Source organism: Ailuropoda melanoleuca, chromosome 1 (assembly GCF_002007445.2).
Source record: "Ailuropoda melanoleuca isolate Jingjing chromosome 1, ASM200744v2, whole genome shotgun sequence".
Lineage (NCBI taxonomy): Eukaryota > Metazoa > Chordata > Mammalia > Carnivora > Ursidae > Ailuropoda > Ailuropoda melanoleuca.
Genome location: NC_048218.1, coordinates 194,664,091 through 194,896,444, shown reverse-complemented (window position 1 = coordinate 194,896,444; position 232,354 = coordinate 194,664,091). Strand labels below are relative to the sequence as shown.

At 40.8% G+C, this 232,354-nt stretch overlaps 2 protein-coding genes, 1 non-coding gene and 1 pseudogene across 11 annotated transcripts in view; 1 reads left to right on the top strand and 3 right to left on the bottom strand.

The window, feature by feature from the left end:
* The window catches only part of AGBL3 (ATP/GTP binding protein like 3), a 59,491-nt gene extending 52,006 nt beyond the window's left edge, over positions 1-7,485 (bottom strand). For all 3 annotated transcript variants that reach the window (XM_034672560.1, XM_034672541.1, XM_034672551.1), the window contains exons 1-4: positions 7,045-7,485; positions 6,029-6,133; positions 5,026-5,086; positions 2,547-2,732 (exon numbers count right to left, since the gene is read on the bottom strand). In XM_034672560.1, coding sequence (XP_034528451.1) covers positions 2,547-2,732; positions 5,026-5,086; positions 6,029-6,088 — 307 coding nt within the window. In that variant the 5' untranslated portion in view covers positions 6,089-6,133; positions 7,045-7,485. The remainder of the gene's footprint in view (positions 1-2,546; positions 2,733-5,025; positions 5,087-6,028; positions 6,134-7,044) is intronic.
* Positions 7,486-16,368: 8,883 nt separating this feature from the next.
* Positions 16,369-197,500, bottom strand: CALD1 (caldesmon 1). 7 transcript variants are annotated; one of them, XM_034672513.1, is made up of 17 exons: positions 197,246-197,499; positions 150,476-150,555; positions 133,075-133,168; positions 113,259-113,368; positions 87,977-88,190; positions 55,435-55,581; positions 50,392-51,340; positions 49,047-49,121; positions 43,865-44,007; positions 36,870-37,134; positions 33,964-34,104; positions 29,152-29,195; positions 28,970-29,048; positions 26,988-27,125; positions 26,455-26,550; positions 21,179-21,259; positions 16,369-18,716 (listed from the first exon to the last, which is right to left on the bottom strand). In XM_034672513.1, exons 4-17 carry the CDS (start codon positions 113,323-113,325, stop codon positions 18,711-18,713), a joined length of 2,445 nt encoding a protein of 814 aa, XP_034528404.1. In that variant the 5' UTR covers positions 113,326-113,368; positions 133,075-133,168; positions 150,476-150,555; positions 197,246-197,499; the 3' UTR covers positions 16,369-18,710. The 7 variants fall into 7 exon arrangements, with proteins under 7 accessions (XP_034528404.1, XP_034528407.1, XP_034528399.1 ...); XM_034672516.1 differs by lacking the exon at positions 150,476-150,555 and having other exon boundaries at positions 16,369-18,414; positions 197,246-197,500; XM_034672508.1 differs by lacking the exon at positions 150,476-150,555.
* Positions 62,115-62,221, bottom strand: LOC117795645. The gene has a single exon (XR_004619724.1). It is a non-coding gene; the product is annotated as a U6 spliceosomal RNA (small nuclear RNA).
* A 31,692-nt stretch (positions 197,501-229,192) lies between the features above and the next one.
* The window catches only part of LOC100480121, a 9,904-nt pseudogene continuing 6,742 nt past the window's right edge, over positions 229,193-232,354 (top strand).

The following is a 232,354-nucleotide window of genomic DNA, read 5'->3' as shown; positions in this document are numbered from 1 at the left end:
AAATAAGTCAAGCAGAGAAAGACAATTATCATATGGCTTCTCTCATCTATGGAACATAAGAACTAGGAAGACTGGTAGGAGGAGAATGGGATAAAGAAAGTGGGGAGGTAATCAGAAGGGGGAATGAACCATGAGAGACTATGGACTCTGAAAAACAAACTGAGGGCTTCAGAGGGGAGGGGGGTGGAGAATGGGATAGGCTGGTGATGGGTAGTAAGGAGGGCACATATTGCATGGTGCACTGGGTGTTATATGCAACTAATGAATCATCAAACTTTACATCNCATATTGCATGGTGCACTGGGTGTTATATGCAACTAATGAATCATCAAACTTTACATCAAAAACCAGGGATGTACTGTATGGTGAATTACAATATAATAAAAAATTATTATGGAGGAAAAAAAAAAGACTCCACTGGGAAGGGAGAATTGGAAGCTTGCGCCTAATCTCTCCTGGGCTCTGTTCTATGTTCCTTTTACCTTTGCTGATTTTTTCTAACCTTTGCAGATTTTAACCTATATGATTTCAATGTAATAAACCACAACCATGAGTATAACAGGGTTTTTTTTTTTTTTTTTTTTTGTGTTCTAGGAGTCCTTCTATAATCATTGAACCTAAGGGTAATCTTGAAGACCAACTCATACACATTTTTTATTACTATATATTGATACAACTCCTTTTGAAGGGCAATTTGGCAGTATCCTTTCAACTAGAAACTCCAGGAATTTACAACTATACATATACATACATACCCACACATAAACACACACACACGCACAATCAGACACATATAAAAGAATGTTCATAAAGTTCTGTTTGTCAGTGCCAAAGACTGGAAACATCTAAAACTCATTGATAAGGCACCAGTTAAAGTACTGTTTATTCACTGAATTAAATCTAATGAACCAATTTATAAAAAAAAAGAGAGAGAGATTAGTATATATGAGCTGATATGGAAAGATTTTCAAGATACATGGTTGTGTAAGACAGTGTTCATTTATAGCTGAACTGGAAAAGCTCTATTTTTAAAGCTGGAAAAGTCTGGATATCTAGCTTTGACAGCTGGCCAGGATACGGACAGCAAGATTTATAATGTGCTATTTAAAGTCTGAAACTCCCCTGGTACCCATTATGGGCAGTTTGTTTACTGATGGCTTTCATTTGGCAGAATAAGACAGCCTGACTTGACCAAATGACCAGAGGGACAGAAACACCCAGCTGAGAACTTCTGACTTGAAGTCTTCTGAAGTGTATATATATGGAGAGGGGGAGAAGGCTAGAGAGAGGGAGAGGCACTTCTCCCTTCCCCTCTCTCTCTCTATACTAGATAATATGAAGAGAAAACTTAGTTTATAAGAATGCCTAAGTGGCATCAATTTAAGTAATACAGTAAATAGCGACAATTATAGTAGTATAGCTGGTTTTTAATTTTATTCACTAGTGAATGTCTAATAACATCTTTACCTGGCAATAATGTTTATGATATAATCAACACAAGGTGAAAAACAGTGGCAGTGAGGAGGTGATGAATGATGGGAATGTTTCTATTATTCAGGTGTGAGGACTGGGAAGATAAGGCTGAAATACACTGGACGAAAACTAAATTTGGGACTGCACACATACAAAACATAAAAATAGTCACTAAAATATGCCCTCTTTGGGTCCATAAAATATACATTAAAGCAGCAGAAAGAGGGAAAGGAGAGGGAAAAAAAAAGACAGAGGGGCACAAAGATAAAAAATAAGAGAGGAAGATAAGTGGGAAAAGGGGAGAAAGAGGCAAAAGAGGATAAAGATACACAGAAGAGAACAAAGATATTCAGTGAGGCGGGGAAGCAAGAGATAGGGAGGAAAAAAGGAGCAAGACTGCATAGCCATCAGGCATACCCTGTCCATGACCTCACTTTATATAAGAGTTTGAATGTGACTGGAACAGTCATGTTATTTCAAATTGTTTAGATTACAAAATTCTGGCACATGTTTTAAATCCCTCTTTTGAGCACGTGTGGCTTCTGGACACTTGGAATGTGGCTGATTGGAGCTAAAATGCAAGTGTAAATGCATACCAGATTTCGAAGACTTTATATGAAAGAACAGAATGCAAAATATTTTTGATAAATTTGGGTTAAACAGAATGTTGTTGTTTTTTTTTTTATCATTTATTCAACAGAGATAGAGACAGCCAGCGAGAGAGGGAACACAAGCAGGGGGAGTGGGAGAGGAAGAAGCAGGCTCATAGCAGAAGAGCCTGATGTGGGGCTCGATCCCATAACGCCGGGATCACGCCCTGAGCCGAAGGCAGACGCTTAACCGCTGTGCCACCCAGGCGCCCCTAAACAGAATGTATTTTTAAAATCAATTTCACTTGTTTCTTTTTCCTTTTTTTTAAATGTGGCCACTAGAAAATTTTAAACGATACGTTTAGCTCACGTTATATTCCTGTTGGAATGCACTGTACTAACACCATGAGTCTCCTTATTAAAATTAAGGTTGGCAAAGTTAGTTTGCTAATATTTGAATTCCAAAAACTGCTAAGAACATACCAATATGCTGGACCTTTTCATCAATGACCTCACAGTGGTACGGCCACCGTGTTGGGCTCAGCGGACCAGAAGAAGAGACACCATATAAATCTCGTGGTTCACGAAGACGTGGCACCCATCTCCCTAGTTGATATTCCAACAGTATCTGGGTAGTTCGGGGGAAAAATGGGTCACTAATAGAGTCAGCTGAAAAAAGATTCAAACACAATCATGAGTGATAAGCAAAACCCCAATTCCTATAATTTTTAGATATATCCTTTTTTCCCTTCCAATACCATTAATTTGTATTTATGGATATCATTTTATAATTCATGCCATTTTAAAAAAACTAAGATTACTATTGAAATTTTGAATTGATCTTCACAATAGCTAAAAAGTAGTTGTTGACCTAAGATAATATTAATTTATGCTAAATTCTTGATGCTACTCCAAAAACATGTTTCTTGCAGCTTTTCTAGCAAACTGTCTACTGTTGAATCTTTTTTTCCAAAGATTTTATTTATTTATTTGAGAGAGAGAGACAGAGAGAGCATGACTGGGGGAGGGGCAGAGGGAGAGGGAGATGGACAAGCAGACTCCCCGCTGAGCACAGAGCCTGAAGCGGGGCTGGATCCCAGAACCCCAAGACTCAGGACCCCCAGATAATGACCCGAGCTGAAGTCAGACACTTAACCGACCGAGCCACCCAGGCGCCCCTACTACAGTCTTCTTAAATTTAATTACACTGAGGCAACTATTTGTCCAATGGGTTAAATACACCCCATGACCGTAATTCCTCACCACCTACTGGCTCTATATTCTCAAAGGTTGCTAGTGAGCTCTCAGTCACAACTTTTTCTCAGGTCTCATTCTAGGATCACCGTGGGACACAGTCCCAAGAGCGTAATATACATAGAATACAATGGGGTTGCCCCAAGTAGGTAGTGCAGAGCCCCTGTCTCTTTCAATGGGATGCCTGTGAGGCATCAAATTGATGTGAATAATTCCCCCTCCCTAAGGTCATGTACCTTGTCTTTTACGACACTACACTTTCTGGTTTTCTCCCTACCTTTCACAGCCTTGGTTCTCCATTTGTCTCACTGACTCCTCTTGCTCTATCCCCTCCAAAAACCTAGATTGAGTTTTGAGCTATTTTTGTGCAACAGCAGATATCGCAAGTTAGACCAGGAGTCAGACAAACTGAGTTCTAATCTACTACATTGTTTCTATATGATTTTGCTTGGCTAATTCAGCCTCTTTGAACATAAATTTTACTGTATGTGAATAAGGAATAATAATACCTTCCCTTGCTACTTCTCGGGATTGTTGTTTAGATCCATTTATTCAATAGTTATTAAGCATCTAGTATTATTAGACATTTTGTCTAATTTACAGCATGACTCAAAAACGGCAAGGCAGCTCTGAATTAGGAAATAAAATTAGATCCATGTATCATACTATTCAATAATATAAATTATAGGAGAAATTATATACCAGAATTCATAGTATTTAGAGAAAACTTAGATGATTATATTGGTGACCCTGGGGTTAGGGAAGCTTAAACAGATAAAAATAAAGAGCCACTAATAAATGATAAATTTAACATCAAAATAGTTTTAAATAATGGAAGCAACATTAACAAAGGATTACTATGAACAAGCAATTGATTATAAGACTATTAAACAGACAAGCATATAAAATAATTCTCACTTTCTTCAGCAATAAGGAAATGTTAGGTAAAACAGTGAGTTACCTCCCTTCTTCCAGCAGATTGGCAAAATTAAAAAAAAAAAAGGGGGGGAGTGGCAAGAAGTCCATTAACTAGTATTACAAGTTTTCTGTAAATATGGGTATAGGTATGTGCATAAATGCAAAGAATAAAGGTCTGGAAGGATCCATACCAAACTGAGAATAGTAGGTATCTCAAAAGATTTATTTTAGAATGATGGTTAAAAAGAAGAAGAAGAAGAAGAAGAAGAAGGAAAAAAAAGAAAAATTAAAGCCTTATTTTCAATTTCAGATTATTTGTGATAGATATGTGAATATTTAGAATATTTTAGATATACACTTAAAAAACTTCCAAATACAACTCTAAATGTATAAATTTAAAAAAATGAAGTATACATCAAGATTCCACATACATGTACATTTGCGTACTTCAAAAAGTGTCCATAACTTGAGTCATACTGTAAATTTAAAGAGCTATTTAAAGAAATGCTATAGAAATCCTTATGTTAAGTGCAGTCCTTCATAAAGTAATGACCACTTTTATTAGTTTCATTAAATATCAGGTTTACCTAAAACCTTAAAAGTTTGAGCTCCAAAAGATTCTTATCAAAGTGGATACATTTTCTTTCCTTATCCAATATCAGAATACACTTCTATATTATCCAATCTGAACGTTTTCTAGTTTCTTCATTTTCTGATTTTTCACTGACCTTGAGTGGACACTCAAGGTCTTATCCTAAAGAGACAGGAGAATATATGGATAAGTTCAAACCTGTTAAAAGTGCACACCGGTGGATATCTTCGCTTACAAATTTCATGAAGTTATCCTCATCCTGAAACAGGAGAGTTTTAAAATATTTTTAAAAAAACTGACAGTTTCCAAATCCAGAAATTTTTTGACATCTATCTCAGTACTTAGAATTGAACATATCTTTCTATTCTTTAATGAATGTAAAAAATAAAATCAAAGGATTATTATGGGCTACTGGTCTCAAAGTGCCCAATATTTCATATATTCTGAAACCTTCAAATTTTCATCTTTCATCCCCTTTCTTTGATTGGGTAAGGTCATATTAATGATTGTACGGAGGGGATAAAGTTTAAAGATTCTTGGTAAACCTGGCAAAACAATTTAAACTATGAATAAGATTAACAAAAAGAAAAAGAAAAGAAGAAAGCCAAAAACTTAAAGGGTGATACATTATTTTAGGGAGCTTATTTTGGGACATTAACTTAAATACCTGGTAATTTATGTTTTACTAAAATCTGAAGGAAATCTCTCAGAAATATGTACTAGAACCAAACAAACAATTTTGAAATACTGCGTTTTGTTTTTCCCTTTTTCTTCCTCCATGTCCTTTCCTTTGTTACATCAGAACCACATGAAACCTATTATGGTGATGCACGATAACTTTGGAACATAGGGGATCCAGTATAGGATACATATCATGATGTAACAGAATTAATACATGTAAGTGAACATGAATTATAAAAATAAAACCCTAGTAATGATTTAATACACATTGTTAAAACTCAGAAGAATCTTAGCCAAAATATTTTCTCAAAAATATCAATATAGGTTCTCTTTCTAGATATAAGGCATACTGCACGTAGTAGTAATATATTGGCTTTCAAATTATTTTCCAACTTCAGTGACAAGTGATTTAAACATCTAATTGATTTTTACATTCAACTGATTTTATAATATTTTTACTGGGAATTTATAACACAAGTTTTATCTTAAATTAAGTGGGATAAAGTCGAGAAAAACATACGGATTCATCATCACTGATTGTTCTGTCCGAATAGTCTTCCTTTTCTGAATCTTCCCACATTTCTTCCAATATCTGGCTTGAAGTTTCTTTTATTAGGTAGGTAGGCTGTAAAACAATTTCTAAGGAACTTATTTGATAGTTTTCTGTTTAACTTGCAGGGTTTATTACATTAAATGAGTAACCCCAGATAACATCCAATTGTATTTAATTAACAGTGAACAACAGGCTTCTCTAAAAGCTAATTAGGACACAGCTAATTAAACATTCGAGTTCAAAGATTTGAAGAAATTTTCCATTTCCATGAAAGAGACAAAATCACAATAAAAGACTAATCAAGTAAATAATTTAATTGAAAAAAGAAATCTCCAGGTTACACAGCCAAATCATTTACCTCCTGTATTTACATTACCACCATAGCAAGTTCAGAATGATCCTAAGGCATTTAAAAAGATCATGAGACCAAAGAAAAATTATAGTTATTTAGGAAATGAAATCTAACAATATAAATTTTTTTCTGCTTAATTTTCAGTGGACCAAAAGCTCAAATGACTACACTACACTTTTCTCTTTCTATTCTGGTTAATATTCTGTAGATATTGTCTCTGTTCTAATATTCAATTATTCTTACTTAAATCTCAATAGCTATCAGAAGGTTATATTGGCCACGACCTCTACTCCCATGCAAGCATCCTCCCAAGTGGTTATTAAAACAATGGAGTAACAGAAATTCTTTGCTAAGATTCTACTACTTTTGAGAGACCAAAGGAATTTCCCAATTTCGAACCTATTGGTTTATGCCCCTCTCTACAAAGAGCAAATAACTACTAATGCAACAGAGAAGACACTTCCTCCAGTATTAAAGAGACTTCAGTCTCAATCTGGGGGGAATCACCACAATTCCGAATTTGGAAAACCTGGCATAAATCCTGATTCAAGTTCCTTACATGAACATAGGAGGGACACCAGCGTGCTGACCTGCTGTAATGTAAAACCTGGGCTTCAGGAAAGCCACGCACAATTATCTAACGGGCGCTTCCTGGGTATCTTCCACGTCTGCGTCCGAAGAAGCAAAAGCAGACACTTGCAAGCCCAGCCGCGCGGGGCAGGTCTGCAGGCAGGCACGGTCACATTCTCGGTGGGGAGGACTGAGGCCTTTTAAGCCACAAGTCGTGTTGGCAAGGTGTTCCTCCCACCCTCACTTCTGGACCCGGCAGTATGGGGAGCAGCTCATTTTCTGGACCGCGCGGACTTTCCACGCGCGCTCGCTTCCCTCAGGGGGCGTCCCGTCTGCGATGTCTTTTCCCTCTCGACCGCCTTGGCCGGGCCCTCGCCCCCGCCCCGAGTCCTCTGGCCCGGCCAGTCGTCCCTTCCCCGCGGGGAGCAGCCGGTCTACCTGGAGACACCTAGAGTCGGGCAGTTGGAAGGAACGCCGCTGTAGCTTAACAGCCCCAGCCAGCTCTTCCCTAAGAGGCGCGGCCACTCGTTTCCAGGGCAACGGGACCCCCCCCCCTCGCGAGACTTCCGACCGCTCTCGGGAATCGCCTAGCAACCGGCGTCGGGGAGAAGAGCCCACGCGGGATTTCGCCGGAGGAAGGGGAGAGCCCAGGGGATGACGGGAGCCAGGGGCGGAGAGAATCTCCAGCTGCGTTAGGTGGAGCCCGGGGCCTGGCGGGAAAATTTGGGAGTGGGGACTACTCAGGTGCTGCTGTTTGCCATGTTCTTTCTCCGAGGAGGCAGTAGAGCGTACTGGTTAGGACTTGGGCTTTTGGTTTTTATTTGTACCCACACCAAGCTGCATTCTGCACGATCGTGTGACTAATCATCTTTATTCAGAAAACGAGACTTCTCTCTAAATACTTGGTAGAGGAGTGATAGACGATACTCGAAGATTCTTCAAGTATCCTAATTGTTAGCAAATGTATTGAACCCCTATTACCTTCCGAGGTACTATGCAAATCACTTTACATGTCTTGTCTTATCTAATTAAATATGTTCTTCCCGTAACAGACTTAGACATTCTGGTCCATAAGAGACTTAAAGACTGTTATTCCTGAAATCATCTTGATTTCCCGCTGGTCTTTACGTCTGGTGGATAATTTAATATATTGGAAACAGCTTTCCAAGTGTAGCTGAAAAAAAGTCTTTAGATGATTGGTGTGTTATGGGAGGAAAAATTTTTACTCTGTCTTTCTAAGTTCTTTTGGCTAGTATATTAAATTGATAGATTCATAGGAGAGAAATAAGTTTAATTTCTTATGTATGGACACCTCACAAGGATATGAGCGCCTCCAAGACAGGCAACCGAGGCTCGAGGCTCATATGCCATCCTGAACTAAGGAGAAGGTGGGTCTGGGGCTTCAAAGGGAAGGAAGACAATTCACAGGAAGATGGGGAGAGCAAATGTTTGGTAAACAAATGTTTGCCATGCAAAGCAAAGACAGGGGACACAAAGAGGAATTTGAACAAATATCCCTGCCAAGCTCCTTCCCACTTACTACACCTAGCCCATACTCTTCGTAGTTATCTCCGGAGATGGCTGTTGTCCTGCACCAGGCCTTCTTTCTCAATCCTTAGAGGCAGTTAAGGGGGAGGAGATAAAAAGCTCTCCCTGAGTCTTTGGGCCTAGATTGCCTTCAGTTTAAAATAATCTGCATACCAAGTGGCACATTTGTGGATGCTAATTCTGAACCCCATCAGGTGCCTTTTATAGTTGTACCTTGTTTTATGCCATACATACGCAACTAAAGGTGACACGCACAGAGAATATTTAAATATGGAATCTTTCTGATGGATTTTAGAGTCATGGTTGCAAGCCATAGAGTGTCAGAAATATAAGGTGAAGAAGCTGCAAGAAATGAGCTAACTAGGTTACACAAATCAAAGGCAGAGCTGGGGCTTAAGTTTCATGATTTTTAGTCTAAATATTTACGTGATCATATTTCAAGTAGTCCTAGAGAAAAATTATTTTAGTGCATAAATACTTAGGAATTCAACAAAACTTTGGAAATCATAATCATTTATTCTTTCATTAATTCAACTTATTTTTATTGAATGCCTACTACTTGTCAAGGGTTGTTCCCGTGTAAGGCTATTGGAGGAAACCAGACATTTCTCAGGGAGGTTATGGCAGAAGACAGACAAACCAATGGAAAAACAAAAATAAAAACCAAAAACCCATTCAGGTGATGATAATTCCTATGCAGACAAAGCAGAGAAAAATAAAGAGCCTGGGATATACTCCAGGTGGGGCCTTGGTAGGGGTAGCGCTCATTCCCCTTCTCTCTCTCTTTTTTAAAGATGTATTTATTCATTCAAGGGAGGGGAGGGAAGGGGCAGAGGGAGAGGGAGAGAGAAACTCAAGCAGATTCTGCACTAACTGCAGAACCTAATGCGGGTCTCAATCTCTCGACCCTGAGATCATGACCTGAGCTGAAACCGAGAGTCAGATGCTTAACCTACTGAGTCACCCAGGCGCCTCCCCCTCTCTCTGTTTAAAGTAAACTCTACACCCAACGTGGGGCTTGAACTCAAGACCCTGAGATCAAGAGTCACATGCTCTACTGAGCTAGCCAGGTGTCCCAGGGTAGCTCTTTAGATACGGTGTCCAGGGAAGCCTCTGTGACCAGGAGGCATTTGAGCAGGGACCAGAAGCAAAGGGAAAAGCCAGGTTGATGTCCAGGGAAGACCTTGCCAGGCAGGGAAAGCAGCAAGTACAAAGGTTCTGAGAGAAGACCGGGTTCTGAAGTGTACTAGGCTGTACTGTTTAGGTGAAGCTTAACTGGAGTCAGTGTCATTTTTAGGAAAATTTCATTAGGATTTCCTTAAGTAAATTATAAATGGTTTTCTTAAGTACTTGCTTCTTTTGAAAAAAAATTTTTTTTTTTTACCTTGCTCTATTTCAGACAGTAGTATATAGTGGAAATTCTTTGTCTTGAAGTTAGAGTGGAGGTAAGGCCTGGAGTCAGCTTCTCCTAAGGACTTTCTTTCTTTCAGTCTGAATTTTTGTTTCCCTTCCCTATGACCTTATCTGAGAAGCTCACAGGACAGGCTCCTGATAGAGACAGCTTTAGCTTCCTGGCAAGGCAACTTTACTTCTGCAGCAAGTTTTCCTCCTCCTATTTTTTGGTGAATTTATTTAGTCTAAGCCTGCAGTATAAAAGGCATTTATAATAAGAGTAAGAAAAGAGGAAAAGGAGAACCAAAACAATATTCCAAAGAGTGCAATGACGAGTGTGGGAATCAAGAGGAAAATTCCCTTTAGCAACATGCCAAATGTGAGTTGTGTTAGGAATGTGATTTATTTTGTGTAAGTACATCACTTGGACTTTGTTGAGCAGGGACTTAAATGCAGTGACTAGGGCAATCAGAGTTATTTATGACATCACAGAAGTTAGTGGTTTTGCTGCTGTAGAGGTCTTGTCACAGTTTGGCTGAGGAAGCCATACTAGGTCCTGGGAGCCCTGGGGTCCTCTAGTACCCATTTTGGCTTTCCTCAGACTATCTGGGTCTAGAATGTCTTGCTATAGGGCCAAACCTCTCAAGTTCAAACCTTGAGCTTTTTTTTTTTTTTTTTTTTTAAGATTTATTTATTTATTCTGAGAGTGAGCATGTGTGCAGGGGCTGGCGGGGTGGAGGTGAGGAGCAGAGGGAGAGGGAGTAAAGAATCCCAAGCAGACTCCCCGCTGAGCTCAGAGCCTGACACGGCGCTCGATCCTAGGACCCTGAGATCATGACCTGAACCGAAATCAGGAGTCAGACGCTTAACTGAATGGGCCACCCAGGCACCCCTCAAACCTTGAGACTCGTCTCAGCCAATTAACTAACCAAGACTCAGCTCAAGGGTCATCCCTATAGTGAAGTCCTTCCTAATCCCTCTATCGCTGGTACAAGTAGTTTGTATTATATGTCTAAATTGGGGGCCTATAGTGAAGCACTATTCTCCTAAACACTTGGAAATGAGGTTAGTAAGAATGCCCCTTGCCTGCTCAACAATAATGGAGAGGATAAATCACCTCAAAAGAGAAAGAATGCTCAGTGTGAAGTCTCATGACAAAAACCATGAAACGGACCCTCCCTCCCATCCCCCACCAAATACCTGCCCCTGAACTGGGCAATGATGAAATTCCCCTTCCCACAGAGGACATGTTGCCAGATTCCATAACTTTCTAGCCACTTTCAGCTACTAAAGCAGTTTCATTTTGGTATTTAAGATTTTACTCTGAAATTTGGTATTGGAAGCACATTTTATTTTTTAAAAAATGTTTTATTTATTTGACACAACGAGAGAGCACAAACAGGGGGAACAGTAGAGGGAGAGGGAGAAACAGGCTCCCCGATGAGCAGGGAGCCCGATGCGGGACTGGATCCCAGGACCCTGGGATCAGGACCTGAGCCGAAGGCAGACACTTAACCATCTGAGCCACCCAGGTGTCCCTGGTATTAAGTATTACATGTCAGTTTCAAACTGAAATTAAAGCCTTCTTCCTCCTTACCCCCCAGATAGCCTAGATCTATCCCTAGCTCTCGTGGCTTGGGAAATGGGAGTGAGTTGGTGTTTTGCTATTTACATTCATCCTGGCTTCCTTTTATATACGTTGGCACAGCGCTGTCCTATCTGGCCTGTTCTTTTCAATTCCCTTTTCTATGAGCTCAGGTAGCATAGAGACAAATTAGCCAACTCCTGGCTAGGCGGCCATCCAACAGGAAACAAAATGCCAGCCTCCCCTTCAATCAGACACCTCTAGTCCTCAGTGATTCTCTTGAACATCCCGCTCTCTCAGGAAGAGCACCTTAGTTCACAGAAGGATCATGCTGCTCACAGAAGCCCGGTATTCTCATGAGGGCCATTTATCATTGCAAACTAGTGGGCTGCCATTCTGACTTTACGTAGTATGTTGGGTTTCTGAGCTTGGTTAATTTACTGGTACAGCCATAAAAGAAAAAAAAAATTGATTCCTCCTCTGGATGCTGACCAAATCATTTTTCAGGCTATAATGCTTATTAACAGAGTTTGAACTGAGGCAAGTTAATGCCGCCCACTTAGCTTTCTTAGCAGCCGCTGGCCACCTTTGTCCCAGAAGTACCCTTTTGAGTTTCTTTCAGACAACTCTGTCCTCCCGGCCTCTTTTATGCCCCTTACCCCACCCCTGTCATAACATCAACACTTTACTGCACTTAGCCTATCCATTTCTGCGTCCTATTTAATATCAAATCCCCTTAAGGGCAGGGGGCTGGGCTTTATCTTTGTATCTCTAGTGCCTAACGTTGACGGACATCTTTAGGTCTTCCATAAATATGTATAAACAATTTGCTGAGTGTTTAGCATGTGAAAGGTACAGTGCTAAGAACCAAGGGTGCAAGGCGGCGTGAGACCTGGTTGTTGCCAATGAGGAAGGCTCTGGTGGAGCAGGTCAGCCATTTTGAGTTGAGGTTTCTTCTGCTGCACAACTACACTTGGCGTAAACCTCTGCTCAGGATTCGCCAGAGAGTAATGTCAACATCTAGTTTTCTCTAATAGTTTCTGAGCCTTTGGAAGGGAAGGTCTGAGCTTCCTCTTTACATTGATTGCCTAGTCTCTTGCCTGATGGTCGCAAGGTAGGCATGCTACAGGTGTACTAAATCACTAACAAGAATAAAGGTTGAGATAAAGGTGGGTGTGCTGGGGTAAGTTTTCTTAGATGAGGTGGAATCAAACTTGGTTTGTGAACTTAGGAAGGGGAAAAAAAATAAGGCTGATATATTAGGTAAGGGACAACATGTAAGCACCGATCAGAGTGTACAGAGTATCCTCTGGAAAGATTTGGGTGAAAATATTCAGCAAGTAATTGGAAACATAGGCCTGGTGGTCATGAGGGATGTCAGTTTCCAAGATGTATTCGTGGGAATAACGGAACCTGTCTAATCAGCTAACGCTGCTGATTCATGGGACCAGCAGCATTAGCATCATGTGAGAATTTGTTAGAAAATGCAAGTTCTCAGGCCTGAATCAGAAATTCTGGGGGTGGGGCAATCCGTGCTCTAACAAGCGCCACACTAGGGTAGGGGGTTAAGAGTTCGGACTCTGGGACCAGAATACTTAGCTGTATGACCTTAGGTAAGTTAATTAACCTCTCTGGCCCTCAGTTTCCTTGTAAAACGGAGATAGGAACGGCACCTATCTGCTAAAATTGATGTAAGGAGTAAGACAGTTTATATATAAAGTGTTACATCATAGCAAGAGATCTCATTCTGTTGTTTTCAGTGAGAATCTTTGGAGTGCTCATTTTCACACAGAGCCTAGAGTGAGACCTTGCTACTTGAGACGTGTTCCCCAATGCAGCAGCAGCCACCGAAGCATCACCTGGAAACCTATTAGAAATGCAGAATCTCAGGCCCTCCCCACTTGTTCTGTATCAGAATCTGCATTTTACAGTTAGGTATTTGAATAGTAAAGGGGTACTATACAACTCAACTCTAAAGCTACCAAATCAGAATCTCCTGGGACTAGAACCTACATAGTTCCATGATTTCTACCATTGATTCCGATGCTCACCAAGGATTTAGAAACCCCAGTGCGCTTAGGACAGCTGATTTCCATCATCTGAGAAAACTCAAAGCACCTGTGTTGCTAAACGTGGCAGGCACTAGACATACCACATACAGTGTTTTTTCTAAGAAAAGTAGGTTTGTGTGGAAGAAAGCAGGGTAAGGTTAAAAACGAGCTAAGAAATTAATCTTGTGTTCTGTATGATGATAGTTCTTTCACATAAATTTTTTATATTAGTACATTCCTTAAGAGTTTATTGAATGAATGTTCTTTGTCCAGGCAGAAATCACCAATTGAGCCTTCTAAAACCTATTTTAATGAGACATTTTTTGGAAATCCAATTTCAAGGTAGCAAAAGCCAACATCACTAAAAGCATGCCTTGGCAAAACTCTGCTGTCAAATTTGCTTTAGGGTAAGGCAAGAGGCCAACCGTCCTCATGGAGCTGAAATGCAGGGCTGAGGTGATACAGTAATTATAAATCTGGGAACAAAATTGTTATAAAAAAAATTGACCTCCCAGCAGAGAGTTTATAAATTGGGTTGTTCATGAAATCATCATATCACTACGTGTGGTGCACTGGGTATACTGCTGGGGGTACAAAAGAATATAAGGCAAATACTTTTTTTTCCTCTGATTACCCCAAGATGAAATATTTTCTCCTTCCTCTAAACACTGACAATCACATACTACAGCCTTGTGATATTTTCCCTTAAATTCTTTTTTTTTTTTTTAAAGATTTTATTTATTTATTCGACAGGATAGAGACAGCCAGCGAGAGAGGGAACACAAGCAGGGGGAGAGGGAGAGGAAGAAGCAGGCTCATAGGAGGAGCCTGATGTGGGGCCCGATCCCACAACGCTGGGATTCACGCCCTGAGCCGAAGGCAGACGCCTAACCGCTGTGCCACCCAGGCGCCCCTCCCTTAAATTCTTGAATTGTTATATTTTGTAACTTTTCATGTTTGTCATTTATCATTTATCTTCCCACTGGAAAAATGCAGTTGTTTTCCAAGTTAAGTAAGGTGGCAATCCATTTAAGGACCAGATTACTTCAAGCTCACCCTTCCTTTCAGGAGTCAGATCTTTGTAGACCCATAAACAGGGAGTAGTTTAACAAATCCTCATCTTTGACAGAACATTCTTTTTTCCTCTAGCCCCACTGGGTTGCCAAAAGTCTAACTCAGCCTCTCAGCTGCCTCTTGTAGATCACTGCATGCTTTGAAGCAGAAGTAGCCCTAGCATAAAAGCAAGAGAGAAAAAGTCCATCAAACAGGTGGCACATAACGAGGATGCTTTTTAAATGATAGAGTATCAGTAATTACATTAAATATAAAAGGCCTAAATACTCCAGGTAAAACTCAAAGATGATCGGACTGGATTAAAACCTGATGATTATGATTTTGTGATGTCTGATTTTCAAAGACATGCATCTAAAACTAAAGGCTACACAAAGGCTGAAAGTAAAGGGGTGGAAAAAGTTACGTCATGCAACTTGCCACTGTAGTAATATTAAGGATAGAAAAAACAAACTTTAAGCCAAAAATCTTTGCTGTGCAAATAGAGGATTACTTCATCGTGTTAAAACATTCAGTTTACTAGGAAGCTTTAATGATTCTAGATTTGCACATGCTCCTGAAACACGATCTTAAAATATGGAAAGCAAAATTAACAGAATTACAATAGACAAATCCATAATCACATGGGAAGATTTTCACATGCCTTTCTCAATAGTAGATATGGAACAAAAGAAATCAGTAAGGATACAGAATGTTTGGACAACATGACTAATAAGCTTGACATAAACAGACATAGCAATCAAATCAAGACCTTGTTAGGTAATCTCCTTGGTCCTGTGGAAGAACACATTTTTAGGGTCATGAGATTTTTGAAAATCCATTCTTCCATTTGGAGCACTCATACAAACAAAAGTAGAAAAAACCTGCACAAGTAGAAAAAAACTTTCTACATCATACAAGAGACTATAATATCTTTAAGCTCATAACCTGAATATGCACACTGTAGAATTAAGTTTTGTCCATCTTTAATCTTATCAGTTTGGTACTAGTACTGTAGATGCCATTCTTTTCACTGTTATTTTGTGAGTTATCTTTAATGACAATTATCTTGTTGCCTAAACTGATCACCCTTCTTATTAGGATGGAGAAGTAAAAAGTACTAATTATTTTTTAAGTTGCAGTAACTTAGCTAATTCTGTCCAATCTAATGGGCAGGATTTAGGGGAGTGTTCAGGGGCTCTGGGCTCACAGTTTAAACCTTTATGAGAAGAACCTCATATATTCAACCAGTGTTACATAAATATGCAAAATTACTATGAAAAAAATCTTTGGATGTCAATGTAGTCTCCAGTGCCTTCAAAGAGTCAGTATTCTGCAAATGAAGGGTATATATTAAATGGCCACTTCTACTATAAAAGATGCTACCTTTGGGAAAACAGTACTTCTATCTTAGGAGCAAGAGGGGTGGTGTATGACAAGATAAGGAATGAGAGGGAGTATGGAGGAAGATATGATAACTTTTTTTGGAAGGAAAATTTTTTTAAATCCCTCTTTCAACTTTTTCCATACATGTTTGATCAGTTGTCCATATCAGAACAATTTTCACTATTTTATTAGAAAACTGCACGTAATAAAAATAATTTTAAAAATATGAAATGGCTTTTCCTTTTTTAAAGAGTAAAACCAAGACTCAATCTGAAATATAGATTTTTGCTATGCCACCATCTTTATTAAAACAGATATAACTCTTATAGGTAATCAATACGGTGCATAAAAATAAGCAAGGCAGAGACATTTGTTGGAGGAATTCCATTTATTGTGGATGCATTTTCACAATATATATTTATTGCAGCGATCAATTATCAGTGAAAAATATCAAGTGTTTATAAAATTTTTAGTAATGGCAGATTCACAGAACATGCTAGTCACCTTGCAGTCTTACTTCTTACAGATAACAAAGAGAATTGTAATCAAACAAGTAAACAAGGAATTTATTTTTCAAAAGATTAAATCCAAACTGAACAAAATTCTACCCTAAAACTTATTCCATCCAATATTGGAATAAAAGTCAGGATTGATATATTCTCTTCTCAACTTTAGATTTTCTAGGAAAAAAATATATAATAGTGATCAGGAGAAGCTCTTATTCAAAAGTACAACAAAGCAATGTGACTTCACCATGGGCCTTAATTCAAACTTTGATCCATTTCACTCCAGTTAAGGGAGTCAATGCTAAAATCAGGCATGGCATGTGAATTCAAGTTCATTTTATCATAGACTCATGTCTACTCTGTCATGGGCGGATGACCTGTGCAATCTTGGTGGCTTTTCTTCCTTTGGCCCAGGTGTGCTGAAGCTAGAGGACTCAACAACTCTTTACTGATTCATGAGGAGAATAGACTTTGGAAGGCAGTGGTCACTCCTCACGCCAGCCTTGCCCTGGCTAGCCCTCTTCCAGGGCAATACTGTAGATTAGAAAAGAGTCATTTGAGAGGCTCCCTCAATGTGGTAGGAATTGAGACTAAGACAATTTTGGTTAAGTCAAATGAGGTATAAGTTTATAGAATTACACTACATGTATATTTCCATGCTAGAACATATTGCCAAGACACTGGAGTACTCTTCTCATCTATTGTGGAGAATAGATGAACACTTAAAAGCTAAAATAAGATGTGATATCTAGGTTGTATGTGCAAAATGTAAAAATGACAAGTCGATACACTCTTGGGGAAAAAGGTAAAACTAATAAAAGTTACACATATTTTTTGAAAATTCAACATGTTATCAACTTAAAGTACCAATGACTAATAAAAGTAGAAAAGTTTAATTTAAAAGATGTTTCAGTCTATTAAGAATGGAAATACTGTCATGACTCCTAAATACTGGCTTTTGCTCACTTTTCTTCCCTGCTTCCAGACATTAGCCAAAGTTGGTCTTAGTATACCCACACGTGGAATTCCAATCTGTACAGTTTTGTGGCAAAAATTCTTGTCTTCGAATTTTAGAGAAGGAAGAGACCTCATTTATCATTTAAGCCAACCTACTGTAGACTCGATTTTAAGAATAGAATAGAGTTCTGAGCAAGCTTTGAGTTTGACCCAGATGGTAGATTTAGGACAATTCGCACAGGACTTCAAGATTGTTTTTTAATTATAAACTAAATACTATGTTTTATAGAAAATGTCAACAAATTTTGACACTTCTAATCTCTCTTTTCTTCTTACAGGTTATCGGGCATTGGAAACATATCAATACCTATTCTGCCATATATCTATTGGCAAATATGAAATATTAATATAATATTGTGATTTTTAATTTTTAAAAAGCTGTGATATTGGCTAGTTACAAGGACATATTGCTAAATATAATAGTCTAGCACATAAAAAAGCTTTCTACCATTAGTGTGTTTGTATATGTGTATGCACATACATACATGATCAGGTCAACTAAAATGTGGTTCGCTATCACTACCAAAGAAATCCACAAAGCAACCAACCTAAAGAATCAGTACCAATGTCAGCTAACATCATAATCCAATTTAGATATTGATCAGCATGAAGAAAGTAATACCTTAACAGTACATCTTATTATTTTTTTAAGAAAATCATTATTGCAGTATCTCAAATCTGAAATGGGTAAATTTCAGAAAGTGTTACAATTGCCTAGTAAGATAATTTCTTCCATGCTTTATGCTAAAGTGCAGAAAACAACATGACTTCTGTATTTAAAATAGAAAAACCCAAAACCAAACCATGAGGGTTTGTTTTTCTGGACACTGCACACATTCCTCAGGCAATTTTCAACTTGAAGCTCCTTTTGTTGACTTCCGGGGTGGCTGGTGTCACTGTTCAGACACAGAGTTACGATGATCAGTAGGAAAGTCTCTATTTCACAGCATGGGTTTCTTTAGAAACAGGCTCCTGTGCCAGGGCAGTACTTTTACCATGAACATCTCTAGACTGTGATTATTAAATATAGTGATAATATACATGGGTTTACTGGGATAATGAAAAATAAATCAAGAGGAAATGAACTCAATTTAGTAAATCAACATAAATATAAAACAGAGCAAATGAGCCCTCTTCAACTGAGCTGGTCCAGCATCTCGAGCGGCTACTTTGGGTTCTTTCTTGAACTGTCTCAAACCTGCTAAGAGAAGAGAGCTTTAAATCTGCAGGCCGTGGCATTTCAGCCAGATGCTTTGTGTCAGAAGAAGAAAAAAATAATTGAAATAGGGCAGGAATATTTATGAAAGGGAGGATTATTGCTGGTATTCTATTCAAATATGCTCCTCATCTTCTAGTCTACCTTCTTCTGTTGATTTTTTTACTTCCCTCTTTCTTTCTTCTTTATATTCCCCCTTCCCTGTCTTGGTCTTTAGCCTTGCCTATGGCATTCTTTGTAAAGGAGCTTTTTTTTTTTTTTTTTTTAAGAAAACTCCACTTGAAGGGCCAGGAATCCGTAGTGTGCTTTCTGGAACAGCCACACGTGGTAAATGGCTCAGTCTCGGCCACATAAAGGACAATGGAGAAGTGGAACGTGCTTATCTTTAGTTTTCTCTTATTTTTTATTTCTTCCCTCCTATTCTTATACCCTGACCCTTGAAACTTATCTGGCCCACACTCTTATTTGTACATTTCTTTTTTTCAACTAGCTGCTAAAAATCCTTGCTGACGTATTCACAAATACTAGTGTTGTGAATCTGCATTTTCAAATGTGTACTTCCACCTCAAAGGAAGGACCGCAGGACATGTAGTGAGTCTGACATTTTGGAGCAAAGGAGCCACCTACCTCATAAACTCAGCTCTGGGCCTCGTGCTTATATTATTATTATTATTATTATTATTATTCAGAGACTTTCGTGGTACAGACTGAGGATGAGGGGGTGGTATGTGTGAAGATTCACCCTGTCACTTTCCCACCTTGTACCACCACACTGCACGGTTCCAAGGAGGACCATTCACATTGTGTTGAACGTGAGTGGTGTTCTCTTGAGTGTTACCATTCTGTACTCCACTTCCCAGAACCCTGGCTCAGAGGAATGTTATCCGGAGAGGCTCCATGAACCTTGTGCTGATGGGCCACGGACAGCTGGCACCCTCTACTTAGAAAGCAGACTATATACACCTCTGACTGCCATTTCCGAGAGGTCGAAGACAGATGCTGGAGGGGCCATGATGGCTTAGGCTAACAAAAGTTCATTCTTTGTCTTTAGAAAGAAGCTAATAAACAATTCCCCTACACCCCTCCACCAGGAGAAAATTGTGCAAGGAACTTTAAAGCTTTATATTTTCTGCTAACTAGGCAATCCTCAAAACAAAGCAGCATGCACAGTGGTTAAGAATGCAGGCCCAGACCAGACAGCCTGAGTTTTGATGCAGGCTTTGCTAATTTATTTGTTGCACGGCTTTGGGAAAGTTCATCTCTCTGTGTTTCGTTTTCCTCAGCTCTAAACAGGGGTAATAATAAGACCCACTTCACAGGGTGGTTGGAGGGCCAAAGGAGATAATGTAGCTTAAGAAGGTAGAACAGTTCCTTGCATAGAGCAGACATAGTGGTTTGTAGCGGTGATCATTATTACTAGGTACTTTTAATATATTTAGCAATGAGTTAGAAAAGTTATTTAGAAATCACCTTAAATAGAGAGACTGGGCCAGTGGACTTTGTTGGAATGAAAGAGCAATCAATAACTAATCGAGAGACAGAACAGCACATTAGGCAGCTGTGTCAGACTTGGGAGCAAGTAGAGGTAGGAAAGGGGAAGTGACTCTCTCACTTCAGGGACCTGTAGAGTCCTCTGAGGTGTTCCCCAGGCCTGGGGTTGTTTGAAAAGTGCTTCTAAATTGGCCCATAAGCAGACTGTTCTAATCCTGCTTATGGTTGCTCTCCGATTTCTCTTTTCAATTTTCCCTCTATTAAAGGAGAAGACTGGGCTTGCTTGAAATAGAAGGGCTACAATTAGAAGTTGAATTAGCTCCTTGGACAACAGAGTCCTATTTTCAGTCAGAGTATCTTTTAGGTATTGTCTAGAGCCTCCTTTATGAAGAATGAGCATACCCGTTGACCAGAAGACCAAAAAAAGACAAATCCAAGCATTCTTAGTCATTAGTTTTCATAGGGTAGCAAGTTTTGCCTGACTTTTAAATATTATTTTAATTTTTTGCCATAGCAACCTTGGGTCCTAGGCTCCTGGCAATGTAATGGTTCCAGAAAGCAGCTTTGGTGCCACTCAGGGAGACAGATGTTTTTCTCTAGGTGACCTTCAAATGGCTGCAGTACCAAGCCTGGACCATGTAAGGTAGTATAGAGCTTGCTTATACCATATGACCTCTGTTGTTAACACTCCTACCACTATGGCGCTTCTAGAATGTCTTACTGAGAACCGCTCCACGGGTCTGGACTATTTATGTTGTATGACTGACAAGCCTACAGTTCTGAAGGCTCTGTGAACTTTAGCTCTCACTGTATCATATATGTTTTGAGAAGCTGATGGTTACCTAGACAAGGCTCTGTGGACCAGTGATATTTCTCATTTGACCCTGGGACATCATGCTGCAGGATACAGCAGGAAAAGAACCTATGAAAAGCAAATCTTCCCAGTAGTTTACCTTAGTGGGAGAAGTGACCTTGTCCACAGATTGCTTTTCCCAGAGGTTCCGCTTGCCAGATACGTCTCCTGGCCTCAAATCCTAATGAAGAAAAAGCAGAAAAAGTTGATAGGTGGCCATTTATATTTTCTGGCCAGGCCTAAATAAATCACCATTTCTGTTGTTTGTTTGAATCAATTTCTTATTTAATACACTTTATCCTGATGATTCGAAATGGATGGGATCAAAAGGATCATTTAGCCACTGTTTGTTTTTATATAGACCTTGATCTGTGTTCTGATACGAGAATGGGCTGGAATTACGCAGCAGGTAAATTCCTGTCCTCCACCAAAGCCTTCCTGTTTACTGATCAGTAGAACTGGAATATAAGCATATTTAAAATAATGTAGCCTATTTTTAACTTTCCATTTGCTCTTAGAAGCAAATAGAATATATGTTAGTGTTAATTCTTTCGGGGGTTGGATAAGCATTTCACCTCTTGCAGATTAACTTTCTTTCAGCATTCTGGTGTCTCCCCTATACCCTTAGGACTTCAGTGCAGACCAGCCTGACTTCCAAAAGCCAACACTCCATTTCTTTGCCTGAGGCCCTTCTCTGGCTACAGATGCCCACTCTGCACACCCAGGAGGCAGGCTGGAAGTTCGGAGAGTTTACACCCCCAGGGGAAGTCCTCAATCACTCACTGATGAGATTTGATACAAGAGTGTTTCTCAGGCTCGCTCACACCTCAGGTGGGATAACTGTGAAGCATGTGTTTTATGGCGGTTTCCAGGGCTGCCTCAGTGGGATTAAGTTTTAATAGCCCATGTGGTGACTTGCTAAATAGCATTACTGGCTAACTTCTTTTCCCTGACTCACTTCCTGTAGTGTCTTCGCCTCCCAAGTAAACTACTTGCACTCGAATTACTGTCTTAGCGTCTGCCTCTGGGCAGCTCAAGCTGACACACTTCTCTAATTGCACTTTCCTCAGACGAAAATCATGTGTTTCCTGAGGAGCAAGTGGGTAATTCAGAAGGGTATCAGTAGAGCCTAGCCCCACAAAAGGAAAGATTTACCACAAGTTGTACCCGTAAGAGAAGTTGAGTTGATGACATGTGTGAGAGCATGTGGAAATCTTGGGAAGAAAGCACTAAGTAACGATCGGTAACAGTTACATAGCTTTGATTCGTTATTTACTAACTCAGAATTAATCTGGTTTGGATAAGGATCCAAATTTCTGTTTCCATTTACTTTTCTTCCAGCATTTGCTTATATTAGTACTTGGCAAAGGAGGTCTGTCCAAAATAAATGTGTTTTACTGAAACAGTAATGTTTATTTTGGCAAAACCTTTTCTCATTAGGAAGGCAAAGCTAATAACGATTGCATTTATCCACAGACACTGGTCTAAATGGACATATTTTTGATAGATACTATTGAAATTTTGACACTGAAAATGCACTGGTTAAATGGTACCATGTGAAGCATTTCAGATTTACCTTAGTCTTACTGAGTTTCTGGATTTCCTTTGTGGCATGGATTCCTGATATTCTATTAGACAGTTACACCTATTTAACTTGGAACCAGTAAGCAACAAATCACGTTGTTTTTGAAGAATTCCACTACGTTTGCCAATGTAGGTAGAAGCTGCCAAATTGTCTGGAAGACTGTTTTAAAATTTGGGGAACTATAATTAGGAACATACTAATGGAAGCTCTGGAAAGTAGCTATTATTACTTTATTTATTTGATTCATATAAAACAATTATTATTCTTTCACATGAATGTTCTTTTCCTGAAGAAAGTGAATTGTATTTCCCTTAAATCCTGCCTATTAATCTTTTGAGAGCACTTACAGAGTTTAAAGAGTCCATCTTAAGAAATTATTAACATCCAAGTAGTAAGCAGGCATTTTAAATCAAAGGGGAAATATAAATGGAATTACCTGACCAGACTACATTTTAGAGAAAGACCCACTCCAGAAGAAGAGGGAGAAATGAAGGCAGGAGAAGCAGGTTTCCAATCAACCAGAGATCAGAGAATGAAGAAGAGAATTCAGCTGAGAAAGACATTGTTGGGTGTTTTTTTTTTAAACAAAAAGAAAGACAAATTAGCTCTTAAAATTGCTGTATATAACATGTAGGTTAGACACAAAGAACAGTCAAACCAGATAAAGCAGACATACTCAGAACTGAATTCTAGTTACAAAGTTACACCGAAATCCTGTAAATTCTGCTCACAAACAGCAGATGTCCCAGTAAAGAATTAGGTACAGATCAGCGTTTAATTCTGAATAAGTAAATTTTCAGGGACCCTAAAAAATATTGATTTGACAAACTACTTTGAACACATTTAATTTTTAGCATATATGAAAATTATTATGTAACCCGTGGCTGAGGGTGGTTTTCCTCTTCAGGGAATTTTAGAACAACTAATCGTGTGGATTGCTCCTTTCCTTGAGGTTTCACTGGGTGAGGACCATTTTGGCAAAAGCATTTTCCTCTGCTTTTTTCCTTAGTGGCCACATGCCACACATTTGCCAAAACAAACCCAGGCTTTCCCCTCCACCCATGTATACCAAGGAATATGAACAAGGAGCTGAGGATAAATCACCTCTGATCTCAAATGAGAAGGTACCTTTGGGGGCCTTCCATTTACTGTTGTCTTTAGGTAATCCTCTGACATCCTGGGCTCAGGCTGAGTCCCAAGGGTGTCAAACTTAGATGCCAGCCACGAAGGGTCAGGCTAGAAACATAAATGCCCAAAGAGGTCTGGTGTAAACAACTTAAAAAAAAAGAAAAGAAAAGAAAAGAAAAGAAAAAGAGGGAATCAACAAATTCAAGAGTGTATGCCTCTATACCTCAAAAATGTGTTCAAATTACAATTTTAAAAAGGGAAATAAAGCACAATGTCCCCAAACTACACAGATCTTAGCTGCAGGCCACCAGTGTGAGATGCCCCGCCCGGACAAGACATGGACGAGATCTTTGCTTGACCTGTCTTTCTAAGCTGCCTTCCCAGACTTAACCTTTTCCTGACAAGTTTCATGCATCTGCAGGATCCTCCCAGCCCTTTCTGCATTTCAGAAATTTCATCTCTTTTCTGCCAGGTCCATAGTGTCTATGAGTTGCCCTCTTGCCCTTCCTGGGCTCCAAGTCATGTCCTCTCCTAAAGAGACAGCCATGTTGCTTATTCAGACTTTGACGGTGCTGGGTGTACTACGCTTGGGATGTGCACGAAGCTTAAATCAGCTTATCAAGCACATNTCCCATAACGCCGGGATCACGCCCTGAGCCGAAGGCAGACGCTTAACCGCTGTGCCACCCAGGCGCCCCTCAAACAAGCTTTTATTTACAACATCAATTACATTTGTTTTCTTACAATCTGACCTTCATCCAGGAAGCCACACTAGTCTACCAAATCCAATGGGACATGGGAAAAAATAGATCACCACAATCTATACTAATTGTTCCATTCTTCTTTCCTTTCATCTCCATCCTCCAGAAGATGGTCTAGCAAACTGCTTACTAATGGTAAGGCCAATGGCAGGCAATGTTTTGTAATTTCCTGAAATACCTTTTGGTCCTACCAGAAAATGGGCTTTTTGGGTGGAAACTTCCACAGTTATTATACCCGTTGTAATAGTAACTAAGTTAAATCTCTTAACCCTCCTGTTAGGACAACACAGATGATAACTTACCAGTTAAGGTGCTGCTAAAAGAGTAAGGGTCAAGTCCTGGGACAAATACAGGGGTATAATATGGTATAGAAATGAACAAGATTGCCAATACTGTAAATGTGAAAAAGTAACCATATCATCTAGCAATGGGCCATACTCATCAAAGAGGAAAACATATACCTTTCTCTCTTTAGCCTTGCTATCTTGTGAGACCTTCAGTAGGTCTACGAACTTGCTGAATTTGTATCAAATGCATGTTTGTGGGGAGAGGGTCCTTAGATTTCATTAGGTTTTCAAAAGGGTCCAAAATTCAGAAAGGGTAATAATCACTCATCTGGACACACAAAACTTACATAAGTTACCAGTTAAAAAAGTAATTCCTACTCTTTATGTCACCTTTGGTGCTGGGGAAATCTGAGGCACTAAAGAGAATATACCTTTTGGGTATGATCCCTTGCCTAAACTGTCTCTAGTTATAGGCCCCTCTTTCTATATCTACTTGGATGGGGAAATATTTTTTCCGCCCTGATATATAGACTTTCCAATTTTAACTTGGGTTTACATTAGTTTTACACCTCCTGTGAGCCCTAACGCAGAAAGTCTCAGGCTGAATATTAACTGTTTCCAAGGAGTTGTACCCATGAAATGTATGGAAATACTTCCTTATTTTCTTTTTAGGTTGGAAAAGTGATAAACTTTACTGACTACTTTGGAGATTAAATATGGAGCCAGTGGATGCAATTAAATGGTCAACAATGCAGAGGCCGATGATTTAGAAAGCTTTCCTTCTACCTCTGGCTTGGAGTGGTTATACCAATGGAGGCTCTGCTCCCTTGGGCACCAACAAAGGTATAAAAGCAACTTCACAGAGAAAGCCCACTAATATACAGTAGGGAGCTTAATAAGGATTTTGATTATAATGATAAATGCAAGGCAATTATCACAGACATTCAATGAAAAATTTAAAAGAACATTTTTATAATAAGATAGCCTCACTTAATAAAAAAGTTACATTTCCAAAAATAACATTCATAACCAGTTTTTATAGTTTCCAGTTTTCTGTGTGTTTTTGTTTTAAATGGCTTTCCTTTGGAGGTGTTGACAATAAAATTATAGCAATTATTTCGACGACTGCCCAATAACTGTATTTTTGTGTTAAGTTACAGAAATTAGTCAAATTAGAAAATATGGTTCAAAATTGCCAACATACACATTGTTTTGGGAATAAGTCTAGGGTGGGCTATTGACTGAGAAGTGGCCAAGATAATTAGACATTTTCACCTTCAAATTCCTAACTGTGCTTTCTAGAATGGAAGCTAAACAAATAGAGCAGTTAAGAGTGTAACTTGTGAACTGCTAAAGCTCTGGCTAGCTACTGCACTCAGGGTGTAGAGGGGATTGGGGCTCCAGTCCCTCGGGATTGGTATCCTCTGGGTAATTAGGGTACGGCTGCTCTGGACCCTTCTCTCTAAAGCTGAGCCCCTCCTTGTTTGCTATTCAGGGTAACAGCAAAGACTAGGAGCACCACCTTTTCCAGGCAAACAGACCAACAACACCTTGTTTTCCTCTGCTGCAGGAAACTGAGAGATCAAATACTTCAGAAAAACCCAGAGTTACTTACAGAAGGTTTGGGAGCGGGTGACTTATTTCCATCTGGGGTTTTAGTGAGCCATTCATTGATGCGGCTGGAAACCCCCACCTTCAAGCCAGCAGTCTCCTACAAAGTCAATAATCCAACATTACAGAAAAAAAAAAAAACTTTACTTGGGAAAAAAACTTCAAAATAACCTCAAAATACCATTAGGTATTACCTTACATAACCATTATGTGACACTAAGCAATTATTGATCTTTATCTTTAATATTTTGAGTAAAATAAACCTTAAATTTGATATTTAAAGACGATGTTACCTGGTTTTCTTGCCCCTCACCCAACCCCCACCCAACCCAGGGGTTGCTGATTAATTTCAGGCACTTCATTTGGAATACTGGCCAGAGCATAGGGCACAGTCTAGCCTTCTGAACACATTGTCTCTGAGAGAATCAACATCTTCGCTGCTTTTATAATAAACTATTGTGATTCCTTAAAAACAAAAAAAAAAAAGGAAAAAAAAATCCAGGCTCCAAAATTAAAAGACCAAAATCCTACACTGACCTTATTTGGTGTGCCTGACCCAGCGGGGGATGAGAACACATTCCCTTTCTCCCACATGCTCTTGATATTGCGGACACCTTCAGCAGGAACAGGAAGATCCGAGGCTGCTGGCTTCAGAGGTTTTGCGGTTTTTGTTCCCTGAAATGCGCAAATTCTTTTTAGAGGCGGTGCTGACAAGTTTGTTCTCATAAAATTATGGTGAGCTTGTCTCCCTCAACATTATCATTTAAAATTCATTGTGATATGAAAAAAATCTCACCTTCACCAAAAATTCTGGGGTGAAACTACATTCTGATGACCTATATCCCTCAAATATACCAAAATACCCACATCAGAGGATATTCCAAAAATGAAATGATGCCTTTTACTGGGACACCCCTGATTGTGAAGGTGGTATTTCACGTCATTTCCTCAACAGGTAAGTGCTTGTATGTGCGCAGGGCTTGTATGCGCGCTAGGCTCTGGGGATATAGAATTACTCAAGACAGTCTCTCTGTGCGCTACAGTGGACTTAACATTTTAATAGCAGAAAGTAACAGTAACTAGTTATACAAATATTTATTTCACATTGTGGTAAGTGCGATGGAAGATAAATGCAGTGCTTTATGTAAAGCATGCCGAGAGAGCATACCTGAGAGGAATAATACTTAGTTTAGAGAAGCAAAAACTCCTCTGAAGAAGTGACTTTGAAACCGAGATCCAACAGAAGGTCTGGAAGTGGTGAGGTGAAGAGAAGGAGCAATGCCGTTCCATGTAGAGGGAAGGGCATATACAGAGGACCGAACACAGAGACATGTTGAAAAACTGAGAGACCTCTGTATGGAGAATATACCAGAAGGAGGGAAGAACAGATGTAAAAATGAAAGGTGTGCATTCAAGATAGGTTTCCAGCAGCAGTGACGGGCATACCCAGAATTGGGTGGTCCTGCTCTGTGGCGTGTGGCGTGTGCTGCCAGGGTGGCCGGCCAGAGTGAGTGGTACGTACCATCAGTGGCCTGCACATAAACAAATCTCCCTGGGCCGTGTGAGCTCTAAAGCCACAGTCTCGGCTTCGTTAATCCTATTAGAGCTCTGATCAATTCAACCACAGAAAATAACTATCTGCAATTTGTCTTATATTTTTCTGGACACTTAATCTTGTGAAAAATCACCTCTTGAGTGTTAGGACTTGATTATTCATTTGACATATCATCCAGACCTCTCTATTTCTTATTCCCTCTTAACATTTGTTTCTGAACTATTTTACAGGTATCTCCACACTGCAGTACAAAGGAGAGGAGAAAAATCAAACCGAACTGATGCAATTACTTCACAGCAGGTGTTTTGATACACATCTGAAGGGTAAAAACCATTGACTAAAACTACAAAAGGAGAAAAAAACACATCTCGATCAATGGCACCGTACCAAGTGCTTTAGTACTTGGAAATATATTTTATTTCCAAATAGTATAGACCCCCTTTTTTTTGGGGGGGGGGAGTTGGAACAGAAAGAAGCATAAAACTATCGTCTTTCAAGCACAAAGCAATCAATTTGAAATTGATAATGATTAAACTTGGTCTATCACCTTTATATTAATTCATACTACTAATTTTATTTGATAATAAAAGTTTTTATAGAAAAAAAGGATTAACTGCAGTTGTAACTGTTTAAACTGCATATAGGAACACATTTTAAAAGTAATTAAGGATATTGAAGATACACTTATGAACATACAAGTAATATAGTTCAAAACCAATGGGCCCATTTGTTAAACGAGTAATAGCTTCATTAAAGAATATTCCAGCTAAAAGTAGAAAATAATAATTTATTTAAAATCTTCTACAATTTATCACTGCTCTTCTCTATAACTAGTTGAACGTATAATGAAGCATCACTAATATTCTACCACAGTAATGTGGTTCCTGGACCTGATTGCTGCCCTAAACGTCTGTGGTCATCCATCCAGAGTCTGTTTCTGCCCACGACTCTGAGGCCACCTCACCTCAATTGCACTGGTGTACTGCTCCAGTCTGCTGTCAATCTTGGAGACGACTGCTGCTTGATGAGTTGATTTGACACCACTGTTAAGTGAATAAACACACACACACATAAAAATACAAGAGAGAATCTTTCCATATATGTAACAGCTGATGATTCTCAACTGAACAAATCAGCCATATTTACCTTTTCTGCACAGACTTATTCAAAAATTCTGCTCGCTCTTCTATCTAGGAGTTGAAAAAAAAAAACCCAGTTAATATTTGCAGCTTATAAACAGTGTTTCTCAGCCCATGCCACCTGGTGAGTAAAAGCACCAGAGTGTGTAAGGGTAATAGTAATAATAAAACTACTTATGAGGTATTTGAGAGTGAGATTTGGAGGGGACAAATGGCAGATAGAGAAAGTGTGCAGAAACACAAAGTTCTGGAGGCAAATTAAAGACCAGACGAAATGGAATAAAAATGCCTCTGAAACGTCAATCAGCGGCAAAATAATTACACTTCAAGATAACAACAATTTATTCCAAAAGCATGTGCTGTTACCCTTTAGGACGTATTTATATGAGTATAAATATTTGATTAACAAAATTTTCCCACAGTGTTTTAACTATAAATTTAATGAGTAGTAGGATCAAATAAGAAAGGTAACTAGGAACTGTGAAGTATTCACCTCCTGCTAAGCCTGGCTTCCTAGTTGACAGCTGTCAAGCCTACTGCTGAATTTAATTTGCCTTGAATGTGAAAGATGTGGATGGGAGTAGACTGAGATCTGGGGCATGGCTCCACGGGGCTGAGGCCTCCCATGAAACCCCTGTTGGCCCAATGGGAATGACAGAAAAAAACCCAGAAAAACTGATGGATATATGTGAAATGGTAGTCTTTGATAAAATCCTTTTTCTTTTTAAAGCTAGGAATTTCCTTTTACTAAACCTAAAGCTACTAAATCAAACATTATATTTTACTGAAACTGTATCACTAAAATCAGATGTTTTATGTAAGTCAGCAAGTATCTGTTGACTCCTTATGATACCCAACGCCAGGGGAGAAAGCCTCTGTCACTTATCACCTACCCAAATCAGCACATAGTAAAACCTTTGTATGTGACAGCCTGTGCCAAGGCACACACAGGCTGAGGGGTCTATTTTCCGCCCTGTTCAGGGCAGCCAAGGAATCTACCAGACTTCAGCTACTCCAGGCTGGTGTGGTTGAGTGTCCCCTAGAGTCTTCTGAGATGTCAATTGTTCTTTCTGGCCTGGACTGTCCTGGGACTCGTGGACTTTTGAATAAACACCATCAGGCTTTTTGGAAAACATGTTTCACTCCTAATATCAGTTGAATACCATCCTTATAGATGTTAGTGGGGGCATTTCATTCTTTCCAATGATTTCTCACAATGATAAAAGCAAACTCATTAAAAATAAAATTTTATGCAAAAAAGTGTTATCAGTAGCCCTACGTTTATGGGATGCAAAGTGTCTTAAATCTTATTTTTCTGATTTTAATATAACTTAGAAGTGCACTTCTGGAGAAAAAGTTCCCAGTTGAATAAGGTGAAATACATTGAAACCATGCAATGCATTGGCACTTTTAATATTATCCAGCCAGCCAACCAACCAGCCATCCTACTTTAACCTTGCCAGCCGGTCAGCTAAACAACTAACCAACTAATACATACTGAGTACGCACTCTATAAAGCTGAACACTCAACAATGTATAAGACAGTGTCCTATTCTTTAAGGAGAACACAATTAGTAGGGGAGACTAGTAGAACGTAAAATAAAATACTTTACACTCCATGATAGGTACCATAGTAAGGATAAGAAGAAAATGCTGTGGTCTCAGGAGGTGACTTTCTGGGGTCAGTGGAGAAGTTTTTCAGTAGTTTTGATTTGGAGCTGAGGTTTTTAGTTTATAGTTTAGTTTACAGTTTTATCATTGAGTTTATGGAAGTGAGGGTGGGGGGGTAGGTGTGCACAAGTTACAGGGGACAGGACATCTGTGGCAGAGAAAACCCATGCAGGAGGATTTGGGGAACACATGCAGGGCAGGGGGGATGAAGGAATGAAACACATAGCAAAAGGAAAGAAGCACAAGGAAGGGGCAGCAGAGGTGAGACTTGTTCTCTGTAGAACTGCCAGCATCCTTCTGACTCTGGGACGAGCTGGCCAACCTTGGCTATCCCATTAATTCACATGATGGAGATTTTCACACTCTGACATCTCCTTTTGTATCTACAACATCAAAAACAGCTTGACTTCATTATCACATTTTGTCAGGTCTCACCATCCATTTACTGGTGCATTCCTACTGGGAAATCCTTAACTTCATCTAGATAGTGTAACAATGTGTACTGAATTTATACACTCAACAAATTTCTGTGTAAGGACTTTAACGAGAGCAGTTGGTTCTTCAGAAGACCAAGAGGTGGCAGTGTTGTCTCGATAAAACTCAAGGGAAAAAAAGCATACTGTTCTTTTCAGAAAATTGGCTCTCTCCTTACTCTACACCCCTTCCACCACCAAAATATGAAAACAACAACAATAAAAACCCAATTTTTAAATTTAATTTACTTAAAATTTGTTCTGTGCATGTTTTACGTAAGAATAACCATTCACCACTAACAAAATTTAACTGTGAGACACCAGGTTCAGAGCTTCCCAGACAAGGAATAGGAGTCCTGAGAACTTAACAAAATACATGAGTTGATAATATTTTGAGGTCAAATACAAATGTTTTCCCTTGTGCTGGCATTCTACAATCTTAACTTATGACCGCTTATAAAAGTGGCCGGGCCAAGAGTATCAACAACTGTAGGAATTCAATCACAGAATATGAAATTGAGCTTTAAAACCAGAGCTACAGCAAATTCTTCAAGGCACATACTCTGGAGAAAAGCAAGAGACTGCTTGTTTCTGAAAGTATGTCTCTGTTATACAGGAATTTTTTGTTTCTTTTTAACATAATACTTTGCTCACACATGGCTCTCTATCAGAGGGAGTAGATGAATGGCTTCCTAGGGGCACTGGATGAAATGGGAAGCCAGGAGTCCGGTTGCAGGAAACACCAGAGAAGTAAGTAAATTGAAAAATTTAGTAGAGAAGAGATATTTGAAGAAGAAAAGGACACGGGCTATAGTTTCTCCTGAAAAGAATAGCAATTAGAAGCTTAGATGACTATGACTTTCTTTGTGTTACCAAGATTGTTCAAAGAAAATTTAGCGTGGGTTGGATTTCAAGGACGGTAGAGAGAGAACATGGCTTTCTCGGATTATTGATGAGCCAGGAACACAAGGACCCAGATTGGGAACAGAACAAACTCTGGTCACTACACGGAAATAGCCTGAACCGAGTGGGGTTTTTGGTTTTTTGCTTTTGTGTTTTGCTTTTATTTGTTTGTTGTTGTTGTTGCCTTTCCGCTCTTTCCTCTAGAGCAGGGTCTGCAAACCATGGCCCATGTGCCCATGGGCCTTATGCAGGCCATGGTTTTCGCACACCCTTCAAGCTAAGAATAAGTTTTATATTGTTAAATGGTTTAAAAATCCAAAAGAAGATTTGGGGACATAGGAAAACTTTATGAAATCCAAGTTTCAGTGTCCATCAATAAAACTCAACCAACTCCACAAAGCTTCTCTCTACTCATTTCACTCAGCTCTGAGCTCTCACTGCTCTGGTAGTCTGCAGTGGGTTACCTGGTGATTCTTAGATTCCCCTGAGCAGTTGGCTACGGTAATGCCATAGGGGCAATGACCTTGCTTTGTACTTCTCGCCCTCATAGTACACAGCAACCATTAGGTATGTTATAAATATCAAATATTAAACAATAAAATCCCCTGTGGCTTAGTTCCAATTCCCCCCGAAGCAGATCTTGAGAAGAGAGGGTTCGAGCATGAGGAGTTTATTTGGGAGGTGACTATGACTGGGACCCTGACGATCACTAAGACTAAGTGAAGCTCCTTAAGGATCAAACATGCTGATCTTCCTGTGAAACAGGTAATAACTGTAAAATGTAAGTAACTGGCTTTTGGTCATTTTAGCAGGCCACGTAACATGACCTCACACACACAATCATAGACACACATACATATATTTAACCAGCTGGAGCCCGGCTATGATTCTTGGCTGGTTTTGCCCATCGTCCACGCTTTGTAGCCTAGCTAGGCTGATGGAAAATGAGGGAGAAATAAAAGTGTTAAAAGCTCTAATCTCTGAAGATTCATTCATTCATTTATTCCTTCAGCAAATATGTATTGACTATCTTCACTGTGCCAGGGGGTCAATAAATGTTAACTCTCAAAACAAAACACATATTTGAAAATAATGTCAGATTGCGTATAAATAATAGATAGCGCTTTCTTGCTTCTGTTCTCTTTTCTCTGCATGTCAACCCTTCCCTCATGTCCTTGATTGGGCTCCCTCCCGCTCATTCTCTTTTCTCCTGCCCGCACTTTGGTCCTCCATCAATTAGGAGCTGTGCTCCTCAAAGCCAGTGATGGGACCAAATTCATCCTGGCAAAGGACCCTACCCAAGTTACACTGCATCTCCTCCCATGACAACAGCTTTCAGGTGTCACCAGTACCATTTCCAGCTGCCCTACTTTTAATAATGATAAATTAAAAGTGAACAGCTAGCATGAAAAGCAGCTCAAACCTTTATAACATAGTTGCCCACTTTAGACACTTTCAATGTTTCCATTTTCAACTGCTCGGAGCAATGAGGCATCTGGAAGGCATGGGTCAGTGAAATCTAGAGATAGTCGCTGAATGTCATTTTAATGCACTCCAAAGCATCTAATGAACAACAGATACAAAGCTCTCCACTTTATTTCTCTCCTCCCTACACGTTACAAAGAGAAGAGTAAAAAGGCTGAAAGAAGGAGCAAAAAGATAAATGAAGCAAAGGTTTTGAACGATGAATAACTAAGTAAGGGGCCAAAATCAAGTTTCCATCACTCTATAACAGAGGTGTTATAAGAAGGCTTTCTGGTTGTGGGAAATACCTTGAGAGATGAACCTTTGGGAGTGAAACACTTGAATGGCTTCTTGTCATCTGATAAGCTGTCTTCGGGCATCTTCTGACGTTTCTCAGCAGCTTCCGCCCGTCGCCTTTCAATCTCTTCCTTTAGCCTCCTCTTCTCTTCCTAAGCGAGAAAGAACACATAACAAGGACATCAGTATGAGCTTCAAGGCAGAAGGAAAGAGTGCTGGAGGGGAGAGAGCGCTAGTCCCAGAGGAAAACGAGCCAGGTTCTGGACTGGATGCCTCCCCTTCCTCAAGGGCGGTGGCTAGAAGTTAAGCCTGAGCCTCCGGGTCCAACTGCCTGACTCACACCCTGGCGTTGCCACTTCCCAACTGTGTGACCTTGGCCACATCACTTCTCCGCTCTGTGCCTCAGTTTATCATCTTTAAAATGGGGATAATGATAGCTGTCCTGAGGGCTACACAAGAAAGCCCATGTAAAATGCCGGGCCTCGTGCTCAGTATGAAGCTGATCGTTATCATTACCATCCAGTCAGATCATTTACCACTGACCTTCCATTTCTGTGTACAGAAAAGGAATACAAATGTCCCTTCTCCTTCCTTTCTAGGAGGGTTGTGAAGACAAATGAGATAACTGATGTGCAAAGTTATATGAATCTACGGTATTGTATTTACCAAATTGTACAAGAGAAAATTTTATGGTTGTCCCCGCCTCAACTGAGTAGATTATTTTAGATGGTTTGACAAATGTGAAAATATATAGACACTGCACCACAGTGTGTCTCATTAACCCCTCTGTGCCTTCCATCCTGGTCTACAGTACTCTTCCCCGTCTTCTCTCTCAGGCAAAACATTTGGAGCACTGATCAAATTGCACATCCTCTATGAATGACAGACTGAGAGATGTGTGTAGTCTTTTGTAGTTTTCAAACTATATGTTCTCAAGCAGAGACTGGATTTTCACCTGGCAGAATGATTCTCTGTGTTATGGACTGAATGTCTGTGCCCCCCCCATTCATATAGTTAAAGCCCTAGCCCCCAAAATGATGGTTTTAGGAGTTGAGGCCTTTGGCAGGTGATTAGATCATGAGAGTGGAGCCCTCATGAATGGCACTAGTGCCCTCATTAAGGAGAACCCAGGGAGCTCCCTTCCACATTCTGCCAAGTGAGGAAGCAGTGGGAAGACTGCTATGAACTCGGAAGCGGGGTCTCACCAGACACAGAATTTGCTGAAGCCTTGATCTTGAACTCCCCAACCTCCAGAACAGTGAGAAACAAATTTCTGTTGTTTATAAGCCACCCAGTCTATGGGAATTTGTTACTGTGGCTCTACTGACTAACGACAGTTTGGCAGGAGGTCAGACCAAATAATCTCCTAGGTCCAATCCAATTCTAAGAGTTAGTGTTTCTCTTCTGCCTTCACTGATACTCTGCTCCTCTAAATAACAATAACAACGATAACAATAATTATAACTACCAGGCACCATGAACACAACGATCTATTTAATCCTGGCATCAACGTTCTAAGCAGACATTATTTCACAGGTAAAGAAAAGAAGTCTTAGCTTATCTTAGTTCAGTAACTCTGCTGAGGCCCCAGCTTGCAAGTGGCAAAGGATACCAGCCCAGGTATGTTTGACTCTAAGGCACTATCATCCCACATACTTCCCAATCAAAGGCAACTGTCTCATTGAGAGCTGGAGTTGGAAGAGACCTTGGAATAATTTATCCAAACTTTCCATGCAGGTCAGGCAATTTTTGCAGAGGATCCGTGTCAGAAAGCCATCAGAAGTCTTTTTTTTTTTAATTAAAGATTTTATTTATTTATTTGACAGAGAGAGAGACAGCCAGCGAGAGAGGGAACACAAGCAGGGGGAGTGGGAGAGGAAGAAGCAGGCTCCCAGCAGAGCAGGAAGCCCAATGTAGGGCTCGATCCCAGGATCCTGGGATCACGCCCTGGGCTGAAGGCAGACGCTTAACAAGCCACCCAGGCGCCCTGAGCCATCGGAAGTCTTTTTGCAAAGTTTGAATGATGGAAGGTCACTATCTTCTAAGATCAGAGGGAAAAGCTCTAAGCTGATTTGGAGAATGGAGGCCCCAATACTGATTCTACCACTTACTAGTCAAGTGACTCACATAAGTCACTTAAATAATCTGATTCCCTTTTCTTTGTCCATAAAATGAGAATAATAATACACCTCAGGATGAAAGGAAAGAATGCACCTTGTAAAGTTGTAGTTGGTTAAGCGCTTTTTCAGTGTTCAAAATTTGTCTTGTAACTTTATCTGTTGTTTTTAGTTCTGTCTTAAAAGGCGGAACACATTCATCTGTTCATAATTACTGGGCTCCGCTACATGCCTGGCACTGTGTAGGCTCCTGGGTTTACAGTAATGAACAAAGCAGATACTGCCTCTGCTTGTGACGACCTCATCTCCTTATTCTTCCATTAAAAAAAGAAAAGTTATTTTAAAAAATTCTATCAAAGCTCATCAAATATCAGAAAACAACTATCACGTGACTCTTGGCTCTTATATCTAATCTGCAGATCTTTTCATCTTTCTCTGCTTTCTGTTCTTTATTGAGAGACAGTATAGAGGAATGGGTTAAGGCAAACAGGACCGTGGGAAAATTACTAACCCATTCTGTGCCTCAGTTTCCTCATCTGAAAAATGGGATAATAAGAGTACACACATCCCGCATCGGAAAGTTCTTGTAAACGGATATAAATTACTAAGGATAAAGGTTTTAGAACTGTGCCTAGCGCACGGTTAACTTTATTTTTCTTAAAATATATTTGTAAGAGTCCACACTCAAAAGAACAGCAGCATTCCACCACGAAAAAATTATTCCCCGGGCTAGAAGGGTCACCAGACGTGGACTGGGGCCCGGGGCAGCTGCCGTGCCAGGCGGGCCGCGCCCTTCTTACCTCCTCTCTGACTTTTCTCTCGGCTTCCTCCTGCTTCCGCTTCTGCTCTTCCTCCTCCAGGACCTTCCTTCGCTCCTCCCGCTTTTTCTTCAGCTCCTCCAGCTCCTGGGCCGCCTCCTGCTGCTTCTGTTTGAGCTTCTCGAACTCCTCGCTCTCGGTTTCCCCGCGGCGACGGCGAAGCTCCTCCAGACGTTTGCCGGCCTCCACCTGCGAAGCGCCCTCCGCCTCCTTGGCCTCGCTGCCCCTTGCTCCCGCTCCAGGGCGGCTGTCCGGAAATGCAAAGGGGTTTGACAACCGTCAGTATGGCAGCCTCCACCAAGCGAGGGAGGGAGGTCTGCAGGCTTTGCATCTCACAACAAAAGAAATCTCTACTGCCCCCGTCAAAACACAGTGGATCTTCACACCAGCCCAAGGGGTCTTGGGGTCTGCCTGGAATCTCAAGGTCTGAAGCTGATCCCTCTCTGCCACTTACCCCTGGTTTCCTAGCTGTACAACGGTGCAAACAGACACTGTCGGTAGGAAAATGGCGCATGGAGAATGGGCCAAATAGTGCAACCACTATGGAAAACAGTAGGGAGGTTCCTCAAAAAATTAACGGTGAAACTACCATATGCTCCAGCAACCCCACTTATGGGTATATATCCCAAAGAACTGAAAGCAGGATCTTGAAAAGATATTTGTGTACCCTTGTTGATAGCAGCATTACTCACAATAGTGGAGAGGCGGAAGCAACCCAAATATCCATCAACAAATGAATAAAGGAACAGAAAGTGGTGCATACATACGGTGTAATATTATCCAGCCTTAAAAAGTAAGGCAATCTGTCACAGGCTACAGCATGGATGACCCTGGAGGATATTATGCTACATGAAATAAACTAGTCCCCAAAAGATAAATTCTGCATAATTCCACCTACACGAGTTATGTAGTCAATTCAGGGAACAGAAAGTTGAATGCTAGTTATCAGTGGCTGCAGGGAGGGGAGCTGGGGAGTTATTTAATGGGTATAGAGTTTCAGGTTTGCAAGATGAAAAAGTTCTGGAGATGTTTCACAACAATGTGAATGTACTTCACACTACTGAGTTGTACACTTTTAAAAATGGTTAAGATGGTAAATTTTATGTTATGTGTTTAACCACAATTTAAAAAAATCCATGATACATGCATGATACAACACAGAAAAACAAGGCAAATGTTATTTGTTCTATTTACCTCAGTGGGCTACTCTTTGGATTCCATGAGATTACATATTAAATAAATGTTGACACATATTATCATAAATATTAGTTGTTACTGGAAAGGAAGGCATGTAATGCAAAACGATGCCATTAGATTGAATTCTAAAATCTAGGTGTGACCCTAGTAGTCCTCTGCTATAAGTTACTGGTTAATTTGGATCTGCCTTGAATCACGGATCAGGAGGGAAGACTTACAGGGTCAGGTTGGGAGACAGGAAAAGATGGCTGAAACTAGGGTAGACACTGAAATAAATCTGCTTATCCACATCCTTGTCTTGAACTTGACTTCAGCAGCTGATCTCTGGCAGATGAAATTACCCTTAGATTCTTTTTTTTTTTTTTTTAAAGATTTTATTTATTTATTCGACAGAGATAGAGACAGCCAGCGAGAGAGGGAACACAAGCAGGGGGAGTGGGAGAGGAAGAAGCAGGCTCATTGCATAAGAGCCTGATGTGGGGCTCGATCCCATAACGCCGGGATCACGCCCTGAGCCGAAGGCAGATGCTTAACCGCTGTGCCACCCAGGCGCCCCTACCCTTAGATTCTTGATTAACAGCTATAAATACAGTAATGTATGTCCATTCTTAAACAGGTGCTCCAAGAAAGTTCGTAATGACGGCATTACCTTATGGCTTCAATTTGTGTGGTCTAACATGACAGGAATATACCTAATTGTGACTTAAAATTACTAAATTAGCCCTGATGTGGTGTAGTTAGGGTTGTTACTTACATTTTATAGGCCCTCTTCATATTTATTATCTCATTTAATAGTCACAATAATACGGGAGTTGGCAGATTAGGTTAATACTGCCATTTTACAAATTAGGAAGTGATGGGTGAGAGAGAAAACAATCTGCCCAAACTTTTGGTAGCAAGAAAGTGGTAGAGCCGTGATCAGATTCTAGTGTTTCTCTACCAAGTATACTCTTCTTTCCACTGTACTAGAATTATATCAGGAGTTAAATATGGTTTGTCATAAAATAAAAAATCAACTGAATCAAGCTCTACCTCTCACCTCCTACCCTGAGGACTAGAGAGTCTGGGAGGGATGTTTCCTACCTGTAAGACTCTAGAATTTCTACAGTCTGGGCCTAACTACCTTCCAGGCTCTGGTGGAAACAATGCTTTATCAGATGGCACAGCTTATAAAACAGCAAGAAAAATGGGTACTTCTTTTATAAGTTACAAATAAAATTGAAATTAGGGGTGCCTGGGTGGCTCAGCTGGTTAGGCATCTGACTCTTGATTTCTGTTCAGCTCATAATCTCAGGGTTGTGAGATCAAGTCCCACGTCAGGCTCCGCACTAGGCATGGAGCCTGCTTAAGATTCTTTCTCTCCCTCTCCCTCTGCCCCTCTTTCTCCTTTCTCCCTCTCTTAAAAAAATAAAATTAAAAAAGAAAGAAAGTCACTCTTAAAAAAAAGAAATAAAATTGAAATTATGTTGAAGTTTTCTTTTGGGATTAAGGAGAAACCCCAGGGATTTTACTGTAGAATTGGGAACATGTTAAGACTAGAGACAGAACACTATCCCAGGGGTCCCTATGTTAAAAATTTAAAAATTCTTAGTGTTTTTACATAAATCATATAAAAAGAGGAGAGAGGTCATTAGCACCTACTGACCCTGAGCTCCTTTAATAAACTGCCATCTAATAGAGTTATGACATTGATAATTGTCTTCAAAACATGTTGGTATTGACAGAACTGCTGCAGAGCCCTAGTTTTCAGTGGAGCAAAATTCATGTTACCTGGATCATCCTGGCACTTTATTTAGGAGAATTTAGTGGTGTCCTCAAAAGTGTGTCTAGTTACAGATAGTCCTTAACTAAGAGACAAGGCTGTAGCTTGCCAGCTACTTAAGTACTTATTAACAAGCAGTGAGGTCATGCTTAACTAGCTCTGAACACAGGTGGCCCATCCCTAATCTTTCTTCTAAGGAAGAGATGAATTACCATTGTCTGTTACCATTTATTCCATGTAGAAAAGGGCTCAGTGTTTTTAGCAATGGAACAGGAAAGAAGAATAAATCAGAAAATGAGTTCAAGCCTACATAATCACCCGTACTGATCTTACGTGTACATCTCATGCTTTTTAAACATCAAGGTACTTCTTTTTCTTTTTTCTCAAGATTTTATTTATTTGGGAGAGAGAGAGACAGTGAGCGTGCAAGCAGCAGGTGGGGAGGGGCAGAGGGAGAGGGACAAGCAGACTCCCCGCTGAGCAGGAGACCGATGTGGGGCTCAATCCCAGGACCCTGAGATCATGACCTGACCCAAAGGCAGGTGCTTAACGAACTGAGCCACCCAGGGACCTCAAACATTGAGGTGGTTCTGAGTATACTATGTCCTTTCCAACCTTTTCAAGCTGCAGGATGGAAAAATCAGTACTGTGGATTAAAATCAGCATTAAAATGAAACAAAACAGAAAACATCAGAGTGCGCTGCACAGAGGAAGGCAAAGTACCATCCCTTCTCACGTTCATTTCCGTTATAAGTATATATATGTAGCTGTGAACTGGGTCATAATGTAAAATTTACTTCTTACTAAGAGTTTAGGTTAAAAAGTGTTAAAGTATTGCTCTAGGTTCTTGACAGTTAAAGATGAACTTTTTTATTTTGAACTCAAACAAAGGTTAGAGGGTCCCTTAAAACTTGGATGTTGCTCTTTCAGAGTCTTATAAGTTCATAGGTCTGTGGCACCAGAGAGAAAAATCTGTGTTAATTCAAGGTCTTTTCTTCTTCAGAAATGAGTTTGCTCTCTCTTTGTGTTCATCATGGTAGTGGACAGGAAAGGAATTGGACTGGATGGAACACATGCCTATAGAAACTTCTCTGGATTCCACTAGGTGTCGCTCAGTCTTCATTTTGGACAATGAAAATGTCCATCATTAGGGATGGGTTCAATAAATCATGATAACATCCATCTGGTGGAATACTCTAACATTATTAATTGTAAGCTTACATTCATTGGTACAGAAAGGTGGCTATGATATAATGCAAGAACCAATTTAAAAATATATATTTATAGTTACAGTCACACATATACATACTATATATGTCTATTTTGAATATATACACATAAAAATATCTGGGTAAAATGTTACTGGTAGTTGTCTTGGGTGGTGGGTGCTTATTTTTGTACTTCTATTTTCTGAATGTTTCCTAATGAATATCTTTTTTCCTATAATTAGAAAAAACTTTAATTACCATGTTAAAAATAGATGGAAAGCAAAGAAATGCCTGTTTTGTATTCTCTATAAAACCTTTGGTATAATCTGCTTTTTCTATACCTTGCTCATTGAATTGAGGTTTTTTATGTCACGTTTTAGAGAAAACAATCTAATCACAGAAAACAGAAATATCAAAGGGGGGCAGTAATTAAACGTGAGGAGCTATGCTCAAAACAGTAGCAACAGTTTTGTCCACGTCACCTCTACTCAGATGTACCGGCATGCCTTGAGCACTAAGGGTGACATTAATGGATATTTCTTCCAGAAGGTGTCGCCTCTATCCTCGGCCTCCTTAGCATAAGCCTAGATAAACATCAGACCTTTCACCATGAAGACAGTTTGTTTGCAGTGAGGCTAGTAGGCACACGGCTATTCTAAACAGAGCCTCCTACTTCCTTCTTTATAAAGCTCCTCACTTTATAAGTCTATACACCAAAACCGGGCATCTCTGCTTCCATTGGCATCAACTTCGAATTAAACCTAAAACTAACCCATGTTAGCAGCTAAACAAAAACGAATGATATGGTGGCTGCTTGTTTTTGTCATTTTTTTTCTGCCCAAAGATGGAAAAATTAAGGCCAGAGTCACATTTAAGAATTCTCAGCACTACACCTGTTGCCATCCTTGTGATTTTTCTCTTTCAATTCCCAGCTCTCTGGATTTCCACACAATGGGCGTGTTAATTATTAATTTGAGTTTGGAGTAAAGCTGGTTGGCAAGTTTGGTAATTGTTAACTAAACTTCTTTCTACTGACAGATTTTTAAAAAACATTATTTTTCTTAACAAAAAATATACTCATACCCACAAAACCTGTTTTAAACTATCAAATAATAAGATGGTCATATTGTTAGGCAATATTCCTTGGATACTTTTCATGAACCTGACACTGTTCTAGGGCTTTGAAATATTAAACTAATGGCACTTCAGCAAGCTTTGGACTCAGCTTACCAACTGGAATCAAATCGATTTCGAGATTTTCTAAGCATTCTTTTTTTTTTTTTTTTAAAGATTTTATTTATTTATTTGACAGAGATAGAGACAGTCAGTGAGAGAGGGGACACAAGCAGGGGGAGTGGGAGAGGAAGAAGCAGGCTCCCAGCAGAGGAGCCTGACGTGGGGCTCGATCCCATAACGCCGGGATCACGCCCTGAGCCGAAGGCAGACGCTTAACCGGCTGTGCCACCCAGGCGCCCCCTAAGCATTCTTAATACACTCTTCATGTTCTACTTAAAGTCTACTTTCTGGCCAGTCCCAAGTAACGTCTATAGGACCTATGCATCCCCCTCCTTCACAGTTAGGCATTTTCTGTGCATATTTTCTTCCATGGGCTCTCCCTTGGTTAAGTGTGATTACCTTTCTGCTCAAATTTTTGTATAGAGAAATTGTTTGGGGACAATTATATTTCCCCACTTTAGCCTGCTTAGAGGAGCAGAGCCCTAGGAGCTCTGCTTGCTTCTGAATGCCAAGAGACTTTGGTGTAAGGAATACGTCCAACTTCACCATATCTGCTCTTGGGGACTTTCTTATTTGAACTGTTCAGAAGAACAAGGTCTACAGGCAAGACTGCTGCCAAAACAACCCCATGGGAATCCACGTTTCAGGGACCTAAGACTCTTTTCCAGGACATCTGGCACCGCCGCCAGTGACCTAACAGAGGTGGGAATTTGGCACAAGTGGTTGGAGGGAGTGTATGTGTAGGAGTGGGGCACAAAGAATCATGGGGCCAGGTGTCCACAGCAGGCTTCTGTCACTTGAGTCCTTCTATAGAACTGGCGGGGAGCTCTCAGTATTCAGTGTATCTAGAAGTAAGGATTTACCTGTACATACTTGTCTATCTGTCCTAAAATCAATTGTCTAGATATTCAGCATGATTGGGGGGGGGTTGGTGGGGTGAGAAGGGGAAGCTGAAGCTATGCAAGAGGGTTCTCCAAGGGGTATTAAATGGAACACTAGTGTCGTGCCCCTATTCCTCCCTCTTTGAGATTCCCAGTGCAAATTAACATCAAGTGCTCTCAAAGTCCTGTGGTAAAGAGATCTAATTAACTTAGCTTAACCTAACATTTCCCAAATATTTGGCCACAGGACAATCTCAGTTTTAAGCAACATTTATGGTCTTTAAAAAAACACAGTCTTGAAAATGGTACTGACAAGTGTCTCTTACGAAACTGGCTGGACCATACAGAGAATCAACGACATTAACCCCAGTCATAATGTTTTCTAATAAACTGATCTTACACGAGCATATTAAGGCAGGGAACAAAAACATGGATCCTAAGCATGATCTGCTTTGCTAAGTAATGGGAAAAGCAGATTAAACCTTGTCTGAGCAAAGACTGCTGGTCTTCTGTTAGTGATTGATAGCCTGACCTGCTGACTGAGTATCTCTGAGACAATGGCCAATGACTTCACAACAGAAATATGTTGCCTGTTTAGCACGTTTCTGTCTGGAGGCACAGGACAGGGAGGCTGATTATTATTTTTTCTTCACATGTGAACACAGTCATTGTTAAGTAGTCTCTGTGTCTTACCTGAAAGTATTCTCGGTGTGTTTAAGTTTGTGGGTCATGAATTCTCCATTCTGTGACTTCACTTCTGTAAATCCCTTTTTTCCATCCAAGAAGCTCTTCACTTCTTTGGGCTCTTTGTCCTTTTTAATCTTCTCATCTTTGATCTAATCAACAGTACACATCAGGAAGAAACATAATGATAAAAATCCTATTAGGTTTTGGTTGGTATCACCAAATAAGACCCAGAATTATTAAGAAGCCAGAAAACTCAGAAGTAAAACAAACCACTGGAGAATGATATGGCAGAGCCGGGGTCAGAGGAAATACTTAGAGTGTGAGCTACGGTCCTCCAGCCTCTGCGCAAAGACCTAGACCACAATTTTAGGAAACCGAGATCATCCCTGATTTCACTGGGGTTTTGTTTTCAAGAGCAGTGGAGGTGTTACTGTTTGGAAACTATTATGTTCTGGGAATTCCATGTAAGAGTGCTCTTTATAGTTCCCACTGAAAAGAGTGATCATTAGTGTGGCATTGATGGGAGAATGTTCAGGTTGGTTGGACAGTTTTTTTCTTGGATAAAGACTGTGTCTTTGAAAAGGAAACAAATGTGTTGAGGAGGCAAAAAGGAAACCTGCCAAGGAAACCTACCAGATCTGCCAAGCCAATTTTTGGCAGATGGCAGAGGAAGCCCACCCTTGTATTTTAATCAAATGAGTAACCAGGGTCCTGAGGATAGACGACATAGTAACCCTACCTTTAGGGAAATGACTCAGACCTGTGGGACCATGTCTGTAGTCATCTAAACCACTATAGTTTGAATGGAATAGGAAACCAGAAGAGGTTTTGTAATGGTTGGGGAGACAGAGGAAGGTGCTATGTGGAGAGCGGGTGTTAGTTTTAATTATAATGAGTTTTGTATTACAAGGTCCTCACGGTAAATGAGACACATTATTTCAAAGTAAAGTGAATTTACATAGCTTGTTAGGGGGTTGAGATTACCTGTATCAGCTCACCCTTTCCTAAAGTTTGAGTGTGAAAACAGAAGAGGTTCATTATTGCTCTTTTCAAGACAACCAGCAACTAGACACTAACGTTCTAAAGCAAGCAACAGAGGAAGGGCAGGCATAAGAACTTGGGCCTTCGGGTGCTGCCCAGGATGGCCTCCCCTTATCTGATCACTCACCTCTTTCCAACTATTCCTCTGATACCCTCTGAACACTTACTCCTCAAGTGCAATGTCTTACGAAGCACGGTACTTTTTCCCCCCTCTTTACTGATGAGCCTCGAGTAGTCCTTTGCCTGATTGCCTTCTTTGGATGTTATTTGCTTAAATTACCTCAGATGGACTATTCAGTACCATGTTGCCCTAATGAGTTAAGACTTCAATCTTTCTCCAAGGCTATCCCTCGGACATGAGAAAAAGGGGGCTGTTGTTTTGCCATCCTCTCTGAGAGCTTTGTCTAGAAGTCAGGCAAGCTGAGGTTTTGCTCCAGTGCTGTCAACAGACTAGCTAAAATGAAGTCACCTGATTTCTCTGGGAGGTTGGCTCTCCATACATAAGAGAGGTTTGACCAGAGGATTTCTTCCTCATCCTTCATCCTGTCATTTTCCTCTTGGCTCCTGACTTGTCGTGAAAGGCTAGAGAGCAGTGAGGGAAGCTCTGCTCTGGTCCATCCTACAGCTTGACTGCAGCAAGCTGGTGGCTTCTTGCCACAGAAGATCTGTGTTCACTGGGCAGGCAGGAGCAGGCAATGCCTATTGTGGTCCTGCCCTTCACTGCTGGATGTTGCCCCACATACCAGGGACTGGAGTTTATATCCCGGTTAAGAAGTATCTGGGGAGGCAAATTTGGGGGGAAGGGTGTCCCATTTCTGGGAACCCACAAAACACATTCTGCGATCTCATGGTTTGTGAAGCACTAGGCAAAGAGAAATTCCTTTAACTCATTTCTCCTATTTTGGAGTCAGAGATATTTCCATTCTTCCAAAATGCATTATCTGACTTATTGACCAAAAACGTGTATAAAGTAGATTTGTAAAACAATACACGTCTAAGAGAAGAAAAATCCCCTCTATCCCCTCGCCCCTTCTTCCAGCTCTGCCTTTATTGGCGAAGGTTATAGAGGATGGTATGCTTATATTCTCTTTGGAAGATGAAGACTTTCTTAGAAAAATTCCCAATGAAATATTGATTTGAGTTTGCAAATAATTTTCTCTTTCTGGGAAATAAATAAATAAATAAATAAATAAATTCCAAAGTGCCTTTAAATTTTAGGGAGCACAGTGGAATAGAGTCAAAAGATTCAACCTAAACTCATGAGATTCTGGGGGAAAAGCACTTGATCTCCTAGGTCAGAATGTTACCGTGAAGAAAACCTGTGCCGATGGGTTCATGGGTGGCTACGTATCCTGGACAGTTAATGTGCTTCACATTCAGATAGTATTAGCTTATGACAGGCTCTGGTCAAATATGACATTTGGATAAAACTCTGGATATTTGGTATATCCAACAGGTTAACACATGGGTGTATGGGGGGGGGAGCTGGAGTTCAACTGACATGCCTGGTGCCAGAGAGACCCTCAAAATATCAAGTGTGCAGTCAGAAAGACTGAGCTGTTAGTCTCTGTAGAGTGATGCTTTGCGTTATTTGATTTCAGGAGAGTGACAAGAACTGGGGCAAGTTACATTTCAGATGAGGTTTGATTCTGTTAGACTCTGAAGCCTCAATTCCTTTTCTGGGTCCAATGTCTGCCACATGGATGTCTCTGCCACGGAAAGTTTGGTCTGCGAACAACACAGACCTCGCAGTAAGCTTGGACTCCACCCCAGACCCACGGAGTCAGAGTCTGCATTTCATAAGATTCCAGGTGATTTACATGCACGCCCATGTTTGGGAAACTTTGGTACATGATATGAATATCAGTTTCAATATTATACGAACAACTCTGCTGGAAACAGGTCTTCTGTTAGAGGCCAGGAAAAAAAAAAACCAACTACTCCGGGTTGAAGAACTAAAAGAGAAATGCATTTTGTAATTGGAGAGGAAAAAAAGAAAGCTAAGTTTCAAGGTTGCTGATGTTCTGTGATCCATTGCTATAAACAGTTAAAACTGCAGGGCTGCAGGGGGAGAAAGACAGTTTTTTCCCTGAGATTGGAGTGACTTCTGAAAAATGTTTTCTCTAAGAAGTCTCACGTGATGTTTGTGTTTACTTGTGGTTGACTGATCCTGTTTAGCTCCTTGAAAGGAAATTTTTTTTGTTATTTTTTAACAAAAAAAGGGGGGAAAAAGGAGGAGGGTGTTTGAAATGGCTAAATCATGTAAAATCTGATTCACAGTTGTTTACATAAAGTAACCACACAACTAGCTGGAAGGAGGAAATCTAGTCATTCAACTAGTAATTTACATACGCAATGTTAAAGCAGGAATACCAGATTTTTCTTCCTTTTTTTTTGAGCCTGGGTTGAGTGGCTAATCTGACCTTGTGTAAAAAAGAGGCCAAAAGTTTTGGGACTCTAGAGGCTATAGAGCAAACTGGGAAAGGGGGCAGGTCTGTGATGGTTATGCCACCACCACTGTTGGGACTGGAGCCTTCTCTGAAAAGAGGCAGAAGGACGGTTTTGGGTGACCACTCACAAGCCCTTTCTTGCTCACGGGCACAATATATAGACAGAATGTTTGTGCCATTAAAACCCAATCACATCTTAGGGAAGTCAATTACATTTTCAATAGAGAATCCAAACAGTGCTCTTTCAGCCTCCCCTCCTCCACTGAGTTAGGTCTTCATGCCCTCTTTCTTCCGTAAAGCTATTCACCACCAAACACCAGCTTTATGGAAGAGCCCAAGTGGGACATTTCTGTTTGAGTTTAGCTTCCAGTAACTTTCATTTTTTGTGGATGAATCTGTAAGGTGTTCTCCTGCTATGAAATGAGAACAGTGCTTCCCAACAATATTCAACCATTTCCTTAGCTGCCTCATTGGAACCAAATGCAACTTCCTAGTTCTTAGGATTTCCGCTTGCACCTTCCTTTAAAATGGGCGGTGTCTGTATTCAGTATTTACTCCCAAACCCCCTCAAGTTCTATTAGAAAAAGGAAGGTGCGTACATCTTAACCAAAATAAATAGAACATGATCTAGGGATTCCTACTTTTTTCTGCAAATTTTATGAAAAAGCATTTAAGAAAATAACTGCTTAATCTGCTTAATCTGCTTAATCTGGTTAATCTGGTTACCTAATTTTCTAAATATGGTTACCTGCTTAATCTGGTTACCTAATTTTCTGGTTAATCTGGTTACCTAATTTTCTAAATATGGATTTTTCTGTTTCCGAATATGTGCCAACAGTGGGCATAGAAGTGCAGCAGGAGTCCATCTGAGCTGGCCCTCAACAGCTCTGACGTAGACCCATGCCCAAAGTAATCCAAATCGTCCTACCTTCGATAATTTCGTTTTACCGTGTTTAAGCACTTCGAACTTATAAGATACTGTCACAGTTTTTAGGTTTACTTGGGGCTAACGTAAGCACAATGGTTAAAACAAGGTCAGGTTTTCTGATGTGGCCTTTTGATCACGTGGGGGCGTAATGACATTCTCTCTGCAGCCGGCCCTGCTCCACTGACAGGCTTACTTACCTACAGTCAAACACCCTGCCACCAGCTCCTGTGTGTGCCTCAGAAATGCAATGCAGAACATTTTGCCAAACTTTTCTTTTGAAAACCAAATACCATCTTCAGCTCATCGAATTTTCTACTGAGATGTGGGGGAGTGTTTTTCCTTTGGAAAGTTAAATCATTAATCAGAGCCAGTTGGAAATATTCCACAACTGAAATGAAAGTAGGATGGTTCAAGGAGAAAAAAAAATAGCACTTAGAAGAGGAGAAAGCGGGAAAAATGGATCCGAGCAGTGTTTTTCAAGCTTTTTGTGACCCACAGCAAGAAGGACAGTTTCTATCACAACGTAGTACTGCTTATGATGCCCTCTGATATCTTCTATTCAATTTCATGTTTTAAAATGTCCATTGACGCATTTAACTACTTTTGAGATGCTCTAAGTTGATTTCACCATTCAATGAATCATGAAGTCAAGTCATGGCTTGAAAAACACTGGATTAGAGGTTATAATTTTGAGATCAGCAGACCTGAAATGTCATGGAACACTGCTCTCTGTTGCTTTATGATTAGGTTATTTCTCAATAATATTTACCTCTTTTTTGAAGGTAGGTTTGTCTTCTTGGGACTTTTCTCTTTGAGCTTGTGCTTTGGCCCCCTTTTCTTCTTCCTTTTTATTTTCAAGAGTGGCAAGGTCACTCGTTTAAAAGAAGCCCTTTCTAGCTTACAAGAGTGAGAGGGTGCTCATGTCACTTTGCACGTGGCTTAGGATTTTGCTGACTCAGTGTGCTCACATAACCCTGGTTGCCAGTGACTCTAAACAGCAACGTGGGATAGTTTCTTGCCACCAAAATGTTTTCTCACGTGCCTGCCATTGTGCTCCCTGAAATACAGCCTGACGTGGTGGTCCTTTGTGCATGTTTACAAACCTTGTGTGGTTTGGTGCATTTTGTTTCTGATGGTCTCAAATACAGCTGTGGTCATGAGCCCTTTGTAACAAGCAGGAGTGAAAGACAACTTCAGCACAATGCAGACTCAGTGAGAGAGAGTTCTCTCTGCAAAGGTGAATATGCAAGCATCTTTCTTTCTCTCTTTTTTTTGGCGGGGGGAGGCTAGGGATGCAGGTGGTGGTTAGGTAGAGTGCTTTTAATGCAGGCTTGCAGACAGAAAAAAAAATCTTTCACAGTTTGCAAACATCCCCCTCCCCTTTCTCAGGCTACATGAATTTATTCATGTCATCCTGATGGTAAAAGCACCAGAATGTATGCTCTTAATTACCAGTCAGTAATAAATTGATGCCACCTCAGATGAATGAATGGCTTTCTGCAAGTCTGCATTAAGCTCAGGTCTACATGATGGCAAATCAAGGTTTTGACATACTCAATGAAAGGTCCAAATTGACTTCTTTCCCTCCTAAGCATGCCAGCTGATTTCAAGGGGGTTATTGTTGCCTTCTTAAGATGAAATTTCTGACCATGATTCTTTATGTCATTTTCCCACTCCAACTTTTATAATTTTTAATTAAATGCAAAACACGTGGATAAGGGGAGGAGTTCTGGTCCTCTTGCCTCATGTAGACCTATGGCTAGAAGTCAGCTGTTAAAATGAATGAATTTAGATGCAGGTGCAGAAGTATAAGTCAACACAGCACCGCCACGTTTATCATCTTTGGGTTAATTCATTTTTCTGGTATTCATAACAAGCAAGCACAGAGCAATTAATTTCTCTCTGGCTGTCCCAGTAAATTTGGTTGATTGAATATTTAGCCATCGATTGACTGCTTCATGCTTGCACATTGCTATGGCCGAAAAAAATGAACAGCTTGCCAAACCAGCAAGCACGTGGGGCTGCAGGAACATGCCTCGGGCCCAAGTCTGGTGTGCATTACATTTCTCATAAGTCACAGGCATCACACATTTGGTGCAAAATGTTTACTGTACCTGTTTCTTTTGCACGGCTGTCTGAAGTTTATCTTCTTGTACTTTCTTTTCATTTACCCATTTCCCTTCTCTTTTCTCGTCTACCTTTTCCCCTTTGCGCTTTTTCTCTTGCACTTCGCTCCTGTTCTCTCCTAGCTGCCGAAGCTTCCGCTCTTCTATCTTAGCTTTCTCCTCTTCCTCTGCCTTTGCCCGCTGCCTCTCCTCCGCAGCTCTTCTCTCTTGCTCAACCCTCTCCCTCTCGGCCGCCTCCCTCCTCTCTCTCTCCTGTGCAGCCGCCCTTTCTTCTGCTTCCCGCCTTGCTTGCTCCTCCGCTACCCTCTGCTCTTGCTCCGCTTTAATCCTTTCTCTTTCTTCCGCTTCCAGCCTGGCCCTGTCTGCCTCCGCTTGTTCCCTCCCTTCTGTCTCCATCCTGCCATTGTGGGCGGCCTCATCTGAACCCCGCTCCGGCTCCTCCTCTGTTCTAGGCTCTTCTGCACTGAGCTGCCCCGTTTCCAACGGCACAGCCGCTGTGTCTGGTGTTCCGCCTTCTGCCGTCACCTCTACCTGATTTTCTTCCAGGCTCCCTTGCTTTGGCTTCTCTTCCTCCTCTTCCTCCTTTTCCTTTTCCTCCTGCTTTTTCTCCTCAGCGTCCCTCCAGTCGTTCTTCTGATAGGACTTGGTGACGATTTCCGTCTCCTCGACCTCGTATCTTTCTTGGCGCCGCTCGCTCTTTTCTTCCTTCTCGGCGGCCTCGCTGTCGGCGGCGGCGTCGTTCTGCGTCCTTCTGCTGGGGAGTGACACGCCCGCGTCCGTGACCGTGGGGTCGAACTCCCTCTGCCGCTCCAGGGCTTCCTGAAGCCGCTTCTGGCGTCTCTCCTCGCGCCGAGCCAGGCGCTCCAGGAGCGCAGCCTCGTCGTCGCCCTCCGCCTGCGTGTGCGAGGAGCTTGGCTTCACCTCCTCGTCGGCCACGCTGGACACAGAAACGACACCAAAGACAGCCTGCTGGTTAATGCGGCCGCGGGATCCGCGAAGCCTGGGGCGCGCCAGGACTGAGGCTCGGGGTCCCGTGTGCGCCCAGGGGACCCCCCCTTCGCCCCCCTTATCCTGATGGTGCCGGCCGGCCCGCCTGGCGTTCAGCAGACCGCACACGCAGGCCTCTGCCCTTGGTCTCTGGCCACTGGCGTCTACTCTACCTGCCAGGAGTGCTTTCAGGATCAATGCCCCTGGGGAGCTGCCCTCAAACAAAACTGAAAGAGCGTTAGCGTATAAATACCTCGGTTCCCCTCACCTTTTGAGTCGCATAACTCTGGGGTGCCTGCACCACACTGGATCTCAGAGTCCCTCCCGGTGGAGGGTGGAGGCAAGCTCCGGATCCCAGGGGTGGCTATGAAACCTTTATTTGGTTGCTCTCCCTTCCTCGGTTGGTTCACTTTCCCACACCGCTCCCAGCGTCTCCTGGGACCGGTTCCCAAATGAACTACTTGTGCTTAAATCTTGTTTGTTTCAGAATCCGCTTCTTGGGGAACTAAAACTAAGACAAAGGCCAAACTGAGAAATGAGTGGATTTCTCTAGTATCATACAGTATTTTCCCCTGCTGTGAAGTCACCTAGAATTACTGAGCTGGATCTGTGGGACGCAAGGCACTTGGAAAGGAAGCAAGTGCACATCATAGTGTGGGGATGCTGTACTTAAGCCGGTGACCCCCACGGCACAGACATCTAACCGTGCATCACAAGTCATGCTCCTCCTTCCACAGCCCCAGGGAAGCGACTGCCCGTCAAGGATTCTATTTCCTCCCCTCCCCTCTTCCTTGCATCTAGGTGGAGCCATGTGTCCAGTAATTTCCAACAGAGTGTGAGTAGAGGTGATGTGTCTAGACCAAGACAATGGAAGCAGAAGTGCATTCTCCGATCTCTATCTCTATTGACTAGATCAGAAAACTTTAAAAGCCCCAGGAGTTGACAGAGTCACAAGAGGAAAGAAAGTAGGTGACCAGTTCTATCTACTATTCAGAAATATCCACCTTGGACTTGTTTGTGTTATTGCATTAAATTACTAAAATTTGGGGCTCGTTGTTATAGCAGCTGACATTACCCTAATACATTCACTGTCTGCATTCTTTGTCAAGATTCCCATGAATATAGAGGGTCTTTTACTCTTCTCTATAGTAGACAACAAATAGTTAAATTTGATATTTATTATAAAAGAAAAGGAAATCTCTAAAAACCACACTGTACCATATCTATCACCTCACTCACTACTACAGTTCAAAGTCAGGTTGGTCTCCACTGGCAGGAAACAACCAGTCATGTGATACCAGAAACTGTGACCGGAGTTGGAAGAACATGTCTTGTAATATTTAGAAACTCCGTCAAATTTCATGGTTCATACTGAACTGGGCCCTTTTGAGGTTCAAGTTCACTTAATTTTGGAAAAATACATTTCACATTTAACAATAAGAAATGGCAGCATAAAGGCTAGATTTTAAATTTTCTTGGCTTTAACTCTTGCTGTAGGACACTGCCTCCATGAAGTAGACATGTAAGTATTAAATTTCCCTAAATATACAAATAATTCAGAATTTAAGGGGAAATGTCTACAAGTAAGGAATTTTTTTTAAAAAAGATTTTATTTATTTATTTAACAGAGATAGAGACAGCCATCGAGAGAGGGAACACAAGCAGGGGGAGTGGGAGAGGAAGAAGCAGGCTTAGCAGAGGAGCCTGATGTGGGGCTCGATCCCATAACACTTGGGATCATGCCCTGAGCCGAAGGCAGACGCTTAACCGCTGTGCCACCCAGGCGCCCCATACACGGAAGGAATTTTGATCAACTGAATTCAAATAATTTTTAAAAGGTACCACAAATTCCAAAGTGTTAGCCAGATGAAAGTACTCTTGAGTTAAGAAACCAACAGATAGGGCATCTGGGAGGCTCAGTCAGTTAAGTGTCTGACTCCTGATTCTGGCAGAGATAATGATCTCAGTGTTGTAACATAGAGCCCTGATTTGGGTTCCGTGCTAAGCGCGGAGCCTTGCTTATGATTCTCTCTCTCTCCCTCTGCAATCTTCCCCCACCACCACTCACATGTGCATGTGCTCTCTCTCTCTCTCTCTAAAAACAACAGCAACAACAAAAACCAGATTCTACTGGATCTTTCTTTGCCTATTTATAAATCAAAACAACGACTGTCAGTTGAGTACCATTTAGGGTCCTTCAGACCCATGAAGAACACTAATTCTTCTTGTGGATAATTAATATGTCAGAGATAAACTAGATATTCTCAGATCTGAATATGCTTTATTGAAGGAGCGCCTGGGTGGCTCAGGTGGTTAAGTGTCTGCCTTTGGCTCAGGTCATGATCCCAGTCAGACTGAGCCCCGAGTCAGACTCCCTGCTCAGTGGGGAGTCTGCTTCTCCCTCTCCTTCTGCTCCCTATCCCCACCTCGTGCTCTCTCTGTCTCTCTCTCAAATAAATAAATAAAATCTTTTAAAAAAGGATATGCTTTACTGAAAAAGAATTTGTGCATCAATCAACAGCATGAAATAATTACTACAATAAATGTGAAAAAAGAAGAGAAACCCAAGTAGAAGCAAGATTTTGAAAGCAAGAATACTATTAGTAACTTTTAAGTCACTGTTAATAACCAGAATCAGGAAAGGACTCAGAATGCCATTTTAAAACTTTTTCTTTCCCTTCCTGTTCAACTCAAAAATAGAAAAGGCAGTGAATGACTATGCAGGCCTCTTCTGTAAAGCCCTGATACCATTTTCCTGGTAATAGTTAAAATTAGGTGCTTATTATGTGCAAGGCACCATGTGTTTCATATTTAGTATAATCTCATTTAAATTTAACAACATTCCTAAGAGAGAGGTACAATTTTCACTTCCGTTTAACTGAAGAAACGCAGTTAGGGAAAGGCCAAGTTGGATTCAGAGCCAGTAGTGAACCGCAGGGAATGTACCCACAACCTCTTTGCCATATTCTTCCCTAATTAGGAGTTACTTACCAAGAACCAAAGTCTCTATTTCTCCACCTAACCAACAGGTTTCCTTATGGAATTCATCTTGCCTGACGGAATCTTCAAGACTTTCAGAAACCTGTGTACCCACTCATATTTAGTGGGTACTAAAACAGAACTGTTTTCCTTCAGATTTTCTCATTAGATTGACTTAAAGGAACTATCAACAATGTCCTCCCAACACACGCAAAATAAAATAGACAAAAACCAAAACCATACACAAGATCTTATGTGGTAGTTTCATTATATTTATTCAGTCCATAATTGTAAAGAAAAATTAATTTTTTTCTCCATCCCCACCCCCAAATATTCTCATCTTTTTCATCCGTTGGGGCATATAAATGACATATACTCCTAAGTCGCATGATGAACTATATGACCTCATATGTGTGAACCTATAAAAGCCCATTTTGAAGACGTTGAACCTATTAACAGTTTTCAACCGTCCTGATCACTACCAAGGTCTGTCCAGGAAAAAATGTGCTAGTAAACTCACAAGCTTGTTTGAATAATTACATTACATTAAGCAGGATTCTGGACCTTGCGGAATATCGTAGTGATCAGAGGACACTGATTGAGGCTGTAGATCAGGAAAAAAAGACATTTGCAATTTACCTCTACTTTAAAAATTCAAGTATTATTTGCTGCTGGTAGGCACAGAGGACTATCAAGCTTATAAATCTTCAGTTCAAAACAGATGATAATACCCTAAAGAATGAATGTAAATAGTTTCCCTTATTTAAAGATGTAACCCATCATAGTAAATAAAAAGATTACTAGACTATAAAATAAAACACTTCAATTGGGGTGTGTGTAGGGGATGGGAGTGGGGAAGAGAAAGGAGTAGTGGTGTCTGAATGTCTAAATCAGTTTGACTGTCCAATCTGATTAGGTGCCTACAATGACCACAAAAATGACTGAACAAGTTAGAATGAAAAAGAGTTGAGCTGGGCCGAGAAGGGGTAACTTTGCCCAACACATTCCATTCATCAGACAGGCTAAGAAGTAATTTAGAAATTCTCCATTCTGAAAGGACAGTACCTGTTCTGGGCATTCACCTCCACCTGGTCAGTCACCTGCCCCAAGGATTCTTCCTCCTGCTTCTGCCGCAGCCTCTCCTGCCGGGCGCGGCGGCGCCTTTCTCGGGCGGCCTCTTCCTCATCGTCATCGTTCCTCTGGTAGGCGATCCTGCAACATCACAAAGACAGCCTCTTGAGCATGCCAGCTGCCGACCATCTTCACCAGGCTCTTTGCACGATCAGCCCGAGCCCTTTCCTGAGCTCGACCACTGAATGAAGCAGAGAGTTCTAAATGGATCGTTTCATTCCATAGAGACTTGATCTGAATAGTTTTCAAACTTCTAAGCATCTGAAAAGCATGAGTCTAATAGCTACAAGGGATAACTTACAATAAGTAATAGCTTAAACTAAGAAAATCTACACAAAAGCAGGCTATGCAGGAGAGTGCGGGTTAGCAGACTGAGATTTCTTTACTAAGCTGCTTATTAGCATGTTAAGATTTAAATGCAGAAATCCAAAGCACTGAATCAAAAAATAATCAAAACACTTATTTAAAAGATTCAGCATGTTGTATGGATTATTTGTGTAGACACTGTCACAAAGGACAGAAAAGAATCAAGTTATCAAGCCAGGATTTTGGCATTAATAAGCTCAACTGCTAATTAAAACAGAGAGTAGGATACCCTCTTTTCTTGGATTTTATTTTTTTTCCTTTCAGTTCCTTTTCACTGGAGAGGGACTGTGTTACTGACAACTGATAGGAGGGCTTCCAAGTCAGTGTGGCTCCCCGTAAGGCCCCCTCCTTTGCTCTAAAGCATGTGTTAGGATTCCACCATCCACACGTCCAGCCCATGATGGTAGCCCCCAGGTGTATACGTAGATAGAAACCTAAGAGCTGAGGGAGGTAGGGGAGGCACAGACGGCTCTGCACACACATGTCATTCAGCCTTTGTAGTTTCATCTGAAGCAAATATCCATTTAGGAAAATTATACAATCACTGTCACTACATCATATACATTTCCGTTAATACTTACTCCCGAATACAGAACTGGAGCTGGGGAACTACAGATGTCCAAACTCAATAGAAAATGACCTGCATGGTTACCCTGGCTACTTGTGAGGGAGGAACACATACTGAGATACAAAGTGCCAAGGAGGCATGGCTCGGCTGGCTGGCCCAGGGCCAAGCTGGCCCGATGGGGCCATGGGTTGGGATGGAGCTGCATTGCGCTATGGGCTGCTTTTTACATTAAGGAGTTTAAGTGCTTTTCTTACGATGTTACTTACACATTTACAAATAGAAATCCAGATATATAAACATTTTATGTTTATAATTCTTATATAATGACAAACCTAAAATAATTTACAAACAAAAGAAAATAAAACAGCAGAGCCATATAATGTGCACCAACAATAGGAACCTACTATAACTGATGATAGTTTGTTTATGTTAGATTACAAATCAGACATCTTCAGGCTTAGATCTGGCACTTTATTTCATCTGTTTCTATCTTTTGACGTCAAGAATACGAATGCTATGAATGCTTTTCACCTATAAAAAACAAGATTAACAAATCCAAAGTTGGCTGGTTTGCTCTTTGTTGCTTCAGAAAATCTGACTTCATACTTACTAAAATCTGCTAGTGTGTAATACTCAAATGCCAATATAAATAAAATGTCATAGTAATTCTGTGAAACTGACTGGTTTATTTCTACAGATATGGAGAGAAGGGCGGTGTGATGTCATTAAAGGACAGCTAGGTTAGGACTTAGTAAACCTGGTTCCTAGAACTGCTCTCTTATTACCTGGCAGCCCAGCCCCTTAACCTGAGTTGAAGTCCCTTGCCTGTAAGTATGTGACAAGGAAATGAAATCCTGGATATGTTGTGGTAAGGCGTTTTACAGTGCAATATTTTGTTGTTATTAGCAAAGTTCAGTTGAGGAGCTGCTTTGTAAGGAAAGATGAGTTCAATTTTAGACTTGCTGAATTTGAGGTGACAGCATGACATGAATCGAATGGTCCTTTCTAATTCAATCACACTGTAGTTTGCAGTCAAAAGCTCTTCCCAGTGGTTTGGCTTTAGTCTTCAGATTCTTGGCCTGATATTCCTTTGGCTTATTTCTCAATAGACAGTTTTAACCACAGCAGGGAGAATGAGTCTTAATGACTGCTTCCCAAGCTAATCAAACAGAAAGGCTTCATTCGTTCTTCTATGTCTCTGGATCAGCCGTGAGGTCTTGGCTATTACTTGGGGCCTTTCTTTTCCAAAACAAGCAAGAGACCTAAAAGCTACATCTGGGACATCCTATGCTAAAAACAACTCCCCCTGCCTTTCCCTAAATGGAATCTCACGTGAAACCCTCAAATTCCCACTATTCTTGAACGATTTGAGGTGTTACTGCCTTCAACCTCCCACCTACCCAACTAGATTTGCCATCAATTTAGGCCAGGTCACCCTCAACCTTTTTTCATCTTGATTTCTCCTCTGAGGGGTGGCCTGACAACCAGACCACTCACTCCTGTCTCTTCTAACTCTTCTTATTTGGTATTCTTCATTGGTTGCTCCCTGCCTAGGACACATGGTTATCAGAGTTAGATTTTAAAGGACCTTGTATTACTACTAATAAAGAAACATATTACAGTTATTTTCGAAGTTCAAAACAAACAAAGAGCCAAAATACTTTCATGGTATTTAGAATCACAACATGCCCAGTTGCTGGCTCAATCACATACCACTTGACTTTATAAGTGAAATTCTGTCCATGCCAGATGACTGGATATGTGTGGAAATTCTTCCACTCTGAGACTCCCTCCATGAGCCTTGGTAGTTGCTCAGCTTTTGGGCCTCACCCATAGCAGCTTACCCTTCACGCTACTCCCACAGGTTTATTACTTTTCTTTGAAAACGGAAAACAACTCAATTTTTTAATTTTCCCTGATTCTAAAAGTAACATACATTTCTTATTTGCTTAAACCAGACACTACCAGATGTGTAAAAGAGAAAGTGAAAATCATCTCCCTAATCATACCGTAACTCAGATATGGACATGACTAGTATCTGATATATTTTACCAGACATCTTGTCAGGCATGCACAGATACTTTCATTTTTAACAAAGTGGGACTCTGTTACACATATCATTCCATAAACAGTTTCTTTATCTATGACTATATTCAACACATTAGCAGTATCTAATTTCCAACAGCAACACAGTATTCTGTGGAGAGCTCTGCATAGTAATTATGTGGATGTACTATAATGTAACCTATTTTCTATAGATGGACAGTTAAGATTTTTTTCAACTTTATGTTCTTATACCTGAGGCTGCAAAGGACACCATTGTAGATATACTTATATCACGTGTTCAGCTACTTATCTAGGAAAAATTCTCAGAAGTTAGCATTTCTGAGTTTAAGAGTGTCTTCATCTAAAAGGCTTCTGATACACAGTGGCAAAGTGCCTTTCAGAAACGTATACAACACCAGCAATGTGACTGAGTGCTAATTTCACCATAAGCAGAATTTGTCCAAAGGACAGGCAAGTATACAGCATTCTTAATATATCCAAATTTTGGTACAACCTCTGCTTTACACTCAGGTAAACACAAAATGTTAACATTTCTAATTCTCCACACACCAGATTTAAACATATCTGAAATGCTACTGACTAGTAAAAATCATACCTAACCATGAACCAGATTGTAATAAAAGTGTACCAGTCCCTTCGTTCCTTCTGTGAACCTGCAGTGGACACCAGCAGTAAGCAGCCCAGTGGTATTCTGCTACTGCTCCCAGATGACTCCGGGCAGCACGGGACTCAAAGTTCCTCAGAAGCATCTGAGAATGCTTAAACTATGTTTATTAGAGACTGAACCATTTTACTGCGATCTATTCTTCTAAAAAAATGGTAACTCACAAATGACAGGTAAGGCACCTCTATTAAATAACATTTTTCATTGGCCAGAATCCATGATTTTCCCGCCCATGCTGAGTGTAAGCAGGTTTACTATGGAGTATTACACTTTGTTTCTGCTAACTACCTTCACTCATCCCTTGGAGAACACCTGGCGAAAGATATGATCGACCTTACTGCAGGAAGACCAGGGCTCCTGGTAGCAAAATGGCTCATCAAATATTTGGAAGTGCGTGCGTGTGTGTGTGTGTGTGTGTATAAGTGTTAAAAAATCTCAAAAGTCCACAAAAATTACATGATGTTGTTTGATTGTGTCAGTGGTACGAGAAAAGGAGAGCGGACTGGCATTTCTTTCATTCCCAGAACCAGCAGCTTAAAGGCTCTGGTGTTATAAGAAAAAACAACTATGCAATGGGAAAACTTTCTTGGAATGCTGTGGCTTTCACACCAAAGACGTTTTAAGTTTTTAACCACTAGAGCTCTACATCCTCGGTATATTCAAATAACAAGATAATCATGTTACATGCTGTGCCGTTTAGACAGAAAGTTCAAATAACTAAAAGTACTGCAAACATGGCAAATAAGGAAGTCACTGAGGAATCAGGGTCTACGTTTGGACGGGCCGGGGTCTGAATGTATGCTAGATGAGAGAAAGGCAAAGTGGCGAACTTCCATAGTAAGACCCTGGAGCAAGGCACTGGTCATCTTGGCCCATTCCCCCCACCCCATCTTCCCCATCAAATATTTCTCAAGACTTGCACAACACTGGCAAAATTCTTATAATTTCACCTACAGTATAGGCTGTTTCCTTTGTTTTTACCCTGTGTTCCCCACAGCCTGAAGATTATTGCCCTATTGCCTTTCATTTTGTCTTTTTTTCCATTTTGCTGCTTTCTGATTGGAGACTACAGTAGAACCTTAAAGTTTCCAAGCAAAAACGCTGGCAATGTATTTTATTAACCAAATAAGATTTCTTATCGGGAAATCAGGTTTAAAAATAGAATAAGGAAAAGCAATAACCATTTTTTATGGAGGGGGAGGAAGCTGCTGTTATTGCATGTTTAGGAGCATTAAAGACCTAGAGGGAATGAGAAAAAAGTATGGTTGAGTCTATAATGAGTATAAATTTACTTATTTTATGTTGATAATCACAGTACTACTCTGAGAAATTAACTGGACAACCAAATAGCTAATCAAGTTTGGATTTGCAATCTTGCTAATCTTTTTTTTTTTTTTTTGTACATACATGGTATATACGATACAATTATTTGGTGACTTAAAACAATTTAATAATATATTTGATGATTTTCTAAATCAGTTCACCAAGACATAATTTATTCTCATCATCTACTGCACAGGATCCCTTGGTTTATTTAACCATTTTCCTACAGGCAGACGCTTGGGTTTTTCCTAGCTTTTCTCTGTTGCATACATTGCTGCAATGCCTTCTTGCGCACCCCTTTTATAGGGTAGATACAGGGAAGTGGGATAGTATATGTTCATTTAAATTTGAAAGATTCTGCCGCATAGCCTTTCACAGTAGTCATTCCAGGTGGTTCGAAGTGAGAATTCCCTAAGCTCTGTCACTTCAAATAACCAAGTCAGATCGACATACATTAAGACAGCCCACAGCTAACTGACAGGACCAGAGAAAATATTTAATCTTCTATATCTTGTATAGCAGTGGTTTCTGCTATTTTAAGAATGTGGATCCTTTTAAAATAGCAAGAGGGGCGCCTGGGTGGCACCGTTGGGTAAGCATCCAACTCTTGGTTTAGGCTCAGGTCATGATCTCAGGGTCATGAGGTCGAGCCCCATGTCAGGTTCTGCACTCGGTGTGGAGTCTGCTTGAGATTCTCTCTCCCTCTGCCTGTCCCACTCATGCTCTTTTTCTTTCTCTAAAATAAATAGATCTTAAAAAAAGTTTAAAAAATAAAATATCAAGAAATAGTAAGATATCATGACAATTGCTTATATTTTTGTTATTTATTAATAAATGTTTTGTAAAGTATCTGTAAATTCAACAATGCATAAACGGGACTCTGTCTTATAAACCACTGCATTTATTATATATTTGAAGAACAGTGACTACAGAAAGTACTTGGTGTGGATATGAATCTGGGAATCTCTTCCAGTACCTTCACCACTAGTGAACCATGGGTGTACAGGAAGAGCTTACAAGAGCACCAATGAACAGACTTTGAATCGTCACCTTCCAACCCTTTTGTTTTCAACATTCCTCGTGCTTGGTAAGCACACCCACAAAGAGACACACACGCAGACCCACACGCTTAGTGAGGAAAGCCACAGAGAAAATAAAAGGCTCAAGGCACTAAAATGAGGCCTATTTATTTATTTTTATTTTTTTTAAAGATTTTATTTATTCATTTGACAGACAGGGAGAGAGAGAGAACCAGCGGGGGGAGCAGCAGAGGGAGATGGAGAAGCAGGATCCCTGATGAGCAAGGAGCCCGACGCGGGGTTCGATCCCAGGCCCCTGGGATCATGATCTAAGCCGAAGGCAGACGCTTAACTGACTGAGACACCCAGGTGCCCCCAAGGCCTATTTATTAAAGACTTAAAAAAAAAAATACGGGGGCGCCTGGGTGGCACAGTGGTTAAGCATCTGCCTTCGGCTCAGGGCGTGATCCCAGCGTTATGGGATCGAGCCCCACATCAGGCTCCTCTGCTATGAGCCTGCTTCTTCCTCTCCCACTCCCCTTGCTTGTGTTCCCTCTCTCGCTGGCTTTCTCTATCTCTGTCAAATAAATAAATAAAATCTTTAAAAAAAAATATGAAATGCTTCAAGAATTTGTGTGTCATCCTTGTGCAGGGGCCAAGCTAATCTTCTCTGTATCATTGCAATTTTAGCATAGGTGATACTGAAGCCGGCACTGCTTATTAGAGACTTAAAGAGGTCCCCGTGCAGATCAGTTTCCAAGTCTGCTTTCCTTAATTGCCTGTGCCACATTCCTATATTTTAAAAAGAGAATATTGCAGCTAAAATCCTAACAGATTGAATAAATTTGCCACCTGAAAGAAAGAATCTACCAGTAGTTCACCATTTGCAAATTCAAAATAGCTTGTGGGCCGGCAAGTAGTCGGCTGAGCTCTCAGATCAGCTCTCCCCTCTCTGCTTCCCACACTATTTCCATTTTCATACAAGGAGTTGTCCAGGAGAAGGTGGCGCTGGCTGAGGGGAGGTTCCAGGTTGTAACTGAGACACTCCACCGCAAACACGATCCTGTCCCAGCTTTCTGCAGCTCTCCACTCCTCACAGAGGGCAGATTCAGGAAAAGGCCTCAAAGAATAATGACGTCGTCATCGTCGTCGTCTTCTTCTTTTAAAGAACGGCAACTTCTTAGTCAATTACTTTTCTCTGATTTCCCTCACTCTTGGTTCTATGTCATTGTCTTAACCTGGGTCTTAATATGGGATCCAACGTAAAGAGTTAAAACCTCATGTGGGTTAAAGATGTACTCATCAACTATTAGGAGGCAAAATGACTCATACTTTCATTATTCTTTTCCATGTACTGAAAACCCTGGTGACTTTCTTTCATAATATGAAATGTAAGCAGATTCTCTAAACATAGCCAATCAGCTCTGTGAATTGCTCAAAGGCTCTTAGCAAACTCTCAGGCAATGCTGTGATCAGGAGGGAAAATCCAAGCTATTGAAATGAGTCATATTTGCCCTGGAGATTTACTGTATGTTTGAAAGTTAAAAGAGGTTTATAGCAACATTCCAGGCTTTTAAAAATGATTTTGTTTATATGTGGTGTCTGTAAAATGTTGTGGTTTCATTTAATGCACATAAAGTCCAATTCTGAATGTTTCCCCCTTGAATTCCTTAAATAAAGGCATTAAAAATTATAGTGGAAAAAAATTTAAAAAGTCAAAAAAATTTTCAAGGCAGAATATGTTTAGAAATGGATTAATAGCTAATAGTCAATTGGTCCATTAGTAATTAAATAGGATAGAATGAAAGAAAAGTTCCTTTGATTTAGCGTATATATATTTTAAAATATTGTTATTTATTATATATTATTTATTTTATTTATCTATATATTTATATTATATACATATTTTTTTGGTAGGAAAAGAAGGTTCTATTTCATCTATTCCCCTTTCTCCCACCGCACCTCCCCCCACCGCTCACATCCCCTTTACAAGAATTACTACAGTTTGCCTAGCAACCATAAGTTTTGGATCCCAATAGTAAGACACTGTGCGCTGGCATCCTTCAGGCTCTTATGCATGTCATTGCTGCCAGTTATCACGCCCCGCCTTCCCCATGCTTCATACAATGGTGACATTCCATAATCATATGAGTTTTATGACTGCAGACCACGGTGAGGAAACATGTGCCGCAGAGCAGAGTAGAAAACGGCATCAGACAGTGGAAGCCACAGCTCTCCCCCTGTCTTCCCTCTACGCTACTGCGCTAGCTGGTTCCTAGCATCATGAAGCCTACAACGACCTGACGAAGGACTGGATCAGGTCTGACTGCGCATGCGTGGTCAGAAGAGCCCTGGGGGCACTGGTTGTTCTGACCTGGACTTGGGCTTACACCGGACTTGGGCTTATACCGCTGACTAAGGGCTGATGGGCACACAGTTCTCGGAATGGCCCTGCCCTAGGGCCGGCCGATGCGTAAGTTCAGACACTCGTTTCTGAATCGATGCAGGCAGCCACAGGAAATGTTTTAAAATATGGATTCTGATTGTTTGGGATCAATATTTTAAACTAAAAAGACGTTTAGCATAACATACATTGTACTTGTAAATGAGTGTATACTATGTATAATACATGACCACTTTAAAAGATAATGAAACAGCCAGCCAGCTGAAAAGCACCAGCATCTTGGAGACCCGTAGGCGCCCTCTTCAATCCCGTCCCCATGTTTAAATGCCTCCAAATAACCTCTAACACAAATTTTGGGTTATTTTAGTTATTCTCCTACTTTTCTTTGTAGTTTTACTCCCAAGGTATGCATGCCTCAACAATTTATTTTTTAGTTTTGCCTTCTTACAACTTTATGTAATCACACTGTATGCATTCTATGGTTAGATTCTTTCACAGATCTATGTGTTTCTGAGATTCATCTATGCTTATATGAACGGCTATAGTTTAGAATGACAGATGAGGCACAGGGTTTTCCAAACATTTCTTGAGACGAGGATTAATATCTAACTCTTTATTCAATTGGTACCATTTTCTATTCAAAGTCCATAGATGGTTAGTGATATTCAGTAGAACTAAATGAACAGACTCCGGGTTTACTTTCTTATTGAACTGCTTTTAAAAAGATTTTATTTATTTATTTGGGGGGGACAGAGAGAGGGAATGCCAAGCTGAGTGGGAGGCCCAACTTGGGGCTCGATCTCAGGACCCCAGATCATGACCTGAGCTGAAATTAACAGTCTGATGCTTAACAGACCAAGCCAACCAGCCATCCCCACTGAATTGCTATTTTTATCAGAGTTATTTTTGAAAGGAACAAGGCATCTGTCAAACCTATTTCGTACAGATTTTGGAGGAATAATTCCATGACAGTTTCCTGAGATTAAACTAAAATCTCTTTATTTTGTCACAGACAGGACTGACTGCCTTTGCACCCCTCCCGCTATCCCGCCCTGTTAAAACAATAAGGTTGGTCAGATCCAAACAGGTCACTATTTCATTTATAAATGTTTAGAAAGCATAGGTATGGAAAGAGCAGGTTGATAATGGAAAAGATCTATTGTGCTCCTCACATGGTTATTCATGTTAAACTTTGGTCAAAATGAATGAAAAGGAGTAAGAGAAATGTTTAAGTGGCCAGTAAGAGAATTAAAATAGTCAAACTTTTCTCTCTTTCAACTCTTATTCAACTGGTATAAAACATGGCTAAATGAGATAAACCCAATTACTGTGTTTTCATAAATATTACCTTTACTTCATTCCCCAACCTAGGATTCTTTGTCTACCAAGAAATATTAAATAATAAGAATCTTAAATAAATACGGTCATTAATAAACTTAGGCTTTTTAAAATGCTGTCAATCAAAAGTAAAATCTGACTGGGGGCTGTTTCCTGACCACTGTATCTATTAAAGGACAATCTTGCTTTAATGCACACAGTAGATGTGGACAATCAATCTTGGGCTTAATTTCTTTCAAGTAAAACATGTTAAAGTAATTCAGACCCAGGTGGCTGTGACTGGCAACACTACATTTTACCAGTTCTTTCTCTTGCATTAGGTCTGCACCTGGATGTACAACTGGCTCAACAACTGCCCCAGAGCAGGGTGCAGGGAGACCCCCACATTCCCACTGGCCAATTTGGAGAGACTGCATCTGACCGCGGGTACACAGACAAGCGGATTCTTTTCAGAGCCAAAGACTCCTAGGAACAGAAACTTCCCTTTCCATCTTGGAATGTGAAAATACAAACTCATTTGGATGAGTCTTATACTTGGTGTGATCTAGAAATTCAGGTCTTAGCCCCAAATTCAAACTATTTGTGGGGTGTGGTACAAAGGTCCATCATTCCACGTGGTGGCGCTTCCAAGGACCATACTGCTATCGCGTTGGTAAACATTTGACAAAAGGAATAAAGCAACTGGAAAAACGAAAACAAGATGTCCTTCAGCGGAGATTAGGAACCTGTGACTAATTAGAGGGAATCCCTGAAAGGGGAAAGTGGTATTGCAGACCTGCCGATGGAAGTGGTACGCGGCAAACGCGGACACTGCTAACTGAAGTCACATGTCCTGTGTCAGCTGAGAGGACTCTCCACCCTCTCTAGACAGGCAGTGCTGACTGCAGGAAAATTTATGGGTAATGGATTTTCATAACAGGCCTTTTATGATCCTCTCCTCCCCCAAAAGTACCCTCTGGAGCTTTTCTGCTTCCACTCTCATTTTTCTTAATTGGAAAAAGATTTACTCTTCATTTCCTCTTTCCCGGTACTCTCTGCTGGCTCCACTTCTTTCGGTTCGGTGGCATTGTCTCCCATCTCCATACCCGCCCCCCCCGCCCACCTTCATCCTTCCTCTCTTCCAGAAAGCTCCACTCTACTGATAGATAGGACACCAGAGCATTGTTTCCAGCACCTCTGCTGAAATGCGTGAGTGTCACCCTGACAAGAAAGCATACTTTGGGGTGATTACTACCTCCCTGACCCCAGAGGTATTGCACAAACTTACCTAACGTCCAGCTGGCATGGAGCTCCCCTCCAAATGCTAGAACTGCAAAGTTTTGTTTACAAGTGGTAGCAAATAGAAAGACAAACCTTGAGTGGAGACAGGAAATGGAAAATGACGGGCCAAATCCTGGATGTTTGGCCCTTTGGAAAGAACATTTATTCTTGCAGAGGACTTGGGAGCCAACCATTGCTAATGGGTCCAACCTCCCTACTGTTGGGAAAAGAAGTCAAGGGGTTTGCTCTGCACTTGGTAGATCATCTTCCTAAGTCAACAGAAACCTTACCTAACACTGGGCCTGCTCACTGCAGAGGGAAAAAAAGCAAACACCTATTTGTTTTGACTTGGTTAAGAGCCAGCCTGACCAAACCAAACCACATAAAAACCTTCCACGCTTAAAAACTCCCTTTGAGTTAATAGAAGACACCTATAAAAATGAGAACATTTTAACAGAGCAATATTAAATAATGAAGCGCCTCTATTTCCATGTGTTAATTGAATTAGAATGACCCACGGCTTAAGAATCCGACAGCCAGGGCTCCGAGAGAGGGAAACACAGGCATTAGAGACACTCTGGCAAGGTACTTAAATTACTCGAGGGTATCTGTCACACACCAGCAGATTTCTATCCCAACAATAGACTATTAACCAACAAGGCTTATGCTGTCTCCTGACTAGATACTAAAACGATCGCTAGTTCCTTAAAACTGTTACCTGGTACACCAGGCACTGCTTCAGTTGGGGCGATAAATGACTTTACCCTAAAGATATCCTATTCTCTAACTACAAATTACAAAGTCCTAGCATTGCCACTGGCTTATAGGTTTCTAATTTTGTGTACATTCCTCCCCCCAATCAAACCAGTGATCCATGTGGGACCTAAACTTTGAGGCGAGGACATTTGGGTGGGACATCAGGGTGGGGAGCTGTGGGCAGCAAAAGGGGCTGCCTGAGGGGTCTAGATTCTGAGGATGACATGGAGGGTGCAAGGCCAGATATGAAGGTAGGGTCTCAACTTGTGGTAGTGGACAATGGCAAAGGGACCCTCAGGTGGCCAGAATCAGGACGTCCATTCAACAGATATTTATTGAACATCTACTCTGTTCAAGCCACTGAGAGTGGAAACCAAGATGAATTAGACTCCTGAAAGGAGTTTCTAACCTGGGAGGGAAGCAAAGACATCTGTAAGAACGCAATAGCAGATAAAAATGTGGTAAATATCTTCAGAGACTTACTGATCCAGTGATCTGAAGTTTAGAGGAAGAAGAAGGCATTGCCAGCCGAGGGATCAGAGAAGGCTTCATGGAGGAAGTGGTTTTTGAGCTGGATCTTGGGTACTGGGGGTGGGGTGGGGGAACGGGAGAGGCCCTACCGGCATACAGAGAGCTCACATGGTGGGGCTGCAGAGTCAGGAAATATGGATGTGGAAAAGCAAACAACTCAGTCTGGCCGGGGCTCAGAGTGCACGAAGGGCATTAGTGAAGATCCAGTTGTGCTTGGCAGACACAGCAAGACAGCGCCTCATAACTGCGAGAGTAAACCAAACATTTTACAAAGCTTAAGGAGAGAGGCTCCTTCCGTGGCAGAGGCCCCAGGGAAGCACAGAGTCTCCATTCCGGGCATTACATTCACTCGGCAGCTCTCCCCGGAGATCAAGGGCCAGTTCCCCACCACCAAGGGCTCTGTGCAGCTTGGCTGCAGGGAGACTGCTGCAGTTCAACACGTTGGACCGATGCTGACCATGGCAGCGCTGGTAAGGGTCTTTCAGGAGCCATAAGCTGGGACTTTCTAGTTCTTAGAACAGAATTTCCATCCTCTCTTATTTTTGCCACCTTCTCCACTGTCCTGTACTCACTTTGCCCACAGAGTTAAACCAGATTTTCACGGATTCTGCTTGGAAAGCAGGTCCTGGGTAAAAATCCACAAATGTGGCGAGGAGATGAGATATTAGGACCATGGACTGATTAAATGAGAAGGGATTTTGGAGGTTATTTTCAACCCAAGCTCTATATTTTATACATGGTAACCTTGGGTCTAAAAGGGGAAGTGATTCATACAAGTAATTATAAAACCAGGACCAGATGCAAGGCTATGGAGCTGCCATCACTGTTGTCTTTCTCACCTATGACACTGTATGGGCTTTCTTAGGGCACTCTGGAGATCAGCAAATACCTTCCGTCGTCTAAGCCAGGGAATGGCAAACTATGGCCCAAGTACCAAATCAGCCCACATCCTGTTTTCGTACATAGTTTTACTGGAATTTAGCCATGCCCATATTGTCTGTGGCTGCTTTCACACTTCAATACCAGAGTTGAATAATTATGACAGAGGGCATATTTTCCACAAATTTGAAAATATATACTATCTAGCCCTTCACAAAAAAAGTGTACTGATCCCAGATCTAAGCCGATGGTCTCAAAAAAATTTTATAGTGTACTCCTATCAGTTAAAAAACTAAGCATACACACACACACACACACACACACGCATATTGATTTATTTACAGTGCTATCCTAAATGTTTATAGATCTATAAAACACAAACAGAGGGGCGCCTGGGTGGCTCAGTTGGTTAAGTGTCTGACTTCAGCTCAGGTCATGATCCCAGGGTCCTGGGACTAAGTCCCACATTGGGAATCCCTGCTTAGCGGGGAGTCTGCTTCTCCTTCTCCCTATGCCCCTCCCCCCTGCTCGTGCATGCATTCTCTCTCACTCTCTCTCAAATAAATAAATAAATAAATAATCTTAAAAAAACCACAAACAGAAATTTTAAAAGGATAGAATGAAACAAAAAAATTAATGTTTAATATATTAACATTCATAAAAGCTTTTTTGAAAACTCTTGGTTTAACAGACTGTGATCAGTAATTTGAAGGTCTGGCTGTAGGTTTAATTTATCTTGATGCTTGGCTTTAAATAAAAGCCAAAATTTAATTTTTTAAAAAAGATTTTATTTATTTATTTGACAGAGAGACAGCCAGTGAGAGAGGGAACACAGCAGGGGGAGTGTGAGAGGAAGAAGCAGGCTCCCAGCGGAGGAGCCTGATGTGGGGCCCGATCCCAGAACGCTGGAATCATGCCCTGAGCTGAAGGCAGACACTTAACGACTGCGCCACCCAGGCGTCCCCAAAATTTAATTTTTTAAAAAGCCCTTAAAAAATATGTAGATTCAGAGTGCCTGGGTGGCTCAGTCAGTTAGGCATCTGCCTTCAGGTCAGGTCATGATTCCAGGGCCCTGGGATGGAGCCCCACTGGGATGGAGCCCCACATCGGACTCCCCATTCAGCAGGGAGTCTGCTTCTCCCTCTCTCTCTGCCCTTCCCCTGCTCATGCTCTTTCTCACTCTCCCTCTCAAATAAATAAATAAAATCCTAAAAAAAAAAAAAGATATGTAGATTCAAATGGGAGGAACATATCATTGGCTTGGCATATTGAAGCATGATGCGAATAGATTCAAACTCCCCCCACCAAGCATGCAGTTTTCGGATGAAACCTGCTGTGAAAATTTATGTCTGTCCTGAGGTCAACCAGTTGTTCATCCAAAGTAATCCAAGGGTGTTTTAGTTTTACATCTTTAATAAACAGCTTCAAATCTATTTCACTTGGGAAATGCTTCACTTGGGAAATTTTTAAAAAAGAGATTAGAAAACATTTCCCAGCTGAGGTGTGAAGCTCTGATGATACTGATAGGTTACACGTTTACATCTTTCTCAACAACAAAATCACAGATAGTGGGGTCATTTTTCAAAAGATCTCTCTTTCGCATGAGTTTCTTCTGAAAAGCAGTTACATTTCCCCTTTCTGTTGAAAAATCACCTTCACCGAGAGGTACGAGTTAAACGTGTGGCTGAGGAAGCAAGCGCTCACACGCGCTCACAGCGTTAGAGACAGCTCTGCCACATTCTCATAGTCGTCTTGGGTTCGTAGGGTTAGTATTACCTTTGACCTGAGGCTTCTGCAGAAATTGTCTCTCTCTTTTTTTTGTTTAAAGTAAACCCTACCCCCAACGCAGTGCTCGAACTCACGACCCGGAGATCAAGAGTCACACACTCTACCGACTGAGCCAGCCAGCCGCCCCTTCTTTTAAGTGCAGAAATCCAAGTCCATTTTGTGAAGGTTAGGTTCATGTAAACTAGATAAGCTCTATCATCCGCAAATTCACTTATCCAGTTACAAGTCAACTGCAAAGAGTCCCAGTGTGTGAAAAGGCAGGGGCTGTCTTTCCCTCTGAGGGTGGAACTCTTGCTCTTCCTCAGGACCAGTCACATGTGGTTGGAAAGACGGACCAAGCGAAGGAGCCAGTGCCAAAAAGCATAATCACTATTAGCCAAGCTTCATTTCCTGTTCTTTTAACTTTGTCTCATACTCTCTTGCTTTCTTTCCTTTGATCAAGCTTCTATTCAGAATGCTCTTTCCTCCTCTCCATTTATACCTAGAGCGATCTTCCCTATCCCTCAAGGCCAGCTCAAAAGCTTTCCTGTGAAGTCTTACCAGACGTAATGGAAGTCAACTGGAAGGAACTCTTGCCCTCCTGTGAAATCTCTGTTGTCATTTCGGGCATTTGTCACATGTTGCCTTGAAGTTATTCATGTATCATCTTACCTCTCATGTCATGTTTGTGGAAAGCAAGAGTTCTGTTTTATACATATTTTTAGCCCTCTTCCTCAATGTGCCTTACATAAAATAAGTATTTAATAAGGTTTTTTGGGTTTTTTTAGTAATTGAATTCAAGAAATGCGTATGGCATAAGACACTGAACAAGGGCATTTATGGAGGCTAATTAACAATGATGAAGCCTAATTCAGTTCCTTGCATGTGAGGGGAATTGCCTAAGTTCACATGGATTTATCTGAATCAGACACAGAAAGGATACCTCGGCCAACGTGGAGCCATTTAAAAGTTCAAGAGTCAAATACAGAGTAACAATGGTGCCCAAAAGGATAGGTCAATGAAATGTGACTCTGTTTCATGACCAAGGAAAGACCAACAATTCTATACTAGGCTCCTGAGTATTTACTGAAAAAATAGTGTTATTAAAGCTTTATCAATGGGAGAAGGCTACCCCAAAGCGTGTTCCAAAGGTGCATATGTTTTTTTCAACAACAAAAGCACACACAGTGGGGTCACTTTCCAAAGGCATATTCAGAAGCTTTGTGGGTGGCCAAGAAGGCAGATGTTCCATACTGGCTTGTGAATATGAACCAGGAAAACCTGGCTATGCCTTCTGCCATGTTGCATGGGCCATGCGGCTTGTTCTCTGATCATGATTTCTAGAAGCTGAAATCTCATCATTCATTAAGGGAAGCAATAATCTCTCGGGTTTAAGCTTTAATACTATGAAGTGATGGAACAGAGCTATATTAAACCAACCTAGGGGTGACAGTGACAGGCTCAAGTCTAGAAGACCGAAAAGGGTTAGCAAAAAATACAGGAAGTAGAACCTCACCCCTTAACATTTCTCTCATTCCTTTCCACTGGAAGCTGTAAGCAACCACTAGTCAAAGCCTTCTTGCCGATGTCTGCCTGGGTAGGTGCCTAGAGAATTCTGCTCATTGGTCCACAATGCAAAAGTTTTAATGCATTTATTAGAAATCTGTTTCTCATTTGTATGCTACTTTCTCTGTAGGTGGCATTATGTTGCAACTACATACAGAAAGTCCCCTTGAGATAGAGCTGAAAAATGTGTTTTCCTAGTTAAGAAGAACCAAATGGTTATGGACAGGAAAGATATTTGACTTCTGAACCTAGTCAATAATCAGGGGCTAAAGTCAAATTGAGTCAACTGGTATTTTCCAGTTTGACTGGGGACCCTGTCTTGCTTTAAGAGCTTGTGTGTGAGTGTGTGCGTGTACACACCTGCCACCAGCCTGTCTCTATTCTTGTAGGATGACTGCCCGTGGCTTGGCTCATGAACAGAGCAGATGTTCTCTATTTTCCTGCTACTTTAGGGTATGTGCTTCCCCCATGACTCCTCTTGTATCATCTTCCCTTGTAAATGCCTTATATCTGTCTATATTCTCTCTCTTCTCACTACCAAGCCTAGTGTTGGTTTTGGCCTTTTGCAATGTCTGTGGTAAGCAAAAATAATTCAGTCCGAGTAGTTGAACTAAGCACGTCTGATTTAGCTATTCCTTTAGAAATATTTTCAAGTGCTCTAATCAAAACTGATTCTGTAATTCATTGGCTAAATTTTTACGATAGCCCAAAATAGTTCATTCCACTGTATTATGGGCTGTCCTGTCATTTTTACATTTAGTATCACAGTTAGGCTTTTTAAATTAGTTTAATAAAAGATCTAAAAGAACAGCTCGATTTGGTTATTAAATGTCTCAGAATAATATATTGATTATTTTTGATCCAGACGTTAATAGCCACGAGCTCAAAATGACATTGTATTACAGGCTTGTGTTCTCCAGAGTTATACTTTGAAACAAAGTATCCAATGGCCTTTTATAGATCCCATTTTATTTGACCTCACAACGGCCTTTGACACTGTTGGCCATAGCTTCCTCTTCGAAATTCTCTGCCTACTATATATTTTGTAGTTTCTTTTGTGTCTTCAATTGGGTTTCCTCCTCAGCTCTATTCTTTTCTTGTTCAACATACTTGCCCAGGCTAATTTCATCTATACTAACATTTTGTTAGTCAGCTGTAAGGTGATGATTTTCTCATTTATTTTCCTTACTCAGGCTGCTCTCCTGAATTTCTTTCTTTCTTTTTTAAAGATTTATTTATTTATTTGAGAGAGAGAGAGAGAGAGAGAGACAGCCAGGGAGAAGGGGAACACAAGCAGGGGGAGTAGGAGAGGAAGAAACAGGCTCCCAGCAGAGCAGGAAGTCTGATGCGGGGCTTGATCCCAGGACCCTGGGATCATGACCTGAGCCAAAGGCAGACGCTTAATGACTGAGCCACCCAGGCGCCCCCTGCTTTCCTGAATTTCTATATGACCTTTCTTCCTTGGTAATGAAATTTCCAGTAAAGAAGTTGAGAGCAATGAGTTATTCTGGACATTAAATTAATCTATGACTCTTCGAAAGTTCAAAACTTCTCCCCATGGTGGTACCGCACTCCCAGATCCTACTTCTGAAGACGGATGGTTTCAAAGAATTTTTTAAAATACCCCAGTCATATTCTATCCTTGCCACAGTTAGCAACTGCCCAATTTCAGGATGTAAAACTGACTTGCTATTATAAGAAAAGCCAAATAAAGAAGTATTTATTAACTAAATTAGATATCAAGGGATGAATAATTTCCATAAACACAGAGAAAACATTAAGATTATAATTTCATTATTTGACATTGGAAAGGACACACTGTTTCTTGGCTACTCGGCAGAGAGTTTCACTTCTTGCATGAAGGAGAAATGAAGTGTAGACAATACCCATGTGTCTAGAAGTTGATTTTGGTTGAAAGCACAATTCCCTGTTAGGCTTAAAACAACTGAACTGAACCTCCCAATCGGAGAGGAAACCTGTCTGACCTGTTTCATATACATACTGTATTTTCTTTAAAGGTTTCAAAACATCAGAAAGAAAGAGAGCCTGGTCCTGCAGTCTGGGGGCTGGATGACCCAATAGAGGATGCATTCAGAGCACTGCTTCTCAGCCCGGGTGGGTATGCCTTAGAATCACCTTCGGGAGCATTTAAAAATCCCTCTGCCCAAGCTGCGCCCCAGACCCATTAAATCAGACCCGCTGGGGGTATGATCCAGGCATTAAAGGTCCCCAAGTGAGTCCAGCGTATAGCCAAATTGAGAAACACTGATTCATAATGAGTGACTGCGGGAGAGTTTGGGCCAGTTGCAATTCTGTGAAAAGGCAGCGTAAGGTCATTCAGAAAATAAGAATGGAGAGAGAAGCCATGGGCAAGTATTTGGAGATCAGAGAGGAAACAGATGGTGCCACCACCCCTTATGAGCCTAATGCCAAGTTCTCTTTGTTTTTTATTTTTTAAACTGAGGTATATCGGTATTTATAAGCAGAAAGTAGGTGTTACTTAATATTGTGCAGACAAGTTTTTCACACTTATTAAACACCGGTTAAATACCCTGAGTGGCATATTCCTTGTTCTCCCCATTGACCAAATTTGACAGTCTGAGGCCACTTTCATTGGCTGGTGGTAGTCCCCTGGAGAAGCAGGCCTGGCAGCTGGGAGCATTTCACCTCCTCTCATGATGGAAACATGATATAACCCCAATCCCTATTTATTCCCTATCATGGATGAGCTGGGTCAGGATGATGTTATTAAAACTCCGCTTAGGATCTGTGAGGAAGCAATTCTTACAGTCTGTTGCGGAATTTGAACTGTAAAAAGAGAAAGAACTCAGTCGGGAGCCAGCCCGACCGACAGGGTACCTGCCAAACCACACCTTACCCTCCTCAATCCGCACAAACATCCTCCACCGCCTGACTCCTCTTACCTCAGCAGCTGGAGCATGCTCATTCCCTTATTAGGACACTGGCAGTGGCGAGAGAGCCGCTCATGTCTGAGGTCCAGGAGCGGCTTCTAGAACATGTGCACTTCATCAAAAACCAGAAGAGGATAACAGGCACCAAGGGAGGGGACTGGAAAAATTAAATCCTCGCTGTATGGGAGGAGAATCCATCTTGGTAGGCCACAATTATGGTTTTGGATTAAAAAAAAAATTTTTTTTAAGGCCAAACCAAAAAAAAAACCATAATTCTGATATTTTTTTTAAATGCATTTTTTTTTTTGGAAGGGTGTTTTTGAAACTTAGAAATGCAGTCAAGGAAATGTTAAGTTGAAAGCTTCCAGGGAGGTGAATATGTATCATCGGTGAGTACCTGGTCTTAACCTTCAAGAAGGGTTGTCCCAGTTCTAGAGCATACATCTGAACCTAGAAGTGTCATTTGCCTTTTTTTTTTTTAACCTGGGGCAAAAGAAAAGCCCCGTTCCTCTTGTCTTCCTGCTTCTCTTCTCACCTGTCTACAGGGATACCCTCTCCCTGCTCTGACCCTCACCCTACCCCACTACCTTCCTCCTTTTCTCACAACGTACCACCATCCAAACTAGGCTTTGTCTATGGTCTTAGCGCGAGTGGGAAGGGCTTCCTGTCAAAAGGAAACATTGCCTGTTATAATCTGTGTCAGCAGGGCTGTCCGGGTCATCCATCCTGTTTAGTGGCTAAACTGTTTTCAGAGCCAACTCATGAACTCAGACCTATCCAAGCGGTAACGGATTGCAATTCTAACTTTGTGTCATTTACAAAACACCTCCACCATGTACCTGTTCTAATGGGATCTTCAGAATACCAGCGAGATAGACACCACTATCTTTTCTACTTCATGGCTGAGGAAATCGGCTTGGTGGAGCTGAGCGACTTGCATTCAGAGCTAGGACATCACTATAAATTGGGGCTTTTCTGACTGGTGCTCTTTGTGTCCCAAAGATGTCATAATATCATGGTGTTCTGCTCAGAGGAGCTGCTCTGAAGCCTGCCAGAGAGAACTGAAGTCCTCAGGTTCCCCCAGTCCTCTACACAAAGGGCGTTCAGGCCCCTGGGAGATCATAGGAGGCCCCAGGAATCAGCCCCCCCCCCCACCAGGGGCCGGGCTGCTGCTTACAACTAACTGCTAAATCTGACTCCTTGTTAGAGTTGTAGGTCACATTTCTAAGGCTAAAAAGCCAAACACAACAACCATTGTCTATTTAAAAATAAACAGTAACACGGGTGATTAAAAAAAAAAAAAAGAAGGGATGTACTAGACCAGCCAACCTTGACTTTGAAAGAGTGAAACAAGCAAACAAACAAATTGTTTAAAAGGACGAGGAAGCTTATTTAATGGTGATAACTCCCATCTGTGCAGGCCTTACTAGGTGCCAGGCAATGAACAGGATGCATTTCATCTAATCCTTACAATAACACTGAGGAGACATGATTACTCCTATTTTACAGTCTAGATGAGCAGAGCCGACACAGAGGAGTCAAATCACTTGTCCAAGATTAACACACATCAGATTTTCGCTACCTTCTGGCCAAGCCCAAGGTTTGGGTTCTTTGCACCATTACAACTTAGCACATTCCATTTCTTTCCAGGTCTCAAGTCTCTGACTGTGACAAGACAGGAGTTAGAATGGGGCGCCTGGGTGGCACAGCGGTTAAGCGTCTGCCTTCGGCTCAGGGCGTGATCCCGGCATTATGGGATTGAGCCCCACATCAGGCTTCTCTGCTATGGCCTGCTTCTTCCTCTCCCACTCCCCCTGCTTGTGTTCCCTCTCTCGCTGGCTGTCTCTATCTCTGTCAAATAAGTAAGTAAAATCTTAAAAAAAAAAAAAAATAAAGACAGGAGTTAGAAGTTAAGATACGGAGAATTTCAAAATCGTTTGGAGAGCTTATTTGCTTTTAATTGGCATATGAAAGTCATGTGATATTCATCACAATGAAATGAGAGGAGTTGCTAGTTTTATGGAAGTCCAGGTCTCTCACTGGGGGAAGAGGCACACTCACTACCTCTTTGTGGGACTCTGAAAGTGGAATTTAGTCTCCTGAGCTGGTTATTTAAGGTAAAGAGTCACAGATGATCCCAGACCCTCTGAGACCACTCCTCTCACCCTCTCCAGCCCTGCTCTGCCAGGAGGAGAAGCTTGCTCATCAAGCAGGATCTGATGTCATATTACAATTGCTGCCAGATTCTCCCACGCAGACCAGAGGTTAGAGCTATGAGAGCACAGGCAGGGAATAACATCGGTTAAGTGGTAGGCTAGCGAGAGCAAGGGAACCACCAGGAGCCACTCAGCCTGGGGCCAGGAGCCAGGGGCCAGGGGCCAGCCATTACACACACACCCAGGCAGGGAGGAGGTGGCTGGGCCAGGGAATCAACCTCTCTGGCCTCATTTTCATCTGTAAAATGGAGGTAGTGGTACTTAATTCATAGTACTGTTGAAGGATTAAATGAACTACTATTTGTAAAGTACTCAGAGCTGTGCTTGGCACATGGTAAGTACTAGATGAGTGTTAACCATTTTTTATTAACTTATTATTATCACTATCCCCCTCATCATATGGGATATAGGTTCTGTGCTTGTACGTTTTCCAAAGTATGCTGCTGTTTCCGAGCATGAAGGGGATAACGGGGCAGAAAGGTTTTTCTAACTTGAGAACCTTAAACTCCTTTTCATTGCACATAGTGATACCAGAGAAGGCTCAGAAATGCAGAGTCAATGCAGGGGAAGATTCGAATCTTCTGTTGGTATTCCCTTATTCCTCTGCTGTTGATTACGTTTTCTCTGGCTTTCTACTTTGAGGAGAGGAGAGTAGAGGGGGAGAGTTGTGGCTAAAAATGTTCAATAAATGGAATGCCTTTTATCTCTCATTTTCTCTGTCGCTCTCATAATCCATGTCACTTCTCATTAAAATGTAGATGGACATTCATCATCAGACAGCTTTCTCTTCCCATGCCAGAAAATGCACGTGTCCTCCTGGAAGAGGATAATCCCCTTCTCTATTCATCTTTGGGGCTGGCTTAACACCCCACCTTAGTGAGAATTGATGCTTCAGAGCTCTATGTGTGGAGGTTGGCTCTGACTTCCACTGGAATGGCTTTAGGCAGACAGCCTGTCAGCGGAGGACCCAGATGTCCCCACTGCCCTAATATCCTTCAGCCAGCTGGCGTTTTAATTGTCCTGGAAAACTATCCCACGTATTGCTTATGAATTAAACTAGGAAACATCGTGTTAAACTATTTTAAATCTTCCCAGTACTTGCTATGGATTGAACTGTGTTCTCTAAAAATGGCATGTTGACAACCTTACCTCCCTTGTACCTCAAAATGTGATCCTATGTAGAAATAAGGCCTCTATAGAGGTAATCAGGTTATGATGAGGTCATTGGGGTGGCTCTCACCCAATGTGACAGATGTCCTTATAAAACGGGAATTTGGACACAGAAAAGGACACTCATGGAGGGTAGACTATGTGCAGAAAGACAGAACGTCATGTGAAGGCAGAGATCAGACTGAGGAATCTACACTCCAAGGGCTGCCAAAGATTGCCAGCAAACCACCAGGAGAGAGGCCTGGATGGAGTCTCCCTCACAGCCCTCAGAAGGAAGCCCTGCCTGTTCTGTTAACTCACCCAGTATGTTGTAGTTCGTTGCAGCAGCCCTAAGAAACTAATACAGTATTCAGTTTAAGGATTGAATGGTTCTACTTTGTTAGTTAATTTTTTCCCCACAATTTCCAGCATTGTCTACTGTTTATTTAGGTAAGTAGTTCATTACGTTGGGCCAGGAGTTCATCCGATTTCTTAAAATACCTTCTATTGTAACTTGCAAATTTGTCCTCTTATATGCTCAGTTTTCACCTTTGCTGTGTTCTTTTTGCTTTTCTAGTATCTGAGGATCGTGGTTAGGGATTTACTTGTAGCTCTGAGGTGGGCTCGTGAAACTCTAGCCTTCTTGGGCTCTCCGGGGCAGCTGGATGATTGAGCCTCATTCCCTGGGTGGAGGGAATATTTTACACGATCTCTCTCCCAGTCCTGACATCCTCCGATCCAGGAGAGGCAGACTCATAATACTTCCTTGGGTCAAACCTGGTGTTTAAGTAAGGTCAGAAATTTAAAAAATGGATACAGGGGAGAGAGAGAAAGTGGAAGATAAATCTTTCCCATTATTCTAATTCCTTATGGACCTGGCATGGTTCAATCTATATGACTTCAGGGCTGTTTTCGTTGGGATGAGTAGAGGTTGTACACACTTCCTGGCTGCCCTTCTCTTAGGTGAAAATGAGAGCTCCCACCTAGGCCTGAGTCTGACGGGCTTTGCCCCTTTGTGATAAGGAAGTGTTCACTACTCAGTTAACACCAGAATACCACTGTCACATTAGGTCTCTTTAGGATGCTTTAATTTGCCCAACTTCTGGAAACCTGCAAGCTTTAAAATGTAGAAGTCAAGGCCAGGTTTCTTGTGTTCGCTTCTAGGAAGTCTGTATACTCACATTACGGGTTGAATTGTGTCCTCTCCAAAAATACATTGAAGTTCCCCCCCAGTACCTCAGGATGTGACCTTATTTAGAAATAACACTTTTACAGACGTATCAAGTTAAGGGGAGGTCATTAGGATAAGCCCTAATTGAATCTGTCTGGTATTCTCATAAAAGGGGGACATTTGGACACAGAGACCGACGCAGAGGGAAGATGATGTGAAGAGAAACAGGGAGAATGTCCCATGAAGCAGTGGAAGCAACAGGGCTATGCAAAACAAGAAATGTCTGGGGCTACCAGAAACCGGAAGAGGCAAGGAAGGATTCTCCCCCTACAGGACTCAGAGGGAGGATGGCCCTGCCGACACCTTCACCTCAGACTTCTAGCCTCCAGAACTGAGACAGTTAGTTTTTGCTGTGTAAAGCCATCCAGTCTGGGGTACCTTGTTATGGCAGCCCTAGGACACTAACACAACTATCACCGCCTCTCATGTTTTTGTGATAATCCAGAAGCTACCTCAGATTCATCCCCTTGGCACCAAGTTCATGCCGATAAGGATCACTGTTAATCACCCCCCCACACACACCCCCACACACCCCCCCACGGCTTTGTGAACACTTACTAAGTGCCAGGCCCTGCGCTAACCATTTCACATACGGTTTCCTCTTCTTGTACATGAATAGACTGAAGAACTCAGCAAGATGAAGTAATTTGCTCAAGGGCACACAGTTAATAAGATGACGCAATGAGAATCTGAATCCAAGTTTATCTGGATTGTGAAGTCAATACTCTTCATTTATACTCTCCTCACTTGTGAGGATCGCTTAAAGACTGGTGGCATTCAAATCTCTGGCCAACAGATCCCTACTTCTTCCTACATCCTCCTTTGTAACCTGTCTGGTTTAGGCCAAGTAGGAAAAGTGGTAATTCTGTATTTTGCCCCCAAAGTCCACTTTTAGCAAGTTTCCTTTAACTTCAGAGTTATCCAAAGTAGAGCAGTACGGGTTATCATTTTTAAAAAGATTTATTTATTTATTTGAGAGACAGAGAGTGAGAGTGCGCATGCACGAGGGGGGAGGGGCAGTGAGCAAGAACCTTCAAGCAGACTCCCCAGTGAGCCTAGAGCCCAAGGCAGGGGTCAGTTTCACGAACCCATGAGATCGTGACCTGAGCCAAAACCAAGCATCGGACGCTTAACCAACTGAGCCACCCAAGTGTCCCTGGCTTATCATCTTTAAGTAGTCAGTACATGGGAACAACTACAAATCTGAGATGAAGAGTTCCTCTGATTTTTCTGGAGTAGATGGATGTTTCAGGGAATACATGTCAATCACAAACTGCATTCAGCTGCCTTTTGCCCCACCATCAGTAGTTCTGTTGGCATAAGATACCAAGCCACCCCTCTTCCGGGGGCTTTAGGAAGGGGGTGCTCAGAGGGAAGGGTGATTGCATAGCTGGTTCTTTTACTTTTCACTAAACCCGCAAGGCAGATGTTATATACTTTTTTTTTTAAACAGATGAAGAAACTTAGACATAGTGAAACTAAGTGACCTTCTCAAGGTCGCACACTTAGTAATGAGTAAGGTCTAAACACAGATGTGGGAGCCAGGATATCTGGCTCTTAGTTTCTCATCTGTCAAGAATGTGCCCACTTTGTGCTGTGAAAGCTGGGTCTGCCCAACAGAAGGAGGGCTGAGACCCTTTCCCTGACCGGCATGGTGCTTCACTCCAGAAAGTTACTGGCGAGATGGCAGAGGTGAGCAACTTGTTCCTCTTTAAAGCCACCCCTTCTTCTCCAAAGGTGCAGTATGCCTCAGCACCCCCGGGCCTCACCTGTTCATCAAAGTGTTGTGTGAACACAGTCTTTTTCAATTCAGTGCTTAAGCATATCACACAAATTTATTAAATAGCTATGGAGAGTGTCTATGCAAAAGCTACAAAGGTCATAATATCAGCTTAATGCTAGCTTTAAAAAGTTGCTTAAATTTTATGTATTTTTTTCTCTGGAAAACACAGGCTAGTTATGAACTGTGGTTTACTGCTGATCTGTGTAAAGAACATTTTCACTCTTTAGAGAATAAAAGTGCCAAACTTATTTCCTTCTCTTTGGAGTGAATGTAGTTTTTACTATATAACTATTTTATATTCCCTCTGTTATGCACAAAGTGAAAGAGAGGGTATTTTGTAGAACTGAATTCTAGAAAAGGCGAGTGTAGACACTCCTTGTAAGGATCAGAAAGCAATCATGGAAAGGTGAAGAAAAGATATGGAGAGCTAATGGGGCAGGCGGAGCTAGCATGTAAGACGCAAATGTCCAGTCACTGATAGGAATTCACCAGCATAGAAAATATCAGGCTAGAATACCAGGCTCTAAATAGGAATATCATGACTTAACAGAAGCATTCTAATCAACATCTGTGTGAGGTGAGGTTCACAATAAAGTCAGAAAGAAAAAGGGAAAGATCAATGAGAAAAGTACCATATTTTCTCTATAAGTTTATTGTTTTAAACCCTTCTTAATAACATTATCTCCTTTGCAGGTTACTTTTGTTTAATGTCTGCTGTTTTTAATTTTTAAAAAAGTAGTCTTAAAAACAGCAGAAATTAGTGTTTATAAATCCAGCAGGCTAGAGCCGATCCTATCAGGCAAAGCACACAAACGGGCTCATGAGTTCAAAGCCCACTGACCACCAGTTGCTTCCTTGGTTTTGTAACCAGAAAAAGTATTTAACGGCAGAGGAAGGAGGATGACCCAGCTGAGCTCCAAAATGCAAACCCAGTTACAACATCACAAACAAATACCGCTCGGAGATTTTCATTTATGAAATTGCATAATATTATAGCCCATGCAAGGATCTTTTTTCCAAGTCTATAAAGAACAAATGGTCCCTCCAAGTTGTTCCTCTGATATTAAATTTTAATTGGGAAAAACAAGGTTCTTCAACAATAACTTGCATTTATTTTGTACTTAATATTTTCCGTAGACTTTAACGCACATCCAGTCCCTGTACTGGATGGCCTTGCTGTCCTGCAAGTCACACGCAGCAAGCATGACCATCTCCATTTTATAGCCCTGGGGCAGCAACTCACAGCAGCTCCCTTGAGATCACAGTGCTGGTCACTGAAGGAGCCAGACCAGAATCCAGACCCTCTGGTTCCCCTCTGAGAAGCCCCTCCTCGAGCCTCTGGGCTGACTCCTGCAGCAGGCACTCGGGGTGGTCACAGGCTGGCAGAGCTTCCTAAGCTGCTCCTAAGGCAGCCAGCCATACCAAGATCATGTGCTAGGTTCAGCGGTTTTTTCAAAATTCGGTTTGTGACTCATTTGCAGCTTCTGAGATCTATTTAATGGGTCATGACCAGAATTTTTACAGGAAATTAAAGAGTACAGAAAATATTAGAGGGCAGGAAACTCAGTCACTATCTTGAAAAGGTATGTGCGCTCCCATGTTCACATGGGAGCATTATTCACAATAGCCAAGGTATGGAAACAACCTAAGTGTCTGTTGATGGAGGAATGGATAAAGAAATTGTGATTGAGATACATATATATATTTCATGTAATATATATATATATATATATGATTATTATTCAGCCTTAAAAAGGAAGGAAGTCTTGCGCTTTGCAACAACATGGAAGGCATTATGTTAAGTGAAATAAACCAGACAGAGGAAAACAAATACTGTGTGGAATCACTTATACGTGGAATTAGAGAGAAAAAACAGGTCAAACTAGAACGGTGGTTGCCAGGGGTTGGAGGGTGGGGGAAATAGGGAGAGGCTAGTAAAAGGGTACAAACTCTCAGTTATATTATAAGATGAATAAGGTCTGAGATCTAACCTATAACATGGTGACTAGAGTGGATAATACTGTATTGCAGAACTGAAATTTTCTGACAGAGTAAAACTTCAGTGTTCTCACCAAAAAAGAAAGAAGGAAAAAAAATGTAATTATGGGAGGTGATGCACGTGTTAATTCACTTGATGGGGGGAATCTTTCCCGATGTATACATATTAAATCACCACACTGTACACTTAAAATATATTACAATTTTATCTGTCAATTATATCTCAATAAAGCTGAAAAGAAGAGTAATCTGTAGTAAAACTTTTAAAAAGGAGAAATACAGGGTTGGCTCAGTCAGTTAAGCATCTGACTCTTGACTTTGGCTCAGGTTGTGATCTCAGAGTCCCGAGATCAAGCCCTACCTCGGGCTCCACACTCAGCGTGGAGTCTGCTTGAGATTCTCTCTCTGTCTCCCTCTGCCCCTGCCCCCACTGGCACTTTCTCCCAAATAAATTAATTAAAAAAATTAATTAATCCAAGGGCATTGTACATAGTAAGAGTATGTACTGTTTTGTAAATTATTTGTTTCAAATACATTTATGTAGGTGTATATACATATGATACTGAGGCACAAAATGCACTTAAGTTTATTGTACTTATTTTAAGTATAAGTTAAAAGAAACTTGTATTTCTTTCAGATGGTCAGAGGAAAACACTAATGCAGCTAACGCTGCTCAGGAAGCCGGACTGCTCTGCCGGCAGCCACAGCCCTGAGTGGACCGGGGAATGTGCACGGTGTGCAGGGTGGGAGGGCTGGGAAAAGATTCCTACAGTCCTGCAGTGGGTGGAAGGTTCAAAGGCTAGATCACTGTGAAGCCAGAACCTGTGTTTTGTCCTTTTTTTATGTTCTTAGTGCTTAGTCCAGCACCACTAACTGGCATAGAAAACCTTCAATGAATATTTGTTCAATGAATGCATGGAAATGAATAAAGTTTACAGATTTTTAAAGACTCCTCTTAAAAATTCAATTAGGGGGGCGCCTGGGTGGTGCAGTCATTAAGCGTGTGCCTTCAGCTCAGGGCGTGATCCCCGCATTCTGGGATCGAGCCCCACATCAGGCTCCTCCGCTAGGAGCCTGCTTCTTCCTCTCCCACTCCCCCTGCTTGTGTTCCCTCTCTCGCTGGCTGTCTCTCTCTGTCAGATAAATAAATAAAATCTTAAAAAAAAAAAATTCAATTAGGCTTGGAAATGAATCCAAGCAGTCTTACATTTATGAAAAGCTTGTTTCCAAACCTTAATTTGCAAATTGGTTTTTGGAACTTCAAACATCATTATACATGGCAGTTGGGAACTCGGGCCAGCCCACAAGCACCTTTTTAAGCCCGAGATGTATCTGAAGCTAATACAGAGAAGCAAGGCTGCGTTTCCATGGGAAAGACGCATCCTCATCATTCCAGTTAGGAATGCCAGGAGCAAATGAGCCTCCAGATGGCAGAGGAGCACCTCCCCTGACCCCATTCTCCTCACTGAAGCTTGACTTGCCTCTGCAAAGCCATTTTTGATGGGCTGGGAGGCCCGTGAAAAGCAGCATAAAGTGGGACTCATTTCCTATGTTTTTTTGGATTCCACGGTTTTAAACCTTATATTCTCTTCCATAGTTGTTACAAATGTGACACAGGAACAAAACGCTTTCATCGTCAGGATACATCAAAGCATACTTCTTTATGACAAACATAACTCTTAATGGACTAAAGCATGAATATTTATAAAAAACGTGAAATTCTGACTTCAGGAGACTTTGTGAGGGCTTTAGTGAAATGAGAAAAGTAGCGGTGAAAATATTAGGTTGCAAGTGACAGTATCTCTCAATAATCTCACCAGGAGCAGATTACACAGCACCTTGAAATCTAAAGAACTGAGAGGCCATTCACATCTCCCCTGGAGATAACAGGGCTCTGTGCAGGTCTTGGCATTCAGGGATTTTAACATGCCTCATAGAAAAAAAAATACTGCCAATCTTGCTCTGCAGGCAATGAAAGTCAGATAAATTATCTGATGCAAATGTAAAAGAACTTAGAAATCACTCTGTTGGGCACCTGTTTAGGCATTTAACCTAATATTTCTCTCAAAGCAAAAAGTGCAGAAGCTTCCTGTGTTCAAAGGAATCAAATGAAAAGTGTGAATTTGGATAAACTGAGTCTGATGTACCCAATAATAGGACATTCAAAGTTGTTTTGTTTTTGCATCAGCACCATGCTGGAACCTGAAGATTCAAAGATTCAAAGCAAGTGAATTGCTATCTATTGTGGGGAGGACAGGCATGCTCACCCCAACTTTAGTACAAGGCTAATCATAGAAGGTTGGACATAACTTCCTAGCGTAGAGACAAAACAGAACTGAGGAAGGTTTGTGGACGAAGGTACTATTTGATCGGGGTCTTGAAGGACAGGAGGGAAGTAGTTAGAGCCAGGTGAGGTAGGTGTTCTCACCCCACCCCACTCCCATCACTTCTCCACCCCACCTCACCCTACCCCTCCAAAACTTCTCTGGAATCCCACATTTCCATGGAACCGTTCAGGAACCCCTGATCTTGTATAAGGCCTTTATTTCAGAAGAGGGGACGGGGGCACACGGAGTGTTCCAGTGTGGGGAACAGTGAACCAAGGCATGGAGGTGGCCTGCACATGATGAGTTTGGGGAACAGTGAGTGGTCTGGCCCAGCTGCAGCAGGGGCAGGTCAAAATGACAAGGGATACTGAGGCAGATTGTAGAGAACATTTTTTTTTAAAGGCTTTATTTATTTATTTGACAGAGGGATAGAGAGAGAGCACAAGAAGGCAAAGCAGCAGGCAGAGGGAGAGGGAGAAGCAGACTCCCCACTGAGCAGGGAGCCCCACATGGGGCTCAATCCCAGGACCCTGGGATCATGACCTGAGCTGAAGGCAAACGCTTCATTGACTGAGCCACCCATGCACCCCAGATTGTAGAGAACTTTAAATTCCACAGTAGGGAGAAGGGGTTCCATCCTCAAAGGTGGGTGGAGGAGGGGGGAGGGGAAGGGATCAGAAAGGGAAGAGAGACTGAGGCCAGGATGAGAGGAGAGACAATTATAATCATCCATGTGAGAGGCAATAACTGTTGAAACTCAGGAAATGATGGAGTGAGTGAGGAGTGAGAGAGATATGGAGAAAGTAAACTGACAGAACCACAGGCATGATGGAGTGGGAAAAGTCAGAACTTGGGAGCTGAGAGAGAAACACACGACATTCGTGCATGTGCAGGCACACAGACGGGGCTCTTTCCCAGCGTTCCAGGCTCTGTTGTTGGCCAGCTGTGTAATACTGGGCAAACCCTTCCCTACTGTGTACATCACTTTCCTCATCTGAAATAAAGGAATTAAACAAGACCAGTGGTTTCCAAACTGTTCCATGGAGATCCAGGATTCCAAGGACGTTTTGGTGGAGTGGGCAGAGTGGGTTGGGGTGGAGAAGAGACGGGGAGTGGAGCAGAGGTAAGCAATGGGGCATGATTTGGGAGTGTCGTAGGGTTGAGGAGCTCTAGCTCCAAACCCACCCATTCAACCAGAACATCTCCTTTATGTCACAGAATTCCTTGTAACATTAGATTTGCTAAAAAAAGAAAAACAAAAAACCAAACAACTAGTGTGATAACCACTGGCCTCTAGAGATAACCTCTAAAACCCCTTGGAGCTCTCACACTTGAGTGATCACACTTACAGAAAGGGGTGACCCAAGAGATCTGCTCATGTGGTGGAGGTAGGTCTCGTTTTTAGGACCCCATTGAGTTCCTCTGTTTATTTCATTAATTGTTGCACAAATGCTGGAACAACTGGAACAACAATTGTCATGCTGAATTGGTGCCAAAACTCTCAAAAATGGTAAAGATTTACTGAAAGGCCATTTGGTATTCTCACTCTTGTGCGGTACCTTTTCCCAAGACCCAGTCAGTTTTCCAAACCTCATAAACACCAGCATGAAAAGGGCCCTGCATGCGACTACAAAGACATTGGCTTCGTTACTGACTGTTGTCTGGCTTTGGGTAAGTTGAGTTACCCCTCTGGGTTTCATCTCCTTGTCTATAGAATGAGAACATCGCCGCAAACAATCCTAGAGGCCCTTGTAGCTTTAACATTCCACGGTTTCATGATCCTCAACCTTGGAGCCTGTTATCTGAACAATTCCCTGATCAATTGCATGTGGGCTCAATCTTGGTCGGTCACAGTCAGATGGTCAGTATATTAAGGGCTTTGGGCTGTTGACTTTAAGGATTGGGCAATGTGTGCTTTAGCCAAAATCTCTGATTCCTGCAAATGGATCATTCTGAGCAAAGGGCTCAGGTCTAAATTAACAGCAGATCTTTAGAAACACAATACTTTGTGGATCAGTATTTGCAGTAGAGAAACCCCGTGCCTAGGTATAAACCCTTGCAAATGGTCTACAAACCACCATAAAAATGGCAACGAGGAAAACCAATCAGAACAATCATAAAGTTTAGACCAGAAAGTTTCATACAGGTCTGAAATTTACATACCGCCCGCCTGCCTTTGCCTCATTTCTCCTCTCCCCTCCCACAATTAAATTTTTTCCTTTCCTTTTCTTTTTTTCTTTCTTCTTTTTCAAACAATTCCTTTATTAAAAAAGAAGAAGAGGAAGAAAGAAAGAAAAAAGAAAGAAAGAAGAAAGGAAAAACGTAAACCGAAGAGGCAAAGTGAGCACTCACTGGGAGAGCGCGGCCAGGCTGCGTCTTCCCTGCGATCCGGATCCCCCGAGCATGTCGGCAGCTGGAAGGGGCGGCGGGTTGCTGGAGGTGCTGAGACCCTCCCGGCGGTCAGGGCGTGGGCCGGGCCCCCGGAGGTGCCATGCTTTCTGTGGCTGAAATGCAGCGTGCAGGATGCTCCCGTGTTCTCCCTTTGTGTTAACACTTTGGTCTGTCCCTGTGACGAAAGTCTGGGCTTGTCCTCTGCCAAATCTACTCCTCCCCACCCTTTCCCTCCGCATCGGATCATCAGAGAGCTGATTGTTATTTTTTACTGTAATCTCTCTAATAGAGGCCCATCCTGTTTAGACTGTAAAGGGCAAGGACTGCTTGGAGATTTCCAGACTGTTTTTACTGGGTAGTAGGGGCCAGGATTCTCAGTAGCTTTCATGATGAAGCCCTTATCGGATTAATTACAAATAATTATTCCAAGGTAGAGAACTAGTCAAAAGAAAGGACACTGATCCATGTGCGCAGCCTTTTGGAAAATAGTTGATCATGGTATCACTTGCCTGCACAATCCAATGCAGAAGAGATCAGCAGAAATCAGCCCACCAAAAAGTTCACAGGGGTGCAGTTCTCAGGCCCTCATTCTGAGTTCTGTTCTCAATTAGCATCGGTGTAGGTGCTTTCCAAAGCAAACAGTTCCCACTGAGAAATCAAATCTGAGAAACTCCTCTTATCCCTTTTATCCAGGGAAAGATGGATGCAGGATATAAAAATGCAAACCAAAGGCAAAGGGGAGAAGAGAGACAGCCCTGTCAGTGAGCAGCTGGATCCTATGGGGTGTTTGGTGCTCATGCCCCTCAGTAAAATGAGGGCAAAGGCCTGCCTAGAACATGTTGCAACAGCCGGCCTAGTCCGTAACCACGGCACTCTGGTGTGGTGATCTCATCAGCCAAGCCAGGCAAGAGAGCCTGGTCAGCAACAGTCTGGGAAGCAACCAAATTCCAGCCCTTGAGGAGGGGGTGGTGTTGATTCCATCTGGAGACGACTCTCTGTCTGGGCCTGAGTGATGAATGCGTTTCTTCATCTCCAACAGGCAATGATCAGATTGGTGCTGGAGAACGCTGAGACGGGCTTTGTCTAACAAGCAGAACAACTCTGATCTCCACCACAGAGGGTTGAGATGATTCTTCCGATAAAGAGCGGGAGAAGCATTCAGCTGCACACACTGAGAGCCCCTTCACAGAATGAAAAACATCTCTGAGATGCTTCTTGTCAGAAACAAGGGCTCAGAAGCAGAGAGCATTTAAACAGGGCACCCAATGCCATGGAGCAGAGCCACAGCAAATACTCTTGTGCCCAACTTGAAGAGGTTTAATTCGGTTAGATCTGATGCTCTTGTCATTTCAAGTCACTAGAAAATTTGGGTTGTTTTCCTGCTTAAATACTATGCTGTCATCAAAGTCATCGTTTCTACAGTAAATACAGGTTAGCGAATTTCAAAGTTAATTATCTCCATATATCATGATATATACACATTTAAATATCTCTTTGATTATATATATATATCTTTGATATATATATTTAGTCAACATATGTTGACTAAATAAAGTGCACGAGCCACTCATAAAAATACAGCGATGTCTGCCTTCACACAGAGCCTTGATAGCATACTCACTGACTTGGCTTGAGTTGATTGTTCCAGAGCTAAGACAGAAACACGCATTGAGTCATTTTGCTATTCCCCTTTCTACCAAAGTTTGCCCATTTAACTTTCTTTCCCTTCAGAAAATTCCATGCTTTTGCTGAGGCAGGCAGAATGATGCTCCTCCCAAAGACACCATGTCCTAATCTCCAGAATTTATGAATAGGTACACGGCCAAAAGGGAATCTGCCGATGTAATTAAGTAACAGGCACTGAGATGGAGATTATCCTGGATTTTCCAGATGTGCCCAATCTAATCACATGGGTTTTGAAAGTCAGAGAACTGTCTCTGGCTGTGGTCAGGGAGAGATGTGACTACGGAGGAATGGTCAGGGAGACAGATGCACGTTGCTGACGATGAAGATGGAGGAAGGGGGCCAAGAGTCCAAGGTCGAGGCCAGCCTCTAGAAGCTGGAAAGGCAGGGAAATGGATTCTTCCTGAGAGCCTCCAGAAGGATGCAGCCCTGCCCACGCCTCAATTTTAGCCCAGTGAGACCTGTGTTGGGCTCTGAGCCTCTAGCGCGGTAGATAATCAGTTTGTGCTATTCAAAGCCACCGAGTTTGTGGTTATTTGTTACAGCGGTGATAGAAAACTAATATACTTGATTATGGGACTCATTTGCCCTTGGGAATTCGTTTCACCTCCTGATTTCCCCCTTTGCCCAACACACTCCAATTTTGAAGTGGCAAGCATAGTTTTGGTATATTTGAAACAAGCTCATAAAATGGAGTAGCTTAGAAAAACATTCTGTGATTCTTCCAGGCAGTCCTGTCTCTCTCTCTCTCCCTTTCTCTCTCTCTCTCTCTAACTCTCTTAGAGCACATACACACCTCTTATCTTCCATGAAGGAGAGCAAGAATTTAGTGATCTTCCACTGATATGCTAACGTTCATATATTAAAAGTATGCTAATGGCAAGCTGTGTAAGGGCTATCCACCAAGCTCTTTCCCTAGCTGTAAAGATAAGAAGAGGGAAATCGTGCACACTCTTTGTTGGCCCCTTATTATTAATGGAATACATCTGGGAAGTAGCTGTCTGTCTTCAATTTGTGATAGTAAAACTAGCAGGTGTCATAACTCATGCTACTTAGTAGGGTACTGACATGGTGATAGTGAAGAGAGAGGTGAGTTTTGGACCCGGGTCAGACACCAGTGGGGAATAGGAAGAGCACAAAGGCCCATGAAAGGGAGATTGGATGCATTGGAGAGGAGGGGAGAGAAGTGATTCATGAGCTACGAGCAGGGCTGGCATAGACAACAACTTCCAGGTAGCCCTCTGGGGTCTGGCTAGCTAGGGCCGGAGAGGAGAGATGAGGGAAATTAGGAAGAACGTACCAAAGATTCATTTGTGAACAGCGTTGTGTTCCTGCAGAGACCAGGAGGCATACGTGCTTTCACCCTGTAGCACAGACAGGGGTACTCAACGTCCAGCTTCCAGGACTGGTGTTTCTGAAAACTGGATTATATCACTGGTACCATGAACAACTGAGGCAGTCATATCCTTCAGCAAGATAGTGGGGATCACACATAGGACATTTCAGGACTCTTCTAGGGAAAATGGAAGTCTGGGCCAGTCTCAAATTCCTCATAGCATCCTTCATTTCTGGAAACCGTATTTAATTTTTTATCAAAGAGATCCTGTGCTGAGAAGGTTCGAAGGAGGTCAGTGCGATAGAAGGGAATAGCTCCCACCACAGGGTGGTCCTTTATTAATAAAATATGATTTAAAACAATAACTTAACTTCATGGAGGTAGGAGACTGGACCACATGATCTGTTCCAGACTTTAAATTCTGCAATGGTTGTTTGAGAACAGCTTCTACCTTGGAACAATTCCCTAGGGAAAAGAGAGGCATGCGGGAAGCGCCTGTGTACTGCCCTAATGCACTTTAGACACACACACACACACACACACACACACACACACACGAGTCACTTACTTCCTAAAGAAACTCAAACCCCAAAGACATCTACTCACTTGAGAGGCAACAGTTCAATAATTTAAAGGGAATTTTTAAAACAGCCTCTTGAAAAATATTTTTTATAAAGAAATTCATGACTCTATAACCTTAGACGCAACATCTTACCTAGACTGCTGCTCATCAAGGGGTGGAAAGGAATGGAAGGGAAGGGGTTAACCACATATCTGCAGGCAGACCCTCTTTCCTACTGTCCATGGGCCCCTTGTAGCTTTCCCTCCACAGCTCATGGCATCTCACTACCCCCACAGCATTGAACATGTGCACTTGAACGAGATTGCTTTGTATTGTCCAGTGATAGTGTATTTTAATGTATCCTCCTAAGAAATCTTGCCATGAAATACTCCTCTCTTTATCCAGGTCCCATAGCAGAAATTACAGACTCCTCTTCTCTCTTTCCTCTGCCTTCGACCTTCCAGTAGCGCCTTTTCCTTGCCTCTCCTGCCCCATTGTGTCTTTGCTAATGTCTTCCTAGTTCCGGCTGTGTCTTCCTTTAGGGATCTGTGGTGGGCTGGCTGGGGCTGGAGGAATGAATGGACTGCTATGGAAAGTCATCATTTACCCTCACCCTACTCTATTCGTGCAACAACCTGTCCTTCACTAGTATCCTTGTGGCCTCTGCTGACACAATTCTCTGAACGATTCTCTGCATGATCTGTTGTAGGTCTGTAATAGGTCTCAGGCGCTACACTCTCTTATCTCCCTTATAACGGTGGCCATGTAGTTTGTCCCAACAGGTTCCTCCCTTGCCCCTCCTCACTTAACACTATTTGAATATTTACTACGAGCCAGTCACCTAGGGACCTGCTGTAGGGGATCCAAAGATGAGACAGTCAGCCCCAAAGGGAAGTAAGATATGCATACAAAAATTCTAATACGAGATAGAAAGTGAGCAGTACTCTGCAAGCAGCAGGGCTGAAGAACTATACTTCAAAGATGACATCCTGTGATCAAGGCCCCGGTGTTTAATCGCTCTTATGCTCAATTTATTCTGTTACTGAACTACACTTCCTGTTGCTGAAATAGAAATCCACTTATCTCTATCAGGGCCACAGGTATTAAATCATCCCATAGCCTCATCTTTTCTAGGCTAGATGCCAGTGCCTATTTTCCATTCTTTTAATATCAGCCTGAACTATAACAACCCTTCAAGCAGGAAACCAAAATTGGACATAATAAAGGCTTGACCAAGGCTGAATGTGCCTGGCTGAAGGCCCAGTGCTGCCTGCCACGTTCCTGTTAACACATCTTAACATCGTTTTCGCATTGATAATAGCATCTCTTACAGAGATCATTCATTCATTTCTGTGCTAAATCCAGGACTTTTTTTTCCTTCCTCTCCAGATCTGTCGCTTCGTGAAGTCTATTTCCAGCACTTATTGTGAAGCTAGTTTTGTTGTTATCATTTGACCTTCACAGAGAGAGCTTCATACTGTTCTCAGAGGCCCATCTTTCAACTCTTCCAGCATATTCTGTATTGTATTTTTCTTGTCGAACGTCTTGGTAACTGAGGAACCCAAAACCTGATTTCAAAAAGGGAGAAAAAGATCTTTCAAAGAGCACCTCCCTGAATTTCAATACCTGGGAAGTCTATCTATTTGAGGCAACACGGAGTTCAAGGTTCTAGGCTGTACTAACAGTGTGCTTATGTATTCCTGCTCCACTTGCTATGCTGCGAGCTCCTTGAGGAGGGATACTGTGTCTCAGCCATCTTTCTGGCCCTCCTATTGCTCCAGTCAGCACAGTGCCTGGCGGAGAGCAGGCCTTCTGGAATATGTGTTGCATAAACGAATTAGTGCACGTGGCTTCATAATGAGCAAATAATTACTTTGACCAAGTGGATTTATTTTTTCTATAATTGAGTCAAAATGGTAGGGTAAGTGATGTGAATGGTGGCCTCGCCTCAAGTTTTGTTGTGTCCACCACTGGAATGGAGATGCGTCTGGGTGTGACCCAGTGGTGAAGCTGGTCAAGGGGGGGCGATCTGCATGGGGGTCTGGGTAGTGGTTGGCTATCACATTCCTTGGAATTGGTCCCTTAACTCAACCCCATTGCCACATGTCTGTGCCCTGAGGAAAGGGGGAGTGCAGAGAAGCTGAAGCTGTTTCCACAACGCGTTTGCTGAGTCTAGGCCAAGTTTTGGTGCCTGAGTGATAAAGGGTAACAGAGCAGAGGAAGTGTCACCATTCCTACGCCTGTCCAGAGCACAGCCTGGTTCTGGAATTCCGGAGGGCTGAAGAGAATGGGGTAGCTTTGGTAGCCTGAAAGTCTGGAGCACAAGGACACCAGACGGTGCCTTTGACACAGAGGCCCAGGGTCTCAGGGTGGGCCCCATGACTTGGTGGCAGAGCGGGGGCCAGCACCTCACTGGGATAGGGATCGCAGCAAGGGGCCATGGGAGGTTGTACGTGGTGCATGAGCTTATGTGAGACAGACCTCCAGAAATAATCAGAGAGGACTTTTTTTTTTTTAATTGGTGGTGGGGTGGTCATCCTGCATGAGCAGATAGCATTAAAAAGTATATTATTAGTAATGTGATTCTATTGATACCCATAGGCAGATTCTGATTGAAGATACATGGGTAACAGCTATAAGTGTTCTGTGCCTTTTTAAAGTTATATTTTATTTATTTTTTAAAGATTTTATTTATTTATTCAACAGAGATAGAGACAGCCAGCGAGAGAGGGAACACAAGCAGGGGGAGAGGGAGAGGAAGAAGCAGGCTCCCAGCGGAGGAGCCTGATGTGGGGCTCGATCCCGGAACGCCAGGATCACTCCCTGAGCTGAAGGCAGATGCTTAACGACTGCACCACCCAGGCATCCCTAAAGTTATATTTTATTCTGAAGTCTTTTGTTTTTATTTTTAAAAGATTTTATTTATTTGAGAGAGAAAGAGGGAGAGAGAGAGAGAGCACACGTGCACACACAAGCAGGGGGAGGGATGGAGGGGTAGAGGGAAGGTGGAGAAGCAGACTCCCTACAGAGTGGGGTGGGGGGGCAACAATGTGGGACTCGATTCCAGAACCCTGAGATCGTTACCTGAGCTATAGCCAGACACTTAACTGACTGAGCCACCCAGGTGCCCCTATTCCGAAATCTTTTAGACAAACAAAAAGGAATAAGGAAAATCATAATGAACATCTGTGTGCTCACCATCTGGCTGAGAAATAAAAATTTCAAAGTAAATTAGTGCCCCTGTGTGCTCTTTTACAATAGCATTCTCTCCCTTCCCACCTGGAGGTAGCTATTCTCCCGAATCTGTGATCGATCCACTTTCTTTGAGCTAATTCCCCCCTCCACGTTTGGTCCCACCCTAGTGGGATCACCATCAATGCCACCACCATGTGTATTTGGTTCTAAGAAGAATCAGTACGGGAGTGTAGGACTGAGACATCCTTTCACTCTGTCTTGATGCTTCTGTATTTCTCATAGTGAAATGCCAGTCCCCTCACCATGATCCTACCACTCTGTGAAAAGGTGGGCATTCTCTCCTTCTCAAGGCCAATCCTTGAGTCCCAGCATTCCACTGCGGGCTCTTCCCCGTAAGCATATCCTGACCTCTAGTTATATCCCCACTGGCAATCTAACACACATCTTCGATCAGTGCAGTGCACCCTAACATTTGTCATAAAGGGAACTTTTGTTCGGTGAAAAGATTATTAGCATTTGCCACCATTTGCCTGATATTTCTTGAAGCTTTCTGTTTTTACCCAACAAAGCTGTTCCTTCTCCTTTTGTCTAGGCTTTTAAAATTCCCTTTGCTTCTCTGAATTCTAGTGATTCTTTGAGAACCACTGTCTAGCCCCACTGGTATGAAGTCTCCCCACATATGACTTTATTTCTTTGTCCTTTGGCACTTCAGGAGGAAAGATGAGAATATTTGAGCCTACTCTTGTTTGCGTGGATTTGAGAAATAGTTACGTTGTCGTGCTGGAGTCAGCCCCTCCAGCTAACTTGCTGTGAGGTTCCCCATTTCTGTTTAAACTCTTTTGCAACAATTATTTAGGTCCACTCTCTAAACTCTTTAAAATCTGGGATTTTTAACCAGCTAGACTATTCTCTTTCCCTGGAGAGAAAAGTTTCTATCTAAAGAGGATCATGCCTCCAACTCCATCTCTGCCCTTTAGCTTGAAATACATCTTAAAAAACAATAACATAGTGCTTGGAAATAGCAGGGTTCTAACAACAGCAGTTTGACCGAATGCTTGCTAGTGCACATCTATAAAACCCTGGTTCTGGTCTCAGTGAAAATAATTTTATATACCTCATATAATTCTAGGAAAGAAGTACGTACAAGAAGGATATGATTTCTACCCAAAGGAAGCTGAATTTAGGCCATAGTGATACACTTTAGAATGTAGAATTTGTGGGATGCATGGGTGGCTCAGTTGGTTAAGAATCCAACTCTTAATTTTGCCTCGGGTCAAGATCCCAAGATTATGAGATTGCTGGATGTGGAGCCTGCTTAAGATTCTTTTTCTCTCCCCTCCCTCCCTCCACCCACCCCTAAAAAAAAAAAAAAAAAAGTTCAATTTATTATCCATAGATACAATTGAGCTGGAAGGAAATTAAGAAACTATCATGAGGACTCTAAGGATATACTTCTAGTGTAAGAGAAAAGGCCAAATCTTCAAAGGAAGCATGTTAGTTCATAAGCTACAGATTTCTCAGTGTGTATCACTCTTGTTCAAAGTATCTAAATATTTCCACAATCATAAATTTATTTGCTGGTGTCTACTTTCTGCATCTGGATATTAAATTTACACATGGCTTTTATAGCTGGAATCAAATCCAGATTTTTTTGGGAGGGGGTCAGCCCTAGATTAAAGCATGTATTTGTTCTTATTACTAGAAAAATAGACCATTATTTTGGATACTTAGGGTACAGTGTTTACTATTTATATTACAAAAATGACATTTCGGGGCGCCCGGGTGGCACAGCGGTTAAGCGTCTGCCTTCTGCTCAGGGCGTGATCCCGGCGTTATGGGATCGAGCCCCACATCAGGCTCCTCTTCTATAAGCCTGCTTCTTCCTCTCCCACTCCCCCTGCTTGTGTTCCCTCTCTCGCTGGCTGTCTCTATCTCTGTTGAATAAATAAATAAAATCTTTAAAAAAAAAAAGACATTTCATTAGGTAGTGTCCTGTTATGTAATTAACAGATCACATGAATCAGTACATGATTTTGATACCTAGCTATAGATAGAAAAAGACGGGCACACACAGTCTTACTTATTCACTGTTCCTGTGTACATACATGTTCTTACCAAAGAAATTATAAACTTTTTGCTGGCAGGGACTTTTCCTAACACCTCTTTTGTTCCTGATAAAGCCTAGAACAGTGTTAGGCATATAGCAGATGCTCAACAAGTCCTTGTCATCAGCTCTCCGGGTTGAAGAGGGACAACAGCGGAGGAGAGACGCTGCAACAACAAGGCCTGTTGGCTGGTCCTGCCAGAGGCTTCCCCAGAGTGGCCTTTTTTGGAGTATTCAGTACACTATAGATTCTAGAAGCTCTGCTGTACCACCAACTAGATTTTGGGAGTTCTTAACGTTGATAGGTCTCAGGGAGACTGATTAGCTTCCAGACTCACAAGACACTGATGTGTACATCAGAATGCTAATTAATGCCAGTTTATTAAGAGAATGAATGGCCTCCCTCTTCAGTGCCTGGAGAGCTCTCTCATATTCTCACCATTCCTCAAAGCTATAACGTCGGGAAGCCTCACAGTCCTCAGAGACTGTTTCATGAGTGTGAAGTCAGAGCAAAGGGAGGTAAAATCATCATGAGTAATGTTTTACCCAAGCCAAGGGAAGACGTGAGGAAACACTTCCCTCAGCGGAGAGAATATTTCTCACGTCACAAGACTGAACAAACCCTGAGGTTCAAAGTCTATCTCATTTGGATAGTCCCAGATGCCACTGCCAACCATGGTCTTGGACTTGGCATTCATGCAAACCTCTTCTGGTCCATTCTTTGGTCAGACCTGCTAACATGCAGATGATTTGGATTGAATATTCATGTCCTTGAAAAATTCGTATGTTGAAATCCTAACCCCCTGTGTGATGGTATAAGGAGGTGGGGACTCTGGGAGGTAATTACATCATGAAGGTGAAGTCCTCACAAATGGGATTAGTGCCCTTATAAGAGACACAAGACAGCTTGCTTTTTTTCTCTCTCTCTTCACTGAATGAAGACACAACAAGAAAACAACCAAATTAGGAAGTAGGGCCTTGCTAGATAATGGATCTGCCAACACATTGATCTCGGACTTCCCAGCCTCCAGAACTGCAAGAAATAAATGTTTGTTTAAGCCATCCGGTCTACGATATTCTGTTATAGCAACCCCAAAAGACTAAGACAGTAGATTACAGTTAGCTTACACCTGCTTACATCTGGGAGACCCAATGTAATTCAACACTTATGTGTTGAACTTATTGAGTTTATTAGAAATTGTCTTTTGTAGAATTCTTGTATGCCTTTATGGTGGCAGCTTGAGAGACGAGATTAGAAATAGACTAGGAGAAAAGCTCTTCCGCTTTAAGATGGTATTTTACTTTGAAATTATTGAGCAATGAAATCAAGCTATCATTAGGATCAAGGCAGGAAAAGCAAATGGAGCTCTTTTTTTGTTCATTAATTATAGAATATAACTACGCAGGTTTTTCTGTGAAAACCTTTAATAAAAAAGCATATTCATTTTTCTCATTTAAAAGCCAAAATCCACCTGGAAAGCTTTTTAATTTTAAGACCTCATGAAGACAACAAAGAAAAGAAAATAGATAATACTTATACAAAAAATCGCAGACAGACATTTTAAATTTGAGAGCCAGTGATCTGAAATATGCATCCAGCTTTCTAAAATATGTTGCAGAGTGGAGAGTACTGATGTAATTTGAGATTCTCCTAGGTATTTCAGAATTCAGTGTCTTTCTAGGGTAACTTCAAATTATCTTTCCTTCTGACTCGTTTTCAGTGGGTCTAAGAATTAAAAATTAAAAGATACAATTTTGAGGTTATGCTATAGTACTTCTGGTATTATATGTTCTGGGTGTTTCAATTCATTAGCTTTATTCTAATTATAAATTTTATGTTAACAAATTAACCAAAGGGCATACTTCCACAAGGAAGAAACTCGATGCCTCGTGTAGAACGTGTTGTATCATAGTCAATGTGAACTGAATTAATCTGTATCTTAATCTAGAGTTTTGACTAATAGTTACTTATAATTCCTCCTCCTCTTTCTTCTAAATCATACTTTTTGAGGTATATATATTTATAAAAACAAAAAAATGCCCCACTTCACTGAAAATAAAATTAATCCTCCATATATTGGTTAAATGAATTCTAATGTATTTCTTTACTCTTTTGTTCCTTTGTTCATCAATACATCCCAATACTGGAAAACAATCTGCTATTTAGAGTCTAAACTTGAGATTCAACTTGCATGTTAAACTCTCTTTATTTCAGAAAGAGTGCTGATACATGCTGGCCTACTTCTACCCCTCATCAACTTCTGCCCATCCTCCTGCGATTAACTGAAGAAGGTTAGTCTTCCAGACAACAGACTTGGTCTTCCATTAGAGAAATTTTTGATTATATAGTTTGTTCACTGTTGGACTCCTTAGGGTTTGGTATGAAGCCTATAATTTGATAATTATCCGGTCTTACAATGCAAATGTTAATTGCAAGTAATACTAAAGGGTTTGAGTACTAGAGCAAATAGGCCAACTAAAGGGAATTGATTCTTACCACATTAATATCATTTGCCTCCATGATGCAACTAAATAAGCATAATGGTTAACATTATATGAGGTAGCAGTCCAATTAGACCTAGTAATCAGAGAAATACATGAGATGAGTTTCTTCATATCTCTAGAGAAAAGATAGGGAGTCAAATTCCAGTGGCTCAGCGAGGGAGTGATGGAACCCCAAGGAAGACATGGATGGTGTCAGTATTTGGGGACCATCACAAAGGTTACTAACATTTCTGCCCCCCCCAAATATCTTGGCAAATTGAGCAATATTTTGCCTTGGCACGCAGATATGAACTGAAGTAGCTGTTTGGTCCTTCATTTATTCATATTGCGTGCTGGTTTTTGGGAAATAAAAGTAAGATGTTGTTTTTAATCTAGAGTGGCTCTTAATTTGGTGGGGTAAAACAGACATATGAACAAATAAGCATATAAAATTGTCATAATAAAAATAGCAATAATTAGTATAACTAATTAATGTTAATAATAATATAAGACAATAATTAATATATATTTAAAGGGCCATGGGAGACTCAAGGTGGGAAATCAGTCACTTTGACAGGGGACCTCTGGGAAGATGCTTTCCAGAGGATGACTGCTGAGCTGGGCCTTCCGGCTGAGTAAGAGTTCACCAGTTACAAGAGGTTCAGGAGGGAAAAGACAGTGGTGTGGAAGATCCTAGAATCCCGAGGACCTGAGGACCTTTGCTAAGCCTGAGGACCTTTGCTAAGTTAGATGCAAAACCAGATAAGTAAATGACCCACAGACAGCTGGGTTTAATTTTGATTGGGATAAAGCCATCATTTTAAATCTTTTGATTTTTCTCCTGAATTCACGACTAACGAAAGGGCAGATAAAATGGCTTTGCTTTTTCCAATCTGCAGTTGAGGTCCTAAGCCCTCTCCAAAGGTGACAGACCCTAGGGAGAGTGACAGGTAACATTTTCAGCATTTTTTCTGTGTCTGATCTTTGGAAGCCTAGAATGCCTGAGGGCCAGTCATACCACAGAAGATAGCCAAGCATGGGGCGCCTGGGAGGCACAGTCGTTACGCGTCTGCCTTCGGCTCAGGGTGTGATCCCGGCGTTATGGGATCGAGCCCCACATCAGGCTCCTCTGCTATGAGCCTGCTTCTTCCTCTCCCACTCCCCCTGCTTGTGTTCCCACTCTCGCTGGCTGTCTCTATCTCTATCGAATAAATAAATAAAATCTTTAAAAAAAAAAAGAAGAAGATAGCCAAGCATGAAGTATGAAAATTCCTTTGGAACACAGCATACGATCAGAATGAAACTTGCAGCTCAACAGAGAGTGAAATAGAAGTGAATCTGATTTAATGAAGCATACGGGCCCCTCCACATAATAAACATGTCATGTGAACTACCCTATATATCTTTTATGGCATCTGTTCATATCTCATTTGATTTTCTCAGCCACCCTGAGGAGTGTTAGCTCTGTTTGACAGCTGAGGAAGTCCAGATCTGCTAGTTTATCCAGTGTCTTCTCTTATCCTTGATCTAAAAGGTATTTTTGTGGAGTCAGAGGCAGTTGTATGGGTTAAGCATAGCAAAATGCAGAGGAACAAGTACCAGAGTTGGAGTAAATGACATGGTTTCTAGATTTGACCCGGCTACTGACTGTGTGCTCTTCGACGTGTCACCCTGCATGTCTGGGCCTAGTGATTTGGATTTTCAAACTCTTTTCAGAGAATGTAGGAGAGAGAGTCTTAATTTCTGACCACATCACCCAGTGGGATATCAGAATATGTATCCTAGCAGGAATTCTGCACTCAGGAGAAGTTCTCATGGAAAACCAGCTCCTTTCTGCAGGGTGTGCCTCCCCAGTTCAGCTCCACCACACCTCTGACAAATGCCACAATGAGAGGGAATTTATGGTCATGTTCCTGTGATGTTAGGCACTTAGAGACAAAGGCATTAGGATTTTCCATCCTGCCTCAACCCTGAGTTTTGCAAAACTTCATTCTGTTCGGTTTTATAAACCACGAAGCTTCAGTAGCCATGAGCCTCTCTGGGTAGCCAGGATATGCTCTGAGGAACCTGGCTCAGAAAGCAGACACATATTTGGGATATTTGGCTTTCATGGTTGGGGAGGAAGAGTTATGGGCTCTTAAAAGGGGAGCAGCAGGAAAGAAGGGCCTCAGGTATCAACTCTTTCTAGATCACAATTTTTGTCTAAGACCCCTCAACAGTAGCTTCTCATCTTCTTCATCAAGAGAGGAGAAATGGTGAGGGGATATTAGATCCCCCAAATGGGCCCCACTGAAAAGAAGATCAAGATTGACACAACAGTTGATTAGAGAAACAGAAGGACTGTCCAAGGAAGGAGCGGCCAGAGGTGTACATCTAGTAGAGTTGCCAGCAGTGCCTCGGGGAAGATGCCAGTGTCGTCACGCCTGCTGAGGCTTCTGGTCCTCGAACCAGCATGATAACCCATCATCTCATCCTGCTTGTCTGTTTGTTCACCTCCTATCCAGGTATTTTCCACATTAGTCTCCTGAGCTCCCCAGAAAGACATGCCAACAGTGCAAGGTTTTCTGTGGGAATCAAAAATGGGGTGACTGCTATTATTCTAAGTAGGTATAGTAAAGCTACGAACTCCAGAAAGAAAGAACCCTTTCATTATCCAGTTGCTGGTGCAGGCTCTGGGAGATGCCTAGCTTTCATTTGGAGAGCCCCTAACTATGCAACGTTCCCACTGGACAGTAAGACGCAGGTTAGCCTTCAGTAAATAAATAGCACATACTGAGCAACCTTCTGGAAACTTATCAGTTGGATTCCTAAATGGTACAGGAAAATGGAAGCTTGTGAAGATATGATACAGGATCGTCCCCATCACCCACGGTGGAAAATATGAACATTGGAAGAATTTCCTATTCTAAACAACGTGCAGTTTAAAATATACTCTCTGGAGACTCTCCTGAATGTACAGGCTCATGGCTGCTATTTATAGTGGCTGATGTGTACTTTACCAAGATTTTTATTCCAACAAAGGAACTGTATGTGATGTAGGGAGTTATTAAAATGGAAAATAAACTCTCACATTTTAACTTAGTCAATTGGTACTGATCTCAAATGCAAGGTCAGACCTCACTAACCTAGACTAACTGGAAGAAAGGCCAGTATAAATTCTGGACTATTTTAAAAGAAATTCAGTTTTGAAAATAAGTTCAAGTATACCTGATGACTTCCACTAGGCTAAGAAAACATTCCAAACTTGTTTAACAACTGCATACATGAAAATGATTTATAATTAGCAAATTAAACTTAAAAATAAGTGAATGTTTCCAAAGTTCTTTAAAAATTACATTCTTACGAAACTGCTGATGAACATTGCTTACTACACAGCATACTAGTGAAAAGAACTGCTTATAGTCACAAAGTATGCACCTTATTCCTCTTTAACCTCATTCACAAATGAATGAAAATCTACTTATGCAGCTTCTATATCATTCCAATATGTTCATGTCTCATCTCCAGTGGTACTTTCTTGTAATACTACTAAGGACCTTTGGGATCATAAAGGTCAAGAACTTCCCTAGAAGACTTAAAACAATTGAGATAGATGTCCCTTGACCAAGAACTTGGAATAGTCTGGAATCATTCCCGTCTGCCATTCCCATCTGGCCAAATGAAGGCTACAAATGCAGATCTCTTTATCTGGCTGGTCAGTGAGAAAACCAATGGGCAGAATAGATAGATTCAGCATACATATGTGATAGGCTTCATTACATTTTCATTTGATTTTGATGAAAATTCTTTGTATGTAGAGAATTGTCGGTTTGTAAAACTTCTCCAAGGTTCCCAGCCTTACACGGCAGAAGGACCCCTTTGATCCTGTGTATTCAGAAAGGCAAACTTCTTGCACTCTCAGGGAACAGTGTCCTCTCATTAACACCTTCAACTGAGTCTGGAGAGAATCTTTAGAATGCTCTGGATTCCAGGGTCCTGGAAAAACTATCATCTAATTCATATTTTCTTATTTAGAATTTTATTTAAAAATAAATTAATTATGGGGTGCCTGGGTGGCTCAGTTGGTTAAGCACCCAACTCTTGATCTCAGCTCAGGTCTTGATTTCAGGGTAGTGAGTTCAAGCCCTGTGTTGGGCTCCATGCCTGGCATGGAGCCTATACTAAAAGAAAAAAAAAATTCAGGATACTAATTACTTCCATGTATGGAGAAGCAAGGGGGTCAGTTGAAAGTCTCAGTAGTATTGGAAATGTTCTAGATCTTTAAGCTCAGTGATAAGTTTATAATATATGCATTACAATGATATAGAACTTCTGTATAAATTACATAGTATTACTTTGCATGCATCAGCTTTTTCATGATTAAAAGGAATAAAATCATGAATTTAGAATAAAATGATTAAAAATTATCTTGTGAAAAATGGGTACATACTTTCTTTATATTATTAGTATGGTATTCATATATATGGTTGAGAGGGTTTTGGTTACTGAAACCGTAATTACGTAATATGAAAAAAGAAGTGATAATTCCACAAGGCAAAAGAAAACTATTTAAAATATATGATTAATTGAATATTAGATATATAACTTTTTAAAGATAAAGACCTTGCTATATTAGATACCAAACTATCCTGTATTTTTATCTTGATTTAAAACCCATAGGGAAAATGAAAAAGACTGTTAGAAATAAGGAAGTATGGGGTGCCTGGGTGGCTCAGTCATTAAGCGTCTGCCTTCGGCTCAGGGAGTGATCCCAGAGTCCTAGGATCGAGCCCCGCATCGGGCTCCCTGCTCTGTTGGGAGCCTGCTTCTTCCTCTCCCACTCCCCCTGCTTGTGTTCCCTCTCTCACTGGCTGTCTCTCTCTCTGTCAAATAAATAAATAAAATCTTTAAAAAAAAAAATAAGGAGGTAGATTTTCTTTTCAGCATGGAGACTTCATATCCATAATTCTCCCATCACTTTCAAGGCAGACTGCTAAAACAGATTTGAAACAGAGTGGAGATTAGACCAAACTGTCTAATACGGCAAATGAACACATATTCAGTGATTCCTGGGGACATGACCTAGAGAGGGTTTTCCTGATAGCTGCTTCCTTACCATGTCCTCTAGCCAGCCACAAAGTAGCAAACACTGGTAACATTTACTGAGCACTAGTCAAATATTCATATATATTTTTTGTTTCTTTCTACTTAACTACCGTCTATCTGTCATCTATCCATCTAGTGCTTTAAAATCTAAGTGAAAACTTATGAGCTGTTACGATGGCCATTTTCTTCACAAGAAAATGGGATTAGAGAGGCTAAGGGTTATCCTTGATAACCCTGCTAGGATTCAAACCCAAGTCTGAGTGATCCTGTTTTCTGGAAGCACGGGTCTGTGTCCCCCTCCAATCTGCCCCATCCTCCCAAAAGATGGTAGTAATAAAAATGAAACACAAAATCCTCTTTAAGGAATCAAATCAGGTCTTATGTTTGTGAGAACTATCTTTTGAGGAGTTTGAATAGCTAAATGAAACTGGTAAGGAAGAAGAAATCCTACATAACAACTTAGTATCATAATTAAGCTTTGTTTAAAGAAATCTTGCCAAGATCATACATGCCAAATAGAATTCCAAAATTGATGGCAGATAGGGTTCTATTTGCAAAATCAACAGGTTTTTTTTTCCTTCTTGACTTGGCAAAGTTGGATTCCCAGTTCCTAACAATGAACTGTTTTCATTCTGCCTATCCACTTATCTTTCTTTTGCTTTTTATTTTACTCCCTCATGGAGTAATCTGACCTAATCTCCTTTAATTTAGAAATTTTATCCATAAATTGTTTTCAAATTAAAAAAACCCACTATCCGTGCAATATTTTCGAGCATATATATTTTCCCAGAAGTACGCTCAACTGTCCTAATCAAGAGCCAGCGCACTGGTTACAGCCAGCTCCATCTATTCAGGGAGATGGATATATGCACATGCAAGGAGGCTCCACCTCAGCTTAGCTGGGTGATCTCCAGAAGGTTGGCATCCCAAGACTTAAATTTCTTCATATGTAAAATGAAGCTTTTCAAATTCATTAGATCAGGGGTTCCTGGCCCAGAGTTCCATGGGCCCTCAGGAGGTTTATGGATGGAGGCCATGACGCCACTGAAAGTAAGTGCCAAGTTTTGTGGGTGCATATGTGCATTTTTCTTGGAGGGGGGTCTACAGCTTTCATCAGAGACTCAAAGTAGTATGTGGTCCAAAATTGAAAAAGTAACATTCCATTGCAGAAGATTATCTATAAGGTCAGAGACAGCCGCAAGCTTTTATGAGAGATGATGTGATTAAGTCCCTGTCCTAACGGTGACTATAGTCTTATTGGGAAAAATCCAAAGAAAAGCCAAGAGCAGTGATGCCAACAGCCTTCTTTGGCTTGAGGGGAAAAATGTGATCTTCTCTGTTTCTATTTTTCTGTGAAATGGGAATAACACAGAAGAGTTTTAAAGGGCAAATGAAACAATGACTGTCTCTACACATGTAAGCAATTTACCTGAATACGCATAAAGAACAGTTCAATTAGGCCCAAAAGCCTCATTTATAGTTTGTTGCTTTGAATGATTTTTTCCCATCTTAGGGAGCTATTTTGGCATTGTAGAGATGACGGACCTTCAGCCAAGACAACCAGTTGAAACACGCAAAATTCCATTGATCAATCTGTTACAGTAGAAAGGTTTTGAGATTTGGGGCAGGCAGAACGGGACTGCACTCCCTAGCTATATGAAGTTGGACACATTACTTAACCTTTTAGCCGTACAGATTCCTCAACTGTAAAACAGGGACAATAATACCCAGGTCTGCTGTAGAGTAAGTGTTTGTTGCCCTCCCTTGCATTCATATGTTGATAACTAAACCCTAGCATGATGGTACTTAGAGCTGGGGACTTGGGGAGGTGATTAGACCATTACGATGGTCCTCATGAATGGGATAAGTGCCCTTTATAAAAGCGACCCCAGAGAACAGCCCTGCCTCTCCTGCCATGTGAGGACGCAGCAAGAAGGCAGCTGTCTAGGAACCAGGAAGCAGAACCTCACAGATACTGACTCTGCTGGTACCTTGACCTTGGACTTCCCAGACTCTAGAAATGTTTCTGTTGTTAATAAGCCACCCAATCTATGGTATTCAGCCTGAACAGACTAAATAAGAACATAGGGTTGTTTTGACAATTAAACTATGTAAGGTATATAGAGTGCACCACCTCACCTGGCACTTGACTGATGCTAAACAAAAACGATGGCTCCTTCTTTATAACACTAGATGAGAAATTTGGCTGATACTCTTTTCCTTTTGAGAGCCATTTTTGCTGAACTGAACTTCTTTGGTAAAATTCTAAGGTATGTTTTACATACGTGCTTCGTGTTTTAAATAAAAGACATACCATTAATGAATTAGAAAATCAACCACATGGCTACAGTACGTGGTTTTTAAATCTCATATAGCAATTACATTTGCGCAGTAGACTTAGATGTGACCAAAAGATTAAATTCTTTCCCAGCCTCAACAGAAACATCTCAGCAAGTATTGCAATCAATGCAGTCAAGGAGCTTTGCAGTAAGGATGTGGCAAACCATAATGAATGAACTGATATGAATAAAAATTCAAATTCAGTAAAATATTATTTTGCGCCAAAGGCCTACTAAAACATTAATATGGTTTTAATAATAACATCAAACATTTGTTGCGCATATACTATGCGCCAGGCTTTGTGCTAATTTCTCTACACGGGTTTAGTTTAATCTTCGCAATGACTATAAGGCAGAATTATTATCCCCGTTTTTATACATAAAGAACTAGAAGCAAAAGATGTTTAAGCAATTGTCACAAGGCCACCCAACTAGTAGTTGTCAAAGTCAGCATCTGAACCCAGATCTGTAAGATTCTGTTGCCCGTATGCTTAGTTAACACATGGTCCTGCCTTTCCTCAAGTGACGGAAGACTGATAAATTGTTCCACATACACAGCCTGTAAAGAAAAATTCACTATTTTAAACTGGTAAGTGTAGTGACTCATATATATATACCACAATTTTTTCCTGAGAAGAAAGTTAAGAGTCAGCATGTGAGGCCCTCGAGAATCTAGATTTTCATTGTACGCCTGAAACTAACAGAACACTGCATGTTAATTATGCTTGAATAAAAATATATTAAAACTTTTTAAAAAGAATCTAGATTTTCAAGTTTTGTTGAATGACCGTCATGTTGGGTAGACCCAAGACTCCTGATGCCCCACTGGTCACCTTAAAGTGGGATACTTTTAGCGGCAGAGGAATTATTAGGTTAGTGGAAACTGGTCCAAGTATGTCATCTTTACCATTTATAATCTGACCATTTATAAACTGACTGAGAATACATAATGTCTGTTTAGAGTGAGAGAGAACTAGAGAGGGCAGATATGAATATGTATATACATTTTGATTCTTCATGTGGCTGGACACAAATAAATAAGGAAAGATCTCTTAGGGGAAAATTATCTATCTCATTTTGTCCATGCCCTTACATTCAAGTTGGGCTGACCCTAAACAGTATCAAATAAATATAAAAACTTTACAGAAATAGTTTAAAATCTCTTTCAAACAAATTACTTGAAAAAAACCTTTTAACGCAAAGCAAAAATGTAAAGCCAAGTCCTAACACTTTTTTTGCCCCTTGGAGTGATCGATTTTCTAAGACAACTAAAGGATAGCTTTGAGCAAATTTAGCTACTCTAATAATTTAGACAGTTTCAAAAGAATATTTATTTAACTCCCTAATGAGAAATAATTTTCTGATTACAGAATAACAAAAAATTGCATTTAAAAGACTTTGATTTAAAATTTCAAGGTCACAATGCTAAGCGTTGTAAATAAAAGTGTTTTTGTGTATGTGTGCCGTATAACCATTGATTGGCTACACTGTTAAATCCTGTAAAAATCTTTTAGTGACAGAGTCCTGGGAGGGAACTACTCAGACTCAGTGGATTTAAAAAAATTGTTTGTTTTTCTACTATAGTAAAAATATTTACTTTCAAATGTCTAATCATCAGTATATTTCAGAGGCTCATAAAAATGTATGAATGACGACAACAGCAAGAGTGTTTTCATTCCCTTTTTTTATGTCTATGAGCCTCTGAATCTGATAACACCACTCTACAATAGGGGCCTTTCTTCTGATCAGAGAGAGAAACTCAACGTTGGATGTGGAAAGCATGAGCTGGGAATGTAATGAGTTCATGTCTTGAAAAGCGGGAGAGCTGCTTACTGTGCGAACAAGCCCAGCACTGGGAAACATGTGACCGACTGAGATCTCCTCATGGAGAAAACATCACTGCCAGTTTCTCAGCAGATACACCCGAGCTCAAAATCCTTTTGGCCACATGTAGAAGAGGTAGTCAACCTGAACTGGTGTCGACTCTTCTGGGTGAGACAACAAGGTCTGGCCGTCCTTCCTGACGCCTTGATACCCAACACCTCCACTCAAAATTCATCACCAAGTAGCAGATTCCTGCTCTTCGTCTTGCCTAAGTCTTAGAGCCTCTGAGGAGTATATAAAAAAAAAACCCTCATATTTTTAATTTTGTTTTGTTTTATACTAAATGTAAAACAGTGTCCTCAATTCTTTGTGTTATAGAGAATCACATTAGATAACTATAGTAATAATTAATAGTGATGCTTACTGAATAACACTCAATAGACAAAAATGATCATTTGAGAAGTGGTTAGGTAAAAAACACTAGATGATTAGTACTGTGTTAATACTTTCATGTATTATCTCTTTGTTTCCCTACAAAAACTCTAAAAGGTGAATATTATTTCCCCCATTTAATAGAGGAGAAAACATGGTTAGAAATACTGAATAATTTTTAAGCTCAGGTAGCTAATTAAGTGGCAGACCTGGGATTTGACAGCACAGCCCATGCCCTTAACTGCTAAGCTCTACTGTCTCCCACTGTTCATGCCTTCTTATGTGTCTTCATTTATGCTGAACATACACGTTCTATTCAGACATGACTACTGCTGGTGCTGCGATCAGTCCATCTTTGCCAGATACGTAGGAAAGGCCTAGCGTTTTTTTTTACTTCTACTTTCTACTTGAGTAGGAAGAGAGCTGAATTTGACCCCTTTGAAAATATTTCCTCTTCCCCTACATTTTCCCCCTTGAAATGTACGTATACAACAGCACCTGCATAAATAATCCAGGGTAAGCTGGATTAGATACACAGATGGGGGGAGAAAGGGAAACATATGAATCAAGTGTTAATGAAGATGCACACAGACCGGGGGAAAATACATTAAGACACACTGAGAAATATAGAGACAAAGGCAGAGAGGGATGGAAAGAAAAGACAGATACAGAAAGGGAAGCAGAATATACCCATTAATTTTTTATCTCATGATATAGGTGGAGAATAATAAAGAGGAGAACTATTATTTGTTCAAATAGGTAACTGATTTAAAAATACAGTTAAATTTGAGGTGTGTACAAACAGTATCTTTTACTTAGAAACAACATATTTAGAATTTTCACTGATTACTTGCTATTATCTGTTTTGTCTACTGAAATGTTTCCTCCCCTTTTGGCTCAAGATTGCTCTGAAGTTACTAACCCACCTAGGATCTGAGCCTTGTGACTACTGGGACACTGCCTGGACGGGTGACCACTCATCCCTGTGACTCAGTGCAGTATCCTGCACTTTACAGACAGTCAATACGTTTCTTCTGATGACCAAATGAAGTACCTCTTTTAACCAAATCTAAAGACCTCATCTTAAGGATTCAAGCGTGATAGCCAAATGTAGGACAAGGACAAGGTGAATAACAGAAAGATACACAGGCGAAGGGCAGGACAAAGAAGGTCAGGATGTGTTTGATTGACTAGGTTCCCAGTCTAGGTTATGGAAAGCCACATGATTTGAAACAGACGAGATGACAAGCAGCAGAATGCGGTAGGTATGTGACAGTCTCAGGGCAACCATGATGCAGTGAGAACATTCTAGTCCTAAACCCTTGAAAGCCAACATGGCACAAAGTGTATGGTTAGCTTTTTAAATAATCTTTTAAATTAATTCTGAGGAATGAAGTGTGTAAGAATCTGGCTTGTTTTAATTTGTGGTTATAACACCTGGTGAAAGTACAAGGTTTCAATTATTTATCATTGGAAAGTTGAACTGCACCTGCTAGTCAAGCTCAATAACAACTACTTGAAATCACAGGGTATTTTTATTTGGAGAGCCTTGTGTACAAGCAGTAGAAGTCAACAGACTTTCTCTCCTCTGTGGCGTCCCTTTCCCCATACTGTCTGCAGGGGTATAGCATACAAAGGGCGCAGGCCATCTTTAATAAGTATCAATGAATATCCCAATTCTGCCATTCTGTTGGTCTACCCTTAGTGCCCAAAATAGGGCTTAGAACAGAGTAGATGCCCAACAAAAATTTGTTGAAAGTGTGAATGAATGAATCTGCAGCTCTGAGCCTTGGGGTCACTTTATTTTTGCTAATTTATGCCACCAGCACTCCTGATCTGGGTTGAGTCCTTTATTTTAGTTCCCTAAATCCAAAGGAAAGTTAGGTCTTCTCCAGTCTGGCCCCAGGGAATTATGTGTAAGACCATGGGGTCACATTTTCCAAAAGGGAAAATGCCTTATTGTTTTAAATAAAGTAATATATGACCATTATAAAAAAGTTAGACAATACCCAAAGCAAAAGGAATGTAAAAATGACCATCAATACCCCAGAGAAAACACCGACTCCTGCTACAGATGAGGAAGACAAGGTCTAAAGGTAAAGGAAGAGGGATTTCCCCAGGGTCTTCTATGTCCTTTATCTTCAGATTAAAACCACAAATTTGGATGGCCCTTCATTTCAGGTTCTAGCCATCTGCTTCCTGTACACATCCTGAACTTTATCATCAATGTTGGTTGGATCATAAAACCTGACCTTCACTTTCCCATAAATGATCAGATTTTACAAAATCCTAAAGAGTGAACATGGACTTACCTAACACATCCCAGAACAACAGAACTAGAAGGTTCATCTTGAAACACAAAAAGGTAAACAGTACAAACGTAAGGAAGTAAAAGTTCTTTCGAAAAAAGAAAGAAAGAAAGAAAGAAAGAAAGAAAGAAAGAAAGAAAGAAAGAAAGAAAAGAAAGAAAAAGGAAGGAAGGAAGGAAGGAAGGAAAGGAAAGGAAAGGAAAGGAAAGAAAGCGGAACAAAATATACCAAAAGAATTAATACAGATAGAAATGTAAATTTAAAAGGTAAGGATAAATTTGTGTAAATTTACTTTCGATTATTAAAGGTACCTAAGCTTCACTGAGTACATTCCTTTAATGATTGACTTTAAAGGAAGACATGTCCTTCCACACAAAACAAAAACCTGGAAGGGATGAACCATGTAGGTGTGTAGAAAATTCTTAGACAAAATTCTAGGGAAACTGAGTTTATTATCTGTAATTTCAGTATGGCTTTAACAGCAGCAATGTGGTAGTAGCATTCCTTACACATCCACTTCCCATCTCCCTACTCACCTAGAGAGCAAAGATGCTGAAGATACTGATCTAGCCTGATGCCCAATTTCCTGTCCTCATTCCTGAGTCCCTCTAGCCCCATACTCTGGCCTGGTCTGTTTTCTGATCTTGCTATACATTGGTTTCCTAGAAAGCCATGAGGGGCATAAAAGCAGAAACCACATCTATGTGTATCTCATCATTGCTTTTCCTGTCCCCAACACAGACACAGAAATTTGGTTGGTGCTTAATAAATATGTTGGGTAAAGGTACTCCATTGACTTTCAGTTGGATCTGAGGCCATAAAACACATCACTGGGAAGAGTAGGAGGTATGTCCCCCTGAGCCCAGACACTGCCTATAAGGTGGTGATGTCCACTCAACATGGATCCTCTTCTTAGTTCTCCCCATCTCCCTGACAGTTTTGTTTCCCCTGATGGTTTCTGTTACCTCTTTATGACTTCTCACTCTCCCTACATTTGCTTTCTTGACACTATCACTACCATCCACCTTCAGCTTTTATATTACCAGTCCCACGCTGGATGTGCCCAAACTTATGCTCTCATAATAGTTTCCTTCTCTTTCTGAACAAAGATAAAACATTTCTATCTCCAAATGCCCGGAGAGAATCTCCATTTGCATGTGGTTTTTCCCTGAAATTAAATACTCCCCCTGTCCAGGTACACCCAAGAATGCCTAATCTGTCTGATTTAAGCCACATTACATGCCACTGTCCTTTGCTCCGAGGCCTAAATTTTACGAGATGCATTTATGTCCCATGCCTCATATGTCATTGCTTTACTTCCCGAACCTGCCCTTAAAGTCACCACGGCAGAGGCCTCAAACAACATAACAGCTTCCAACTAGACTCAGAATCTCCATTAACTATTAACCTTTAATATGTGGATTACTAGATTTGGCTACTTTTCTAATAAGAATAAAAATTTGTCACAAGATCCATCTGGGACTTACTGCCTTTATATTTTTAGACCAAAGACTCCCATTTCCTATTGGTTTCAATAGTCAGCATTTGTCATTTTTCTTGTCATTTCAATATTATAACTGCTCTTTAAACTTTTATCCACACATTGCCTTTGTCATTTAAAAATTCCAGTATGAAAAAAAAAATTCCAGTATGAAAGACTGATTTAATGCGACTATTTGATTCTTCTAGAATCTCTCTTTTCCTTGATGTTGGTTTTCTTTTTTTTTTTTTAATGCAGAATTTAGAGTCATAACAGGAAAATTTTCCATAACTACTTTTGCAAACAGTTTAGTGTGCAATATATTTGGCCCTTCAGAGTGATGATCTTTGCAGCCTGAAACCAGCATTGTTAATAATAGAATACAAATCCTGTTCAACTTAGATCCTTACCTTTCTGCTTCAAGGCGCATCTCTTCCCGCTTTTGCCTCCTGAGTTCTCTGCGACGTTCAAAATCATCCATGACGTGGCTTCAGGTCTAGGGAGACAGGAGAATCTGGACCTAACAGGGAGGAGGTAGGTCAATATCACGGATGAATCAAAGTAGTGTTTCCCATGAATCACTTTCACCTTTGGCCCCCCCACCCCTGCCATTTCTTCACCCTCTCTTTTCTTCTTTACTCTGAAGAAAAACACCTTAGAAGACTGGTAAGGTGGTCAGTGACCAATTCCTGACCCCCTAGCTGAGTCCTTCACGTGTTAAATTCAGTCTCATTCATGAAACTTACTTATTAGAGACAAATAAGTAAAGATTCCAGGATTACAGTTAAAAATAAATAAATAAAACCCTCAAGAGACAGAGAGACTTTGCAGATTTGAAATACTGGTAGGATCACTTAAGAGCTACTGAACGATTTTGTTCTTTGTAACTTGCTGAGCCACAGACAAAGGTTATGAAAAAGTGAACAAAGAAAGAGGAAAAGAGAAAAAGAGTGAAAAAAGAAAAGTGGCCCAAAAAAGGAATATGTAGGTATTAAAAGAAAAGGAAAAGAGGGAAAAGAGTAATAAAATAAAACAAGTATCCAGGCATAATCTGCATATTCTGAAAGAATATAAATATCAGAATGATAAAAAAAAAAAGACCACAGCAATAATACCATGAATAAACATAAGTCAGCAGCATTTTTAAAAGCAGTTGCAGATGATCAAGCTGTTTTCAGAGTTCCAATGTCCCGGCTCTTTGCGACCCAACCATTTTATCCTCTCCTACCTCCTCCGTGATGGTTTTAATCCCAGAAAGATCTTCCCTTTCCAGCTCTTCAACGGAGGAGCTCGTTTCCCTGGCGCTTCTGTGCCATGAAGCCAAGGATTCCAGAATTCCCCTGCAGCCCCCAAACCCAAAATGACTACCAGAAAAGGGGAAGCGGGCTCTTTTTGTCCTTGCTTTGTTTACAGAGCTGTCAGTGGTTAGTTAAACTCGGCCTGGAATCTGGCATTTAAGGCCTGCTTGAAGATTGTTTCCTGTGTGGAGCGGGAGGCCTCCACTTCCTCTGGAATCCTAGACTCTCTGCTGCACTCAGATCACAAAAAATATTTTCCAGCCCTTTCTGTGCACATGAGCCATTTGCCCTGCATAGGAAAATAAGGAGCCGTGCAAACCCTAAAGCCATCACCTAATGCCATCTTCGCTTGAGGGGGCAAAAAGCAAAACTTGGATTTTGAAGCCAGCCTCAGAAAGCGTCTTAAATAAACTGTCAGAGTCTTTTATTTTTTAAGTATTTTTCCTCTTAAAAAACTCCCAAAAACAAAAATAAAATCTCCGCCAATAAAAACACAACTATACAATGTTTGCATTTCCCCCCTTTCTTATCCCTTAGGGTATTATTTATACTGCTTATAAATCTTATAAATCAAATTTTGGTGTTTATTGGGAGTTTTAAAATTTGAAGGTGTTTTTCTATCTTACTCTTACCAAGAGTACTTTCTAAGTACTTTGTTGGTTATGAAGAAAAGAATCTGTTTTCCTTTACTATTTTCATCAACCATAAATGTCTCTTCGCTTTCCAGCTTGATCTCTCCATAGTTGTCAGAATGAAAAACAAGTGATTTGAGCATCCCTTGCGAGGTCGTTGGGGGAGGGGGGTGTCTTTCCCCCGGGGTGGGCTCCCGTTCTGAGTGCAGTGCAGGGTGAGAAGGGCCCTGTGGGCAGTGGCACTGAACTTCGGGGACTTGAACGCTAGGTGTGGTGAGAGAGTAAACTCTTCTCACCCCTTTCTTCAGTGCAGTCTTTTGTTGGAGATGGACCACTTGGCAAATAACTATAGCAACAGCAAACAGAAATGGGAGAAAGAGGTCTGTCTGTAAGTAAACAATTTTACTTGTCTTAATTTATCCAAGTAGCTTGAAAGACATCCTCTAAAGCCTCTGCCCCCCTGCCCCAAGCTCCGGCAGTCCTGCTGGCTGCTTCATTAGCAGGCTCGGCTCAGTTCCTTGGCCCACACGTCTGCTAGAGGTGCTGGAAAGCGGCGAAGTCAATATCCCCAAGCAGGCTGGAGACGCACACAGCTGGCCAGGCCTGGCAGTGTCTTGGGTACTCACAGGGAGGTGAGGCTAAGAGCATGTGGTCCCTTTGGCTGACCATCCTCACTGGCTCTCTCCCCACGCAAATTCTTTTCCTGCTACCCACTGTCTCCACCTACTCCTTGCCTTTTATTACTCGGGCACTTTTTTTTAATTTCCCAACCATAGAAAAAGTCTATCTGTCCAGTTATTTACTCATTTGAATGCTGCTGACTATGTACGTGGGGCACTGGGGGGGGTCACTGTATGGGGCATCCACACAGGTGCCTTTGTGGGCTACAGTTTGTGGACAGATGGCAAGTGTATCTGCGGGAGAGGAGAATGCACATCTGCGTACTGTGTGGTATGTACGAGGTTGTGCGGGGAGGGAGGGTGTGTATGCTTATGAAAATGGTTCTCAGCTGGTCTCCCACCAGGATGGGGCTGGAGGTCTTCCCTAAGCATCACACTCTTCACCCACAGAGCTCCTCTGAACTTCTCTGGCACTGTCCTATTACAGGGAGCCATGTCTGAGTAGAACCCTAAGTGATTTTTCCCCTTTATTGGGGAGCAGTGGCTTTCACGTCCCCAACTCCAAACTCTCATTTCCTCCCTTACCCTCAGTCAATGCTGAATTCTTTCCAGCAACGTTGGTTGGGAAACAAACTCTCAACCAATGAGGTGACGGAATGTCAAGGCAAAGAGATTGTATAAACCGCGGAGCTCTAGAGGGTCACGAATGAACAGGTGAGCCTGAAACAGAATTGTAGACAGAGGAAGGTATGTACCCATGAACGTGACAGATGGGCTCTTGAAAGTTTTATGAAAAATCTAATTTTTTGTATTGTAAGGGGGGGCTGTAGTCATGCTATTGAAAGAACTCTGACATGACTTCGGTGTAAGGGGCGTTAAGCACTTTACAAAGGCAGATGAATCGATACCTACGGATACATCTGTCTTTTCAATACGAGCTCCCAAATACTAGATTTTCTTAAGCCAGGGCACAATCTATGCTGCTGTAATTACATAAGTCAGTGTTACAGATTCGAAATCAGTGAATACGCAGCCCTTCCTTTTGGTAACGCCAGCACAAAATCCAGTCAAGGGCAGGAAAACGGGAGCAGATAGCTTTCTAATCCACCACTCAGTTATTAGGGGGAGAAGCCAGAGAGAAAGCTAAGTCCTACCTACATTCAAATCATCGCCAACTGAATAGTGGGCAATGCTACTACTCATCTTGGAACACTTCAAGGATAAAATCTATTGTGTCAGGGACACTGGATAAGTTAATGCAGCTTCCAGAAGTCTCTAATGTTTATTGAATATGTACAATGTGTTGGGTTATTTTTTCTTACTGTCTTTTTAAATTAATGAGTATTATTTCTTAGAGTAGTTTCAAGTTTAAAGACAAAATGAACAGAAAGTACAGAGTTTCCATATAGTCCCTTTCTTCCACCCTGCCCAGTCTCTTGCATGTTTGTACTGAATTGTGTAATCCTCTCTCTCAAAATTATACTGAAGACCTAACCCCTCAGGATGTAACATTTGGAAAGAGTGCCTTTGTATATGGAAGTCAAGTTAAGATGAGGTTATTAGAGTGGGCCCTAATCTAATATTGCTGGTGTTCTCATAAAAAGGGAAATTTGGACACAGAAGCAGACATACACAAAGAGAAGATAATGTGAAGACATAGGGAGAACTCCATGAGAAGGTGGAGGGCAAGGGACACCTGAGGGACCAGAGCTGGGCAACAGAGATGGAACAGATCCTTCTTTAGGGAGAGGGAGCCCAGCTGACACCTTGATTTGGGATGTCTACCTTCCAGAACTGGGAGACAATGCTTCTGTTGTCCTAAGCCCCTCCGTTTGTGGTACTTTGTTAGGGCAGCCCTGGAAAACTAATACAGACTGATTAACATCTTGTAGCAGTGTGGTACATTTGTTACAACTGATGAACCAATACTGATACATTATTATTAACTAAAATCCATAGATTACACTAGGTTTCACACTTGATGCTATACATTCTACGAGTTTTGCCAAGTGGGTAATATCATGTATCAACCATAATGGTATCAGAATAATTTCCCTGCCCTAAACAGCCCCTGTTCTCCATCTATTCGCCCTTCCCTCTCTCCCCTGCCCCAACCCTGGGCAACCATTGATCCCTTTACTGTTTCTATAATAACTGCCTTTTCCAGAATGTCATAGAGTTGGAATCATACAGGATGTAGCATTTTCAGACTGGCTTCTTGCACTTAGCAGTATGCACTTAAGTTTCCCCCATGTCTTTTTGTGGCTTGATAGCTCTGCTGGGCCATTTAAAAATATGTTAAAATTATTTTATCTACATTATTAACCTGTAAAGTAGCTATTAAAATCCCCATTTTACAGAATTTCAAAGTGTGTGCTCTTAACCACTATAATATTCTTGAACTAATCCACTATTTCCCTCTAGGAATTGTTTTCCCTTTCAGGAAATAAGTGAGAGTGCCCTGGGAAAGTTCTGAGAAGACTACTGTCAATATCTCTGGTCTAATTCATTGGATCACATAAACTTAGGTAAGAAGGGACCTTAAAAATTACCCATGCCTCTTCAATTGTATACCCATTTGGTTTAAATAATAGAATTATCACGTCTCAGAGATCTCAATTAAGTTAAATCTTGCAAATATTAATTAAGCCTCTATTATTTTATTGTTACTTCTTTGTAAGATTCATAAACCAGGATGCTCAGATTCTGGACAGCATCACTGCATACTTTTCTTTGTGACGTTAGAGTTTCTTCTCTTGCATTGCACCTTCCTTATTATACACCTTCCTCTTTTGACCACCATTATCCTCATCCCCAACTTAACTATTTCTCATTTATTGCAAGGAATCCTCGTCTTTCAACACTCATAACCATTATTAGACAGATCCTTTCTGACTAGTCACCATTATTTACCCACGGCAAATTTCACAGTGCAACTCATTCAGGGAAGCCCCACAAAAAAACATCTGTACCATCAATATGCAATAAGCATTTACTGAGCATTCACTGTGGTGACAAGTTCTGTTACACGCCCTGGGGATACGACAGTGAACAAGACTGAAAAGGTCCCTGTCCTCCTGGAACTTGTATTTCAGACTTTCTTGCTTCTTGAAACTTCTACCAGGTCTATCACACCCATCTTCAATTTTGAATCACAACTATCATCTGTTTTCTGGTTTTTGTTCTTGAAATTCAGGGCTTTGTGGGAGACAGTCGGGAACCATGTTTTGTCTGCCTCAAAGGTTTGAGTGAATTTCAGCTGGGTGCTCACTGTGACTCAGTGATGCTTCTCTTCATCCTACATGTACTGGGTGATTCCTGGGTGTCACACATTCCGGCAGACTCCTCACCTCTGCCCTTCAAATGATCTTCACTCACCTCAATCCTCCAATTGTCTTTCTCCACAAACCCTTGGTAAACAGTGACTTGGACTCACACTTAGGAATCTGAAGTGAGGTGCTTGGACTAGAAAAGGTCCAAGGTTTCATCCTACTCTATATAATACTATGGTTCCAAACCTGCTTTCCTGTCCAGCAGAGATGGATACATCAAACAAGATATGTCCACGTTTCTTCCTTTTCAGGCCTAAATGATATCTAAGTACATTCTCTTCTAATTTTCTAATTTAGAAAGCATTAACCTTCCTTTCAAGTACATAGTCCCACAGCATCCTAGATAAAACTATTATACTGCTTCTCAACCATGTCATTCAATTTTCTCTCTCTGCATTTTTAATTCATACACCGCATCCATCTGAAATGGGCTTCCCTATCCTTCTCATTATCCATATTCTATTTAGTCATGAATTCTTGGCTTAGATTTCACTTTTTCATGATGGCTTTCCTGAGGACTCTAGCGCAGAAGTGATTCTCTCTCTCCTCGAACATCCGTCATTCATTTTGGTAGTTAAAAATGTACTGCTTTGCTGCAGCTCAATTGTTCTAACTAGTATTTAAATATTTTATTGATATTATATTTTCTATATATTTTCACTCTTATGAATAGATAACCACTGCTTAAAAAAAAATCTCTTCACTATTGGGACAGAGTAGGCACTCAGGAATTACAGCTGATTTGAACCATTAGATTTTTATACTAGATTTTGCCGTTCTGAGTATGGAAAATGTAACTCAAGCTGATTTATCTCTGTATTTTATTGACTGATCGGTGTTTACAAAGTGAATTAAAAACTTTGGTAATAGACTATATATGAATCTCAAAAGTTCTATAAACCCACATTTGCAGTAGTTACACAGTAAATCTGGCAGTGTTTTCTTTCTGACTGTAGAAAATGAACTTTTGTCCTTTTTAAAAAAATTCAATTTATCAACCTGCTTTGCTCTTTTCTGAACAGAATGGTTCATTTGGGACTCAAAAACCAAATAAACACATGGATTGTAACATACAGTTTGGACTTAACTTTAGCTCAACCTTCACCATCTTGTTCCAAAAATCCATGCTACTTGAGAAAAAAAAAAATACATGCAATCACCAAGGCACATTTGTCAAGACGAGCAACACAGAGATAAGAATGAATGGAATCAACCCGAGGACCTCTGCCTTCTCAAGTGGTTTCTTTCCTCTAGTCAGTGGAATCCAGAACACGAAGCCACACTAAAAGCAGGCTAACAGGTTACGGCCTGTTTTTTTTTTTCTCTCTCCATTCCTGCTTAGTTTTTTAACATTACTTTTTCTCTATTTGTATTTCTCCATTTGCAAAACACTGACAGACTTAACATGACTAAAATCAATGTCTCTCTTCACCTTAGCAAAAGTTGGCAGTTTGGGCATTTTAGATTTATGAAATGATGGTGTTTCTATACACTGACTCCCACACTTGGGAAGACAACACATTTAGGGACTTTCGGTCTCATCTTAAAGTGTTATCACACACACTACCACTTTATTTGGAGCACTTCAGATCGTTCAAACTCTACGGCAATCATTGTTTGACCCTCAGGTAGGAAAAGCAGGCTCATCTCCCTTTAAAGAAAGAAGACTGAGATGTATAAAACTTTGGCACGAGCTCCTGAACCACAGCCAATCAGTGGAAAACCACCACTGGTATTTAGAAAAATCTCTACACCATTCTGAGAAGAGTGAGGATAAGTGAAAATGTGGAACACAGTTACTTCTGTGCCCTTCCCCCCAGAATTTAAATACTTTTCCTTGGCAAACTCAAGGAAACCACACCGAAAGACATAGTTTAATACCAAATCAGAATAGGCATGGGGCCACTTCTGTTCTTGGACCCTAGAGAGAAGTAAAAGGCATAGGTGTGAATGCTAAGGCAAAGATGGAACTTCTCTACCAACCTGTGTCTGTGTGAGAACCAAAAATGCATAGTTTTGCCAGAAGAAATGTATAAATGTGTTTTCTAAATGTATGCCTGATGACAGAGGCTAAATCCAATGTATAAGGGTGGGGTCCTTGCCCCAACAGAACTATCCAACAATACGTAGGGCTGCTAAGAAAGTGGGAACCCCTATTATTGAAGAATCAGGTAGAGGTGAAATGGCCAGCTATTTAGGGCTAGCGAAAGGTAGTTTTTAAGATTCTATGGCTGTGCTGTCCAATACGGTAGCCACTAGTCACATGAGGCAATTTAAGTCAAAAATAATGAAAATTAGGGGCGCCTGGGTGGCTCAGTCGTTAAGCGTCTGCCTTCGGCTCAGGGCGTGATCCCGGCGTTATGGGATCAAGCCCCACATCAGGCTCCTCTGCTGGGAGCCTGCTTCCTCTCCTACTCCCCCTGCCTGTGTTCCCTCTTTCTCTGGCTGTCTCTCTCTGTCAAATAAATAAATAAAAAATCTTTAAAAAAATAATAATGAAAATTAAATAAAATGAAGAATTCTGTTTCTCAGCTTCACTAGCCCCATTTCAAGTGCTCTGTGGCTACCATATAAGACAATGCAGAGAGCACCTTCATCATCACAGAAAGTTCTATTGGAGAGCCCCCCTGGAAGGCCTTCCAACTCCCCACATGAAATGACTGCACTGTGTGAAGTAATGTTCTGCAGTTCAGAGACAAGACGGTGTGTAAGACATGGTCTCAGACTTGAAAGACCTTACAGTCTCATGGAGGATATGGAATAATATGTAGGCTGTGGTACAGGGCAGCTTCTGGAAGGCTGGATGTGCTCTTTTAATGCCCTGATTAGTAACCTCTCTGTTCTCCTGCAGAGGGTCTTTGGGTCAGCCAGTCTCACTGTGACTGAGCACTTGCTACTGAGTAATTAAAACGCTCAGCACAGGCAAAAGAAGCTGAGACACCGTCTGAAGAGGGATCACACTTCAAACTGTGTAACAGGGACCATGAGTGGTTTATGTGGAACACAAGATCAGAGCTCATAGGTCTTTACCAATGGTAAACAAGGTACAGAGATCATGGTATTTTTACACAATACTAGTTTTACTTGCATGACCTTTTGGCCTTTCTAGTCTACTCAGCTATAAAAATATCAGCAACCCAGGAGTCTGATCTTTCGATTGGTTTTCCAACTAACATTTTCAATTGAGTGATCAAAAACTAGATCCAGGGTTGCCTGGGTGGCTCAGTCAGTTAAGCGTCTGACTCTTGATTTTAGCTAAGGTCATAATCTCAGGGTCTTGAGATCGAGTCACACATTGGGCTCCACACTGGCCGTGGATCCTGCTTAAGATTTTCTCTTTCTCTCTTTTCCCCTCCCCCCTAAAAACCACCACCACCACCGCCACCTAGATCCAGAGCCTTAGCCAGCTATCTTGTTGACACAGGGTATTAACAAGGGGAGACAGCTTAGCTGCCAGGATGTAAATCCAGTTACAGTGCCAGAGACAATTCAAAGTTATGAGCTAGAGGTGCTTTGCTAGTGGTAACAGGTTTATACGTGAAGGACATGCTATTTTTAATTGGGGACTACTCATTCCCTAGTGAATTTTTAAATTTCTACTCATCATGATCCTCAAATGCATTTATTTTGTTCTAGAAATATGAAGCAAGTTAGAAGCTATCTTAGATAGCTTAGATAGCCTTAGATGAAAAGCTTTGAAACCAAACCAAGGGATATTATGCATGCTATCCCTTAGACATAATAGATGAACGCAATTTAAACATATAAATCTACATAGAAGTTAAATAATAAATTGAAAAGTGCCTAGACTGCTTCCTCTTTCCTTTCACAGGAATCATGTAGATGGTAGTTTCCCGCAGTTGTTAGTTTGGAGAGTTCTGGACTTTTCTTCACATAAGAAATGATCCACAGTTTAGGCTTAAGACTAGCACAAGACTACAGGGTCTCTGAACCACATACTCACTGACATGGGTCTATACGGATACCCATATTCTGTTTCTATTGGAGCACTTAGTCTATGGCCTGTATTTGAATTTCTAGGTACATATCTGTCTTTCCTAGAAGATGGTAATCTTGAAGTTATGACTCATTTTTGTGATCCTTCGAAGTAGTAACTCGGGGGTCGATCAAATAGTCCCTTAACCGACTATTTTTTCATAAAGTCAGCAAGGTTGAATACTTGTTGAATTGGAATGGATTCCAGGGCATTTCTTTCATTGCACTTAATTGGTAAACAGAGGAACTTAGCTGAGGCATTTTCAAAAGGCCATGTTTCCAGGCCAGCTCTTAGTACTACCTTGGGGTTCACTATGGAGCTCTATTTTATATTGCGATTTGTAGCTGTGGTTGTTTTTCTCTAGTGGAAAAGAACCTTGTCTTAGAAAGCATTCTGGTTTCAGGAAGAGGGATATTAGGCATTTGTAACTGAGGGGAATAGGTTAGTTATGCGCCATTCAAAGAGAAGGAAGTACAAAGAAGACATATGATGAATAAAAAAAGAAGAGAATCAGGGTTGGGCTGAAACTCTCTAAATTGCCAAGGCCTTTGGAGATTCCTTGCCACTCCTCCATCATAATTAGAAAATACTGACATTCAGAGCCGATTTAAATGCTTCCATCAGTCTAAAAAAAAAAAAGTGTTGCCTGATTTTGCTCTCTAACCATGCTCAGTAATTAGAAACATAAGGCACTGTTCTGGATGTGGCTTGGGAACCCACCCCTCCCGAGCCTGGTGTCATTACCCATTGGCTATAGGACTTTTATCTTTTCTCACCATCTCTCTCAGGAGCCCTGGCCCAGGTCACAGGAAGAGTGTGAGGTTGCCACAGGCATTCCTGGAAAAACCTGGAGAACTCCGGTGCCACCTCATACTCTAAAACACACGGAAGAGACCCAATTGGCCTGCCTGCTTCTTTGCTGGAGCTCTAGAAATCTGTACTGCATCTGGAAGGCAGTAGTTCAAGTACGGTAAGATAGGTATTCAAACCCAAAGAGTCAAAGGGAGGACCTGGGTGACAACCAGCTTGAAAGGACATCCTTGTTTGTTTCGGAGAGCGAGAAAGCTGTCCTGCCAGGTGATTCTAGCGTTCCCCACCCTCTTGCTGGAAAATCTGAGCTTGGCAAAATGCAGGAGCAGAACTCAACCTAAGAAGCAGCAGCAGCGGGTTTTTGCTTTGGTCAAAATCCACAAGGAAAACAGAAAAATACTTGTAATCAAGGACTTTAACTCAACAGGCACCTTGCTTGTCCAATTAAAACATGTGGTGACCACCTGCTAAGCATCTTGCAAAAAATGATACCTTCTTGTTTTTCTACCTGATCTGAAGTCTCTTTGGAGCACATGGGCATTTCCCAGTTTTTCACACTCAAACGATGCCGTCCACACTAGGTAGAAAGATGACTAAGCAATTTTGTATTAAGTAACTAAAGCAAGTCCTGCCAATTTTAGAATAATTAAGTTTCTGCCGTCTAATATAAACAGTTCCAAGAACTACACGCAGCCTACCAAAAGTATATATTACAAGTAGTCAACACTGTGGCCAGCTGGCAGACAGCTCAACCTAGTAAAGCAGAATTGTTCAGAATTCAGAGTATTATTTTTCTTTTCTCCCATTATTTTTTCTGTATCCAACTTTGTTTCTTTGGGAATGTTTTCAAGTTTACAAAGCAAGGAACTGTTGTGGAATTGCACCTCCTGTAAACGAAGAAGCATCTCTCTTGAGATCCTCCGGAACACACAAATCATTCCCATTTCAGCCCTGTCTACGCAGACAGCCACAGCAAAATGGAGCCAGTGAATCTACTTTGTTTCGACTCAAGCTGAAGTGTTCCTATTTTGCTTGACCATAAGAAAGGTCTACAGTGACCACTAGACAAACGAATTTGCACATTAAACTCTATGTCCATTGGGCACCGAAAATATCTTCTTTCTGGCCACAGATCCTTGTAGTGCCTTTACCACGTAGCTTGATGGGCCAGAATTTATTGCTAATAAGGCTGAAGTCATAGATTCAATACCACCAGGAATGAATTAACTGTTTAAGAGAAAACAAATCTAAAACTATTGCCATGTGCTATGACATTGATCTTGGCCAGCTATAATGGCAGATGTGGCTCAACAGCTTCAACTTAAGAGAATAGAGACGGTTAGACTAACCCATTCCACTATGACCTTCAATAGAGTGTATGGTCAAATGAGTGTGAGTGTGTCATCACATAAAAGGTCTCTGCATATTCAACTGCAGTATAAGCCCTATTCTCCTCTTCGCTGTGATTAAATTCATACATCATCAAGAGTGGTTAAGGCTCTACAACCACCATCACAATGGAAACTTCAGGAAAAGCATTCAACAAATATTGTGAAGTAATATTCATGTACTAGTCACCTTGCTTGGTATGCCAAATAAGCTGTGAACACGACTATTCTGCCCTTGCTGGGCTTATAGTCCAATGGTGGAGACAGGCAATAAATAGATAAAATACAAATTGGGATAAGGGTTAGAAAGGAAAAACACACTGCTCTAAGAGAGAGCGACAGAATGACCTAATGCTTTTCTTTGGGCTAAAATAGGACATAGGCAGTAATAGCTTTTTCAAACAGGAATGATATTAATACACATACAGACATGCATTCAGAAAGAGAACATGAGTTTATAAGGCCAGAGTTTATATTCATTAAACAAATACATATATACAGACATCTGTTTTGCACCAGACACTCTTCTAGGTGCTGATAAATCAAACTTTTCTCTCAAGAAGTGGATGAGGAGTAAAGCAGCTAGTCAGGTTTGAGGGTTGGTGAACTACTCTCACCCCTTCTTCCCCACCTCAGGTCCTGTGTAAGTAATATAAAAATAATGATATATCAGATGCTGTCTGCCACAATTTATATAGACACAGAGAATCCACTTAAGATATTAACTTCACGTGGCTAAAGTAGGAGGCGTGTGTGAGGGCATCTTTCCGGAAACCATCCAGCTCAGTGACCTTCTGACAAGAAAAGCACGTTTCCCACCCACCATTAAGCCAAAATTTGCTGACTGAAACGAAGCTGGTCCACGTTGTTTTTTCAAACTTTGGTTCATGATTCCAAGAAACGAACAGTCCATAATAAATTTACCCCAGTGGCAGAACATCTCACAACCAGCTTTTCCCCTTTGAATACCACAAACAGACCTTTTATTTGTTGACACACAGCCCCTGGACATTCATGAAAACAAGATGTTCTCTTGCTGCTTTTTAAGTTACATGGATTTATGTCAGGGTCTCAGCCGAATTTCAAAAACAGATGTTACGTAGCAGAAAGGCTGAACTGACCCCAGCAAAGAGAGGCTATTTCACTTGAACTTGACTATTCTTTGTTAGCAGGAGGAGCAATCAAAGATGCCTTCAACCGGAAACAAGAGCAACCCAAAGTTTACTACTGTCTCCGTTCAGTGACGGCCTATGGGTCTGGGAAGCTGTTGGGCATGTAGGACTCCTGGTTTGGGGAATAAGCAGGTGAAGGATGATGACTGGGAGGTTTACATGCTTTGGTTTTTGAGGGGGCTAGTGAGAGAGAATGATCTGCCTCCCACACGGCACCATCCTGCGTCTCTGAGACCCCCAGAGGCCCTCCATGAAACGGCTTCACTGCACCCATCACAGGACTCCTCTTCCCACCCCAGCCACAACTTGAAAACAACTCGCAGCCAAGGCCACACTCCTTAGTCCTGCAATAATGTAGCCCTTGTTTCTGCCTCTGGGCCTTTGTCTCTGCTTCCTCTCTCCCATTACCTGAAGTGCCCTCCACTTGGAGGAGAATGGATGCACCCCTAAGAGCATTCAAATTAAAAAACAAAACAAAACAAAAAAAACCAAACCCTTGCTGGGAAAGAGAAGCACATATGCAAGTCAATGTGGGCCTCAGGTTGCCAGTCTGTGACCCCTGAATATAGGCCCATTCATTAACGGCTGATCATGTGTTAGGCTAGGCACTGTGGGGAGACGCAAGAGTAAACCCACAAGAGAACCCATACACGCTTACAGTCCGCATGGAGAAGTGTATTTACTTAGCCCATGCTTATATGGCAGCTACTCTGTCCCAAGCACAGTTCTCGGAACTTTATAAATATCAATTTAAATCTTCATAACAATCCGTATTATCTCCATTTTACAGATAAAAAGGCCCAGAGAAGGTGAGTCATGTCTCCAAGGTCACAGAGGAAATGGTAGAGCTGGCATTTACATCCAGGCAGCCTGGCCCCAGAGTCTGTGCTTTTAATCACAGAACAATGCTCCATCTCAAGAGAATACAAGGTAGCAAGCAAGAACCTTGATGATGAAATGACCCTGTGATTGCTTTGTGTTTTGGCAAACTGATTTATTATTTCACTTAAGTGAGATTTACTTCAGAAAATAAGCTGAATTCATTCTCAAGTCTTAAAAAATAAAATACAGTACTTCACACTTTGACTATTTCTTTGCTTTTTAAAACTTAGCTTTATTTTATTTATGTATTTATGTATTTGACAGAGAGAGAGAGAGAGAGAGCAAGAGCGCACAAGCAGGGGGAGCAGGAGGCAGAGGCAGAGGGAGAAGCAGGCTCCCCCCTGAGCAGCCCGATGGGGGACTGGATCCCAGGACCCTGCCATCACGACCTCAGCTGAAGGCAGACGCTTAACTCACTGAGCCACCCAGGTGCCCCAAAACTTAATGAGCTTTAAACATGAGATCATCTAAGTTTATCTGTTTGTGTCAGTCTCGGGGCAGAGCCATGCTTGTGGGATCTGAAGATTATTTGGGAGGCCTTCTTTAAGAAAGAGAATACAGTATTAAATGTAAAAAAAATCGGCAGAAGGGTTGTGGCAGAGACGTGTCCAAGGGAGGGGCCCTACAGCTGCAGCTCCATTGGTTTCATGGCAAATCAACTTTGGATTTCTCACGTTAGGGTCTTTTGAGCATTCCACAAAAATGTCACAGTTCGCTTACTTTGCTTTTAATTTTCAATTACTTTGAAACTACGTTATGTCCCCCTTTAAAAAAATGCTTCCTGAAAACCAGACTTTAGGAAACAAGTAATACTGGGCGCAATTATGCATCATTCTTCAAAGCAATTTGCAGCGAAGTAGAATTACAGATACAGCCAGAGCATCGCTATGTTTTGCTTATAAACCACATAATTAAGCATGACAGGTGGACAAGGAGGCAGAGAAATTTAAAATATTACGATTCTTTGCCAAGAGGAGGCCAATGAGAAACAAATAAAAGTATTGAAAATCACAGTTTACGTCAATGAACACATCATTGGATTCACCAAATTTTCCATTGCATTGAATAAAAAAATAGCGCGTTTTATAGGAGAGAATGAAGGAACACTTGAATTGCTAATGTAGTCCAGACCTAACACAGCACCTGAGATGGAGAGGGTCCAGTTCAACGTACTGTAGAAACAGTAAATCAATGGGAGACTGAATATGTGTGAGGAACGAGAAAAAGGACAGATGGGGCTAATGGCGGTCACAAGCTTCACCCTTAAACCCCAACTTAAAACTGCATCTTTTATTTCTAAACCATTAGCGAGCATTCTGGGGGAGGCAGTTAGATATATCCCCAGAGTCTCTCATTCTAACAAATGTCTATGTTTACACATTGTGTTAAGTCTGTGATAGGCTCGTATTCATAATCATGGGTATCATACACTTATGGAAGGAATTCTTTGAAGAACTTGGATAAAATATTTTTAGAAGTGCTCCCTCCTTCAGTCCCACCCTGTGTGTGTATTCGCTCCCCCTCTGCACCCTCTGGGTATGATAAACACACTTTCCCCAGACTGAGGATGTCCCATTCCATGATATATCCTTTCTGGTCATTAAATAACAGGACTCAATATTAACGTTGGCCTTCTCCATCCCTTTATAAGAAAGTGTTTTCAGCCAAAGCTATTAAACTAGTCAACCGCTCTTGTCTCCTGTCAGAGAAACAGCCAGCGTCCTGAAATCACAGCTCATTTGTACCACATTGGCGTGAATATTCAGACTCCATTTGTCTCCAGCTCTTAAACGCTGCTGTTAGGGTGAATGATAGACATTTTGTTTTGAATTAGCAAAAAGGAGGAGGAAAAAAAGGCCCAAGTAATAATTTTGGCCTAAAATATCTGTTTCAGGGAATGCAGCTCTGCCTTTTCCTTAGTAAAAGTCGATTTAAAAAAAATCTAGATTTAATTTGGCATGAAGTTGGACCTGGGATATAGAGAATGGTAGGAAGGAAACTATTTCAGACGTCCCCCCTCCGACTGAGTGCTTGTTCTAGGTAAATCCGCTTGAAGCATGGCTGCACGTAGCGCAAGACGTCCACAACAGCATTTTGTTAAACATCCCAAAGCAGAGTTCAGAAGCAGCTGGATCTATGTCCTTGGACTCTATAAATCCACTCCTCATTAGAGCCTCAGGTAAGACTTTTCATCATTTTGGTTGAAAGCTATTAAATTCCACAATCATTCTTTTTTCTTTACTCATACCCATTGGAACAAAAGCCTGGAAAGGAGTTCTAGAAGAGACTTTCTTCTAGAAAATGCTCCTGGCACCACTGTCTGTTTCTCCCCGCCCTCTGTGGCCCTCATCTTGGCTTGTCCACCCTGGCACAACCACCCTCCATCAATAGTTGTGCGAGGCAGGAATGTGTGCTTCCACAGGGGTGCCTCTTAAAGTCAGCTGCAACTCCCTGGCCTGGAAACCTCCATCATCTGGCCAAAGTTACAAAATCTGCATATGGTGATGCTGGAACGTCCTCTTACCCTGCTTAACGTGAAGGTTTCCAGAATGTTGCGATGACCATGGGACTGTGTTCCTCCTGTCCTTTCAATCCCTCACCAAACTTGGGCTTATTATGTATTTTCTTCTTTATACCTCATGACAAGGACCTAAGCGAGGACTCCTAAAGGTGAGACTCTTGGGGAAGGAGTGGAGTCAAGACATTCTCACATATGAGGCTGGTTCTAGAGCCACTATCAGAAATCTGTAGAGAAGATTCTTAGTGTAAGAAAGACCCCTTCAGATCCTGTGATAACAAGCCTGGGCACACTTGAACTAAACAAGAGACTAAGCACTTTATTAAAGGTGTCCATGTAGACTCGTTCCACAAAACTCAAGAAAAGAGGAAGAAAAAAAGAAACTTCTCTTTCCACTCCATCTGGAGCTTCAACTGACTCCAAAAATACTGGCCCACAGTGGTTATAAAATCTCCCATTTATGCTGTTCTTAAACAAGGGCAAAGCCTTACAACTCAAAGCACGTCTTTTACATGCTCATAGGAAAATCATCTTTCTCTCCAAACCTTGTAGCTGACTGAAATTAATGAAACACAGTTGGGAGGCACCTATGCTGGCCACTGGCCACCATTCATTTGGAACAGCCCATCTAGGCCATTCATGGATTGTAGAGCTATTTTCTCTTGACTACAAAATTTCTCTTTTCTCATGTAATGTAAATAACAATTTGACTAAAAATCAATGACTCAGGTGTCACTGATATTCTGGGGAGCTACATAAAAACTGGCATCTTTTCCTGGCTGCTCAAAGAACACCAAGAGGGAAGTGTAGAAGTAGGTACTTGAAGAAAGCTGGTATCTCATAGTCCATTAAAGAACATGGGTGGGGTTTGCAGAGAAGGAGGAAGTTTCCAGATCTCAGACAGTCTCTTCCACTGATAATCAGGCAATCCAAGGAGAGATCAAGGTTCTGCTTAAGAAAGAGAACTAAGAGAGGAGACAAAAAAGAAAGAAAAAATTGCAAGGAGAGAATTTAAAGGAAGAAAAGTAATACTTCAGAAAATAAAAGAAATGAATAAATATCTTTCCTTCTTTTGTTTCTATCACAGAAAGCAGGAAAAATTAAGGAAACTAGTGTTGGGCTAAACACAGCCCCATGAGAAATGATATTTGCTGGTGGGGCCTAGAGAGAAGGTTGTTATGGCCATGATGGCCCATGGCCCCTTCGCGCTTCACCAGCCCCCATTCTGGCCTGGCCGTGAAACTCTAAAATATTGCCAAAGCCTCCCTGACAGCACAGGTGGGGGGGAGGGGAACCAGCAGGGATCAACGGACTAAGGAAGGAGTTCAGTATGAAAGTAGTCCCTTTCCCTCTACTGAGCCCTTTACTGGCTGTCTAGACAAGATGATGTAGTCTACGGCACCTGACCCTGAGAAGGATCTATTTTCTGTCTCTCTGGACATTGAGGAATCTAATCTCAGGCTCCCCTACTGTCCAGTCTGATCAGCTCTGATTGGCTGATGAAGAGAATGGCCCCAAAGGAAGGAGTTGACGTGTGAGACCCCCTTGGCAGAAACTTTGGGAGTCAAACACATGTTCATGGGTACAGTTAGCTAGAGGGTGGCAAAGTTGGGGAGGGCAAGCCCCATAGGAATGGTTTGGGGCATCGACTCAAAGGAGAGGACAGAAGAAGAAATAAAATAGGTCCAAATAAATGAAGAGAGAGAAATAGATAGACATACATTTTAGTTAATACATATGTTCTTACAAACCCTCATTAGAAGTAGCATGTGGATTTCTTCTTCATGGGAGGGTTCTTCTGTTATCTACCAAGAAAACCTTCCATGTACAATTTCTGATGGCATTTTGGAAACACCGCTCCTCTATCTCCACACAATCTCTCTGGATGATTTCATCCATTCTCATGGTTCTAATTCCTAAGTAGAGGCTATGAATGGGAACATCTCTGTCTCTAGCTCTCACCTGAGCGTCAGACTGGCATATGCACTTGAAGTCCCACAAGTCCTCACACTCAGTAACTCCCAACCTAAACTCATCGTCCTTCCCTCCTAAATCCTGGAACAGCACTCTCATGGAAGAGTGATGGCATCTAGGGCAGGCTCATGTTATTTACTGCCTCCCACATTTTGAGGAGAGAGGTTAAGTCTCCTGGTGTCAGCTAATCATATTTTTCTTCCAGCTCCTATCCAGTCTTATTTTCACTTGTGATACAGGGCAGCAAATAAGGAGAAAGCACCACTAGTACTCATCATTTGGAGACAGTCTTAAAGCAAATAAATTGTAGGTTCAAAGGCTACATCTAATCATCTATGTATTCATTCATTCAATAAACATTATTAAATGTCTTACTATATATAAAACTTCCCTATGGCTGTGAGACATGTAAAAGGCATACTCTTCAATTTCAAAAATAACACAATGTCATTGGAAAATGATAGCTGCACACAAAGGAGTACATAACCAAATGTTCTGAGAGTGGTGTCCATGCTATGGAAGTTCAGGAGAGAAGAATCAGAGGGAAGTGCATCTTCAATAAACTAAAAACCCACATATTAGAAACAGATGAGATGGGGTGTTATAGATTGAATTATGGTGCCCTGAATTCATATGTTCAAGTCCTAACCCCAGTACTTTAGCATATAACCGTATTTGAAGATTGAGTTTTTAAAGAGGTGATTAACTTAAAATGAGGTGATTAGGGTGAGCCCTAATCTGATATGACTGGTGTCTTTGTCAGAAGAGGAAATGGTGGGCGCAGAGCAAGACACCAAATGTGTGTGCACGCTGCAGGACGGCCTGTGAAGACACAGGGAGAAGACGGCCATCTGCAAGCCAAGCAGAGGCCTCAGGAGAAGCCAATCCTGCTGACATCTTGATCTCAGACTTCTAGCCTCCAGAACTGTGGGGAAATTTCTGTTGTTTAGGCCACCTGGTCTGTGGTATGTTGCTATGGCAACCCGAGCAAACTAACACAGGGTGCAAGGGATATAATCCGGAAACAACAATTGCCTGGGAACCAGCTAAACTCCTGAAAAACTTTCCCTCCTACTGGTGCCAGCCTGGGCAAAACTGTGAACAAGTGAAGTTTCCTTTACTTTCTACATCCTCTTCCTTCTGAAATCCCCTCTTTCTGCTCCCCGGTAGACCTTCTGCCTGCGGAAGTTCTCCTTCCCGCTGCGGAGGGTGCACGAGAAGTGACAGGTACTTATTGTCCCTGAAATCACCAGTGTCTGTTGCAAAGGCGAGCTTATTCACAGGGGGAGACTGACTCATCATCTTTCTATTCCCTCAAGTCATCAGCATTCTTTGCAGGAAGTGAGGACTTCATTATTATTGATCTAAGATATTATATACAAAGGAAAAAATAAAGCAAAATATCAAACCATAAAGCAGAAAAAACAATTCCTTCCAAACCTGATAGATTAACTGGTAAATAAACTATGAGGAGCACATCAGAAAGCCTGACTTCTCACACTACATCTTTAGGTGCAAGAATTTAAAAAATCAGGCAGAGAGGCTATGTAATTGCTAAGAACAGAGCCTCCCCTCGCCCCTCAATCACATAAAAGCTACTCACAGGTAAGCAATCAGATGTCCACTTCTGAGCCTTCTGGTTGATCACCAATCCCTGCAGAATTTGACTGAAGGATCTTAAAATGTTTTAATGATACCTGGAATAAAAGGAGGATGGAGACATGATTAAGTGGAATGCATCTTAGTTAATGTAGACTATATGTTTTAAAATATCACTTCTTCCTCAGGTACTATTATGAGTTAGGACCTTAAAGGGGAAATAAGGCACTGATGGATGTTGTGCACTTGTATTTTAAAGAAAATGAATACAGTTATTCCAGAATCAACCCCTAACTTACTCTAAATAATGGGGTAGAGAAGGTGGTATAGTTAAATACAGAACAGGGAGTACTACAAATGCCAATTATCAAAGACAAAGGCTTTAGAACACAGTCAGGAAGACCCTCTTCTCCAAGCCCAACCCTCAATCCTTCCAAGCTTCAGACTCTCAAAGACATTTGGACCCTTTGCTTTGTCCAGAGTCTTCTGTTGGTGATGGTCAGGAACTTGACTAATTGGTAGAAGAGAGTTTAGAGGATTATAATTATAGAAATGTACTAGTAGATAATCTAGAGTTAACTCTCTTGCACTTGAAACACAGCAATAAATATTAAACCTTAGAAAGACCAAAGAAATAACAACCATGACAGTAAATCACCATCATACCATTAAACCTTTCCCAACACGATGCAACAAGGACTTCTAATGAGTATGAGTATGAAACGTAACTTTGTGCTTTTAATGTTTGCCTTTAATCAAGTAGAGTAATGGGTCTCAAGTGGACCTTAAGAATATAGCTTGCTTTTGTCCATCCCCAGTCTCTGCCATGGGGCATTGGAAGAAAACAGAAGCCCTCAGAGGTGAAGGGACTGGCTTGGAATCTCACTGCTAGAAACTGGACCTGGATTCCTAGATTCCTATTTCAGATTCCACAGGTAAAAAACAAAACAAAACAAAAAGCTGCTTAGCACATTACTTATGGATTGTATCCCTCTGAGGAAGGCTGTTTTGCAAACTAAGGATCAGGGAACCTTGAGGGGCTCACAAATTTGTCAGCAAATCTGGGTGCCATCCCCTTCTTTAGTCTTGAGCAGCCACTCAGGCTATCTGTAGCTCCCCTCCCTCAACCTCTACCCAAAAGCAAACATCTATTGTTGTGCTGTCATACATCAAAGTTCCTTGCTCAGCATTCTGGGAATGTGGGCCCTCGTCTTAAGGAGACTAAAATCCAGCTGGAATGATAAAATATAAAATTACACTTTCTGGGTCACAAAGCAGAAAGTGACAAGAGCTCCCAATCCCATTTAAGGAGACTAAAATCCAGCTGGAATGATAAAATATAAAATTACACTTTCTGGGTCACAAAGCAGAAAGTGACAAGAGCTCCCAATCCCATTTAAGGAGACTAAAATCCAGCTGGAATGATAAAATATAAAATTACACTTTCTGGGTCACAAAGCAGAAAGTGACAAGAGCTCCCAATCCCATTTAAGGAGACTAAAATCCAGCTGGAATGATAAAATATAAAATTACACTTTCTGGGTCACAAAGCAGAAAGTGACAAGAGCTCCCAATCCCATTTAAGGAGACTAAAATCCAGCTGGAATGATAAAATATAAAATTACACTTTCTGGGTCACAAAGCAGAAAGTGACAAGAGCTCCCAATCCCATTTAAGGAGACTAAAATCCAGCTGGAATGATAAAATATAAAATTACACTTTCTGGGTCACAAAGCAGAAAGTGACAAGAGCTCCCAATCCCATTTAAGGAGACTAAAATCCAGCTGGAATGATAAAATATAAAATTACACTTTCTGGGTCACAAAGCAGAAAGTGACAAGAGCTCCCAATCCCATTTAAATTCCTTTTCTTCTACTGTGGGTCCAAGTTTGGAGGTCTTTTCTATTAAACCGAGGAGAACAGGACAATAAAATCATGAGGCATTTCCCAGGTGGAAAGCTTGTCTATGCCTGCTTCATAATCTGGTTCCTTACAGCTCCTAGGACCCTGCCAGCATGCAGGAGGACATCAAGAAATATCTGCCGAATGGAGGAATGGAAACCATGGATGTGTTTCCCGAAACTGCAGGCCAAATTTTGTGCATATTAACATTCATTAGCTTTCAAGGCAGTCTCTGTTCCATTTTTCTTCCCGCCAAAATAAGAATCACTTGCTAAATAATTAGCAGAGTACTTGAGGATGGAGTTTAGATGAGAACTGGTTACAAAGAGTGCTCCTATAAGTCAATTTATAAACACGTATGGATTGAGTGCCCTCTGTGTGCCAGGAACATATCGGGAATATAACAACGAACAAGCAGCTGTGGTACTTGGCCTTATGGTGCTTATGGCATATTGAGCCCCTAGAATAGGACTTCTCAGACTGGCTGCACATCAGAATCTGGGGGGGGGGACTTTTAAAAAATATATGGGATACACTAGAAAGGTGCCCAGGAATTTACACCTTAAATAAAAGTTGCCAGAATGTAATGTAGATTATAGCACCCTCCCCACAGAGGCTTCTTCACCCTCAAGCTTCAGCATATCAGAGACTAGAAGAAAGCAAAGGTTATGTGCCTGGACTGTAACTGAACATACTAAGAGACATTTAAATTGGCAGAAAAAAACAGTTCATAGTACCTTCTCCAAACCCTCTGGCAGGATCAGTATTTATGTGCCTAAATTTCCTTTCCCTATGTTCAAGTCTCTCAGTGTTTTTATTTTTAAATTTAGGAACGAATAAAGGAAAAATAGAGGAAGAAATTGCTACCAGTGGGAAAAACTGTTTTTGGTCTATAGTGTCTGGGTCTATGTTCATGACTATATTGTTTGTGAGACAAAGAGAGAAAAGAAAGGCTTTCAAGAGGAATGGCAAAGTGACTGAAAGTGGAGTTTGTCTTCAGATATACTTTCCTTTTTATTTTCCAAGTTAGAATCAAAGGGCCACAAAACTGATGAAGCTCTTACTCCCTGTTTTAAAATCTTTTTCTACCATTAGTTTCCTTGCAACTTCAAACAGATTCCTGGGTGAACTATTATTCACTGGACCCCTTTAAGCTTTTAATTTGGTGCCCAACACATGGATTCTGGCTGACCCGGCTCAGAGGCAGTTACCAAAATTCTCTGCAGGCAAAGCTGAGTCTAGACCGGATGGTAAAGAAGGAAAAGACCTGAGATGAAGGAAGAGGGGAAGGGAGAGAGAGCAGGGCTATGTTAGGCAAGTGAGCCTGTCTCCCTCCCATAACCCCCTTCCCAGCCCGTGGCAAACAGCCCGGTGCTATTTATTGCTCCTTTGATTGAACCGTCTGCTCAGGCATGTGGGGACATTTGGGTTTTATATGAAAGCATTTGCTTTGGGAGAATCAAGGTGTAATAAAAGGAAAGGAGAAATCTCTCTCCTCTCAATCAGATTTCTAGTTCTCCAAGGTAGTGATTTTCTTAAAAAACCTCAAAAAACCTCTAGCTAAAGCCAGTTGGTAGCATGAGAAATAGAAACTAGCACCTTCCTAGGTTACCCAAATGAAAAAACATCGCCAGTACCAATTTGCAGAAAGTGATTACAATTCTCCCTTGACATTCCTACCACAAGTATTCACGGAAAGATGCCATTTTCCAATGGATACCAAAGGGTTGGGTGATGGGGAGGGTCTTAAACGATAATTACAACAGGTAGTTATTGCAAAGGTTCAATTAGGGATCCTTTATAAAAATGAATAACTTTGTATAGCCAACACGAACCAGGTTTTAATTATTTTAAAATTTTATCTTACGTAGTTGATTTAGGACCCCTTGATTTTAACATTAATATTTATCTTTAAAAATCTGCCATGACTCTCTTATGATATTATCTGCTTTCATTACGGACATAATAAACACCATGTACTAAGGACTCCTAGTGCCGGCCCTTGCGCTAAGCACCTCGTACGCATCTATCTCGTCTGATCTCTACAGCAACCTAGTGAGGTTCAGTCTTAGCACTAAGCAGCCCATTGTATTTATACAAGTCATTTGCCTCAGTTCACCCAGCTAGTAAGTGGTGAAGCAAGTATTCAAACCCATAGGCTGACGCAGCCCGATGGGTGTACTGAAAGGATACGTGCCCACGTTCACTTATTCACTGAGTGAGTACTCTGCCCAGAGGGATGAGCCAGGCCTGCTTTCCCAGAGCCTGTGTTCTGGTGGAGTAGAGACAACACACGTGTTTCTGATAGTGAATAAATAAAACTGCATGTGGTGACAGAGGGCCAGTGGAAGGCCACCAGAGGTTGCATGGTGAAAGATGGTCTCTCCGAAGAGAAGACATTGAGGCTGAAGATACATTTCTTTTTTTTTTCTTTTTAAAGATTTTATTTATTTATTTGACAGAGAGAGAGACAGCCAGCGAGAGAGGGAACACAAGCAGGGGGAGTGGGAGAGGAAGAAGCAGGCTCACAGCAGAGGAGCCTGATGTGGGGCTCGATCCCATAATGCCGGGATCATGCCCTGAGCCGAAGGCAGACGCCCAACTGCTGTGCCACCCAGGCGCCCCTGAAGATACATTTCTAGTAAGGAGTAGCCCACGTGAAGATCTAGGGAAAGAGTGTTCCAGGAGGAGCCCTTGAGAACCCTGGCATGAGATAGAGGCTTTTCTACAGATGACTGTGTGCTCTGTGATCATGAAACTCTTTCAAGTTGCTTGGCCCACATGGGACTCAGGCTTATCTGTCTGTTGGCAAAGTACACAATGCTGAAAGACGTGCTGAACAAGGGGACTTACCAAAAAATGATCTTCAAAGTGCTGCCTTTGCTGGAAATCATGACAGTGGCAGTAGTGCTGGGTGATCGATCTGGCCCTACCCATAGAGAGAGTGCCAGGGATGCACATGGCCACCTCTGCTTTCAGTGCGCAGAACGATGGAGGTCCCCTGCACCCCCTCTCACTTGGCAAACTTGAAAAGAGCTGCTTTCCATGGGTTTATGTGAGCTCCTTTCAGTCTTGTGCATTGGAGAATAAGGCAGAATATTTCTTAATAACAGAAGAACAAAAAGATACAGAACATAATCCTTGGAATGGGAAAGGAATGGTAAGTAGCTATGTCAGTCATAGTTGGCAGGAAGTCACATAATTTGTGGGGATGGAAATTAAAATAAAATATTTAAAAATAGATCTATGGGTTTTAGTCAGAATGAGCCAGTAACAATAAAACATCGCTAATTGTCTCTTGTGAATTGCCTCTGTTTTTCATTTATAGTTGAATATGGGAGCTAGGAGTGTTTTAGAAGGGAAGAAAGATGTGATCTTAGGGAATTTGGTCACTTAAATAAACACTAACGAATGAACTGACCTTGACCAAGTCATTTAACCACTTTAGGGCCCTCAATTCCTTCATCAGTAACATGAAATTTTGGAATAGAGATTTAAGATTCCTCCAATTCACATGGTTTGAATCTAATTCTATGATCTTCCCAGGGGGAAAAAAATGTCCCATGCGTGTCTCAGTATCTGTGAATGACTTTGTTATGGCTGTGAATAAAACAAGCTCAACTGAGCTCACCCCTTTTAGCATCTAACAGGCTGCTCAACAAAGGGTACTGCGTTGCAGGGACCACTGACCTTCCTATTCCCTCCTCATTTCTAAGAGATGAGTCTATTTTATAGCTCCAAGAGGAACGGTACTATATTACAAACTAGTATCTATCATTTATTGAATACCTACTATGTGCAAGGTACTTGACATCTGTCGCCTCATTTAATCTTCAAAAGAAAGCTATGAAACCTGTTGTTTTTATTAGCCCCTTTTGAAAGCAAGGGAAGATTCAGATTCACTACCACAGAGTTAATAAGTAGCAGAGTTGGAATTGCACCCAGATTTGTTTGATTCCAAAGCTTTTCCCATGACTGAACACTTGGAGTAGTCAGAGCTGCCAACAATGACACTTCTTTTACTCTTTTGAGATTTATACCAAAGAAAAGATTTTTGGAGGAGGGTCTGAATGAGTCTGTTTAATGCAGATAGACCAACTTATGCATTTGCCTATAATGGAGTAGCTTGTGGCAGTTTAGTGCTCACTGAGAACAGCTAGAAAATCTGACTAAAATTCCCAAAACCAAAAATCTGTTTGAAGGCATCAGAGAGCTGCTGCTGTAACCAAGACTTAAGGGGCCAACATCCTGGAGAGAAAGAAGGCCTGGAAAAGTGGCCTCACTTTCAGTGATTTCTCCCTCAAGGCATCTGCTGAATCTTTAAGACACAAAAACAGGAGAGAGAACAAGAAACCAAGCAGGATACTTCTGCACAGCAGAGCTTTCACCAGCTGCACAGAGCTGAGTAGGAGAAGCTTCAGGAAGGAGGAACCACTTTGGACTTGACAGAGCTACTCTATATCTAATTGTGGCGGTTTTTACACAGCCATACCCGTTTGTGAAAACTTACAGAACTCTAGTAAAAGGAGTAAATGTTACTATATGTAAATTATGAGAAAGTGTCTGGAGACGCAATCTCAATAGGACCCTTGGAAAATTCACCCATGGAGAAGGGGCAGACTGAAGGTCCACGGAGTGATACAAACTCACCTCAGCCCTAATTCAGCTAAAGTGAACTCCCCAAATCTATCAAACTACCAGAACACAGGGTAACCCCATCTGGAGGAAAGCAACATCACCCAGCACTTCAATTGGGTATGCATATGGAAAAAAAGAAAACGAAGTCTTGACCTCTATTGAACACCATACCCTCCACTCCATGCCCTGTAAAAAATCCAGATTGAGTATAGATCTAAATGTGAAAGCTGACACATAAAAGCTTTCAGAAAAAAAGCAGAAGATATGTCCATGTTCTTGAGATAGGCAAAGATTTTGTAAATCACTAACCACAAAGCATTAAAATTGATAAATTTCACTGCATTAAAATTAAGAACCATAAAGAGAGGAAAAAGGCAAACCATAGGTTGAGGAAAAAATATTAGCAATACATGTATCTGACAAGGGACTTACATCCAGAATATATAAAGAATTCCCACAAATCAGTAAGAAAAAGATGATCAAATAGGAAAATGGGTAAAGGCACTGATGGGCAATTCAAACAAAAGAGGATACTGAAATGGCCAATAAGCATATGAAAAAGTGCTCAATCTTATCAATCATTAGAAAAATTCAAATTAAAACCACACACCATTAGAATAGCTGAAGTTAAAAGATGGACAATTCAAAGTGTTGGTGAGCATCTGGAACTCTCATGCACTGCTGTGGAAGCATAAACTGGTACAATCACTTAGGAAAAATAGCAGTTTCAGCTGCTGAAATGAAATATTTGTGTATTTTGTGACCAAGATATCTTACTCCTTGGTGTGTACACAACAAAAATCCAGGACTGTCTGTATGGCTCAGTCGGTTAGCTGTCCGACTCTTAATTTCGGCTTAATTAACTCGGGGTCCTGGGATTGAGCGCTGCATCAACCCTGCACTCAGTGGGGAGTCTGCTTGAGGATTCTCGTTCCCTCTCCCTCTGCCCCTTCGTCCACTTATGCACACACTCTTGCTCTAAACAAATAATCTTTTTTTAAAAAAATCCATGCATATATGCATCAGAAGATATGAACTAGAATAGGATGATCAGAGCAGCACTTTTTATAATAGCCATAAACAGGAAATCACCTCACTGTCTACCAGTAGCAAAGTGGATAAGTTGTGGCAGGCAAACAATGAAATACTGTAAAACAATCAGAATGATTTAAGTATAGCTCAGGCAATTAATCTCAGAAGCATAATGTTAAATAACAGAGGTCACGCACACGTGCGTGCACGTGCAAATTCCATAACATAAAATTAAAAAGCAGACAAAACTAATACTTAGTGTTAGAAATCAGAAAAATGGTTATCCTGAGGGAGTGGGGGTAAGGGGAGGAGGCTGACTATAAAAGGAGGCACAAAGGGGGTTTTGGGGATGCTAGGAATGTTCTGTTGCGCTTTTTTTAAAGATTTTATTTACTTATTTGAGAGAGAGGGAGCACACACAAGTGGGGGTGGGAGGTAAGGGCAAAGCCAGAGGGAGAAGCAGACTCCCCACCGAGCGTGAACCCTGATGCAGGACCCAATCCAGGACCCTCAGATCAGACCTGAGACAAAAGCAGACACTTAACCAGTTGAGTCACCCAGGCGCCCTGTAATGTTCTGTTTCTTGATCTGGGTGGGAACTATACCATTATGTTCATTTTGTGAAAATTCATCATGTTGTACAATTATGATCTGTATACTTTTCTGTACCTTATACATCAATAAAAAGATTATTTTTACAACATATGAAGAGAAAAAGATGAAGCCTCACTTGGGAAAGATGACAACTAAAGGGAATTTATGAGCTCAAAATATATAAAATCACGAAAGTTCAATATTTCTGGTCATATATTATACAAGTAGGAAAATAAAATAATGAGAAGAAAGACAAACAAGAAGGTAATACAAATCAATGTACTCTGTAGGGGAAAACTGTAGTTGGAAAGGCTGGGACCAATTTGGCCGGCTATTTCTAAATTAAAAGTCAACACTGGATTATTTACCAATGACTTAGTGAACTTTCCATAGATATATTTTGGCTTACTATATCTTAGAAGGGAAAGTTTGAATGTTTTTGCAAGTGGTCCATACTAAAGCAATTCAAATGCAGGGGCTACTTATCATCTTAAGATGTGGCCAAGCTTCATGCCCATTCAGCCCCTTGGTCACTAACCACACTGCTTCTCCTCGTCGCTTTCAAACACCCACCTCCCCCGTCTACCTCCAGTGGTGCACATGTACATCAAGCTCCTGCACAAGGTTTCCTCTTCACGTGTTTAAACTGTGCATTTCCATTTAAGGTCCTGCCTATGTATCTTGAGTAATATTTGTCCATAGTACGCTTGTATTTCAGTGTAAATTGTTATGTCTGTGGGAGAGTCTCTTGGTTTTCATGAGATACATTTTTCATCTGGAATTACACATATGGACATATAAAGATATTTGTATAAATTAGTAGATGAGAGGGACATGGCGCATTAACAGGATTCCATGTTAGGAACTGATTTAGCCAAGCAGGTTAAATAAAGCAAGAAACTAAGGAAATTGTTCATATGATTCAAGAAAAAGTCAATGATTCAATGAAAGTAAATTTCTCTTGGCATTCTGCAACAGATTCACCGCATTGCTGATGGACAAATCTTCAAACTATTCAATTGGGTTGAACATTGGTCTTTCCCTTGAAAGTAGCATGGAATTATGAGAGAATACAGCCCGTGGGGTCATAATAGAGGTATGACCTTAAGGAAATTCTTTGTTGGATATCAGTCACTTATTTTAAAATCAAAATGCTTAGAAATAACAAGTGTTGGGGTGCCTGGGTGGCACAGTGGTTAAGCGTCTGCCTTCGGCTCAGGGCATGATCCTGGCGTTATGGGATCAAGCCCCACATCAGGCTCCTCCGCTATAAGCCTGCTTCTCCCTCTCCCACTCCCCCTGCTTGTGTTCCCTCTCTCGCTGGCTGTCTCTATCTCTGTCAAATAAATAAATAAATAAAATCTTAAAAAAAAATAACAAGTGTTGGCAAGGATGCAGAGAAAAAGGAACCCTTGTGCACTGCTGATGGGAATGTAAATTGGTACAGCCACCATGGAAAACAATATGGAGGTTCCTCAAAAAGTTAAAAATAGAAATACCATATAATCCAATAATTCCACTATTGTGTATTTACCCAAAGAAAACAAAAACACTAATTTGAAAAGATATAGGCACCCCAATGTTTATTACAGTGTTATTTACAAAAGCCAAGACAATGGAAACAACCTAAGTGTCCACCAGTAGATGAGTAAATCTGGTGTATACACACATGCATGAGCACACACACAGACAAGAATAGTATGCAGCCATAAAAAGGATAAGATCATGCCACGTGAGACAACATGGACGAACCTAGATGGTACGATGCTAAGTGGAAGTCAGACTGAGAAAGACAAATACCATATGGTTCCACTCATAAGTGGAACCTAAAAAAAAAAAAAGAAAAAAGAAAAAAAAAGAAAACCACAAATGAATAAGCAAACAAAAAGCCAAATCAGACCTATAAATTCAGAGGACAAACTGATGGTTGTCAGAGGGAAGGGGGTGGAAGTTTGGGGAAAATGGGTGAAGGGGAGAGGGAGACTTGGTCTCCAAATATGGAACGAATATGTCATGGGAATAAAAGGCACAGCATAAGGAATATAGTCAATGATATTGTAATAGTGATGTAATGGGACAGACAGTAGCTACACTTGTGGTGAACACAGCATAATGTATAAATTTGTCAAATCACTAAGTTGTACACCTGAAACTGATGTAACATTGTATGTCAACTATACTTTAAAAAAAGAGAATAATAATAACTACCTTGAAGGGTTTTTCCTCCTCTGTGTCCCATAGTATTTTGTTAATGCCTCTATAATGGCATTGTCAGAGTGGACTGTCATTGTATGTGGATGGGCTTCTTGATGGCAAGGACAAGGTCTTTATCAAGAATTCTATGCCAAGCTTTTGCATATGCCAAGGCATATAACATATGCTCCATAAAAGTGTGTTGGGGGAGTGAGGGAATAAATGAATGAGAAAGCATATAATGAGCCTAGTACTGGACCTAGAACACTATAGGCCCCAACTGAACTTACCTCCTTTCTTTTCCTCCTCCCTTGTTATTCTGTATCTGGAAACCAGAATGAATCAAATCAACCCTTCGCTTATTTCTTTACCATTAGAGGTAGAGAATTTTTTGGAATTTCCCTTAAAATTTCAAGGAACACAAACGATATAGCTTAGATGTATGTTCTCAGAAGAGCCATTTTTGTACAACTATGAAGAAGAAAAAAATTCTTAATGGAACAGAACAAAATTACATAATAGTATGAAGGGAGGGCCTTGATGTCTTTAAACAGTGTGTTTGCTGCAGCCTTTCCTATTTTTTCCTGAACAATTAATGAATTAAGAATAATCCATAATGTTATTTGTACTGGCTAAAATCTTTCAATTGTTTATAGAAGAATGAGAGTGGATTTTTTACAGGCAAGATAATTTCTGATTGGAGAAGCAGTAAGAATGTATCCATGGCAGGGTGAAGGTCAGATGTTTATTTTTAAGCATTATGAAAAGTTCTCTACTTGTCTGAAGCGAGTAGGAAAGAGAAAGTCATTTATGGCATTATGAAATTTCTAGACTTCTCATGGGAAAGCAGCTGACGTCAGTGTTTGATAAGCTTCCTGTGGCTACAAACATACAAGACATTAACTCCTGAGAAAAATGTAACTTTCCTTTTACAGAATCCTGGTGTACCTGCAGCTGGACTTTGGTATAACTGCCATACATTAAGAGAGACCTGATGATGCAGATATTAAATAATCCAAAGACTGTGGAGAGGCAGCTGGTTTGGTTGTTGTCACTACCAGCATCAGCAGCATCACCAGCATCACAATCATCATTATCACTATCAACAAGCACTGATGCTTGCTGTATTGCTTATAATGCACTGTGTTAAATGTTCGGGCTCTGGAGAATAAGAAACAATGTCCTTAATTTTTATGTATATTTCATTTTCCAACAAATGTGGTCTTCCTGCCTCTATCCTGTCCATGTGTCCATATATGGCTTCTTTGCTTTTTAAAGTGAGAATCTATTATTTATCAAGTATTATTTCATTTTATTTTAAAAAGAATAGTGTTATTAAGATCGAGTTTGCACTATACAAGTCACCCATCTCAGTGTACAATTCAATAGTTTTGTATATTCATAGTTGAGCAACCAACACCAAAATCAATATAGAACATTTTCATCACCCAAAAAGAAACCCTACACCCTGTAGCCATCACCCTCCTCCCAGTCTCCCCTACTTCCCCAAGCTGAAGCAACCATTAATCTATATTCTGTCTCTATAGAGTTCCCTGTTCTGAACATTCCATATGAATGGAATCATATAATATGTAGTCTTTTGTGACTGAATTCTTTTACTTAGCACAATGTTTTCAAAGTTCATTGATATGGTAGCAGGTATTAGTACTTCATTAACTTTATGGCCAAATAATATTCCACAGTATGGCTGTATCACATTTTGCTTATGCATTCACCACCGATGGACATTCGGGTTGTTTCCATCTTTTGGCTATTATGAATAATGCTGCTATAAACATTTGTGTACAAGTTTTTATGTGGACATATTTTTTCATTTCTCTTGGGTATATACCCAGGAGTGGAATTGCAGGGTCATAGGGTAATTTATTGTTTGAGGGATTGCAGGACATTTTTTCAATGTGGCTGCACTATTTTTATCTTCTTACCAGGGCTCTGATTTTTTCTACATCCTTGCCAGCAAGATGGATAGGTTGTAGAGATCTACAGTACAGCACAGTGCCTACAGTTAATACTACAGCACTGTGCACCTAAAAATTTGTTAAAAGGGTACATCTCATTTTAGATGTTCTTACCATGTACACATATGCACAAAAGGAAACTGTGTATAGCTTCTTAGATAAAGAGAACTTACATACAGAGAGAAGCAACTACAAAGATTAGAATGTTCATAATTGAATCCCTTGAATTCCAGTAGACTCAATTTACTGACAGTCTATCCATGAAGTTGGTCTTTAGGAATTTTGGATATTCACAAAGAAGCAGTGTCCTAATTCCATACTTTCCAGTTAAGACTACACACCATCCAAGCAATTGGATTATTTATTCAATTCAGTCAACCCATTATACTTGATAGATTCAGTGAATTGATTTTCGTGTTCCTATTGTATAATATGTACTTGTTTATTTAAAATATTCTTAAAACTTTTTCTAGGGGCGCCTGGATGGCACAGCGGTTGAGCGTCTGCCTTCGGCTCAGGGCGTGATCCCGGCGTTATGGGATCGAGCCCCGCATCAGGCTCCTCTGCTGTGAGCCTGCTTCTTCCTCTCCCACTCCCCCTGCTTATGTTCCCTCTCTCGCTGGCTGTCTCTATCTCTGTCGAATAAATAAATAAAATCTTAAAAAAAAAAACCTTTTTCTAGTGTTCATTTGATTGCTGTTTGAAATTTGAGTACCTAAGGACTACATATTATATTTCTATATTTTGCTCATCTTAAGGCCAGTTGCTTAGCTGAGCAAAAAAACAAGGCAAAATAATACCCGAAGTAGAATGATCCTGTTCCTCTTCTCCACTTTCTAACCAGCCACCACTGTCCTCCACCCGAGAGCTAACCCAGAGCCTTGAGCTCAGTTGGTGTGAAGAATAAAATGCTGACATAGGGAATCTGGGCAGCAGGAGGGCTCAGGGCTTATGCCAGAACCTAGAACCATCTTGTCCAACCCAAGTAACAAAAGGTGAAACTCTGAAAATATCACCAGTTAATGTCAGTCCTCAGCATTTTAAAGAAAATCAGCCTCGGCATTATCTGTTTGCACATCTGGCTGAAAGAGTAGCCAGTGGAGGCTGTAACCCCACTGACAAGATGCCGAGTCCTTTGCGCTAGAAAACTGGTATAACATCATCACACTTACTCTGTCTGTTCATCATCACCCAATTATCAATCTGTTATTGTCTTGGAAACTGTGGACATCGGCAAAAACAGCAAAATAACAACGCATGGGGGACCATTTTGTGCACAGGGCCCTGGGAAGGGCCAGTGGAATTCCTCTGATCAGTCTCCTTTTGACTTTTTCCCATAGATCTTGTTCCTGCACTGAAATGTCTGGAATGCTTGGTAGGGACAAAGTGGGTTGGTCATAGGGCAATTATGCTTCTATCATCAGTGAGATCAGTTTGTAGACTAATTTTCAAGTGACTAGTGACATCACAAATGGGTTAAGAATACAAATACATAGCATTTTTATAATAAACAGAGCTTTGTATCCCTTTCCTCAAATGATTTTCATGGCAACTCCAGAGGTCAGTAAGACAAGTATCATTTGCGGCACTTTATAAATGGGACTTAGAGAGAGGTCTAGCGAGGTTAAAAGCCTTATCCAAACTCCTTCACAGCTAGCGGTGGCTGCATCAAGGTCCTCCAATCTGTTCTTTTTGCAGAACACCATTCTTCTTTTATTTGGTTATTTAACAACAAAGTTCATTTAGCAGGAGCTGGTTATTTTTCATTTTTGGACAAATCGATCACTGTATTTGTTTTTAGAAATCAGATCAATCCACTGTTTAATTCCCAACTGGTATCATGGGCTAAAATTTTTAAAAATAACAATCTTAAGGAATGATTCTTTGTGGGCCTTTCAATCTGACCTGTCTTCATGTAATCACAGAGTGGGGAGAGTGTAACAAGTGACAAATCCTTCAAGCAACTGTCCTTCCCTCAAAGTACTTGGACATCAAACAGATCTGTCGAGGCATGGTGGCACACCACAGTGGCTTTCCATACAGAGTGTCAATGACAGCATGACTACTGGTGACATGTGCCATCAGAAATTTCAGATTCCACATCATTTACTTTTTAAAACATTAGAAGTACTCAAGGTTTTCCTTATAAACTTGACTCTCACTCAGTTACATTCTAGGAATCTTTTTTGAGTGGAAGAAAAAGGCCTACCTACGTGTGTTCCTGTGAATAGCATTCCTCACGTATGTCAGATGGAGGAAAAAATTTTGAGGTTGGCTCTTCTACTATTCCTATTTCATGAGACAGTAAGTCAGACCCAATTTGGGATTCTACTTCCAGTTATTTTTTTTTAAAAGATTTTATTTATTTATTCAACAGAGATAGAGACAGCCAGCGAGAGAGGGAACACAAGCAGGGGGAGTGGGAGAGGAAGAAGCAGGCTCACAGCGGAGGAGCCTGATGTGGGACTCGATCCCAGGACTCTGGGATCACGCCCTGAGCTGAAGGCAGGCACTTAATGACTGCACNAAGAAGCAGGCTCATAGCAGAGGAGCCTGATGTGGGGCTTGATCCCAGAACGCTGGGATCACGCCCTGAGCTGAAGGCAGGCACTTAATGACTGCACCACCCAGGCGCCCCTCTACTTCCAGTTATTAAATGGAAGTTGTTGGGGAGCCTGAATGGCTCAGTCAGTTAAGCATCAGACTCTTGGTTTCAGCTCAGGTCATGATCTTGGGGTCATGTGATCGCGTGCAGCAATGGGTTCCATTCTTAGTGTGGTGTCTGCTTGAGATTTTCTATCTCTCTCTCCTTCTCCTTCTGACCCCCCCCTATTTGTGCATGTTCTCTCTATCGCTCATAAATAAATAAATAAATAAATAAATAAAATCTTTAAAAAATAAATAGAAGTTGTTAAGGATATAGCAGAGATGAGGAGAGATCTCTGTTCTCACAGAGCTAACTCTTTAGTAGGTAATAAATATTTCCATTTATGTCTTATTCATTTCTCTCTTTGGGCTGAGTTTTTTATTTTTTAATTTATTTTATCTATCTATCTACCTATCTGAGAGAGAGAGAGCATGAGCAGGGGGCAGGGAGAGGCAGAGAATCTCATGCAGACTCCACACTGAGCGCAAAGCCTGACATTGGGCTCGATCCCACAACCTGGAGACCATGACCTGAGCCGAAACCAAGAGTTGGACACTTAACTGACTAAGTCACCCAGGTTCCCCTGGGTTAAGATCTTTTTTTAAAAAAATTTTATTGTGGTAAGGACACTAAATAGGAGATCTACCCTCTGAATGTCTTTCTTACTTCTGTATCCCCAGTGCTTAGCATAGCTCTGAGTACATAGTAATTTCTCAATAAATACATGTTAAGTGAATAAATAATGAGGTTCCCAGATGCTCATACTTTTTGAATTCTAAATCTTGATTCATTAGCTACTGTCCTTCTTCCTGGGACCAGACTGAAAGTTGATGCAAGGTGGACAATCAGAATGTCACTGAAGCCTGGTACTGACATTTTTATTGGCAATTATACTAGATGGCTGCTGGTAATGTGGACAATATCCCAGCTTCAGTCTGTTGTAGCCACAAACTTAAAACCAGGCTGCTATCTTTCAAAAAATGATGTGTGTTATTAATCCAATGGAGGATGGAGTGAAGATACAGATGGGTCAGTGAAACCATTTCCACGTTAATACAACATTTCAAATTGATCAGCCTATAATAATTTTATCTCCAAAGGATAGCACTATTTAAACATAGTGATGCCTCTATTTATATGCCAACAAAAACACCAACAGAAGCCTCATCAGTTTTAACATTAATAGCTAAGTTGATTGAATTAAATGAAAAAGACAAATTTTTCAATAAAACCTTTTGGGCAATTGCCACCAAATAACTATTGGGCAGCTCTGTCTCTCTCTTCTGAAACGGCAATTCTGCCAATATTCAGGCACAATTATAGGATAAACAGAGCTGAAATATATAACTGTAAAACATGTCTTGCAGCTTCAAAAAGAAAAAGTTCTAAAATATGTTTTCCAGAGACAACAATTCTTACATGTTTGGAACATAAAAATGTGATTGTGACAAATTATTGTGCAAGAATGGAAAACAAATGACTGCAAATAACAGAACTGAGGCTACATACGAACACCATCCCAGAACTTTGAACAGAACTATAAATACATTACGTGGAATATACTAGAAGATTGAGAGAGAAAAACATTACATTTAACCAGAATTTAAATGCTTTTGAGACCGCATAGATACACTGTTTAGTGAGTGTTTTTTCTTCTCTCTATGCCCTTTCATTTCCTGATATGCCTCAAAAGGAAAAACTCAGAAATGAAAACCAAAAGTATCCTTATTATATTTTTCGGCTGTCTGAATCCAAAGGAGGGAAATCCAGGAGTGCTGGCTCTTGATCATAAGCTCCCTGGGTGAGCAATTACATTTTTATACTGCTTCGTATTCTCATAGTAACTCACACAGTCCTGACAATTATTTACTGACAGAATGAAATACTGATGGGTTTCAAGACTACTTTTGTTTCCGTTGTACTACGTTGTAAAATCATCAAATCTGTAAAGTCAGATCTATCTCTGGATGCTATTCTGGTATACATCTTATTATGGAGAATATACAACCATATATTTCATTCAGAAATTTAGAAAACACAGAGATATATGTAGAACAATTATAAAGTCTCTTTTAATCCCTCCTGCCTTGAGATTAAGGTTTCAAAATATTTCCTTCTAGTTGTTTTTTTTAGCAACACAAATGATTCTATGTGAAAAGCAAATTTAATATGCCATGTATTTTATTTTTTCACTTATGCATGTTTTCCTACATCATTCTTGTAACATGATTAATAATGTCATCGTTTATATAAACGTTCCTAGATCACTGTGCATGTAAAGTATTTCAAGTATCAAATACTGCTGTGATGGGCATTCTTGTACATAAATCTTTATCCCTAAATCTCGACTGCTTTGTTTCAAATTGCTAAGTAATATAGAGGGCTTAGTGATGCTGGGGGATCAGACTGATTGTACTCACTTTGTGTGAATTCTTCTTGTTTCAAATAACCAACTGGAAAAGTTGGAACAGTATTTGCAATGCCACCGAAATATCTGGAGCTGAGTTATAGCAAATAACAAACAATTAGAGAGTATCATCCATTCACTGTCAAGATTAGAGAAGAATCCTCCCCCCCAAAAAAGTTGTATTTAAAAACCCGATTTTAAAGACTGATGAAATTGAGCCTTTCGAAATGAGGTAATTCATGGGTGAGGCAAACTAAACCATTAAACTCAAGCACATTATATGTAGACAGTGGGAGGCAGGAGAGAAAACTAGTGCTGGTAGTGGTAATCCACAGCATCACAGGAGAGCCTCTGGTGGACTGAGAAGGTCTGTTAAGGAAGAGGCAACAGTGGGTTTAATGGTTGGGGCACAAGCACTCTAAAGATGGGGATTATATTTCATACTTTTGTTTCCTCTCAGAACAACTCACAGAGCATTCCAGCACTGCTACTTTTTCTTTCAGCCAAAAGAATATTATTGAACATGGTCCATGTTCCCTGAGTTTTCCCATCTTAGTAAAGGGCACCAGCATTCACCTGGTTGCTTGAGCCCTGGACCTGGGAGTCACTCCAATCACTGCTTCTTTACCACCCAATCTACATCGCTCCCCATGCCATAAATTACTAAATCCAGGTGATTCTCTCTTTGGAACATTTACTTGAAATGACCCATTTATCTTCATCATTGCTGCCACCACGCTAATCCAAGCCACCAAAATCTTATGTGGACCATTCCAGGAACCTCCTGACTTGTCTCTCTGTTCAAATCTTCTGGCTTCTGCAATAAAGGCATTTCTCAAAACACTGATCTGATCATGTCACTGCCTTGCTTAAAACACTTCAATAGCCTGATAGCACATCCAAAATATAGAGTCAATTCTCTATCACAACCCCCAATACTGTATATGATCTGGCCCTGACTACCTCCCCAGCATTCTCCTGAGCCACAACTTGTGATCTGGTCACACTAGCTTTCTTTCAATTCTTGCATGGACCCAACTCTTGTAGGCCGCAGAGTCTTGGGATATGCGGTTCTCTAACACTGCAATGATTGCCCCACCCCTCACCCCGACAATCCATATTTCTCATTTGGGTGATTCTTCGCTTTCCCTAAACTCACAATCTCAAAGCTGTAACAGTATTTGCAATACCTCTGAAATGCTGACTTTTGTGATACAGCACAAGCATAGGGCTTATGTTAAAGGCTTCAAGTATCCTAGTCATTTTTTGCTAAGGTATGATAAATGAAGAATTCTGTTAGATACACAGATTTTGAAGATTTTTACCTTCGTGTTATTCTCTTAGAGCTCTCTGTCATTTATTTTCATGTACGGTCACAATTTGTAATGACATATATTTACTGTTTGTCTTCCCTACCAGATTGAAAGCTCCATGAGGGTGCGTCCGGGTTTTGTTGTTGTTGTTTAACCTCTGGTTCCTTAGCACTCTGCCATCACCTACAATATATTCGTCACTCAACAAATAGGAGTGGAGCGAATGAGTGGCCAATGGTCAAAATATTTGAAAAGAGTGTCTAATGATAAGACAGGGGAGTATTATAGGTTTATCATCTATTTGCTGGGAGGATACTCATTAACAGCTTGGCACTTGCTAAGTGCTCAATACACTGAATACAAATGAATGAATACATCGATGAATTACCTGTGAGTGGTCGAGACAGAATACAGTTAGTTCTGAATGAAGGGCAGACAACTATACCAAAACAACCAGTTAAATAACCTAAAAGTTCTTTCCTCTGCTGCTGTAACTTTTCACCGAAAGTTGTAATTTAAATGAGAAAGTATAGAAAGCACACAAATATGCTTTCCACTGTCATAGTCAGATCATGCATTATCTCATTTGATTCTTAGAATCCTGTGAGAAAGACGGTATATCATCTCCATTTGACAAACAATCAAATTAAGCCAGTGTCCATGAGTACTTCAGAATGTATTGGATCCAGAACTCAAATGCTGGCTTTTTAACCCAAGAGACTAAGTCATAAGGGCAAGAGTGGAAAATCATGGGATGGCTGATGTGCTTGGTCTGATTTATTCTGCTGCATCTGTGATAAGGTTGGTTAGGCTTTTAGTAAATTGGTTCAGCCTTTCAATAAGAAACAAACAAATACCCAAATCTTTCCAAGTTTTCCAACTTAAAAAATCTGATTTGGGTCTCAATTGCTATTACTAATACTTTTGGGATTGGTGAGATTTTGTTCTTCTTTCCAGCCAGGTTTCAAAATATATTCTGAGCCACATTAGTCTCTATTCTTTTCAAACCAGTGAGAAAAGGCTCTCAAGAAATTGCATCGGTGCCGAGGACCTACTCATACACCAGCTGTGATCTGGCTTATTTCCATATAACCTAATATGGCTAAGAAAATGTTTGACTGGAACAGAGTGAGGATTGCCAAACTTAAGTTTTAGTAAGAAAAGTGCCACAGAGTCCTCTGTTTAGACGTGGTGCAATTTCAGTGCAGATGCAATGCTTATAGGTTCACACCAACGACATGGTAATTGGGCTTCTACGCAGTAATGAAAACCAGACACCTGTCCCCTTTGCCCGCCTGCAGGCGAGATGAATAAATAAGAGCTGCCCAAAAAGGCTCTTGGTGACCGACTATTGAACATGTTGCCCTTCTTGGGTTATAGAGGCTGAGTGGGGATACCCAATTCAGACGCTGTATGAGGTCCTCTGAGTTTGTGGAAAATCAAAGAGCTTTCAACGGCAGGAAGGATGAAAGGAAATTCACCTCCTCCAGCTCCCATCTCAGCCCATGGTGGATTTACCATCACCTCCCTGAAAAAGCATCTCCGACTGACATTCCTATTTCTTCTCACTCTCAGTCCACTGATTGATTTGAAAGATCAGTGTTATCTTCAAGGTGACACTTTCTCTCACCAGAAACGCAATCAATAGGTCCCAGATCTAGGATTTTACTTGGGCTGTTTTGGTCATGAGGGCTTTCTTGCCTCCTCTGCCGTCCTTGTTTCCATCATTCACGCACTCTTGTGCCCAGACCATGACGACTGTCCTCTGGACAGGCACTCAGTTTCTTCAGCCGTTTTGGAAGCAGGAGTCAATGCTTTAACATCAGACAGATCTGGGTTTGAAATCCAGATCTGCCACTTACATGATGGCTGACTTTTGCCGAGTGAAACTGGAAAATATCTACCTTGCACTGATGTGGCAATTAAATGAGGGGCCATGCGGTAGCATGGTCCCAGACATGAAGAAAAGTGCTGGGTAAACGTCAGCAAGCTTCTATGTCCTGCTTCTGTCCTCTTCGTAATCTCAAGACATTCTGCACAATACTGCTGGATTCTTTTCCCAACTACATGCATAGAAATTGAAAGGGAAAAATGCACCCACTGACCCCTGAAATTTGCCCCATCAGTGAGAAAGGGGGCACCGCCTAAATATTCAATCTGATCCGAGTTAAAGAAAAACTAACATCAAAACTTCTGTTGTTTCCTAGGGTTACTAAGGGCATAAGCCCAGGGTAGATGACTGCTTTGTTTATGTAAACATCCTGACCTTCCTCTGTGGCTGTAAAAGGTGAATACTCTCCCACCCCCAGCAATCACTTGGGAGAGAATTAAGGCAAAAGAGTTAAAAAACGGACTTTCTCCTCAGCCATACCAGTCTCAGGTAACTCACAAGCCTCTTCCTCCAGAGGCCCCACTGAACACCATGTCGAATATTAACTTTAAACTGTGATCTAGTCTCCGCTACACTGTAATGTCTATCACCTCAAATCATTCATCAAAGTCTGTCAAACATAGCAGCTTTGTGGGAATGAGGGGAGAAAAGGAAATTTTTCCATGCTCAGGATAAATCTGAGAGAGACTGGAAAGGATTTGGAGCAGGAGTTGACAGGAAAATAAGGCATTCCCACCACTTTCTCTCTTTCTTGGGGATTCCCAGAAATATTGAGATGGAGGCCCCAATAATTTTATTCAGTTATGAAAGCAAAGAGCAGCCCAGGAAGAGTAAGTATGATGTCTCTCATCATGATCAGACAACAGTTGCTATGTGGTGAAAAGTCCTGACAAGGTCTTAAAAGACGTTGATTTTTAGTTCTGCTGATACACCTAACTAGCCATGTGACCTTGGGCAAGTCACAGACTCTGCAGGCATCGGTCTCCATAAAAGGAGGAAGAAAGGACTGGAAAAGCTCTGCTATCTGTTGAGTAGATGGGCTGCAGTACTCAGGAAAAGCTTTGAAAAGAAAACTGGCTCTTGAAGTTAAGATTTGGGTAAGCAGAAAGGAAGAGTGAAGATATTTCACTTGTGCTCAGGAAGAAAGCAGTCATTTGGGCAGAAACACGCGAGTTAGGTAACCACGTTCAAAGCCCCGGTAGCAAGAAAAGTGAGTTGTACTGATTATGTCTGTGGATCTCAATTTTGCACTTTATTCTTTAGAGTAGACAGTAGGTGCTAGGATTTTTGATGTAAAATGTAGTTGGTGAAGATTCAAAATCAGATTCAAAATGCGGAACGAGGGGCCCGTGGGTGGCTCAGTTGGTTAAGCATCTGCCTTTGGCTCAGGTCATGATCCCGGGACCCTGGGATGGAGTGTCGCATCCAGCTCCCTGCTTAGTGGGGAGACTGCTTCTCCCTCTCCCTCTGCCTGCCACTCCCCCTATTTGTGGTCTCTCTCTCTGTCAAATAAATAAATAAAACCTTTTTTAAAAATAAAAATTAAAAATAAAAAAATTATTAAAATATGGAATGAGATGGACAACAGAGGGGACTAAACAAAAGAAGAGAGAGGTATAGAAATAAGTTTGGCAATTCTTGAAACCTGACTTAAGATGGTGACAATAAAACTGTGAAGGAAAATAAAGTCAGTGAAGAATCTACAAATGTGCCTTTATTTCTCTTCAACATAGCCCAGTCTCTTCTGGTTTGTCTGTAGACGGATCCCCGCCCAGATGCAACACTGAACTCTGACCCCTGGGTCAAAGAATTGTGCTGTGAATGACTAATAAATCATTTGGGAGATTAATCAACAGGAAGGGCCAAGATCATTTTTTACTGTAAGTATAAAATGACGTTGGGTTATTTTGTGATTAGAGATCTTTACATTAACTGCATAATTGAATATAATTTTGTAAATGGTACAAATCAACAATCAACTACAAATGACTTCACTAAAGCAGAAATTTCCACATTATCCTGAAAGAATACACATAAGGTTCTAACAAATCTGAAAGTTAAGCTATGGAATTATCCTTACACAGAGAGAAAATATACTAATTTCTCTCCTTCTTTAATACTTAAATATTTTATAGCAATTTAAAGACCATGAGCTACACTAATTACTCATTAAAATCAATGCTTTGAAAAAGAAAATCCAAAGTTAATTTTCTAGTTGTGTTTACAAAGTTATTTAGCAAAGCAAACTTGCTTTGACTGGGTATAAAATGCCCTCTCGACAACTTTTATGCATTAGAATGAGACAGAGCTGGAGTCAGGGTCCAAGTCTACCTGAGTCTAAGAGCCCATTCCCTTTCTATTGAACTTTCTGTCATCTTACTAATATTAGTTGCCTTGAGGCGCCTGGGTGGCTCAGTTGTTAAGCAACTGGCTCTTGATTTCAGCTCAGGTCATGATCTCCAGATCCTGGGACTGAATCCCATGTCAGCTCTGCCCTCAGCCAGGAGCCTGCTTGAGACTCTCTCTCCCCTTCCCTCTGCCCCTCTCATGCGCACACGCGCGCTCTCTCTCTCAAATAAGTAAATAAATAAATCTTAAAAAACAAAACAAAAAACCCAAATGTTAGTTGCCCTGCGCCTTTCCCATCCCCTATTCCCCACTATATCTCAAACTTAATGTGTTTAAGTGGTAGTTTCAGGCCACATAATACAACCCCTTCACATTAAGGCTAGTAAACACTTGGAATGCATTATTTTAAGTGCTGGTAACCAGGCTAAAAATGCATATTAGTTCAAGAGGAGTTTAGAGACATTATTGGTTAACAGATTTAAAAGGGCCTCTGAAAGAGTTACTGGGGGAGGAGGGGGGATGGGTTAAATGGGCAATGGGGATCTAAGGAGTACACTCTGTGATGAGCACTGGGTGTTGTATGTAGGTGATGAATCACTAAATTCTACACCTGAAACTAATACACTGTAATGTTAACTAATGAATTTAAATAAAAACTTGAAAAAAGAAAAAAATAAATAAAAAATAAAAGAACCTCTGAAGAAAAGAAAAGGAAGGTTGCAAGGTAACATAAAGTTCTGGAGGTTTTAAAAGTCACATGGAATAACACAGATTCCAACAATGGTCACTTCTTCCCATCCTCAGAGACATTAGGTTCTAGAACTCGGATTTGACTAAGTGAGATATATATTAGATTCTAATATTTATAGTAGTCTAATGGATTGGATGCCAAATATTCTCTCTTCTTTTTCCAGATTTTATTTCTAAGTAATCTCTACACCCAACATGGGGCTTGAACTCACAACCCCGAGATCAAGAATCACATGCTCCACTGACTAAGCCAGCTGGGCGCCCCCAATATTCCCTTCTTTTTGTTGAAAAGTTACCATCACAAGGAAAATGGAAAAAGCAGAAGACTCCATGTGTGCAACTGAAGAGTAACAGGGAAGAAACTCACATTTATTGCATACCAAATGTGTGTCAAATGCCACACACCCCTTACTTAATGTTCCAAACAAATCCACGAGGTGAGTATTTTTTCCTCCATTTACAGATGAGAACATGGAGGCCTGAGAGGTTAAAAAACTTGTCAGGTATCAGACAGAGGGGGAAGAGGTGGTACTAGAACACAGATCTTTATCTATCCTCTTTCTGCTCTTCCAAGGGGAAACTCTCACACGGGGATGGGGGGTGGAGAGAGAGAGAGAGAGAGAGAAAGAAGGAAAGAAAAGTTGCTCAGTTACCCAGTTATTTCATTCACTGTTGCTTGAACAGAAGCAACTGATGCCTTAAATCAATCTGATCAACAGCACAAAAACTGGCTGTTTGGATTTTTAAAAGATTTGATTGAAAACCAGTTGTTCCAGTGGCCATATGTAGACCTGGAGTTAATAAATGGCCACCTTTAAGTCCCCCAGCTGGAAGAGTACAAAAGAACCCAGAAGCAAGTCAATGGCAAATTGCCACCCCAAACAAATTGCAGTATGTAAGCTCTAAAACTTGAATTACCCTTCAAGGATTAAGGTTCAAGACTGTGAAAAATTAAAAATGTTGCCTAGCCTAGGAAATAGTATATGAATCAAAAATATCATTACTAAGCTTAACTGCACTCCTAATCTTCCACTTTCATGACATCTAAACTGTTTTGTTATTCTTAATGGACCAAATCCCCCTTCTGGTAACGTTCTGGAAATTCTATTTTTGTGGTAATTTAAAAAATCATACAGCATGTTCTTTATATTTGGTTTATGTAGGAGTTAAGACCACTTCAAACATACTTTTCTTTCTTAGTCTGATGGCTATTTAATATTGTGTCATTCACTGGTTGAAATAAAAGTAGGTTAATCTGCAAAAATACATGAACACCCAAAAAGGATTGGATTGTATCTTTGAGAAATGATTTTTTTTTCAAAGTCAGACATCAAAGGCTGCATATTGCAGAAAGTTTATTTTGAGAAGCTTCAGTCAAAACAGTTTGGAAACTATGAAATGAGTCATTTTTTCTTAAAGAAATGTAACTTTGTCTATTCCCACTGCATTTTTGGTTTGGTAGGAGACATCTTTATTCCACAGGATTTTAAAAGCATGTTTAAGATTCCATAGGTTTAGTATTACATCACTAATGGTTTCTAATGAGATCCAGGCAATAGCAAGAAGAGAGGAAAAGAACAGCACAAAAGTTGAATTCTATAACACCAACTACCATGTAAAATGTGGGAAAGTCTCCATGCTTTATCTATATGGCTGAAGCCATCTGGATAAAAAGGAGTAAATTCACATTCTATCAACCAGATGTGGATGACATGATTCTCAATGTTTGACTATTTGGGATCAGTCATCTAAGGGGGTGAATTTTTTGCTTTTCATTCAGATGTTTGCTGCCCCGTGGTTATTATGGTCAAAAAGAATCAGTGAGACATGCAAATATCTAGATATTGTATTCGCTCTACTGAGGGGTTAAGGCCTCAGCTACTTGTTTGATTTTGTTCTCATAAACAACTTTTCAATAACAATTATACAAATTTTACTTTTGAGATGATGTCTATGTATATATAGGAGGAGAATACAAAAAATAAACGTTCCCCAAGCTTTTCAGCAACTCTGGCATTTTAAGGAAGGTCAATGAGGGAACAGATGGGGTGGACAGGATGCCCCACAGAAGAGAGACTATTCCAGGGGAGATCAATTTATTTGGTGAATGATAATGGATAAATGGGATGAATGCAGACTTTCTAGAATTTTTGCTTAAGGGCTCCAAAGTTGGTAGCTTTCCACCCTATGGATGAGTGTGATAATAACCACTAACACTGGTTTAGAATTTAACAGTATCAAATTTCTTTCAACTTCATGATCACTTTTGAACTTTACTAAACACCTAGGTAAAGTTTTTTATAGACTTACCCACCGATTTCATCTCAAGGCAACTCAACAATTATTGACTTGGGTACAGAGCTACCATATGTAAAGTACTGTACTAGTTAGTCACTGGAGAGGGAGAGAAACAAAGGTAAATTAAGACATGTCTTCGCTTTCAAAAGAACATACAATGTGATCAGGGAGACAGACACAACTAACTATATTACAAAATATAAAGTTGAGTATGAATAATATAATAAAAAATATACCTAATTCTCTTCAAATGAAATAGAACAATTTGTTTTAGGATTTGAAGAAGTGTAAAAAGGAGACGGTAAGAGGAGATGTTTTAGAAATCTGAAATACTTTTATGTAAGGAAGTATCAATGTCATAAAATATTTATAGTGGATGTTAGCATTCGTCATAACAATTATTGAATACCTACAGCATTCCAGGAGTATGTTAGGCAAGTTAGTATCTTTCCTTAAAAATTTTGTAACATTAAATTTTGTCAAGTCTCTTATGAAAATCACTATCTTATCACATTCAACTGAAGAATAAAACCTCGGTCAATCTACTAAATGTCTTGCTTATATCATGCTGGGCAGTAAGTTTGACAAGTGAACTGACTGAATTTGTTCAAACACATATTCTAGAAAATCTAGAAAGTCTCCCTTCATCTCATTTACTCATTATCACTCACCAAATAAATTAATTGTCAGTACAAAGCTTGGAGATATAACATATGCCCACATATCTGGCAAACCTCATTTTGGGCCCAGACATTGACGTAGTAAAAGATAGCTATTGGCACCTCATCAAACAGAAAATTCTAAAAATGAACATTTCTGATTTCTCTTCAGTATATAACTTCAACAAGCAATACTGTGGCCAAAATTATAGAGTTGCCCAAGAACTGGCACCATCTTGAGCAAGAATTTGGTGAAAAGCCACAAAGCTGTCAGTTGTTTGGTGATTTTAGTCTCAACAGTGTTATTAATGGCTTAGAACTTTCCCTATAATATGTGTCTGGCCAACAGGAGAGCTCCGTGTGTCACAGTCTACCTATTTTTATAAGAATTAATTGCTAAATCTTTGAAGGAAACAAGGAAATGACAGACAGATTGATGGATAGATAGACAGATAGGCAGGGGTTGTCATTTTTGTTGTTTGAACTATAGATGTCATCGTAAGACATCATCTGACTCTCTACTAAAAAACAGAGGGAAACCTGTACACTTATATTTTTTCTTACAGTTCTTCCCTTCCCTATTTTAAAATATCATTTTTATTTTTTACACTGTTAAAGTGTATAACATTTACGCTTCATAATCATAATGCCAACAGTTGCCTAGCCTTAGTTTTATATTTAAATTGATTGAAGTATAGTCCAAGATTAATAGAAAACAACTACATTCTAGTGACTAAGGGTAAGAAAATAGTTTGCATTGCTTTTCTCCTCCCCTCCCTTCCACTGGTCATTGTGGTTTCATGTTACCGTTTAAAATTTTCTAAGGAATGTATCCCATTGTCCACATGTTACATTATTAGTCTTTTTTACAGAGCTTTTAAAATAATGAAACGCTAATATATATTTTAAATTCAAAAGTCTTACTTGCTTTCTCCCACCCTACCTCCCAGGAAAAAATATTTAGCCAATATTGCAGAATAACATACAGATTTTTTTTTTAATTGGGCAACTAGGACATCTAGTGTCTACAGAGAATCTCATTGTAAATTATAGTAATTACTAAGGGTGCGTGATAGACCTGCAAGTCATCTAAACCTTTCTAGTGATAATGTGTTCAAATAGACTTCTTCAGTAGCAGCAGTTTTTCTCCCTGTACTATAATCTTTCTTCTAATATTTTTATACTCCATAATGGTATCTGGATAAGATCCCCCAACATTTAGACTTTCAAGTATCTTTCAGCAGTCTTTAGGCCCAGAAGCATTTTATCTGGAAAACTAAATGTGTTCTACCCACTTTTACCTGTGCCGGATTTCTCCTAGACTTCACTGCTCCCGTTTTCAACCACATAGAACCTAATATTTTCGTATAGAAACCGACAAACTTGGGAGTAAAATGGCCCAAAGGGCAGTTCTTCTTCTTCTTTTTTTTTTTTTAAGATTTTATTTATTTTTTTGTCAGAGAGAGAGAGAGAGAGAGCACAAGCAGGGGGAGTGGCAGGCAGAAGGAGAAGCAGGCTCCTTGCTGAGCAAGGAGCCCGATGTGGGACTCTGTTTCAGGACCCTGGGATCATGACCTGAGCCAAAGGCAGACGCTTAAACCACTGAGCCACCAGGCGTCCCTCAAAGGGCAGTTCTATTCATAGCTTTCAGACACTGTCTATCTACACAAGTGTCAAGACCATCAGATGAATCAGTTTAATCCTATCACAGTCGGCAGAGCACCCTCAGCAGTATAGACTGAAATTACCTTTAGAATATGTCTTAGAAGTCTCTGGTTACCATATGCATATACATGAACTAAAAATTCCCTCTTAGATCCAAATTCTCATGTATATCAAACTGAAGTGAGAAGTGGGGGAAAAGCACATTAACAAAATTTCAAGACCATGTCTCATTTTCATTAGATCAATTATTTCTGTTTCTGTTCTCTTTTAGCATGTGAGTTTATAGGCTGGTGTGTATTTTCATGGCTATCTGAACCTCTTCTTCAAAACCATGTTGTTTTATGTGTAGTCATCATAGGGGTACTGATAATTTTGCTCTAGAGAAAGTTATCAGGCATTGTGAGAACACAGAGAGAAAGGTAATTAGCCAAACTTGGGCCTGTTCAGCTTTCCTGAGGAAGTGATATCTACACTGAGACTTAAGGAAGCTGAATGGGAGGGGGTGGAATGGAATGCAGAGTCCTTCTAAATTTCTTAGAGAGTGCCATTCAAATGTGTTCTCCACCCTAGGCCTTTGGTTCTTTCTCTCTGGCCTCACCTGGGGTTACTACTCCATCTGGTTAGATTCCTTGTCCTCAGTCCCTCTTGCTTCATGCAAAATCAGAAGTGCTCACAAAGGAGAGAAGAAATTGGTTTGGGATTTGGATCTGGATTTCCTGTCTTTCCTATTAAAGAAAGACCCTCTCCAGGGTGGCCAGTTTAGATTTTCCTCAGTGACCGAATATGATTGAAATCTCTACCACATAACCCTGGCACCCAGTCTCCTCTTTACTCCTCCTAAAGTTTTCCTTACAAAAAACAAAAAGGCTGGCATGTGGACTACTGCCACCAGTTGACTGCTTGGTTTCAATCTTGGCATATGTCATAGATACCAACTTCACCTTGTGTCCACCTACCTCTTGGAGCGTGGCTACCATCTGACCTGTCTCTGTGGTAACCCACAGAAGCTTTGGCACAGTGGTGGGCCACTGAGTCACATTTTCCAGAGAAGAGTGATACTTGTTAAGATTTACTGAGAAGAGAAATATGACCCATTAAATTCAATCTAAAAATAATTTTTGCTCTGAAAAAAGAAAATTTAATTACCTTGCTCTTCTCACTAAGAAAAATTGGGTTCATGTGGGTAGGGAGACATGGAACCTTCCTTTGAAGTAGACCATACATTCCAAAATATCTCTGGCAGAATCTGGGGTCTGTTTCTGATTAGATAATTGACATAAACATCCCTCAAATAAACACTAAACCCTTCAAAACCTGAGAAGCATATGAAATAAAATGCATCTCAGTTTTAAGTAGAAGACTTCTGCAATAATTCATTATCAGAAAGCAGTTTACTTTTCCATTTATCAACCAGCATTAAACCCTCAAAAGCAAAAAGTACACTGGATGGAATTCTAGTGAAACTTCAAATTAGTCTTCAATCTATTCTAGATAGTATCAGGTTTACTATTGACCTTAGGTGAGTATTTCCACATTTATGGTGTTCCATCCCTAACCCTCAAAACTAAATTCGTTTCCAATAAAATACAAATCTTGAGAAGTAAAATAATGTATTCTTCTCAGAATATTTTGGTCTTTGTTCTCAGAATAGTGTAAGTATACTGTGAGTAACAGCAAAACAAAGCAACTCAACTCTGCGTGTACGTGTGTTGCCTCTTCTACAAGGAATGTGATCTATGTATACACAACGCAAAAACAGTTAACCAAGAAACAAGGGTAAACACCTGTGGCTTCATTACAGATGAGGTGGGTTGAAGTTTACTGGGAGGAAAACTATTGTTTGAAAATTTTAATCTTGCTGCCACATACCTGTGACTTTTCAGGCAACTCCTAGATGGGGAAATAAAAAAAACAATGTCGGGGCGCCTGGGTGGCACAGCGGTTAAGCGTCTGCCTTCAGCTCAGGGCGTGATCCCGGCGTTAAGGGATCGAGTCCCACGTCAGGCTCCTCTGCTATGAGCCTGCTTCTTCCTCTCCCACTTCTCCCGCTTGTGTTCCCTCTCTCGCTGGCTGTCTCTATCTCTATCGAATAAATAAATAAAATCTTTAAAAAAACAAAACAAAACAAAAAAAAAAAACAAAAAACAATGTCTTCTATCTTGAAAGGCCCCTTAAATAATGGAATGGGTAAGAGAATTCCTGTCTCACTTCGCTTTCTAAATACTTTGTGCCAACTGATTTCTGCCTTCCCATACATATTTACCATTCAGCTTTTGTATACCTCATAAAATGAAACAATAACTTTGTTCTGTCCTTAACAGGTAGAGCTTTATGGAGATAATCTTTTAGAAGAAATGTAATTTTAGAAAAGAGGTCAGCTCTTTTTTAAGTGAGTTTGCTTCTGTAAGTTTAAGTGAATTTAAGTGAGTTTGCTTCTGTAAATTGTGAAATGCCCAGTAAATAAGAGCCAGATATTTTTCTGTAAAACAGACAGGTTCTAGAGGAAGGCTCTGGTTGTTCTGAATTATTTTTTGTCTTAAAAAGTCCTTCCTACCTGAATAAGTTCTGTGAATTTTACCAATCTCAATTTCCTGGGTTTTGGTACATAACTGTAGTTATGTAAGATGTTGTCATGGCGGGGAAAACTAGGTAAAGGGTTCTTGGACTTCGCTGTACTATTTTTACAACTTCATGCGAATCTATAATTATTTCAAAATAGAAAGTGAAAAAATGAAAAAAAAAAAATAAAGGAAATGTCAGTGGTCAAAAAGAGCAAATAAAGAGTCCTTTCTAACCAGTCCAAGAAGGGACATATATATCTGTAAAGACTGTAAGTATTTGTTAAACAGAAACTTTTTCCCCATAGTCTTTGTTGACATATAAAAGCCCACCAGCAAGCTTGTCTACCTTGTACTCCTCCAGAGGCACACTCTTGACAATTTTAACCCTACATGAGAAGACCAGAGACAATAAATAAAATAAAAATAAAACTTAAGCGATCATAATTTTTAGCAAATGCAAATGGCACTTTATTGGTTATAATACCATAATTCTCTACAACAAATAATCCAATTCAACGAATCCTGTCTTTACCCCTCTAACATGCTCTTACAAAACAAAAGGTAAATGACTATCAAGTAAGAAAGAAAACGGATATCATCAAAGAAATTCGAGTAACATTAAGTTCATTGTTCTCAACAGAACCTCACCTACTGAAGCCATGGGATTGTCAATGAAATGTAACCAGCATCAGAACCACTGGAATGGTTTTCTCCAGTACTTGGCTGAAGACGTTGATCACATGGCTGTACAGTTCACTTCAAAGTGCTGTTACTCTCTAAATTTTACCCATTCATTCGAAGACTCCAAAAATCCTTTGGCCAGTTCAGTCAAAGCAGAAACATGAACACAAATCTTCCAAACTAATTGATATTACACAAAACAGCCAACTGCTAACTTAAACTGGCTGAACAGAAAGAGGCTGTTCAGGAATGGTTTTGTTTCTGAGAATATACACATGATCTAAGAATGACATCATAAGCTCCTTCAAATATTCTGGAGTAGCTTTTAAATTGCAAACTAAATATAGTTAGTCAAGTTCCCACCTTCTCCAACATGTGAAGGTTAATAAGTGGAAAATGCAGAAACTCCAGTAATTTCCTTCAATAAATGGTTGTTAGATGATAAACTGTGAGACTCTTGGGCTGAAGGTCATTGCAAGTCCCTGCATTCTTCAACCTTACTTAGTATACTACTAAGAATACATCTGCTGATTTGAAATATCACACATATAGCCAGACAGAGACAAACTCCAATTTAATGTAAAATTTGGTTTTATTTTAAAAGTATATAGCCCATGTTTGTGCATACAAACTCTTGCACTAGAAAAATTTAACATTAGGGCTGAAGGATGACTGCCACTGGAAATAAATGATCTAATTGAAATAAATTAGCAAACCTTTAGCTAGGCTGAGAGGAAACAGAACAGCACTGAGCAAAACTAATCCTGTGCATCTAGTCAAGAGAATAGATGAATCCACAACCGAATGACCCTGGTTGACACAACTGCCAACTAAAAGGAAGATTCTTAAGAAACTGATATTTCACAAAAGGAATTTATGCCAAATAGATGACAGACTTTTAAAAAATTGATAGACTTTGTTTTTTGGAGGATAGATTTTTTAATGTTTTATTAGATAACAAATACCTCTGAGAGTATTATATATTTATAAATCGTGGTAAGTATTCTGTCTCTACTTCCATTCTTTCTATGCATTTGGTTCAAACACCAGACTTTTTTGGTTCAACTATTTCAGTAGATTTGCTCAATTTAGTCAAAACCCTAGACCCTCCTAGCTTCTAGAAGCTAAAGTACAACTCTGGACTGGGGTCACATAGGCCTAAACATTCCCTCAATGTTATAAACCATAAGAAATTATATGGGGCACCCCTCTAAAACAATTAGAATATAATACTGATGATTCAGCAGGAGCTGGTGAAATACAGCAGCTTATTCAAGGAACACTGCTGGTGATCATGAATGAAGATAATGTCAACTGCCCAAAAGAGAGACTTCAGGTAGGTGAGTTAACATTACAGTGCATTAGGTCTGTATCTCTAAAACTATGTTTAGTAAATATTCACAAAGCAAGAATGGTGTGTACCAAAATATGAAAGAGAGCTTTCCTTATCTAGAAACAATGATGGGGAGCTTCTCTGGGAGACCCCACTAACACTGGGAGGAAAGAGGCAGCTGTTCTGCACAGTGAGGCTGGACCAGCCATAGAGATAAAATATGGTGTCATAATATATGTTCCTTTCTCACTCTTCCTTGTTCTCTCTCACACACATGGAAGCAAACTGATAATTCTCAGACAACATGTTCAGTCGGAATCCAACTGTATCTGTATCCCACTTAATACATAGAGGCCAGCAAGAGTTGAAGCCAAGAGGGTGAGGAATTCACGGTATCACTTATCTGGACATGATGTTGACACAGTTACCTACTAGACAGCAACTGATCAAAAGTACCGTAGCTGGTCCATGCTCCCGACATTTGTCTTGACCCATTCCTAGCAGTGGGAGAAGAAATGAAAAGCCAGACCAAGGTAAAGCTTGAATGAAAGTAAGGGTCCAGGTACCAAGTGGGCCAAAATCCAGAAAATGAGCACACAGAGTGACAGATTCGTGAATTCAAGGCTTGAAGGGAACCAAGATGTCATATGATCAGCTCCCCATTTTACAGATGAAGAAATCCAAATTCAAATTGGATAAAGCAGGGCGCCTGGCTGGCTCAGTCATCCAGTTATCCAAGGACACGTGGCAGAAGTATCAAAAAGACCAGTACTCAGGATTTCGGATTCTTTGTCTAGTGTTTCTACCAGGAGTCAACAGTCAAACAGTGAAACAGAACTTACAGAGATACTGCAAAAAAATCCCAAGACCCCACATCTGCTGCCTTACCTCAAAGGGGTATGATTTCACCCTGTTCTCTGACATTCTTCTGAGAACAGCAAACATTTATGGACTAGTCACACTCTGTCATCCACCTGTGTGAATATCTGGGTAAGAGATTCTGCTTGACTCTTCTGGCCTTCAGTTCAAGGGTCTTTCCATTTAAGGTACAATGTAAAAAGACAGTAGCGGTTTTTGTAAGGTACAAAGATTTCACTGACAGCAGGGACAGGAAATTAGAAAATCAGGAACTGTGGCTACTCTGTCTTCCCCGGCCACACAATGCTTGTCATCTGAGAGCCTTTTTTCTGTTCTTGTGATCAAGTTCTGGCTTATGCATCTCACATATGTCCCCGTATGCTTGTTCATCTCAACTCTACTTTACGAACTCCCAGCTCCAGTGCCCACCAGTGCCTACCAGTGCCTACCAACTCCTGCTCTGTCTTAGTTCAAATTCTCAAGAGACAGAATCTGCTAGGCTCAACTTTTCCACGTTTGGGCAGAGAGCTCTTTACACAAGCCATGTCCCAGGCCCCTAGTCAGCCGAATGAGTTGGTCGACTTTGGGCTAAGCATCCACCCACAGTTCCATTAACTTTGGCCAAAGGATTGAGATTTTGTGATCCACTCCTCGCTCAGAGGCTAGGAGGAATCACGCAATGAGAGATTAAATATTTGGCTTGCACAGACTCTCAGGACATTTAAACTCTTGCCTGTCTGACTGTTGGCATACATTATATAGCCCAACTGCTTAGTGCATCTTGCTGAGGGGCCTGGGCCATGAACCAGGTCAGGATGTGGCCATCTCAGGGTGGCTGATAAATGACTGTCATTTATTCGGTCTAACCAGAATATTAAACTTCAACTAACAGCTAATCCTGGACAAAGAGCTCTCTTTGTGAAGGAGGTGTCCTCCTTGCTCCTCCTTGCCATTTTTCATCTCTCATTTCTCTCTAAAAATATCACCCACTACCCCTCCTTACTGCAGTCACTCACTGATCCCTGCATTACTCCCCTTCATTTCTAGAAGATTTTAGCTCCTGGTTGTAACTCTTTTCAGTACAATGTCTGCCTTAATTCTCAGTAATTTCAAATATTCGTGTATGTGACCCTTCTAATATCCTGGCCTCTTAGCTCCTTGCACTCCTCTCCTGATCCTGTCATCCGACATACCTCAGCCACCCACCTCCTTCCCCAGATGACATCCCATGATTCATCACTCTAAACACTACTTTCCATGTAGCAGGCAGGCAGCTGAACCCAGCTGGAGGAAAACTCACAGCTAAGCTGACTGGTTTTACTTAAAATTCATTATCACTAACGTCAAGTGGGTCCTTAGTGCTACCTGGCAATTCTATGTTTCCCAAGTCCAAACATCTTCTCTTCTCTTAAAACCTCCCAATCCTCCTCTTTCCCTCCTATGCTTAGCTGATAAACTTGCTTCCTAGTTCACTGAGAAAATGAAGGCAATTAGATGAAAATTTCACAGGCTCCCACCACCACATTTTCCAATCTACCTATAGCTGACCCCAGATTGCCTTTCTTCTTGCAACGATGCCTTATTTATCCATGGTCTACCTGAAGTCAGTGCTTCCCCTTATGTCCTGGCTCCATCCTCTCTCAACTAACTACCCAAGGGCACTGTTCTAGCAATTGTCACTTCTCTTCTGCATCATCAACTTCTCTCTCTGCATTGGATCATTCCCGTCATTATACAAACAAGTGTGCCTAAACATACCTCATTTTAAATTAAGAAAAGGGGATCTTCACTCACATGTACCCACGTGCCTCTCCAGCAACTATTTCAATCCTCTGCTTCTCTTTCAACAAACATTCTGAAAAGAGTTCTCTCTCCTTACTGTTTCTACTTTTTTTTCCTCCCATCTTCTCCCAAACCCAAGCCAATCAGGCTTTTTTTTCACCACCCCCTTGACTCTTTTCAAGATCATCAATAGTTCTACGTTGCCAAATCCAATGACCAATTCTCAGTCATTGTCTTATTTAACCTATTAGCATTTGACACATTGATCACTTCCCTCCTTTTAGAAGTCCTTTCTTTACTTGGCTTCTAGCACATCACACCCTCCTAGTTCTCTTCCTACTCCTACTGGCCATTCCTCTTGCTCTCCTCTGCTGGTTGTTGGTGTTCACTCTGATCTTTAAATGTTGGAGGACCCCAGATACTGTCCTGGGACTGTGTTCCTCCATCTAACTCACTGCCTTGATCTCATCTTGCCTCTTCGCACTAACTACTGTGCAAATGCTGATGACTCTCAAATATTTATCTTCACCTACAAACTCATCAACCCCAGACTTGTATATTCAACTGCCCATTTAGTAATTCCAATCAGATGCATAATTTTCATGTCAAATTTATAATGTTCAAAACCAAACTACTGATTTCCACCCCACAACTCCTCTTTCTACATTTTTCTTGGTAATGGGAACTCCATTCTTCCAGTTTCTTAGACCAAAAACCTTGAGCTCATTTTTTACTACACTTTCCAGTGATATGTTGATAAATGTGTAACAGCAGATTCAGCTCTGAAGAGTAGAGCAGTAGGGAAAGGCCCAACTTCTCTCTGTAAATACTACCATCATTATCCATTTGTAGCTACAAATGTCACATCATTGGACACTGAGTTGGGAAGAAATGCACAGTGGCACACCATCATGTAGTCTTTTCACCATACAGATACAAAAGATGTAAATAACTTCAAGAGCATGGGTAATTGTAAAAAAAAAAATGTAGTAAAATAATTAGGAAGTGATAAATTTTTAGTATTTATTTATTTAGTTCTGTTTTTTCATTTGTGTTGTTTTTTAGATTCCACACATAAGTGAAATCATGTGGTATTTGTCTTTCTCTATCTGACTTACTTCACTTAGCGTAATTCCCTTTAGGTTCATCCACGTTGTTGTTACCAATGGCAAGATCTCACTCTTCTTTATGGCTGAGCGATATTCCACTATATATATGGAACATATTATATATAAAACATATATATACATATGACATATAAATACACACACCATATCTTCTTTATTCATTCATCTAGCCATGGATGCTTGGGTTGCCTTCATATCTTGGCTATTGCAAATAATATTGAAGAAACATAAGGGTGCATGTATCTTTTTGTTTTGCATGTATCTTTTTGAATTAGTGTCTTCATTTTCTTTGGACAGATATCCAGTGGTGGAATTACTGGATCAAATGGTATGTCTAGTTTCAATTTTTAGAGGAACAAGGGTTCCCTTTTCTCCACATCCTCACCAACACTTGTTATTTCTTGTCTTCTTGATACCAGCCGTTCTGACTTGTGTGAAGTGAGATCTCATTGCAGTTTTGATTTATATTTCCACGATGATTAGTGATGATGAGCATCTCCTCATGTGTCTGCTGGTCATCTGTATGTCTTCTAATTTTTAGTATTTTTACCTTTGTTTGAATGTAACTCATTTAACTAGAAGTTAATATAATTTCTAATATAGCTTGTATTTAACACTGGCTCACAAAATTCCTAAACACTTAACTGTAAGTTCTTGAGAGCCCCCAATGAATACCACAACACTGCCTCTTTAACTCTCCAATTCATTAGCAAATCCTGATGCCCTACATTCAAAATACATATCTAAAATTTGCTTGCTTTTTGCTATCTCCATCACTGCCACCCTAATTCGAGCCACTATTATCTTTCAAGTTATATCAGCTCCCCCACTGTCCCCTCTGCCTTCCCCCACCATTCTGTTCTCAACACAGGAGCCAGATGTAAACTCTAAATCAGTTCATATCACTCTTTAAAAAAAAAAAAACTGAAGTATAATTGACACATAATGTTATATCAGTTTAAGTGTACAACTTAGAGATTCAACTCACACCATTCTCTTGATCACAACTTTCCAACTGTTTCCTGATTCATATAGAATAAAATTCAAAAGTCTAACAAATGGCCTATCAGGAACTACCTAAAGAATGAAAAAAGGGGGGTGCGGAGAAAGAAGAAGAGAAATGGAAGAGAAGAGGAAGGAAAGGAAGGAAGAAAGAAAAAAAAAGAAATGATAATGATATGACAGGTGCAGGATACACAATCAGTTGCATCTCGATTTTGCATTCTGCTTTTTCAGTCATTCTGTATAGTTCTAGCCTTGGGAGAAGTAGTTAGAAGAACTAGGGACTTCATTTTTCTTCTTTCTTTATAGAAAATTAAGCAACTTTCCACCATACCAAGCTAGACTGCTAAAGAGACCGTCATAAGAAGCAGGAGAGTAATGGTCGCATGCTGCATACCAAGAACATTGTCCTATGACATTCCCAGTAACAATCTGGCTTCAAAAAAATGGCTAATTGCAAATATTTGATAAGTGCTTAAAAGTTTTCCCCAAAGCTCCAAACCCTAGGGGAAGATAGAGTGTTCCCAGGCCAGACTAAAACCTTTTAACCTTAAGTCCCTTAAACATAAATATGTTGCCAAGATGCCGAGTGGATATTTAAATCATCCACTTCCTGTTTCAGTGCTATCTCTCTGTTTTGGAGAGGGACCAAAAATGTTTCATTCCTTTTGGCACTGCTTTCTTCATTTAAAAAGGATTTATACTTCAGGGGTTTTGACTCTAGAAAAAAAAAAAAAAACAAGCACATATTTTGGATGTCAGAATCTGAATGCTTTGACCCTTTCAAACAAAAACGCACTACTCTGTAGCCAGTGGGGTGAGAGAACTAGATCAGGGATACAACATGTCCAAATGGGCTTATAACGTGTCAAGCAAAGAAGGAAAATTGGCCCACCTACAATAACTTGTTTAGGAAATATTAAAAATAGCCCATCTAAGAGTTGGTTTTTACTAGATCACTTGTAAATAGTTTTGTTTAAATATTAAATTTAAGATAATCTAAGTACTTCCATCAAGCTCAAGCTATCAGTCAAACTTCAAATGTGATGAAAACATCTCATAGTTAGTTTTATGGGGTTTTCATTAAAATAAATAGGAGTAAATAGAAGGTTCCAAATGATGTCTCTTAAAGGGTCTTCTTTGAAGGTTCTCTACCAGGATGAGGACTGGTGAGGACTGCGCAGGGGTAATCTCAGAGTGTCCTGAACAGCAAAACAAACCACACTATCAGCCTGTGTAGTTTGAAAAAACTCTCCAGGCAATTCTGATTAAACTTGGCAACAATGCTTCTTCCCAGTTAAGATTCCCCAGGGAGGCAGGATAATATTAGACATATTAATACAGTGTCAGTGAACATTCCTGCCTTCAATTAATTGAATTCAATTCAGCATTTGTTAACTCTCTACTTTGTGCTTGGAGCTGTGCTTGGCAGTAGGACTGAGGGCAGGATATACAAAGATCATGAAAACTGTCCCTGCCTGATGGTGAAGTAGAGAGAAGAGAGTGGTAAACCATGCTGGTCAGGTATCTTACACAGAGGTTTAAGCTACTGGAACCCAGGAGGAGAACAATTAATTTTGATGAGGGCAGGAAGGAGGTATTATGACTTGAACCTTGAATTATGAATTGACTTTCAGTCAGTAGAGAATGAATAAAAACACTCAACACCAAGGAAATAGTCTTCTTAGCTGACAGCTCATGTTGACAGACATGTTCATGGGCAAATTACACAACCTGGGTGGTCAGTCATTCCTGCAAGGCCCAGGAGCTGCCAGGAGGCTTGCCCACACACACCTAGTCACAGTGCTATTGGCTAAAAGGGGACGGGGAAGCTCTCAGATTAAGAATGTAAAGGCTGAGAACAGAATGAAGGCCCGAACAGATCTCACAGGTAAGCTTGGTGTTTTGTTTAACTGGTAACCACTTCATAAATTGGTAAACATGTGGGTGCAGGGAAAGAGAAGGTCTTCTGCCACCACAGGGGGGGGGGCACTAATGAAGATGTCAATGGTTTGAGCCTCTCTATGGCCAGTTCAATGGCAGCAGACTAGCTCTCATCTCGTGGAACCATCTCAGACGGCACAATTTTGTCCTAGACACTGGGCAAGAGTATAATGAATGACTATTGGAAAAACAACACTTACATATCCTACTGATAGTGAATTCATAGTATATATTCTTGTAAATAAATCATGGCATAATTATAACCAACTGGAGAGGGGACACTAGATCCCTCAACGGGCATAATCTGGTAGTTCAAAGGTGAGTCCGAAACTGAGAAAATTTAGAAAACACTGATTAAGACAGCTGAGAGTAACCCATAGGAAGATCTGTCGTCTCCAACCATTTGATTTATTTCATATGGGTAAGATTTATGTCTATTTATTAAAAATGCAGGATTAGGCCAATTGGGTTGATAAGACAGCAACTGGCAACTAGTCATAATATGTTCACTTTTAGTTAGCATTTATGATCCTTAAGTTTATGTTACTTCTGAGAATAATATTCATCAATTTAAATACTTTTATAAAAATTCAGTATCTACTAAGTGTTTTTGTGACCTTACTATATCTGTAAGCCATCCAAGATTCCTTTTCAAAGCTTATAGTCTTTGATTTTCTAAATATTGTCAAAAGATGGGGGAAAAACCCTTAAACTCAAGGGTGTTCTTGTGGAATTTGGCTCCCATGTCCCATTTCTGTCTGTATAGCTTAATTTTTTTCTTGCAATGAAAATATGTTCTCATCACCTCTACAATACAAAGCAAAATGTTGGCTCACAGCCTTTTGTGATTGTGAGTAAGCTGTCAAGGCATTAATATTTTAGCAGCTCCAAAGTTGATTTGAGAGAATTTTAATCTTATTTTCTTTGTTTTCCAATGTCACTACTCTAAACCTCTCTTTTCATGTTGGAAAATAAAAAATGACAGACATGGCTAAAGCTGACAGTCAAAATACAGACAACTGTACCCTGCTGAATGTACATTTTGTTCTAGATGAAATGGTGTTCTGCTGGAAAAGACGTGAGCTGAAAGTAACGTATATCAGCTTGGTGAAAAATCTGTGGCTACAAGTGGAGGGAACTGATAGTTACTGAACCTCTTCAGGCTCTGTGCTAAGTTATTTATATTATTTCGTTTAGTTTTTATAACTCCCACCCGTGCCATTTTACAGATGAGGAAATGGAAGTACAGAAAGGTTCCAACTTTTACCTAGGTCTTAAAGCTCGTATAGACCTCTTGCCTTTTGTACTACACCAGGTTCTCTTTTGTCTGTCAATCTAATCTATCAGCCTCAGCTGCCTGGAATACTGTGTTGAAAAAAATTCTGAAGCCATGGGAAAGAATGCTATGTTTAATGAACAATGCCACTCCAAGGCCAGGAGCAAGGTTGGTAACAGGTATATAATTTGCAGGAATAGTATTTGTCCCCTACAATATACATGAAACTTCACTGGTAATTTTAGCTTGAAAGCAGGGAGCTGGGAGGAATATAAAATCCTTCTGGATTCTAGCCTTAATATTATTCTCTTAGTAAATATAGATTTTCTATGAGTTAGTCTTTCCCCTAGTTATACTACTTTCTTGCCATTATTTTATTTTCATCCTAAAATCTTTAACTACTCTTTTTATTCCTTGGGAATGAATCGCTCATTATCTCTAGTCAAAGAGTTAGCTCAACGTTATGATCAATATTATATTGTGGGAAGTTTATTTTTAAATATTTCAGTGTAGACAGTGTAATCTATAGATGTGTAAATTAATCTGTAGCCTAGGAACTGTTGTCAGTATATGAAGGATAACAGGTCAAGAGTACATACTCCAGAAAGCAGAAGACTAGTATTTAAACACCAGTATTTAAATTCATACCTGAAGTTCTATAAATTAGCATAAAGCATACAGAAATAATTATTTACTTGGCAAATGAGTAGGTGTTCAATATATGTGACTGGGTTGACTAGAAAGGTTTGCATATGCATCTCCATCCTTGTGTGGACAGGGATTAAGAATCTGGCAAGTCCAGGGGTGCCTGGGTGGCTCAGTTGTTAAGTGTCTGCCTTCGGCTCAGGGCCTGATCCCGGCGTTCTGGGATAGAGTCCCACATCGGGCTCCTCTGCTGGGAGCCTGCTTCTTCCTCTCCCGCTCCCCCTGCTTGTGTTCCCTCTCTCGCTGGCTGTCTCTCTCTCTCTCAAATAAATAAATAAAATCTTTAAAAAAAAAAACAAAAAAGAATCTGGCAAGTCCTGCATCCAGAGGAGTGCCATAAGTCCAGAATTCTATTCAGGCCTGTGCGCATTTAATGAAAGACTTGAGCCTGGCTAGAAAGGAAGCTGATTCTGCCATCAGAATACTGTAACATTTACCAGGGAGTGAACATTTTGCATAAGGTGCTTTCAGAGCAACTAAAAGGTTATAGAAAGAGCATCCCCAAGTGTACAGAACAGGTTTTGTCATTGTTCTTGTGCCTGCTAATAAATGTTTGCACAAGTGAAGAATTCAGTCTCCGAGATTTGCTTCCATTGTAGCAGACCACGTGGTACTAAGGTTATCTGGGAGGAAGCAGTGCCTACATCTAATAACTGAAGACTACTGACATTCACCATAAAGAGCCAGACAAATCAGCTTACATCATTTTATAATAACCCATTATTGTGGAAAGTTCAGCAGAGAGCTGTTCTTCCTCCCCTCTCCCCTCCCCAGCATTCCAGGGTCATTCACTGGGAAGGAGGGGAGGCTGTCCAAGAGCCATAGCCCTACAACTCTAAGCCACTGGACTCGAGCTTGGGGGCAGTGGGGGGGAGGTGGGAGCAGAGCTCTGAATCAGATATGAGATGAAATTTAAACTTTAAAACAAACATTTGTGTTCCTCAAGTTTAGGAGCTGGGCAGAGATGTAATTAAAGGACTCCTGTTCTCAGTGATAAAAGGAAGTTTGACAAAGAGCAGTTAGAAGTACTGATAGGTAAAAACAAAATCATTTTGTCTTGATACCCCTAACAAATTGAGACTCCTCAATCACCCAGCCATCCTATCATGAAAAGAATTGTGTATGGTTGGGCTAATGCTGTAAGATACATACAGTCTGAGATCTCCAGATCTCCTATTCCTCAAAACCCTCAAAGAGCAGGATTTTCATTTCTCCCATTGTAGGAGAATCATTCCTATTTAAGAGGTTAAACATGGAAAAACAGAAATAAGAACCATTGGTTAGCTCTTCCAACCATCACAAGTGTTCTCTACTTGCACACAAGCACAGAATACTGCCTTTCTGAGTGTCTTCCTCCCACCACAGCTATTGTCTCAGAGGGAGGCAACAAATTACCTTTCAAGATATAGTCAAGGCTAAATATACACTAGGATAATTTAATTTTCCTCTAATAATGCAGACTGAAGAAATAGGTGAAAATTTTAAAAGTTAAAAAAAAAAAAGGTAGCAATGGAATAGCTATTGCAATATTCCAAAGCATTCAGTTTCATCTATCAGGTTAGAAGCCAGACTGTGGTTTAAAAACAAACAAAAAAACATAAACTACCAGAAAAAAAATTTCCCCTTTGGCCAACATCCCAAAGTTACCAATTTGTCAAGTGACTTAAACTAATTGACACATATAGGAAAATACATACTATACAAATTCTAATAGGAAAGCTAGTTATGGATAAAACTGATGGCTGAGGACTGATAAATACACAAGCAGACTTAGGCATTCTAATGTTATAATGTACTCAGTGCTCTAAGACGCAAGAATTTTAAATTGATTGCTTTAAAACTGTTTTAGATTTTTTTGCTTTAGATTTTTGTTTAACATGATAAACCAAGCAGATCCAAGAGGTGTTCTTACTTTGCTCCAAACACATAAATGTTGCAGAAAAAAATAAGAAAAATATTTAGAAATACTTAAATGAGCTTGAAAACAAGAGAGAAACATCTCCAGGTTACAGAATATCAAGGAAAGTCAAAGACAGGGAGGTTAGCCTGAGTTAAACATATCGTAGCACTCAGTTGGTACCATGGCACAAAACTGTAACTGGGCTCCTACATAAAGTCAAGAGGTAGGCAGGTGGTGTTCCATCTATGAACAGGAATAGAAATACTCTACCCATGGTATGCTACTAATGGGGAAGCAATCTATCAGCAAAGGGTACACTCTGGGCTAAGGGGGGAAAGTCCCTTTCTGTGCGAAAGAATGGGATCCAGTCAGATTTTTATTGCCTCTCTCCCATACATGGACTGCAAGCCAAGGATCACCAGGATTCTGAGAAAAGAAGGAAAAACAGAGACCAAAAAAACAATAGAAAATCGAAACATAGACACAAGAAAATAAAATAAAATAAAAGTGATATTTCCAAGGAAATAAGAGATAAGGGAAGGAGATAAGAGAGATAAAAGAACTACTGTATTTCTAAAAAAGGATCAGAATGTCATAAAGGAACATTTAAAATAACAATAACAACAAAAGAACTTTTAGAAATTCAAATTACTGTAGTTTAAAGCAATGAATATAAAGCCAAAATTAAGGAAATTTCCCAGTTATTAGACTAAGATATAGAAAAGTAGAAAATATTTGAGAAAACATAGAATCAGAGGATCAGTTTAGGAGATGCAAGAGAGAAAGAGAAAACATGGGAAATGGTGAGAAGGAATTATCACCAAAGTGACATAAGAAAATTTCCCATAACTAAAAGATGTATTTTTCTAGATTGAACAGGCCCACAAGTGGAGAATGAATACAAATCCAAATGATACGAGGGCCCACGTCATGAAAATTCAGAATACTGAAAATAAAAAGAAGAGCCTAAATATTTCCAGAGAGGAAAAAAAAATCTGCCAGCATATAAATATTTAGGAATCAAAATGGCATCAGACTTGCTAAGATCAACATTGATAACCTAGAAGACAATTCAGGCACACTTTGAGAAGTTTTAGGGAAAATGAGTTCTAGCCTAGAATTCTATGCCCAGGCAATTAATCAAGTAGAAGATAAATCAATGACACTTAAAACATTGTGTCTCCTCTGCATGCATGTGCAGGAAGCTCCTAGATGCTCTTCTCCATCAAAACAGGGGAATAAAGAAAGAGGGAGAGTGGGATCTAGGAAGCAAAGGATTCAAATTACAGCCCACATGGAAAGGAAATTCCTTTCAATCCTAGGAAGGAAATTCCTAAGATGACTGTGAAGTAAAGATTTAGAACAGCCAGCCGTGCAACAAACCTAGAAAATTCCAAGATGTTTCCAGAAAGGATATCTTTCAAGAAAAAAAAATTGACAAACACCTGATGTGTTTGACTGTATTGAAAAGGGCTCGACGTTCACATTAGTGATAGAAAACTAAACTAAGCAGGTAAGAGAAATAGGGTAATTATTTAATCATCACGGGAAGAGGGGAAAGGTAGAGGTGTAAGAAATTAAATGTAATCACAGTATACTATGTGGTCAGCGAGGACCAATATTTACAGTCATAATAATGCTGGAAGGGTGAGAAACATGCTGTTCATTTCTGTAGTTTCTCTTCTGTCTCAAAGATCTATATCTATTCTTACACTAATCCCAAGCTGTCTTGATTACAGTGACTTTATTAATTAGACATTACTTATTAACTTTCTACAATTGGAGATAAGGACTGAGCACTTTTATACTGTAGGTTATTAACATTTTCAAATAATACATTCAACATGTTTTGTATAATAAATGCACTACCAAGGACCTAAAAATTCTGAAAAGCCCGGGAAAACTGTGCTTTTATTGTATTTTTTAAAAGTTAATAATTGGACCCATTGCTTTAAATTTGCTGTCTGAAGCTTGAAAAAAAATATTTTGAGCAAATTATTTGAAAATGTAACTAACATTGTTTAAAGTTAAGTTTATCCTATGTTTTCACTTTTCAGACATCCTACATATCATTAATCATAATAAATATAATGGATTTAGCTCATACAGCAAATGATAAAAATCTCTTTGAACTATATTTAGAAATTTAGGTACATGCTAATTATGAAAGATCCAGTTTAAAATAATTACATGGAAATGTTGAAAAGGAAAGGTTTAAAATTTATCAATAGAAAGGAAGATAAAGCAATATTCCTAGAAGACAAAATGGAATCTAAGGTGAATTGATGAAAAGTACACTTTATCAGGAAGATTAGAAAATCATGAACTTACATGTATCAAACAACATAGCCTTGAAACATATGACTAATTTTAACAGCAATAACGACTAACTTTGTAAGGAGAAATGGTCAGATTCACAATGTTTCAGAAGATACTGACATAACTTCCTCGGAAATTAACAGATTAAGAAAGTTTTAAAAATTAGTAAGAATATAAGAGATTTGAACAATACAATTGAACTAAATCAAAAGAACTTTAAGCAAAAGAAAAGTATTGGAGTGTTCATTTTTGTTTTATTGCATAATCTAGCATAAAAGTACCCAGTCTTTTTAAAAATTCAAAACAGTGTGTTACACTAGTCACACTAAGTTAATTAACTAGCAACATTTTTACTCTTACCATCTAGAATTTTTAAAATTCTCTTTTGTGTTTAATTGTCAAAATGATCTGTATTTTACCAAATTAATCTCTTTTTATGGCCCTGACTTTCTGCACCATTTAAACAGGGTATTTGCCTCTTTAGTTTAACAAATTCCACTCTTTTTTCATCTTTTCTCTTGTATTCCTGCTTTTTTCCCCAATCTTCTAGTCATTTGCATCTTCTTGGCCCCTCCTATCAGATGTTGAGAGATTTTATAAATATTTATGAACTGTTCCTTGTCTTTCTTGATGAAGAAAAACATACAAACACCATTTCCATCTATTCACCAGCTATTCCCTGTGTGTGCGAACTGGAACCACTTTGCCTGATCACTGTGATGGTATTTGCTACCAAGACTTTTATAAATACTAAATGGTGCATTTTTTCACGTTGTGTCCCAAGTGAAGCAGGTTCTCTTTATATACCAGAAGGCCAATCCAAATGACACATGTTTGCTTTATCAACCTCTATAAAAGTCTAGTGGTAATTTATATTGATTACATAATAAGAAACTCCATCCCTGGTACAACACGTTCTTTCAGCTGCAGAGCCACACCTGTAGAAATGCTAACTCACATCTGGTTCCATAAATCTGTTCTGTCTGATCCTCTGGAGAGATATTTTTATGTAAACTATATAGCTACACGTGGAACAGGAAAGACCAAAGCAGATGGCTAAATCTAGTAACCATTTCCACCCCAAGCCTTGAGCTCTTACTCTCTTCCTTGACTTTGATGTCTTCTTGAGGGTTGATCCAATCATTCATTTTATGAAAGGTGTCTCTTACCAGCTTCATTTATACTTAGATAATCAACTCAAAGTGCTGATATTGTTGCTTTTAGGAGGTGTTAAGGGCTGCCTTTGAGTCAAGAATATTAGTTTCACTCATTGATAAATGGATGCCTCCAATTATTTTTTATATGAAGATACCAAGAAAGATACCAACATTTCTTCATCATTATATATTCTCATCCTTAATGATTCCACTGTATGTTTATATCTCTACACAGAGCAACTTTAAAAACAAACCAACTATAATGAATCAGAAAAATTGGTTACCTTGAAGGCAACTCATTTGTAATTACTATTTGAACTAAATTTAGCTCCCCCTGTCCAAAAAGTGATTTGCCAGTAAAAGCACAACAATAAGGAAGTAACCTTGACAGAGAGGACAATAATGACCCTCATGAGGGAAAGTTATAAAGCCACAAATCCAAACAACAATAGAGTTAGGAGAGACCATATTTAATTCAACTCCTTCATTATAAGAAGTGATGTCCCAGAAGTTTGAGTCACCTGCCTGATGTCATCAAGTTGCTCAGAGGCAGAAACTGAATTAAATGGATTCTTTCAGCTATTATGCTGCTAACTCATATCTCAAAGAAAGTTTGGAAGCTTAGTACATGGGAGGCTATTATACATTGAGATGATTTCTGTAAGGCAATCCCCTCCATAATTTGTATTTTATTAATAGATATTGTTCATAAGCTGTGAGATATTTTTAAGTTGCCAAGACCTATAGATTTTAAGACCTGGGGAACACGGATCAGGTCTTCTTTTGCTTCATTAGTGTCAGAGCTCTTACAAGTAACTGTGGTATGATGCAACTTAGGAGCAGAGTTTCAGCTGTTCAACAGCCAGGTAAACCCTGTCATGCTCATGCTTTGGTCAAAAACTATAAAATGGCAGTGGTAGGTGCTGCTAGATGTTACCATCTGTTTGGGATGGCCAGCCTCAGTGACAGCAGCAATAGGGTCCAGCATCTGGCATCAGTGTGGAACAGGCTCAGGAATCTGCTAATGGTCTCAAGGGAAACAGACCAGAGAACAGAGGAGGCCCCGGGGAATTTCAGGTGGAAAGTCCTCAGGAGATCGCTGGTTAGCATATGTTTGAGAAAAGAGTCTGCTTATGCAACTTTCACTCAAGGATTACGAGTTCCATCAATATCTCCATAAAGTACGTATTAAATTTTTGCCATATTTAACATTGTTCTGTTTTAAGGGACTTAAAAAAATAAATAAAGGACACGAGGCAAAGCCTAAGGCGATCCAAATAAAATGTGAAGTTGCATTAATAATGCCATCGATACCATTTCATGAGTTGTGACAAATGTGCATAGTAACATCAACAATAGAGGAAAACTGGGTGGGGGCATACCAGAACTCTGTAATATTCTTGCAACTCTTCCGTAAATCCAAAAACTATTCTAAAATAAAATTTTATTTTAAAAATAATAAAAATATACAATTTGACCCACCCATATGATTGCTTTTGCAAGCTTGGCCCCAAGCACACTTGCTAGGATAAAATACGCTTTTCTTCCACTCTTCCTCTCAGTTTCCTAGAGTATTTTTAAACTTTAATATATATGGCTATAGATACTATAATCACAGACATTACAAAGCACAGCACTTTCACATAAGTGATCTCACGTGTTAGAAATGTAAATGCTGATGAAAGGCGATTCTGGTAAAGCTGAGAGTGACAAGATCCTTTGGTTTCAGATAAAGCTTATAAAAAACTTTCCTGGGGGCGCCTGGGTGGCTCAGTAGGTTAAGGTCTGCCTTTGGATCAGGTCATGATCCCAAGGTCCTGGGGTCAAGCTCCGCACTGGCTCCTTGCTCAGCAGGGAGCTGCTTCTCCCTCTGCCTGCTGCTTCCCCTGCTTGTGCTGTCTCTCTCTCTCTGACAAATAAATAAATAAAATCTTTAAAAAAAAATTCTCTGGCTACACTGGAGAAAAAGCTCAAAGTAGATGGTAATCTGTCTTAATGTTCCTTTTTCACCACCACCTTGGGGTTTCAGATGGTCTCAAACAAGATCATTGTCAGTATTGCTTTTTAAGGCAAGAATGGAAAGGAATATGTTTGCCCCAGGAGCGAAAAACAAGGAAAGAAGGAAAGGCTGAAACTGGGGATGGGGCAGCCCCAGAAAGTCAGATGAAGCTGTCACGCATGGGGTAATTTTTGGAAATCTCGAATTTCTAAACTTTGAATCTAGTTTCCTGTATGAACTCATAAGATATATACATGACTTATATCTTCCAAAAAATCCAATTAGCAAAAGTCTTCATATTTCAAAGGAAAAATAAAAGAAAACCATGTCTTAAAGATCTTTTGCCACCTAAAATGCCTTTCCATTAAAGATCTCATTGCTCCCTACCTGGGTGTTAAAGAGAAGGGAAAAGGCCACTGTCAGTTTATAATTGGGAAGCCTGAGGTGCAAGGAGTCCGTTCATAGTCTTGCAGGCTTGTGGACTTGAGCCAGGAACTGGGGCCACTTTTCTATCAGACCACCACCTGGAATCTGAGGCCCCTGCAAAATGTAAGAGCCAAAATTCAAAAACTTAAGCCTCATTGCAAATACTCCCAGGAAAAAGAACTAGCAAGCCAGAAATTACCCCCAATAGAAAGAGTAATTGTTTTAACAGCATATCTAAGAACAGAAATATGGAAAAGCATGAAAGTTAAAAAAAAAAAATCTTCACCTCCTACACTTCTCATTTCCTCAAACACAGGTCAGCAGTTCCAGGCTCGCCGAGATAATCACTCTGTCCAGTTTTAGGGCATTAGAAAGCTCCTTGAGTAGGTATTTCCATTCCACCATTACTGTAACTGTATACCTACCCTGCAGAATGTGGTTGAAGTATTCTGATTTTTCCTTTCCTTATCATCAATCTTTTTAAAAAGAAGTACCTAAGCAACAGAGACATGAGGCCATCATGGCTAAAGTATATGGCTTCCAACAGCAGTAGAACATTTCCAACTGTATAAAGTTCAATGGGAGAAGAAATAAAAAATAGAAGAAGGAGGAAGAAGGGGAGGAGGAGACGGGAGGAGAAGAAAAGAGGAGAAGGATGGGGGAGAGAAGGGAAGGTGGTCAGAAGAAAAGAAGGAAGGAGAAAAATTTAACAAAACCCTTATTTCCTTCTATAAATCTTCTTTCATTGTTTTTTCCTTCATTAATTTTTGAAAGAAAGAAAATGATGGTCAAAATCCTAAAATAAGTAAGCAAACAGAAAAAAAAAAGGAGAATAGCTTTTTCCAGCTGATATAGGGCTATAACTGGCAAGTTTTTCAGATATCTGTGGATTGGTTTGCAAGAGGAAAATGTCCCCCTTTCTCATTTTAGAGCTGAGAAGGAGGTTCAGGCTTTCCTCGCATGGCCTGAATTGATAATGGAAGTGACTTTTCAGAATGAACCCTAAGTTGCATATGACTGAATCATCAAAAGAACAACTTGTGAAGGGATTTAAGTCAATGTTTATTCTTTTTGTCTCGAACTTTATTTCTACTCATGTTAAGCCTGCAGCAGCGCTGCCAGGCCTTGGTACATACTGCTTTAAATGAGAAAATGGCCCAGATTACTGAAGGCATGATGAAGGCAACGCACAGTTAGCTTAGACTCTCATTTTCTCTTCATGTTTCAGGCCATATATTTTCAACTCTGATTGTGTAAAGGGACACACATCAAAAACACATCCTGAAGATCCCAGGCACGTACAGAGCACGTGTCTACATGCCAGTGCTAGGCACAGCTGCTTACATGGTGCAGAGATTGCTCTAGTCTCTGGGCAAAGGTGCTAAAGTGGTGGACAGTCCAATAAGGGCTCATCTGAGACCCAAGGCAGCTTGTAACATTTGCTGGTGGTGGTGGTTGTGCGTGCATGTGTTCAGACAGGCAGGAAATCTGTCCCTCACGTTTAATGGCAGACAAACTGGCCTCCCTGAGATGCAGTCAAGATTGGACCAAAACAAAAGGAGATGACAGATCCCCGAAGAGAAGAGTGAGGAGGGGATGAGGGAAAATAGAACCACACATTGAGTTTCTTGGGGTGGAAATAAAAAGAATCAGAATACAAAAAAACTTTAAGGTACAGAAACAGAAGGAGTGGTTGCTGGGTGAAGTGAGGTCTGTGGAGGCAGGAAACTGGACCATGGATAGGATAACTGTTCATCCCAGTTTGCCTGGGAAAGTCTCCCGGGGCTGTTATTTGAGGGAAATTATTAATTGCTCCTCCCTTCCCTCTCAAAAGTGTCCTGGTTTGGATAATAAATGGCACTGTCAACTCCTTATCCACCACCTCTGGCCTAAGACAGGGTGTAGCCATAAATAAGACTGAAACTAGGAAATGGAACTACGAAGAGCTTTAAGGAAGGGGTAAAGGGAAACAATGGCTAAAGAAGAGAGGGATTAGGAGACAAGGTATAATGCGTGGGCAACTTATAATCAACTATGTGGAATACAGATACACTTAGGAAGAACATTGGAAGAAAAGCGTATAAAAACTTAGGGATGAATGCAGAAGAGACAGAAGAAAACAAAGACAAAAGACAAATGATTCAGAGCACAAATATGTGCAGGCTTCTAATAGCTTCCCCTGTGTGTGGGGCTTCGTGGTTATGATCGGCATGTATAAAAATGACTGCAAAAGGCCAGCCCTGCTTTCCGCCCTGCACCGGCACACACGAAGTCCTGCCTGCTGCTGCTTACATCCTCCGAGGGCTCTGCCTCTCAGACTCAGAGGCTGCCTCAGCCAAGCCTTCCCACCAAGCCCCCTCCCCGACTTCTGATGGCTGCATACATAATAGTCTGCCACTGTGGTTTCATGGGCTTCCACAGATAGACCACAGTATGTGAAGCTGCGTTTCACTGCGTCATTTCAGAGACCTCTTTTGACTTTTTACTGGATCAGAATTTTGTATTGCAAAAGGCAGAAAGTCAATGTCAAGGGCAAGTTCAAAAGGCCAAGTGATTTCTAGCTGAGCAATTCCTAGACCCAGAGGGAAGATGGAATACCACCAGCAATAGGGTCTTGACATTTAGAGGTTCAGAAAATATGCGGTATGGATTTCCGTTACCATTTTGAACTGGAGCATGTTATGGCTTGAATTGTGTCTCCCTCAAAATTCTCATGTTGAAGTCCTAACCCCTGTACCTCAGAATGTGACCTTATTTGGAGACAGGATCTTTAAGGGGTAATCAAGTTAAAATGAGGTCATTAGAACAGGCCTTAATTCAGTATGGCTGGTGTCTTTTAAGAGGAGGAAATTTGGGTAGAGATACAGATACAGGGAGAATGCTATGTGAACATGAAGACAGCCATTTACCAGCCAAGGAGAGAGGCCTGGGACAGATCCTCCCCCCAGAGCTGTCAGAAGGACTGACACTGCCAACACCTTAATGTTGGACTTCTAGCCTCCAGAACTGTGAGACACTAAATTTCTGTTGTTTAAGCCATCCAAATTTGTGGTACTTTGTTACAGTAGCCCTAGAGAACTAATACCTCAGACGCAATCTGGTCAAAGATGGGAGTTAGGAGAAGTTGACCAGACTTTTCATAGTTTCTTCATTTCCCTGAGAAGACTAAGTAATTCTTCTTTGAGTTATCTAAAAGAGTGGGCACTCCCCGTGGCACAAATGGACTGGCTGACACTTAGGAAATAATTTCAATTGCTCAAGCCTCAGTTTCCCTCTCCATGAAGTTGGATATAGGGCCTGTGTTCTGAAACCCCCACTATGACTCTTATTAAGGCAAAGGGTGATCATGTGAATATTCTGAGTCTGAGGCAGGAAGGTCAAACTTACATGTAAAGACTTATTAATAAATACTATCTCTGAGAACAGCTGACAAGGTGAGTGGACTCTAACTTCTTGAGTCAACCTGTGCAGAGAGGTACACTCTCTGACTTCCTACCTGAGCCTCATAGAACCAGCTCTGTGTTGGCCCTTTGAATATCGAAATTTGACATAATCAGAAACTAAAATAATTCATATATTTGGACAAAGAGTTTTCATCTTTCAGTACATAATTCCAGAATATTTCCCCTGAATCAGGGAAAAGGGTGAAACCTGCCTGTTAAACTATCTCTGCTACCAAGAAAGGAAAACACAAAAGAATTTCTGCAGGCTTTTTTTTTTTTTTTTAACTGCTATAGGCCTAGATTCTCATCCTGTCTCTCACTTGAATTATCTCTTGAGTCAGTAGTGAAAGAAATGGTGTTTAGCCCTGCTTCCTTATATGGCAGGGAATGACAATGTGCTTGTCTATTTGAACTGCAGTGTGGCTCTCTGACAAATTATAATGATTGGTTATGGAAACCTCCTGCTCTGGTTTCCATCGTATTCCTGAGGAAAGACACAGAACAGACAGCTGTAGGGAAATGGGAAGGGCTGGACTCAGGGAGTGGCACTGAATCTGGCTCTGCCATTTGCCAGTTGTGTGACTTTGGGCAAGTTCTTTAATTTACTTTACTGCCCTGAGACAGTTATCTTCAACTAGAATGGTGCCTGTCACACAGCAAGTGAACGAGCTAGCTTATCTTCTTAACCATCTCTAATGTACAAGGGCTTGGGATAACCATCCATCCATTTCAATTCACTGTCTATCCCAAATTCAGCATTTTTTCTCCAGATAAGTCTCAGTCTTCTCCTCTCTCTGTATCTCATTCTCTCCTCTCTCCTTTTCCCCTCCCCCCGTCTCCCTCTCTTATTCCAGGTCGAAAACACTGAAACCTAAAAAACGACCCAGCCTCAGGAGTAATAAACCCCGTTAGCCATACCAGACAAAGATGATGTAGAGTGTTAAAGTCAGAGCACATCCAATGATAAGGGCAGGGGAAAAATTTTGTGGTTGAAAGGGGTGGTGGAGGTCGTCTGCTTCTGCAAAGCAGGGCTGCATGAGCTCCAGAGACAGACAGATCTGGTTAGAAAGAGCTTACTCTGACCTGAACAGGGTTTCCTCTAACTGCTGTCTACTGGTCCCAGTCCCACCTCAGGGAGAACCTGACATGAAAGAAGGTGGCTTCTTTTGCTCCATCTACATAATGGCCATGGAGTAGCCAAGCTGGGAGAGTGTGGCTCGGGGCGTGGGGACTAACAGGAGTCCATGCCTACAGATAGCCTCACTGGAATCACAGCCGATAGCTGATGGTTTTTAATTTAGTGCCAGCACGTGCACAGTTTAGAGACATTATTTCTAATCCTTACAAATAATTATAAGAGGGAGGAATAATCATCCCCTTTTTATAAGTGAAGAAACAGTCCAGGAAATAGTCAATTTGAGATTCAAACTCAAGTCTTCCAGATTCCGAAGCGTGTTCTCAATGGGGTGCCTGGGTGGCTCAGTCGTTAAGTATCTGCCTTCGGCTCCGGGCGTGATCCCAGGGTCCTGCGATAGAGCCCAGCATTGGGCTCCCTGCTTGGCGGAAAGCCTGCTTCTTCCTCTCCCACTCCCCCTGCTTGTGTTTCCTCTCTCACTGGCTGTCTCTCTCTCTCTCTGTCAAATAAATAAAATCCTTAAAAACAAAAAAAACCAAAGCTTGTTCTCAAATGGGTCACACCTCCAGAGGCACACACAAACCAGGGGTCTCCATCGTTGGAGTAATTAGCAAAAAGCAGCACAGCATGGTTGGCTGAGCCTATGACTATGGAGCCACTTAGCCACCTGGCTCTGCCACTGACTAGCTTTGTGACCTTAGATATGTCACTTAACCGAATCATAACTCAGTTTCCCCATCTGTAAATTTGGTTGTTGTATGAAGATTACTTGTTTGATTTTTATCTAATAAACACCTATATGCTACGTAGCACGTGCCGGGCACTGTTGTAAGCACTCAGTAATGATAATTAGAGAGGAATCAATGAGTTCAAACATGAATACTGGCTTCAGCTTTCTTATCAAGAAAGTCTTATGGACATTTATTTCTTTACTTTTTTTAACTCCCTACTATGTGTGGGGTGAGGCACTTTTTTAGTTTCAAGTGGCAGCACTGAAAAACCCGAAGTCCCTGATTCATGGCAGTTATGTTCTAGAGCATAAGAGACAATCAACAAGTAAACAAATAAATAGGCAATCATAAGCGTACATTATGAATCTGCATGCAACAAAACAACAGAAGTATTGTGAATGGCTCTCCTGCGTAGAGGCTAATTTTACCAACTTGATACCTTAGGTGTGCTAGGAAATGTGTCACAAGCAGCTCTGGCGGGGTAGGCAGGGGGAGGGGAGTCTGATTTGTAGCATTTGCTAATTTCAGTGGTGTATTTCCCTCATACAGACACAATGAATTTAACTAACCTCCGGAGTACAGATAATAATAAAACATAAGAAAATAATTAGGAAGGAATGAGTTTTGAGTATTTATTACCTTGGTTTTTAATATAATTAATTGTCAGTTGATATAATTTAATTTCTAATAATGACTATGTTTAACAACCGGTTCTCAAAATCTTAAAAATTTAACAGTTGGCTTTTGGGAGCTCATTTGAGCTGGCTTTCCACACTCCTGTTTCGGGTACATGGAGAGGGGGGGCCAGTGTCAGAGGGCAATGAGACCCAGTCGGTGTGACGTCATTATGCACGTGGATCCTAATCCAATTCCTTTTTAGCTGCTCTTCTCCAGCAAGCGCTGCCTTCATATACACAGTGGAAGCACTGCTCTGTAAACCAAACAGCATCTGTACAAATAAGTAGCAATTCTGGCATTCTTAGTGGATCAGGTTACTCATGCAGAGATACTTTTAGCTCTACAATCCTTAGCGAATATAATTTATGTCCTCGCTGCCCTGAATATGGTAGCTTCTTCTGTGCAGGTTACATCTTCAGGATGTACTCCTGACTGCTGAGTAAAGGAAGACCCTAGGGATGGATTTTCGGTTCTGCAAAAGCATTCACCTGAGGCCTCTTGTCTCTTAGGGCTCATCACATACTTCTGAAAGGGCCATCCCTGGAAACATCGAAGCCTGAGGCTATGATGGCCCTGGCCTCAGAGGAGATGTAGGGTAAGGGTGGAGGAAGCTTCTCCCCTCTTCCGCTCAGGATTTGTACACTCCTTACTCCAAGGCTGAGAACAGAGAAAAACATCTTCTGTTTTTCCTGGTAACTTAAATACTTAAAGTAACCTGAACAAACATCCTAAGGACAGAAATACTTAAAAGAGAAAATTTTTCCTCACTTCACCCCTCCCCCAAAGCCTAAATTTCACTTAGTAATGGTGGCTGGAACAGGAAGTGGAAATACCATGAGAAATTTTATTCTTGCCACATTTCCAATGCTTTACAAAAGCAAACACTGGAAATCTCATCAGAAAGCTTGACCTTACAGGGTTGATAGCTTTGCGCCCAAACCAAAAGAGTATGGGAAGCTGGAGGAATTTTCAGATAAATATTCTAGCTCTTCCAAAGAGACTTTTTGGGAAAACTGATTATTTGGAATATACAGCTGTAACTTTCAGAAAGAAATTACTCAAAACTAAACAACCAGGCTTCTGCAGAATAAGTTACTCCATATATCTACTACAAATGATTTTAAGCAGAGATGTACTGAACTGTTTCTGTAGGCGTTGTAGCAGAATCACCAGAGTTTTTACAGACTACAGATTCTGGACCTTGTTCTAGACCTACTGGATCACAATCTCCAGGGGATGGGACTCAGCGATTTAGGTTTTCAAAAAGCCCTACAGTTGATCCTGATTAAGACACTGGTTAAGATCTACTGGACTATAGATTATAAGCAAATCAGGCTGTATTGTAAAATCGAAATCCCTGAACTGTTAAAATGGGACATTCTCTCTTGCTTCTTTCAGGAGAAGCAATCCAGTGGACTGAAACAGGTGACAGCCCGGGACTTAAGAGCTGTGTGTCCTGGAACCACCTTGCCACTAATTAACTGGGAGACCTTGGTCAAGTCACTTGGTTTGTTCTTTCATTCAACAGATAACAGGCTTCTGCGATGTGCCAGAAACTGGGTATATATTAACAAAAAAAAAAAAAGATGTTTCCTGCCCTTATAAATCTTACCAACATTAATCAAAGAAACCTACAAAGACATGTATAATTTTACTTGATGTGGCTAGGCTTTAGTCTCTCATCTGGAAAATGAAAAATCACTAGTTCTTTTTTTTTTTTAAAGAATTTCTTCTTAAAATCCTGAATTTCTTGTCCCAACTTCCATGTAATATAATTATGGTTTAAGTCCACTGACTGAGAAAATACCAAAAGCTACTATGAATTCAGTAACTATTTTAAGTAAATTAACATTTTATCATCATAATGCATCTATATAATTAGAAAAATAGAAGCATGTATTGTGTAAGAGGTACTTACTCAGTCTGTCAAAACCATTTGCTGCATATATGGATTTGTTTACCTCTTGCAATAATTTTGTGTCCTCCCAGAGAACCAACGTGCAGAGGTTAGGAACCTACGGACTGCATCAACGATGTGACATATATGGTACTGGAGTAGCAACGTCCCTTTTCACAACAGACATCACTGTCAGCGGTAGCATTTGTTGCCCCCAGTGAGCCTCTGAATCCTTCCCAACACATTGTTCTAGGTGGTCGCTACCAATTGTTTGGAGCTGGCAAACAGATGAAAAGTGATTTGCGCTCCCTTGGCTAAATGCCTCCTGGCTTTAAAAATACAGGATACATGTATTCAGTACTGCTGTCTTGAGAAACGCGAATGCCTTCTGCCCTTTCCACCTAAAAGGACTCCAAATATTTGAAGACATCCATTGCGGCCCCAATTTTCCTTTCTTTGGGATTAGATCCTTTATCTATTCCTCATCTTCTGTTCTCCTGACCCTCTCTGATTCTTGGCACTCATTCCTGGATGCAAAGTTGCCAATGCTTCTCTGAAGATCAAGCCCAGAATAGAGCATGTTTTTTTGTTTTGTTTTGTTTTGTTTATTTCCCATGACAGACATCGAGACAGGTGTTCAGTGAATGAAAGATTACACTACAAACACTGCAGAGAACTGAAGCGTTCACTGATGGAGTGCACCAGCTTTTATGCATTTAGTTTATGAAGTACTGTAATTTACATTGAGATGTAGTGGTTTTTATTTATTACAGTTACTAAATCATTATTTATTGAATTTTAAAGATTGCTTTAGTTTGGGAGGAGCCATAGCACACCTATGACTCACAGGAAGTTTCTTGCCAACAAAAACACTCAAGTGTTTTTCTTTAGAATCTTTCTCAAATGGGTAATTCTTATCTTTTCAATTATCAGTGGTGCAAGTTTTCAAGCTAACCTCCCTTATGATCAGTTCATTGGGCAATGCCAAAGTGGTCATCAAGTACTGTATGACCCTGACATTGTTTGCCTCTCCAGGAATTCAGTCACATAAAAATTGGACTGACATTTATTGATAGCTGTTGGACATTTCAGCTAATTTGCCTTCCATGCCTAACTTTCTCTTCTAACTAAAATTTCCCACTGGGCTTTTTATTTTCCCCAGGGGTGATGGTGACTACTGCTGTTCAGTCCCACTGATAATTCATCCATAAAAATGCCAGTAACTTCTGATATCCTCCTGCTAAGGGATTTGCCAAAGACTATAGTTATCAGCTGAACCACTCAGGTCTCCTCTCAGACTCTGACCAGGAAGCACAGAAGGAACTTTCCAGTCTGCAGAATAGCAGAAAGGAGCAGTCACATGAGCTGCCGCTGAGTTACATTAATGGAAGCACATAGACCTCTGCTGAGATACTTTGACCGACCTTGATTTCAACCCCATTCTCTATGGATCCTGGTCCTATCGTGGCTTCTGTTCTTGGATTCCCTTGTGAGTCCATCCCTTTATTATTCCATATGTATCTTTTTTTTTTAAGATTTATTTATCTCAGAGAGAGAAAAAGCGCACATGCATGCGTGCATACAAGTGGGGGGAACAGAGGAAAAGAATCTTCAAGCAGACTCCTCACTGAGAGCGAGCCCAAGGCAGGGCTCGATCTTACAACCCATGAGATCGTGGCTGAGCCGACACCAAGAGGTGGGTGCTTAACCAACTGAGCCACCCAGGTACCCCCCCCGCCGTATGTATCGTATAATCCTGTCCCTTTACTTGAGCTACTGCAGCCTATTAACACAGGGTCTATCTGTTCTGAGCACTGTGCCAGGTGTTCTCACCCACGTTACCGTACCTGTCTGCACACTGCCTTGCTAAACAGGCTCTTGGTTTCTAAACCTCCGCCTGCCTTTTGATTTTTGCTATTTTTCTTTTACTCAGCTGGCTGTGATTCACACGTTAGTCCATTGTTGTACTTTATATCCATTCTGGCTTAGCCTTCCTGACCCCGGTGGAACTAATGTCCTTGATGCTTCTGGTCCTTGGACCCCTTGGGCACTTTTCCCTGGTCCTGCCCATCTTTAGCACACAGGAGAAATCTGCCCAGTTCCCCACATTGAGACAAGCGAGAGGGAATGTTACATGTGGGTGTCAAAGGAACTAATTACATATTCCTACTTAATATGTCCCTTTCCTCGTAAGATGATTTCCTTACAGCCAAGTGTCACAAAACAATGCCAGAAGCCTCAGGAAGTGATTAAAAAGCAATTTATCTTCAAGTTATCCATTACTGAAATATATATATATATATATATATATATATATATATATTTAAACAAAAGCCATGTACTAAAATGAGTGCTTACTAAGAACACTCAATTCATTTAAAACATCTCCCCTCAAATACTTTCCTTCATTTACTCCTTGACTGCTACCTAGCAATCCTTTTCCTAAGCTTGCGGTGCTCTCTCAGCACACGCTTGGCAGCAGCCATCCCATCCCCAGCCTCTCCAGCCCCTACAAGCTCCCCACAGAAAACTGCTTCTCTAGAGATGATGTCCTTATCTTTGAAATGGGGGCCATATGAAGCCGGCTTCTATATGTCTGTGCATTCACACCATCCTTTCTTCCTTTCAGAAAATCTGGGAAACGGAAGGACACCTCCACTCACGTTCTGATCCCATCCACCCTTGTCTCCAATGGAAATCAAGACTTTACTTCACTCCACACCCCAACCTTCCCCGGCTCACAGTTTCTCACTTCTTAGTCACAAAAGGTGGGTTCACAAGGGACCGCAAGGGTTTAGTTTTTATCAGGTTTCAGAGGTATCCACAGCCACCACCATGCGGGGAAGAACAAACGACAGCCTACCCCATCCCCTCTCCCTCCCACACCCGGCCATCCTTTCCTTCCTGCCCCCCTCCCACACTCACTCACTGCCAGCCAACTGTGAGTTTGGGGGTGAGAGGCAGAGTGATTCTTTTTCCACAGAAATTGCCCCAACATCTACTGTGTCTGCTCTAAATTTTCCCCCTCTGCCTAAAAAAGGGAAGAGGCTTTCCCCTATCTTGAACATAACCAGGCTTGACCCTTCTGCTGTTCTCTGGGCTTCACCCTAAAGCTGGGACATGGCAGACAGTGCTGCATCAGGAAAGCCCTTGTTTGCAGGGGAGCTGGGAGAGACAGGACGGGGGAGGGGGGGAAGGAAAGTTAGGGAGGCCACCAAGGGTCAGTCTCAGGAGAACCAGCTGGGGATACTAAAGATTGAGGGAAACAGGGGGTGGGGGGAGGCTCGATCCATGGAGCAGCCTGGTCTCAATACCAACAGGAACCACAGCCAGGTGCTCCTGATTACCTCACCCTCTACAAGGCCCAGGCTTGACATGCTGGGATTAGTTCCATGCTTTTGGCTGGAGGCAGAGAAGCTGCCTCATTTACTAAGGCCTTTCTGTTGTCAGCACCTTGTCACTGGTCTTCTACTCAACTGGATCTTCAGATTTCTTGGTTCCTGGATATGGCCATGTACCATTGATAACCCATCTTATTCTGCCTCCTGATATTTGTGTTCTTCTGGTCCCTGCCCACCAGAGCTAGAGTTTAGATAACACTGAAGTAGACCAGTATTCCCAGGACTCAGGGCGCAGGGTTCTAGAAAGAACTAGGATTCAGAAGGTACTACTCAAGGGTCCTCAAATATGAGGAAGGAGCAGATAATCAGGAATGCTAGTAAGAAGTGGAGGATACAGTCAAGATGGATACAGTCAAATTGTACACAGCTTGGAGGATATAGCCTACAGAAAAGAGGGGCAAACAGCCTTATCTCAGTTGGATATTTTAACCACTATGGGAGGTAGGAGAAGCAACATCATGCCCATTCCACACATGAGGTCAAAGAGTTGATGGCTTCCTCAAAGGTCTGCGCCATCTAAACAGGGGAACCCGTGCTGGGACTGAGCTCTCATAGCGGTGCTCCTGAGTTTAGCCCGAGCTACAAGTATCTCTTTAAATTACCCAAGGACTCAGAACCTATGGGCATCTCTCTATGGGAATCTCTCTAAGGACAAACTTGCATCAGCTTGATAGATGAAGGGCTTTCAGTAAGGATCTAATGGTTCTATTTTCAGGCTCTGAGAGAATTTACCCAGAAAACTCTTTTAAAGTCTGAAAATTCTTTGGCAGCATCTAACCTCCTCCTTAGGCCTACCATGCTATTTGCATACCACTTTGTCAGCATTTTCCCCGTCCCCCCACCATGGCCTCACTCCACCACATTTCCAAGACATGTGATAGACTGCAGGCAGATGGGGACTGAGCTAATTCCTTACCATGCCCGTCTCTGCGTCACTTTTCTGTCTCACTGGAGAATCACTGATGAGCAGCCCTGCTACCATGAAGATACCACGAGGTTGTCTCCATGACAGCTCTATGTGGGGTTTGTTTGTTTGTATTTCTTTTTATTGGGTGAGGGGAGGCAGAGAGAGAATCTCAAGCATCCTCCATGCCCAGTGTGGAGCCTGACACAGGGTTCAACCTCACAACCCTGAGGTCATGACCTGAGCTGAAATCAAGAGTCAGACGCTTAACTGACCAAGCCACCCAGGCGCCCCAACTATATGAAGAAAAGGCCTACCAAGGTGCATTTTAGGCTTATCAGACCGGAGAATACCCACGCTGCATTCAGGACCAACCTATTCCATTCGCCACAAAGCAGGAAATCCTCAGGCCGGTCACAGGAGCCAATCAGGACTGTTAATAGCCTCAGCATCAGGTATGCTTCTGTGTGTCTCATTTAAATCCTTTAAGCTGCAGTTTGAACCTGGTTCTCCTCTTAACTTTAATGCAAGAATTGCATATTTATTTAAAGCAATTTTTTGGCCTGAATTATTTAATTTATTCTATTTATTCCCTTGGTTTTGAACCAATGGAAACAACCTAGCATGTCACCTATGGGTCCTTCCACTGTACATTCCTCGTGTGTACGGAGATCAATTTTTTATTAGTGATTTGTCATTCTAGACCTTTGCCATTGTATTTCTCCTTACTAAATGATTTTACTAAAACGAAAGATTTTGCACCACAGTTTCATCATGCTCTGTTTACTGCCCCAGTTGGGGAGATGTGTTCTAGCTAATATTCAGCTGGAGGAAAGTAGCACAAAGAGCTGCCCAAAATTCAATATAAAGTCAAATATCAAACCCCCTTGCTCCAGCACATAACTACAGAGAGTACAACACTTATTTTGAAAAATGTGTTTTTGTGGTTGTTGGGGGATGGGGCGCACACAGGAAGAGAGAGAGGGGAGTGTGGTGGCAGCAAAGTTTGAACTTTCAGGGATTTGGAGATGTTGGTTTCAAAATGGAATTTATCCTCAAATCCCAAGATTATAGATTTCCTTCCAAACTGCATTCCCTACATGGTTTAGAGAACAGTTGAAAAAGAAATTGCTCTCCATATTTTGATTGACATTAAAAACACTGTGAAAATAGTTTGGAACTTGATCTCTTTGAGGGAAGGACAATAATCAAACTATAGCTTTCACTTGCAGCCCTTTCTCCCACACTTACTCAGAACCGTTCCAGGAAAAGAAATTCACAGGGAACTCTGTTCTCATATATCACTTCTAGGAGGGGAGAGAGGCATTCTCAAGAAAATTATCCCCAAACTTCTAAATACAAAGAGAAAAGATTATTTAATGAATCTCAACACAAAACCACCTCACTTGACAGAACAAAATCAAATTCAGTCATTCGGAGCTGAAAACCTTTAATATCCAAGTTTATTTAAAAATTATCAGACTTGTCCTTCTTGCCACATACCACCTCGTCTTCACTTAAGCTCTAGCCATACACGTCTGGTTTTGCCAAACACATTAGAAAGATTTTACTATTCCAGTTTACAAGTCCATCTGTATAGCCCTGTTAACAGAAGGGATCTATGAATACCAAGTACTTTGTTCTCATACACTTTTTTTGACCATGTATTACCATAGCACTAAAATTCCCCCACCCTTTACAATCAGCTCTTTCTAAAAGGAATTCCAGGCTACTACCAACTGGCTGCCTTGTACTACTGTTTAAGATGCCCAAATATGTCTGACTATGGAAATGAAAGCCTGCTTCCTCCCTTTCTGGAACACACTTGCAAAACTACATCTTTTCAAATTCTCTAGTCACAGGCACACTTTCAAACAGAAAATAAGATTTCTTAAGGAACAGTTTGGTAGGATGTTAAATGCGATTTCTAAAAACACACCCCATGCATTCTCTCATTATTAGGTTTTATAGGAAACAGATCATGGTAGGCATCTTCCTGTCTTGGGAAATATCAGATCAGTTACATTAACCCAACTGGTGCTAGACGCTCTTTCCACCTCTGACCTTATTTCCTTGCAGCTCTAGAAGTTCAGCCTTAAAAACTGGTAGCAGAATAATATGTAAATGGCTTTGGTTAAAAACCATTACTTTTTGGCTTCTCATTAACCTAAAAAGTTGTTTTTAAAGTAAAACCTCTCTAGATGTCTGGGAATAAAAGGTGCAGGAGAGACCACCAGTGTGGGCAGACTGGCACAGCCTGCCTGCTGGCCCTGGCCCGTGGCTACCAGGTAGAATCCCCGTGGCACTCCTAAACAAAAGGCTTCCCTTATCAAGGTTGCCGGTGGTCCCTGAGTCTAGGTCTCTATGTGATCTCTCCTCTTGTCCCAACTCCAAGAACAGAACTTGAAATCTCATCCTGTTTGTCTTCCGCGAACATCTGCAGGGCAGCAAAGCCCAGTCTGGCTCTGAGAATCTGCATGGTTTATTGGCTTTTACAGTCTTGCATCTCCAGCTACCTTAAGCAGGAATGTTGACTGAAACCCAGAGAAAGCCCCCAGACTCTCTGGAAGAGATTAAAAGAAAGCTCTCTGTGGCTTACCTCGCAGGCTGCAACTTCTTCCTGGGGACTAAGTCGGAAAGGAAGGACTGATTTCTCTAGCAGGAGCACAGCAAGAGGGCAGGCAGGCAGGCAGCCTAATACACACTGCTCTATTCAATAAAACTCCAGACCGCCCTTCCTTAGCCCCTCCCAGAAGTCCGTGCTAAGTGAACACATATCCCCTATGTTTACAGTTGGCAGTCGGTGGTATGCATTGTCCTGTAGTTTTTCTAATAGGGCAGCCAATGACGACACCCGGCCGAGGTGGATGCAGCCTGCCTGTGGAGATGCCTGTCATTCCCTAGGCATGCTCAGGAAATCACTCATCAGAAAAACCAAGACCTAAAAAGCTCTGAAACTGCGTGCAGGCTGCCAAAACCAGCCAGCTACATGCCCTTTTTTGGTTATCCTTAGCAGGGCCTCTGGAAGTGAATCCATTGTCAGGAACAATCATAAGAAATGTTAATCTTGGAGAAAGAGGCTGTCTTGTAGAACGCAAATGCAACTTTAAAAAGAAAGCACAGTCTTTAAAGTTAACAGTCCATAAGTTTAGTGGGGTGGGGGTGGGGAAGGCGTTTTGATTGAGGGCGTCCTAATAGCATATTTCCTTTAAAACTAGTTGTGGATACAAAATGAAATTAAATTGTTATACAATTTCAAAGCCTGCAATGGCCAGGACCCAGGTCTGGTGTACAGACTAAATTCTAACCTGGAAGAGGCACAGCCCCCTAAAAATATGTCTACATGTGTTATAAAAACAACTGACAAAAAAAGCTTAGGTCTTTTTTAGTAGGTAATGTTTTCCAGAATAAGTGTAGTGCCAGAAACTCAGCTAGGCAGGGTCGTACAGGCTTGGCTATCGTCATTGGCTTTCCACATCACCTCCCTCTCTACCTCCCCTTTGTTTCCTCAGATTTGGCAACAGGGAGACATTGCTAGGAACTGTGCACAACAGCAAGGGTGTGAAGAGCCCCTCTGGGGCTGGTGTAGACGATGCACATGCCCACAGAGATGACACTGCTGTTCTAGTGACTTCTCCAGAGTGCTCCAACCAAATCTTCATTGACAGGATGTGTGCTATGAGAGGGTCAGATTTACGAGATGCTGAATTAGAATGAAATTCACTGGCCCACGTGTGCACACAATCTGTGGTCTTGTACTTTTCGATAAAGAATTCACCCAATTAGTCAATCAGTATTTAATTCAACAGCAACAACAACAACAAATTATGTGCACTTGCTATTTGTCAGGCCAGGAGCTTGGTGAGAGATTTCTGTCTCATTATTGCCATGTGTTTGGCAACTGTTTCATCACTGACCAAGAAGACTTTAAAATATTTTCCCTGGCCAACTGCAAATCCACAAGCTTGGTCTCCAAAACCCTTTGGTTTTACCATAAAAGCCCTTACCTATTTTTGAAGATCTGACTTAAAATGATCTCCACTTAGGAAAAAGTCCCTGCCCTTTGTGCCTTACAGAGAAGACTTGGGAAGTAATTGATCCACATGGGTGGTTTCTTTCTTCAGCCCTCCAGCATTAATTAGCGAGTTACCCAGAGGTGTCTATATCAACCCTATGCTCATCTCTTTCTTGGGAAGGCTGCCTATCCTCTCTTCCCAACTGCTACTGCAGCCCAGCCTAAAAAAGCTACAGAGAAGGCTGCCAGGCCGAGTGAGAGGTGAGCTTCAGGCATCCCAAGTTAGAACTCAGAATGCACTTTCCCAGGGAAACAGAATAAATAATGGCTGGTGGGAATAGTACAGTCAATGCAGCATTTCAAGGACATTGTGGCTCAACCAGGCATTTGTGGAGCACCGCCGTTTATAAAATTGTTCCTATGGGAAAATGTTTTCTGATCCCAAATGAAGATTTGGAAATAAACTTTGGGAACACAACCAGTTTTGCTACTGGGGATGTCCCATATCTGGACGGCTTGTAAAGACAGAAGAATAGTTCCCTGTCTGGTAAACTGCTGAGTTTGGAGATGTTGTAGAGCAGACATCATGACTTCTGAAGACAACTCAGTTGGTGATGTCTGTGTGAAGATATGACCTGTGTCCAGAGATGTTTGGGGCCCGTAATCTCTAGGCTGTATGGTCTGTGACTCAGTGAGGCCTGTTTTAATGCACTGTTTTCCATGGCCACTGCTGATTCAATCCTAAGCCGCATTCTTCCCGTTTGTGTGAGTAATGCCTTTTGGTTAAACAGCATCAGGGCATAATTTGCAATCTATGAATAAAATAAGTACCAGCTTTCCAGAGGAAAGAAAAGTTGCACTACAAATGGGGAAAATATTATCAGCAGGAAACATAGAAAGGACATGCATTTTGCATGGTTTTTAGAAGATAAACAGCTAAATATTTTTGGGTTCTGTCTTTAGAAAAAAGAAGTGTGTTTCCCTAGATAAATTCTGAATACCTCATACTCAGGGTATAGTGGATGAGCAACCATTTAGCCTTTTTTATGTATTTGAAAATGGACACTGTGGAAGAACCATATGGCTGAAAGGATAAATTTCATTTGACAAATTTCATTAGAAAAAAATATATGTTGCCAATCTCTGCCATGGGAAATTTCACTTTCATAGTATTTACTTTTTCCAGAAGTCATTTGTAAACAACACTAAAAATACACAGGATTTATACAGGAAATTTTCGTGGAATACATTTCCCACTTTGACCATCCCAGATAAAGAACAGCTTGTCTAGCATAGGATATATCTACCTAATCAAACCATTACAACTCTAAAGAGACATTTGGAAACATCTGGATGATTCGCTGTATTTTTTCAGTTCCAACTGAGTATTTGCAATCATGTAGATCAGTAGTGGGCAATTAAATTTGCTTGGAAGTCAGTTTGGGAAAAGTAAAAGCAGGCCACACCTTTTTTCATTCAAAATTAAAATCACTTCATTTAATTCCATAAAGAACATACATTTGTCCAGCTTAAAATATTTGTCTTATTGAATAAAACAGATCCTTTGAACATTTTAAAAGGCAGCAAAATCCACCCCCTCCACACGCACATCTTCTTTTACTCAAATGAAGTATTTCCAGAAACTCATACTTAGAAAACAATAAAGTCAGACTGGTAAAATGTTGATACCAAAACTGGACAACAAAGACAGCACAAAAAGAAAAGAATTACACTAAGTGTCTTTATGAACCTAGATCAAAACAATTAGCACACTAAGTCCAACAAGTGTAAAACAAGACAAGGCCAATGCAGAGATGGCCAAAAACTGAAAATCTAGTGATATATTATTCAATGTTGGCAGTTTAAAAGTTAAAAGTAAAAAGTAGGAAAAAAAAAGAGAAAGACTGTCTCAACATATAAAGAATAATACTTGGTAAAATTAGCAATCACACAAAGGAACAACAACAAAAAAAAAGCTCTTGAAAAACCATCCACAGAATCTTTGTAAACACATAATAAGAGACCTTTACCAGAAACCTATAGCAAACATCATGCCTAATGGTGAAATGCTAAAACTATTCCCATTATAATCAATGAAAAGGCAAGGATGCCTACCATCTCTTCTACAATTAAAAAACTGGGCTGGAGGTCCTAACCAAGACAAAGATAAAGAAGAAATAAGAACTACTGGAATTAGAAAGAGAACAAATGTCTTTATTTGCAATGATATGATCATGTGGGTAAAAAGTTCAAGTGAATCAACAAATATATTAGAATTAATAAAGGAGTTTAGCAAGATTATTGGAATCAAGTTCGGTATGCAAAACTCCAGAGTTCCTGTAACCAGCTGTCTCTAATTTTAAAATACAATGGAAAATAGATGATTCATATTAATAACAAAAGTGTGCACTACTTGGGAATAAATGTAACACAATAGTGCAAGGAAATTTCAGAGCTGGATTTAAGGACATAAAGGGCCTGCATAAATGGTGAAATATGTCACTTCTACCAATGGCAAACCTCAAAATTATAAAGATGTAAATTCTCCTTGAATTAACCTATGCATTTATTATTGCAGCTAAAATCCCTAAATGAGATACTTTGTAGAACTTGACAAAACAATCCTAAAATTCATATGGAAAAGTAAAGATGTAAAAATAAGTACTAAGGTTTTTATAGAGCAATTCTAATGAAGATGAGTGTTATTGCCCTGAATAGACAAATAGATCAGTAGGATAAAGTGGAAACCCTAGAAACTTCTAAAGTAATAGCAGAGACACTACAGATCAGGGAAGAAAGGGTGAGCTCTTCCATTAATGGTAAGGTCACCATCAATTATGTAGAAACAGTAAAATTAGATTCAAAATTTCCACCCCACACTAAAAGACACTAGATTACCTGAAAAACAAAACTTTAAAATGAGTAGGAAAAATTGCAGGTGAATACTTTTATGATGAGGTATAGAAGGATTCTTCAATCATAAAAAACAGACCTTCAGATGGAAAGACTGAAACTTTGAGGAGATGGTTAAATGGGGCAGATTAAATTCACAATGCTTATTGACTTCTGCTCCTTCCCAAACCCCATCAAAATGACAGTACAGTAATAAAAAATCATCAGTAAATCCTACAAGGCAAAGAATACTGGAAGGGAGTCAACACAGACTCTAGATGTCAGCCAACTTTTGGAATATGAAAAATGGACGAATGGCTGGTAAGTGACTTAGAAGTAAGAAACTGAACTCTGGCCTGTGGAGTGGAAGGCCGGTAGATGAGAAAGAAGCCAACTCCAGCCTCAGAACCAGGAAAAACAGGATTCGGAAGCCCCGAGAATCTCTGAGGGTAAAGGATGGAAGAGAAAGCAGGCTTGGATGAAAATCTGAGTATGGAACAGTTAAAAACCCAGCCCGCCACCACCACCACCTAGCCCCCAACACAATTTGGTGAACACTTCTCTTTCAATCAGACAGAAGCTGAAAGTTTTTACTCTGAAGAGAAGTGCTGCCCTCGGAATATCAGGCAAAGCAGTGGGCTGGGAAGAGGCTTCGTATTGAAACCAAAATTTAAATGAAATTCTACTCAGTGAACAGTGGAATACCCCAGTCTCCTCACTCTGCAGGGCTCTCAGGACACAGTCAGGTTTGTTCCCTGCAGAAAGGAAACTGGATTCCACTCCAGGGAAACTGGCATGCCTATGGAAAAAAGAACTAAATGCACAGACACTGAGGGACCCCTGAAATATGTGGCTCGTTGCCCAAGGCCCTTTCTCGAACTTGTGTACAGGAACTCCCAATAGGCTGTTTAGCACCTCGCTCTTAAATATGAACATCATGTTAAGGAGAGGCTCTGAAAGAAAGACTTGAACAACAGAAAAAGAAACTCAGAGGAAAAAGAGGTGAGGTGAGAAACAGAAGAAAACTCCAAGAAAGCTGTAATTACTATCCTCAGAGAGCTAAGAGAAGATACCGTAGTCAACAAACAAGAGAAAGATGCTTTTAAAAGGCACTTTCAGGGGCGCCTGGGTGGCACAGCGGTTAAGCGTCTGCCTTCGGCTCAGGGCGTGATCCCGGCGTTATGGGATCGAGCCCCACATCAGGCTCTTCCTCTATTGAGCCTGCTTCTTCCTCTCCCACTCCCCTTGCTTGTGTTCCCTCTCTCGCTGGCTGTCTCTATCTCTGTTGAATAAGAAATTTAAAAATCTTAAAAAAAAAAAAAAAAGGCACTTTCAGAGAAGACAAAAGAACTCTTGTAAATGAAAAATACTGTGGCAGGAAGTTATAAAAATTCAATTCAAGAAATGGAAGATAAAGTTTAAAAAAAAAAATCTTCCAGGGGTGCCTGGGTAGGACTTAGTCGGTTAAGTGTCCGACTCCAGCATGGGTTGTGATCTCAGGGTCCTGGGACTGAGCCCAAGTCAAGATCCACACTCAGCAGGGAGTCTGCTTCTCCCACCCCACCACACCACCAGTACTCTCTCCCTCCCTCTCTCTCTCTCTCAAACAAATAAATGAAATCTTTAAAAAAAAAAAAAAACTTTCAGAAAATTAGAAGAAAAAGACAAGATGGAAAAAAGGAGAGAAAAGAACATTAGAGAATGAATCAAAATCCAACATCTGAGTGTTCCAGAGAAAGAGGAAAGAGGAAATTGTGAGGAGGAAATGATCAAAAAAATAAAACATTAAAATTTCCCAAAAACTAAAGGATACAAGTTTCCAGATTCAAAGGGCCCACTGGGCATCTAATATAATGAATGAAAACATATTTAATTCTGAAGTTATCAAGTTCTTGGGGTTATGTCTTCCACCCAAAGGGAAAAAATAAGTTCGGGTTGAAACTAGAAACCAAGAGAGAAGATAAGGATCAGAAAATAGAGAGTACAAACCCATGACAGAGGTGAAGGGTGATCCCATGATGACAGTGAAGGAAAATTCCAAGACAACAGCTGGTCAAGAAAGCAACCAGTAGAGACCGGAGCAGAGAGCTCTAGGAAGGACGTTTTCAGGAAAGTCAGGTAGACAGATTACCTGATATTTTCTCAGGGAAAGCATTTGTGATCTGTACATGGAAAATAAGTAAATGTAATATTGAGGTCATTATAATTTCAGGAAAAACAAGATGTTTGTATGAGAAAAGAAAAGTGATCATGGTACACTATACAGTTCAACTGTGAGAAAAATTTACACAGTCATACTAATGTAAATACTACATATTGATTTCACCAAAACAATGATGTAATTAGATTCAAAAGGATAACGAGCAAGAACATGTTAGTAGGACGACAGTGAATAAGAGAGCTAAACCTTCGTTTTGTTTAGCAGGAAACCAACAGTTAATGTCTACTATTGAAATTTTAATAAATAGTAGAATTAGCATATTATTTAGGGACATGAAAACAAATACCACCCCCTCCCCAAATAAAACAGTTCATTCATTAACTGAACAAATATTTACTGAGTGTCTACCACATGCCAGGGCCTGTTCTGGGCGTTGTGAACAAAACACATTTTGATGGAGGGAGACAGACAAACACACTAACTAATAAATATATTAATGTCAGGCAGTAGAAAGTACTATAAAGAAATTGTAAAGGAATGGAGAAAATCAGGGAAGTATTCTATGATGAAGTTTTCAATAGGGAGGCGAATGAAGCAGTAAGCAGAGGGACGATATAAAGGAAGTGCAAGAATACAGCAGACACAAGCTAAAGATAACACAGATTGCAGAGTGATTGGGGAGGAGGGATCGCCACAGCAGATCAGATCACCTAGAGCCTTAGGGCCTTTTGGTAAGGACTTTGGGTTTTGTTCTCAACAGATGGAAAGTCACTGGGACTTGTTGAACAGAAAAAGAAAATCTCTCTGGCTGTCCTGTGTTGAACAAGTGGTGAGACTACAAGCACAGAAGCAGGGGGGAAATGTAGCCTCCTTACAGGCAGGAGGTGCTGGCCTGGACTAGGGCAGCTGTGGTCAGGGGGCTGCGAAAGTACTGGATTTTGGATACATCAGGACTCACTGCTGGTTTGGAGGAGGGATGATGTGAAAAAAAGAGAGGAATCAAGGTTGTCTCCTTTTATGGGCTGAACAGCTGAGTGAGGGGCGGTGTTATTTAATGAAATGGGGACCACCGAGGGAAGTGTCGATTTGCAAGGAGGTGTGGGAATCACATTAGACATAATTTAGACACATTAAGATGACCAAAGCCATCTAAGTGGAAGCACGGATAGGTAGTGTGATATACAAATCTGATGTTTAGGGGAGGGGATGAGGCTTGAAGTATGCATTTGAGAGTCATCCATTTATAGATAGTGTTTTAAACTTGGACTAAGTTACCTGGAAGAATGCAAACAGTGAAGAAAAGGCTGTATAAACTGACACCCCACCATTTAAAGCCCAGAAAAAGAGACTGAGAAAAAGCTGAGAGCCACTGCTTGGTGGGGGGTCAGTTATAACAATAGGTGGGAGGAATGGATACTGCTTTTTGTTAAAAGCCACATAGTATTATTTGACTTTAAAAGTAAGGAATGGGGGCCTGGGTGGCTCAGTCAGTTAAGCATCTGACTTTGGCTCAGGACATGATCTCAGGGTCCTGGGACTGAGCCCCAGCATCCGGATCCATGCTCAGTGGGGAGTCTGCTTCTCCCTCCTCCTCTGCCCCTTCGCCTGCTCATACTGGCAAGTCTATCTCAAATAGGTAAATTAAATCTTCTTTAAAAATTTTAAGGGGCGCCTGGTGGCACAGCGGTTAAGCGTCTGCCTTCGGCTCAGGGCGTGATCCCGGCGTTCTGGGATCGAGCCCCACATCAGGCTTCTGCTATGAAGCCTGCTTCTTCCTCTCCCACTCCCTCTGCTTGTGTTCCCTCTCTCTGGCTGTCTCTATCTCTGTCGAATAAATAAATAAAATCTTTAAAAAAAAATTTTTTTAAATAAAAAATAAGGTAATTTGCGGTAGACTGGATTACGGCAGCCAACTAATCACTTTCTCTTTTAATGGGATTAAACACTCATGTTCTTTGCCATGTGTCTTTTTCGTGCTCCCTGTAGAAGGACTTCGCCTGTGATTGGCTTTAAATAATGGGATGTACCAGAAGTGATGGTGCGCTGGCTCAGAGCTTTATGAGGCATCGCATATTCTGTTTTTACCCCTGCGTGCCTGCCCTTTGCCATGATAATAAGGCCCACAGAGTGGGCTGAATGGTGTCCCCACCAAAAGATACATTCATCGAGAACCTGTAAATGTGACCTTATTTGGAAATGGGGGTCTTTGAAGACACAATTCAGTTAAGGATCTCAAGATGCGATCATACAGGATTATCTAGCTGGAACCTACATCCAGTAGCAAGTACTCTTGTAAGAAAAAAGTAGAGGGAGATTTGAGACACACAGGACACAGAATAGATGGGGATGTGAAGACAGAGGCAGAGATTGGAGCAATGCATCCACAAACCAAGGAATGCTGAGGTTTGCCAGTGACCATCAGAAGCTAGGAAAGAGGCATAGGACAGAATTTCCCTCAAAGCCTCCAGAAAAAGCCAACATCCCTGTCAACACATTGATTTTGGACTCCTGGTCTCCCAAACTATGGGAAAATAAATATCTGTTGTTTTAAGCCACCCAGTTTGTGATAATTTGTTACAGCAGCACAGGAAAACAATATACCCCAGATCGTGTCCGCTCTTCAGCTTGAGTTCCAGAAGGAGGAGACACAGGGAGCTGCGCTGGGCCAGTGAGCCCAGCCAGGACGAGCAGAGTTGCTATTGACCCGGGCTTTATACAAAAGGCATAAGAAATAAATGTTGTTGTTGTAAGCCGCTGAGATTTTGTAGCAGTTTTTACCAAGAAAAAGATAAAATTTGTATATATTGAGTATTAAACTAAATAAATTTAGTTAAAGAAAGTTTGGTTATTTTAAGACGTAAAAACTTCTGTTCAACGAAAGCCACTGTATACAAAGTGAAAAGATGAGCCAAGAGAAAATGTGCAAAGTATAAAGTAAAGGATTAAAATCTACCATATTGGGGCACCTGGGTGGCTCAGCCAGTTAAGTGTCTGCCATTGGCTCAGGTCATGATCTCAGGGTCGTGGAATTGAGCCCTGCTTCGGGCTCCCTGCTCAACGGGGAATCTGCCTGTCCCTTGGGTGGGGGGGCCGCCACTCACTCTCTCTTTCTCAAATAAATAAAATCTAAAAAAATAAAATCTAGAATATCAAAGAATGCCTAAAAATCAACTGAGATAGGAAAAAAGAGAGAACACAAAACAAAATGGAAACAGGATACATCATCCACAGAAGAGAAAACAAAAAGACCAAAATCCTTGAAATGATGATGCTCGACCTTAAAAGTAATTAGGAAAATGAAGGTTAAAACACTGACACCAGCTCACAGCCAACAAACTGGTAAAGAAAAAAAAAAAATTTAATCTTGTAAAACTAAATGATGTTGGAAATGTGCAGAAAGAAATTCCTATGCATTTTAGATCAGAAAGTAAATTGGTATATTCAGTTTGTAGAGTGATCTGGCAGTGGTGTTTTAGCATATGCCTTCTTTGTCCGGCAATCGCACTTTTAGGTATAACCTCTTGGGAAACTCACATTCTTTAGCAAGAAGACGGGTAAAAGGCTATCCATCAGAGTATTAGCTATCAGTGCAGTACCACAAAAATGCCTCTAGCAATCAGCAGGGGAGACGCTACGTAAACCAGGGTAGAGGACAGAATACTAGCTAGGAGCTAAAATGAATGAATTCGATGTACTTGGTTTCAAAAACATATTATGTGAAGAAAAAGCAAGATGCAGCTGGAATGATTCCATTCATATGAATTACTTATGGCTACAGTAGACTAGAACCACTCCAAATTCAACACAGTAATTGCCCATAAGAAGCTAGAAGGACACTGGTCACAAAATCAAGGAACTTGAAATTTATCTGCAATGTAGAAAAGAAGGCCTCAAGTAATCATGACAAAATTATTACATTTGTTGATTCTGCAGATATGTACAATGGTTGTGTATTATCTTTAGACTTTTTTTTTTTTAAGACACTACTGTACAAATGAGCATTCTCTCCCCATGGCACTAGTATCTAGTCACCCTTGTGCCACTGGGAAAGGCCACTGCCCTTCTTTGTCCTCAGGGCCGTGGTGCAACTCACTCAGCACTAGTCTGACTAGCCCTGAATGGGAAGTTCTCAACTTAATCACACCATTGTATTAAGGCTTTGACACAGTAGAACCCATAGTTACTCTTTAAGGGCTAACACCTTAAGCCATATCCTGACCTAGTGCCTTAATGCCAACTGTTTTATGAATAGGGTACAGATAAAATGAGGGCCAGCTCTGATCCATTTTAATGGGCACAGAGGGAAGGAAGAGGGGTTGGTCTTTTGGGACACCAGGTGGAAGAAGGGCATTAGTTGTCTGGGATTAAGGGTGAGGACCTAATGAAATGGAAATAGGGTGTGATCTAAGAAGACCCAGTGTGGATGCAGGAGCATATGAGACAAACATTACTTTTACTGACTTCTGCTGAACAGGACTGGTTGATTCCTTCAGTCTTCCTATAGGAAATCACTGTCTTCCTATTTCTTGAGCTAGGGAGGATAACTGGATGTCTCTGTGGTTTCCAGCTTATGCTCAGAGAAAGTAAGATGGTTCCATCCACAAGAAATCCCTCTGGATCTCCAGTGGGTATCTGAGTCACTCAGAGCCATAGTTGGATTTTTCTCAGACAGTTGGATTCATTCATTCAGTCAACCAACCTCCTAACATGTATTACCTCCAAGGCTTACTATTGGGCTCCGTCCCTTTTATAATCTCGTAAAAACACCACAGCTGCCTTTAAAGAACTGCCCTTCTAAAGGGGAAGCTCAGACATGTGCACAAGATGGACTCCCAAATGGCAAGTGTTAAGAGAGACCCCCTTGCTCTGCATGTGTTTACCCAGCTGTGTGTGTTTCCTCTTCCTGTCTCATGCTTAATGAAGGCTGTCTAATCCAACCACGACCATGTGGTGAGACCTGGTGTCCCCTCCCAACCAAAAAGCATATCCTTCTCTCATTTCAGGGGGAAAAAAAAGCCAATCTCATAATTGGCTTTGCATTGCAGACATACTTGTGAGGGGTGCAAATAAGAAAACATTTAAAATATTTGATCTATTTTGGGTGAGGTTTTGTAGCTTTGGCCTAGCAGAATGTCATCTGAGAGGCAGTGATTTCTCCTGGGGTGGGGGGCAGATATTTTTAAGATCCAAAAAAAAAAAAAAAAGAGAGAGAGAACAAAACATATTTTCAGTGAGACAGCTGAGTCTGGTAATACACAGGGAAAGATGGCTGTTTGGAACAAGCAAACTGTGTCCCATAGATGCGTCCGAGCACCCAGCAAGCTATGCTAGGAGGCCTGCTCCCTTTACGTCACAGACAGAGTGTGCGTGAGGCTGAGCCACTGCTGCAGCCCCACCCCAGGCTCCCCTTTCTGAGCCTTCAGCGGCACCACTCAGCTTCGTCTCCCCTCAGGCTCCCGTGGGTCCTCTTCGCATTGCTCACTGCCCACTGTCTATAAATGTGTCTAGCGATTGGGGAAAATCACCCCTAACTGACTCTAGTTTCTTCTAGCATCACTGTCTTTTCTTTTAGTGTCAAATTTCTCCAAATGATGAGGTCATGATGCAGCCACCCCTACCCCGAGCTTCTTCCATGATCTCACTTCTTGGACCCTGAACATTTTGACTTGAGCCCATCCCTCTTCTGAGAGGCTCTGCCCATGACTCCTGAGTAGCTAAACCCTTTTGCAGTCCTCCCTGGCATCCCCTAACCCCTCTGGCTTCTGCCTCTATCTCTGGTAGCTCCTGCCACTGATGTCTGGTCTGTTGTCTTACCTCTTCTGGCCTGCTTGGTTTTCCCTTTGGTTCTTTTCCCTCAGTGTGTACAACCCCCAGTGCTCAGGCCCTACCTCTCTCTAGAGAGAGATTCTCTCTTAGAGAATAATAGCACCTACTTCACAGGGCAAATGTAAGAATTAAATGAGATAAAATGTGGGTGAAGTTGCTTTGTGAACGAAATGCTTGTTTACGGATGGGGCAAACTTTTATGAAGCACCTTCCCCATACTGAAGATTTTCTCAGTCTTGGGAATACGGTGACGCTGTATAGGACACTGTAGCTCCTCTTCCCATAAAAGGGCCTTGCCTTTTGCTGGCAGACACATGGACTCACATAAGTGCAGTGAAGTGGGGCAGGTGTTGTCATAAAAATCCTATACAGAGAAGGTCACACGAGGCGACCAAGGAGGGAGAGGTCGTTTTTATCTTAGTGGGGTTTTTAAAAAAATCTCATTTGTTCTCATGTTTATAACAATTATCTCTTCTGATATGAAAAATAAATAAATAAATACATATTTAGCCCTGACCTTTTGCTTTCATTGTGAATTGCCTTGCTTGGAAATCTTCATTATCATCTTACTACCAAAAGGATGAAGTCAAACCCTGGCTTAGCATTTTACCAAGATCGGCCATCACCACTCTTCTTGACCCTCTTAGGTTCCCAAAAAAACCCACTCCCCTTCCCACTCTCATCAAAGGGCACACCTGGGCTTCTACCCCTTCACACTGATCTGAAGCCTTTCCGGTCATTTGGCACCAGCTCCAGATGCACATAAATGGCATCCCTAAAATGTCAACCTTCATTCAGTAACCCTTCTCGGACTACATACAGAACCAGCTGTCAAACCCAGTCACATTTTATTTATCAAGAACTGACTTGAATTGTTTGATTTGATTCATATATATACATACATTCTAGATTGATTGGTTAGTGGCTAATTATTTAATAGTTAGTTAATAATTAACAAATATTTCTTGAGTGCCTGCTTTGCGTTGTCAACACTACTTGGGCCTAGTGACATAGTGCTAAACAAGACAGACAGAACTTTTAGAAATAGAGGCCATATCTTAAAATTACGGGCCATATATTATGCCCATTTATCTCGTTCTTTCTCTCAACACTGCCTTTTTGGGCCAGAATTTAAAAATACAAACAAAATATTAAGATGGCTTGACAAAAACTATTTATGTTCAACTGTACACAAACCCAGTACTAAAACTGAGAATTCAAGTCAGTGCTCGGGGAATGGTGAGTGTAGATTTGGGTCTAGGCCAGGAACCCTGGAATCTTGTTGCTGTTACCCTAATTAAGAGGTGCAGGTGGCTGGGGGAGGGGAAGGACTACAGCCCTCCCACGAGCCTATGAATACCAGGCATACCTCAAAGAGAACTACCCATGTATGGACTTTTGGGGACATTTAGTGCATTTGAGTCTTCTGGAAGGCAGAGAAGTAATAGCCATAATAAAAATAACAAACAAATGAGTATGGCCAGACTTCAGTTAGAAACTAGAGTGCCAACTTATTAACTTGAAGTGGGACATATATCCTGACACAAAAAACTGAGGTGGCCATTTGAACCAAGGCTCCTGTCCAATAGGCAGCTCTCCTCAGGACACAGAAAGGTGTTAGGGAAAAGTTCTGACCCAAAACCCAAGAAGCTGGCCACTTTGGAGGGATGGTTCCAGTGGTGGCTGATAAACTGCCTTTCTTCAGGAATATTTCTGTCTGTCTGAAGAATCAGACCCCATCACTAGGAGAACTGCCCCCAAAACAGTACTGGAGGAATGCCAGTGTATTTTCCTTTTTACAACTCTAAAACATCAGGCTTCTCTTTGCCTGTCAGGACATCTACATTGCCCTCTTTCAGGTTATAGATCTTGTTTATGTATTATTTTTAACTGAATATCTCCTGGTATTCTATATGAATCCATGTCCTTAGAAATTATCTCCTTAGAAAGACTACCTCTGGGGCACCTGGGTGGCTCAGTCAGTTAAGCATCTGACCTCAGCTCAGGTCATGATCCCAGGGTCCTGGGATAGAGCCCTGCATCAGGCTCCCAGCTCAGCGGGGGGTCTGCTTCTCCCTCTGCCTCTCCCCCTAGCTCGTGCCCGCTCTCTCTCTCTCCTCAAATAAATAAATAAAATCTTTTAAAAAGAGAGAAGAAAAGAAAAACCACCTCTGTATCTCTTAATCACTCTGTTAAATGGAAATTTACGGGAAGTTTCCATTTAAATTGATTATTCACAGTATGTCTCTCTGTATGTCTGTCTCTCTAGTGTGTGTGCATGTAAGCAAATACTCATCTTTGTATCCCAGCACCTGGTATAATGCCTAAAACAAAATGGTATGGAATGAGTAAAGGAATTTTAGAGAATTTCGACTTCCTGGTAGCATTCCCAAATTTTGGGATTCTTCTTACTTTGGAAACTATTAGCTAGGAGAAAAGGAAACCGATGCTAGTGATTGGTCAAGTTCAAGGAAACTGATTGGGCTACATCTTCCAGGTGCTAAGGGATAAAGCCTTAGGGCAAACGTATTTGGGACAAGATGCCCTACCTTTACCAGGCTGGAGTATTAAGGAGAGCTGGGGCTATGCTCAGGAGAGCAACCTGGCCACTCCTTTCTTTACTTCCTTTTCATTTTTCTGACTGGTGGGCTTTGGACTAGCCTTTCTTCCTCAATGCAGAGATAAGATTCAAGAGTCAATAGTAGATTAACTGCAGTGCAGCCAAGCTCACTTGGCAGATACCCTGGATTTGGGGTCAAGGCTAAGCTAATAAATGAAATGATCCTTTGCCTGACCCTGAATTCTGTACATATTATTTTCCTTGGGAAACTCACAGAGAAGGGTGTCTGACAGTGGAGATCCAGTTTGGGTGTTCCCAGGCCTTGCTAAATACCATCCATTTCAGACAGTTTATAAACTACAAAGACCTGGTTGCAGATATTTCAGAAGTAAGAATAAATAACAAACTAAACATACAAATAATGGTATCTATTTATACATATATATAATTTATGTATTAATTTATTCCATATAGTAATATAGTAATATATTTAATATACCTATTATGTATTAATATAGTTAATGCTTTGGTAATTATAATCAAAGCCTTTAATATACTAATTTATAAAATAAATAATTTTATTTATTATTATGTATTTATTTATCACTTTATTCCAAATAACCATGTCACCCACATTACCACCACTTTCCCCTTACACAGCCCCATATGCTTGGCAAATTATAATATTCACTTATGGGGAGCAAGACAGGTTAAGAACCTACCTTCAGAACACAGAAAGAGTACAGATTACAGGTAAAGCAACCTGCATAAGGCATTTAAGTTCTGTGAGTTTCAGTCTTCCCATTTGTGAAACAGCTGCATTGAGGAGTTGATATGAAGATCAAGTAGATTAATAAATGTGAACACGCTTTCTAAACTGTTAAGAGGTACTTAGCTATGAGTGATTACCATTAGCTAGCAGCACAGCACTGAGATTAAGACCCAAGTGGCCTCCTGACTACCAGCTTCATTCTTATAACCTTTAAGTTAATCTACTGCAAATTGCCTTTCTATGAGATCTTGACTCTTGCTGGATTATGGAACAGTGATCTCATCAGCCACAAAACTTTGTCTGATACTTGTCATTCCAAAGAAATTGGTGAAATTCCACTGTGTGGAGGGGAAAACACTAAAGTTTCTCTTAAGCGTTGGAAGAAGATATCTTTTGGAAAACCGGGTTGGAGCAAGCGGTGCAGGTGGGGAGAAGCAAAAACAAAACTTCTTATTGTTGTTTTCAGAACATCCTTTTTCACTCCTCCCCAACATAGGCAACCATTATGTTCTGTTAATTGCACTGTTTTTATATTGCCATGTCTTCTTCCCAAGTGCAGAAGTATCATTCTGAGTGCCTGTGTTTCCAGCCACATGGGGGTAGGCCTCATCCACTGCCCCACAGGGACTTCTACACAACCCGATTTGGGGAATTTCCATGTGACATCAGTTTCATGTGTGTGAAAGGCCCCAGGACCGGAAGAGAAGGGAGCAGAAGAGGGTGCTGAGCTGAGTGACAGCCGACTGGATCTTGGAGGTTATTTTAAGTATGTATTTCCAGGAAGAGAATGTCAAGCTCTGTGTGAACTCGGTTTTCTCACATGTCAACATGAGAATGGCAATAAAGGCAGTCTCCTTCCCAGCATCCCTTTGAGGAATAATAAATAAATGTGATAAGGAAGTGTTTCACAAAATAAAACAGACTTGAAGTAAAAAAAGCAGCCAGCCAGAATTCCACGTGTAGCTGGAAACCATTCCACATTTTAACCATTCCTATCAGTCAGTTGGGTGGTCATCAGTAACCGCTCCACCTTACATTCTTCTAACTGCACACGCACACATGCACACACACGCACGCATACACACAATAGGTGCTATGGATTTTTTTTTTAAGAGAGCAAACTTACGTGTTTATAGATATATTTGGACTCTTTTCCCAAATGATCACTTCATTTAAAGTTTACATGTACATTAATTTTCACCTATTCACTATCATTATTAATATGATTGTTATAGTTATGTAGTATATATAATCAAATCAGCAAGGAAGCCATTCCGATTCTAAATTCAGATGGTTAGACCAGAAGATCTCTAAGGCATTTTCAGTCCTAAGAATCTATGAGTCTAGGAGTTTTGACTTTGACTTTGCGTTATCTCATGCATGCTTTAAGAAAGAACAGAGTGGGGTGCCTGGATGGCTCAGTGGGTTAAGCATCCAACTCTTGATTTCAGCTCAGGTCATGATCTCAGAGTCATTGGATCAAGCCCTGTCTTGGGCTCTGCTCTGGGGAGAAGCCTACTTAAGATTCTCTCTCTCCCTCTCCCTCTGGTCCTCCCCCCTTCTCTCTCTCTCCCTCTCTCTAAAGAAAAAAGGAGGAACAGAGTTGCACACAACAGTCTGAATAAGTCAGTATCACTCAAAAACACCAGCATGCAGAATATATTCATGGGAAGTTTCTTGGTGGGTAAATGTAGCGTATGCTTGCTACATTGAACAGAATCTCTGTGCTGTAAGTTTGGCTCCAGATGCAAACCTTCTGTTTTAAATAGTCAGTAGAACTAAAGCTTGTGTGAGTAGCCAAGCTATCATCCTATATAGTCATTCTAAAAGAGTTTTACTATACTCCATATTTTAAAAATAGTCACAAAGGAGACAATTTGAACTCTTAAGAAAAACTCTGATAAGAACTCAGAGCTGGAAACTGCTAAAAGTCTCTGGGCTATTTTCACGAATAATCTTTGCAGTATGTGAAATGAAGTCTTAAAGGGACACAGAGCTACAGTCTAGGTATCTACAAGCCAGTAGATAGCAGCATAGTCAGAGCCAAGCCGCTCTTTCTGATTAGAAAAATACAGACAGAGCATGGGGGTTGGGATGGAAGGAGGACAGTACTGTGCACTGCACAACTCCAGAGTCATTCACACTCTATTCTACATAGATAGTGCTACCTGAAGAGAAGGGAGAGTAAAGAAACTGTAGCTTTCATTCTTTGGTCCATGAGGAAAGCAAACACGGATAATAAGATTGATATTTCAGGTTGCTTTTTTTTTGAACCAATAACCAAATAATTAAGTCTTGGGTTTAAATAAATCCCAAAGAAAATAATTAAATTGACTCGAAGTTTTCTGGCTAAGAAAGCTAGATTCATGCCAAGTTCTAATATATAACGGCATAAAGCAGTTAGAACAAAACAGCCACTTTGAATGAAGCAAATCAGTAAAGTGCTTAGAAAAAAGAAAGTATAAAGGATGCTTTTAAAGTGAAGGTGGGTATTAGCTTCCTTCATCCTCCAAATATTTGTTCAGTGCCTACTACTTGTCACACTGTGCTATCAGATGTATCCTGTCTTTAAGGTTCTCAGGGCCCCATGCAAAAGCTAGTGTATTTGTAATATCTTTGCACTTTTGTTGCAGTGATCAATTCATTTAAAGTGAAAAGATATACTAATTAATGTTTATTAGTTCACTACATATGTGGTAACATTGAGTTAAGAGTTTTCAAGTTAAGCACAATATTCAGGAAGAAACAAAACAAGTTGGTCACTTCACTGGGCACCAGGTTCTCGTGTCTTAGAATCACATAAAATCCACCAGTTCTAACTATGTAAGAGTTTCTAGACAGAAGTCTTCAATGTGGGGCTTTACAAAGATGGCAAACAAGTTACTGAAATTGACTGAGCCTCCTTTCAGAAGAACTCCATATAATTTATACATAAATTACTATAACACCAGGTCTTATCTTATGGATTAAAATCAATAGAGGGTGGATTTTTATTTCAATATCAACTTTTCACTTATTGATAGTGATTACACTTAACTAGTATAGCTAAATACTTTCTTCAAAAATTATTTTCATCGTAAGAGAAGAATTCAGAGCCCCAAAATAAACTCATGAATGCAGGGGGGAAAGTATATAATAATGGTGGTATTTTTAGATAGGGGGAAGGACGGCCATCCAACAGTTTGTGGGGACTACTGGTTATTTATTAGGAAAAAAATTAGAAAAAAATCCCTATTTCACATCATCACTAATAATTTTCAGACACATTAAAGATATAAGCATTAAAAATCTATGAAAACAATCAGAGGAAATAGAGGAAAATGTTTTATTACCTTAGGTAGGAAAGACCATTTTAAACAAAACCAAGAAGGCAAACAACATAAAGTTAAAGACTGATAGATAAGGCCAAAATTAAATTATTTTTCTACTATGAAAAATAACACAAGCAAAGTTAAAAGACAGAGACAGGTTACTGATAAAATATTTACATAATTCATCACAAAAAAAGATTAAGAACCTCCAGGAATGGCTGCACAGGCTGTGTACTGCACACCAGCAGGGGGAGTCATTCAAGTAGACAACAATAAGTAGTGTCCCTGAAGTTGCCTTGATCAAAATCCATAATATATAAAGCATTCCTATAGTAATGTAATGTATATTAATATAGAATTAATATAATATATTAATAAAAAGAAAAGATCGATAAGCCATTCAATGGAAAAGTGGGCAAAGGATATGAGAAGTGGATTCACAGAGGAGGAAATCCAAGTAACAGTAAGCATATATAAAAATGTTGAATCTCCTCTGTAATCAAAGAAATGCATACTGGAACAATAATGAACCATGTTGTTGTGTTATCAGTATTGGTCAGGGTATGGTGAAATGGTACTCTCTTGCATTCCTAGGTGAAGTGTGAATGTGATAATACCTATTTAAATTTAAAATGCATATTTTGGGGCGCCTGGGTGGCACAGCGGTTAAGCGTCTGCCTTCGGCTCAGGGCGTGATCCCGGCGTTATGGGATCGAGCCCCACATCAGGCTCCTCCGCTATGAGCCTGCTTCTTCCTCTCCCACTCCCTCTGCTTGTGTTCCCTCTCTCACTGGCTGTCTCTGTCAAATAAATAAATAAAATCTTTAAAAAAAATAAAATGCATATTTTATTTTGTGTAGAAATATGATATACTATATATTATATTCCGTGCTTCCCTTTATAATGTTCCTCCTTTCCACATCTCAGGCCCCTGCTTGGGAACCTGGCTCCTGGCCACCGAGGCTTTTTCCTCTGTTGTGACTTCCCTGCCCAGGATTCAAACCCCAGCTGTTCCGATCCAGAATCACATTATTGTTGTCTCCTAAAAGAAGACTACTATCTAGATGGATAGGCCTGGACCTCATCCCATCCCACAGAAGTCACAAGCTGAACAGATACATTCAGGGGCTACCTATGGCGAGGTCCCAGTCTCCTGCACCAACTGAGAGGGCTGAGTTAGACACCTGCCTCCAGTCGGTGCAGCTAGAGGGGCTTGCAAAGGCAGCTGGGAAATCAGGAGGCCAGAGTTTGCAACAGAGTGGACAAACACTCAGAAGGAAAACAAATTTCTGGAGTCAGAGCAGGCAGGGGAGGGACTGGCAGGTACCTGAGAATCAGAAGCATGAAATCATAGGCAACAGACAGAAGACAATCTAGAGTCCACGGCCAGTGCTGCAAGGCAGGAGAATGAGAAGCATGGAGGAGACAGGACAACAACAGTGGGGAAGAGCCGCCACTGTTTCACAGCCCTGCCAGTGGGTTCTGCTATAGCTTCTATGAAGCAGAAGCCACTCCCAGGACAATCAACTCAGGCCAATGCTTCTCTCCAGGTGTGCTTTAAAAAAAACGAGCAATGCCTAGGTGGCACCCCAGCCCAATTAAATTCAGATTTCTTTTTTTTTTTTTTTAAGATTTTATTTATTTATTTATTTATTTATTTATTTATTTATTTGACACAGAGACAGCCAGTGCGAGAGACAGCCAGTGCGAGAGAGACAAGCAGAGGGAGTGGGAGAGGAAGAAGCAGGCTCCCAGCAGAGGAGCCTGATGTAGGGCTCGATCCCAAAATGCCAGATCATGCCCTGAGCCAAAGGTAGACGCTCAACAACTGAGCCACCCAGGCGCCCCTAAATTCAGATTTCTTGGGTAGAGCCAGACATCAGTTTTCAAAGCTCCCCAGGGGACTTCCCAGCAGGGAGATACACGGTCCAGGTTCTACAAATTTAGACTGGGGGATTGGCACCTGGCACAGGGCAGGGGCACACAGGTTGGAGAACCTGGGAATCCACTCCCTACAGAATAGCCTTCTTTCATTACTTTAGTAAATGAGAGGATATACTCTTTTTTTCTAGCATACTTAAGATGACTTCTCTCATTATTTTCTCACATGAGCACTCAGGCCCAAGGTTCATAAAGTCATCACAATTTCTGGACCCTTAGATTACAAATTTCCTTTTCAGAGCTGAGTCTTCTCCAGACAGACTCCCCACCCCATCCCATCCCAACCTCCAAAAGAGTTAGCAGTATTGACCTGACATAACATTCCATTGTTTATTTTCTCTTTGAAAATAATATATTCAAGATTGTAAAATGCATTTTTGATAATTGGGGCAAACACTGGATTTATAGTCTGATCTGACATAAATCAGGCTCTAAATTTATTGGCAGAAATATGAGTTGCATAATTACTCAGCAGCAGTTATGCATTCTTGACACATTTATCTTCTAGACCCTGAACTCTGTACAAGCATGGACGCATATGAAATTCCCCATTCCTGATGCCTCTTCTCTGGCTCATGGAAGTAGATTTATGAAGGTATCGCTGTACAATATACAGTTTTACTTTTATAATTTGGATGGTTTTTTTCTCCCAAGAGAAGAAACTAAACCTTTACATGCCGAAATAAAAATTTATTCCTTTGAGAGTCTTGGGCTGGATGTGCAAATGCAAACCCCAAATGAAAAATAAATTAACTTGGAAATTATTTGGTTATTTCGACTAAATAGCATATTTCTTTGGCATTCTGCAGATAGCTTCATTTTCTAACAGGCCCAAGACACCCTACTTACCCTATCTGAAATAAGCATTTCTGTCCAAGTCACATACCCAAGATGGATCACCAAGCTCTTGAAGGCTATTCCCTTACGCTCTCAGGTCTGCTTCTCTGACTCCTCCACCACTTGACAATCGCTGTTAACTTGCTCCTGGAAATCTCCTCCCAGCACAACCTAAGTTTAAAATGCTTCATGAATGACATTATCTGAATAGAAACTATGAGGCCTTGGGAAGGAATCAAAGGACTCAACAGCACAGATGATGGACTTAAGCTTTTTCTCTACCAACAGGCAAGGCTTTGGACTAGAAAAGAAGACCTGGGAGTTCAATGTCCCAATAAAGAAGTGATAATGAGACATGAGATTAAAAAGACAGAACCATGGTTTTTGGCACTGGGATGAATGATGGATTCTTGGCCGAGGAAGGATATTTGACCAGAGTCTAAATGACCTCCTTGAAAGACTTTAAATAAAGAAGGAAAAGGAGACAATTACCTTGATAAGCCTATGGAAGTGGCACCTTTAGAGGACAACAAGATGAGATGAATAAAAGTATGGAAAGTGCCTAGTGTTTTATACCACAAAAATATTGGAAGGGAGATGAGAAATGAAATTATACTTAGAGCCTCAGAATCTTTATGCCAGTAATAGCTGTCATTGAGCACTATCTGTGTATTGCTTTTAGACTAAAGAATAATCCTATAAAGTAGGCACTATTATGGTTCCATTTTACAGAAGAAGAAAATGAAGCTAAGTAACTTGTGCGAGGACATGCAGAGCTGGGAAGTAGGAAAACCATGCTTTCTGGACAAAGGCAATCTGGTCCAGAGCCCACACAACACCATACTGTCTCCCTAACCTGCCCAGCATGTATTGTAACCAAAGTAAGCTTAAGATTATACCCTCATGTGATCTTTGAGACATGGTAGGAAGGGACCCCAGATTGAAATACAACGATAGAAGAGTACATCCTCTTCTTAAAATACAGTCTTGTAGAGACTGAGTGGTACTATAGGTCAAGAAGGCATTCACATGAGTCACCGGTGAACGGAAATACTGGAAAGAATGGGTGAGTTAGAGATCACAAATGATTTGTTTTGAAATTTTGCTACGGGCCACCTGGTCGGAAAGAGAAAATTACACATTTCTGACACATAAAACTAGTACAGGAGTAAGATCTAGAATTGAAAATTGAATATATATATATATATAGAGAGAGAGAGAGAGAGAGAGAGGGAGAGACATTCTTGACTTGTCTTCACCTTTCAGAAGAAAGTGGAAGTTGGTGTTTTTTTCTTTTAATAGTTAGGAATGAAAGGGCAGGGATCATCAAGCATACACCTGAGACTTTAGGAAGGCAGAATTTTTTAAAGCCCAGGGAAGAAAGGCATGGTTCTCCCTCCCAAGAAAAGGTCCCTAGAAAGGCCTCCAATACAATTCTAGCTGTAATCAATAATACACTGTTCTAATAGGAAAGAACCAGGTGCTTTCCCAACCAGCTAGAAGCAGAGTGTGCCTGTTAAGCTTTTACCTCTCATCTCCAGATCCACCCTTCCCTATTCCACTTCCTGAGGCTGGGGCTGTGACTCTGCCCAGCACATTTCTGCTTGGACCACCAACTCCCACCACCAATTGGGGGCGCCAGTAGGAGACCACGGGGCTGAATGAAACAAAAGAAGAGGCCTGCTTGTTCCTGTCCACTACCAGGTCCTGAGGTCACTTCAGCAACAGCAGTGCCTTCCTGAAGCGGAAGCTGAGTCTGGTTTGCAGTTTTTCCAACAGATGCCCTATCAAACCTCCACCCAATTCCCCAAGATCCCCCTATTTGAACTTTCTCCTCAAAAATCCAGGTCTCCCAGGGTGACTGGGTGGCTGTTGGTTAAGCCTCGGACTCTTGATTTTGGCTCAGGTCACGATCTCAGGGTCCTGGGATGGAGCCCCGCTTTGGGCTCCAAGCTCTGCTGGGAGTCTGCTTGGGATTCTCTCTCCTTCTTCCTCTGGCCACCCCGACTCCAAAATAAATAAATAAGTCTTTAAAAAAAAAAAATCCAGGTCTCCTGAGGCTGCTCCTCAAAGCTCTAACGCCAGCCAAGCAGCACCTTCTTGGAAATCTGAATTTCAGCTCTGTGGGAGCCCTCCCTTAAGTTCTAAATTTTAACACTCCCTGCCTCTTCCCTTTGTTCTTTCAATCCTATGGGTCTGTGGGTGGTGGATGCTTCCTGTTGGGGTTTCCTGCATATCTTCGAGATCTCTTTTTGCCCTTTCATTTACCTGGTTAACAGCCCTGTATCTCATTAACAGTTGTTGTTGTTGTTGTTGTTGTGTTTATCTATTAAATTCTCTCTGTTCAAGTAACTAGTAGTGGTGTTGTCTCCTGAATGGAAGCTAACTCATAGAGAAAATATTGGGAATATGAAAGCCTTAAATGAGCAGAAAATAGCAAAAAGTGTCCAGGGCAACCAGTGGGGTTTTAAAAGGAATTTCCTGATCAAGAAGATCAAGGAAAGGCCAGATGTTTGGAGAAGACCATAAGATGGTAAGTGTCGTTTCACTGGAGGATTTAGAACCCAGGCTGGATCATCACTGGGTAGACACCTGGCAGAGGAAGTCAGAGACTGGAGAGGGGTCCGCTCCAGTGACGCTAGGTCTCAGGACTCTCAGAGGCGGTAACCATCATGACCCTGGGGCTCCAGCCCTCACATGATCACAGCACTTGCTTCTGGGTTTCTGAAGGGGCCAGTCTCTATTTCTTCATCAGACTCCTTTAGTTCCTGAGACCTGGGCCTATTGGTTCCCTTCTGGAACAGCATTACTTTACTGGGAACTGCACGCCCTAAAGAGGTCTGAGACTGTGCTTTCTCTAAGATCACGAACATTTTTTGTCCAATCCTGAGCTCTAGAAACCTGTGTCTGTTCTCTAAATTGAGTGATTTTAAAAATTAAATTACAGAAATGTAGTTGACCCTTGCACCACTGGCACCTCCAAAATCTGTGCATTTCCTTGGCATCACTGAATTTCCCTGCTGTCTTCTGGAATTCTGAAAAGCTCCCCCTCTAGGGTTAGCTAAACACAATTCCTTCAAAATGTTACGGTGACTACCTGAGTCCCTCCCTGGCTGCAGGTGTACCTTGCCCTTCTGCTTTCAGAAATTCCCTGAGGCTTGGTCCATTCAACAACTGCCCTTTACCTTGCTCCTCCGGGCTTGTCCTTTCAAAGTCCCATTCCTTGCTCTGCACCCTTGTGTCATTTCCATTATTGGTTCCAGGGTGGACAGGTGTTTCTTTGTACTTGTGAAGAAAAATAAACAAGTCTCTTTTCTTTTTACGTCTCTCTAGCCTCATTAGACTAATTTCTAGTTATTATTTCTCACCAGATTCCTCCTTCCCCAAAAGTCCAAACTGCAGTAATATTCAAATGACAACTCTAAGCTCCGAGGCCTGAGGCAGCCATTGCTGGAGATTCCTTGCACCAAATGCCCACAGCTTCTCACCAGTCATCCCAAACTAACAGCAATTGCTTCATCGAAACCACACAACCCACATAACCATGACAGATAACACGGTATATCACAAACTGAACAATAAATTCCACCATCACAGCAACAAAAAAGCTCCCAAAGTCTTCCCAAACTCTCAGACACTGAGAAACAAGGACAGGAAATGTCTTCCCTATTTTCTTCTTTTCTTCTAATTCTTCTACCACTTGTTCTCCATCTCCTCATTACTCGAATATTAAGACCACCTCACAAAAAACCAAAACAAAACAAAACCACCTCACCCCAGGTAACATATAGAACAACTGGGAGATGAAAGGCATAACTTCTAGAACACTAAAAGGAGACCAAGTATATTTTAAATTGCTCCTACTAAGGGGTGGCAAAACAACAGCAACAACCCCTCCTTTTCAGTGTAACTGGGCAAAATTTATCAGAGAAGATAGGTCTAAGGGGTGAGAGCTGAGTGGTAGAATTTAGAATTTAGGTCAAGCTCCCCCTCCTCCTTGCGTATGTTTTGATTTAAAATAGGTACCTTTCGTTCAGCTTAACTCTCAGCTCCCAAATCTTTCTAACTCGAGTCTTCATGGAAGGCACCCTCAAGGGCCATCTGAGGGAGTCCGTTTAATGCAGAGTTCTTGAGCACAGCTTGGTATTTTCAACTAAATCCAGTAACCGAATTCAGACTTCACCGGCCCCACCCTATTTCTCCCACCCAGACAGTTTTCCCTTTTGTCCAGCAAACTGGCATCTGTTCCCAAGAAAGACAGAAAGAAAAAGAAAAATGTTTACTTAAACTATTATACTCGAAACTGCTCAGTCCATTCTGAATAAATTTAAGATGCCTGATACTGAGTTTTGATGGAGAGTATCAAGGAAGTATTTTTTTTAAACTAACTTAAAAAGTCACATTTTAACCTTTTTTCATCCTCGCCTGTAAGAACATTAGGTTGCAGATTACTGCCATGCAGTAGAGCTGCTCGGGATGCATTCATTTTATTAATAAACACACACTGTGTGCCCTGTAAGGTACAACGTATGTGTTAAATAATGTGAAGGTAACAAAGTAAAACATATCGCAGATCTCCTCTCCTAGAAGCCTACAGATCAGATGAGATAGGTACAGGGGATAAGATGTGAACATAAATTGCTATGATATGTGGAACAACTAAGTGCTATAAAAAGATACAGGCAAGATTCTGTGAGGGTCCAGAGAAGGGGAGGAGTGTCACTTATTTTCTCCAAGAAAGGCTTCCTGGAGAAAGAGGCATTTCAACTGCCTTTCAAGAGCAAAGAGAGAAGGGCCTTCACAGGCTTAGGAAGGACAGGGGGAAAAGCTCCTTTGGGGGAAAGGAAGTTATAGTGAGCAGGAAGAGTAACAGGCAATGTTTCCTGATGAATCTTGTTCCTCTGAGCTTATTTGGATTGGCTTACTTTTTCCTTTTTTTTTAAAGAGAAAGAGCATGCCTGCAAGTGGGGGTGGGGGGTGCAGAGGGAGAGAGAGAATCCCAAGCAGGCTCCACGCCCAGTGCAGAGCCGGATGCAGGGCTTGAACTCAAGACCATGAGCCGAAATTAACAGCTGGACACAACCGACTGAGCCACCCAGGTGCCCCTGGATTGGCTTACTTTGGTTTCGCCCAGTTTCAGAGTAATTCAGGTAATGTCTGCGTACACAGGCGAACCTCCTGTGCTTTCCATGTGTCCAACGTTTCTTACATAAAATTATGCAATCTTGCTCTCTTTCCCTCCTTTCCCCCCCCCCCACAAATAGTTCCTGGTAGAAGAGAATAGATAATTAAAGCCAAGTTTAAAGAGGCAAGGCCTCTAATTTTCTCCATTACATAACTAACCTGAACCCTAAGCTATACACTGACTTCCATCAGAAACATGTGGAGGCAGTCTCTGGTCTTGTTTCCCGGAAATTAGGTAAAAAGATTTCCCGTCTAAAAGCAAGCTTGAATACCTCCTCCACCACTTTGCCTAGAAAGTGACAGTTCTAACACCACCCACTGTGTGCTTTAATGAGAACAGTTCTCATTACTAGGAAGTACAATGAACTGCTACTAGAAGAAGTTTCCCATTGGCCAAGAGCCTTGACCTTCCCCTCATTAAAAGATAAACTGAAGGAGGGGCGCCTGGGTGGCTCAGTCGGTTGAGCATCTGACTCTTGATTTCAGCTCAGGTCGTGATCTCAGGGTCATGGGACTGAGGCTCACATCAGACTCCATGCTCAGGGGGAGTGTGCTTGAGGTTCTTTCTCTCCCTCTCCTCCTACCCCTCCCCCTCCCCTAGGAGTGCGCACACATGCACGCACGCTCTCTCTCTTTCTAAAATAAACAAAATCTTTAAAAAAAGATAGGCTGGTGTTGGGAATTAAGGAGGGCACATATTGCATGGTGCACTGGGTGTTATACGCAAGTAATGAATCATGGAACTTTACATCAAAAACTAGGAATGTACTGTATGGTGACTGACATAATATGATAAAAAATATTATAAAAAATTTTAAAAATTTAAAAAAAAGTAATGAATCATGGAACTTTACATCAAAAACTAGGGATGTACTGTATGGTGACTAACATAATATGATAAAAAATATTATAAAAAATTTTAAAAATTTAAAAAAATAAAAAAGATAAACTAAGCATACTAAATTTGTAAGGCTTTGAGTGAAAACTGAATCGTGTTAGGCTGTGTCAAACCAGAAGTAATTAGAAGCGCTCCACCACCTACAGGAGCCCTGGCAAAGACTTTACAGAGAAGAGGCAGAAGTAAAGCATGGAAATTACTAGATTGTCTACAGCTTACACAGTTGCTTTATCTAGGAAAGCCTGGTTTTTGATGGATTGTCTTCAGGTTTTGATTGCTTACCCTTGAAGCACTGCAAGTTTAGGTTTGGGTTTGCTTATATAGGCTACTAAGGCATTAAAGTCGCCTCTGTCTAATGGCCTCCTTGTTTAATTAATCTAACACCCTCAAACATGGGTGCTAAAGGAAAAGAGGGTCCTCTGTTTTCTAGACCTTAACATGTTCCCCTTATTTTTAAGCGACAGCAAACAACAGATCTGATTGGCTGTTTTTCACTGAATTTATTAGAGGACTGCATTGAGGAAATTAACCAACTGCTTGAGATCACATAAAATGCTCAGTTTTAGAGACATTAATTCTTCTGCCCAAGGGAACAACAGATTTCTGCCACGCATAAATAAATTATATTTGAGACGTGTATTTGTAAGAAGCTCTATGACCAACATCATGCAAATCTCCAAAGGTGAATTCAACAAAAGGCAAAGAGAAATTAGATAGCAGCACTATCACAGATATTAGGATGCAGATATGTTAATAACCATTAGAGCCTTTCTGATCCATCCAATCTAATATTTCCCAGTACATGCTGCTTGCTGCTTATTCATTGATAAACTGCTGACTTGAGTGACTACACAGAGAACATCTCCATTTGGAAAGAGATGAACAACCAAAGAGCAAAATCATTTTACTGGGCATCAAAAAGAAAGAAGCTAAATATTCGCTGGGATCTCGGGGAAGGATATGAACTCTAGTCCCCACGCCCCTTAGATTTGCACAGGATTGTCAAGAACTGAAAAACTTCAAAGTATAACAAAACTATGGTTCAATTTTAGAAATATGAAGCATTTGGAGTAACTAATTTGGCCAAATATTTATGTTTTGGTGCATAGCTGAACTGCTTATCGGACCTTCAGGAATTCTTTGTTTTTCATTTTTGTGCTTTTATTTCCTCTATCTCCTCCCTCCCCTCGCTAGAAGCAAAACACCCTCTGGCAATGAAAGTTAAAGATGCTTCTCCATAGAGGCACCAAGCCAGGCCCAAGGGGGCTGATCCCAAGCCACTGCCAACTGCACTCTAAGCAGTAATTTTCCTTCCCCCATGCTCACTTCTGGGAAGTGCTGGGAAACGTAGAGGTCTCTAAGGCCTCTGTGGGAGAGAAACAGAAATCATTCCCCTGGTAAGTATACCAACCCTCCTCTTTTATTGACTCACTTTAAAAGGCTGCTCCAGAGAGGCTGGCCTTTGTGTCTGTACAAACTAGGGTGGAGAGGTAGACAGGAGAGTCCCCAAGAACGTCCAGGGACACAGGACCAAATGCACTGTTGCCTCTCTTTCCACTACCAGCACTCTTTACCCTTCACTGCCCAGGTCCCACAATCTCTCTTCAGTCCAAACCTTAAAGAAATAGAAGACTGCTTAGGGAGACGATGCCCGTTTCCAAGACAGAAGGGTAGGTGATGCATTGTTTATAACTTTCAGTAAACATAAGAGTGAGGAAGGCATTTGGATAACCTCTGTTGGAAATTATGCTGACACTGTTGGTACTTATAAGATAGGACAGAACAACTGCTATCTTCTTTCAGCTCTAGGCTGACCTCTGCTCTCAGCGAGGCCTGCAGTGACAAGTTCTGCATTTCCTATTACTTTCTTCCCCTCCCAGCCCTGGGGGCTCTTGAACCACACCACAGATCCCAGGTAGGCCAGACCAGCCCCTGCTAGCAGAGCCCTACTGCTCCCAGGCTCCACAGCCCACACCGATTCGAGCACATTCCAGGACATTCCATAGCTGGGAGGCTGGGAGCCTGGAATGTCTGGAACCCACAGAGGGAAGGTGTCCCAGCATGCTCCCCCACCCCAACCACATTTCCCCAAAGATCTCAAAGCACTCTCCAAGGATGATCTCATTTTCTAATAGGTGTTTATCTCTATTTTTGTTCCTACTATTAGTAATGACTCCCTTTTGCATGAATGTCACTTTGATTTTTTCACACAACCTACCTATATCATGGTTAGAATCTCATAATGCGAACCAAAAACTCAACTAGTAGTTACTGAACTACTAGTTGGATATCATGGAAACTCTAGCATACAGGACTATGAAATTTAACCATGAGGCAGCAAGGAAATGACCACTCCAATTCTGTCCTTAGAAAGAAAAATATATAATGTGGGGCCCAGATCTATATCACGTGTATATCATGCATGTGCATGTGAGTGTGTGTGTGAGAGCGCACCAACACCAATGTAGTCTTCAGGCCTTCCATTTCCTTATCTATAAAATAAAGATAACACCCCCTTTACAAAGCTCTTGGGATCTTGCTATAGTGCCTAGAACATAATGGACGCTTAAGAAATGTCTGTGGAATAAATATGTCGATGGAGGGACAAATGTAACCTTTCTGGGTCTGTTCCCTCATTCTAAACTTGCTGTGCTTGCTTCACAAGGCATTCAGAAGATTAAAGGATATCAAGCTTTTTTAAAAATGTTTTTGACACCTGAAACTAATATAATATTATATGTCAATTATACTTCAATATCATAAAATAAATAAAATGCTTTTGGAAACTAAGATCTGACCATAAACATGTAAGATTTTTATTATTGTGACTATCAGTATGGGCACATCAAAACCTCATGAGTATATTTCTCTTCTTATATGCGATGGGCACTAGACAAATCCATGGTACTAACCAGGGAGGAGCTCTGCCCCTCTCTGGTTCTTTCTATAACCTGGTTTCTAGATGCCACTCTTGTCTCCCCCATTAAGATGACTGAACACGAACTAGGTGCTAGAGGTTGGGCAGTTTCAGAGCTACAGATAGCATATGGTTAAGAACACCAGTCCTAGAGTCAAATTGCCTAAGTGTGTCCCCTGATTCCACCGTCTACTAAGGAACTTAACCCCACTATACCTAGTTCATCTATAAAACGGGGACACTAGGAGAATCCATTTCATAGGGCTGTCATGAAGGTTGAATAAGACCATATCTGTAAAGCATTCAGAGAAGTGTCTTGCACATGGAAGAACTCAATCAATATCACCAGTAACCACCACTCGTGCTACCATCATCATCAGTATTGTTATTATTATCACTTTCTTTTAAATGGAGCAAGCAGTCTAGTGAATGAGAAAGACTAGTAGGAAGCCGAAGGCACAACACCAACACTAAGAAGGTCACCAGCAGTATGCTGTGGATGCAGAGGCAGGAGACATCTTTATTCACCATCCTCATCACCTCCTCTGTGTAGTCTCCAGTTTGTCCCTGTGCCAACATACACAGATTTTAAAAATCATACCCCAGATTCCATCTGAGGCGTGCAGAGCCTAATGTGTCTCACAATGATCACACAATGCTTCCATGAAGGCAGCTCAGTTTGTGGAGCCGTATCACTGCTGGCTCAAATCAAGCTTTCGGTCAAATAAGACCCCCAGGGCCTTTTTACATCAACCGCTGCCAAGTTACATGTTCTCCATCCTGTATTCCTATAATTCATTTTGGGACCTAAACCCAAGACTTTGCATTTATCCTTATTACATTTCATGTTGTTAGTTTTGGCCAAGCATTGCAGCATGTCAAGATAATTTTGAATCTTGATTCTGTCAACTATCTTATATCTTATTTCTATCCCCTCCAGAGTTGTGTCACTAGCACATTTGATCAGCATACCTACTACATCCTCATGCAAGACACTGATAAAAATGTGCACCGAAACAAGTATAAGTGAATAGACCAATGTTCAATTGCAGAGCGCTCTGCTTACTTGAATGCAACCACTAATCATTTGGGGTCTGACTGCTAAGCAGCTTTGAATTCATCAAGGAGTACCCCTATTTCACTATTTTATTCAAAATGCCTTGTCAAATGCCTTGCTGATATTGAGATACACTGGGTCAATAATATTGTTGAATATCATTTGAAATTTTAAAATGTCCTGGAATGCTGGTATCTCCTCTAAATTTGATGAGAATATCGATATCTACATCCAGGTTACCAATAAAGAATCTAGGAGGTATAGTTTAAAAGATCACTTAAAAGTTATGCCATTTGGTTACCATTCTTGTAGTCCCATTTTAGGCTTTAATTTGAAGGGTGTACTTCTTAGGGTATGATATCTGCTGCTAAAAAACAAAAAACAAAAACAAAAACAAAAAAAACCAAAAAACCTCCCAAATCCCAGTTGGCTTAAGGCAACAGAAGTTTATTTCTCACATGAAGTCACATGAAGCTCCTGATTGACAGGCTGCCTACCTTGTGTCATTCTGGAAATCCAGCTTCTTCTCTCTGTGGCTTCACCCTTTTCTTGGTCTTTGGAATTTTCTGCATTTAGCTGCTAAAGAAAAAAAAAGACAGATGGTTACGTGTAGAGTATCTCTGTGGTCCAGGCCTGGAGTACTGTATGTCACCTCTACATGTTTCACTGGTTAGGATTCAGTCACATGACCACCTCCACCTCCGTGTAAGGCTGGGAAGTACAGTCTAATTACATGCCCAGCAAAAAGAGGAAATGAGTGTGAGGAACAGTAAACCTCACTCTAAAAGAGATAGCAAAGATAATTTAGGTGGAACACATATTCTATTCCAGGTCAAGTTTGGGGCTAACCCTGCCAGAAGGGAGTTTTGACGGATCAGGACTTGTAAGAGTTGGGTTCTAATTCCAAGTCCATCGTTTATTGGGTAACAGGCTTGCATAAGTCACAAAACTGTAAGATTTCTAGGTCCATGAAGTACTATCTTAGCACACTTCATCCAGCCCTAGCCCAGTGTCCGGTACATAAGTGGTACAATAAACAGTTGTTCAATCATTGAGTGAATATATGAATAATATTTCTGGACTTGTTTACTTATTTCCAAATTTTCTCTACCTACCATACAGGTTGTTGTAAAGATCAAATGGACCATGGCTACAAAAATGGTTTGAAAACTAAAAGTCATTGTAAAAAATAGAGAGTATAAATTTTACTCATATTTATGTAAATTTGTGCCCTTTGTGTCACATTCTATGTTTGACCTCCTGTGCACAGTTTTCTCTTATCACACATAGTAGAAAATAGACAATCTCCAAAACCAATCAAGGTAAAGCTGTGCCCCAGTTGTTTCTTCTATAGCTTGAAGTCCAATCACCAATGTATCTAGTTAAATTTAAGAAGCAGGTGTGAGTGCCTGTCAAGGTCAGGGCGTGTGCTAAGATTTGGGGTGATATAAGGACTAATTCAATCCACACTAAAATAGATAAAAATACTTGTCCTATAGTTGAGGACCCAACTGACAGTCTTCTATACCAGGTAGTATTGATCTAATTTTTTAAAAAGAATGTTGAATTGTTCAACAGAGAAAAATCATAAACATCACTAAAACCAATAGAAAATATATTTAACTGGAGGCCAGATTATAGATGACATTAAATGCAAGGACAGGGAATTTAGACTTTATTCCACAGGCAACGTGGGGGCCATGAACAGTTGTTAAGCCAGAAAAATCACATGGTCAAAGTAGTATTTTAGAAAGATGCATCTGAGAGATGGTATCTTAGACAACTCAGAGGAAAATGCATGAGAGGGCTAATGCAGGAGTCTTAGCATAAGTCATAAGGATCTTGATCTAAGAGTAAGGGGGGAAAACATAAAGCATAGATGAAAGGACTTCTAATTCTGATAATATGGCAGGCTAACATAACTTGAACTCTCCATTCAAGTATGCTTACAATGGCAGGATAAAATACAACAAAAAAATGTTAAGATTTTATTTATTTATTTATTTATTTGAGAGAGTGCATGAGCACAAGTGGGGTGAGGGGCAGAGGGGGAGGGAGAGGGAGAGGGAAAGATTCTCAAGCAGACTGCACTGAGCATGGAGCCCCATGTGGAGCTTGATCTCATGACCCTGATATCATGACCTGAGCCAAAACCAAGAGTCGGACGCTTAACTGACTGAGCCACCCAGGTGCCCCAACAAAAAAATATTTTAAAAGCAAAATTAAGATCAAAGGAAAGAAGGGGAAATCACAGGAGAAAGCATGAAACCAAATAAGTCAGCAGGTAAAGTGATGCTCCATTTGCCCTCAGATTTAAAGTGAGTCACAGACCTTCATAACCCTTATAACTCGGAATCTAATGACCACAGGAGATAAGGCCTTGAGCCTGCACAAAATAGGAGTAGAGATGAGACTACTACATGAAGCCAAGACCCTTGTAGGCCTGAACCCAGCCGGGAGAATACTGACCCCTCCCAGCCCCCCCAAAGAAATTCCCCAACCAGCACAGCAAGATGACGCAGAAACTCATTTGTCTCTTTTTGTGGAAAAAAGCCTTTCCTGAGAATGTGAAACCCTGGACCTGTTCTACACATGAATTTGGTTTTTAAAATTTCCCTACTAGAATGGCCCAGAAACTTTCAAGCTAAGAAATTAATATAAAAACTGGTCCCTGGCTAGTAATATTTTGGGAGTGCCTGGCAGAAGCAGTTACAAAAACACTCTAGAGAGTCAATCCACAATGCAGAATACAGTTAGTTTCACAAAAATAAGCAAGCCCCACACGAGATGAGCTCAAAATAAAAGAAATGGCAAAACACTGAAGGGACAAATCCATCATGGGCAAGAGTCAATAGGAATTCCCCACCACCACCTCCCACCTCCCAAAGAATGGAGCTACTACAAAAACAATCTGAAAGAGAATATAAAATAAGCATGTTTAGAACAAAAACATTACAAAAAGGAAAAAATCCACAAGAAAAACATAAGGCGCCATGACAAAAAAAATTTTTTTTTAAGAACCAAATAGAAATTCTAGAAATAAAATACATAGTTATTGAAATTAAAAACTCAGTGGGCACACCAAACAGTAGATTAGACATGTCTGAAGGAAAATTCATGAAAAAGGAGCCCAAACTAAAGCATCATACCAGAATGGATCCCAGAGAAATAACAAGACGGAAAACTTGGAAGGGAGGTGAAGATAGAAAATGTAGCATGAGAAGGTTCAATTAGGTCTAAAAGGATTTCTAGAAATGAAGGAGAGAGAATGGAGCTGAGGCAATATGGGAAAAGGTAATGGTGAGAATTTTCTAATTGATGAAAAACATAAATCCTC

Excerpts from the sequence above, each read along its gene's own strand:
- CALD1 (XM_034672513.1), bottom strand. The coding sequence starts at position 113,325 with ATGATTTTGAACGTCGCAGAGAACTCAGGAGGCAAAAGCGGGAAGAGA. Across the intron at positions 88,191-113,258 it reads ATGCGCCTTGAAGCAGAAAG|GGACAGACCAAAGTGTTAAC; the intron begins GTAAGGATCTAA and ends CTTTCGTCACAG. Across the intron at positions 55,582-87,976 it reads AGCCTGGCCGCGCTCTCCCA|GATCGCCTACCAGAGGAACG; the intron begins GTGAGTGCTCAC and ends GTGATGTTGCAG.